Genomic DNA, 284,013 nt, shown 5'->3' on the forward strand with positions numbered 1-284,013 from the left:
TAAAGTGAATTCCGAGTCTGTTCTTTTGTGTCTGGACAGACATGACACTCTCACACGACACAAAGTTTTATGAAAATTCTTTGTCTGCCTGGCTCTCGTTGTTCCTCACCACCTGTTTTCTCCTTTCTCTCCTCGCGTCTCTCTCCTCCATGTTGCTGGCATTCCCCCGGGCCTGTGCTATAAGGCGTGGAAGAGAAGCAGAGACAGAGCATTTAGTAATGGCTTCTTAATGGGCTTGTCGACAGCCACATTAGAACGCACAGGCAGCGGGCGAGGCCGGGCAACGATATGCCAAGCCAGATGCCATGCCAGCTGTGGCACTCCGCTCTCTCACTCACACTCTCATTTGTAATCACATTTCTCATACGGATGGACGCCATGTGTGTAAAGGGGAGAAAGCAGACAGACAGACATGTCCCCGCTCAGTTCCCGTCAGCATCTTTTCTGTCGGCTCTTGTCTCCGTGTTCTCAGTTCCATTTGGTTCTATCTGTACCTTGGTCTTATGGAGTAACAGAGCTATATTTATTAGCTTTTCACAGGAATGTGGCAATATGAAAAGGCATAGCTCCACAGACATCAGTATGGAAAGCAGCAAGGAACTTCATCAGCTTTGCTTTTCCTAAGCCGGCTGAAAAACTCCTCCAGACTCCTCTAGTTTTTTTTTTTTTTAGCTCAAATGCCATTTGGTTGCTGACACTATGGCAGTTGTGGTCTTGATATACCTGCTACTCCAGAAGTCCCCCACATGACATAATCTGAGCACCCATTTGAGATCGAGTCAGATCTTTTTGTCTAGGGAAGTTGACATTTGTATACTACAACCATATGAAGCGAGTTGAAAATCAGTTTGCCTTTCATAGAATACTTGCACTACTCAAAACCTTTAATTGCTGAGTTCAGAACAAACAGCTGCAGCACCAAAAGGAACATTTCCAAAGCTGAAACATTGTAATGAAACGTGTCGGTGAAGCTTCTCAATCAAACCGGTTTGGTTATTAAAGATTGAAACAGGTCAACTGGACTCTACCTGTGAAGAAAGAAGTCCAGTTGGCAGGATTCAACCTTCGGATTATAATAAAACAGTTTATGAACTGACTTCCTGGTTCTCTTGTGACCTGCTGTACTCTAGCCCGGCTGATTGTTGAACTGTTTTAAAGCAGATATTGTTTCACATTAATGTTCGAGTAAAGAAAAGTACAAGGAGAAAGGAAGAGAGGGAGGGAGGAAGGAGTGATTCAATGAATGGATGGATTATTGAATCAGGTAATGAATGTTAATGTGCTGCAGTATAAGAGTGTAATGTCATTGTCAAAGGTCTTACGGGTCTCCAGTAGGGGGAGCCATGTGTCAGTGACTCTAATCTTTATCAAAGACCTTCATCAGTGTGTGTGTATGTGTGTGTGTGTGTGTGCTGCCAGAAGAAGGTGGTTCTTTGTTTCCCCATTTGATCTGATCTCATTGTTACCAAACCAAATCTTCCTGTGTCAGCGATGACCAAGTGTGATGAGGATGCAAAGAGAATAAGGTGTGTGTTGTTCCTCTGTGTGTGTCCATGTGTCTGGCTGTGTTTATGTATTGGCAGGTGATAGCATTTTAGAAGCTGAAGCCTATATACGGACTGTCGGTCCTCTACGCTGCATCGACAGCTGCCAATTGTCGCTGCGATGACTGACAGTTCTGTATTGACGGACAGGACCTGCTGATGGAGAGATGGAGGACAAAACAAAAGGAAACTATCTTTGGCGGAGAGGGGCAGAAGGAGATAGTGATGGGAAGTGCTGACTGGGATCTACAGCATAAAAGTTTCTGAAGTTCGTGGTAAGGACAGAAGGGAAGAGGAGTTGGAAGGAAACTTCTAACCTGGGTCTCGACCACTTCACCTTCAGCTCTATTACAAGGCTTTTACATACATACATACAATTTCTGTCCAGCATTAAAAGGCTTCTCTCATTTTGTGGATAATGATAATGATGCTTTTGTGCAGCATCAAACCACAACCAATGACACGTGCGTTAAGTGCTGCAATATATATCCTGTGGACTTTAGCTTGTCTTTTATTCTGGTAACATAGTCTACTTAAAAGGCTTAAGTCATAATGATGGCATAATAATATATTTTTCAAGAAATAGAAGAAATAATAATCAGACTTTGCTTACGATTTGTGGTTCAACAGTACATTTTAAGTAATACAAAAATATGAAAATTGCTTGGACCAACATGATCGTACCCTTAACGTAATTGTGGCTGCACTTAGTGCAAACAAGTGATTATTGTAGCTGGCAGTGAGACTTCTGCACCTGCCAACAGGTAGTTTGGACCACTGTTCTTTTTCTCCATCTATCTCAGGTTTGAGTTCAGTTTTTATCTTCTGCTTCCTCATCTAGCAAACTTCCTAACTTAGAGATGTCATGTTTCACATTGTTTGGACAGACACTGGACTGAGTTGACATCTTTTGAGTCTTCTGATTGACCTTCACAGCACATGCTGTACACAAACTAGTGTCTATAGATGTCTGTCTGTGTGTGTTGACACACACCTCACCTCAGGAAACCTGTGGCTAATTCCATTAGTGGGAGGAGAGAGTATGTAAATGAGGGGAGACAGCTGGTGGTGAAGAGAGGTTGATGGAGTGAGCCTGGGGGGGCACAGGCACACACCCTCATACAAATACACACATAATTACACTGTACATGTGCTGACATTATATTGTCCTCATTTGTTGATGTTTTTCTGATAGCATTTACGCTAAAACAGGAAATAAAAGCGGTAAAAGGAGTTGTACCACTGCCACATTCTGACCTACTTCAGATTGAGTGCTTTGCTGTGCTGACTCCACACTCGAAGAAGCAAGCAAGCAACTTCTGCAGCATGTTTTTTAGATTGAAGAACATTATTTAAATGTAGGAAAATCACTCAAGAATTTCATCTTTAGCTTGTTTTGACCCACAGTTGGTTAAAGTACAGCATTAACAGATTTTATTTGAAAGCGATTAAATCACAAATCTTGATTAGCATAACAATTATTTGATTAACGTGTTTGTAAACAGTAAAATTCTCATCCATCCATTGCAAAACAGGCTTTTAAAATAAGCTCGAGAAACATGACTATGACTAGATCTTAAGATTTAGCATTCAGCTTCATTTTTGTTGTCATCAATTATTTCAAAAAAGCTCTAAAATGGAGACATTTTTTCACCCCTGCCCACCTGTGGAAGCTAATGTTGTATCGGACACAGTATAGAATTCGTTTTAAAAGTACGAGTACGAGTACACAGAGGCAGGGTCGGATTAGTTTTCTCTATGTACAAGTACACAACGGCAGGATGGGGTTTGATGCCTAATATTGATATTGACATATTGACATCCCTAACCCGGGCCAACCTGGGCTTCAGTGACCTGCCTGAGGACGCTTTGACACATGCACCTGAGGAACTGGGGACTGATCCACTGACCCTACAGTTGGTGGACCTCTTAACCTCTTCAGAATTTGCACACATTACCTAAAGCACATGTTTGTTTCTCGTTGGGCACTCAGTCTTGGTAAAAGGTACTGAAAGAATACTCGTTTCCTAATCTTAACCTAAATAGGGTTTGTTTGTTCCACAACTACCTCCCTTCAACTTGCAGTAGAATGGAGCACTCAACATACACCTGCACTCAAAACTGTCTCCAAGCCATTAAGACCATAATGGGCAAAACAAATGGTTCGGAATAACACAATGTGTTTGTGTGCATATGTGTTTTACATGAGTGTTAGCTGAGGGGCGGATGGGTTCTGACCACAAGCTTGTAGACATAGATGCAGTGATAGATTGTGTTTCCGGGCTATGTGAAGGGTTTCAGAGGCAGACTCAAAACTGAGGTTTATAAAAAACATTAAAAACATTTATTCACCACACGATGACTTTAGTTTAATCTTTTATATGTTTAGCACATTTCCTGAGCAGGAATAGACAAAAACCACCATTATCACTTCACCTGGTGTCACTAAGTTGGTTAGTGAGGCAGCGTCTAACAATAACTAACGAAATGACTTTCAGTGCAACACAGTCCTGCACTTTCACACTTTCTATTTTGGCAACCACTGCTCCGTATGACTCAAAATGAGGGAGCACTTCAAACTGAGGAAACTATGAATTAGGCCCAAGTTTTAATCCTCACACTGCCCTTTAAAGAGAGGCAGACAAACCAAAATGTCCTCACAGCATTGGCTTAGAAGTAAAACCCACAGACACTCAAAGGAGGATGTTGGTCATAATCCTATTGTGTATCATCAGTGGCCACAGTGCAGGTCTCATTCAACACTTGTCACTTCACACACACACGCACACACTCATGTCACACACTTTAATCCTGTCGGTAACTGTGATGGAATTCAGAGGGGACTTATTATTTTTATTTATTTTTTTATAAATCTAGAATCATGGAAGGAAAAAAGTCAGGACCCAGACATGCGTGTATACAAACACACGCATACACACTTCTGCTTTCTATCTTTTCATTTTAATCTTGCCTCTGTTTTTCTGCTCTTGCGGTTTGTCTGTTTGCAGCCTCACTAACATGCAACAAATCACAGTATACATTCACTTCACCTATTAGTTTTTACAAGAAGTAGTTACGAATCCTTTTTCCCTCTGGCAGTTTTGCATAACGTTGAAACCAATCGTAAGCAAAGCCTCCCGTGTGCAAGTGAAAATGGCCGTGGAGGGACGGCTGCAGATGGAAGCTCTGAGGGTTAAAGGCGCCTAAATGGTGCTGAGTGTTCACAGATAAACATGAACCTGTCCTGAAGCACAGGAGTGGCGTGTTTAAGCAGTAATTGGGTGGTTCTGCTCCTGAAAGTGAGGTACAGTTAGCTGAATGTGTTAGCTGTGATGGGCTGTGCTTGATTGACAGGTAATGAGAGAGGAGGCTGGGCAGTCTGTCATACTGGTAATGTGATAGGTAATGCCCCCAGGACACACACACACACATAACAGAGTGACTCTTTTTCTACCCATCTGTATACACAGTACACAACTGCACACACCTCACTTTTCTCAATCTCCTTACCATCTACACTCGGACACTTTCTCAATGTTTGGCTGCGTGGTGCTTTACTGCAGGTTAATAATGAGAGGAGAGGTGTGTGACCCTGTCAGAAGTCTGAGAAACTGACCCAAAGAAATCAGACAGAGGCCGAGACCCCCCCAACCCCGAGGGCATAAAGTGTGTGTGTGTGTGTGTCTATCCCTATCCTCTCATGGATGACATATGTGGGGTAATTTACATACTATTACCTTTTCTACTGGATATGAAGCCCCCCCAACCCCCACACACCACCCCAATACACACACACACACTCACACACAGATTGGTGGATTGGCTTAGTGTGACGCTCCTGTCAGATGTCAGGATGCAGATGGGAAGGGATGGAGGGGGGTAGGTCACGTCTGTTTCCCTCTCTCCTGCACACACACATTCACACACACCTTTCTTGCCCCCCTAAGGTGCCCAGTTACTAAGAGAGTTGTCAGCACTGTCTGTGTGAGGCTTCAACTGTTTGACATCTGCCATCAACTCCCCAAAACATACCCACACACACACAAACATCTCCCCTAACACCTCATTTCAGAACAACAGAGCATCTCCCAGTGATCAACATTTAGACACAGTCATCACTTACTGGTCCCAGCTGCCATCATACACACACACACACACACACACACACATCAGGACAAAGACTGTGAGATCAAAAGGACGGAAGAGGTTGAACCACAGGCTGGAGACAAATTAGAAAAATGAAACGGATAAGAAGTGTGTGTGTGTGTTTGAGTGTGTGTTAGCTCTCCATACTTTCACTCTCAGTGAGAGACAGACGAGCCTCCATTTGTCCCACATTTATACAAGATAATGAAGCTGTCATTCTCGGACAACTGCACTGGATTGGTACAGGAACACGAACTGCTGCTTAGGGACACACACACACACACACGCGCGCGCAAACAAAGCTGCTAGCGATACCCCTGGCCCCTGTTGAGCATATGTCAACTATACCCATGTATAGAAATTGAGATTGTGTAACATGTGTACATCTGGCTGAATGGCAGTGACACAAAGCACAAAGTGCAACATACACACACACACACATGAACACACAGCTCATATCTTTAACATGCAAGCAGACAGACAGCCCCGATAGTGAATGAAGTGACATCAACCTTGAATAGCAAAACCCTCTGTGAATACTTGTCTCCTCTTTACAAGTCAATTTCATATCTTGCAGCTCACGAGAAATCTAAAGAGATTTTGGAACGACGTGGAAACAGAGGAAGGAAAGGAATGAAAACAGTTACAGAAAAAAAGGGGGGGGGGGGGGGGGGTTAAAGAACGTGAGGTATTCAAAGAGGGAGAGGAGACGTTAGTGAGAGCCAATTCATAACTACACTGTACCACAGGAATAGACTGGGTGGTTTTCTTTCAGACATCTCTGAGGGTTAAGTCACATGACATTACCTATTGATGGCGTGAGTTGGAGCATGTCAAAGTTCATAGTTTGTCTCTGAACAGCTTGTGTGTATTGTAGAGATGGACAACACCAGCTTCCTATTTTAGCCCTGACGAGACAACATTTAAAGAAATGTTGTTTAGATCAAATGTGACCCCTCATTTGTAGTTTTTTGTTTTGCTGTTGCTGTATGTTACTCAATCTGTAGGTCATTTTAGTAGTTCAGTAGTTTAGTAGTCTAGTAGTTAAATGCACTAAATTGTCTGGAATTTAAGCAATAAGAAGCCGATTTTACTTGAAAAAAAGAACCAATTTCTTTTAATGAGACATGTTTTATGTGTTTTTTGTATATTTACTGTTGCTCTTTAATTAAATAAGTCTATCCCAACTGTCATAGGGTGAGAGGCGGGGTCCCCGCTGGACAGGTCTTCAGTCTGTCTCAGGGCCAACACAGAGAGACAGACCCAGACAGACCCCCATTCACACTCACATTTACACCTACGGGCAGTTTAGAGTCACTGGTTAACCTAACAGGCCTAACATGTCTTTGGACTGTGGGAGGAACCCGAAGGACGCTCGCGCTCGCACGGGGAGGGCATGCAAATGTCGCACAGAAAGCACAAGCAGTGAAAACTTTCACTTCTTCTTATTATGGGATGCACCCAATCTTCCGTTCCCTCTTGCTTATTCGGAGCTTTTACGGATCTTAAAAATGGCAGTTGCTAATGAATGGCTAAATGGGACTGCGGGGAACATCATCAGGTGGGACATGAGGACGTTTACAGCTTCGTTGAGTTTAAAGTACAAATTAGAAGAGGATGTTTAGTGGTGGTGATGTCATGTGGCCGTTGTGTAGTTAATAGCTTTTTATATATTCATTTATTGTGCCACAGTGATGGAGCTGTAGATGAGCTCATAGGTGAATATTTTGGTGGACAGAGCTTTTTTTCCTATTTCCAATATTTGAGCCGTGCTCAATTATCCCTCTGCTGGCTCCACCTACTGTACATGCGTGTATTTAAATAAAAGTAAGATCGTAGGAGCAGAAGCGCACATATTCAGATTTTTAGTCCCTATTAAGCTCCGGGCTCCAAAAACACTAAATCCTACATCTTTAATTATGCAATTTAAATGCAACATCTGTACGCAAACATGGGGTTTGGTGGCTTAGCCCAAGTGAACATGTTCCTGATGATTACTTGGCTAAGTTTTACGAAATACAAACAGATTTTACATGCAAAGCAACTCTTTTATTGTGACGAGTAAACTGGTTTTCGCAGTAACATCGTTAGAGAGCCTGTTTAATTGGTTTAAACAAACCGGGAGAGCCTGCTGTGTCCTCCATAGTTTCATTTTAAAACAGGAAGAAGTGAACGGGCAGAGCAGCGATGCAGTGTGTGTGTGTGTGTGTGTGTGTGTGTGTGTGTGTGTGTGTGAACGTGAGCAAATGAGCGAAGACTAAGGGAGAACTCAGGAAGGCAGTTAACACTTTTTCATTCCATCATTGTCACACCCACTCATCTCTGTCTGCTCAAAGAAAGACATAATTACAGCTTTGAGTATTTAGCCCCATAATTTACTGGTTCTGTCACATTATTTACAACTCTCCCTCTCTCCGTCTTCCTCCCTCTCTCTCGGCAGGGGTTCACCCCTATAATCTAGTCTGTTAGGTCCAATCCATATTTCAAGTTATTATCACTCTCATTTGCTTATTAAGTGCTCCCTTGTTTTCTTCAAATAAAGTTATAATTAGAGATTTAGTGTCGGCGGCTTGAAATACTATCTCCTCTTTATGGAATCTTGGGTGGGATGAGAGGGAATCGTGTTTTATCATACTCGAGGAGTTAATGAGGATGTGCGCAGCTTGATATTGTGTTTGTGAGGATGTGTGCGTGTTTTCTAATTATGTTTCTGTGACAGCTTTCAGGCCTCAAAATACCCATATACTGTATAGCCTCTGTTGTTTTGTCTTCCCACTGATTTATGTTAATGCGCAAAGGGCTGAAGATATAGGCTTGTGCTTCTTATTGCATGAGATTTAAAACCTAACGGCCGTGTTGGCTTTATGCTGCGGCGTTGTTTTGAATGTGTTTTATAAAAATACGCCAAAATGGGGTAGTTTGTAGCACGTAATTAGCTCTTTAGTAGTTTGTTTTGCCTAAGCTACACTCACGCAAATGAGAAGATTTACAGTCTTTGCAGCTTGAAATAGCCCTGAACCCCTCTTACCTTGTTGTGACCCACCCTGTGGAGCCAGCCCAGTCTTTGTGAAACAGCAGAGTAGAGTACATTAAGACACGCCCCAGCAACACACTGATTACATATGCCAGGTACGATAATGAGCTGAGCTGGACAGTGGAAGCCCGCTGCTGTTTATGGCAACTCATTATCTGGCCCATTGACCAGAACTGTTCAACACATCATAGATCCCCGTGTCCTCTACATCTACCATCGCTCTCTCCGCTTGTCTGGATAGGTGAGGGTGGGGGGGGGGGGGGGGAGTGTCTAATGTGTGCGAGGCCCAGTCGGCTGCTGGTTGGTTCAGTGGACTAGTTGGTGTGTATCTGAGAGGTGGGACTGCTGCTGTTGAATGGATGAATAAATGAAGGGGTAAGTGTTTGGGTAAAAGTGGAGATCTGTGTGTGTGTGTGTGTGTGTGTGTGTGTGTGCGCAGATCTGCTTACATGCGTGTTTACATAATGAAAAGTCAGATGATTCCTGAGTTAATGATCTCACACCCACCCATGTGCAGCATTACACACTCATTTGAGTAATACCCTGTGCCATTAGTTTCATTTAAGAGTGTGTTTGTGCATTTCTTTATTTGCTGAAGTGTCTTAGTCAAGTGTGTGTGTGTGTGTGCATGTTACTATGATCGCCTGCCAAAGTAAAGTGTTTGCAGCCGAGAGAGACAGGGGCGCTTAGCTCAAGGGCACATTTGTTTCAAGCTAATGATAGAATGTAAATGGATCAAATTTCCTCTGCAAGAACAGAGGCTCTCTCACTCAAACGCACGCTCACACTTTCATATTTTCACACACACATATATATACACAAAACACACACTTCTGCACATGCACGTGCACACACACACACGCACACATATAGAGGCATTGTGTTGATGGAGTGCAGAATCTCATTACACATCTAATAGAATAAGTGTAGTGTGCGTATGGGGAGAGGAGAGGAGCAGCCAACCTGATTAGCCTTATCACTTTATTATGCCGCTCTGCACGCAGCACACAGGACAATTGCATTAGAGAGGAGCAGATGAGCTGAAGGCAAGGAGAACTCAGCAAACACAGCCTTAATTGATTCCTCACCAAATTAGCAGGGACAGGTGGGGGTGCAAGCTGGCTGGGTGGCTGCTAGACTGACTGGATGACTTGTTGACTTGTTGCAGCGAGAGTTGTGGAGCGACTGATTGGTTTAGTGGCCGGCGGGCCGCATTAGAGGCCTTCGAGTCGAGCTGAAGGTGAGAAGAACTCAGCAACCTCTCAAATGCTCTAATTGTGTCTTCATCGGATTAACAGGGACAGGTGAGGTGACAACCTGAGTGACCTGCTGACTGACTGGGTGGGGGGGGGGGGGGACTGAATCACATGTTAAAGTGAGTTTTGTAACATCAAAGCCTTTTAGCTCAAAATTTCAGGAAAAACTAATTTCAGCCACTTCCATTAAGTGTAGTAATGCGGTAGTGTAAAGTAAGATAGTTCATTTATTTAGATACCGTTTTAAAGTACTTTCGTAGTTACATGAGTATTTCCATTAAATGCTACACTTTTTAGATTTCTGACATTGCCACCACATTTAATATATGTGGTAAATATTTACTCATGAACAATTCAAGGACTTTTTTTTAACCCCATTATTAAATTAACAAATTACCAATCAGTTTGTTAGTTTATAATTTTTCCAATTCAAAAGATATGATCATCGAAACATTGTTTACTGTATAAGGTAATTAAAATAAACCTCATCATCATCAAGCGCAACACTAAAGTAATAAACACAGTAATAAATAGTAAACAGTAAGGCATCAGTAATAATAAAAAATATTATTAAATAATTATTTTGTTGATCATCCTATTGTGATAATTATAATCCTTAACTTCAACTAAAAACTTAATAAAGAGACTTAATATAGAAGATTTATATATAATATTTATGTAGAAAGGTTAATATCGACAAACACCAAATCTAAATGCATTCTAGATTAATAATGTGAACTATAAAAATGCCAACTCAGTATCTGCGCATTGACATACTAGATTATGATAATAACTCTTAAGCTCTTAGTAATGTAAATCAATAAACAGAAACTCTTTAAAAAGTCATCACAGCTTTTATGTGTTGACATAAGAAGTTGTAATGGGACACGATGTGAACTGTGTCTCTGTTAGTTATTGCTGTGTGGAAACCTGCTTGGTCTGTTGTGGGGGTGGGGGCGGGGGGAGGAAATGAGGGAAGCGAAAGATGCAGGACACAAGGGGGAGACAGTTTGTCTTTGTCTCTGTAGGTCCTCCCAGGGGGATTGTGGGATAGTGGAGGTTAATGAATCTGATTGGCTGGTGGGAGTTTTTCTGCTGGTTCTGCGGTTTGCACACTCACAGGGTTTTTTGTTTTTTTTATTTCGTTTTTTTTTTGTTGTTTTTGTTGTATTTTACCAAGTTTGGCTTTGACACGGTGCCACTTGAAGGACAAAAGGTGTGCGGAATATCATTAAAGTCGCGGAATATGTTGGAACTAATTCAGCACAGATGATTTGAAGATGCTATTACAGTTTATTCATATGTGGACACAAATGAATACAAACTTACTGCTATTTTTTTTTTTAATGGGGCAAATTAGCTGTTTGCAACATGTTTGCTAAATAATTGCTTGATAATTACACTTGGAGTTTCCTCCATCTCTATATTTGCAATGTGTGTTTTTTGCTGTCTGGCTAAAACTCTCCACGTATTCTAACTAATAGTTTTTTGATTTGACTGTAACCCTTTAACAGTTTTTTGAATAATTTTAGAAGTTAAGCATTGATCAACTATGAACTTTATTACAAAAATTATTTATTTATTTACAAAAATGTAATGGTACGTGTGTTTTCATTGTGCACAAGATAGGCTACAAATCTGAGCATTTGGATTCAGCGTGGCTAAATAATAAAAATTAACAACCCCAAATTGCTGAAAATCTGGCTTGTATGAAAATACTCAGCATTTAATCCTTCGTCTCTAATATCTGTCAGAGCAATAACTTGGTCCTGAGCTGAAGACAGATTCAAGTTTGTGTCCCAAGATCTAGTTAAGCTGTGTATGTGTCAGCACACACACAAGTTCATACATTCACCCATGCCTATATGCCTATGTGTGCGTCCCTCTTTGTGTGTGTGTGCTAATGAGAATGAGGGGGAGTGGGACGTCGCAGCAGTGCGTCCTCTGCTCTCCCGGCAGGTCACTAGCGACAGATGTTCCCAGCATATGTGGCGAATTAATTAGCTGCTAGTAAACAGAGGGGGCTGCCGCCACGAGCTGCCGGTGTGTGCCGCCGCAGAGCCGCAACTGGCCGCCTTTTGTCCAAATTCCTCTTTTCCCTCCTTTCTCCTCTGGTACATAGTTACGGGGAGCATCATTCTTTTTCATCAGTGGACCCATAATGAGTTGGGGGCCATGTGTGTGTTTGAGTTGTGTGAGTGTGTGCTTGTGTTTCCAAGTGGGCGGTGTGTATGTAACTGTGCATGCACGTGTCTCCTGAGTTTGGAGGCTGTCTAGGTGTATGTGTGTGTGTGTGTGTGTGTGTGTGTGTGTCAGCACCCCATCATTTGGACATGGCAGAGAGCCTGTTTTTGTGCTGAGAGATTCCCTTGATGACCTAATTGGTTGATTGAGGCACATCTCTGCATGTGTGTGTGTGTGTGTGTGTGTGTGTGTGTGTGTATTGTGTGTCAGGGCCTTTCACATTCCCAGAGCTGGGAGTGTTTTCACAGCCTCAGAAAAACTTGGCAGATAGGGGAAACACTTTGAGAGCTCTTTGGGTAAACACACACACACACACACACACACACACAGACAAAGGGACAACATGCCTGAAGATGTGTATCCCTCTAAAAGAATTATGTTAAAGGATTATTTTTAGTGCCATGATTATCTGATGGAACCCTCAGCAACAATAATGATGCCATGTTAACTGCAAATCAGTGTGAATTTGTGATGACTGTAGGGGGAGTAAACTCATCTGGGGTGGGGGGTGGGTGGAGGAGGGGAGTAAATCAAATGGTAAAGTGCAAAATATTTGTGAGGTGAATTCAAACTAAAATTTCAATCTACACTAAAAGTCACATCGAGTTTTCCGTTTGTCAAAAACCTATGATCAACCGCGTTGATCCGGTGTGTGAGCGTAAGCTTGTGTGTGTTTGTGTGCATGTGTGTGTGGCTGCAGTAATGAAGTTGTTAGTTAAAGTGGCCCCCACCCTTGGGACTGGCTTAAGCTGTGTGTGATTGCTTAGGGATCGCACAGATACACACACACGCACACACTTATCATTACACACACACACATACACTCAGAGTCATTACTCCATTACGCACATGGACTATTGATTTTCTGCCATCTTTCCATCAGGTGAGAGCCTGCCAGGGAATATGGGAATGAACGCCTGGCTAGGAAAATCAAACTGTCACTCCTCCTTTCCTCTCTTCCTCTCTTCTCTCCATTACAGACAGATGACAGGTCAAAGCTGCCGCCGTTCACTCCGTTGTTTTTCCTCCATCCGTCATCACTCAATCACTTCTTCCTCTCTTACATCTTCATCCCGCAAATCTCGGCATCTCTTGACGTCTTTCTTCATCTCTGTCTCACTGATCTCTCTCTTTAGGAGCTTCTCTACCTCTCTCTTCCCTGTTTCTTTGCCTCTCTCCTCCTCCCTTGCAGTGCTGAATTCACTCATCTGTTTTCTTTTCCCTTTCCCCCTCTCCTCATCCCTCCGTCCTTAAGTCTCCAACACTCTGTACAATCAATCAGCTCCCTCCCTCCATCCCTAAACCCCTTAGTCCCCTCTGTAGTCCCTCTTTCCGCCAGATTTCCCCCCCCCCCCCCCTTCTGTCCTAATCTGTAGCTTCCTTAACTTCTTCTGCATTGTTCAACTCTGAACACTTATTTTCCACCTTTTCTCTTTTTTCTCTAGATGTTTCCTATGTTTTTCCCATGATCCAACTCATTTCACACACCTCTTTTATTTCCCCCTCTTTCCTCTCTCTCTTCTTGCCCAGTTCACCTCCTGTCCTCCTCATCTCCCTCTCTCCACTTTATCTCCCCCTTCCTTCACCTCCCATGTCACCTCCCTCCTCACCTCTCCTCCCTGAGAGGAGGATATGGGATCAGAGGATGTAATTCACTGACAAGGGTATCTATATTTAATATTAATGGGCACATAGGACCCTTCACTCTCATACCCGCGCACACACACATGGTAGGTGCCAAATAAAGAGTGATCAGAGCCTGTGTAGGGTGCTGCGTAGTAGCCCCCAGGATAGACGCCTTGTGGACACACACACGCAACACACACCTTCCCGCGTAGCACTCGACGCTCCAGGATGGATGTGGCATCATTAGGCAGAGGAGTGTGGCCGTTCTCAGCAGAAACGGCCAAGCCGGCGGTACACATCAATCTAGCACCGCACGTTCCCTCAGATACTGTCTCGTTCACGCGCGCACACACATAAACAATGAGAGGGGGAGGTACAGCAAGGGTTTGTGCACAAGTACAAACAAATACACACACATAGAGACACACACACACACACACACCACAGGCCTTGTAATGTATCTGGCACTATCTTCCTTGCTCCGCTCACTCCCTCACACACACACACACACACACACACACTTTGTCTAATTTATTTACTGCTGGAAAGTGCCACCAAGGAGAAAGGGACAGAGAAGGAGAAAAATAATGTTCATCCTCTTCATCTTCTCTGTTTTCTTCCATTCCCTTTTGTCGTTATGCTACTGTACTACTACTGAAAACTTCTACTGAATACAACAGTGAATGCAAGTTCCTATATGTGTGCGGAATATATTCACAGATGTAAACCAGTTTGGTTTATGCATAGCATGTTTCCCAAGGAGACTTCAACTATTCAGTCCGATCTTTATTGTGTGTGAAGGAGAATTTCTTCTTAAATCCTATAAAAACACCAGAAAACTAAAAGATAAAACTGCAGACATGTCTAACTTACAGTATAATGACCCTAATGCAACACACGTGAATTACACGTGTGACGTCTAATTACGCCTGTGACCAAGGTTATAAAATAATGTATAACCTGGATATTAATGGCCTCCTGGGTCCCAGTGCTTGTGCCTAGTAGGTCCATTCAGCAACTCATCCATGCTATTTATGCATCTTTGGATTAAAAAAGGTGCAATCTATTGGAAAGAAGTGTTAAAAAAGCTGATCAGAAGCAAAACACACGGAATGAAGTAAACCTCATTGCCAACGAGAAAGTCTAACGAAACTGCGAGATAAATCCTTTCCAAAGTTCAGGAAACGAAGCCTGATGAACACTGGCAGCACATTGTTTGGTCAGACGAAACGAAATGACTTAGTTTGGATCGGATGGAGGTTTACAATGTTTGCCGCGGACCTGTCCAGGAATACAGCGGTTACTGCCCGACGGTGAAGCGTGGAGACGGGGAGTCCGTTGACGTGACGGCGTAGCACATGTTTATCATTTTGTTTTTATGCACGCTGCGCCTCCATTTTCTAATAAGGATTGATGATTGTACTGGAACATCTGCCACACATGACAGAAATGTCACTAAAACATAATAAAGCAATATAATCTTCAAGTTTGTGGATGGAGCAGTATTTTTACTGCTGAACACCAGTGTTATGTGTCCCAAGGGAAACATTACAGGGGGCATTCAATCTCAGCGATTTTGTCTTAATATTTATGGTAAAACTGTTTCTGGGCGTGTGTGTGTGTGTGTGTGTGTGTTCTTTGACCCAGTGTTTTTCGGACAGTCCTGACAACAGAGCATTGTATACCCTTCACTGATAAACAGCTTCCAGAGACGGTAACACACACACACACACACACACACACACACACACACACACGCACGCACGCATACACACACAGGTGCAGAAAAATGAAACTTTATGACACCATAAAAATATATTTTATTTAATAACAAATGACACTGATTTGTTTTTTCATTATGATTTACAAATGATTTACCAATAAATGTGATGCCCAATTAAATTATTTTCAATTACAGTGCTGATGGCTAATTTAAACAAAAATGCAGTTTTTCATTTGTTGGAAAAAGGAGGAAAAATTAAAGATTAAATTGGGGAAAAATGTGTCCCTCAACTAGAATTTATAAAAAATATTCCAAATATTTTCAAAAGCATTACCGTGGTTTAATTTAGTTTTTAATTATAATTCAAAAAAATCTAGATGATAATGGTCATGCAGGTTGCTCACCTGATCCACCAGGAGCAACCTGGGGTTCAGTGTCTTTGCCCAAGGACACATGAAGCCACTGCTCTACTGAGCTCAAACCTACTTTTTTTTTTTGATTCATCAGTTCTCGTCCAGTTCTTGGGACTTTCCGAGGAGAGTAGACACATGCAGGGAAGTTGCGTGAGCTTGTGTGTTTCTGTGCAAAACAAGTTTTTATGAAATTCAGAAAGTTTTTCATTCGAAACACACTTCACAAATAAACTACGAGCTGCATGTCTTAGGTTGGTAGTGCTCAAAATGTGTGTATGTGTGAGTGTGTGTGTGTGTGTGTGTGGTTGATTAAGGCACAGGTCCCAAGGGTTGTGCCCCCCCCCCCCTCCCCCTCCCATCCATCAGTTTGATAAGTCCCTGAACAGGCAACATATTGAGTGGGACGCAAAGACACAGCCAAGGATATCAATTTCAAACTATTTGTGTGCTGCAACACACTCACACAATTACATACTGTCCGGTGAACATAGGCAACTGCAGATGAGTGTAACACATATTAGAAGTGAGCGGTTTCAACAATAATCACAGAAAAGCTCAACCCCAAAACACCTGAGAGGAGAGAACAAATGTTTGTCTATAGGTGTGTGTGTGTGTGTGCACAAAGACAGCTGTAGGGAGAGCAGGGAGCGTGTCGTGAAGTGTGTTTTGTTTTTCCTTCTCATTTCCACATTGTAAAGTGCTTCAATGAGGCAGCAAATGCATTAATGCTGCTCAGTTTTAAGAAAAAGGGGCTGAAATAGTTTCTGTATTGTTTTTTTTTTTAAAGTTTTTTCTTTTTCTTTTGGCTCCTAACAAATAAAACCTTTAAAGCTGTGACCAAAGTCTAATAAATGCAATTTTGTGGCTCTCTGTGTTATTGTAAGTGTATTCATAGGTCTCCATGCTGCAAGCCATCCACGCCCAGACTGGCCCTGCCTGTCTTATTAGCTCTGCATGTGTGTGTGTGTGCGTGTGGATCGATAACTTACCTAGAGGTGTGGACAGTGAGGGGCAAGGTGGGGGTCAGAGTTACCTGCCCAGTGTTAGGGAAATAAGTGGATAAACAGAGTGTGAGAGAGTAAATGAATTGCTAAGGAGGAAAAAAAAAAAAAAAGCTATTGAATGTGATTGGCACAGCGAGTATCACTGAAGACGCTATTTTTTGATGTGTCAACTTTGATTTACTGTAGCTGTGTAATAGTATCTTTTTTTTTTCTCCCTTTTGTTCTTCACACAATCCTGAATAAAACTATAGAGATTTTCAATGAGCTCATCAAAGCACGGGACTCCCAGTGTTTCTCTCTGTCCCGCAGGCTGCAGAAGAGTATAAATAAAATACCTGTTCATTAAACTCATTCTGGAATATGCAAACATGAAAAGGATTTGTTTTTATTCTTAATAAAATCACTTTAGGAAAACCTTCTGCTACCTACGCACAGTGTTAAGGCGACATGGGAGGCACCATTCTTTGTAACTTTGTGCTTTTTTGTAGAAGCTTCTTCACAGCAACTTTTGTTTCCACTCAAACACACACACACACACACACACACTCTACCATGAATGACACTGTAGGTTTTGCTTTCTACTTAACGGAATCAAATTTCTCCCCCACCTTAAATAAACAGAGGCATCAGCATCTTCTGCTCTTTCTTGCTCGGCCACTGATTCTCCTTCCTGCTCCAGTCTGTAAATATAAAGGTGTATAAATGGACCGAGCGGCCTATCGGTAGTCACAGAAATAATGAAACATGTCCAGTCTTTTTGCCCTTCGCCCCCTTTGATTATCTCTTTCTAACATGTTACCTTAGATTGTCATCATGGCATAACCATATCAAACGTCCACAGTCAGCAACACACACGTGCACAGTGTACTATTGTCATGATAATGGATTCTGTGTTGTTGCCTTTAGGGTCAGGAGGTCAACATAAGCTTCTTAATGGACTGTGAAATAACCCTAACTGCATTATCCTCACAGATCTCACATCCCTGTCTCTCTCTGTCTCTCACACACACACACACACACATTCTCAGACATAGGAGACACATGCATTGCTCCCCCCCCACACACACATAAACACGCAGAAGCTCAGATGCGATTGGATTGGCGTTTAATTGGCAGGGCACTAACACCGCGAGGATGAATCCGATCAAATGATGGAGCAAAGGATGAAGACGAGGAAGGAGGAGAGAAGAAATGGATGGATGGAAAACAAATTAGGGAGTCTGAAAAGACGTTGCGTCACGTACGGGGCCACAAAGCTTGTCCTGTTCCCCTGACTCACACTCACACACACACACACAGCCTTACATTAAGATAATGTGCTGTGCAAATACTGCGTTGCCTTTTAGAGTGTATTAGAAAGTGGATGATGGTGAAGTGCACGCTCAGTTGGTATATAGGGAGTCGGCGAGAGGCTGCCGCTGGCTACGTTTGACCTCGGTCCGCTGTCGTTCTCCATATGCTCTTTTCTAATACAATTATCCCACTGTGTCTTTGTAGATATCAAGAGGGAAATGGACTATCTGTCTATCTGTCTATCTATCTATCTACCCATCTATCTAATTTCTGTTTTGTTATTTTTTCTCAACTTGTTCACTTTGAAATGGGTTTCACGGTTTTTAAGGTCAAGAGCATTTTACTCTTGCATAAAATCATTTTTAAAAATCCAAAGAATTTGAAAATAATATTGACAAGTAGCTTTCAAGACTGCATCAATTTGAAATGAGTCCTCTCCTTTTCCCTCCTCTCTCCTCGTGCCAAATGGGTGTCTCCGTGAGTGGGGATCATAGAGGATTTTGGGGGGATTTAGCTCAGTGTCTTAAATCAGTCTTAATTTTTGCTCTCTGCCATTAAAGAGCCGCCATTAAGCTCCTCTCTCCTCGCCTCATTTCCTTCTTCCTCTTGTTTCACTTTTTCAATTTGTGTGAGAGGGGGAGTTCACTCCTCATAAAATTTCACTTTGGGCAGCCTATCATTTGCATCTGAGCCAATAAATAGCAATTAGCATTAACAATTAAACCAGCCAGTGGAACCGCGGGCAGCTCCCTGAGATGGCCTGATGGATGGGAAGGTGGGGAGGAAGGAAGAAAGGGAAGAAAGGTTGTGTGTGTGTGTGTGTGTGTGTGTGTGGCGACTTACTACATGAACTCTCACAGGGCAATCCAGTATATCTTGCACTTTCATTTTCTTCCCAAAGCTAATTTATCTACTGCCTCTGTGGCCTAATCACACACACACACACACACACATGCAGAGTGGGCAGAAATGCCAAGCTGCTGGACCATTTGTCACTCAGATATCGCACCAGTTTTACTTGTTAATTACATTCATTAAATAACAACTGTTTTCAGCGCTCCGTCCTATTTTAAAGCCTGTTTTTCTGCACCGCAGAGTTTTTCAGATTCATTCGTAAAGAGCTGATGTAATGAGGCCACCCCTGGCCTGATAATGTCTGCTAATTTACCCCTGTGTTAAATTGCGTTGCTGTTAGCACATCTTTAGTTGAGACTGGTATTATTTTTAACACAAGTGGCCTAAGAGGTGTGATTTTTTTTTTTTTTTCTTTGCCCCCTGTGATTCCCAAAGGAGAGATTTGCCATGGTGGAATGTGCTGGAAATCCAGCTTTAAAAAGGATTACTCATCTACAAAGAAAAATATCAAACTACACTTGCAAGGACGTATAATAGGGCCAAACCACCCGCTGTAGCAGAGCAAAGTACAAAAGGGTGCAATTCCAACCTATGTGGAGAACTTGATGATTATTTTGGGGTCTGTTTGTTTGCATTTAGGGAAAAAACTAACAAATACCCCAAGACAGCATAGCCTGCACAGATCTTTGTCATTTTTCAACACACCTTAAAAACTGTGAATTTTTAGTTACATAAAATAGATAACAGCCTGTGTGAAGACGGAAACTTTGACTGTTTTTGCTTGACAAGTGATTCAAAAGCTCAATCGATTATTGACACAGTTTCAGTTAATCGGTGAATGAACACACACCTTTCTTTCTCAACAATTCGTAGATCTTTTTAATAATGACATCTCTTGTCTACAAGTATGTTTGCAACTTGGTCCATTATGGGTCCAGATGCAACAAGCACTGAAGCTTGAGCCACGTGCAGCCCCCCCCCCCCTTTCCTGTGCCGGCGGTGCGAATATTGTTGGTGGTTGGTGACGATCAGTCCATCTCCATACATTAATCACCACCAATAGAAAGCCCTGACACAGCAACTACAGCGGTGCCACTGCCCTGCCTAACAAAGCATAGAGCAAGGACACACAGCGCCAACAGCAGGAAGACAGAAGAGAGGGAAAGTGTGTGTGTGTGTGTGTGTGTGGACACGGAAAGTGAGAGGGGGAGCTAGATGGGGAAATATGGAAATGTAGAAAGAAAACAATCATGCTTTATGTTTCCCTCTCTGTCCTAACCTCTTTCCTTTTTCTCTTCTTCTCCTGTTCTCTTGGTTTTTATTGTTATTACCGCGGCGGCGCCATTAGAGAGCTCTGCGTTCTTCTCCACTGGAGCAATAAATGAACAGGGCCTCACTCCTTTTTCCTCCTCCTCTCCTTGCTCATCCTTTCTTCAGGTCCCCAATCGTCTCCCTTCTCACCTCCCACAGCCCATAGTCTTCTCGGGTCTGCTTCGGACACCTGTCCTCTGTCCTCATCTCTTATTATCTTCAATTTTTTGTCTTTTTCATTGCACGTTTATTGTATATTTCCTATTTCTCACTTCTTCAGTCCTCTGCGTTCTTCTAGTTTCCTAGAACAGCAGGTCGACTTTGGACCATTAATTAATGGTACAAAACGCACAAATGCAGCAGCGAAACACAAACTGAAGATTCATTTATTTCTCCTCCTTGATATCATCACATTGTCATTACTGAAACCAGTTCTCTGACGGGCTGAAAGAAAAATCCGCCTTTACATTTAGTCTTTTGGCAGATGCTTTTCTCCAGATCCACTTACTGTACAGGCAAACATGCACAAAACAGGAGCAACTTAGTTAAGTCAAACTCCAAACAAGTGGAGAATTTTTAGGATTTTTTTTTTTTTTTTAGCCGATTTAAAAGGAGAGTGAATCTTGGATTTTCAGTCATTAACACAGAGGAAAACTCATGCAGCTCAGGTCTTGCAAATACCACAGATACCAAATACCAAATACCGCTTGACCATTAAGGGATTTTTTGTATGTATCAAACATGTTTGGTGACCAGTTTGACTGACTGAAATCATAGATCAATCGTAATCTTTTCAAATGTTAAAACATCTTAAAACAACCTGTTTTAGTAAACTCACACAGTCTCTGTCTCATCACATCTTTGCATGCGGTGTTTGTTTGCAGGGTGATGGCTGTAGCTCAGTTGGTAAAGGCAGTCTTCCACAGGGTCCGTGATTCAATCCCCGGCCTCAGCTATATGTCAAAGTGTCTCTGGGCAAGACACTGAACCCCTAACAGCCCAGTCCCCTCCCCAGCTGTGCAGTGCTGGTCCAAGCCCGGTAGAAATTGGGGAGGGTTGCGTCAGGAAGGGCATCCAGCGTAAAAACTGTGCCAAATCAACATGCGGACAATGATCCGCTGTGGCGACCCTGAACTCACGGGATAAGCCGAATGGACAAAAAAAAGTTTTTTCGCTGGGTGATGGGCTGGTGTCTCCTAGCATGGGATATGAAAACACAGATTTAAGTTATTAGTTAGGTTAATTAAGTAATTTTTAAACAGTATTACAATTCCCAAGCACTGATGCTGTTCCTGGGATCTCTTGGAGCAACTCTTCCTGCCGAGGAGTAACAGCCTCGGGTTTTCCTAGAACCATGGAAATCGCTTTGGCCTACAGGTTCCACCTCCTCCCCAGTTTCTTCTTCTACTTCTGCATCTTCTTATATTGCCGTCACTAGTGCGTCATGTGTCTATCACCACTGCCACCTTCTGTCCCCTGTCGACTTCCACGGTGTCCTGTTGGCTGTCCAGTACCTTCCTGTCCGTCTGGACCTGGAAGTCCCAGAGGATCTTTTCCAGACTCAGGCAACAATACAAGAAGGTATATTGTTCAAAAGAAAATATTATAGTTTTATGTCAGATTTATTGTGAGCGTATTGTGAGCATCAAACCATGCAAATTTGCTTTGATCTATTAGACTTTATACTGGGAAATACAGGCAAGACTCACAAAGGCACCAGATTTACAGACAGAGAAGGATCCCACACTAAGAGAAGAAAGAACTATGAGACACGAGGGGTCCAAACCCAACCTAGTAACACACAGAGACAATCATATGAGGACTTTGCAGGGAGCTGCCCTTTCAAACACACCACATGGTATGAGACGACACACAGACACAGCATGCAAACAGAGATTCACAAAAGGAAAAAGGACGGAGACGTAAAGTGAGTAAAAGAATATATGGAGTTGTTATTGATGAGACGAGATAGGAGGACAGTGGGAGGTGGATCGGGGAATAGATGCCAAGACGGCGAGTGTCAAACAAGGAGAGAGTGAGGGTGGAGGGAGCAGTGGGTGACTGTCAGGAGAGGTGAGAGAGGAGACTGTGGGAAATGTGTATTAAAATAACATAGGACGCCTTTCCTGTGCTGAGAGACGCCTGAAATGAGACAATAACCCCAAGAATGAACGTTAATTTTGACCATTTGTCTTTAAGTGTATCCCTCTCCAGTGTCTTTGAATGGTGGAAGGAAGGAAAAAAATAAAAGTTTGTAAAGTCCCTCCAGTGAAAGTAACTGTGGACAAATCCTCTGGATGTGTTGGCAACTGCCTTATGAAAACATATTCGCCTCGTGGACAAAATCGAAATAGCAGAAAGCAGCGGCGGGTAGACGGGGGCAAGATTAACAAGTCTATACCTGCTCCCGAAGACGGCGACAACGTGCTAACGTTTTACTGACACATCAGGCAGACAGACAATTGGTGGAAGGAGGGAGGGAAAGAGTGAGGACGCAAGGTCAAGGTCAGTAAACCAAAGAGAAAAGTCGGGAGGATTTTGTAAAACTGAACAGACAAACATATAACAGACCTTTTCAACAGCGTGGATGAAACTCGTTCACTTATCTATCACTCTACAGGTAAATGGTATCTTCATCCCTCCGTCCACCCGTCCGCCCGTCCGCTCTCACTTCCAAACGCACTTGGTTATTTTGGGTTCTCTATAGGAAGTGCCGCTTCTCACCTGACGTCCCCGAGACATGGATTCATTACTGAGCCCGACGCCACCAGGATGCTGTGTGCATGTGTGTCATGTAACTCATCTCAGGGTAATCAGTTGTTTGGGAAATTGCTGACAGGGGTGAAATATACGCCGTTTGCTCGCTGGGCTGTAATTTTCCAGCCTTTCCCACTTTCATTTCTTCTCTCTCCCTCTTGTGTTGCGTGTTTGGTTTCATTCTTTTTGTCTCTCCGTCGTAGAAAACACAGAAACCATGAAGGATTATTACTCTGTAGTGAGTTTTGACTTCAGAGATCCGGAGGGTATTTATTGTGAAGCTCCTTCAGGGATTGTGGGTAGTGTTGCTTTATGAAATACTGAGAATGTTCAGCAAGTCAGAGTTCAGTTGGACACATCTCACATTGCTGAGAAGGAAAGGGAGCAAACACAGTGTTAGGATGTTGCAGTTTGAACGAATCCTAACACTTGTTGTGTTGCTCCCACAGAAGAGGTTGTTGATGCACTAGAGTTTCTTATGCTTTTTCTCTTAAACATACATGCCCCCCCCCCCATCCTAATCCCTTCTATCTAATCTTTGTATCTTTGTAATAGCTCCCCTCTCTGTCTCCATTTCCTCTCCCTCCCTCCCTCCCCGCTCAGTCTCCAGCGTCTCCCTCATTCCCCCCAGTGAGAGCAGCTAAAATTAAGTGGTGCCACTTCTCAATGACACTTTAATGATAGCACCGCTGCTCCACACAGAGAGACGGGAGAGGTATGAGCATCTGCTAAAGATAGGCCCCTCAGACACAAACACACACACACACACACACTCTCACACGTCCAAACGAGTGAGCCTTCCTTTGTCTCGCCTGCCACAGGGACCGTGGGGGACGGGTTGAGTCTAATTAAGATCATCCGTAGGGAGACGTTTGCGTATACTTGTGTGTGTGTCATTCCAGCTTGGCATCACCATCACCTGCCTGGCACTGCCATTATGGTTGGCATCTAAGATGGGGGGAGAGGGTGTCGGGGTCGGAGGGGCTGCTTTTAGTTGCATTAATATGTCAGAAAGTTTAAATATTAAAGTTTGCTTCCCCTTTCATCAGCTACCTCAGTTTACTCATTTAACAAAATAGCAAAAGCAAATACTTTATGATATAAACCTTAAAAAACACCTTATTTAATTTTATTTGATAAGAACACATTAAACACTGATGCATTGAGAAGTTTGCATTATTTTGTTCACCACAAGACTAAAGCTAGTGTGTGTGTGTGTGTTTGTGTGTGTCAGACCATTCAAAGCCCCTTGTAATACAGTTCAAACATGTTCTTAACATTGTCAGCATTAAGCAAGTGGTTGATCAATTAGACCACTACTACCCTTACAGCATCAATACTCTGCCTTTAAAACCTGTGTCAATAATGTGGCATTGACACTGATAATCACACAACACTGACTGTAAATACAACACCACAAGTTTCTTTTACCATCTGTCTGTTTGATGGCATTTGTTTCTGAAAAAGCAAGAAAGTGTTTGTGAGTGCGTGCTTAAGTTATCATCATGTCAAAGATGACTTTTTAAGGCTGACCGCACACACACACACACACACACACAAAAAAGCAAACTTCCATGTCTGCTATGTAATTTATCTTGTAACTTAATCTTTCCCAGAAATTGTTTTCCGTAAGCCTAAAGCAGTTTTTGTGTGCATATAAAGTTGTTTCCATTGCGTCAAATAGTGGTGCTCCTAGAGAATCCAGTAATAACACCAAAGGGTACCTGTGGCGTACGATATACGTCATACGTCGCAATGGGATCTTAGGACGCTTCGTTGTCAGGACAAGTTGCCATGTAACAGACAACATCTCCGCATGCAGATCTGCCCTCTACAACATCAGGAAGTTTAGACTCTGCCTGTGGTCGCTGCTCACTCCCAATATTCAGAAAACTGCTGAAAACAGAACTCTTCCGCATCTTCCTATGCACTTAAATCTATTTAACAAACCTTTCTGTTCTTTCTTGCACTTGCATCACATGAAACGTAAACATTTCTTCTGATAGGACTCACTTGTAATTCGCTTTGAATAAAAGTGCTAAATGACTAAATGCAATGTGATGTAACGGACCTCTGGTGACATTCACAAAGAAAAAGAACATCATGACCCCACAAAATGGTGAAGGTGTCAGCTGTCCAACTGTCCAACTCAATACCCAAAGCACTTAGAAATGTTGCTTCTCATTTACACACACACTCTTACACTGATGACCTGCTAAGCTGCCACGCTATTGGTGGACAGTCACTCTACCAGGTGAACCACAGCTTCCTAATACTGTAATGTCACATTCTGAGATATGTCTGTACATAATTACATGAAACTTAATCAGAACAAAAAGCCAAAAGCCAAGACATCTGTGTGAATGGTTTTTTTCACTCCTCACTTCATAAGAACTGAATGGATGTAGCAAAGTCGCTAAGTATGGCCACAAAGAACTGACCTGAAACAAAAACCACTGAGGAATCTTATTTGTAAGTAAGTAAGAAAATTACAAGAAACACAATAGCAGGAGTGTGGAGTTTAGCCCAGATTTATTTTATAATTTACTGGAGAGAGCCAGCAAAAATAAAATTAGTAAGACAGTAATGATTTGCCACAAAAAAACAATGTGAACCATGAAGGTTTACCACAGGTGGCACTACTGCAAAGTGTGGCCTAAGCCCAGCAGTGTTAGTGTCATGTCGTTCTTATTGTGCCACGCACACCGCCAAAGGAAAAAAGCATCTGCTGTCATGATTCACTATGAAGGTAGACGTGATGCAAGCCAGCAGCCACCTGCAGCCAGGTGTGTGTGTGTGTGTGTGTGTGTGTGTGCGTGTGTGTGGTGACCTTGGGACAAGTAGTGAGTGATCTATTCTCAGCTTTGCTCCAGTCAGGTACTGTAGGCATGTCTGTGTGTGTAGTGTGAGAAGGGAAGGCTTCAAGGTTGAAGCCCATCAATACCTAAATGAGACGAGACCTTCCTCACACACACACACGCACACACACACACAGACAGTATATTAAATAAATAATTACACAGCACACTGGAATACTGTATTGGCAGGCTGCTGCTGATAGTTGATTTTTGACAGGAAATATTTCCCTCAGGGATGCACACACACACACACACACACACACACACACACACACACACACATCATCATCATCACTTACCACACATGCTAGCAACTGGCTCGGGGGGGGGGGTTCATACACACTCATACAAACAGTAATTACCCCCAACAGCTTAAAAAGACATTTGCGGTGCATTTATAATTACTGAGAAAATCCATTTACGCAGACGCACACACACACACACACACACACAAATACAAATGTGAGTGTTTCTGTGTGCATTTGTCAGTGCTGAAACATGACAACCCAAAGCTGAAGCCAACAGAAGGTGTATACTAAGGTGCTGGATCATCGTGTGCCACAAGTACAGCTTCATTGTTCCTTCAATACTTCTAATTTTTCATTCCACATGGACACGATGTTGTAAAACTCCGACAATCAGACTGCTGTCTCTCACTGACCTCACACCACTGATTCAACGCCCTGAATCAGCTGAGAGACTGCGGACCGGTGGTGCGTGACACACCACAAAAAACTACAGACGCTCACCAGCAGCTGGCCGACGCGGCGGTTTAAAGTCTCGTTAACGTGTCAAGTTGTGTTGAGATGTGGTATGTGTAGAGGCCAGAGTAAGTCTGATTCAGAAAAGCATTCATAGGGATGCACCTGAAGTTCTGCTTTATCCTTTAATCTGTCGGCTGTCTGTTACACTTTAGAATTTTAGCTCTTATGTTCTTTGCTCTCCTCCCCTCCTGTGCCTCTGATTCTCCATAGATATTTTCATCCTTGTCCTCTTCGTCTGTCCCTCTTCCATCTCAGTCTGTCTATCTGTGCGTGATGAAGTGCGCAACACAGTGCAAACAAATTCAGTTATGCGTTGTGTCTTCGGCTCCAATCGCACTCGGGCTTGTAAAGACAATCAAATCATATTTGCCTGTCCTTTCATATTCTCATCAAATAGACTGTTGTGTGTGTGTGACTGTGTGTGTTTGGGTGTGTACAAGGATTTGCCTTTTACATTATGTGTTGTTGGCAAGCACGTGCCCGTGAAACAATTACATTGCCATGTAGTCAAGCAGCGTGCAGCAGTAAAACGAAACAGGGGCATATTACCCTGCAGAGTGGCTGAGAATTGGACGTATTAAAGAGGAGCCGTCGGGTAATGTAGTTAGAGATCACCAGGAGCTTACAGTCAACATTAACTAAGGTGAATTAAACTTAACTGTACCCGAGGGCCACGGCTGACCGAGCTGGTGGTCTTTCATGCCGCGGTTCCATCGGTAGGAGAGAGACCACTCTGATTGCCTGTTCAGCTTAGCAAGTAAGAGGGCTGACAACACCAGCAGCCTCTGTTATTTCTTATCAGATGATCTTATTGTAGATAAAGAGGACCTTCCTCTCACAGCGCCACAGAACTATTGCTCATAGTCTTCACCATGGGCTCAAACGCTCAAGACAAATAAAGCAGCAGAACAGTGACTGATGTTGAATCGGTGTTTCACCGCCAATGAACCAAATGTAAGTTTAATCTATAGCTCTGTTTTATAATTTAAGGTGGGCGTCACAGTTCTGGTAAAAAAGGGTGATTAGATGAATGTATTTGAACTGGGTTTAAAACCAGGATTACATGTTTTTGAGCATCACAAACTTTGGGACTTCTCTCTAATGTTCAGATTGTTTATTCGACTTTCCAGTTTGAGCGGAGAAGCTCACTATGAGTGTGTAAATGCTCTATGGCTGCCGTGCTTTGACGCGACATGGAGTATAATCATACTAGATAAGTTAAAATCGCTGTAGTCGCACCTCATTCAGACAGTAAGAAAAATTTCTTGATGACTTACACACTCCTCCAAAAGTATTGGAACAGTGAGGCCAACTTTTTAGCTTTTTTCTCCAGCTATTTATACCTGATATACAACTTAGCGGTATAGTTGGTCTCATGGCTCGTAATTATCTTTTAATGTCAAACCCAGATGTTTTCACTCTACTGCAAATAAAAAGGAGTTGGCCCCACTGTTCCAATACTTTTGGAGTGTATAGTAAACTGTAATGAAGGTTATGGTTACTTAAACTATACTTTACATATTTGTAATCTCAGCAGATTCAGTCCAAAACAAACCAAAAATCCACTTCCCCTTTAAAGTCACTCACGCTTCATTTGAGTGACTGTGAAAGGTTATTCATCAGATTGCCACAAAGTCTTTTTAGTAAACGCATTCTTTGTTCTTCCTAATTTTTTGTGACTTTGTTTACAGATCGCTGCTCTTATCAGGGTAAAAGACCTTGATTGTATCTCATTCTGTGCCGCAAACACTTGCAGTGTATTTTTTTTTCTACGTGTTCATGTTGCAGTTGCAAGAACCTCCAGCTCTGCACTGTGAACAACACACACTGTGAACAAAGCTTTGTTTTTGAACACTGACGTGTTTATAGATCCCTTTTAAATTTCAACAGTAAAATGAAACATGTGAGAGATGACATCTTTAACGGCAGGAGGAAAAGAACAAATGTCGAATAAGAAAAGTGTGCTAGTCATGCTTCCTTTCTTCCTTTCTTTCTTTCTTTCTTTCTTTCTTCCTTTCTTTCTTTCTTCCTTTCTTTCTTTTTTCTTTCTTTCTTTCTTTCTTTTTTTCTTTCTTTCTTTCCTGACATTCGTCTTTCTCCTTCTTTCTCTCAGCAGTTTCAGTGGAAGCCACATCTTCTCAAGGACAGGTCAAAGTCACGCACACACGCGCACACACATACACGCATACACGTGGGCACGTGCACAGACGCATGTATAGAAGAGGTGCTGTATGTATTGTGGCAGCTCTGTGGGAAAAGCCTTTGGGTCTGGCCAGAGAAAAAAGGCAAAAATAGAATAGAGCCATCAAGTTGCTGCGACTGCATTGGGCCAATTCAAATCTCTCTCCCTCTCTCTTGTGAGACCCCCCCCCCACACACACACACACCTACACACACACACACACAAACACACCATTTAAACTGACTCCACCTTTTGTTTCATTCTCTCCTGTTCACCCTCTTTATCATTATTTTGATTTTTTTTTAACTGTAATCTTTCACATGGGAGGAAATGTCACTGAACAACCTGTGGGGGAGCGAGCGAGAAATGACTAGGAGAAAAAGAAATTGCATTATCCAACACTCAGTGTCCAATTTACTGCTGTTCTCTTTGATTAAGTCTTCTCTCCTGTCGCACCCTGACACATTGTGTGTGTTTGTGAGTGCGTTTCATACGGAATGATGAAAATGAAACTTCTGCAGGCGTGTGTCCAAACTTCCGACTTGACAATCCTCAAACACAGTCAGGTGATCTTAGCCAGAGCTTTGCGTCTGCAAAGCTGTGACATTGGGAGGTCTGGAACATTTTACGCCTCCAGTGATTCCATTTTTCTTTCTTTCTTCAACAACATGTTGATGGTCTGGAACTTTAAGAAGCCAGATTTTGTTTTTGTCTCTTGTCAGTAAGCTGTCAGGAGGCATTTGAAATATCCTTTTAAGAAAGTAATAAAATCTCAGGCGCTACAGTGTGAGATCTGCTGTATAATTGCTGGGTAACATGTTGTCTGATGTGCCTGCTTAGAGTTTTGCATCATGTAGCCCTAAGTGTGATAAATCAGCCACAGTTGGTTCATTAAGTGATGGAAATCTCTGCATGAAATTTAGCAAACACTTGTATATGATGAATGATCTTTACAGGGGAACTCCACCTTGTTGTTGTTGCACATTCTTTACATCACTTTGCGTATGAGATCAAACTGATGGTCAATTTGTCAGTTTACTGTAACACAGGAAAAGAAACTGTCTGAATCAGGATTGTAAACTGTTCCGTTCTGTGGTTGTTTCTTTACCTGCACCACTGTCTGCTGTTGCTAATCAGTTTAACAGCTATTCTGTTTTTATTTGAATCACCATTGAATTTCTTACTATGCTGTCTGGTCAGTGAGTGGTTTTCTTGATTTTCAACGTTATTATGTCCTTAGCATTGTGTGCTAATTTACAGTAATTTAGCCTGAATGTTGCTTATAGTTCACTTCTTCCTGACTTTTGCACTTGATGACTCCACTGTCCCATGATGCATTTTCACCTGTCTCTCTCAGACATCATCAGCTTAATCTCTCCAACACCGAACGTGTGATCCCAGCCAGACTTTGCATACAAGAAAGCTATTGTCCACATGCGTTTGAAATCTTAGGAGGATCAGTGACATCCAACTTACCCTCACCGAGCATCATCTCCTCCATCACTGTGGCATCCTGATTTTTCATTTACAACATCACAAGACAACATAGACAGACAAAGATTTGGTCACTTTTACCACAGTTGCTCTGTATTTGTGCCGGAGTCTTGCATCTGTAAATAAATAGGTGGTGTTCAGTGTACACACACGGGTAAAGTCTCCTGTAGCTACACAATATAGGCCTGCACTGTTACTCTGCTGTGACTTGAACACACACACACACAGACACACACACACACACACACACACAGATATTACAGACACAGAAAAGTCAGAAAGGAGGGTTTTCTGTCCGCCAGGCTTCCAAAGAAGTCCAAGGTGGAGCCGCAATCAGGTTACTCAGGTTTCTTCTGCATGTGTACTCAGATTTCCAATAACTATATTACTTAAGTGCATGGAAACACTGTTCCCTGATTACCCAAGAAAGCTGATTTCTCCCAGTTACCCCAGTTACCTAAACGCAGTCAGTGTGATCTGATTTCCTGAACTGATTCACTAGGCTGAACAGCCAATAAAAGTGGTCTTTTCCACTGACAGGCCGACACCCATTGATCCCGATTCAACATGTTGAAATGAGGGTAAAGCCTCACTTGCTAGTCACTTTTTTTTTTTTTTTTTTTTGTCCTTTCGGCTTATCCCGTGAGTTCAGGGTCGCCACTTAAAGTCACTTAAATCACTGAATATGAATGATCACCAAGTATTTCTTATTTAAGTATTTTTTCCCTCCAGCATGTGATTTCACACTTCACGTGCTCCTACTAGTGACTGGGTGTCACTGAGAGAAAAATGTACAGTAGGTTGACCCAGGAAATCAGTGTGTGTTTGTGTGTAATTGATATAGAATTCCACACATGGAAACATTTGAAGAAGACAAGCAAACGAATAGGTGTACGAAGATGTGTGTGTGTGTGCTTTTGATAGAAGCAGGGGAGTTCATTTGGAGACATGCCGTCTGTTCTGAAAGCAGAGCGGGCGCGGGTGTTGGTGCGTGTGTGTGCGCTGTGGCCACGCGCTCTACTTTCCGAGAGCACGGGGCGGAGCGGGGCGTAATTAGGCCACGATTTGAACTCTCTTAGTTCCTCCCTGAGAGGGGCCACGGGGTCATGCCAACTATTATAAATCGCGCTGGGTTGTATATGTGTTCCAGTGTGTGTGCATGGGTGCAGTCATGTGTGAATGTGTGTGTATGCATGTGAAAGGTATAGGGGGAAGGAGGGAGGCAGCTTCTGATTGGTCCAAAGTATACTGTTAAATATAGCTTCATCAGGCCACTCTTGTGCCTCCCTGGTTTAAGGTGCGTGATTATTCTCTGAACTCATGTCTCATCACATTCTCTCTCCTCGGCTTCTTTTTATTGGTTATTGCAAATCAGTTTGGTTTATTAGTTCAGTGTTGAAAGGGTAAATTATTGAGGTTTTCACTGTCTCATAATTCTGCCAAGTTTGACAACATTCGGACAAACAGAGTTTAAAGCAAACCGCAGGTTGTCCTAAAGAGAAAAAACACAATAACTGAGCAAATGTTCTTAATGGTTTGTTCCTTAAACACCATACAGATGCTGAAGTACTCGTGTTTTGCTCCTTGTCGGACTGCAGCCTGAGTTACCTTGCACATCTGTGCCATGGTGATTGTGGACATTTACAAAAGCCCATTTCAGCAACCATCTCCTAAAAGTGACCTTCCTGTACAACTAAACTGCAAAAGAAATGACCTTTTAGTAGTGAACACAGTTAAGTTATTCATTATGTAGGGATGCATCTAATTTTTGTGAATGCTGAGCTGCAAGGAGGTGGTTGGGAGGGTGGTGGGTTTAGAAAGCACTGGACTGTCAAACCAAAGACCCTAGATTGATTCTAGAGTCCTTTGACTGGGTAGGTTAAGGCAAAATAACACTTATGGAAGAGTTAGAGAGGGAACCTGGATGTGTTTAGAAGCGATAAAATGACTTACATTTTCCTGTATTAATCTTCCTGTGACCCCAGCCTGTAACTGCCGAAACACCTTAAAGACCTTAAAAAGCTTTGAAAAGGCCGTAGTCACACAAATGGGACATTGTGCTGCTGGATCACATATTATGGCAGAAAACCTTTTGCCACGGGATTATATATTTTGGTGGACAAAAATACATTTCCGTTGCATGTCAACTTATGTTCTAATGGCCTTGAAATTACATTTCTGGGGAGAATGTTATGACATTTGCAGTATAGTTGTGTTGGAATGTGTTTTTTAGGAGGCAGGGTTTATTTCAGACATGAAGACATAAAGAGACACTGTATGTATGGAGGACCTATAAATCACAGTGTCACCGAATATCGGACAGTAATTGGATGATTGTTTAGGAGAATGCCCTGAACAGAAATAACATGAGGAAAAAACCTTAATGGTAAATCTCCTTAATGGTTGCAGGTGTGTCTGAATGAAGCCCTGAGGGTTTTAACATTACGGTGACACTGACGTGTTCAAACAGCAGAAAACCGCCGATTTATCAAATCAATGAAATCAACAATGGTTGACACATCAGCCTGCTCCACGCGCTTTCTTCATTTCAAAATGCTTCCAGAGAACTTTTTAAAACAGATTTTTGCCCAAATGCTTAAACTGCCATTCATTTGTGCAGCGGGATGAACTTCAGTAAGCAGGAGTCAACTGTGTGTGTGTGTGCACAGGACCTCCATGCACAGTCTCTGATCACTTTTTAATCATTTCTGCACAGTGACGTGGGTCTACGGCACACGCGAACGAGCTATTTCAGGCTGCAGATGCCGCGTGCGAGTGGAGGCAAATCATTTTTCGTTTTGGCCTCTTGTGTACGTAGTGTTGAAAATACCATTAATTTAGAAAATCGCCAAAGTTATCCTTCAATCAAAGAACACAAGAAAAGCAGAGATGGTGGGTGATGACCCTCATTTAGTTTTAGTTCAACCATTAGCATTAGTGATAAGTATCTGTATGATTGATGTGGTTTCTTGCAGCGGGGTAATGTTTTATTCATACTGGCTGGACGAGGCCTCGACAAACTAAAATCTGGACTCCTTAGCGTTCATAATTAGTCAGTGTGGAAATAAAACTGACACTGTTCTATAAATCATAATTTTTTTTTCTCTCTCCAACCTGCTGATTGCCTATTTAAGGGCCACTGATCAGTTAAAGTCCTTTTGTAACCTCCCCTGCACCAACACACACACAAACACACTCATCCCATTAATGAGCGGAAGGCTAATTAAGAATCAAAAAAGCGAGGGAGTCACTTCTTTTTGATTGATAGCGCCCACCGTCTTCTCTTCCTGCTATTTTGCATTTTAATGTTCATTAATAAACTTTTATTGTTTTGTTAATTATAATACCACCCTCCCCCGTTGAGATAATAACTGAACAGAGCGATTTGTTCGAAAAGATTTTCTGCTACATGAAGGAAGACGGCGGACGAACCGGCAGGACAAAGAGAGATGAGGAGAGGCAATGACGGGAAACAAAAGAGACAAAAAAATAAATGAACTGAGAGCAAATAGCAAGACGTGGAGGCGGATGTATGGCAGCGAGAATTTAAGATGGCTTTTTTTTTTTTTCTCCACACTAAACCAGCCAAACAATGTGACAGACTTTATGATTATTGTTTAATTAAGTTTTTAGTAGCAGTGCCTTTGAAGCAGCAAGTGTCCGGGATCACTGAATGAACTCTATACAGCTGCTTGAAGTGTTTGCCCTCTGCTGATGGGAATGCAACTGTGTGTGACCATCAAAAGCATAAAAGTAAAAATAAATTAAAATAAAAAAGTTTATTTCTTAACTTTGTTTCTAGTTTCATGTGCAAAAGTGAGCATCTGTACAGTAGAGTGCAATGTATCCTGTGTCTGTGTGTTTGCAGGGTAGAAAAGACGGCCACATCTTACTGGATTGTTTCATGCTTAAGTACATCTGCTGGTGTAGGCGTGTATTTTTGTGAATATATAAGTATACGTGTGTGTGTGTGTGTGTGCACTCATTTAAATGTGTGTGTGCTGTGGACCAAGAGGTGCTAGGCCAGGGACGTGCATGATGGATCGTGGAGGCCGGTTGATAGCGCCATTACTCACTGACACACACGCGCTCACACGCGCGCACACGAACCGTACACACCTGCCTGACACCTGTCCCCCACGGGGGGGTCCGCCTGCCCCTGAGGCCATCGCCCCCGAGACGAGCAAAGCCCAAAATTATTCTGCACACCAGCAAATACAGGAAAAGTTTGGAAATAGGAAAGAACGTCCAAACTTTGTAGGGCGATCCCAAACACGGCTCTCTCTCTTTCCTCTGCTGCCTTTTCCCCCCTTTTCTCTCTTCTCTCCTCTGCTCTTAAACTGTTTTGTCCCATTTGTCCGTCTACATATCTACTGTGCATTCGTTATATCTGTGGCTAGTTTGTACAGAGGCCATCAGGGTCTGAAATGTTCTGCTTAATCTGGCAAAACAGAGCAGTAAAGGTGACTTTTATCAGATAGAAAACCAACTTAAAAACTGCATAGAAACTGGGGTTTTTATAGTATCAGCACCAGTTATAAATCCAACAAAGTATAAGGACAACAGTAAAGCTCAATTCGAAGTCGTGAGATCTAGTCTCTAACAGTTTCTCAAGATTCTTTTAAAAGCATTTAAAATTTGTGACTGACGTCGGCAGCACCAGTGGTTTTATATAGTAACTAGAACTTTACCTGAAGTTATTTTACCTTCATATTCCTGTGTAAACTCTACAGTCCACGTTATCTCACCTTAAATCTTTGCTTTGCTCGTCTTTTTTCCTTTTCACATTTCACCAAAAGTTGTTCCATTTATTAATCATCGGCATATTTGTTTTGGCAGAAGACTGCGTGAAAACTTCCATTCTTGCGGGATTTGCTTCGCTGTCATGACATAATGAGCATTTTACTGTCCAGCAACTTATTATAGAAGCGAAAATGTGTAGTATTTGTATTGGTGCTCAGTGTCAACGGGTACTAAAATGTATGTACTTGTTTTCAGTCTGGGAAATCGTGGTATCAGGGCATCCACGGGTGGTATGAGATTTGAATTTAGTCCTCTGATGCTCTGCTCAACCCGCCCCACTTTGCACAGCTATTTTATTGATATCATTACGAAATACGATGGAGAATGAGCAATTCTCATAAACGTAGAAGTAAAGCAGAAATCACAGCAGTTCTCTGATTGGTCAAAAGGGCGAGGCTCACTCAGGAACCTAGAAGTGATTATCTCTGCACTGCTGCCAGTGATGTTCTGTGAGTCTGACGTATGCACAGGAGGCATCAACAGCATCTCTTCGCATTAGGTTTTGATGAAAAAGTTTGGAAAACAATTTAGTCTTGATCCTAATCCTGAAAGTGAAACATCTTCCACACTCTGTACTATATTTTAAAACATGATTCTGTTACAACGACGTAACGCATGTCCGTAGTTGAAAAGTAATTGCTGTTCAGCTCCTTTAGATTATTCCGCCATTTCCAATAAACAGCTAACATTTGCACTAGATCTGTTCTGTAAGTAGAGAGATAGAAGTTTGAAGCTTGAATTAAAATGCCAACTAATCCACTTTTCCACAGTTTTAATATACCTAATAAACAGAGCTTTGCAGGTTTATCACTACAGACAACTCGTTTCACATTACAAGAAATCATTTGATCACCTGTTCACTAGTTACTGCTGCCTCTCAGCTAGAAGGTCCCTGGCTCTCAGAATAGATAATATCAGTCGACACAGTTTCTGGTAAAGTTAAACACAAATAGCAGTGAAATACATCACAAACGGACCCCTTTCACTGCTATTTGTTTAACTTTACCAGAAACTGTGTCGACTGATATTAACGGAAGAAAGAAATAGTCAAAAGAATAAATAACATGACACAAATTGAGGTTCAGCAGCTAATTGGCATTAAATGGGGCTCTTAATTGGCATGGAGCGTGCTGAGAAAATACTCATATTTCACTTCATCTTCATTAGCGAGAAAAACTGATGTGATTTGCTTGTGTTGCGGGCAATGATGAAAACCTTAATATTGGATCAAACATAAATGACCAAGTGGATTCAGTTGCAGGTTTTTGTTGCACTTTTTCAGGTACTAAATGAAAGAAGTAAAATCAGCAAAGCTCCAAGATTCATCTTTTAAAAAAAGATATATTTTGGTTTAAGTTGACACGTCATTCAGTCTCACTGCTGAAAAAATGGTCAAAACCTCTGAAATGAAAGACACATAAAACATCTAAAACCTTTAAAACTGGTAAATAATTAAGACAGCTGACAATAATTCTAGCATTTCCAATGCTACAGTGATCATATAAGATAAGATAATTAAGTTGAAATAAAAAACTTAATTTCAGTTTTAATCTCAGTTTTGAATCTTTGTTTCAAAACTATCATGCTTTTCCTCATCTTCCTCTTCCTTTCCCTCCAAGAATGATGCCTCAGCTGGTTTCCATGGTTTAACGTTCGTCAGCCCTTGGGGGTCCCCCGACTGGCCTGGGGCCCCCAGTGTCTGCCTGCGCTGCCTGCTGGCAGGCAGGTCTTGTTCCGTTTGACCTTTTGTTGGTATCCCGTCACGTATCTGGGAAGTTGGGTTCTGCCCTCTGAACGCAACTAAAACAAGATGAGACCAGTTTAATGATGCACTTCAACATTTAAAGTGGTAATAATAAAAATGTATTATTGTTTTTCAGTGCAGGACCACAGACCAGCTCCTCATCACTGGCCATAAACTTTTTGGCTTTCACAAGTATTTTAACACAGGAGCCAGAATTCCTCCAGTGTGAAACAACTTTCTTCTGTGATGCTACGTACATCACATTCATTGCATAAAATTAAGGAAGCAGAAATTTTAGGCCAAATCACAACGTTTTTACTGAACCTAATCCCAGTTATTTAGTACAATAGAAGTACAATATAAAGTCTTATAGGTTGAAGGATTTTGCACAAATTGTTTTACGAGTTTCATACAAACTTTGAAATTCACTTGATTCAAAGGTTGAAAACCACTGAGAGTTTTGCTCAACAGACAAAAGATTTGCAGAACCATTAGTAAAAGACTCTCTACACGAGTGGGACAGAAATATCTGGACAGACAAACAGAAGGGGAGCTAGACTGGAAGACAGTCAGGTAGGTAATGTTATATATAAGGACTCTCAGGGACTTGCTCCAGCACACAGTGGAGCACCCGGGGACCTGGCAGCCATATGTTTAAGCTTTGTCTCGTCCTACAAAACTCAGTCTGCCCTTCATGTGATTTGTCAAAGGGCTGCGCTCAGTGACAGGAACAGGGTACAGGAGGACCCGAGATACCGAGACACACGGCAACTAAAGGAGAGAGGTGGACGGAGGGAGAACGGCAGAGACGGGGGGGGGGGTCGGGCTTTAAGATGCATGAAACAAAAATAGAAACTATAGAAATTCTAAGAGCTGAGGTGCATGAGGCTCCAAAAGTGGTTAAGAAGTGTGTCTGGTGGTGCATAAAATAATGTAGGAAGAAAGGAAGCACAGGAGGAAAGAACTAAGGAAAGGAAAGAAGGAATGACAAAAACAAGCAGGTAGAACACAGAAGGACCAGAGAGACTTTGAAGATGAGATGAGGAGGAAGATAGTATAGAAGGAGCATGCCTTCAGGCTTCTTTCCCTCTCTCCCTCCGCCCACTCTTGTCCCATCTTTCTGTCCCCCTTACCTCCCGCCCCTGAATCCCACCCCCACCCCCACCCCTCTCTCTCTGTCCTTCTGTGCAGGGGGTTGAGGCACTGAACAGATTATGGCGTAATTAAGGCGCTAAAGCAGCACATTATCCACCTGGTGGCTTATCCGGTGTGGCTAGCTCCGTGGCTAGGCTAATCAGCCTGTCTGTGTGTGTGTGTGTGTGTGTGTGTGTGTGTCATCTCGTATGTGTGCTATGTGTGCAGTCACTGGCATATTTACACATATTTGCATGTCTGTGAAGGTGTGTGTGTGGAGGCAGCAGTACTGGGGCCCATCTCACCTGATTAGGGCCTCTTATAGGGATGTGTTAAAAGCATTAGTTGAGGACAGGAATGTAATTCGTCATGTTTAAAGGCTGGAAATTGAATCAGGGATTAGGACGCAGCCAAATGAGCTCACATACACACACACAGCCAACTGTAGGTAAGTCATGTCTCCTCGTTTCCGTCTTCTTCTACCGTCCATTTCCTTGTCCTTTTTTCTTTGTCTCATGTTCCCTCTCTCATTGCGCCTCCATCTCTTTCTACTCCCCATCCGCTCTCTCTTCCTACCTGTCTCGCTCTCTCCGCTGTTTTCTAAGTGGTTAAATTGAAAATAATTGTGCACACAGACCCCAGAATGCAATCAAAGAGCATGACAATGTACTTGGAAGTTGGCATCATTAGGTTGGAGAGATTACTAAGTGTATAGTGAAATGCCGCAGAGAGTCATTTTATACCTTCAGACTTTATTAAAGCTAATAGGTTTATATATACCTCCCCAAGGCTGGTCAATTCATTAGTTGTAACCATTAGGAACTATTACATACACAACAAAGTCAGAGCGTTGAGCTAGAGAGGAGGAGAGGAAGGGGGTGGGGGGGTGGTTGGGGGGGTGGGAGTGTGCAAAGCAGAATAAATAAAATACAGTTTATACATTTAAATATCAGAATATTGTTTATTAGATAATTCCAAATGGCATACGCAAGGTGAAAATGTATTGAATTTAAAATCACAGTAACTCTGTTAATAAATAAATGTTTCAGAAAAATATCATAAAATCCATAATATCATAAAAAGCATGCCTAATAGTTACTTGTCTTTTTTATTTGCTGAAGCTTATTTTGAGATTTAAACTCTTACATTTAGGACTAATGAAGCTAATTGGGTTTTAACACAGATAATAATGCTGACTGTAACACTACCACTGCAACCTCTGCTGCTATTCTTGCTAACATTGCACGATGTTTACAGTAATTGAGATCATGTCTGAAATGTAATTTAAAATATTAAATCGTAGATCACATTTGGTTTTAATAAGAGAAGGACAAAGAGATGTGGAGTCCACATGTGTGTGTCGTCTATGAACAGCCTTGTATAGTTTCCCAAAAGCAACACTGAACAAAGAATCTAATCAGAAAACTTGAAAGAGAAGAAAGAAAAGAAAGCAGAGTCGCAACATTGAGGCGTCTTTGTCAAGGACGCTGTCTTTATTTTCACACACTGCTGAGTGGGACATGCAGAACATTAAAATGGTGAGTGCTAAAGAGACGTGTGTGTGTGTGTGTGTGTGTGTGCATGTGAGAGACACCTTGAGGGGATTTGAAGGTGATGATGGTCAAGTCAACGCCTGTGAGAACTATAAACAAGATGAAGAAAATTAAAATAAAATGAATAGATTTCTGTTATGATGTGCATGAAGTGAGATTTTTTTTTTTTTTTTAATGGCTGGTTTAAGCTTTAGCACATACACAGCATGTCAGTTTAGGATCAACACTAAGCTCCACATCAGCTGGTTTGGTTTTTTTGTCCTGCAAAATTTTAGAACTTTTAAAAATATGAGAAAGCATTTCTTTGTTTTTTTCCTGCTGTAGTTTCCTTGAGCAACACTCCGGACCCTCACAGACCTCCATTGGTGCCACCTTATAATCTGCTATTGCTACTTTAACGTTTCCCCCCTGCCCTTCCTGGAGGCAGGAAATGGATTAAGACAAGATTAAAAAGCAACAATTTCCTATTGTTTGTAAGAGAATAAAAGCAGCCGTGTGCTCTCATCAGTGTCATTTATGAGGTAACAAAAACGGAAAATAAAGTGAATTGTTTTCTGTAATTATTTAAACAAGTGTTCGGTTATTGCCCTTCATCGCAACTTCCAATCGCACAACTTATGAGACGACGGAAGGAAAAAAAAAACAAGTTTGTCATGTGGGAAACTTCCCCTGCTTCTCTCCGCTTCTGAACCGGTAGAGCACAAAGAAAAGGAAAATCTCAGAAAAGTTCAATTAAATAAAGACAGAAAGCATCAATAAAGAAAGGCTGAGTCATTGTCAAGGGCACCTTTTTTCATATTCAGCACAGTGGAGGACATATGTGATCGTGCATCTGCAGCTTCTATTAAATTACGACTGCACTGTCGGCAATAAGGCAGCATATGGTCCAAAAGTGTTCTGCAGTTTTAATCAGCGATTAAACGCTTAAAAGACCAAATATCTGACATCTATATTTTCTACGTATGTACATTTTGTTCAAACCGAATGTAGAGGAATTTTTGAAAAGTCTGTTTGATTGAGATTCAACCTGACAGACATTTAATCGTGTGATTTGAATGAGGTTCACATAAGACAAAAAAAGCTTTAAAAGTCAGCAAAAATACGTATATACCAGACATACATGTGTAGACCACATTTGAATAATATTTCTCGTCATTAACATATTGTTTTAATATGCATATTCAGGCTGGTAATAAATATATTGCTTTTAATCATTCTTTAGTTTGATTTGAAGTGCACGGCATTTGGTCACATCTGGAAATCTATTTTTACACTGGAACTTCAGCCCCATGAATGTCATTACCACTAACACAGTAATAACCAGATTTCACCCTGAGACAAGCTGGACAAAAGCAAAAGGACCTTTGCCGGTGTCAGCCGCGGAAATATTGAAATGTATCTTTAAGCGTATCTTTGAAATCAGGACGTGCCCTTTGTTGTGTAAGAGCTCTTGGAAATTGAACAGTGATTGTAATGAAATTGTAGACGACAACATGACAAGAATCAGATCACTGAGCTCATGATAAATTTAGTAAAAAGTAACAATTGTTTTGCTGCTTTCTTTTTCCTTCCGTTCCAGTAGAAGTAAAATGACACAGCTGCTTGTTACCAACAGGCCATTTATTCACCTGACCTTGAATAATTCTAGCAATAACACTGTTTAATGTGGTGACACCAAAAGATGGTGACCTGTCCTGTTTTCCCACATTAGGGATTTATGCAGAACATCTTTATGTTTTATTGCTGTCTGATTACTCCATAACTACGGAAAGGAGGATGGACATAATGTAAAAGACATGATGATATTTATTAAAGTTGTGCAGAAAAATGACAAACACTAATTCTTTTACTTACAGTCCACGTTTGGGCCTGTTTCTTTCTACTGCTACAACTCTACGGCTAATTTGAATTCGCTGCACCTACGTACTAGAAGTTTTTGGAACCAGACAATATTTTTAACTAATTGAACGCACAGGAGCCTTCAGTCTAAGTGTTTGGATGAACTTATGAATTATGTGAGAAGTTGCAGTCATCAGAGGGGAAATGTCATCCCGGCCCTGCCTGCCTCCGTGATCTAGTGTGCTCTTATTTGTTTATAACTTCACTTTATGTGCGGTTGTTCTGTAGCTATTCTGGTGCTGAATGTGCTGGATGACTCTGTCTACCAGCTCAAAGACAAAGAAGGACGGTCATTAGACTATTCTGTAGCATCAGGTGCTGCAGACCTCCCTCCCTCTCTCTCTCTTTCTCCAACACACACACACACACACTTTCCATTTTTCTTGCTCTATTTTTCTGTTTCTCCCTCTCACTCTCTCAAACAGAAACACACACACACACACACACACACATTCTGCGCTTCGGTCCGCATTCCATCAAAGTCCAGTGCGATTTCCTGGTATACAGCCCCATCTACAGGACTCACCGGAAACACTGCAACTCAAACCCCTCTTTTCCATTTGCTGCTTTCAGGGGAGACAATCATTGTTGGATTGTTGGATTAGTGTAAACACAAGGAACATGCACGCATTTTAATTTCATACATTAACTAAAGAGACATTTTTAGTAGGAATTATGCTGAAATAAATCATGACAGGAAAGTTGGTTTGCTGAAAAAAATAAAACTTATATCTGTAAGATTTTTTTGATGAAGACACTGTGATTACACTCACATGTGAGGAATATAATTTTCATGCCTGTTGGATTACTATTGTATTAGCTGGAAAAGAGGTAAAAAGGTTTCATATAAAAATAATGATGCTGTAGTGAAACTACTTTTAAGTTTCAATGCAACATATTTATACCAGTCGATTGTACTGAACATAAAGTTTACATGGATTTGCTGTGAGTGTGTGTTTGTGTTTTCCATGCAGAGGGCAGGTAGTAGCAAATGTGGCTGAGTGAGTGCAGGCATTGGCCTAAGTGCAACTGCTTTGGCTTTTGTCTTCTTTTTTGCAAGCTCCTACAATAGCCTGTTATATTTGTTAAAGTGATGAATGAGTTTGCCCATTCCATTCTTCATTTCGTGTGTGTGTGTGTGTGTGTGTGTGTGTGTGTGTGTGTGTGTGTTCCAGCATTCTCAAAGTCATTGTTTCCCCAGAGAGAGGTCAATGTGCTGGTCAAAGCTTTCTGCTGTCGTGCTCACCTCCCACCACTGACCAGAGTGGGGGGGACAAAGGCTCACTCTCCTCTACCTGTAAAGAAGGGAAATGTGTGTGGTGTTTCACTGTTGTAGCCCAAATGCATGTAACGGTGGATTGATTAGAGAGAATGTTTACATTTATTATTTTAAGTAATGTTACGGGCGGCACGGTGCGGAAATGGTTGGCGCTGCCGCCTCACAGCTAGAAGTTCCCCGGCTTGAATCCCCGGCTTAGCAGCCTCTCTGTGTTGAGTTTGCATGTTCTCCCCACGCTTGCATGGGTTTGCTCCCACAGTTCAAAGACATGCATGTGAGTTTAACTGGTGCCCAACGTGAGTGTGAATGGTTGTCTGACTGTGTCTGTCTTCTGTGTTGGACCTGAGATAGACTGGCCTGTCGAGGGTGGACCCTGCCTCTGGCATAGACTTCAGCCTCCCCAGCCCTGAACAGGATAAGCTGGTAAAGGTGAGTGATGGGTAATGTTAGGTGACAAACTATAACTTTCAGATGCAACCTTTTTTGTAAACATTTTTGTTAATTGCAATATTCCTAGTGTTGTACAGTACAAGTCTAGATTTTAAAAAAGTGGAAAAATTCACACCAGAGCCCAGCTGGGTCATAGGCTTACACACACACACACACACACAAACACACAGTCCGCCCATTATTAAGCATGCTGTCATGGGGGTTGAGTGTGCTTCGCTTCTCTCTCCTGTTCGCTTGCTGCCCTTAGAACAATTTCAATTTTAATAGCTTTTACTATGTATCTGAAGCACTGGAGACGCAGAAAGAAAGGGCACACACACACACACACACACACACACACACAGTGAAAGACTGAGAGGGGAAACTAGTCCCTCTTGTTGAAAATAGAGCCATCAAAAATGAAGGCCAGCCCAGCACAGCCTACAGACAGATACACAGATCCCGGGAGCATCTTGTAATTATCCCTGTGGACAAGTTGCCTCTAGCTGGGCTCAGCTACCCACCCCAACCCCCCTTTCAATCATCCCTCCATCCTGCCGCTAACCCCTCCATTGCTAATTTCATCCCAGGGATTAGCCCTTGCTTGCTTGTCTATCTTGTAATATTTCTGGGGGCTGAAATGGTGAAATATCGCCTTCTGCTACTTATAATAGGACTTAGTGGGCTGCGTTGGGGGATGCTTGTGCCGCCCTCTCTCCCTCCCTCCCAACTGCTATTCAGAGATGGAGAAAGGGGGTTAAAAAAATGAGATGAGGAGAGGGAGAGAGAACACCCCAGGAAGTGCCGCTGCTGCGGTGCAAGCTCTACCGGGAAGTGACCGCAGAGAAGGAGTGAAGGTGAAAGTGAAAGCGGTGCGTGGCGGCGCAGCTCTCTGGAAGTACCTGCAGGGCAATGCAAGCTGTTTTCTTTATGCATAAAAGAGAGGGAGGGAGGGAGGAGAGAGCGAGACAGAAGTGCCACATGCAGCATATCCAGCACCCAGGCTTTTGTCTAGGTGTCGGATCTTGTGTCTTTTGTCACAGCCTGTCTGCGGGACACTCCACTATACCACTACTGCCGTGTGACTGCCCTGGCTGTCTGCTGGGAAGTTGGGAGTTTTCTTCAACAGAGGGAGTAAATTCAACATGCGCTGAATAATTGAGAGAAAATAATATTCAGAAAAGACGCGTTTTAGACGCCGGACGCCACTTCCTGTCGCAACCTGTCCATGTTTATCCGGCACCAAGGTTGCCTCGGGTGGCTGGGCGGGGCCACACCTGGTGGGGTGGGATTTGAACCCATGGCCTTCTGCATCCCAACCCAATGCTCTATCACCGACCCACCAGGCTCCCTACTGTTAAAATTCCATACAAAGGTGTTTTTCCACGGTTTTGCCTGTTTTTAAACCCTTTCAGCTGTTTTTTTTTTTTTGTTGTTGTTCTTTGTTAGTTTTTTGCAATTCTGTCCAATTCTATTCCTGAAATATGTGTTTTCAAACTGTCCTCGCATGGATTTGGACTCAAATCATGTGAAGGCCAAAGCTATCAAAGCCACTATATGGGCTAAAAAAAAAAACAACCTCTCTTCTTCTTCGATTGGATGAACTCGCATAAGGAAAATTTCATCCAGCTGTGAAATTTAGTGTTCGATTTTGTTGAGTTTTTGAAAAACTGTATTGTCTTTTGTCTCATTGTGGACATCTTTCCACTTGTGTGTGTGTGTGTGTGTGTGTGTGTGTGTGTGTTCACAATACTTTTCCTTGTGTCCATGTTTGTCTGTTCATGCACTAAATGACCTGTAGCCCTCTGTCTCTCACAGGCTCCTCTCCATCACTCCAGCCGCTCATTACAGCTGCAGAACCCCAGCCTGTCACATAATTAAAAGCAAAGTTATAAATGACCAGCAGGCCAAAAGCCATATTTCACAGGTGGCCGCATATTTATTTATAATTTTTCACCTTTAAATGTGTTTCTTATGCAAATGAGAGCCAGGACACTTTTCAATTAACTTTGGGGGCCAGTCCGTCTAAGTACTACAGAAGCTTGTTATTGAAAATAGAGTATTTTTTTACAAGCTATAAATTATTCCTGAGTGTCAAATAAATAAATGGGCTGAAGCTACCAGAGGTGGCTTGTGTATTTCCCCTCCCACGAGGACTTGGTGATTGCTTTTGGATGTCTATTGATGGACGTTTTGCATCTGATTTTGGTAATTTTTTTATGTATTTGTGAATGTTTTACGTCTCTTTGGCCCTTTGGTTTAACTTTTTTGACATTTTGTGTCTCTTTTGGTTATTTCTTAGTTATTTGTGGATGTTTTACGTGTTTTTGGTCCTTTTGTTTAACTTTTTTTTAACATTTTGTTGTTTAACTGAGATCTTTCAAACTTGGAACAGTAACTTCTAAGGCTTATTGGCCCATTGAGCCTCTTTGCCTGTTGGGCCTCTGGGCTTGTGTCCAGTCGACCCGTTCAGTAAATCATTCATGTAGGTACAATTCAATTATTTTTATTTATTTTTTTATAGTGACAGACAGAGAGTGTCTGAGCAACCAAACAATACGGTACTATCACTACATGGGAGCGAGCGAGAAGAGGCCCAACTACAGCCACGAAGGGATAAAGGGAGAAAGTAAAAGAGTGAAGGTATAGAAGAGAAATAAATGGAAAGTAAAGCTGGAGAAAGAACATGTTTTTCATGCTGCTTTAGTTTACGCCCGTGTGTCTGCACAAGTGTGTTACATTTGCTACGATATATGTGCATCATGCATTAAGGTGTGTGTGTGTGTGTGTGTGTGTGTGTGCAGCTGTGCCCTCTCCCTGGTGCGTAAAAAACGTCCATTAATTGAATTCTCCCCTAATTTCCCGTCAGCCTCGCCTTGCAGAGCGAGATGCCTGCCTACCAGCCGCGCAACGTCACACTTCAGGTATGGTGGATAATGGAGGATGACATTTCTGTCCCACCATGCCTCAGGGCAGCATGTGATACATGGCTTCCTCTATGAAGGTTAAACCCAGCTAACCTGCCTTTGGCGTTTCATTACCCACTTGTTAAATACTCTTTTGGTAATAAAATGATTAAAAATTTTATTGCTTCTCTCAAATGAGGCCTCTTTTCAAAGGGATTTAATGACTTTGGAGATGGATATGTGTGTGTGTGTGTGTGTGTGTGTGTGTGTAGAGGCATGCACACGTGTGGGTGCCATCATCAAGTGCATCTCCAGTTAGGCACAACCAGTGTGTAAAAACCTAATGAGAGTGATATGCTTTACAGCAAAACCACCATTATTCTCAGCCAAATGACCTGGGCCGTCATTATGTGTAAAGTAGCAATACCTTCCCCCTCTGCTGGGGCACATTCAAATAGACATGTTTTACATACAGCTCAGTCTGTGTCTTGAAGCGAAGTGAAGTATTTATGCTAAAATGAATGGGCCTGACTATTTTTACATCACAAGTTAAGCACCGTGGCTATAGCAACGGGACATAAAATATTATATTCGACCCATTAACAGGAACTACAAGCCTTGCCTAGGCCAATATGGCTCCGCAGCGACTTAGCAAATCATCATACCCAGTGTCATTTTGGCTGTAAAATTAGCAGTAAAGGGACTTGAAAAACTGATCTCGAAAACCCAATAAAACCAGTTTGTTAAGGTCTGAGTCAGGAAGTAGAAATGGATCGTGGGGGCCGGTTTTCAGGCTGCCCCAAATTTGAAGAAAAAAATTATGTTTTGGCATAAAGTAAAGGAACAATTTTCATAATTTCTTTCTGTCTTTAGTTTGTTCAAAGATTCATATTTATTCCTGTTTCATCTAAAAGGCAAAAGCAAAAACTTATAATGTACCATATGACTTCTCACAACAGTGCAGTTGTGGGTTATAAAAATTGCTTTACGCATAAATTATGTACGTTTTGTTCAGGGATATCCGACAGTAGCCTGTGGGTCCCAGTCGGTCGGGTTGGGGCTCATTGTTGTATTGCTGCCGCCCTCAAAGAACCTCGGTCCACACACCCACACACACTTAATGAATGGCTGGGTCCCCCCTCCCTCGGGCCAGAGGAATCAGTGCTGGCCGGTTCATGAGATCTATCATGGCAGCTCGCTCCTCTCTGCTCCACTGGACCCTGTCCAACACCTGTTCTCCCATCAGGGGACATTGTGTTGGCGTGGCGCGGCTATGCCACTGTACAGATTGGCACTGCCCAGTACGAGACTCCCAGTGACAAAATTTAAGCTGTGATTAGGAGGAATGACCACCGTGGAAAAATGGTTAAACCTTTTAGAAGCCTCCTGTGCATTTTTATAATTTTAATATCACGAAAGAGTCGAGGTCTTTATAACCGATACATTGGCAAATCAATCAGAAATTAAACAACATGAATATGTTTGCAGATGGATGGGCCGCTTCCGCTTCTGTTGGATGGATTTAGATGTGGGCGTCTAATTTGGCTGCCAGCTCCGCTCATCTGTTATAATATCAAATTGTTAATACGTTTTTCTAATGTTTAATTGAAAAACATATCATCTGTTTGGAGAAAATCCTCACTAAAGAAAAAAAACAACAACTTTGTTTTAAATTACTGCAAATCTTCTCTAAGAGATTTGCTGCTGTCAAGCTGTTAACAACTAAAACCAACTTAAAGATGTAAAACTTCAGTCACTCAGTAGCGATACTTTACACATTTGCACATAATTTCTGGTAAGAAATGTGACTAATGTCTATCAGATCAAAAATGAACAATTATTGTTTTGTCTTTCTTTAAATTGCTAATCACTACTGAAGTTTATTAATTATTGTGACATGTTTTTCTCCCCAGAAAAAGCAAATATAATAAGCTGATACCTGTAGCAATTTAGACTTTTTGTCATGCTTATAATGTTCATCGAGTGTCTTTCATGGGGGATTTCTCTGAAAAATAGTTTTAATGAATGAATGTACACACAGTCAAATTCAACATAACTAGCTTTGTGGCCATCGCAGTCCTCAATCTGCCTTTTGTGGGTTAAACTCATGAGCTAAATCTGTCCATGATGTTACAAACAAAGTTATGGAAATAATGGCTTAATGGACATTTAGTTGGGGGTGGAAAGATGGAGGGTCACTCTTATATCTTATCAACGTGACGGATCGGGAGAGAGGGGAAATTAATATTTGTCCTGCTGTGTAGGAGGGTTCTCTGCACTGGGGGTGTGATGTAGTGCTGTCACATATTCATAATTTGAATCATAATATAAACAGCTTTGCCATTTCAGCAGAGATTAAAGGGGCGACTGGATGATCTCATTTGTCAAAGTGTGAGTGAACTTTAAAATAGTGTAAAATCAGAAGATTGTAGCAATGTTTCTATACAGTAAGTGTGATGTAATCCCATCTTTCATCACCATCCCTGACCAGGTTTACAGCAGAAACACTGGACATCATGTTCCAACTTAATGCCACACACACACAGACACACACACAGCCTCCTTTAAAAAGAATGGATATATTACAGAGGTGGCCAAGTGTCAAGTTCTCAAGTAGAAGTACAGGTCCTACTTTACAAACTGTTTGAAGTATTTTTAACAATATAGAACCTGGTGGTGTTGATTTGTCCAATGTGTGCTTCATAAGGTTCGTGCATAAATCTGAGGGTGGAAAAATACATTAATAAGAAACTGTACCCCCAACAGCCCATCCCCAGCTGTGCAGTGGTAGAAATTGGGGAGGGTTGGGTATGAAGGGCATCCAGCGTAAAAACTGTGCCAAATCAACATGCGGACATTGATCCGCTGTGGCGACCCTGAACTCACGGGATAAGCCGAAAGGACAAAAAACAAAACAAAAACTGTGATTTTCACAACTCCCTCTGTTCTCCTCCATGTTTATTCCAGCAGAGGGAGACAGACTTCTATAAATGTCCACTGTCCAGGGGGTTGAGCCGTGTGAGACGCTGCTCAGACTGAGGACAAAGTGTCAAGCTGATGACAGAGTTGGGTGGTTGTTTCTTTGCTTGCTCGGGTGGCCTTTGGTGGTCTTATTGCTCAAAACTAAAATTGTTTCCAATAATTAGTAACCAGATTCTTGTTCTTCTTTAGACCAAGGAAAATGGAGAATGTATAAAGCCCCAATGTTTTTTTAGCCTGTCACCTCATATTAGTAGTTATGGTAATAATCAATTTATTTTTGATATTTTCTAATTGAAGTCCTGTATCTGTCCTAATCTGTAATTGTGTTTTCATGTCCATATCTCCCTTGTTCTGCTCTTCTTTATTTTGACACCCCTTTTTGTACAGTTCTGTCAAATAACTATGTACAATTTACAATGTACAATTTGAGGGTACTTTTACTGTAGTATTTTCATCACATGTTATTCTGCCTTATAGGTGAATAAACTTACCATTCAGTTTCGAAACTTTATCTTGCAGATGTTATAATACAGTCTACTACTAGGCGGAATTAGTTTTAACATTGAAAGAATAAAAGCATATTAATCCCAGGTAGAAGGTGCATTTGATCAGAAATCAACCTTTAAAAAAGAACAAAATGCCGGTGAACCTCTTTAAAGCAAAATAAATAATAATAATTTGGCAAAGTTTTCTTTGATATTTAATTTTAAACTTATTTTTTATTTGGAGTTATGTACTGAATTGTGTACTGACAGCTGGTTCATCCATAACAATACATCCGTTAGTAGTTGATCAGACTCTGTTTACTATTAGGAATGTGCCAGACAAAATATTACAATTACCTCCAAATTGTATAGCGGGATTTGTACTTGTAGTATTCCACACTGTGGTTATGATACATTTACTAAAGTAGAACGTCTGAGTACTTCTTCCCCTGCTGCCTGTGGTTGAGAGAACCAATTAAAACTGCGCTCAGCGAAACAAACCATTATTTTCGGACCGTACCATTATTGTGAAGGACGGAGGGGGGGGAGGGGCCCTCTCCTCGCGGAGGATCGGAGGTGATGACACGAGCGTCAGTCAGTACCGCGGAAGGTTTGACGCCGTCGACATGGTGACAGTGGTGGGATTTTGCTGAAAGACCCGTTTTGCTGAGCTTCTCCCGCGGCAGCGCAGAGGTAAAACCCCTTCGGAAGTTCGCTTTGTGTGGAGGCAGAGACGGAGCACGGTCCGAAACCTGTCGCGCTCTTCTCGCTCCTTCACGTTCTTCTTCCCAGTTATGACGTTTTACACGACAGCTGCAGCCGCATGTTGTACACTTAACGCTTTGGTTTTCGTGGATGTAACCAAAAAAAAAAAAGAAATTCTTTTTAACTTGAAACGGAAAAATGGAAACGTTGATGATTACTTCAACTCGTATTGTACTTTTCACGGACTCTAAATAAAAATTTTCGTTGAAGTAAGAGTTTATTGCTAACAACAACCTTCATAGGTCACATCAACCTGTTTAGTCAGTTTAACTCTTTCATCTAAATTTAATGCACATTTAGCGAGAACAAATGTTCCTCCGTCAGAAGTACATTTTTAATAAATGTATCAACTTTTTGCACTGGTATAATTCTCCTTATTTTATTTTACCTTTCTTTGTAGACACTCCTTGGCCATCGTTGTTACTTCTAAGAGACATTTACTAGCTGAAGGTGCATTAAGTATTATGTTGATAAAAGAAAAAATTATGTTTATGTTTTACCTTTTTTTGCCAATTCAGTTTAACGGGATGCAAACATTTGCACCCAACTGTGCAGAAAGGAATAGTGCAGAGCAAAAAACGCCAGTGTGAAATTGACTCACAGAGTCACAGGAGAGAAGGAATCGAAGCGTCTCTGCTTTCATTTTGCTGTGTCAGTTTAGCAGTATCTACCTTTCCCTATATGTCTGCTGCTCTTCATAACGTTCTGTGCTAATTACTTTTGTAATCAATGAAACACTTCATGTCAGAACGTCTGTGGATGAAATGTTTCAAACCACACTGAGGTACAGTTCCAGACAGATTTGCACGAGTGTAGACAACACAACGTCCCCCGGAGTTGTGCTAGATAGAGAGTAGAAGGAAAAAAAAAATGCTCAAGGACGAGTGGAAAGATAGCGAAGCAACGTGCACACGACTTTGAATACCCGGGGAGTTGGAGTGTTGTAGTGCCTTCCAGTTATTCCTTTAACTCTAGCAGATAATGAACTGTTGAATGTTCTGCAGAAGACACACACTGTGTGTCACTGTAGTGGACAATGTGTTATAGCACACTAAACAAATTGTCTTTTAGCAGAGCTGTCTGCCGAGAAGCTTTCCAGTGCAGAGTGTGTTGATGTGGATGTGGAGGAAGTGGTTACCCGAGCAGTTGGTCACTTGGTCATCGATCCAGTGTCTGTTGGCTAAACTGTGAATGAGATCATTTACTATGGGTCACCGGTCAGCGGTGTGTGTGTGTGTGTGTGTGTGTGTGTGTGTGTGTGTGTGTGCAGCCGACATCCCTTTTGCATTTGTTTGGCTGTGGGTCAGTGCTCACAGAGCCTCTGCAAAGCTGCACGTTTTGTTTAGTTTTTTTCTTTTAATTCTACGGTTCAGGCCTAAAAGAGATGCTGCGCTGACCAGCTGACACTGCTTGAAATTCCTCTGCCTTATCTGTCTCTCAAATACAAACATAAACACTCAAACTTTACCACATAATCATGATGCATTGTATGTGTATTCATGCAAATTGTCGAGCAGACTGTATCTGTATGTGTGCATTCACTTAATTGTGCACGTCTGCATGTTTGTGTGTTAAAGGTGACAGGAAAGATGTTAGACAACACTGGAACCCTGCTTGTTGCGGCTTAAAAGAATGGAAGAATAGCAGCATTTGGTGTGTGCGTGTGTGTGTGTGTGTGGTATGTGGGGCTGGCGAGCAGAGAAAGAGCCCGTGGTTCTTATCTAACCTCTCCCAGGATGACCTTTCACCCCTCAAGACAAGCCCTTTGTGTCCACTAAGCCAGAGCCCACAGGAGACTGTGTGCGTGGGTCCAAATGGATGTGTGTGCATCTGCATATTTATATGTGTGTGTTTGTGCGTGTGCGTGTTAGAAGTATGGGCCACATCAAAGACTTATTTAAACATTTTTATCTAGCCTCACCTTTGACCTTGAGGTCATGAGACATCCTTCAAACTAATAAATTCTTAAAATTGAAAGGTGGGTTAGATAGATTGTTAATGATGGCAGATGTCTTACTTGGCCCGGTGTTGGTTACATCCACCTGACAGAATCACTAATATCCTGAAAAGTATTTGCTCACAAAGAGCCTAAAAGTTTAAAAACTCTGAATAGAAAATTGCTGTTGTGTGGGAGTTGAGTGCATAGATCACACGGAGTTTAGAGGGACCCTAACTACAGGTTTGAATGTGTGAGGTTGTGTGTTTGAGTGGTGGTGGTGGGAAGGGGGTCTGAGGGGTTATAAAACACCCCAGTAGTGTCTCTCTCTCCACAGGGTGAAAGAGAGAGAAGGAGGAGGAGGGGTGGGGATGAAAGGATCTCCCACTTCCACTTCAGGGGGAGAGAAGGGAGGGGGAGATGGGAGGAGAAAAGATCAACAAAGCTTCCTCTGAGAAAAGTAATGCTTTTTTCTGTCATCTCTGCTGCACGGACTTTGTTTTTAACATAACCCTTAAAGTCAGCGTGGGGATTAAAGAAGCAGGTGGACATTTAAAAAATACAGACACAGCTTCATTTGGCTGCTTCCTTACACAACTGGCTGATGGAAAAAAACTAACTCTAGATTCACACTTGTAATTATATAATTACAGTTGGTCATGATTAAATAAAATGCAGAATTCATCTCCTCCCTGTCTCCTCTCTGGCTGCTCTTTGGTTGAAGGTGTGATTACTTCCTCTCAGTGCTGGCTGTGTTATGACAGGGCTTTTTGTCTTCCACCCTCCGTCTGTCTACAAAGTGGTACAGAGCATTAAAAGCCTACACCGCTTCTTTACATATGAAAGTGTGGGGGCAGAAGGTGGGCTGCGAGGTGTGTGTGTGTGTCAGAAAGAAAGAGAGTTTCTGTGAGTGTGTAAATTCAACATGAATTTAAAGAGAAGAAATACAAGCTGAAAGCCCGCTGTCACGGTTTCTCAGGCTTTAAGCTTAGGATCGAAAAAGAACGTTAATTCCACCACCAATATGATCAAACCTTCATTTATGAGCCTCTCAACAAGTAAAAAATTTGGCTTAAATATTTTCCAACAAATAGTACTGTCTGTTCTGTTTTATTGAACTTTGTTATATGCGCTACTTGTCTTACCACTACATTCCTATACTTTTATCTAAGTTTTAGAAAAAGTTGCTATTGTTACAACATCCATTCATCCTTCCTGTTTCTGAAGCGCTTTCCCTGTTGTGGGTTGATGGATACCGGATTCTCCAGCCAACAAACATATTCATCACATAGGTCATAGTGGTATATGGAATATTATATAGTACACGACATGCAGTCCTCCATATTACCAGTGGGGCAGTATCAAACAATCTCAGCAGCAGCAGCTTCAAATATTGGTCAAACTGGGGAAAAAAACAACGGTTATGTTATGGTCGTCATTTTCTCTGCTGTGATCTCAATAAAAGGGTTTTGTTTACGTTGTTGAAAAGTACAAATTCCCGAGGAACAAAGGCAGAGATGATTAGACCAGACTCTGCCCCAATGTGGCCATCCCTCAACCCTAAACCGAAATTTGTTTACCTCCACCATCAATTTCTGACAACTTGCCAAACCATTTTGCGTAGGTTTAATAATACCACAACCCTTAAATGTTGTTGGCTGCAAGACATGAGGTTTTGAATATGACTTATTGATATGAAATGGTTTGTTTGTTTTTGTTTGTTTGAAGATCAACAGCCTTTCCCTTCAGAGCTCGGTCTTTATGTCTGTGCAGGGCCACTAAGCCACCAGTTATTGATATCAGTTCATATCAATAATTGTCACAGTTTATTTCGAGTCATTATTCTTTACTTAAAGATGCTGAAAAACCTTTCTGAATTAAAGGAGTTTGTTACTGTTGTTGTTGTTGGTCCAGCAATCTGCCATATTTCCCTCCTTGTTTGTGTTTGAGGTTGAAGAACAAATTTGGTGTGTTTGTCAGTACAGGTTTCTGACACAACTTCCAAATTGATAGTCATCTGATTTGTCGCCCAACTATTGCCGAACAACAGAGGAAGCGCTATTTTCAGATTGAACTCAAACTTGTCAGTGTGTGAACTCGACCTTCCACAGTTTTTTCTGTTTGTAGCCTCGTGTGAAATGTCCACGTTAATGGCGTGTTTGCAAACATGTGGTCACGCAATCTATGACACAATCTATGAAATAATACCACAGCCCTAGTTTACGAAAACACAGAATCCTCACAAACAGTCTTTATATTAACCTGACCTACAGGTCTTTGACTCAGCAGTGTGTTTACAGGTTGACAGGGCAGCCGTATGAAAGTTGGTGTGTGTGTGTGTGTGTGTGTGTGTGTGTGTTTGGCAGCCAGAATATGAACAGTCAAAAGTGCAGAAAGGAGTAAATCTTCCCCCACTCAGATGCCTCACTCAGTGTTAGTTACACATTTATTCAGTCTGTCATTCGGGCAAAGCAGTAATTAGAGTGTTTAAAATGCAGTTGCCAGCAGCGACTCACATTAATCCACAGACAGGATCGACATTTTATTGTGTGACATAATGACGCTCCCCTAATGACACATTTTCTAACATTTGCTAAAATGTTGTGCTAAGAAGTGCAGAGTGGGGAGGTGAACAGGGAGAAAACCAGAGCGAGAGTAATGCAGTGACGGAGAAAGTAGAAAAACAGAGAGAGGGAGGGGGAAGCAGCTAGGTCAGAGTGCCCTGACACAATCAGTGTAGCTGATTTTATGGCACGATGTCTGGACACCAAAAGTGGAAAAATACATAGATTCATGTTTGTTTTACCAGTGAAACTCTTATGCTTGGGTGCATATTTAAAACATATGAGACATGAGAGCAGGAGGGGGTGTATGTGTGTGTGTGGGTGAGTGAGCGAGCGTGCTTTTGTTTGTCCATTGCCATGTGCCTAACACACCACACACACACACACAGCATGATGTCCAGTGTATCTGGACACAGTGTGGTACGCTCTGTCACGTCCACTCTTTGTCTCGATATGTTATTTTCTTCTATCTGTCTTTCTTTACACTCTGTTTTTATATCAGTCTCCATCCTTATTTTTTTCAAGCACAATTTTCAAGTTTCATGTCTCCTTTTGCCTGTCTTCTGTAATACCTCTTTCTATTTTCTCTGTTATTGGGAGCAGATGAGGGAGGTGAACCCAGGAGAAAACCAGAGAGAGCCAGAGATAATAGAGACACAGAGAGAGGGAGGGAGTAGCGTCTAGGTCAGGGTGTCCTGACTCTGTAAGTGCTGCTGATTTTATGGCACGCTGTCTGGACAGATGCCATCCACTAGTAACCACTGTTTATGCTTATGCTTGTGTGTGTGTGTGTGTGTGTGTGTGTGTGTGTGTGTGTGTGTGTGTGGCATAAACTTGACTATATTTGGCAGTATATTTATTTTCACTGTCAGCGGGCCTAATCAAACATAAAGTTTCAGTGTGTTCTGTACACAAACCTTTTAGTTGTTGCAGTTTTCCTACTTCTTTCTTTAGAGTACAGTCATTTGTAAGGCTGAAACAAATGGCAAACTGGAATCACCATTCAACTGACAAATTCTAGGCTTTAGTGTTAGAAACAGGAAGTTCTGATCCTTTACTCATCATCAAATTAAAAAGTTACAGTTTGTCACATATAATTTTGTAAATACACACTTAACGCTCAAAGTGCTGTGGAAGCCTCCTGTGACACTGACAATGATGCTGGTGCAGAGACATTCACTTCACTCACTTTATCTTTTAGCGTTCACCCTATTGACTGATCATAGAAGTGATTTCTGTTTGATTTGGTAGGTTTGTTTCAGCATTGGTTTAAATTGCAGTGTAGGTTTAAGTCTAAAAATTCCTTTTTTCTTTTTGGCAATTTAAAGAAAACATTCATGTTGAAAACTTTCCCTTTTTATTACTTTTCAAATTAGATGACGGGTAACGATGTGAACCATGATAGAAGTCAGTGTTGAATTTAATAATAGTTTACAGAACTACCAGGAAGGGTCAACAAAATAAATGCAACATGACAAAGTTAACACAAAGAAACTGGACAAATGAGGCAGACCTAGAATATTACCTTTTAGAAAATTACTGTACCTCACTTGTTCAATGAACTTACAAATCCAAACCAGCCAAACCAAAGCAGTAATTTACACCATAAAAACTAATCATGATTACATTTAGTTGTGGTAGAAGAATGAATTACATTTTTTTTACTTGACATAAAAATTCAGACAGTCCTTTTTAAGTTAAAACTACAAGCTCAGGACCTAAAAGCTGCAAAGTGTAACATATGCCTTTAAATTTATAATGTCCAATGTGAAGTGGATGTGTTTTTGCAGGTTACCAATGGGGAACTCCTATGCGGGCCAGCTGCGGACCACGCGCTTTGAGGAAGTCCTCCATAACTCCATTGAGGCATCACTGAGGTCCAACACTGTAGTGCCTCGACCTGTCTTCTCGCAGTTATACCTTGAGACCGAGCAGCTTTTGGCACAGAATGGTGGGTTTTAAGTTGTGGTAATGAGTTAAGCAGTTTAAATCCTGGCATCTGAGCCTCTGATTGCTTTTGGAGGAACTTAATATCAGGATAACGTAACAAAGCCTGCAACTTAATAGGCTGCACACTTTTTTCTTTTCTATAGGCCGACCAGAGAATGATGATGAGGATGATGAAGATGGTTCAGAGTCAAACAGCCCTCCAATTCCATATCAGATGAAGCCCCCACCTGAGGGATGTTGCACCACAGATGGTTTGTACATTTCATACTGCAGTCACATTTTGTGTGGCTCACCTGTAAAAAATATCTCAGTGGCTACAGATGAGCAGGGATAACTGTACCATCCAATCTTTTTCTCCCTACAGGCTTCTGTCAGGCAGGTAGGGACTTGCGTCTGTCCTCGCTGGCATTGGATCCACTGGATGTGCCCCCTGGGTTCATGCTGATCGGGGTAAAATCCCCCTCCCTCTCTGAGACCCTGCTCGTATGCGCTGTGGACCGCCGCTTCCTCCCAGATGAACGGGGTCGAAACGCACTGCTGGGTGAGACAGGACACTGGGAGATCTCATTTCTGTTCCTTGAAGGTCTTGAAAGTCTTATTTGAAAAAACAACAACATGCAACATTACACAGCCATGAACATGTGTGTTATTGTAAGGTCTCATGCAGTAAATTCTGCTGCAATCATACCTTTTTCTTTATATATGCTCTGTCCAGGCTTCTCAGGGAACTGTGTGGGCTGTGGAGAGAAGGGCTTCAGCTACTTCACTGAGTTCTCCAACCACATTAACCTGAAGCTCACCACCCAGCCCAAGAAACAGAAGCACTTGAAGTACCATCTGTACCGAAACAACCAGGGTGTGCTGGTCAAAGGAGCTCCCATCTGCTGGAGGGGACATGGTAAGACTCAGACGTGCCTGGACACGCTATAATATATAATAAAATATGAAGAACAACAGGAAGAAGGTATTATTAGTGGAAATCTAGAATTATAGAGATAAAAGTATAGCAGTGTTTCCCCTACGATAGTACATGCATGGCAGGCAGCCATGTCACCAAGACCCCCACCACCACACCTACACCACAGGTAAATATGGTGATGTTATGATCATGACTGATCCATTATCACGGGTGGTAAGGGGGGATTCAGAAGCCATTCTTATTGATTTTGTGCCCAAATTCTAACATCCAATCTATTCCTTTTTTTACGTGAAGTATGAGAATGAGAACCAGCCATTCTCTTGAGATGGATGTTGTTGACTTATTGAAGGTGGTACGATTTGTCCATTGCTGTTCTTAAACGCAACATTTAATCTCGCTGGGTGAGTGCAAGAGCAGGAGTAGTGTGACATAGTGAGTGAGTGTAGAGAGGAGCAGTGAGAACAACTGTGTAAATCAGAGAAATCCAAAGTTCAAACAAAGATTGTTTCACAGTGGTAACGTTCTAAAACAAAAAGAAACATGGTCACACCTCCACACAATTTTTCGTCTGTCTGCTCCTCCTTAGCCTCTTTGCTCTGCAGGTTTGTGTGTATGTGTGCGTGCGTGTGTGTGTGTGTGTCAGACAGATGCACAGACCTGAAACTGGATGCATGTAATAATTACAATGCAGAGCAGTGACATTAGGTCCGACAATAGGATTTTGTGCTGTTAAACCAAGTCCATGCATAAGCAAAAGTAAATTATATTGATTTATTGTAACATTGTCTTTCATAAGTAATATAAGTAATATAATCTTGATTGGTTGGATTTTGCTGTTATATATGTCAACAGCATAAACAGCTGGTTAGAGCAGGAACATCCAAGAGGGTTTTAATATGGCCCCCAGTGAGACATACAGGAAAAATGATTTACGTGTAATTAATGCATCCTATCAATACTCACCTCATTCTACTAGACCTTTTCATGAAATGTACCAACTAAAAGTGCTGCACGATAAATAAATTAAAAAAATGTTTTTGTGTGTTAATGCAAAACCTCTATTATCCTCTTGCCACTGTGTCTGAAAATGTTCTCCAGTGGAAACACTGGTGTAGTATTACAGAAGTCGTTCCTCATTAGTCAGCAACACCAGATGATGGTTTATTTAATCAGGTAAGCCCTGTGTATTTGTCCAAAATCACCCCCTACTCGCTCATTCACTACTGTCTTTATATTATACACTTAGTTCATCACTTAAGAGCATTTGATTGATATTTTTGACAAAAGTAAATGTATTTTATTGGGATTTTATGTGATAGAGAAACACAAAGTGGCACATAATTGTGAAGTGAAAGGAAAATTATAAATGGTTTTCAAATTCAGCCCCCTTTACCACTAACTAAAATCCAGTGGAACCAATTGTCTTCAGCTAATTAGTAAATATAGTCCACCTGTGTGTAATTTCATCTCAGTATAAATACAGTGGTTCTGTGAAGCCCTCAGAGGTTTGTTAGAGAACATTAGTGAACCAACAGCATCAAGTCCAAGGAACACAGCAGGCAATATCCCTAGCTTTGAACTTTGAACACTGAACTTTTTGGCCTAAATGCAAAATGTTATGTGTGTCTGAAATCTAACACTACACATCACCCTGGACACACCATCTCCACTGTGAAGCATGGTGATGGCAGCATCATGCTGTGCGGATGCTTTTGTTCAGCAGGGACATGGAAGCTGGTCAGAGTTGATGGGAAGATGAATGGAGCCAAATACAGGACAATCTTAGAAAAAACCTGTTTGTCTCCAAAAGACTTGAGTCTGTGGAGGAGGTTCATGTCCAGCAGGACAACAACCCTAAACATACAGCCAGAGCTTCAGTGGAATGGTTTAGATCAAAGCATATTCATGTGTTAGAATGACCCAGTCAGAGTCCAGACTGAAATCCAAAAGACAATCTGTGGTAAGACTTGAAAACTGCATTTTACAGACACTCTCCATCCAATCTGACTGAGCTTAAGAACTTTTTCAAAGAGGAAGGAGCAAAAGTTTCATTCTCCAGATGTGCAAAGCTGGTAGAGACAAACCCCAAAAGACTTGCAGCTGTAATTGCAGCAAAAGGTGGTTTTGACAGTATTGTCAAAGGGGGCTGAATAAGAATCCACTGCACAGTTTTCATATATTCATTTGTAAAAACTTTGAAAACCATTTATCATTTTCCTTCCACTTCACAATTATGTGCCACTTTGTGTTGGTCTATCACATAAAACCCCAATAAAATACATTTACATTTGTGGTTGTAACGTGACAAAACATTTTAAGGGGTATGAATACTTTTGCAAGGCTTGTTTGAAATGGTTTGGGTGAGAAGAATAATGTTGTGCTTTCATAGTGCGCAGATTACAATAGAATCTCTAATATAAATTGTCCTCTGACAGTGTTACTTTTGTTGCCCATGAAGCAGAGACCTTTCCCTAAAGACAAGTAAAAAGTGTGATTATGGAGTATTAACTCTAATTTCTTGGTGTTTTTGCTTAAGTCTTGGATGTGTTGCTTAGCAGTCTAGTTTATTTTAATCTGAGCATTACTATGGTTACAATACCTGTTGCAAGCTCTGCACATGCATTGAGAAACTGTCACAGTCTGCAGAAAGATGCAGTTAATCTTGTATTTCTCTGTTGCTTCTGATTAACTGACCTAAAAATGTGTGGTTTACATACACCTGCACGTGCACAACAAAGACAGGATGTCAATGGACATCGGGACACATCTTCTTTGTGTGTTTCAGATGGCAGGATGAGACAGATTGGGTCCAGTCTTTCAGAAGGCCCCATGACATCTGATGAGCAGCACCCAAATCTGGCATCACACACACCTGGCAGCTACGCAGGTAAAACACATAAGCATGCACTCACACACTTTGTTGTGCCTGTAAGTAGATTACAGACTTCCTTCATTTCACCATCCCATTACAACTAGCAGAAACTAAATGATGAGGTTTTGACATTTCACACTGATAATTGCTATTCATTTTATTTTTGTCACTCACTGTACACAGCAGGGTCACATGTGGGCCCTACTGGTCTTCCACCAATAGCTGACGCCCCTCACTCGCTGATAAATGGCAGCCATACTGTTCCCTCTATCACTCGGCGTCATTTAAATAAGTCAGGGCCTGGGAGACCTTCAGCTACAGGTACTGTATACACACACTGATGTGTTAATTATTTAACATTCAAATAGATACGTTTATAATTCCACCCCCAGCTACAATTTATTTCACACCGCTGAAAGGGAGCATTCCTACCACCACCAGCCCAAAAGGGGTGTGTGTGTGTGTGTGTGTGTGTGTGTGTGTGTGTGTGTGTGTGTGTGTGTGTGCATTATAACACTTCTGCTAACTGTGTGTTGGGGGTCAACCTTTGTTTCCCCTGCTTTCATTCGTCAACACATGGGCATTAAAGTTCTGCCTCCTCCTTTTCTTCTGTCTGCCTTTTTCCCCTCCCTCCGCCTCAGTCTGTCACCTCTATAAACCAAGGTTGTAAAATTCCCTCTCTTGTCTACTCTTTTTTTCCTGAATGAAGAACTTCCTTCCTGTTAATGTTGCCTTTTTTATGTCCCTTTTAACAAGTGGAGCTTTTATGTGTCTCGTCATTACTGCATTTCCACAGTGAGCTGAGGAGGAAAAGACAACTCAATGTATGAATAAAATACAGCCGTATCAACTCGAGTCCATCTTAAAACCTCCTATGGTTTATATTCTGAAATGAGAAAAAATATATCTTAGCAGCAAGCTTAGTTTCTAGTTTTGAAGCTGATACTATACATAATCTTGTTTATAATCCTCCAGGGCCCCATGCAAATGCTGGACCTCCAAAAAAGAGGCACAAGGGCTGGTCACCTGAGTCATCTGCCAATAATCTGCCAGAGAGCAGCGTGAAGACACCACCATCTTCATCAGCCTTATCTTCATCCTCTGCTGTGACAAATGGAACCAGACTAGGTAAAAATCGCACTGTGCAAAACCCCCAAGAATCTGAAAATTTCTCTTTTTCATCCCAACGTGAATCTGCCCCATTTCTGGAGCATATCGGAGGATTTTTTGATATGGATTGTGCAAGGACAAATACTGAGTCAATATTTGCTTTATATTGTAAATACTATACATCTAGTGCTGCACACATATAAATATAAAACAAAATATCCCATTTTGCCCTCATGCCATATATTTAAATAACTGGACTCAGTATTTTGATAGAATATGACCAAATCTGTGGTATGTCAGTACTGGTGAACTGGTTGAATATGGAGTACCGATATCACTGTGGTATTTTGACTTTGATATTGATATTTGACTTTGTAAATGTAATTCCATGCTCCCTCTACTCCATCCAGAGACTGCAGCCCTGCTGAGTTCATCACAGGGGTCCTCCCCTCTGTCACCCGCAGGGCTGTCTGTAACTGTGCCCGATCAGCTGCTAAACACCTGCAGACTGCAACCTGTCATCTTCAAAGGTTAGATGAACACTTATGCTGGGTAATTATAGCGACAAGGGACACGTTTTCTTTTTTCTGCCACACATGGCAGCATCTACCGTACATGCAGCGGGCGACTACAGCCACTGTTAACTGTTTATTTGTACCTGTAACAGAACTCAGTCACGTGATTATTGACTAGATGGGATTAGTTGGTTTCGAGTAACCACCCACAGCCAACAGTTGGCTTCTCCTTGTAGGTCTGAGGTCGGCCAACACCTCCGGCTCTTTCTCAGCCTTTCTACCCTCACCTCCTCTCCACCCCATTTCAGGTCCTTTGTATCACCTTTTGTTTTCAGCATTACGTTCAGCACCCTTCACCACCCGTCTGTTCTGACTCTTGCCGCAATATTGTGCCCCTCTTACATATCCCCATTACATCTCTACCCCTACCCCCTCTCCTATGGGAATGGGTAAAACTGCACTTGCTCACCACTTGATCCTGTTTGGATGTATTAACTGAATGAACAGCGTCATGGTTATTGGCCAAATTTAGTTAATCTGTTTTATCTTTGTGCGACACAGGTCATGGCCATCTCCCTCAGCTGACCGGCAATGTCAGTGAAGTGCTTGTCAGTTCTCTGCTCCAGAGCTGTTACCTGAGCTCCCAGACACTTCCCAGAGTCTACCAACACTATGGACCTTCACCCATTCAGCCACTGTCCACTGAGATGCAGATTCTCCTCACGGTCTACTACCTTGTTCAGCTAGGTTAGTTTAAAATCCTATATCAAAATAAAAAGGCAGAGTTTAGTAGGGCCACAGAGTAGAGGCTGCGTCATGGCTTTATGGCTGTAACTGATAAATGCCTCCACAAGGCACACAAGCTAAACTAAGTGTTACTGTAAATCGTATTTCACTTGCCTTTGTTCCCAAGGCCCTGACCAGGTGCCCCTCATTGAGGACTTGGAGCAGATCTTCATGAGGTCATGGAGGGAGTCCCACCTCAGCGAGATCAGACAGTTCCAGCAGGCTCAAACACCTGCAAGCCAAGGGAGACACTATGGCATAGAGGTGAATCTAAGAATTGACCCACTGTCTTATTCGTGCCTTTTAAACACCTTCGCTTTTCCTTACTTCCTTAAAACAAACACGAGTGAGAAACACAGAATAAGATTTAATAAATTTACAAACTACTAATCCTCTTTTACTTACTTTGTCCCCAGATCGCCTCTACCCTCCCTGGGCTCCCCCAGCCTTTCTCTTTACCTCCCCACAGCCAACAACCCGTAACCCCCAACCAACTTCCCTGGCTCGCACAGCTGGCTGCGTCGTCCTGCGGAGAGAGTGTGGTGGTGTTAGGGGAGCACGTGGGATCTTTGGCTCAAGGCCTCCAGAAAACATTCTGCAGATTAATGGAAGGACAGCTTGAAAACACCAGCTATGTGGTTATTATTGTCACTGGGCTGGGACAGGAAACACAGTCCTGTGTGGTAGTCACAGGTGGGGCATATGAAAGTTTGACAATTAAAGTCCAGACAATGAAACGAAAATTAGCTTTTATTTAAGAAGTATGTCTTTGAGTGTAGTTGTGTTTGTGCATTGCAGGCAAACACCAGTGTCGGGCCTTGGCCGAGAGCATGTTCTCTCCCAGTGACGGTCTGAAAGAAATCGACCACCAGCTCTCCACCGGTGTTGCACAGGAACTCATCCACTTGTGCAATACTCTCGGGCAAGGTGTGTCAGCCCTTTGATTTACATGCACTATTTAGTGTGTGTTCTTTAAAGTTAAAATTATTTTAGTCACAGTTAACTTTTTTTTTTTTCTCAGAAGGTGATATGGATTTCCTCCTGGATAGTGCCATCGTGGACAGCAATGAGCCATCTCCCTTCTCCAGCAGTCAGGAGTCAGCTGAAGACACAATTCTCAAAGACAAACTCAGTGCAAAGGATTCACACGCACGATGTTCAAAAGACTCACCCAGTCCTAAACAGAGTTCCTCAAACCCCAAAGACGTCTGTGCAGGTACGATGAATGAATTGTGTCTTCAAATGCACATTTACATTGATGTTTCTTCACTCTTCTATTTCACTGCTTGCTGCCTGGGACAATTATGTGATCATACAATATGGAATCCTGTGTAGAATACTCTGTGGAGTGGCGTGAAATTCGTCCCATCCAGCTGGCAGTGGCTAGAAAGCTGCTGTCCCATGTTTGTGCCATAGCCGACTCCAGCACACAAAACCTGGACCTTGGCTCATTTGACAGGGTCAGCTTCCTCATCCTGGTCCCACCCTCCGAAGTCACGTTTCAGCAGACTGTTCTCCACCTCTGGAATTCTGGTTAGCTGGATAAATATTAATTCTTTTATTTTATTTATTTATTTATTAAATACAGCTGTATTTATGAGACACAAGAGGATGTGTTATAACATTGACCTGCACCTCTCCCTTTGTCTCAGGTGTCCTTCGGGAGCTTGGGAGTTTAGACTTGGAGTGTGTGTCTGAACGGGATGCTGAACGTTACGTGGTCAAGATGGACCAAAGTGCTCACGCACGAATTGACAGCCTTATCCAGGAAGCTCACACTAACACTTACACCCTCTACATCCTGGTTCATGATCATGCCCACTGGGACGTTGCCAGGTGGGTGTGAGAGAAACATTACTGACAGATGATACATCATTGTACCTGTACAACAAGGACATCAGCAAAGCAATCACTTAATTGCTGTCTGTGTGTTTGTCTGTCATCATACAGCTGCTCAGACAGTGGTTCAGGTCTGGTAGACCGGTTGTTAAACTCCAGACAGGTCAGAGATGCTCCAAACATCCTGATTCTCCACGTCACCTCCTTCCCCTTTGCCCTTCAGACACAATCAACCCGCATCAGCCCTTACAATGAGGTCCACTGGCCTTCTTCATTCAGCAACGTAAGATGAAGCTAGTGGAAAGTCACAAATCTGGAGACTGACACAAACACTTGATTTAGAGCTTGCACTTGAATGTGTGCCCACCATGTGTTTTTGTGTGCAGGATGTGGACCTGTATCATGAGAGGATGAGGTACTTTGGTGTGTCAGAGCTTTTAGAGTCGACTCGTTCAGGGAGCAGCCTGCCTTTGATGCGTTATGATTCTTCTTTTGAAAGCATGGCATCTGCCCTGGAAGAAAGGTAGCACAGCAAAACACACACACCCGTGGTCTCCACAAACAAGCCACAAAGCTTTGAATTATTTGCAGGCTTACAAAAAAGTACACCATGAAGACCTTGGCGTTTTTACCTCTCTCACAGGTTTCCTACACTGCACAGTGCTGTGATCCGGACTATGGTGCTGATCCAGCACTACTGCGTAGCTCTGATGGCTGCTTCCGGGAGAGTTGGCGGCTCCCACAATCTGCACAAACACACCTCAGTGGAGACCCTGGAGATTGTACAATCATTGCTCACTGCTGCCCAGCAGTGTCCCGCTTATCACGGTCACATGGTCCTACTGCGTATCCCCTCCTTGGCTCTGGCAACGTGGGCCCATCGACGGCTGTCCAGAGTGAGGGGGCAGCTGGGTCTAGAGGAGAGCTTCGAGATCATACTCGGGAATCCCAACCAAGCTCTGATTATTGGACAGACCTTCACTGATCAGATCAAGGTTTGTAACATCCCAATTCACAGGCTAAGCCACTCTATGGTTAGTGAGCTTGTAAGGAGAGAAATGAATAACAAAATGTATGCTTCTTGTGTGCCATGTAGAAATGGCTCAAGGTCCAGGATGATGACTGGCTTCCTCGTACCTACCTAGAGCTGGAGGCCCTTCCTTGCATTCTGATACTTTCAGGAGCTGAGCCACTGGGAGAATCATTGCCCAGGTACACAAAGTACTCCCGCTGACTTGAGTTAAGGTGGAAGAAACACATTTTTTAATCCAAGAAAAAAAAGTCTCCATAGTTTTTTGCCGGAAAGCCAAATAAATATTACTTGAAGCTTGAACAGAGACTTAATTCTGCATACAGGTCACTGAAGTACTGTGACCTTCGGGTGATAAGCTGCTCCTACCTTCAGCGAACCACTCTCGAACAAGAGCTGGGGCTGGCTGCTTATCTGGTGAGGGCAGAGTCCCGATCCCCAAACATGCCCGGGCCAGGAAGTGACCTGCTGGAGAGCGACGCAGAGAAACTCAGCAGCACCGACAACGAAGAGGAGGAGGGACCGGAAAACGGTGAGATGGAATGCACATGTCAAATGTACGCTCTCTGTTTGACAGGTGACAACCAATGAATGGTTTTTCTCATTGCTTAATTTCCAGGAGACTCTCCTCTGTCATCCAGTCAGCAGCTCCAATCATGCCCAGACAGTGGGGCCTTGAATCCTTCCCCTTCTCAAAGCACCACCTCTCTCAGTGTTCAGAAAGGAACCCTCGACCCCAAAGAATCGCCCTCGCAATCTCAGTCTCTTCCATATCCTACACCACAACACCAAAGCCAAACTCCAGTCCAACCTTATTCCCAGGCCCAACCCAGCTCCCAGTTGCATCCACAACCCCAGATTCAGAGTCAGAATCACCTGTCATCTCAAACAAATTCCCAGCCCCAAATGCAAACCTCCCACCCTCAACCTCTTCCCCCGGTTCCACCCGCTCACTCTCGTCGCCAGCACTCCAAATCCAACTCCTCCGGCTCCTTGTCCCCCCAAGCCTCCTCTCCTCATACGAGCTGCTCCTGGGCACGGGGAGCAAGTCGGCCGCCTTCTGTGCTACTCCCTCGTGCCCTATATGACATTATTACAACCAGTGACGGGAGCGGGCTTCCACGGTGTACGTCGTTCCTCCCTCACATGTCGGTCGCATGGGCAAGCAGCTTCAGGTAGAAAAAAAAAAAGTTTGTTGGAGTCATTAAAATCAAAGTGAACAATTTGCGATTTTGTGGATTTGTGGATCAGAGTCTCACAAGTTAAATGTAATTATGAACCACGTCTTTTGTGTTTAGGCCCTTGCTGAGTAAAATGATGACGTGTACGGAACAGTCACTGTATTATCGCCAGTGGACGGTTCCCCGTTCCAACCACATGGACAGCAGCAATCGAGCCGAAGGACGAAATGATAACTTTCACCCTCGGAGACTGCTGCTCAGTGGACCCCCACAGGTTTGCTTTTTTTTTTTTTCTCTCTTTTTTTTTTTTTAGTCAATCTCAACCTCCTTTCCTATTGTGTACTTAATATTCTTTTCCACCATGATGTTACTGTGGTCAGGTTGGTAAGACTGGGGCGTACCTGCACTTCCTGGGTATTCTGTCTCGGATGCTGATCAGGCTGATGGAGGTGGATATCTACGATGAAGAAGACATAAACTGCAGTCAGTAGCCCCCGTGTCACACCCACATCATTTCAGAGAGTAACACTAGCTCTTCCACCCCTATCTTTCCTTTGAATTTTTCAGTTTAATGAGGGAGTTCTTCATTTAACATTTAACACAACAAACTTATATCCACAGTTTTTGCAGACATTTTTCACTAAAATCAGTCTAAATGAAGAAAAAGAGAAAAAAATCCCCAGCAGACTGATCTCACAGCATTGTCTGGGGAAAGGCACCGAATTCAACACTAACCTTTATTGTGTTTAACATTCTAACTTGTTCTATTTAACAAGTCTATAGTGGAAAGAAACGATTAAACTTCCTACTACAAACACTTCATATCATACTACAGAAAATGAGAATATCTGAAGATATTTAAGACTCAAACATTGCATGCTGGGAACTCATCTAACCTGACAGTTTTGAGTGCACTTGCAGAATTACACTAATTCAACTCATCGTTTCAAATTTTAAGACTTAAAGTCAGAACAACTAGTGTTTTAAGCTGTTAAAGTCAAAATTTGAACTTGAAAAAAGAAACTTAGATATTTGTTATGTTATAAAACAAATAAACTTAACTATTGACAGTGCTGTAGTGTAATGAATATGCTAGTAAACGTACTGTGTATTTAGGTGCCCAGGTGGAGGGGGTTCAGTACCACCCATCCAATGCTCCCTGGCCCAAGCCAGACATTATGAGAACGATGCCCTTTGACTGCACCATCCATGACCCCAAGTATGACGACATCAGCAATGTGTATTGCCCTGGATTTAAACCCAGTGCTGAGGGTAAGCACAGTCACAAAAGCACATGTATATTCAAAAATTCCATAGTGCAAAATCAAGGCCTTTCCTTTGAAGTAACCTGCACTGTGCTATAGTGCTAATCTGTCCTTCTACCGCATTGGCTCAAGGAATCCTTGTGCGGCAAGAGGATGTGTACTTACGTAGGCGGACGTCACGGATCAAACTGTCTAAATATGCAGCCTACAACACCTATCATCACTGCGAGCAGTGCCATCAGTACTTGGGCTTCAACCCCAGATACCAGGTCAGCAGAACACACACACGTCCACACATATATGAGACAAACACTGGCTTGGAAATGTCATTGTGTGCTTCTGTAATCGTAACTCAGATGTATGAGTCGACACTGCATGCCTTTACATTCACCAATCTGCTGCTCGGGGAAGAGATCCAGCTCTACTTTATTATCCCAAAATCTAAAGAGCACTACTTTAGCTTCAGCCAGCCAGGAGGCCAGCTGGAGAGCATGAGGCTGCCCCTCACGTCTGACTGGGTAAGTCCACTTTAGCTACTTGCATTAAGTTGTGTGTAATGCCGTTTTTGTTGCTGATATGCAGAGTGACAGATAATCCACATGTAGGGTAAGAAACAACTTTTGGAAAAATCATGAGCTGGGTGAGTAAGAATTTCCAAAGACAGAAGAGAAGAAGAAGTCATCAATAATAAAAAAACCACAAAATTTCCATTCTTTCATGCTGTACTATTATAGTACGGCAGATTCCAACTTCTGTAGCGATTCTTTTCATCCAAGGGAAACTTTATTATTTCCTTTCCTTCTAAACAGGGACAAATGCCACAAAATTTACTTGCTTAACCACGGTGCAAAATCCAGATTTATCCACAAGGTGGTGCTAAAGTCCAGATGTATTACTGTAGCCCATTGGAAGGATATCTCCATAATAGCATGCACATGGGTGATTCCTGTTTCAGGTTGTTTCAAATAATTTAGATTAGCACTAGAAAACCTTATTGACCCTATTGACTTTTTTAATTGCAATCACTGTCTGTACCAGGGGTCTTATTTAAGAAATTGCTACTTCTCTTGTCATAATTATTTAGTACTGTAAGACGTCTTTGTTAATTTCTTCCAGAGCCCAGACTGCATTAAGAGTCCAATCTTCACCCCCACCACCGGTCGTCACGAGCACGGCCTGTTTAACCTGTACCATGCGATGGATGGGGCCTCACACCTACATATCCTGGTGGTCAAAGAGTACGAGATGGCCGTCTATAAAAAGTACTGGCCCAACCACATCATGCTGGTGCTTCCCACTGTCTTCAATGGGGCTGGAATAGGTATGTTACTGCTACTATTGATGGGTACGTAGGGAGAAATCTCACTAACAGATGCTGACATGTCATTGAACGCTGGTGATTTTATAGCCTGCCACCTCAGAAACACATTGTTGTTCCATTGCAGGTGCTGCTCACTTCCTGATTAAAGAACTGTCATATCACAACTTGGAGCTTGAGCGCAGTCGTCAGTTGGAGGGAGGGGGCCCAGCGTGTGACGTCTGGCCCTTCATCATCTTGGCCGATGACTCCTGTGTTATGTGGAACGCAGTGGACCTCGACGCGCACAAGTACTTACACATGTTGCTTGTATTAGTCGTAGAAATGCGTTTAATTACATTGTGAGTTGGTATTAATATAGCTGCTCTTTGCTTGTGGTTTTCAGTGGCCCGGTGGAGCATGCTGTGTCACTGAAGCAGGTCTTACAGCACATGGAGGCCTGTCCAGACCTGGCCCATTACAGCCTGTGTGGAATCAGGAAGTGGAGCAGCCATGGACCTGCAGGTCAGGGATCACAATGTCAAAATGTACACTGAACATTGAATTGTAATAAAAATGTAATTATATTTACTGTATGTGAAAGTGTGATATTTTCTGCAAAGCTACTTTGTTGGACAAATTATTGTGTGTAAAACTCTGTGTATGATGTCTGTGCGGGTGTGTGTGTACAGGTAGAACATCAGGCTGGAATCCATATATCTGCAGCATCAAATCCCAGCCCATATATATATATATATATATATATACACACACACACATACACACACACACAGAGAGACCTGATGCATGGGCTGGGATTTGATGCTTCAGATATTCAGATATATGGATCCCAGCCTGATGTTCTACCCTTTGAGCCACCAGCCACCATATTTGAAAGCAGTATTTTACTGAAAGTCTTTGCATTTTGATACAACAACAAGATGTTAAACTTAACACTGGTAATTTGTTGTTTTTTGACCAGGCACTAAGCAGATGGAGCCATTCTCCAGAGGTCACCTTCATGACTTCCTGCTCCTCAATGTCGACCGGAGTCAAAGCATCCAATACGACAAAGAACGCTTCACCTGTCATGACGTGGACTTCACCCTGAGGGTAAACAGTGCCGGACTGCTTGTCTGCAGGTTCAACAGGTTCAGTGTCATGAAGAAGCAGGTCGCTATAGGGGGATACAGGACATTTATTATCAAGACCAAGGTAAATGCAGAACAACTATGAACACCAGAGTGCAGCCGCTTACGACGTTTTAGTTCACAGCATCATGTAACACAACATTAGTTATGTTTAACATGTGCCTTTATCTTCATGTTTAACTCTCCAGGTGACAGATGTTCCCACATCAGTAGGACCCTCACAGTACGTCTGCGCCCCAGACAGCAAGCACCTTTTGTTGGCGACCCCAGCTCAGCTCCTCCTGGAAAAGTACCTCCAGCACACCAGCCAGAAACTGTTTCCCCTCAGCACCAGAAATTACAGTCAGCCTGTGCTGTCTGTGGATTGTTACCTCAACCTGGGACCTGAGGTGCCCAGAAAACACACGCACAAGCATGTGAATAGATACTGATCTGGACATAGTGTAGATTCAATAATTGCTTGTGGTAAACTATTCACCTCTGGACAGAAATATATAAAAGTTGGACTCTTCGTGTCTCCTGCAGGTGACGGTGTGTTTTGTGAGCTCCAGACCTCAGTCTGTCAACATCAGCACCACAGGGCTGCAGTTCAGCGGCCTTCTCCTCTGTTTTGCTGACTCCTTTGTGACTCCTAGGTTCCTTAAGCAGTTTACCTTCCTCAAAGGTACAAGGGCAGGTGACACTCAATGGAAAATATGTAATACATGACACACGTCATGCATTGAAATTTTATATATTGTGGAATAAACAAATATGAGTTTACTGAAGAATCAAGATTCATTATCTCTGTCATGATTGCATCCAAAAGTTATTTTGATTTTAAAGTCTCTGCCCCCCCCCCCCTTTTCTCTGTAGGTGCGACTCTGTGTGTCATCAGTGCAGATCGTAGCTCACTGAGGCAGACGGTGAGCAGGTTGGAGCTGGAGGAGGAGTGGAGGTTCAGGCTCAGCGATGAATTCCAGACTGCCAACCTCAAAGAGGATCGACCTCTTTTCTTCTTGACTGGAAAACATATATGACTGTGTCATGTGGTCTACAAACTGCCAAAGAGAGGCGTGTTTTATAGGACAGTGCAGCATATGCAAAAGCCAGTAGACTAAGGGAGTATTACTGCATACACACACTACTGGGATTTGGTTGCCACCATCAACACATTGTAAAACTGGTGATCTGTCACAGTGTGTTATGCAGAAGAGAAATTGTTGGCCAGTGTTATTCTGTGAATGAGAAAAAGTAAACCTAACAGGAAATTCCCATGAAAAAACTGCATTGTCTACATTTACAAATGTGTGGTTGTACTCTATAAAACAAGTTAATTGGGTTTAAAGATTTTAGTTTTCTGAAGAAGAAATGTTCATGATGTGGTTGTATAGTTGTGTGGGGATTAAAAGCCGAAAGGAATCATCTTATGTTCTTCCTGGAAGGTTTACACAGATGAACTGAAGGAAAACAGGTGTAAACAACGCATTGCTACACTTTGAAGAAAATAATTAGACTCCACGATTGTATGTATTGTTTAGTATTTCTTGATACATGTGTGCAGGTTTAGCAGTTCTGGAGTTGTTGCAGTGTCCCAGTGTTACCTCAACATCCCTGTAGCCGCACACAAAATGCCCAGCTGCATAATAGATAGACACAATCATTTGTGTGCAATGGTTGCCGATTTCTGGCAACAGACATGTGGAGGCTTCTTTTGTGTTTCTGATTTTACATGTGAAATATTTTAAATTTATTTACACAGATTTGTATTTTGGTAAAAAAAAAAAAAAGAAAAAAAAACTTATTTTTTAGTGAGTACAAGATTAATCATCGTGGAGCTGTTTCTCATTTTGGATGTAGAACATTTTTAATACTTAATGCTCTATAAACTGTATGATGATTGTATTTGTGCGTGTGTGTAGTACGACAAATCCACTGTGCGCTCGCACCATTTCACCTTCTTATGCTTCTAATTGTATAAATGTACAGATGTTTCAAATTTCATGTGTGTTTGCTTGCCTCACATCTCTCAAAGACAGAACTGAACTAGAGTTTAACTGATGTCTCAGTGAAGTTTAAAAATGGCTCAGTCTTTGTACATTGTAAATCATTTTAAGATGGTTAAACCTGCTGTCTGTTGGAAATGTCAGTTAATCGAGTCCAACGAAGTTATCAATGAAGAGAAAGTTGTTTTGTTCAGTTTTTAAATGGTAAAACTACCTCACTTAAGTATCGGGCTTGAATTTGACAAAAAGCAAGTTCGGTAAATACAGCTTTGAGTTGACTCCACTGTTGGGTTATAGAAACAGCTTTTTCAGACAGATCTGCCTTCATTTTACATGTTCAGTTTTCTTAGTAACACTTTATTTAAGGCTATCAACCTCCTTTCTGAAGAGACGACCTGGCCGTGAGGCAGTTCTTCATCATCATCATCTTCATAGTCACAAAGGGCTTAAATCTGCAGCTTTTGATGAGTTGGTGCAAAACCCACACAGGAGACTGCTGCTCCTGGAAACTTTGATAAACTCATTCATGAAAAAATACTTAATTTAACATAATTGAAAGACGAACATCCGTTCCAGCAGGTGGGGCAGGCAAATGCTTGGTGCCCCAGGCCCGTAGGGGGCTGACGAAAGGTAAACTATTCATAACACTAGCTGTGTGCAGAGTGTGGACACAACCAGTCACGGACCTCCCTGAGAGGACCCCGACTCTCACTCAGATAACAATGATTCCATATAATACCAAATAGCATTAGCTCAATGCTGCTAGTGTTGCTGCAATTGTGGTAAAAAGGCGGTTAAATAGCTGAACTTCCACTGGCGTCACATTGTTTCTTTTCTTTACTTCATGAGTTAGCTTAGCTAACTGTTAGCAGAGCAGCCTGATGTGTCAGTCAGCTTGTTAGCTTAGCTAGCGGGCTGCAAATAAACAGCTGCCTCGGACAATACTTTTTCTGTAGTAAACTGGTAAAAGCTGTGTCCAACTAAGCTGACTGCAAAGCAAGTCTACTATAAATCACTACGATGTATTACTGTAAGTTATTGTGCTTTGTGCTGTGTACTTTATTGTCTTTCCCATATGTTAAACATAGCGGTTTTATGACGCATAAATCTTTTCTTAGGGCTCCAACAGACGCTGCGATCGCCACCGTCTATCACGAGTTGTTCACTCCAGCATATTAAAATGAAGTGTCTATGGAGAGTTTTAACTCAATGCAAACAATGCATGCTGGGAAGTCTACAAGTTCTAAAGTGGCCTGCAAATAAGAACTGGACATTGTAAGTTGAATTATTACATGTTTATGCTAAGTTAACGAGAAAAGTTGAGTTAGATTTTACTAAATTTAAAATGTAATGTTTTAAAGTGTAGAGAGGGCATAAAGTGATGTGCACCAGAATGACAGCGTGTGCACTTGTTAGGATCTTGGCATTTTCACTACTCTGAAGTTATTTTACATTCTGGTTTAAAGACAAAACAGACGCTACCACAGTTCAGATCTTCTGAAGCATATATGTGGAAATAAGATGTTTTCAGCTGAAGACAGAGTTGGACTTTAAAGAAAATCAAGCAAAAAAGGAAAATAGTGTTGACATGTTCCACGGCTGTAGAGTATGTGGGTGGGGAGGGAGGTCACTATGGTGTAACAATGAGGCAAAAGTTCAAATCCCACACACACCCTTCTGCTGTCACTGAACCGGCGAGTAGCTTCTCACGCTGACCAAGTGGATGGTTTAACTTCAAGGTTGACACAAACACATGTGTCCGTGAGCTCAGTGTTACCTTTTGTGTGTCTCCTTTCTTACGGTACGTCACATTGGCAGCCAAGCTAAAAGCGATGGCGCCCTCCATGTTCGTCTTCCACCTCAGTTGAAAGTTGCCGTTGGATTCTCTCACCGAGATGATTGTTGGGGTTTTAGGTCTTACTGCAGAGGAACAGGAATTACAAAGTGAGCTCCGTGCACCCATCAACATTAACTGCATGTCTGGATCGGGCTGTTTGTGGCAGCTGCAGACTGATGGAAACTGGAACCTTTGGAATCTAATTAACAATAATTATACATTTTATTTTTATTTGAGAAACAAAGTAAATGCTTTAGCCACAATAAAAATGCTAGCAGGTGGGACATACATTGTCAGGTGACATGCAGAGCTGGTCTTCAAGTAGTTTTAAAGAGAAACAACATAGGTGTGTAATTTATAAGGTTTAGAATCTGTACTGCTGTGGAGTCTGTGGTGTCAGATGAGCACCTTAAGCAGCGGTACAGTCTGGTCCCTCTCACATTTCCTCCAAGTACTCGATTCCTAGAACACACTTGATAACTTTAGTCTAAAACATTCACACCAGGTCAAACAAGCACAAGCTACTAGTTCAAACGCAGATATAAGACTTGCAGCACTCATCCAGATCCATCCAGGACAAACTTTGGCACTTTCTGGAAGAGATTTAAGTAGAATTGCTGTCATAGGATCTTATGACTTCAAACAGCATCACAAACCATGTAGCAGAACTGTGGAAACAGAGGCATTATGGATTTTACATACAACCCACCAGGAGAAAATTCTACGACCAATAGATTTCGGACTGACCTGCTCCTTTCCCTCTGCTCAACGTGGCCAATGTTCTGATTTCCGCTTGGACAGATTTCCTGAGCTTGCACCAAATTTCCTGGAAGACTTTCTACAGCAGCGTAAGATTGAAGTGAAAGTGCAGCATGGAGGCATGACCCACATGGAGGAGCAAGGGCGAGACTTCAGGAGCCTCAGTGAGGACAACAGCCCCGATGACAGCTGGTCCTGGGTAACACTATGACAATGGCAACATGTGTATACATACATATAACATACAGAAAGGTCTGGGCTGCAACATTAGGCCCACTGGTTAATCTGTTGATGTGTTCTAACAGCATGTCAGTAAATTCTCTATAATATGAAGCCTAATTATATGCACGAGCCTGTTTCAAGACAGAAAGACGTGAGAAAGAGATTCGTGGAAGAAGGAACCATTTGGGTCAAAAACAGCGATACACTGTGATACCTGTGTGCTCGTGTTGTATAACTGTGTCCTTTCTCAGCTGTCGGTGTAAAGTGTGCTGGTTCTGTGCTTCCGTCGGTGTTTGTGTGCAGTCAACAGCTCACCTACACCTCAAGCCCACCTAGGTCCATAAAAAGATAGATTTCAGCAGCACCGCTAGCCAACCCCTACGTTCAGTGAAGGGTTCTGAACTGAGATCTGAACATTAGGCTTGAGGTTTCTTTATCGTTACATGTAAGATAGTGAGTAACGGTTGGTTTTACAGGTTCTGTGTCTTCACATGTACATTTCTATTTTCATACGCTTTCCTGAAAACATTTATCATAATTTCCCAGAAATTAGCTGATAGTCACTTGACAGTCCTGGGAAATTCAACACAAAAGGCACTTGTGATTGCACTACATCTTTTGTCGACGTTGTAATCTGAGAGAGATCAGTGACTGCAAAGTATTGGTAGGGGTCTTCCTCTAGACCTCCTGCCTGGCAGCTCCAACCTCAGCATCCTTCTACCCATATATTCACAGTTTCTCCTCTGAACATGTCCAAACCACCTCAATCTGGCCTCTCTGACTTTATCTTCAACACATCTAACATGAGCTGTCCCTCTGATGTCCTCGTTCCTGATCCTGTCCATCCTCGTCCCTCAACAGCTCTGCCTCCTGTCTCTTCCTCAGTGGAAAAAATATTTTTTTTAAGTAGAAATTTAAGTAGTAAATACCAAGACCAGTCTTGCTTGAACTACACAATAAACTGATGCAAAAAGTTACCTTCATTTTTACCTTAATTATTTCAGGTTATTTCATTTTTGTTGGGAGCTTTCATTTAAATATAGTGCTGGCACGTTTGTGATATTTGTTCCAGCACAGACTTTGTTCTGTATTTCCAAATAAGCAGGGAGGAAACCCACCTACACTGGGGCGGGTTCAGCCGTTCAGAGGTGATGTGTGACTCAGGTAGTCTTCTGATTGGCTTATGCAGCCCATCCTCCCAAACGACACCCCCTGCTTCTCTGCGGTATTGACATAAATGCATTCGGGACCTCAAACAGACCACCTCCTTCCCACCCCTCTCACGTGTTTGGCCGGAGGTGCTGTAGCTGGAGCGTTGGAGAACAAGTCAGACAGCACAGACACACACATACACAGAAATGTAGGATGAATCCAGTCCAGACGTATACACAAAGACATTTACTTTATGCCTGCACACAGCGGCTCAGTGAATGTTTTTAACGGCTTCATCTCATTCTGCTGCACAGCAAATGTCAACAAGTGCCACAAAAGTGAAATTCATGATTTAAACAAGTTTCTTTATAAAAGAAAAAAGACTTTTCACCAAATAGTGTAAGTATTGCTTCCTGCACAGCGAAGGACATAAACCTCTGTCACGTGTAGCTCCTTTACTCTCGGTCATGCGCCCTCTGTCCTATCTCCATATTGTCTTTCTGTCTTCCTCCTCCCCTCCCCTCCCCTCCCCTCCCCTCCAGCTCCCTCTACTTGACTACTTGTTGCTCCCTGCTGAATTGTCAGTCCTCATTGAACCCAACACGTGCTTCTGTGTTTTCCTTCCAGCTGCCTGGTGCTGATTGTGTGAGTGTGTGTGTCCATCAGGCACATGTTGAGCAATGCGTTGATATTTGAAGCAGTGTGTTTGTGTAGTGAGTGCAGCAGAAATGGAGCCACAGAGTCGTGAACTAAATCACATGGTGCGACAGGAGTTTCATAGAAAATTCATTCACCATAGGGCCTTGAAAAGTTTTCCATCTACTAAATTTCCAGAACTCATGTGCTGATCTGTGCACTAGGTTTTGTATTACCACATCTCTGAAGTAACAAACAGGAGCAGGAGGAGGAGTTGGATGTGTGTGTAAACTCAGGACGGGTTCTTAGAATCCTTGAGCAACAAAATCCAAGAGACCCATCAGGCGGAGAGACAAACATTTGTTTTTCTTCCTCTAAAGTGAGAACTCTGTGTTCGGGCTAAACTCTGATGGGAGTAGCATCCTAAATAACTTTAGTATTATCTGATTACACATGTCGGGAAAGTATAAAAACAGCTAAGGAAAACAACAGGAAGTGCTAAAACTTGATCACAGCCATAAATGCACAACAAATGTCAAACACATGGTTGGACAGCTGAGACCATCTGAATAGAAAATATTCTACATTATTTAAAAGCGATGAGAGGCTGACCTGCACACACTGTGCTTAGTAGCATAATTTTTTAGTTTGTGTGTCTTCTCTGATTACCATGACCTGGAGAACCTATTCCTCTGCTAGTTTGCCTTCTCTAAACAGCATTTCTTAAGAACAAATTTGAGGTATTTCTTCATTATAACTTGATATTTCTATTTTCTACTTCATACTTCAATTTTGCTACATTTCTGAAGCAAATGTACTTTTACTTCACAACATTTATTTAATTATTAAACTACTTTTCAGATTCTCCATATATATTTTTTTTTCATTAAATTAAACAAATTATTATAAAAACAATGTATAAAGTGCTTAAAATATATCTATCGTTACCAGCTAAAACATAAAGGTCCATCAAAAAAATAATGCATCAGAAATTATAATGCTGTAATATTAATTGGTGATTGAGCAGGAACTGTACTTTTTCTTCTGGTATCTCAAATATTTTATAAGGTCATACAAGCAGTATTTTCTACACTTTGGAATCGCTACTTTTACTTAAAGTTAATTTACTTGATCTGAGTACTTCTGGTAAAAACATTGCTGGTGTTTATGCTGCATGTGTATTTTCTCTCCTCATTTTGTCTTTTTCTCTTGTCAGACTATACTCAGTATCACAGTCTCCATGTTGTTGTAAAACACTTTAAAAAAAAACTTGTATATAACAGATATTCTCTGCCACATAAAAATGCCATTTTATGCAGTTTGCATAAAAGTTGCAGTGAAAGAAATTTACATTATAGCAGCTTTCACATGTGTGTTTAGCTCGATGCTAAAGTGAAGTCCACCCTCTGGAAAGCAAAACATAAACTAGTTAGGAAAAAAAGACACAGCAGTGATGTCTTTGTGTCAGGGCAGGTGGACATTTTGACTCTGAGATACACTGCATGAATACAGATGCCTCCTTGAATGTCACAGCTATTCCTGTCTGCTCTACTCCACATACTAGACTTGTTACTAGACCGATACTGTAGCTGTTCTCCTCTTTTAAGTCACAGAGAAGTAGAAATGTGTAATTTGTGTATAATTTCAAGATTTTTCAAGCTCAGTGGAGTCTAAGCGTTCATCTAATGTTCAATACAATACAAACCCAACATAAAAGAAAACCCTGATTTAAGTCAGGACAGGCTGCAGCTGAGACAGAGAAAACAATTAGAGTGGGAATATCCCTTCCACAATTACAAAATATTATATATCTTTTCTCAATATATAATAAATAGTTTTTCGTTTATTATATTCTGCAAAGTAACAAAGTGAACCTTTCAAATCTACAAACATATCCCCCCTGAAAAAGAAATGTAATAAATTACTTTGAGAAACTAATCGGGTGTCCTGCTGGAAGACGCTGTGCACCAAAAGGTAGTTCTTTATAAAGTCTTAGTTAATTTTAAAAAAAGATTCCATTTTAAAATTATTATTATTGTTGTTGTTGTTGTTGTTATCTGTTATTAAAGCGATCACCAAACTGATTCCAAGAGGGACGACTTCCGTCAACCTTGCGTGACGTCGAAGCTGTTTCAGCCAACCAGATCGCTCCGTGGTCCTCTCGGTGGGAGGAATAATTAAAGAGCCATTTAACTAGCGGAGCATCCTTCGGCAGAGAATCCGGGATCAGATGTTCGAACACGAGCGAGTCCCACAATGTTTGATTTGAGGTCCGACACGTGAAGGACTAAAAGATACACACACACACACACACACACAAACAGAAAAACGTGCAGAGGACGTTTGGTGGAGAATGTGAAAGGCGAAAAGATCCACGAGCGAGAGGCGACGTGAATAAACAACGTGAGTAAAGAAATAATCGTTATAACACCTCTTTCCTGTGCACACGATTTACGATTCACTGCTCAATTGTCTGTTTTATTGCGTCCCATTCTATTGTATTGTACATAGCGTAATAAAGCGGCTGAGCCCCGGTGCAGACCTGCAGAGCCTCGCCCTGTGTGCAGATGTGTACAGGTCGCCACACATAAATCCCCCATAAATCAATGTGTGTGGGGGGGGGGGAGCTTTTCATATTCTTCATGGTGAACCAAAATTGCCTTTTGTTTCTCAGTTTTGTATGGTCGCGTTGCTTGTTTACAGTGGAGAACAAGGTCATATAGACTATGATAAAACACAAAGCGACAACCTTACAGAATCCACATAAACGCAATGATAACTGCAGTTTGGAGCAACGGTGCTTAAATGTCAGGCATTATATTGATTTGATTGGAGCATCTGTCTGCTTCATGCAGGGTGACCTCACTGTCTGTACTGACTCCATATAAGTGGTATATTGACTAGTCTTTAATGGAGAAGCCTCTGTGGGATTTGATGGTCCACATTGCAACTCCGTGACCCTGAAATGAAAACGGTTAATTACACAGGCTTCACATCATAATGTTCTGTTGTTTCTGTAAGAAAAACTATACAGAAGATTCACTGAATGACACTATGTGGTGATTGGACATTTCATAATACTGTGACTGGATAATTAAAGATGTCCTGGATGACTGGACAAGACATTGTCTACATGTGTGTGTTTCATGTCCAGGCATGTCAACAAGTGAGTGACAAGTAATTGTGTAATCACTGACAAAGCATCCACATCAAATTCTTTAGCAATATGTCACATGCCAAGGGATTAAAGTGTCCGTAGGTCTGAATGATGGTAAATTGCATTTTGTTGTCAGTGCTTGTGCCATTAAACAGTTGTTGGTTTTTTTAAAGATTCAACTCCAGCATGCAGTGACTTTACCCAGACCTGACTGTGAACAGGATCACAATTTTCAAAATGTGTCTTATTACAATGGTCAGGTGCCCACGAAGACACTAAAATTCATTTTACATGCTGTTGCCGTTCCTCCTGTTAATATTTGCCATAACCTTTGGCCTCCATCGCTAGGAATGATCTCAGACTGACGTGAAAACTCGGAATGTATCCTTTAGCTACTTTCTTCAAAAATTAGTTTGTATGAAAATTTTTAATCTATCAGATTTTTACCCAAAGACAAAATAGAAAGTGTTGTAATGCATAGTTTTAATGGGCCAGTCAGAACAAACCTGTGTTGTGTCTTGTGCAGCCTGTGTGTACAACAGTACATGTCATGCTGTGTCATTAGCCCCAGTCTGGGATTCACAGTAATTTACAGGGTGTTAACAAATCAGCCTCATCATTACTGTGTTCTTACATGGTCTGTGTGTGTGTGTGTGTGTGTGTTTGAGAGAGAGGAGAAAAATCATGCCAGGATTGGAGTCAGCCGCACAAGCAGGTGGCAGGTGAAGATGTCAGGGGTCACTGTTTTCTTTCTGTCTTCCTTTTTTCTTGCACCCGACCTCGTCGCCTATTGAATTGTTTAAGATATACAGTAAGAAGCAAGGCACAAAAACTAGGTTGTAAACAATCTCTGTCTTTCTGTGTTTGTACAAAGCATGAGGGGGGAACAGTGGCTTAGTTGGTAGAGTGGCTGCCTACTGACCACATATTGAAGTGTCCATGGGTCCTGGAGACTGGACCCCCAGCAGCCCATCCCCATCCCCAGCTGTTCAGTCTCGGTCCCAAGCCTGGTAGAAATTGGGGAGGGTCTCCTCAGGAAGGGCATCCGGTCGTAAAAAACTGTGCCAAATCAACATGCGGTCAACACTGTGGCGACCCTGAACTCACGGGACAAGCTGAAAGGACAAAAAGAAAAAAATTGTATAAAACCATGAAATATGAACTTATCTGTCAACCAAAAATAATAATATTGAGTTTTCTCGGATGCTGGGTGCATTTTCTTGCAGCGTTCTCTTTTCTCTGCCAGGGCCATGTTTGGCATTCTCGACGGAGAGCATTAAAGGCTGTAGATCAGAGAGACTGGCACAGCTCTGCATGTTTAATCTCACCACCGATAGGCTCTATTTGCATTACAGAGAGGAAGCCACAATTTGGTGTTTTCATTATGACTCCTGTTTTAACCAGGCAGTAGAAAAACAAAATCCTTAAAACATCTTTTTGTCCTCGCATCCTCGGTCCCACGCATCAAAAACACCCACAAACACAGCCCAGGCTCCACAGCAGCAGATGCACAGAGAAAAGAATGTGGAAACAGTATTGTATTCTAATCTGCCATGATGACGAGGTGGACTTCTGCCTACACAGAACGTCTCATCTGTCTCTACAACCAATAGGTTCACTAAAAATCACGTCCCTGCAGCTGTGCAGCGTTCTGCATCCTAGATTGTTTTACTGTGATGCACAAACTTTACTCTGTGTCCAAACATGAATGGACAAGGAGCTGAATAAGTAGAATAAAATATTTCTCTCGCCGTTTGTCTCCAGTTACAGACCATGAACTATGTGGGTCAGCTGGCGGGTCAGGTGTTTGTGCAGGTCAAGGAGCTGTACAGAGGACTCAACCCTGCAACACTATCTGGATGTATAGATGTTATCGTGGTCCGTCAACCTGATGGCTCCCTGCAGTGCTCTCCTTTCCACGTTCGCTTCGGAAAGATGGGTGTGCTGCGTTCTCGGGAGAAAGTGGTGAGACTTACTTACTTACCACTAAAGCTGGCGTTAAAAAAACACAACAAGTAAAAAGCCCTGTATTCAAAATCACAGTTACTTTTAATGACAAATTCACACACTGCAGCAAATTCTGATGAGGTGTGTGTGTTTGTGTGTGTAACCTAGTAAAACAATTCAGCAAGCCAATAATCTCATCATCACCCAAACACTGTTCTACATGTGTGCATGTGTGTGAGTATGTGACAAGTCACACACTGGAAGAACTACTGTTGAACTACATGGATATTCACATATATAAAGCAATAGTTACTGAATACTTAGACCTGAAATTCCCAAAGTGGAAGCTGTCTGTCCCACGTTGATGAGCTGTAAACTTGTTAAAGCCCTTCTTATTCTGTCTTGCAGGTGGACATAGAGATCAATGGAGAGCCAGTGCGTTTGCAAATGAAGCTGGGAGAGAATGGAGAGGCCTTCTTTGTCAAAGAGACTGAGAACACACTTGTGAGTAATGATTGACAGAGTCCTTAGTGGGACACTAGACACACAACTATAGTGCAGAACATACTGACGTGAAGGTTGCACAACCCCAACCGAAATACAAGCTGGATTTAGGATCATGGGAAATGCGTTCACCTCTTGCCCGTTTGCACTGTGGAACTACCTCTGTCATTTTCCTGCCGAGACAACCCCCGAGGGGGGCGGGGGTGGGGGGTGGGGGGTGGGGGGTGGGGGGGGGCGCTCACCTCCCTGCCTGTGGCGTGAGATGCAACATGAGACTGAGGGGGGGGGTCAGACGGCTGCTGGAAGTGCAAGGGCTTGCTTTATTTATTTTTTTATTGGACAGTTATTTGAGATGATGATTAAAAAGACAAAATGCAGCACAAAAATTATAATTAAACAGAATTCAAGTTGGAGATTTGCAGAATCTAATGCAATCGCGTAAAGGAAAAAAAACTGCTTGTGTGTCGGTCAGCGGTGTGTGTGTGGTGTGTGTGTGTGTGTGTTCATTTATTTAATATGCCAGTGGAGTGTGTTGCCAGTGGCATTGCAGTGAACTGTGAAAGAAGCAGCTGTTTCCTCTGCACAGAAATGTTTTATTTTTCATTTTTTACACTGGTTTCTCAGTGTGAAACCACACGTATCAGAACCCAGAAGGACAAGTTTAAGTTTTTCATTAACTCCTTTCTAGTTCAACCAATGTAGTGCTGTACAACAAGCAGCCAGTAATGAGGGCAGAGTATTAAGACAAGTAACAGCAAAAGAATAAAGAAAATGCAGTGAAACAAGAAACAAAAGATTTCAAGCATGTGCATATGTCAAAGTAAATCAAATGACATCATTTGTTGGCGGAAAGTGGTTTGAGCAGCACAGTGAGTGACCTTTCCAAGCCAATGGAGCAGCTGTGGCTCAGTTGGTAAGCCAGTCGTCCACTGACCACAGGGTCGGTGGTTCGATTCACGCCCAGCCACTCTGTGTGAATGAGATGCAACATTGGATAAAAGTGCTATATAAGCAGCCATTTACCAAAATGACATTTGGGCCATTATATAATTATATTTACCATCAAAAAATCTGCTGATTCGAGAGTCTTATCGTACAAAAGCAGATAAAGAAGTTCAGATCAACAACTGACGCCTCTTTCCCCTTGTGGCTTCCTGTTGACCAGAGTAACTTTCCTGGAAATCAACCATCAGGACAGGCAGAACATGGAGGTACAGTATGTGCAGCGCAAATGCAAATGTAGCAGAAAACTATCTGACCTTGGAACATGTCCATTTGTTCTGAGCCAGAAACGGGAGAGTGGGGAGCCGGGCGGAGCTGTCGGATGAGTGATGGGTCACGAATTAATAGGAATATGTCAAAATCTGAGAGGATCGGATTCCTAATGTGAAGGATTACATGGCTTTAATTCACTTTTTACTTTTTGACTACTCGGTGGCAGATTAGGAGCCCTAGAGGAAAAAAAACCCCACTGTGCCACACACACTAAATTCAAATCCAGTAAACACTGACGCTGATTAAATTCTGTCCCACCATGTCTCTCACAGTGTACTGCTGGACATGGCTTCAAATCTTAGCCTCTCCGTCCATAGAGTGGAAAACCACCAGTGCGCTATTTATAACCCTTCTGAATTTACCTTCGCTACAGTCGTCTGCACACACACTGTGCTCAGAAACTGGCTGCCACGGATTTGTGTACAGTCCACACATATGAGACAGTCGAACAAGACCGTTAAAGAGGGGCAGGGCGAACAGGGCACAAAGCTACCATCCAGCAGCAGACACACAGATAATAGATAATATATATATGGAACATTTCATTTTCACGGCTTGGGCTGCGTGGATTCTTCTGGGACGGGCTCATGAATCTTCATTGATGGTGTAACATATGATGTCACCAGGGAAATGAACTCCGAAGTCTACAAAAACATTTTGTCTGCCAATTTAATGAAAGATGCATCGAACTGATTGGGACGTCCTTCATCAGGCAGCGAGCTAATGACCCAAAACACACACGCCAAAACAGCAAGGGGGTTCATCAGGGGCAAGAAGTGGAAGGTTTTAGACTTCAACCCCACAGAGCTGCATTTTACCTGCTACAGAGGAGCCTGAAGGAGTAACCCACCCCTGGAGTCCGGCTGCGTCAGAGTGTATGACTCGGTTCAGGCTTGAAAACATGTTGAAAAAGGTTTCAGCAGGAAACATCCAGGCCAAAACCCCAGGAATCTCTAAATCCTAGTATTGGGCCTTGTTGGGCAGCTGTAGCTCATTTGGAAAGGCACTCGTCCACAGACCACGGGGTCAATGGTTCGATCCCCGTTCCCCGCCACATGTCGAAGTGTCCTTGGGCAAGACACTGAACCCCAAGTTGCTCCCTGTGAGTTAGGTGAGCACCTCTCATGACAGCCACTGTCATCGGTGTGTGAGTGTGTGTGTGTGTGTGTGAATGTGTGGGAACCAACATTGCAAAGCGCTTTGGATAAAAGCGCTATACAAGTGTTATAAATTAAAAACATAAACATCTAAATTGAAAACATAAAGATGACAAGACAATTCATTTCAGTTTCCAATATACTGCATAATCAAGTTTATGCCGGTGTGAGAGCGGAAGCGATTTTAAAGTTACATGAAATCGATTTTCTTAATTCTATTTTATTTTGGTTTCTGTGTAACCAAATGCTGTATTGCTGGTCTGCTGCATGAGTCCGTCTAAACACAGATTTCACAAATGTACAGGAAAAGAAGGTCAGAAAAATGACACACTAGCTTTGATAAAATGAAACGTTCACATTATGTTCACAAATCATTCAAATTAGTTTATTAGAAGTGGCTTTGTGTGGTTGCTCTAAGGCTGCAGCTCAGAGCAGATCTGTGCTGCTCGCTCTGAGCACTGTCCTCTTTTCTGTCTCATCAACATGATTGGGGGTCTGTTGAACTGTGCTGTGACACGTGCAGTGCAAAGCCTGTGTCAGTCTGGACTGTTTCGATCATCTCTTTATATCACTGTGTGTGTGTGTGTGTCTAATTCTCTTTCTGGCATAATCTCTATGCACATTAAACATGTACTGTACTCGTCCCGTGTTGTATCAGGGCTCCCACTGAGTTTTCCCAGGACGTGAATTTAGACGTCTACACATGGTTCTAAATGTTTTTGTGATGTTGCTTTGACAAATTAGATTTACGTATTTAGCAGACGTTTAAATCCAACATGACTAATAACCAGCTTAACCACAGATACTTTAAAATGGGAAGCGGAGAAGCCGGGGATTGAGCCACTGTCATATCAACTTCTGTGTTTGAACCAATATCCTACGTCTCACCAACATGGAAATGGGGACTTGGAACCACTGGACATGTCTTTCCTACATTGGACTTTTGCTGGGTAGTGAGACGGTAAAATAAAATGTTTATTTCCCATCAGATGATTGATTTAAAGCATTTGTGTTTTATCAAGCACTGACAGATTCTACTCCACAATACTCTGCTTATGGGATAGTTTCTCAACTCATCTCAACTACTATTTGATGGATTGTTTCTCTGTGGATCAGCCAGTTTACAAGTTTTGTAATAATTAATATTTTAATGACAGAATGACCTTCAGTAAAGACTGGGACTGTCAATGGTTAATGCAGGTGTTTGCCTTCACCTGTGCAGAGCTCGAGAGTGGGAGTGATTATGAGCAGGAATGCTGACCGATTCTCAGCGTGTTGTTGGCATTTGAAAAGTGCAGCGAGTAAGATAAATAGCTGTGAAGTTGTAGTTGTGGTGTCTCTGATGCAGTGTTCTTTCTGTCTAACATGGGGTGGGGGGGTTCAGCTCCCCTCCCCACACACTCACACACTAATTTGTCTCATAACTTAATAATTGAAGTTCTGGTGGAGTCTCTCCATGAAATGTGATATTGCTGTTGCAGAAACTAATTACAAAAGTTGTCTTTTCTAGTTCACTAGCTTCACCAAATCAGTACCATTAATACCAAGTGTCCACTTCTATGTCAATAACAGGTTTACAACTTAAAAAATTGCCTGTGATTTTTCATCTAGCACCACCTCTGGTCAAAATGTCACTTATCCACTGAAATATCTTATTTTCTAGACTAATTTTTATTTTGGTTTATGCCCAATTACCAGCAGAACTGATCCAGAAGAGCAGTTGCATGCTGACATTATTATTAAGCTAAAAGTGCCACTCAGTCTCAGTCATGCTTGGCTTCCTGCATGACTGTTCGATGGAGTTTAGGGTCCCCAGGAAACAGTAGCAATCCTAGATTCTGGGAGGCCTCAGGCAAAGATGCTAGCTAATCCCCCCCCCGCCCCAAATCAACCAATGGTGTCCATCTGCCATAAGGGCCCTCACTTAAGAGTTGAGTGTATAGATCAGTTATTGGATGTGTACAGAGTAATCAAACTCTAAACCTTAACTAAAAGGTCTGAGGTTGACACCACGCACTGCATCATTTTAAAACATGCCAGCAAAGGGGCTCTTTTGAATTTTGAGATGGAAGAATTTTCCCCAAACATTACTAATTTCAGTTTGATCAGAAAGTTAATCATGATCATGTTCCGTGTCTGTTGACAGGAAGTTGTTCCGCCCTACCTTGCAACGTCACCCATCATGTCAACAGGGGCAGAGTTAATGGAGTCCCAGCGAGGCAGAAGCAGCTCTCGTCAGCATGGTGGGCTCCTAATTTAAAAAAGCAAAAAAAAAAATATCATTTTAAATTTGTGAGAATGTGTGTGTGTGTGTGTGCCCTTTAACTATTTTCATGCTATGTCATGTAGACACCATCACCTGCAGCTCACTTCCTGTCCAGAACCTGGGACCACAGCAGAGTGATGGAGGGACGACTAAGAAGAGAAGGAAGAGGAGGAAGAAGGCCCGGCCAGAGATAGGTGCTGGGGGAGGAGGAGGAAGGAGAGACGAGAACATGGATGAGTTCTCAGAGGATGAGGACATGTTTACTATCGACTTGAGCTCGGATGAGGAAAGAGAGGGTGACAGCAACAGGTGTGTGTGTGTGTGTGTGTGTGTCAGAAAAACAGCAGCCAGAACAGGATTAAACTGCTCTTATTTCCCTGTAACAATAGAAATGTATGACTGAAAAGATGAAACGGCTGAAACGAAGAACATTTGAATGCCTTTATTATTAGGTACTTGAAATTAAAAAAATTCAACTTCCTTAGAAGTGTGCGGTTATGGTTCACTCGGATTTGATTCACACCAACCAAACAACTGATCTAACGTCACAAGATTTAGTTTTTGATTGTAAGTTTTAATCTTATGCAAGAACAACACTTTTCTCCTACTGAGCTCTTGAAACCTTAAACCAGTGAGATGAACATAGTGACATACAGATATCTCAAACAAAATAACGACCAAAATCCTTCCTGCCATAAAAATCCCGTCCAGTCACTAGCTTACGAACCATTATTAAGAAGAAGAGATTTGATGTGTGCGTCTGCATGCGTGTGCATGTTCTGCGGTTGTCTATGTAAAGTCCTTTAAATACCAGCTCCGTTTGTTGGACATTCTCCAGGGATTTGTCCTGTTCCCACAGTGTGCTCAGTGCCGTCCTTCCTGCAGAGCTTTTTTTAGGATAAAGATTAAAGATATGCAAGAATGTGTGTCTGCTTCATGCCAGGTTTCATACTGTACTAGATGAGAATATTTTAGACTGGTTTTGGTACGTGGTTAAATAAAGTGTGTGTGTGTGTGTGTTCAGACCTGTTTATGGCAATCAGGAGTCCACAGCCGTCGCCCCCACGCTCCCCAGCGCTGACTGGAGCTGTTCACAGAGGTATTGTTTAAACACAGAAAACACACTGCACCGAGAGACATTTAATTACGCTGCAACGATCCATTAACTGTTTTCTCTTTTACTCATTAATTCCATTCTTTTTTCGTTAAGCTCAAATTGTTGTATTCTATAAATGTTTAATATATTTTCTTTCCTTACAAAAATGATAATTGTGACTCACTTCCCTCTCCTCACCTCCAATGTGTTTTCTTCTGTCTGTTAATCCTTCTGTAGTAATGTGATTCAGAAGACTCTCTCCATCCCTCCACCCTGTGGTCTTTCCATCTCTTGTCCTCAGCAGACCTCTCACTTCTCTTGCCCTCTTAGGTATTGCTGAGTTTCAAATCCAATAATTCCAGTATATCTAGCAACAATTTCTGCTTTGATTTCTGACACAAATCAAGTGTCTTACTATCGGCGTTCACAGCACCCGGTACGATTCGCGGTCATCAACGCCGAAGAGCGACTCGGAGCTAACAAATCAGAAGAAAGAAAACCCTGAGATGCTGTGGACGTGGGGGGAGCTGCCCCAAGCAGCCCAGGTACAGTATCTAAACGCACATATACACATTGCAGAAAATAGGGTGGTACTCGCCGATCGGTTCGAAATATTAATGCTTTCTTGCTTAGTTACATGACAACAATGATACGACAACACACATTTTATGCTCCATTTGTTTCATGTTCTCACGTATAATAATAATCTTAACACGACGTTTCCAAGTTGATAAAATGTTCCAGAGGCAGAAAGCAAAGTGTGAAGGAAGGAAAATAAAATCTGTATAAATGTCTCTCCCTCTCTCTTACAGCCGTCATTCCTGGCTTCCCACCTGAAGCAAGACCCTGCCCACGCAGTGTCCATCCCAGTGTCTGCCAGCACTCACTTCAGAGCCATCAATGACACAAGCCCCCCCTCACTCACTCTATACACCCCTCAGCTGGGGGACAACAGCGCCGCTCATGGTGAGGACAAGGAAGCTGAACCTCTGAAAAATGGAGCTAAAGGTGGACTGACTACGAAGGATGGGGACATGGTTGGAGGTTTGCTTCATGTGTCCAGGGTGTTCACAGCCTCACATATTCAGTTGTTATGTAAAACATATTGTCCAGTGTTTATTGTGCAGCTTCATCAGTGGCTGCACCATCAGCATCTTATAAAAATAACAAAAGTCCCTCTCAGTCGCAGCTGAAGTTATCGCGAGATGTAAACACCTCAGTGTCTCGGCTCTGCCAGACTTGCAAAACCTGCTTTTTAGTGACAACTGGTGGTCAGTTTTTCGGCGAATCCTGTTTTAAGAATTAAAACATTAAGGACGCTCTGATTTGAATTGAATTTAAATATCCTAACGTTAACCTCATGTGTCTGTAAATCCTTTTTATTCACTTTTTTTTCATGTCTCGGTTGATTTTTCTGTATGTGTTTGGGCCGTCATGTGCAGAGATCGAGTGTCCAACAGCTTGCCCAGGGTCTCCCGGGATTCTACACGCCCATCTGGATGGAAGTGTGAATAGAGGCAGTCCCATCCGAAAAACAGATTCACCTTCAAGAAGGAAAGGTGCTAAACCCTATAAAGAATGTAACAGATTTTCTTCACGTGGAAGTGCCTGTATCCCTCAATATCATCTTGTATTGTCATTTTAGAAAAGAGAAGCCAACACCTGGGTGCTGATGGCGTATACCTGGATGACATTACAGACCTGGAGCCTGAAGTAGCTGCTCTCTACTTCCCTAAAAGGTACAAGAGGATACATGTACTTATGTGTGCAGAGCACGTTTGTGCACACATCTATGCTTTCATGCGGTGTAATATGCCCTTTGTGGACCCATACGTAGGACCATAACATTGGTCTTTGTTAAAAATGATTTTTAGAGATTTAACACTGTGTGTGAGAGCGTGTGTTTTCTCTCTATGCTCAGCGATGGAGGCTGTAGCTCAGTGAAAGGGGACACAGACGTGATGATGATGATGGGAGTGCGGAGCGCTAATCAATCCCCACAGTCAGTGGGCAGCAGTGGGCTGGACAGCGGCATGGACAGTTTGCCCGACCAAATAGGGGACCTGCCCCATGTTTCCATTTCTCTATGTGGAGGACTCACTGACAACAGTGAGATCACGGCAGGTAGGTTAGAAAACCTGATACAGAAATTTTTTATACAATAGTGCAGTGGTGATGTTTTACACCAGACGACCAAAGGCAGAAGCCAAATGTTTGACATCTGGTGTTATCCATAAAGTACTTTTGCCTGTGTGTAATGTGTGTGTGTGTGTGTGTGTGTCTGTTTCATACCTCAGAGCAGTTCAAGGAAAGAGAAGTTTCCTACCAGCAGTTTTCTGAAAATCCATCCATCATCGATGACCCTAACTTGGTGGTCAAGATAGGAAACAAGTATGCAGTGATATATTCAATAACAAAGACTCTTTTTTTAACTATGGATATCATTTCTTTGGAGGGGCTCTATAAAGGACACATTTACAAATAAGCACGTTTTCAGAATTGTTGTATTATTCCTTTGATTATCATCAGTCGTGCAGTAATAATCCCTGTTTAAGAATTGCCATTAACAATTATCATTTGCATATAAAAGTCTTGAGAAGTAAAAAAACTACTCATGGTGCTCGTTCTCATCTGTCAGATACTACAACTGGACCACAGCAGCTCCTGTCATGTTGGCCATGCAGGTGTATCAAAAACCACTGCCGCAGGTAAGACCACCTTTGTTTTCAGTCAACTCTATGTTACTGTCAGTGGTGGAAGATGTATTCACTACTTGGGTACTTAGAATTATGAACAGGATTATCAATATTTTGTTATTAAGAATGCATCATTGTTTAAGCATCATGTTTTATTACTTTGCATACTTTAAACAATACATGAGTCAAATCTGTTAATATATGTTTGTTTATTATTTAAATCTAATGTAATTGGTATTATCTGTCAGGAAATGCCAGGGAATAATTTTTACTTAAATATTCATGCCTAAAATGTGAATTAGAAGTATAAAGTACTATAGCATAAGCTAAGAATACTCAAGTGTAGTGCCAAAACCTCAAAATTGTACTTAAGATTAAGTGGGATTAAAATGAATCCCAGGTGCTTAAACAAGCCTCTCTCTGACTAACATGTCTGATAGACAACATCAGCAGTACTGTATATCATTTATTAGCTTGATTTCTTTTTTAAGTGCTGTTTGGTGTCTTTCTGAATGCAGTCCCTGCATCACTATTCTCATGTGCACACTAACAGCATTTTGCACATAACTCTGATTCCTCATATTGCTCCCATTGCTCCCATGTTTTCATTTGCAAGCGTCCTCTCAACAGTTCATGAAATTGTGGTCGAATGCTACCAGAGAACACAAATCAGCTTTTATTAAAACTGGCTGTTGAAGTGCTGCTTTGAATGGTCTTTAATAATGTCATGTTTTTACCCCCTTTCCTTATTTCTTTCTTTCTCCCACCATCCACCTGATGTTTGTGTGATCTAAGTGTTGGTGTTTGAGTTATGTCTTTTCTGTCTTTGGGCTCTTCTCATACTGCCTCCCGGCTCTGTTTGGCTCCAGCCCGTCGCAGCCTGTATGATGCTTTCGGGCTTTGCTTTGACTGATGGTTTAGAGCATGTCTTTGTGTGTGTTGCATCTCTCAGGTTTTTTTTTTCCATTCAGGTTTGACTTAGCTTCATGCATGTCATTGTGTTTTCACCTGTAACTTCCTGTAACACTGAATGTGTTTCAACTACTCATGGTGCTGTTAATATGCTGTTACTGCATTTTGGATTCATTATTTTTTGTGCATGTTGTAATTTTGAGTTAACTTGCTTTGTGGTCGAGTGTGTTCCCGTTGGTTTTGAGTTTCATGTGCATGCTTGTCTCCAGGCCTCAGTGGAGAACATTATGAAGGAGAAGATGCCAAAGAAAGGAGGACGCTGGTGGTTCTCATGGAGGAGTAGGAACAGTGAATCCAAATCAGTAAGTTTCCAGACTCACACATAATTAGTGAGACTGTTTTACATTTTTTGTCTGTAGCCTTGAATAAGAGCAATGCTTGTACATCAGCATCAGCAACTTTTAGTCATGTTGAGTGAGATGTGACATTTAACCTTTCTGCACTTCAGGAATCTGTGACAGAAACAGGAGGAGACAGAGGAGAGAGCTCACTTGCTTTAAACAGGTGACTTCCGAGAGACAAGCATCTTTTTTTATGTCTGTTTTTTTATGTTGGCTTTTTCCTACTCTTTTTTTTTTTTTTTTTTTACTTTGATTTTACAGAATGAAGGATGAGTCCTCCTCCAGCGATGAGGATCACAGATGCTTCAATCAGGTGCAAGGATCCTGTCAGTCGGAGCCACTCGTGAGTTCTGGGAGCATCTGTTTTAAGAAGACTCTTCGGCTCACTTCAGAGCAACTGGTAACATATTTATTTCTACAGTAGGTTTAGGTGGCATCAGTGGGGAAATTCCTGCAGATAAATAGCATGAAGACAATTTAGTTATTGGCAGCTTCAAAGCTCTGTAGTGACTTTAGACATATTATACACAAGATTCGCTGTGGTTAAACAAGAATGTGGATAAAGTAATGATCACAAAAAACAAAATGTGTTTCTTTTTGGATTATGTTCCTTGTCACAGCATGAGGACAGGGATGAAAGATAGTAAAAACAGTGAGGAACATTTCCTGCATATTTAAATGAGGGATTTTATTCTTATATTTACACTTGTGGTATTGCATTTTTGAATGGCCTTATGTGGATTATGCAATAAGATTCATAGTGTATATGATCATATGCAAATGTAAAGAAAAATATGACTTGTCTCAGTCAGTTGATGTCTTTCTTCTCTATGCAGGCCACCCTGCAGCTGAAGGAAGGTCCAAATGATGTGGTGTTTAGCGTGACCACTCAGTATCAGGGCACATGTCGCTGCCATGGCACAATCTATCTTTGGAGATGGGATGACAAGATTGTCATCTCTGATATAGATGGAACCATCACCAGGTAAGTGACAGAAAGTTGGTTGGGTGCTTTTAGCAGCTGCTCACCAGTAGGTGTCAGCATTTACACATTTGGTGCTGAGGTGGTTATGTCCATTTTACTATCTGTACTGTGACCGTACCTCTCATGTTGTACTACAGGTCTGACACCCTGGGTCACATCCTCCCCACACTGGGTAAAGATTGGACCCACCAGGGTATCGCACGGCTCTACCACCGAGTCAGCCAGTGAGTGCTACCTTAATGACTGCACACAATGAAAAATGGTCCGCACTTAAATAGCGCTTTTCCACCTGTTGATATGCAAAGCACTTTACACTGCTTCTTATTCAGCCATTTACACTCCGATCACACGCCGATGGGGAGGGGAGCTGCTATTCAGCGGGCCAATGCTCAGCTAAGTTGGGGTTCAATGTCTTGCTCAAGGACATTTCGACATGTGACCATATCAAACTACTGCCAGATAGGTGGACAACCGCTCTACCTTCCTGCACCACAGTCGCCCCAGAAAACAAAAAGCTGTTTCAGCAGCTTCTATAACACGTTTTACATTACATTTTTGTTAGCTTATTTTTTATTCTTTCTCCCAATAAATGGTCTTTATTCAAATTATTTCTTATCACAGCGAACTTTCTCTTCTAAAATTTCTCTCTGCGTGACAGGAATGGATATAAATTCATGTACTGCTCAGCGAGGGCCATCGGCATGGCTGACATGACACGTGGCTACCTGAACTGGGTCAATGAGAGGGGAACCATGCTGCCCATGGGCCCAGTGCTGCTCAGTCCCAGCAGCCTTTTTTCTGCCTTGCACAGGTCAGCAACACATCTGCAAAAATGTCATGAGAGAATCTAAAGGCGTATAGAAAAAATTGGATCCCCTGTAAATATTTTAACTTTTTTTTTTTTTTTTTTACACTGAATTGATGTACAAAAAAATGAAACAAATGTTCAAAACAATCAGATCTCTACAGAGTTACCTAATTAATCAAAAATACAAATGTAAAAATAAATGATTGCATAAAGATTCGCCCCCTTTAAAGTTCACTGCTCACTGGTGCAGCCAACTGGTTTCTAAAGCCACACAGGTTAATGGAGATCGGCTGAGTGCAAAGAATGTGTTTAAATGATTGTAATTTGAATGCACTTGTATCTGAAGCACCAGAACAAAACACTGCAATGAATTATGTAAAAAAACTTACTGAACAGCTTATTGAAGCTTGGAACTTGCTGAAGCAAACAGATTTAAACGATTTAAATGTCTACATTATGTATTGTGGTGTGTGTTGATCAGGGAGGTGATTGAGAAGAAACCAGAGAAGTTTAAGATTGAGTGTCTCACAGACATCAAACAGCTTTTTTACCCGAGCGAAGAACCGTTTTACGCTGCATTTGGAAACAGAGCCACGGTGAGGCTACAGTGCATGCTCCACAAACACACACACAACAATAACTGTGACTGTTTTAACTCTGGATTTTAGCTCTGATGCTGATTGTTTAAATGTGCTTCCAGGATGTGTATTCCTATAAGGAGGTGGGTGTTCCACTGAAAAGGATTTTCACCGTCAATCCCAAAGGAGAGCTGATATCGGAGCACGCCAAAGCCAATATCTCCTCGTAAGACACACACTCTTTCGTCTTTTCACTTTCAATAACAACTTCTGACTCTGGACACGCGCCAAATGTTTAACGCTCTGGTTTCGCAAACATCTGCTTGTTTTCCTCTCAGCTTTGGACGTCTGTGCGAGATGGTCGACCATGTCTTCCCTGTCCTGACTCAAGTTGAGGGAGCAGACTTCATGTGCTCGGATGGCTGTGGCCAGTGCAACTACTGGACCAAACCTAATTCTGATGGTTCCACTCAAGAGGAAGAAGACGAACCACAGCCCCTTAATACAAACCTATGAATCCACACCAGACTCTGCATAGATGAGACTAGAGTGAAGACGTTTGTACAATACAGCCATTAATAATATACTTAAAATAAGGAAAACTTAACATTAGTAATTGGTCACTCACACAAACATATCACTGTGCCATCACCTGAAGTGAGAACACAAAATCTTGGAAACTCTTAAACACCGAGGTCTGAAGCCATATACATTTTATGGCAGCATTTAAAATGAAAACAGAAAAGAGGAAGGACACCTCAAAAATCAACACTGATGTCACATATGAGAAACGCCAAGACGTCTGTCAGGAATAAGTATGGATACCAGAGTAATATGCAGAGTCCTTTCAGCAGCTTCTTGAGAGCGAGACAGCCCTGATGGATCTGCCTGAGGAGGCCTCCACACAGAGTCAGTGAATCACCGGTCACACATTTGTCAGTGCAGCAGCTCACCAACACATGCACAAAACCTCATTCAGTCAACCAGAAATTGACCCGTATAGTCATTCCCTAGACAAAGCACAGTACAAGACACTGCATGGTTTTAGCTCCGTGTGAGATTCCTTCAAACTGGTTTCCATTCTATCCTGCAGCCTAAATGTCTTCATTTACATGCGAGTTGTAAAAATGTTTTTCGTGAGGAAAGCACCATAGGACAGCATTTCAATCAGGCTCTTCCTGCTTACATCATCTTATCCCCCGCTACACTTTTTACGTTTGCACTTCGCAACTCTTCGAATTCTGCTTGCAAATTCGCAAGCAGAATTGTAGTCCAAGTTTTGTTTGCTTTGTTTTTTGTATTTTTTTTTATCTCACCTCAGGTTAAGGAGATACCAATGCACCAGAAACACTGCACAACATCACATTACAGTAAAATCATACAGAACATGCAAAAATAGCACAGCTAGTGTATCGGTTTACCTTCTGTGCCAGACACAGGCTAAACGTGTGTGTGATCCTTCGACCGTGCCACTGTGAGTTTTCAGTGACTATACTCAATGGAAATGCAAGACAATGCAACTAACTTTGATCTATGTTATTTTAGTCTGTTTTTATAAGTGAAAATTGGTTAACTACAGTGATACACTAGAATGTATGAATCACTTACAGTGTGTGTTATTCTAATACTAATGCTCATCAATGCAATTACTGTATAAGATCATACAGAACTGTTATTTATTTTTGTTTGGTAATGTTGCTACTGCACAGATCCGTATATTTTTATTTATAGCAGTAATCTACCCTGTATTGCAGAACTGACTGATAATACATTTAGTTGCTCTAAAGATTTTACCTCAAATACATCTATTTTTGTGTACATGTTTCTTTAATTATCAGGTTTTCGTATTTGCATTCATTGATCATTTACTGTATTGCATGTATAAGATGAAAGCATGTCTTACTATTATTTTTGCTGCATGTATAACTTAAAATGAGAGGAACCACTGTAAATAGGAAGTGGGGTTAAAAACACTTTTACTGGTTACTGGTGCTCAGATAATGCTTTACATCCGTCTCTTCTCAAACCAATGGGATGCAAGGATGGGTGGACGGATGACCACGTGATGCACAGCCATGCTTCAGTTTCACCTTCAGTGAGCCCTAAAGCAATAGATCACCATGATGTACATTATTCGAGGAATACAAATATGCAGGTTAATGTCTCTTAACTGAAGTAACATCATCTTGTGTCAGTGTTTGCCTCAGGTTTATTGGAAACCTCAAGTAGACCTATTAGGACATTGTTCAGTTCTAATCAACCTATACAAAACCTCCTCTGTTTATTTTGAAGCAAAATTATTTAAATCGAAGCAGCCTTTCTGTTGATTCTAAAACATCTGTAATAATTAAAAAAGCTAATTCGAAAAGGGCTGTATTTTAGTTCAAATGTGACTATGAATTTTAGATCTATATAATTCTTCCCTACAGTATATTGAAAATGCCAGGACATTAACGAGCCCTCTGATTTATTATGACGGTGTCTGTTATACTGTTAAACACTGCCTATACTATATGTGGGGAAGATGCATCTGAAACTGTAACTGATTATGCTTCATATGTCTTATATAAAGAAAACTAATCAGGAACTAACATGTGACTGAATCTTAAATTGTGGATATTCTTATTTCTTAAATCTACTGAAAGATGTGTAATAGGAAAAGACAATGTGTTGTTCAAATGTTAAGATGCTTAATACATACATGGATGCAATAATCACTTCCTTATTTTATAGGCTTTTTCCTTTGGGCTGTTCCCTTTCGCGGGTCACCACAGTGAATCATGTGCCTCCATCTAACCCTGTCCTCTGCATCCTCTTCTCTCACACCAACTAACTTCATGTCCTCTCTCATTACATCCATAAATCTCCTCTTTGCTCTTCCTCTACACCTCCTGCCTGGCAGCTCCAACCTCAGCATCCTTCTACCGATATATTCACAGTCTCTCTCTCCTAAGCGAGAACCTCACTAGCTTAAGCTCTGCTACCTCCAGCTCTGCCTCCTGTCTTTTCATCAGTGCCACTGTCTCAGGCTTTGCATGGAGTATATTGCTCTAAAAAACATTGCATAATTTGACTTATGTATTTTATAATTACGACATACTTAAACTGTCATGATGAAATATGGATAACTGTCATGCACAGACTACTTCTAAGTTTTATTGTTATTATTCCGTATCAGCTTCCAATTATTATTTATGAAATATAGAAAAGGAAAAGATAAGAGAAAGAGATAGGGAAAAGATAGGCAAGAGCAGCTGATTTTTCTGTCTAACGAATGCAGTGTTTTCACGCATTTCCGCGTAAAATTGTCATTTTGATGATCATCACCTAATTCTTTCTGCGAAAGATCTACTAAAGCTCTTGACTAGTTGTCCAGTTGGTCTGTTTTGATGTGGATTTTAACTCTGTCACCTGTCCTATGTCAATTTTGTGTTTTGGGCACAAAGCAAACAGCCTGCCAAGCAGCCGAAACTGTTGTTAACAATGTAGATCCAATAAACCCGTATAACCGACACATTTTTCAATAAACTCTTAAGATGATTGCTGTGTTGTGTTTTGTGTCGTTGCAGTACTTGTTTCTTTCTCCCTTTACATCAGACAAACAGAAAGCTTTAGCTGAGCGGTGCCCTCATGTGTTCTTCGCTATAACTTTATATATGGCCTTATTTAACTCCTGAGGTCAACGCACTGCTGTCATTCCAGGGGGCTGAAAACAGGAAATCTTGTCTTTGGTTTCTCTCCTCTCTCAAACTATTTCATCACACTCCCTCTACTTCTCCATTTCAGCCCTGACCACATCTTGAATGAGACCCACCCCCACCCCTTTGACTCCAACACGGAGAAAGAGAGAATAAATTAAATTCCTCCTATTTCCTCCCTTGTGTTTATTTAAGAAACTAGAACCTGGAGGATGTCAGATGATGTGATCTGTCAGGACTAAGCCTGTTGTTTTACAAGCCATTTTTTGGCTTGATAAATAAAACCTGATTTACAGGCTGTCTATGTATATAAGCTATATGAATAATAAGAGTTTAGGTCTGTAATCTCACATTAATGAGTACAAAAACAGATGAAAATTAAGAGTCTAATATAAGACATAGCTTTGAAAAGTTACCTTAACCAAGTTTCAGGAATGTAACATTTTGAAAAGGTTTAACCTATTGTCCAAATGACATCATATCTATGAAATATGATAGAATATCTCAAACCAGCTCAAACCTTTGACATTGTCACTGACGTCATTTCAACAGCACCAGAGTCCCATCTCACGGTCCTTTAGGGCAGGATCTACTGTAGTTATCTCTGCTCAAACCCCGTAAAACCAGCTAATGCTAGCTAGCTAGCTAATCAGGGCTAACGTTCGCTAACTAGCCAGCTAACCGGGGCTAACGTTCGCTAACTAGCCAGCTAACCGGGGCTAACGTTCGCTAACTAGCGAGCTAACCGGGGCTAACGTTCGCTAACTAGCCAGCTAACCGGGGCTAACGTTCGCTAACTAGCGAGCTAACCGGGGCTAACGTTCGCTAACTAGCCAGCTAACCGGGGCTAACGTTCGCTAACTAGCCAGCTAACCGGGGCTAACGTTCGCTAACTAGCCAGCTAACCGGGGCTAACGTTCGCTAGCTATGCAGCAACGGTACATCACGTCATCCTTGTAAGCAAAATTACTGCAACAATACGTTTTTATTCGCAAACCTGAAACTTTCCGCTGTTTGCTGGCAAAAAGGCTGCTTTTGGATCTCTTTGGTTCGAGGCCTGTTGAGAAATGAAAGCCTTCTTGTATCCATAGCTACTTTTAGAGGTTCGCTAGCTAGCTACCTTGCTCATAGTCTAAATAAAGCGCATCAATCCTGTCGTGATTTTGAGAAAGATTCGAATCTTTTAACAAACCTTCTTCTTCCAGCAGGCCGCTCTGTTAATGCCTTTAGCTTAATATTGTGATTGATGGTAGTGATAGTACAAGACTTGAGTTATTTTTTTCGGTTACCAAGTACTACTACCCTGACCCTACTCGATATGACTCGGTCCGCTCACATTGAACCAATCGTTCACAAACGTGATGTGAAGTCGTCACGTGAACTAATGTTGAACCTACATATATCCTACATTGCACCAGTTGCTTACCTGTAACAATATTTAGCTGTATTAATCTATCAAAATCCCAAGCACAAGTGCTCACCAGGACGAGTCTTTGGTCTCTACGGCAACATTTGGATAGTATTCGATACGAAGCAGAATTTTGTTGGGCTGAATCAGACTCAGTAAAATCAAAATGGCGCCTACATTGAGTCATACAACCTAATGCCCCTTTTAATGTTTTCAGCCTGTGTCTGTCCTGTGTGCGTTTGTCCTTTAGATGTCTGTTGAGTTCCACCCAGCAAGTGGACCAGGTGGGAATAATGCAAGTCTTCAAGGCACCACAGTGGGGGGCACATTGGGGGAACTACACACACACTGTTCACACATTCCCCTTTAGGAAATGTATCAAGTTGTTTCACACATTTCAGAACAAGTAAGGATTTGATCACCAAACCGAGAAAACAATAGAAAAATCCATGATCGATGTTTTTGACTCCCTCTTAGATCAGTTTACTGGCCTTGGCCGTGTCGTTTCTCAGCGTTTTCATATCAGTCGTGGCTCACCACATTTGGACAGCCATGTCCCCTGCCTTTTTGACAGGGACACTGCTTGGTAGCATGATCAAAGTACTTCTTTTTTTTTACTATTATTTACCACTAAATATTCGAAAGGACTGAGAATTTAGCCAACAGTAGATTTAATCTAACGTCACTGGTTATACACAAACAAATTTAAGTCATGAATTAAGAAATAACTTGTTTTCTTCGTCTTGTAGTTCATCGTATGTGGGATCCTGTTCATTCTGACAGAGCACGTTCCGACCAAGAAAGCGGTAAGTGACATAGTAATATTTTGATAATATTGCCAAGTTTTGCCGTAACTGAATGGAGGACATGTCCGTCCACACACATCTTTTCCGTGTAACAAAAATGTGAATGTCTAAATACTTGTTTAAAGTTAAATTAGTTCATTTATGGTATTTTGTTGGGTTCTCAACATTGTCTATGTACTGTAGGAACAATGACTGTATCTACTCTACTATTAACTATCACCTTTCTGTTTTTCCTGCATCTCTCTCTGATGTGTAGGTCAGTCTATCGTTGGCTCTGAGTATAGTGGCCATACTTGGGGCATTATGGAGTCTTTTGCACATGATATCCGACTTAATATTTTCCCCCCCAAAGATACTATGACTGCTTTGAAGATAATGCAACAGGCATTGATCATATGGACTGGTCTTCATATTCTGATATTCTGGTTTTCATATTCTGTTTCTGTTGCAGTGTCCATGTCTAAAGCAAGTTTTACGGCAGCATTTAAATGTGTAGGGAGTAAAGAGTGAAGCTTTGCCGCATGACCATAACTCACGTGTGCACAGTCAAGTAAAACATTTTGCAGTAAAACGACTCTACATTTGTTTCATATTTACTCAAATTGATTATTGTAAATGGCTAATTGCTTTACATTTACTCAGATTTTGCATAGATTGAAAACTGCGGACTCCTGACAGTTGGGCAACTAGAAAACTGGTTTCTTCCTTAATGTGGGCCCCTGACTATTTCTACATAGAGCATATGCTATATGACTGTTTGGGGGAAACACAGCAATCTAGTGGACACCTGAGCTGAGGGATTAGTGCTGTGAAAATTATTATGGGCAAAAAATTGGCATCGTCCTCAGGTGTAAATACTGCTGACAGACTAAACTTGTTTTTATGTGTTTGCCACATGTTTGAGATATGTGTATTTGTCTTTGTTTAGAGCATGGGATTCTGTTTGGAAGTCCTGTTCCTGTTCTACACTTTAGTTAGTATTGTTATTTTCATTACAATGTCTTCTCTGGCTGGGGCAGCACTACGTTCCACAAGGAGCCAGGTGAGACGTACATGTTCCACTTAGAGAGAGAATAAGAGATTAATTTACAAAATATCTTAGTTTCACCAAAGTTGCAAAATAACTTGGGAGTCATGGAGTCAGGCACTGGATTACTCTTCTTTCTCTTCTCTTTAGGCCATTGTAGTGATGACTACCATGCCAACACAAACACCAGCTGAATAACGAGCACAGGAGGAAGAACTGAAACATGACAAAATAAACACACATCGTTTTTTTAGCATTTTCTTTTGTCAAATATAAAATCATGATTCAGTGTTGTAAAATGCTGACAGTTGCATTTTGTGTTTGAGCAAACGAAAAACTACAAACAGTGCAATTATTGCATATATTTTTGTTTCGCAATGTTGGCACTGGACTGCACATTATTTTTGCTGCATGTAAAACTTAAAATTAGAGGAACCACTGTGAATATGAAGTGAGGTTAAAAACATTTTATTGGTGCTCACATAATGCTTTACTTCAAGTCTCTTTTAAACCAATGGGATGGAAGGATAGGTGGACGGATGACCACGGGACACACTCTGATATGTCAATTTCACCTTCAGTCACCACTAAATCAATAGATTACCATGATGCACAGTATTCCAGGAATACAAATAAGCAGGACTATGTCTCTTTGCTGATGTTACATCATCCTGTGTCATTTAGTTTCTTTTGGTGCCTCACATTTATCAGCCTTAAAGTGTTTTATGGTTCTGTTCTAATCAACCTTCATTTTCTCTTGTCGTCTTCAAAATGTAACAGCTATTCTTAGAAATTAAGTCCAACCCATCTCCTCCTGTTTCTTATGTCCCTACTTGCAATTGTGTCTTGTTTCTTCCCACATTCCTTCTCATTTTTCACTACTCGTTCTCATTCATTTCTACTTCTTGGGCACCGCTCTCATTTTTGGTTGATAAAACCAGGAACTCCTCACATTCCCTCTACTTCTCCATTTCAGCCCTTCCTGTTTTTTAAACCCACGTGCTTGGGGCTACACCCCCACCCCCCTACGCTCTCTCTCCTACACATACACACACACACACACACACACACACAGAGCGAATGCTCCTCGTTCTTTCCTTCCTCTTCCCTCCCTTCTTGTTTTGTGAAGGGAATTTAGACTCAGTTTTTGGAGTTGATCATTCTAGACCCTTAAATCAAAAATCACTTGAGTCTCAGACAAGCACATATACACACACTCCTGCCAGGTCCAGTCGAGCAATAACCACAGTAGTTGTTGATTTGAACTGAACGGAAACAATTTGAATCAGAAAGTAACAGCCATTAAATGAATTAAATGCAGTAACTGACTTCATTGTATTTTAGCTTTATATTATTATTATTAGTAGTAGAAGTAGTAGTGGTGGTAGTAAAAGATTTGAGTTATTTTTTTATTCACTCAATAACTACCAATCCAATTGATCAGTTCAAAATGAAGTGATCGTTCACAAACCGCCCTCACTGTTCTGGATGTAAAGTCGTCACAGGAACTAACACTGAACTTCAGTGTCAATCACACGACTGCACGGCAAGGTCAGTTTTTCCATTTGTTTTGCTTTTTAGTAAATTTTTGTATTTCCTCAGATTATAATTGTCAGTTAAATGCTTGATGTCAGCATCGGGATCTAAGCTCATTTAACATACAGAAAGTTTTGTCTCTGGTCTGTAACTCTGGGTTTTTAGTGTTGTAGGATAACTGAACTGCTGTTCGTAACAGTTAATTTAAACAGGTTATGATAAATATGTTTTAAAATAAATCATAGATCATCTGTTTTTATTACACTTATTAGCATTACACAAACTAATATTTCATGAGTCTCAGCCATTGTTATGCTACAGAGCTTATTGGGAGCTGTAGTTGTTGAATACATATATTTTTAAATGGGTTATGCACTCACTGGCCAATTTATTAGGTACGTCTGCTCTCAACATGAATATACGATCACTAATCACATGGCAGCAAATTAAATGCACAATTTCACGGTTTCTTTATTAGTCATACAACGATCTCTGGAGCCGATAATTGTTGGACCATCGGATACAAGTAAGATCGTCTCTACAAACACAATGCTACTTAGCCCAGGTGAACGATGGTTGCAGGTTCATTAACTAGAGTTTCCTCTCAGCGTGTAGATCAGATGTTGCCTTTTGTTCAGACGGTAACACGGTTTTGATGCTGCAGACAAATTAAGTGACAATCAAATTTAGGATTCTGTAACAAGAAGAATTGTTTATCTGAATCAGACTCAGTAAAATCTAAATGGCAGCTATCTCGACTTATGTTAGTGACATTAATACAAGTTAATGCCCCTTTTAATGTTTTCAGCCTGTCTCTGTCCTGTGTGTGTTTGTCCATTAGATGTCTGTTGAGTTCCACCCAGCAAGTGGACCAGGTGGGAATAATGCAAGTCTTCAAGGCACCACAGTGGGGGGCAGCAAACCTTTGCACCGCTTCTTGAAGGGCCAACCCAAGATTGTTGGCGTGAGAACTACACACACACTGTTCACACATTACCCTTTAGCAAATGTATCAAGGTATTTCACACATTTCAGAACTGGTTAGAGCAACAAGTAATGATGAATAAATGCATAGAAAAATTAATGCTATATGATTTTGATTTTCTCTTAGACCATTATGGTGCCCTTGGGTTTGTCGTTCTTCATCGTTCCCATATCAGTCAATATCGACCTTGTAGGTCCCAACATTTGGACAACCACGATACCTGTCTTTTGGATGGGAGCAGTGGTAGGTAGCAAGACAAAACAATTATTTATCAATGGACAACAGAGGCTCATACAGGAATATTCATACTATATATACTATTCTTTACCACTAAAGAACATAAATGGCTAAGAATTAAGTTAACAGTTGATTTAAGATAACTTTATTGGTTTACACAAAAACATTTTAGTCATGAATAAAGAAATAACTTTTTTCCTCATGTTCCTCATATAGTTCATCATATGTGGGATCCTGTTCATTCTGACAGAAAACAATCTGACCAAGAAAACGGTAAGTCCACACACATCTTTCCCATGTGACAGGAAACATGTTAAGGTCTAACTACTTTTGTAGAGTTACATTAGTTCATTTATGGTATTTTGTTGGGTTCTCAACATTGTCTATGTACTGTAAGAACAATGACTGTATCTACTCCTCTATTAAATATCATCTTTCTGTTTTTCCTACATCTCTCTCTGATGTGTAGGTCACTCTATCGTTGGCTCTGAGTATAGTGGCCATACTTTCGGGATTTTACTGTGCTTCGATCATGATATCCTACCTAAGATTTTTCCACTACAGAAGCCCTTTTCACTATGACTACAATATAACGAATATTGACTGGAATTCATATAGTGAGGTGATAATTAAAAATTGTTATTTCTGTTATTGTTCCATTAGAATCTTGACCACATTCAAAGCAAGTTTTACGGCAGCATTTAAATGTGTAAGGAGTAAAAAATGACGCTTGGTGCATGAACATAACTCACTCTTGTGTCTACATTTCATTCATTAACAGAAAAGACTTTTTAGGAAAGCATATAAAACGATTTTGCAGTAAAAAGACTTCACCTGAGCCAGGTCAGACTATAAGTGTTATCAAAAAGGAAAGTCTTAAGTCCACTCTTAAGAGCAGACTGTCTCTTTTCCCAAAAGTAAACTGGAAGTAGTTAGTTACAGTAGTTCAGTCTAGAAGAAACGAATGCATGTTTTTTTTCTTTACGCTTCGTGACCCGATGTTCCAATATGCCACAGATGGAAGAAGGTTGTCAGAGAAAGGTTTTTATGTGTAATTAGAAGGAAATATCCCGGTCAAAGAACTATGGCCATCCTCAAACCAGGGCCACACCTACCAACCCCCATCTTACTGATTATTGTAAATGGCTACTTCCTGACATTTACCCAGATTTTGCATAGACTGAAAACTGTGGACTCATGACAATTGGACAGGAATCTTGTCAGAAACATTTAAATTAGGAGAAAATGGTTTCAGCCTTAATATGGGCCCCTGACTATTTCTTGTCTGTATCACTGTTTGAGTGGAAAACCTGATCACTCTATGCAGAGGGACTAGTGCTGTTTAAATGGTTATTATGGTGAAGAAACTAGCATCGTCCTAAGGTGTAATACTACTCACTGCTGACAAACTAAACTAGTGTGTTTTTATGTGTTTTTCACATGTTTGAGATATGTGTATTTGTCTTTGTTTAGAGCATGGGATTCTGTTTGGAAGTCCTGTTCCTGTTCTACACTTTAGTTAGTATTGTTATTTTCATTACAATGTCTTCTCTGGCTGGGGCAGCACTACGTTCCACAAGGAGCCAGGTGAGACATACATGTTCCACTTAGACAGAGAATAAGAGATTAATTTACAAAATATCTTAGTTTCACCAAAGTTGCAAAATAACTTGGGAGTCGTGGAGTCAGGCACTGGATTGCTGTTCTTTCTCTTCTCTTTAGGCCATTGTAGTGATGACTACCATGCCAACACAAACACCAGCTGAATAACGAGCACAGGAGGAAGACTTGTCTTTCATGGCCAGAGGACACCTGTCTCCTTAATATCAACTACTTCTCACTGGCATGTTGTTGTCACTGTTTACAGTACAATACATATAACATGTATGGTTTGGTTTGTCTTTAGTTAAAGCTGTGATTTATTATTATTTCCACCATTTGAAGACTATAATTCCCTCTGTTGACCTTTAATCAGTGGTATCAATACAATTATTGAATTTCCCCACAATGCAGGAAATGAACTTATTTGCACTCAGCAGTTTGATCTACATAAATTCTTTTCTCGTGGATAAAAAAGGTGGTTGGCTTTTTCAAATCATCCATTTGATTTGACCTATGACTGTGATATAACTATTGTTACTGCTTTGCTCAACCTGAGACCAGAATTTTAGTATTTTAACTAACATAACAAGACCCCTGTGATAGGTTATAGTAATTCTGCAGCATAGAAGGGGCCCCACCATTATTCTAACCCACCCCCAAAACATATTTTATTGTTTGTCTATAAGGCCAGTCCTTTAAAACAATCTAATTAGTAAAAGGTGGGCTTTAAATGATATAAAGGTGCTACTGCAGTTTTAGTAGTAATTTGAAAGATTTCATAAATTGTCATTTCGTTTTTACTAATTGTTTTACTGTTCATATTCTAATGTTTGATAGTTATCAGTTACTCACATGCTTTCTTTTACTTTTATGTTTAATCTCTCTGTAAGTCCTCTCCAATGGACTGTCAGTGAATTAAATACTAGGTAGAGGTACTGCAGTTACTACAGACTGGGAGATACTACAGTATATTTTTAAATCACTAGTTCTTGGCAGAATAATCCATGCAGCTACTAGAAAATCCCCAGTTTGAATCTCAGTCTGTCTTTCTATGTGGACTTTGCATGTTTTCTTTGGCTACTGTAGGTTTCTGTCCACAGTCAGAAACAGTATTGATGACTGGACACCTGTCCAGGGTGCACCAAGCATTCTGACAATGAGATTCCTTTCGATGCATGTGATTAAAACAGTTTGATGGGCAGCTTGTTAATAGTTTCCTATTTACACATTTAACACATATGAAACAAGTTAAATCTGCAATAATGGACAGTTCTGCTGTTTTTGGTATCATAAAGTTTTATACTCAACATCTACATACTGTATCATCATTATATGTGTTATTGTGTCATTAAATGCTGAGTTATGTGATAGAAATTTGTCACTCTTCTTTAGTCAAGTGTTACTAAATCTTGACAGAACTCAGCGTGATGAACCATCTCAGTTTAATACATGCCAGCATAGAGAAGAACACATGGATGTAGGTGTCTTCTGACTTGTATCTCTCAAACCCCTTCTATTTGTACTAAAAGAGAAAAGAGAAAATCATAACAATTTACAGGAAATGGACATAAAAATGAGTAGACTTTGCAATCATTGGTGTCTCCTCAGAAACTGATGCTTAGTTTGCACAGAAGTTGTATTTTGTGTCACACCTGGTAAAGATAGGTGCCAAAGACCTGTTGGACTTGATGTGGATTGAAACCAGCAGCTAGTAAAAGTGGAGCATACTCTAATCACTTTGTATATACACGACGGGTAATTTTAACTAATTGCGGGTAATTTCCCTAGTAGTACTGCTGTTTTTGGTATCATAGTTCATAGTTAAATGTGTCATAGTATTATGGTCGCCTACTTCCTACCACTGCTATTATCATTAGAAATGGAAGGATCAGAGCTCATGTATAAATCTGCCGGCTGTCCTCAAAAAGTCAGTGACTATGCAAGAAGTAGACTAGTTAGGGAGACCAACAAAAGGCCTAATGACTCCTCTGAAGGAGTTACAAGCTGTAGAATCTGAGATAGGAGAGACTGAACATGCAACGAGTGCAGCCCGGGTTCTTTACCTGTTGTAGCCTCTAGTCTGATGGTGATAAAACTCCATTTTGGTCTCATTAGAAACGTCTTCCGATTAGCTTTGGATTCTCACACATACCTTCTGACAAACTTTAGCTGAGATTAAATTTGACCTTTTTCTTTTTGCCACTTTCATTTAGGAAGATTTACACATGTGCCATATTTATTTCATTTGTTAATCACTGACTTACTTGTACTCTATGAGTAACTTTAACACACATCGTTTCTTTTGTCAAATATAAAATCATGATTCAGTGTTGTAAAATGCTGACAGTTGCATTTTGTGTTTGAGCAAACGAAAAACTACAAACAGTGCAATTATTGCATATATTTTTGTTTCGCAATGTTGGCACTGGACTGCACATTATTTTTGCTGCATGTAAAACTTAAAATTAGAGGAACCACTGTGAATATGAAGTGAGGTTAAAAACATTTTATTGGTGCTCACATAATGCTTTACTTCAAGTCTCTTTTAAACCAATGGGATGGAAGGATAGGTGGACGGATGACCACGGGACACACTCTGATATGTCAATTTCACCTTCAGTCACCACTATATCAATAGATCACCATGATGCACAGTATTCCAGGAATACAAATAAGCAGGACCATGTCTCTTTGCTGATGTTACATCATCCTGTGTCATTTAGTTTCTTTTGGTGCCTCACATTTATCAGCCTTAAAGTGTTTTATGGTTCTGTTCTAATCAACCTTCATTTTCTCTTGTCGTCTTCAAAATGTGACAGCTATTTCTTAGAAATTAAGTCCAACCCATCTCCTCCTGTTTCTTATGTCCCTACTTGCAATTGTGTCTTGTTTCTTCCCACATTCCTTCTCATTGGAATGCCGGAAGACTCTGAAACGCATAGTGAGAGAAGCTGAGAAGATCATTGGTGTCTCTCTTCCCTCCCTCCAGGACATTTATGGAACCCGTCTCACCCGCAAAGCCCTCTGCATTGCGGGTGATCCCACTCACCCGTCACACAGCTTCTTCAGCCTGCTGCCATCAGGGAGGAGACTGCGGAACCTACAGGCCAGGACCAGCAGGTTGAAGGACAGCTTCATCCATCAGGCTGTCAGGAAGCTGAACTCGCTCCCGAACTTGCCCCCCCTTCCCTCTTCGGCCTCAGTACTGTACTGTACAGGCACAGAACTATAACCCCCTACTACCTCACATGTAAACTTAATTCAAAGAACTGCTCTTGAGCCCTCTGCACTCTGCCACTTTTACCAGTCTGAATAAGCCATTTTTGCACTAATTCTGTTACCTGCACTGATGTACACTTTACTGGTTTGCACTCCATCTGCCATGTGCCTTGCGCTGCTTTTACGTTATTGTACTTTGTATTGTATTTTTATTAGTATACTCTCCAATGTCCTTATATTATAGTTGAATTGTATAGTGTATTTTATATTTTTATATTTATGTGACATAGATCTTAGGCTCCACTGTTGGAACTACCTGTAGCACCATGGATCCGAGAGAAATGCAATTTCAGTTCCCTGTATGTATGTACTGTACATGTGGAAGAACTGACAATAAAAACCTGACTTGATTTTTCACTACTCGTTCTCATTCATTTCTACTTCTTGGGCACCGCTCTCATTTTTGGTTGATAAAACCAGGAACTCTAGTCTCTCTTTTCTCTGCTCTCCCAAACTTTTTCCTCACATTCCCTCTACTTCTCCATTTCAGCCCTTCCTGTTTTTTAAACCCACGTGCTTGGGGCTACACCCCCACCCCCCTACGCTCTCTCTCCTACACATACACACACACACACAGAGCGAATGCTCCTCGTTCTTTCCTTCCTCTTCCCTCCCTTCTTGTTTTGTGAAGGGAATTTAGACTCAGTTTTTGGAGTTGATCATTCTAGACCCTTAAATCAAAAATCACTTGAGTCTCAGACAAGCACATATACACACACTCCTGCCAGGTCCAGTCGAGCAATAACCACAGTAGTTGTTGATTTGAACTGAACGGAAACAATTTGAATCAGAAAGTAACAGCCATTAAATGAATTAAATGCAGTAACTGACTTCATTGTATTTTAGCTTTATATTATTATTATTAGTAGTAGAAGTAGTAGTGGTGGTAGTAAAAGATTTGAGTTATTTTTTTATTCACTCAATAACTACCAATCCAATTGATCAGTTCAAAATGAAGTGATCGTTCACAAACCGCCCTCACTGTTCTGGATGTAAAGTCGTCACAGGAACTAACACTGAACTTCAGTGTCAATCACACGACTGCACGGCAAGGTCAGTTTTTCCATTTGTTTTGCTTTTTAGTAAATTTTTGTATTTCCTCAGATTATAATTGTCAGTTAAATGCTTGATGTCAGCATCGGGATCTAAGCTCATTTAACATACAGAAAGTTTTGTCTCTGGTCTGTAACTCTGGGTTTTTAGTGTTGTAGGATAACTGAACTGCTGTTCGTAACAGTTAATTTAAACAGGTTATGATAAATATGTTTTAAAATAAATCATAGATCATCTGTTTTTATTACACTTATTAGCATTACACAAACTAATATTTCATGAGTCTCAGCCATTGTTATGCTACAGAGCTTATTGGGAGCTGTAGTTGTTGAATACATATATTTTTAAATGGGTTATGCACTCACTGGCCAATTTATTAGGTACGTCTGCTCTCAACATGAATATACGATCACTAATCACATGGCAGCAAATTAAATGCACAATTTCACGGTTTCTTTATTAGTCATACAACGATCTCTGGAGCCGATAATTGTTGGACCATCGGATACAAGTAAGATCGTCTCTACAAACACAATGCTACTTAGCCCAGGTGAACGATGGTTGCAGGTTCATTAACTAGAGTTTCCTCTCAGCGTGTAGATCAGATGTTGCCTTTTGTTCAGACGGTAACACGGTTTTGATGCTGCAGACAAATTAAGTGACAATCAAATTTAGGATTCTGTAACAAGAAGAATTGTTTATCTGAATCAGACTCAGTAAAATCTAAATGGCAGCTATCTCGACTTATGTTAGTGACATTAATACAAGTTAATGCCCCTTTTAATGTTTTCAGCCTGTCTCTGTCCTGTGTGTGTTTGTCCATTAGATGTCTGTTGAGTTCCACCCAGCAAGTGGACCAGGTGGGAATAATGCAAGTCTTCAAGGCACCACAGTGGGGGGCAGCAAACCTTTGCACCGCTTCTTGAAGGGCCAACCCAAGATTGTTGGCGTGAGAACTACACACACACTGTTCACACATTACCCTTTAGCAATTGTATCAAGGTATTTCACACATTTCAGAACTGGTTAAAGCAACAAGTAAGGATTTTATCACCAAACCGAGAAAACAATAGAAAAATCCAAATATTTCACACATTTCTGAACTACTTGGAGCAACAAGTAATGATGAATAAATGGATAGAAAAATTAATGCTATATGATTTTGATTTTCTCTTAGACCATTATGGTGCCCTTGGGTTTGTCGTTCTTCATTGTTTCCATAACTGTAGGTAACGACCTTGCATCTCACTACGTTTCGACAACCACGATACCTGTCTTTTGGATGGGAGCAGTGGTAGGTAGCAAGACAAAACAATTATCTATCAATGGACAAAAGAAGCTCATACAGGACTATTCATACTATATATACTATTCTTTACCACTAAAGAACATAAATGGCTAAGAATTAAGTTAACAGTTGATTTAAGATAACTTTATTGGTTTACACAAAAACATATTAGTCATGAATAAAGAAATGACTTTTTTTCCTCGTGTTCCTCATATAGTTCGTCATATGTGGGATCCTGTTCATTCTGACAGAAAACAATCTGACCAAGAAAACGGTAAGTCCACACACATCTTAACTACTTTTGTAGAGTTGCATTAGTTCATTTATGGTATTTTGTTGGGTTCTCAACATTGTCTATGTACTGTAAGAACAATGACTGTATCTACTCCTCTATTAACTATCATCTTTCTGTTTTTCCTACATCTCTCTCTGATGTGTAGGTCACTCTATCGTTGGCTCTGAGTATAGTGGCCATACTTTCGGGATTTTACTGTGCTTCGATCATGATATCCTACCTAAGATTTTTCCACTATGGAAGCCCTTTTTATTATGACCACAATCCAATGAATATTGACTGGGATTCATATACTGAGGTGATAATTAAAAATTGTTATTTCTGTTATTGTTCCATTAGAATCTTGACCACATTCAAAGCAAGTTTTATGGCAGCATTTAAATGTGTAAGGAGTAAAAAATGACGCTTGGTGCATGAACATAACTCACTCTTGTGTCTACATTTCATTCATTAACAGAAAAGACTTTTTAGGAAAGCATATAAAACGATTTTGCAGTAAAAAGACTTCACCTGAGCCAGGTCAGACTATAAGTGTTATAAAAAAGGAAAGTCTTAAGTCCACTCTTAAGAGCAGACTGTCTCTTTTCCCAAAAGTAAACTGGAAGTAGTCAGTTACAGTAGTTCAGTCTAGAAGAAACGAATGCATGTTTTTTTTCTTTACGCTTCGTGACCCGATGTTCCAATATGCCACAGATGGAAGAAGGTTGTCAGAGAAAGGTTTTTATGTGTAATTAGAAGGAAATATCCCGGTCAAAGAACTATGGCCATCCTCAAACCAGGGCCACACCTACCAACCCCCATCTTACTGATTATTGTAAATGGCTACTTCCTGACATTTACCCAGATTTTGCATAGACTGAAAACTGTGGACTCATGACAATTGGACAGGAATCTTGTCAGAAACATTTAAATTAGGAGAAAATGGTTTCAGCCTTAATATGGGCCCCTGACTATTTCTTGTCTGTATCACTGTTTGAGTGGAAAACCTGATCACTCTATGCAGAGGGACTAGTGCTGTTTAAATGGTTATTATGGTCAAGAAACTAGCATCGTCCTAAGGTGTAATACTACTCACTGCTGACAAACTAAACTAGTGTGTTTTTATGTGTTTTTCACCTGTTTGAGATATGTGTATTTGTCTTTGTTTAGAGCATGGGATTCTGTTTGGAAGTCCTGTTCCTGTTCTACACTTTAGTTAGTATTGTTATTTTCATTACAATGTCTTCTCTGGCTGGGGCAGCACTACGTTCCACAAGGAGCCAGGTGAGACATACATGTTCCACTTAGAGAGAGAATAAGAGATTAATTTACAAAATATCTTAGTTTCACCAAAGTAGAAACATGACTTGGGAGTCGAGGAGTCAGGCACTGGATTACTCTTCTTTCTCTTCTCTTTAGGCCATTGTAGTGATGACTACCATGCCAACACAAACACCAGCTGAATAACGAGCACAGGAGGAAGACTTGTCTTTCATGGCCAGAGGACACCTGTCTCCTTAATATCAACTACTTTTCACTGCTATGTTGTTGTCACTGTTTACAGTACAATACATATAACATGTATGGTTTGGTTTGTCTTTAGTTAAAGCTGTGATTTATTATTATTTCCACCGTTTGAAGACTATAATTCCCTCTGTTGACCTTTAATCAGTGGTATCAATACAATGATTGCATTTCGCCACAATGCAGGAAATGAACTTATTTGCACTCAGCAGTTTGATCTACATAAATTCTTTTCTCGTGGATAAAAAAGGTGGTTGGCTTTTTCAAATCATCCATTTGATTTGACCTATGACTGTGATATAACTATTGTTACTGCTTTGCTCAACCTGAGACCAGAATTTTAGTATTTTAACTAACATAACAAGACCCCTGTGATAGGTTATAGTAATTCTGCAGCATAGAAGGGGCCCCACCATTATTCTAACCCACCCCCAAAACATATTTTATTGTTTGTCTATAAGGCCAGTCCTTTAAAACAATCTAATTAGTAAAAGGTGGGCTTTAAATGATATAAAGGTACTACTGCAGTTTTAGTAGTAATTTGAAAGATTTTATAAAATGTCATTTCGTTTTTACTAATTGTTTTACTGTTCATATTCTAATGTTTGATAGTTATCAGTTATAAGCCATTAAGAAACTCACATGCTTTCTTTTACTTTTATGTTTAATCTCTCTGTAAGTCCTCTCCAATGGACTGTCAGTGAATTAAATACTAGGTAGAGTTACTGCAGTTACTACAGACTGGGAGATACTACAGTATATTTTTAAATCACTAGTTCTTGGCAGAATAATCCATGCAGCTACTAGAAAATCCCCAGTTTGAATCTCAGTCTGTCTTTCTATGTGGACTTTGCATGTTTTCTTTGGCTACTGTAGGTTTCTGTCCACAGTCAGAAACAGTATTGATGACTGTAAATTTCCCATGTGTGTGAGAGGTTGTATTTCTCTGTGTCTGCCCTGCTTTAGACTGGACACCTGTCCAGGGTGCACCAAGCATTCTGACAATGAGATTCTTTGTGATGCATGTGATTAAAACTGTTTGATGGGCAGCTTGTTAATAGTTTCCTATTTACACATTTAACACATATGAAACAAGTTAAATCTGCAATAATGGACAGTTCTGCTGTTTTTGGTATCATAGTTCATAGTTAAATGTGTCATAGTATTATCGTCGCCTACTTCCTACCACTGCTATTATCATTAGAAATGGAAGGATCAGAGCTCATGTATAAATCTGCCGGCTGTCCTCAAAAAGTGAGTGACTATGCAAGAAGTAGACTAGTTAGGGAGACCAACAAAAGGCCTAATGACTCCTCTGAATGAGTTACAAGCTGTAGAATCTGAGATAGGAGAGACTGAACATGCAACGAGTGCAGCCCGGGTTCTTTACCTGTTGTAGCCTCTAGTCTGATGGTGATAAAACTCCATTTTGGTCTCATTAGAAACGTCTTCCGATTAGCTTTGGATTCTCACACATACCTTCTGACAAACTTTAGCTGAGATTAAATTTGACCTTTTTCTTTTTGCCACTCTCCCAAAAAGCTTCAACTACTTTAACTTCTAGGAAGATTCACATGTGCCATGTTTGTTTTTTTCTTAATACTGGATTTACCTGTCTAACGTTCACACAGTCTTTTTTAGTAAATGTTTTTAAAAAATGAACAATGTCTCTTTGTGATGTTACATCATCCTGTACTGCTTGGGCACTGCTGTCATTTTGGGGCTAAAAACAGGAAATGTTGTCTCTTCTTTCACTCAAACTATTTCATCACATGTCTTGTTTTCCATTTTAGCCCTGCCGCTTATAAAGCTACGTGCATGGTGCTGCCCACCCCCAATTCTCTCTCTCACACACTCACACACACACACACAGACAGGGAAAGAATGCACCTCTTTCTTTCCTTGTGTTTTTGTGAAGGAAAGTTCGATTGTGGTTTGGGAGTCTATGATTTTGAAAGTCAGTCACTGAAAGTCAGACAAGCACATGTACACACTCCCATCAGGTCCAGTAACACAATGGTTGGTGATTTGAACTGAACTGAAACAATTTGAATCAGCAAGTAACAGCCATTAAATGAATTACAATGCACTAACTGACTGACTAGATCAGTTCAAAAGGAACTGATCGTTCACAAACCCCCTTCACGGTTCCAAATGTGAAGTCGTCACATGAACTAACACTGAACTTCAGCGTGAATCACACGACTGCACGACAAGGTCAGTTTTTCCATTTGTTTTCTAATGTATTTCTTTGTTTGTAACAGCTGTGTTTGGGATATGACACTTAAAAAACACTTTTCATGATCAAGTAACAAATAGTTGGTTTGAAATCAAATGCAAAACTTATCTGCAACTTCAGCAGAGTGGACGATAAAGACAAGTTGCTTTTAGACACTGTTTGTATTTCCTCCGACGATAATTGTCAGTACATAGTTTGATGTCAGCATCAGGATTTTAACATACAGGTTTCACACTGCTCTGTAACATTATTCGTCAGCATCTGGATACGTGTCTTTTCACATTAAGAGTCTCCTCTGCACATATTAAATGGGAACTGTTGACTTTGAAGGTGCAGATCTACTTTGGCTGACACATCATTTTCAGCAAAAGGGCCACAATTATGGAATATGATACTTCAGAACTCAGTTTGTTCTATAATGCTGTTAAAAACAAAAACATGATGGGAACCCTTAACAGCTGTGGTTGGTTTACTGGATACACACTGGTCAGGTTTACACACTTTATGTCTGTGTAATGTTGCACATAGTCATGTTACCAGATCAGGGCTGATAGTGCACAGATACAGAAATATTTATTTACATGTGGATTCTTGTTTCTTGACGTCTGCTGTGACGTTTGGATGGTACTGTAGGGTCAGAATCTGGCATAACTGACATGAATACATGAATCAGTTTTGCTTTGTATCACTGGTTCAGGGTGCAGTTGATGGTGTGATGCTGTGGCAAATATTATCTCTTGATCTTATCTGATCTTTTGTTTTTGATGCACAATGTCTCAGACCACATTGAAAAAAGTTTTTGTTTGTTTGTTTTCTTATTTGGAAATAATCAGAAAGATTAGGATAATAAAAGTTTTAAAAAAATAAAAGTTATAACATGTGCAGCGAACAGGAAATAACTAGGATTCTGTAGTTGATGCAATTGATGCTGCAGACAAATTAAGTGACAATCAAATTTAGGATTCTGTAACAAGAAGAATTGTTTATCTGAATCAGACTCAGTAAAATCTAAATGGCAGCTATCTCGACTTATGTTAGTGACATTAATACAAGTTAATGCCCCTTTTAATGTTTTCAGCCTGTCTCTGTCCTGTGTGTGTTTGTCCATTAGATGTCTGTTGAGTTCCACCCAGCAAGTGGACCAGGTGGGAATAATGCAAGTCTTCAAGGCACCACAGTGGGGGGCAGCAAACCTTTGCACCGCTTCTTGAAGGGCCAACCCAAGATTGTTGGCGTGAGAACTACACACACACTGTTCACACATTACCCTTTAGCAAATGTATCAAGGTATTTCACACATTTCTGAACTGGTTAAAGCAACAAGTAATGATGAATAAATGCATAGAAAAATTAATGCTATATGATTTTGATTTTCTCTTAGACCATTATGGTGCCCTTGGGTTTGTCGTTCTTCATCGTTTCCATAACTGTAGGTAACAAATTTGTATATAACTACGATTCGACAACCAGGATACCTGTCTTTTGGATGGGAGCAATGGTAGGTAGCAAGACAAAACAATTATTTATCAATGGACAACAGAGGCTCATACAGGAATATTCATACTATATATACTATTCTTTACCACTAAAGAACATAAATGGCTAAGAATTAATTAACAGTTGATTTAAGATAACTTTATTGGTTTACACAAAAACATTTTAGTCATGAATAAAGAAATGACTTTTTTTCCTCGTGTTCCTCATATAGTTCATCATATGTGGGATCCTGTTCATTCTGACAGAAAACAATCTGACCAAGAAAACGGTAAGTCCACACACATCTTTACCATGTAACAGGAAACATGTTAAGGTCTAACTACTTTTGTAGAGTTACATTAGTTCATTTATGGTATTTTGTTGGGTTCTCAACATTGTCTATGTACTGTAAGAACAATGACTGTATCTACTCTACTATTAACTATCACCTTTCTGTTTTTCCTACATCTCTCTCTGATGTGTAGGTCACTCTATCGTTGGCTCTGAGTATAGTGGCCATACTTTCGGGATTTTGCTGTGCTTCGACCATGATATTCTACTTAACTTTTTTCACATACAGAAGACGTTTTTACTATGACTACAAGGTGTAATACTACTCACTGCTGACAAACTAAACTAGTGTGTTTTTATGTGTTTTTCACATGTTTGAGATATGTGTATTTGTCTTTGTTTAGAGCATGGAATTCTGTTTGGAAGTCCTGTTCCTGTTCTACACTTTAGTTAGTATTGTTATTTTCATTACAATGTCTTCTCTGGCTGGGGCAGCACTACGTTCCACAAGGAGCCAGGTGAGACATACATGTTCCACTTAGACAGAGAATAAGAGATTAATTTACAAAATATCTTAGTTTCACCAAAGTTGCAAAATAACTTGGGAGTCGTGGAGTCAGGCACTGGATTACTCTTCTTTCTCTTCTCTTTAGGCCATTGTAGTGATGACTACCATGCCAACACAAACACCAGCTGAATAACGAGCACAGGAGGAAGACTTGTCTTTCATGGCCAGAGGACACCTGTCTCCTTAATATCAACTACTTCTCACTGGCATGTTGTTGTCACTGTTTACAGTACAATACATATAACATGTATGGTTTGGTTCGTCTTTAGTTAAAGCTGTGATTTATTATTATTTCCACCGTTTGAAGACTATAATTCCCTCTGTTGACCTTTAATCAGTGGTATCAATACAATGATTGAATTTCCCCACAATGCAGGAAATGAACTTATTTGCACTCAGCAGTTTGATCTACATAAATTCTTTTCTCGTGGATAAAAAAGGTGGTTGGCTTTTTCAAATCATCCATTTGATTTGACCTATGACTGTGATATAACTATTGTTACTGCTTTGCTCAACCTGAGACCAGAATTTTAGTATTTTAACTAACATAACAAGACCCCTGTGATAGGTTATAGTAATTCTGCAGCATAGAAGGGGCCCCACCATTATTCTAACCCACCCCCAAAACATATTTTATTGTTTGTCTATAAGGCCAGTCCTTTAAAACGATCTATTTAGTAAAAGGTGGGCTTTAAATGATATAAAGGTACTACTGCAGTTTTAGTAGTAATTTGAAAGATTTTATAAAATATAATTTCGTTTTTACTAATTGTTTTACAGTTTATATTCTAATGTTTGATAGTTATCAGTTACTCACATGCTTTCTTTTACTTTTATGTTTAATCTCTCTGTAAGTCCTCTCCAATGGACTGTCAGTGAATTAAATACTAGGTAGAGTTACTGCAGTTACTACAGACTGGGAGATACTACAGTATATTTTTAAATCACTAGTTCTTGGCAGAATAATCCATGCAGCTACTAGAAAATCCCCAGTTTGAATCTCAGTCTGTCTTTCTATGTGGACTTTGCATGTTTTCTTTGGCTACTGTAGGTTTCTGTCCACAGTCAGAAACAGTATTGATGACTGGACACCTGTCCAGGGTGCACCAAGCATTCTGACAATGAGATTCCTTTCGATGCATGTGATTAAAACAGTTTGATGGGCAGCTTGTTAATAGTTTCCTATTTACACATTTAACACATATGAAACAAGTTAAATCTGCAATAATGGACAGTTCTGCTGTTTTTGGTATCATAAAGTTTTATACTCAACATCTACATACTGTATCATCATTATATGTGTTATTGTGTCATTAAATGCTGAGTTATGTGATAGAAATTTGTCACTCTTCTTTAGTCAAGTGTTACTAAATCTTGACAGAACTCAGCGTGATGAACCATCTCAGTTTAATACATGCCAGCATAGAGAAGAACACATGGATGTAGGTGTCTTCTGACTTGTATCTCTCAAACCCCTTCTATTTGTACTAAAAGAGAAAAGAGAAAATCATAACAATTTACAGGAAATGGACATAAAAATGAGTAGACTTTGCAATCATTGGTGTCTCCTTAGAAACTGATGCTTAGTTTGCACAGAAGTTGTATTTTGTGTCACACCTGGTAAAGATAGGTGCCAAAGACCTGTTGGACTTGATGTGGATTGAAACCAGCAGCTAGTAAAAGTGGAGCATACTCTAATCACTTTGTATATACACGACGGGTAATTTTAACTAATTGCGGGTAATTTCCCTAGTAGTACTGCTGTTTTTGGTATCATAGTTCATAGTTAAATGTGTCATAGTATTATGGTCGCCTACTTCCTACCACTGCTATTATCATTAGAAATGGAAGGATCAGAGCTCATGTATAAATCTGCCGGCTGTCCTCAAAAAGTCAGTGACTATGCAAGAAGTAGACTAGTTAGGGAGACCAACAAAAGGCCTAATGACTCCTCTGAAGGAGTTACAAGCTGTAGAATCTGAGATAGGAGAGACTGAACATGCAACGAGTGCAGCCCGGGTTCTTTACCTGTTGTAGCCTCTAGTCTGATGGTGATAAAACTCCATTTTGGTCTCATTAGAAACGTCTTCCGATTAGCTTTGGATTCTCACACATACCTTCTGACAAACTTTAGCTGAGATTAAATTTGACCTTTTTCTTTTTGCCACTTTCATTTAGGAAGATTTACACATGTGCCATATTTATTTCATTTGTTAATCACTGACTTACTTGTACTCTATGAGTAACTTTAACACACATCGTTTCTTTTGTCAAATATAAAATCATGATTCAGTGTTGTAAAATGCTGACAGTTGCATTTTGTGTTTGAGCAAACGAAAAACTACAAACAGTGCAATTATTGCATATATTTTTGTTTCGCAATGTTGGCACTGGACTGCACATTATTTTTGCTGCATGTAAAACTTAAAATTAGAGGAACCACTGTGAATATGAAGTGAGGTTAAAAACATTTTATTGGTGCTCACATAATGCTTTACTTCAAGTCTCTTTTAAACCAATGGGATGGAAGGATAGGTGGACGGATGACCACGGGACACACTCTGATATGTCAATTTCACCTTCAGTCACCACTATATCAATAGATCACCATGATGCACAGTATTCCAGGAATACAAATAAGCAGGACCATGTCTCTTTGCTGATGTTACATCATCCTGTGTCATTTAGTTTCTTTTGGTGCCTCACATTTATCAGCCTTAAAGTGTTTTATGGTTCTGTTCTAATCAACCTTCATTTTCTCTTGTCGTCTTCAAAATGTGACAGCTATTTCTTAGAAATTAAGTCCAACCCATCTCCTCCTGTTTCTTATGTCCCTACTTGCAATTGTGTCTTGTTTCTTCCCACATTCCTTCTCATTGGAATGCCGGAAGACTCTGAAACGCATAGTGAGAGAAGCTGAGAAGATCATTGGTGTCTCTCTTCCCTCCCTCCAGGACATTTATGGAACCCGTCTCACCCGCAAAGCCCTCTGCATTGCGGGTGATCCCACTCACCCGTCACACAGCTTCTTCAGCCTGCTGCCATCAGGGAGGAGACTGCGGAACCTACAGGCCAGGACCAGCAGGTTGAAGGACAGCTTCATCCATCAGGCTGTCAGGAAGCTGAACTCGCTCCCGAACTTGCCCCCCCTTCCCTCTTCGGCCTCAGTACTGTACTGTACAGGCACAGAACTATAACCCCCTACTACCTCACATGTAAACTTAATTCAAAGAACTGCTCTTGAGCCCTCTGCACTCTGCCACTTTTACCAGTCTGAATAAGCCATTTTTGCACTAATTCTGTTACCTGCACTGATGTACACTTTACTGGTTTGCACTCCATCTGCCATGTGCCTTGCGCTGCTTTTACGTTATTGTACTTTGTATTGTATTTTTATTAGTATACTCTCCAATGTCCTTATATTATAGTTGAATTGTATAGTGTATTTTATATTTTTATATTTATGTGACATAGATCTTAGGCTCCACTGTTGGAACTACCTGTAGCACCATGGATCCGAGAGAAATGCAATTTCAGTTCCCTGTATGTATGTACTGTACATGTGGAAGAACTGACAATAAAAACCTGACTTGATTTTTCACTACTCGTTCTCATTCATTTCTACTTCTTGGGCACCGCTCTCATTTTTGGTTGATAAAACCAGGAACTCTAGTCTCTCTTTTCTCTGCTCTCCCAAACTTTGTCCTCACATTCCCTCTACTTCTCCATTTCAGCCCTTCCTGTTTTTTAAACCCACGTGCTTGGGGCTACACCCCCACCCCCCTACGCTCTCTCTCCTACACATACACACACACACACAGAGCGAATGCTCCTCGTTCTTTCCTTCCTCTTCCCTCCCTTCTTGTTTTGTGAAGGGAATTTAGACTCAGTTTTTGGAGTTGATCATTAGAGACCCTTAAATCAAAAATCACTTGAGTGTCAGACAAGCACATATACACACACTCCTGCCAGGTCCAGTCGAGCAATAACCACAGTAGTTGTTGATTTGAACTGAACGGAAACAATTTGAATCAGAAAGTAACAGCCATTAAATGAATTAAATGCAGTAACTGACTTCATTGTATTTTAGCTTTATATTATTATTATTAGTAGTAGAAGTAGTAGTGGTGGTAGTAAAAGATTTGAGTTATTTTTTTATTCACTCAATAACTACCAATCCAATTGATCAGTTCAAAATGAACTGATCGTTCACAAACCGCCCTCACTGTTCCGGATGTAAAGTCGTCACACGAACTAACACTGAACTTCAGTGTCAATCACACGACTGCACGGCAAGGTCAGTTTTTCCATTTGTTTTCTAATGTATTTCTTAGTTTGTAACAGCTGTATTTGGGATATGGCACTTAAAGAACACTTTTCATGATCAAGTAACAAATAGTTGGTTTGAAATCAAATGCAAAACTTATCTGCAACTTCAGCAGAGTGGACGATAAAGACAAGTTGCTTTTTAGTAAATTTTTGTATTTCCTCAGATTATAATTGTCAGTTAAATGCTTGATGTCAGCATCGGGATCTAAGCTCATTTAACATACAGAAAGTTTTGTCTCTGGTCTGTAACTCTGGGTTTTTAGTGTTGTAGGATAACTGAACTGCTGTTCGTAACAGTTAATTTAAACCGGTTATGATAAATATGTTTTAAAATAAATCATAGATCATCTGTTTTTATTACACTTATTAGCATTACACAAACTAATATTTCATGAGTCTCAGCCATTGTTATGCTACAGAGCTTATTGGGAGCTGTAGTTGTTGAATACATATATTTTTAAATGGGTTATGCACTCACTGGCCAATTTATTAGGTACGTCTGCTCTCAACATGAATATACGATCACTAATCACATGGCAGCAAATTAAATGCACAATTTCACGGTTTCTTTATTAGTCATACAACGATCTCTGGAGCCGATAATTGTTGGACCATCGGATACAAGTAAGATCGTCTCTACAAACACAATGCTACTTAGTCCAGGTGAACGATGGTTGCAGGTTCATTAACTAGAGTTTCCTCTCAGCGTGTAGATCAGATGTTGCCTTTTGTTCAGACGGTAACACGGTTTTGATGCTGCAGACAAATTAAGTGACAATCAAATTTAGGATTCTGTAACAAGAAGAATTGTTTATCTGAATCAGACTCAGTAAAATCTAAATGGCAGCTATCTCGACTTATGTTAGTGACATTAATACAAGTTAATGCCCCTTTTAATGTTTTCAGCCTGTCTCTGTCCTGTGTGTGTTTGTCCATTAGATGTCTGTTGAGTTCCACCCAGCAAGTGGACCAGGTGGGAATAATGCAAGTCTTCAAGGCACCACAGTGGGGGGCAGCAAACCTTTGCACCGCTTCTTGAAGGGCCAACCCAAGATTGTTGGCGTGAGAACTACACACACACTGTTCACACATTACCCTTTAGCAATTGTATCAAGGTATTTCACACATTTCAGAACTGGTTAAAGCAACAAGTAAGGATTTTATCACCAAACCGAGAAAACAATAGAAAAATCCAAATATTTCACACATTTCTGAACTACTTGGAGCAACAAGTAATGATGAATAAATGGATAGAAAAATTAATGCTATATGATTTTGATTTTCTCTTAGACCATTATGGTGCCCTTGGGTTTGTCGTTCTTCATTGTTTCCATAACTGTAGGTAACGACCTTGCATCTCACTACGTTTCGACAACCACGATACCTGTCTTTTGGATGGGAGCAGTGGTAGGTAGCAAGACAAAACAATTATCTATCAATGGACAAAAGAAGCTCATACAGGAATATTCATACTATATATACTATTCTTTACCACTAAAGAACATAAATGGCTAAGAATTAAGTTAACAGTTGATTTAAGATAACTTTATTGGTTTACACAAAAACATATTAGTCATGAATAAAGAAATGACTTTTTTTCCTCGTGTTCCTCATATAGTTCGTCATATGTGGGATCCTGTTCATTCTGACAGAAAACAATCTGACCAAGAAAACGGTAAGTCCACACACATCTTAACTACTTTTGTAGAGTTACATTAGTTCATTTATGGTATTTTGTTGGGTTCTCAACATTGTCTATGTACTGTAAGAACAATGACTGTATCTACTCCTCTATTAACTATCATCTTTCTATTTTTCCTACATCTCTCTCTGATGTGTAGGTCACTCTATCGTTGGCTCTGAGTATAGTGGCCATACTTTCGGGATTTTACTGTGCTTCGATCATGATATCCTACCTAAGATTTTTCCACTATGGAAGCCCTTTTTATTATGACCACAATCCAATGAATATTGACTGGGATTCATATACTGAGGTGATAATTAAAAATTGTTATTTCTGTTATTGTTCCATTAGAATCTTGACCACATTCAAAGCAAGTTTTATGGCAGCATTTAAATGTGTAAGGAGTAAAAAATGACGCTTGGTGCATGAACATAACTCACTCTTGTGTCTACATTTCATTCATTAACAGAAAAGACTTTTTAGGAAAGCATATAAAACGATTTTGCAGTAAAAAGACTTCACCTGAGCCAGGTCAGACTATAAGTGTTATAAAAAAGGAAAGTCTTAAGTCCACTCTTAAGAGCAGACTGTCTCTTTTCCCAAAAGTAAACTGGAAGTAGTCAGTTACAGTAGTTCAGTCTAGAAGAAACGAATGCATGTTTTTTTTCTTTACGCTTCGTGACCCGATGTTCCAATATGCCACAGATGGAAGAAGGTTGTCAGAGAAAGGTTTTTATGTGTAATTAGAAGGAAATATCCCGGTCAAAGAACTATGGCCATCCTCAAACCAGGGCCACACCTACCAACCCCCATCTTACTGATTATTGTAAATGGCTACTTCCTGACATTTACCCAGATTTTGCATAGACTGAAAACTGTGGACTCATGACAATTGGACAGGAATCTTGTCAGAAACATTTAAATTAGGAGAAAATGGTTTCAGCCTTAATATGGGCCCCTGACTATTTCTTGTCTGTATCACTGTTTGAGTGGAAAACCTGATCACTCTATGCAGAGGGACTAGTGCTGTTTAAATGGTTATTATGGTCAAGAAACTAGCATCGTCCTAAGGTGTAATACTACTCACTGCTGACAAACTAAACTAGTGTGTTTTTATGTGTTTTTCACCTGTTTGAGATATGTGTATTTGTCTTTGTTTAGAGCATGGGATTCTGTTTGGAAGTCCTGTTCCTGTTCTACACTTTAGTTAGTATTGTTATTTTCATTACAATGTCTTCTCTGGCTGGGGCAGCACTACGTTCCACAAGGAGCCAGGTGAGACATACATGTTCCACTTAGACAGAGAATAAGAGATTAATTTACAAAATATCTTAGTTTCACCAAAGTAGAAACATGACTTGGGAGTCGAGGAGTCAGGCACTGGATTACTCTTCTTTCTCTTCTCTTTAGGCCATTGTAGTGATGACTACCATGCCAACACAAACACCAGCTGAATAACGAGCACAGGAGGAAGACTTGTCTTTCATGGCCAGAGGACACCTGTCTCCTTAATATCAACTACTTTTCACTGCTATGTTGTTGTCACTGTTTACAGTACAATACATATCACATGTATGGTTTGGTTTGTCTTTAGTTAAAGCTGTGATTTATTATTATTTCCACCGTTTGAAGACTATAATTCCCTCTGTTGACCTTTAATCAGTGGTATCAATACAATGATTGAATTTCCCCACAATGCAGGAAATGAACTGATTTGCACTCAGCAGTTTGATCTACACAAACTCTTTTGACATGGATGAAGAAAAAGACAATGGATTTATGCAAATCATCCATTTGATTTGACCTATGACTGTGATATAACTATTGTTACTGCTTTGCTCAACCTGAGACCAGAATTTTAGTATTTTAACTAACATAACAAGACCCCTGTGATAGGTTATAGTAATTCTGCAGCATAGAAGGGGCCCCACCATTATTCTAACCCACCCCCAAAACATATTTTATTGTTTGTCTATAAGGCCAGTCCTTTAAAACAATCTAATTAGTAAAAGGTGGGCTTTAAATGATATAAAGGTACTACTGCAGTTTTAGTAGTAATTTGAAAGATTTTATAAAATGTCATTTCGTTTTTACTAATTGTTTTACTGTTCATATTCTAATGTTTGATAGTTATCAGTTATAAGCCATTAAGAAACTCACATGCTTTCTTTTACTTTTATGTTTAATCTCTCTGTAAGTCCTCTCCAATGGACTGTCAGTGAATTAAATACTAGGTAGAGTTACTGCAGTTACTACAGACTGGGAGATACTACAGTATATTTTGAAATCACTAGTTCTTGGCAGAATAATCCATGCAGCTACTAGAAAATCCCCAGTTTGAATCTCAGTCTGTCTTTCTATGTGGACTTTGCATGTTTTCTTTGGCTACTGTAGGTTTCTGTCCACAGTCAGAAACAGTATTGATGACTGTAAATTTCCCATGTGTGTGAGAGGTTGTATTTCTCTGTGTCTGCCCTGCTTTAGACTGGACACCTGTCCAGGGTGCACCAAGCATTCTGACAATGAGATTCTTTGTGATGCATGTGATTAAAACTGTTTGATGGGCAGCTTGTTAATAGTTTCCTATTTACACATTTAACACATATGAAACAAGTTAAATCTGCAATAATGGACAGTTCTGCTGTTTTTGGTATCATAGTTCATAGTTAAATGTGTCATAGTATTATCGTCGCCTACTTCCTACCACTGCTATTATCATTAGAAATGGAAGGATCAGAGCTCATGTATAAATCTGCCGGCTGTCCTCAAAAAGTGAGTGACTATGCAAGAAGTAGACTAGTTAGGGAGACCAACAAAAGGCCTAATGACTCCTCTGAATGAGTTACAAGCTGTAGAATCTGAGATAGGAGAGACTGAACATGCAACGAGTGCAGCCCGGGTTCTTTACCTGTTGTAGCCTCTAGTCTGATGGTGATAAAACTCCATTTTGGTCTCATTAGAAACGTCTTCCGATTAGCTTTGGATTCTCACACATACCTTCTGACAAACTTTAGCTGAGATTAAATTTGACCTTTTTCTTTTTGCCACTCTCCCAAAAAGCTTCAACTACTTTAACTTCTAGGAAGATTCACATGTGCCATGTTTGTTTTTTTCTTAATACTGGATTTACCTGTCTAACGTTCACACAGTCTTTTTTAGTAAATGTTTTTAAAAAATGAACAATGTCTCTTTGTGATGTTACGTCATCCTGTACTGCTTGGGCACTGCTGTCATTTTGCGGCTAAAAACAGGAAATGTTGTCTCTTCTTTCACTCAAACTATTTCATCACATGTCTTCTTTTCCATTTTAGCCCTGCCGCTTATAAAGCTACGTGCATGGTGCTGCCCACCCCCAATTCTCTCTCTCACACACACACACACACACACACACACACACACTCACACACACACAGAGGGAAACAATGCACCTCTTTCTTTCCTTGTGTTTTTGTGAAGGAAAGTTCGATTGTGGTTTGGGAGTCTATGATTTTGAAAGTCAGTCACTGAAAGTCAGACAAGCACATGTACACACTCCCATCAGGTCCAGTAACACAATAGTTGGTGATTTGAACTGAACTGAAACAATTTGAATCAGCAAGTAACAGCCATTAAATGAATTACAATGCACTAACTGACTGACTAGATCAGTTCAAAATGAACTGATCGTTCACAAACCCCCTTCACTGTTCCAGATGTGAAGTCGTCACATGAACTAACACTGAACTTCAGCGTGAATCACACGACTGCACGACAAGGTCAGTTTTTCCATTTGTTTTCTAATGTATTTCTTTGTTTGTAACAGCTGTGTTTGGGATATGACACTTAAAAAACACTTTTCATGATCAAGTAACAAATAGTTGGTTTGAAATCAAATGCAAAACTTATCTGCAACTTCAGCAGAGTGGACGATAAAGACAAGTTGCTTTTAGACACTGTTTGTATTTCCTCCGACGATAATTGTCAGTACATAGTTTGATGTCAGCATCAGGATTTTAACATACAGGTTTCACACTGCTCTGTAACATTATTCGTCAGCATCTGGATACGTGTCTTTTCACATTAAGAGTCTCCTCTGCACATATTAAATGGGAACTGTTGACTTTGAAGGTGCAGATCTACTTTGGCTGACACATCATTTTCAGCAAAAGGGCCACAATTATGGAATATGATACTTCAGAACTCAGTTTGTTCTATAATGCTGTTAAAAACAAAAACATGATGGGAACCCTTAACAGCTGTGGTTGGTTTACTGGATACACACTGGTCAGGTTTACACACTTTATGTCTGTGTAATGTTGCACATAGTCATGTTACCAGATCAGGGCTGATAGTGCACAGATACAGAAATATTTATTTACATGTGGATTCTTGTTTCTTGACGTCTGCTGTGACGTTTGGATGGTACTGTAGGGTCAGAATCTGGCATAACTGACATGAATACATGAATCAGTTTTGCTTTGTATCACTGGTTCAGGGTGCAGTTGATGGTGTGATGCTGTGGCAAATATTATCTCTTGATCTTATCTGATCTTTTGTTTTTGATGCACAATGTCTCAGACCACATTGAAAAAAGTTTTTGTTTGTTTGTTTTCTTATTTGGAAATAATCAGAAAGATTAGGATAATAAAAGTTTAAAAAAAATAAAAGTTATAACATGTGCAGCGAACAGGAAATAACTAGGATTCTGTAGTTGATGCAATTGATGCTGCAGACAAATTAAGTGACAATCAAATTTAGGATTCTGTAACAAGAAGAATTGTTTATCTGAATCAGACTCAGTAAAATCTAAATGGCAGCTATCTCGACTTATGTTAGTGACATTAATACAAGTTAATGCCCCTTTTAATGTTTTCAGCCTGTCTCTGTCCTGTGTGTGTTTGTCCATTAGATGTCTGTTGAGTTCCACCCAGCAAGTGGACCAGGTGGGAATAATGCAAGTCTTCAAGGCACCACAGTGGGGGGCAGCAAACCTTTGCACCGCTTCTTGAAGGGCCAACCCAAGATTGTTGGCGTGAGAACTACACACACACTGTTCACACATTACCCTTTAGCAAATGTATCAAGGTATTTCACACATTTCTGAACTGGTTAAAGCAACAAGTAATGATGAATAAATGCATAGAAAAATTAATGCTATATGATTTTGATTTTCTCTTAGACCATTATGGTGCCCTTGGGTTTGTCGTTCTTCATCGTTTCCATAACTGTAGGTAACAAATTTGTATATAACTACGATTCGACAACCAGGATACCTGTCTTTTGGATGGGAGCAATGGTAGGTAGCAAGACAAAACAATTATTTATCAATGGACAACAGAGGCTCATACAGGAATATTCATACTATATATACTATTCTTTACCACTAAAGAACATAAATGGCTAAGAATTAATTAACAGTTGATTTAAGATAACTTTATTGGTTTACACAAAAACATTTTAGTCATGAATAAAGAAATGACTTTTTTTCCTCGTGTTCCTCATATAGTTCATCATATGTGGGATCCTGTTCATTCTGACAGAAAACAATCTGACCAAGAAAACGGTAAGTCCACACACATCTTAACTACTTTTGTAGAGTTACATTAGTTCATTTATGGTATTTTGTTGGGTTCTCAACATTGTCTATGTACTGTAGGAAAAATGACTGTATCTACTCTACTATTAACTATCACCTTTCTGTTTTTCCTACATCTCTCTCTGATGTGTAGGTCACTCTATCGTTGGCTCTGAGTATAGTGGCCATACTTTCGGGATTTTGCTGTGCTTCGACCATGATATTCTACTTAACTTTTTTCACATACAGAAGACGTTTTTACTATGACTACAAGGTGTAATACTACTCACTGCTGACAAACTAAACTAGTGTGTTTTTATGTGTTTTTCACCTGTTTGAGATATGTGTATTTGTCTTTGTTTAGAGCATGGAATTCTGTTTGGAAGTCCTGTTCCTGTTCTACACTTTAGTTAGTATTGTTATTTTCATTACAATGTCTTCTCTGGCTGGGGCAGCACTACGTTCCACAAGGAGCCAGGTGAGACATACATGTTCCACTTAGAGAGAGAATAAGAGATTAATTTGCTAAATATCTTAGTTCCACCAAAGTTGCAACATAACTTTGGACTCGTGGAGTCAGGCACTGGATTGCTGTTCTTTCTCTTCTCTTTAGGCCATTGTAGTGATGACTACCATGCCAACACAAACACCAGCTGAATAACGAGCACAGGAGGAAGACTTGTCTTTCATGGCCAGAGGACACCTGTCTCCTTAATATCAACTACTTCTCACTGGCATGTTGTTGTCACTGTTTACAGTACAATACATATAACATGTATGGTTTGGTTTGTCTTTAGTTAAAGCTGTGATTTATTATTATTTCCACCATTTGAAGACTATAATTCCCTCTGTTGACCTTTAATCAGTGGTATCAATACAATTATTGAATTTCCCCACAATGCAGGAAATGAACTTATTTGCACTCAGCAGTTTGATCTACATAAATTCTTTTCTCGTGGATAAAAAAGGTGGTTGGCTTTTTCAAATCATCCATTTGATTTGACCTATGACTGTGATATAACTATTGTTACTGCTTTGCTCAACCTGAGACCAGAATTTTAGTATTTTAACTAACATAACAAGACCCCTGTGATAGGTTATAGTAATTCTGCAGCATAGAAGGGGCCCCACCATTATTCTAACCCACCCCCAAAACATATTTTATTGTTTGTCTATAAGGCCAGTCCTTTAAAACGATCTATTTAGTAAAAGGTGGGCTTTAAATGATATAAAGGTACTACTGCAGTTTTAGTAGTAATTTGAAAGATTTTATAAAATGTCATTTCGTTTTTACTAATTGTTTTACTGTTCATATTCTAATGTTTGATAGTTATCAGTTATAAGCCATTAAGAAACTCACATGCTTTCTTTTACTTTTATGTTTAATCTCTCTGTAAGTCCTCTCCAATTGACTGTCAGTGAATTAAATACTAGGTAGAGTTACTGCAGTTACTACAGACTGGGAGATACTACAGTATATTTTTAAATTACTAGTTCTTGGCAGAATAATCCATGCAGCTACTAGAAAATCCCCAGTTTGAATCTCAGTCTGTCTTTCTATGTGGACTTTGCATGTTTTCTTTGGCTAGTGTAGGTTTCTGTCCACAGTCAGAAACAGTATTGATGACTGGACACCTGTCCAGGGTGCACCAAGCATTCTGACAATGAGATTCCTTTTGATGCATGTGATTAAAACAGTTTGATGGGCAGCTTGTTAATAGTTTCCTATTTACACATTTAACACATATGAAACAAGTTAAATCTGCAATAATGGAGAGTTCTGCTGTTTTTGGTATCATAAAGTTTTATACTCAACATCTACATACTGTATCATCATTATATGTGTTATTGTGTCATTAAATGCTGAGTTATGTGATAGAAATTTGTCACTCTTCTTTAGTCAAGTGTTACTAAATCTTGACAGAACTCAGCGTGATGAACCATCTCAGTTTAATACATGCCAGCATAGAGAAGAACACATGGATGTAGGTGTCTCCTGACTTGTATCTCTCAAACCCCTTCTATTTGTACTAAAACCCAAGAAGGGGACCACCCTCACAAAACATGACTGAAGAAACCAGGTGTACGCAGTTGACAGTCATCATTCTTGTCCCTTTCTATATCTGAAGATGTCAGTTGTGAAGCGATAAAACCGTTATTGCACCTTCTTGTAGATCCTGTGACCCCAGGACCCACTATCTACTACATTGCTTTGGGCTTTAACTCCGCTACATTTATTTTACAGCCTTACCACATTGAAAATACCTTGGGTTTTTGTGGGAGAAAATCATAACAATTGACAGGAAATGGACATAAAAATGAGTAGACTTTGCAATCATTGGTGTCTCCTCTGAAACTGATTGCACAGACGTTGTATTTTGTGTCACACCTGGTAAAGATAGGTGCCAAAGACCTGTTGGACTTGATGTGGATTGAAACCAGCAGCTAGTAAAAGTGGAGCATACTTTAATCACTTTGTATATACACAACGGGTAATTTTAACTAATTGAGGGTAATTTCCCTCAGTGTTTACATTTACAATTACATTTAGTCATTTAGCAGACGCTTTTATCCAAAGCGACTTACAAGTGAACTACAATGCAAATACTCCAGTAAAGTACTTTACAACTGTATTCAGGTACAAAAATTTTATAAATGTATTACGTTACTTCCCACCTTCCCATATGAATAAAATGTTTAAACACAGTATAAAAATCGTCTCACGGTGAAATGACACTAGTGTCCATTTTCTGTTGATAAACTTTAAGCACTTTAAGCAGAGAATGATTTGCATTTTAGTGCAGGGTTGACTAATGTGAGAAAACTAAGCTTTGGAACTTACATCACATTTGCAGTGAAGAGCAATGTGGCAACATTAGTGTGTTTTTGTGAAATGGGCCTTTCTGGGTCTGACAAAGTGTTTCTGGTAACACACTAACAAAGAACATACACACAGTTCTACAAATGCTATTAATTAAACATGGCGCCACTGCTGTGTCAAATATCACTGTGAATGTTCATGTCTTTACAAACATGTGTCGCCTCTAATGAAAACTCGTGCATTTTTTCCTGTTTTCTTTTTGGTTCTCTCAGACGTGTTTACACTTGGGTCGTTCCCGCCATTTCCCCTGAATTGGTGGCGCAACGTTTTCCAGTAACGTAGCTGCTCCAAAGCAGGAAGACCGCTGCATTGTACTGTGCGCACTGAAGAGCTGTGGCGCTCCCGGGGAAAGGGGCAGGAACTGAGCTGTACTGTAGCTTTCGAAGGAAAACAGCGGAATAAATCACCTCGGGATGGACTTTAACAGGTAATCTGGATTCTTGGGCAAAGTTTTTGTCCTTTGTATCATCAAAGCTGTCGAACTAAAGAGAAAAAAAATAACTTTTATGTTTAATTTTCAGACGAATTGGTGGCGCGGTGTCTTTTATCCTGCTGATTTTAGGAAACGCTGCCACTGTATTGGCTCTAACTGGTATGTGTGTGTGTACATGTACACGTAGACCGTTTAATAGTCCTGTTTTTATCTCTTTTAATAACTGATCTGTTTTTTTATAATATCTATTTCATGAAGGAATTAATATGAGAACAAGCTCAGATCTTGAATGTACCAATGACTATGAAAAAGTCATGTGTTGCCAATTTGACGCACAAAACTGCTCTGAATACAACTTAACTCTCATGAGAAACAACGGATATGGGTGAGTTCGGTTTTCCTTTAGTTTTGTATGTTTGGGTTTTGGAAGCAGATAACATGCAAATCATGTTGTGCACGTTTCCCACAGGGAAAAGCGCTGCACGTTCCACGAGTGTGACGCTGGCTGTTGTTGCTCTGTGTCAATGATGCTTGTTACTGGGGAGACTCATAAAGCCACAGTTTGGAAAGGGGACCGAGTGATCGAGTCCCAAACCGTTGACATCACTTCCAGAAGTAAGTTGACTTCCATCAGTGTGGTGATGCCACAAACAGCCCGATCCAGACGGGCGGTGAATGGGTGTTGATGGGTTTTTTGCACATTCCACTGCAATTGCACTGTTAACATGCTGCTCTTTTTGCACCTTTAGCACAAATGGCTGTACTGTATTGTAAAATAGTATACAATAGGTTTACTGGTCGGCACTGTCTCAGGTTCTGTGTCCTGTCCTGTGTTATTTTGTGTTGTCTGTCTACACTGTCTGTACTGTTTTTCATCTGCACTGTTTGCACTAGGTTGCACTTGATGGACTTTACACAGCTTGTGTTGTTTTGATGCACTTTGGTTCTTGGAGGAACGTTATCTCGTTTCTACTGTGTACTGTGTACCACTGTGTATAGTAGAAATGACAATAAAAGCCACTTGACTTGACTTGACTTGACTTGCACGGATCTCACTTTGTAATTCCTGTTCCTCTGCAGTAAAACCTAAAACCCCAACAATCATCTCGGTGATAGAATCCAACGGCAACTTTCAACTGAGGTGGAAGACGAATCACATCGGCGCCATCGCTAGTAGCTTGGCTGCCAATGTGACGTACTATAAGAAAGGAGACACACAAAAGGTAACACTGAGCTCACGGACACGTAGATGCAGACATGGACTTTTGTTTGTCCCAAACCTTTGAGTTAAACCATCCTCGCTGTGTGGTCCATCAACAGGTGTCTACGTATGTCGAACAGGCTACCATTGATGGATTGAACTACTATGAAATACTTGGTCAACACTTGGAGCCAAGTACAACCTACGTGGTCAGCGTGAGAAGCTACACAACGTGGAGCGGCAGGTTCAGTGACAGCAGCACAGAGAAGGAATTCATGACAGGGAAGTGGCAGCGTTAGAGGATTTAGAGAGAGAATAAGAGATTAATTTGCTAAATATCTTAGTTCCACCAAAGTTGCAACATAACTTTGGACTCGTGGAGTCAGGCACTGGATTGCTGTTCTTTCTCTTCTCTTTAGGCCATTGTAGTGATGACTACCATGCCAACACAAACACCAGCTGAATAACGAGCACAGGAGGAAGACTTGTCTTTTGTGGCCAGAGGACACCTGTCTCCTTAATATCAACTACTTTTCACTGGCATGTTGTTGTCACTGTTTACAGTACAATACATATAACATGTATGGTTTGGTTTGTCTTTAGTTAAAGCTGTGATTTATTATTATTTCCACCATTTGAAGACTATAATTCCCTCTGTTGACCTTTTATCAGCAGAATCGATACAATGATTGCATTTCGCCACAATGCAGGAAATGAACTTATTTGCACTCAGCAGTTTGATCTACATAAATTCTTTTCTCGTGGATAAAAAAGGTGGTTGGTTTTTCCAAATCATCCATTGGATTTGACCTATAACTGTGATAGAACTATTGTTATTGCTTTGCTCAACCTGAGACCAGAATTTTAGTATTTTAACTAACATAACAAGACCCCTGTGATAGGTTATAGTAATTCTGCAGCATAGAAGGGGCCCCACCATTATTAGAGTCAGAAACAGTATTGATGACTGTAAATTTCCCATGTGTGTGAGAGGTTGTATTTCTCTGTGTCTGCCCTGCTTTAGACTGGACACCTGTCCGGGGTGCACCAAGCATTCTGACAATGAGATTCTTTGTGATGCATGTGATTAAAACTGTTTGATGGGCAGCTTGTTAATAGTTTCCTATTTACACATTTAACACATATGAAACAAGTTAAATCTGCAATAATGGACAGTTCTGCTGTTTTTGGTATCATAGTTCATAGTTAAATGTGTCATAGTATTATCGTCGCCTACTTCCTACCACTGCTATTATCATTAGAAATGGAAGGATCAGAGCTCATGTATAAATCTGCCGGCTGTCCTCAAAAAGTGAGTGACTATGCAAGAAGTAGACTAGTTAGGGAGACCAACAAAAGGCCTAATGACTCCTCTGAATGAGTTACAAGCTGTAGAATCTGAGATAGGAGAGACTGAACATGCAACGAGTGCAGCCCGGGTTCTTTACCTGTTGTAGCCTCTAGTCTGATGGTGATAAAACTCCATTTTGGTCTCATTAGAAACGTCTTCCGATTAGCTTTGGATTCTCACACATACCTTCTGACAAACTTTAGCTGAGATTAAATTTGACCTTTTTCTTTTTGCCACTCTCCCAAAAAGCTTCAACTACTTTAACTTCTAGGAAGATTCACATGTGCCATGTTTGTTTTTTTCTTAATACTGGATTTACCTGTCTAACGTTCACACAGTCTTTTTTAGTAAATGTTTTTAAAAAATGAACAATGTCTCTTTGTGATGTTACGTCATCCTGTACTGCTTGGGCACTGCTGTCATTTTGGGGCTAAAAACAGGAAATGTTGTCTCTTCTTTCACTCAAACTATTTCATCACATGTCTTCTTTTCCATTTTAGCCCTGCCGCTTATAAAGCTACGTGCATGGTGCTGCCCACCCCCAATTCTCTCTCTCACACACACACACACACACACACACACACACTCACACACACACAGAGGGAAACAATGCACCTCTTTCTTTCCTTGTGTTTTTGTGAAGGAAAGTTCGATTGTGGTTTGGGAGTCTATGATTTTGAAAGTCAGTCACTGAAAGTCAGACAAGCACATGTACACACTCCCATCAGGTCCAGTAACACAATAGTTGGTGATTTGAACTGAACTGAAACAATTTGAATCAGCAAGTAACAGCCATTAAATGAATTACAATGCACTAACTGACTGACTAGATCAGTTCAAAAGGAACTGATCGTTCACAAACCCCCTTCACTGTTCCAGATGTGAAGTCGTCACATGACTTAACACTGAACTTCAGTGTCAATCACACGACTGCACGACAAGGTCAGTTTTTCCATTTGTTTTCTAATGTATTTCTTTGTTTGTAACAGCTGTGTTTGGGATATGACACTTAAAAAACACTTTTCATGATCAAGTAACAAATAGTTGGTTTGAAATCAAATGCAAAACTTATCTGCAACTTCAGCAGAGTGGACGATAAAGACAAGTTGCTTTTAGACACTGTTTGTATTTCCTCCGACGATAATTGTCAGTACATAGTTTGATGTCAGCATCAGGATTTTAACATACAGGTTTCACACTGCTCTGTAACATTATTCGTCAGCATCTGGATACGTGTCTTTTCACATTAAGAGTCTCCTCTGCACATATTAAATGGGAACTGTTGACTTTGAAGGTGCAGATCTACTTTGGCTGACACATCATTTTCAGCAAAAGGGCCACAATTATGGAATATGATACTTCAGAACTCAGTTTGTTCTATAATGCTGTTAAAAACAAAAACATGATGGGAACCCTTAACAGCTGTGGTTGGTTTACTGGATACACACTGGTCAGGTTTACACACTTTATGTCTGTGTAATGTTGCACATAGTCATGTTACCAGATCAGGGCTGATAGTGCACAGATACAGAAATATTTATTTACATGTGGATTCTTGTTTCTTGACGTCTGCTGTGACGTTTGGATGGTACTGTAGGGTCAGAATCTGGCATAACTGACATGAATACATGAATCAGTTTTGCTTTGTATCACTGGTTCAGGGTGCAGTTGATGGTGTGATGCTGTGGCAAATATTATCTCTTGATCTTATCTGATCTTTTGTTTTTGATGCACAATGTCTCAGACCACATTGAAAAAAGTTTTTGTTTGTTTGTTTTCTTATTTGGAAATAATCAGAAAGATTAGGATAATAAAAGTTTTAAAAAAATAAAAGTTATAACATGTGCAGCGAACAGGAAATAACTAGGATTCTGTAGTTGATGCAATTGATGCTGCAGACAAATTAAGTGACAATCAAATGTAGGATTCTGTAACAAGAAGAATTGTTTAGCTGAATCAGACTCAGAAAAATTAAAAATGCCACCTATCTCGAGTTATGTTAGTGACATTAATACAAGTTAATGTCCCTTTTAATGTTTTCAGCCTGTCTCTGTCCTGTGTGTGTTTGTCCATTAGATGTCTGTTGAGTTCCACCCAGCAAGTGGACCAGGTGGGAATAATGCAAGTCTTCAAGGCACCACAGTGGGGGGCAGCAAACCTTTGCACCGCTTCTTGAAGGTCCAACCCAAGATTGTTGGCGTGAGAACTACACACACACTGTTCACACATTACCCTTTAGCAAATGTATCAAGGTATTTCACACATTTCAGAACTGGTTAGAGCAACAGGTAACGATGAATAAATGCATAGAAAAATTAATGGTAGATGATTTGGATTTTCTCTTAGACCATTATGCTGCTCTTGGGTTTGTCGTTCTTCATTGTTTCCCTATCAGACAATATCAATACTGAATTTCACATCTTTTGGACAACCGTGGTACCTGTCTTACGGATAGGAACACTGGTAGGTAGCAAGACAAAACAATTATTTATCAATGGACAACAGAGTCAATAATTTACATTATTTGCTATTCTTTACCACTAAAGAACATAAATGGCTAATAATTAAATTAACAGTAGATTTAATCTTACTTTATTGGTTTACACAAAAAAAAAAATTCTAATGCAGTTTGACAAATTTTAGTCACGTATAAAGAAATACGTTTTTTTCTTCGTCTTGTAGTTCATCATATGTGGGATCCTGTTCATTCTGACGGAGCACAATCTGACCAAGAAAATGGTAAGTGACATGAGGATAATATTGCCAAGTATTGCAGTAACTGATAGGAGGACATGTCCATCCACAGACATCTTTACCATGTAACAGGAAACATGTTAAGGTTTAACTACTTTTGTAGAGTTACATTAGTTAATTTATGGTATTTTGTTGGGTTTTCAACATTGTCTATGTACTTTAAGAACAATGACTGTATCTACTCTACTACTAACATTCTGTTTTTCCTACATCTCTCTCTGTTGTATAGGTCACGATATCGATGGCTCTGAGTATAGTGACCATACTTTTTGCATTTTGGAGTGTTTCGAACATGTTATCTGACTTAAGAATGTTGAGACACGACTACATGGAATTCAATACAACAGACACTGATGATATGGAGTGGTCTTCATATTCTGAGGTGATATTTAATAGTATTAATATATTATTGTATTTGTTATGGCTCCATTATAATCTTGATCACGTCCAAAGCAAGTTTAATGTCCCAAAACTAAACTGGGAGCAGTGAGTGACAGTAGTTCAGTCTAGAAGAACCCAATGCATCCATGTGCAAATAAAGGCTTTTTTTTTTTTCGCTTTGAGACCAGATGTTCCTAATTTTGAGTTACTACAGATGGAAGAAGGTTGTCAGCTAAATGTATTCATGTGTAATTAGAAGGAAATATCAGAGTCAAAGAAGTCTGCCTGAGCACACCTTTGGCCAGAGCACAGTATGCTGAACTGATAGGGATTGCGTAGAGTGAAAAAGCCCTTACAGGACATTAAGCTTTTCATGTCTTTTAGATACGCTTGAAGTTTGACAAATTAATTTGCGTCATCTGGTTCCCCAGATAAATAGAATTGGGTGTCGTCGGCATAGCAACTGTTTCTTAAAAGTATTGCCTGAAAGATAGAAAGATGTATATAGTAAGAAGCCTTTGCCCTGAAACCCTGTGGATCTCCATAAGTCACTCTGATCCGAAGAGTGAATTACGTCAACTAGAATTCTTATTGTTTAGAAAAGTTTAGCCACTTTCTAGCCCAATCCTAACTCCCTAAACCCCTAAGATGGGGGTCATTAGGTGTGGCCCTCTTGTTGGATGTGTGAAGTGGTCTTAATCTTCCTGGGGATGGATGAAAGGGCGGCATGAAAAATGGGAGACAGGTTGTGCCTGAGGCCTCCTCCTTTGTTGAGAAAATGATTCTCCATGTGAACATAAATGGCTTCACATACTCCTCTCTCATACCATCTGTCTTCTCTGTCCAAAATGTGGACACCCATCCTTAAACCAGGGTCTTAAGACTCAAACCAGCCTTAATATGGGCCCCTGACTATTTCTTGTCTGTATCACTGTTTGAGTGGAAAACCTGATCACTCTATGCAGAGGGACTAGTGCTGTTTAAATGGTTATTATGGTCAAGAAACTAGCATCGTCCTAAGGTGTAATACTAATCACTGCTGACAAACTAAACTAGTGTGTTTTTATGTTGTTTCTGTGTTTGTTCAGAACATGGGATTGTGTTTGGATGCCCTGTTCCTGTTCTACACTTTAGCTGGTATTGTTATTTTCATTATAATGTGTTCTCTGGCTGGGGCAGCACTACGTTCCACAAAGAGCGAGGTAAGACGAGATTAAAATATCCACTTCCACACACATTACAGTCAAAGTCATGCATGTTCCACGGAATTAGAGATTATTTGACAGTATGGACCGACAGTGCTGAAATAGCTCTATGCAACATAACTCGGGAGTCGTGGAGTCAGGCACTGGATTACTCTTCTTTCTCTTCTCTTTAGGCCATTGTAGTGATGACTACCATGCCAACACAAACACCAGCTGAATAACGAGCACAGCAGGAAGAACTGAAACATGACAAAATAAGCACAGAGAAGAAATATGAAAGCAAAGTACTTGTCTTTTGTGGCCAGAGGACACCTGTCTCCTTAATATCAACTACTTCTCACTGGCATGTTGTTGTCACTGTTTACAGTACAATACATATAACATGTATGGTTTGGTTTGTCTTTAGTTAAAGCTGTGATTTATTAGTATTTCCACCATTTGAAGACTATAATTCCCTCTGTTGACCTTTAATCAGTGGTATCAATACAATGATTGAATTTCCCCACAATGCAGGAAATGAACTGATTTGCACTCAGCAGTTTGATCTACACAAACTCTTTTGACATGGATGAAGAAAAAGACGATGGATTTATCCAAATCATCCATTGGATTTGACCTATGACTGTGATATAACTATTGTTACTGCTTTGCTCAACCTGAGACCAGAATTTTAGTATTTTAACTAACATAACAAGACCCCTGTGATAGGTTATAGTAATTCTGCAGCATAGAAGGGGCCCCACCATTATTCTAACCCACCCCCAAAACATATTTTATTGTTTGTCTATAAGGCCAGTCCTTTAAAACGATCTAATTAGTAAAAGGTGGGCTTTAAATGATACAAAGGTACTACTGCAGTTTTAGTAGTAATTTGAAAGATTTCATAAATTGTCATTTAGTTTTTACTAATTGTTTTACTCTTCATATTCTAATGTTTGATAGTTATCAGTTATAAGCCATTAACAAACTCACATGCTTTGTTTTACTTTTATGTTTAATCTCTCTGTAAGTCCTCTCCAATGGACTGTCAGACCTGTCTCTGAATTAAATACTAGGTAGAGTTACTGCAGTTACTACAGACTGGGAGATACTACAGTATATGTTTAAGTCACTAGTTGTAGATTAAGGGGCAGCACGCTGGCAGAATAATCCGTGCTGCCACTAAAGGTTCCCCGGTCGCCTACTTCCTACCACTGCTATTATCATTAGAAATGGAAGGATCAGAGCTCATGTATAAAGCTGCCGGCTGTCCTCAAAAAGTGAGTGACCATGGACAAAGTCGACTAGTTAGGGAGACAAACAAAAGGCCTAATGACTCACATGTGATATACACATGTGCCTTTTTTTATTTCTCAAGATTGTATTTACCTGTAACTAACTTTTAGTCTTTTTTAGTAAATGGTTTGTCAAATAATGAATCAAATATCATTGTGTGTTGTAAAGCCAAGTGTTGACAGTTGCATTCTGTGTGTTAGCTGGGGTTAGTCAGTGGTTTGACTCCTGGTCCTGCTGACCACAAGCTGAAGTATCCCTGGGCTGAAGAGACTGAACCCCTAAGCTGTCCCTTGTGTCCCTGCTTACTTGTAAATGGCTTTGGACCAAAGCATCTGCTAAATGACTAATTGTAATTATGTTATCAAATGAAAAAATGTACACAATGCAATTACTGTATAAGCATTTCATTGTATTTGCATGTATAAGATCATGTATGAATAATCTAACATGCTGAGAATTTAGTATCTAACTTTGTGTATTAGAGATGGAAGCATGTCATTGTATTATCTTTGCTGCATGTAAAACTTTTGAATATGAAGTGAAGTTAAAAACATTTTGTTGGTGCTTAGTTACTGATTTACTTTAAAGCTATTCACTGATATTGAACTTGCTTCTTTTGGTTTTAGTTTGGGGAGTACATGTAAATGAACCCTAGTTCCAGAGCTCCCCCAAATTACATCATCTGAACTCCTAATGATGAAAAACTCCTTCAGGTGATGTCATCTGGAGGAGTCTTTCAGCTAGAAGCATAGAAATATTTTAATATAGGGAAGTTTAAATGCATTAATGGACATTTACACCCTAATTAAAAGCTATAGAAAGCTAGTTGAAAATCGGTGACGTTGCCCTTTAGGTCTCTTTTTAAACCAATGGGATGAAAGAATAGGTGGACGGATGACCTCATGATGCACTATGATGTGTCAATTTCGGCTTCAGTCACCACTATATCAATAGATCACCATGATGCACAGTATTCCAGGAATAAAAATATGCAGGACTATGTCTCTTTGCTGACGTTACGCCATCCTGTGTCATTCAGGTTTGGTTATCTGAAGACTGACTCATGTAAACTCGACGTCCTTCTCCTCGGTTAGAAATGATTTGCTACTCATCCAAGCAGCTTCCTCAGCCTGTGGCTTTGTGTCATTTTGTTTGTTTTAGTGCGTCAGGTTTGGCGGCTTCAGGGTCTTCAAATTGTGACCAGCTATTTCTTGGAAATTAAGTCCAACCCATGTCCTCCCGTTTCCTATGTCCCTACTTGCAATTTGATCTCTTTGGTTCTCCCACTCCCCTTTTTCCACTGCTTGTTTTTACTGAGTTCTACTGCTTGGGCACTGCTGTCATTTTGGGGGCTAAAAACAGGAAATGTTGTCTCTTCTTTCACTCAAACTATTTCATCACATTCCTTCTGCTTTTCCATTTTAGCCCTGCCCCTTGTAAAGCTACGTGCATGGTGCTGCCCACCCCCAATTCTCTCTCTCACACACTCACACACACACACACAGACAGGGAAAGAATGCACCTCTTTCTTTCCTTGTGTTTTTGTGAAGGAAAGTTCGATTGTGGTTTGGGAGTCTATGATTTTGAAAGTCAGTCACTGAAAGTCAGACAAGCACATGTACACACTCCCATCAGGTCCAGTAACACAATGGTTGGTGATTTGAACTGAACTGAAACAATTTGAATCAGCAAGTAACAGCCATTAAATGAATTACAATGCACTAACTGACTGACTAGATCAGTTCAAAAGGAACTGATCGTTCACAAACCCCCTTCACTGTTCCAGATGTGAAGTCGTCACATGACTTAACACTGAACTTCAGTGTCAATCACACGACTGCACGGCAAGGTCAGTTTTTCCATTTGTTTTCTAATGTATTTCTTTGTTTGTAACAGCTGTGTTTGGGATATGACACTTAAAAAACACTTTTCATGATCAAGTAACAAATAGTTGGTTTGAAATCAAATGCAAAACTTATCTGCAACTTCAGCAGAGTGGACGATAAAGACAAGTTGCTTTTAGACACTGTTTGTATTTCCTCCGACGATAATTGTCAGTACATAGTTTGATGTCAGCATCAGGATTTTAACATACAGGTTTCACACTCCTCTGTAACATTATTCCTCAGCATCTGGATACGTGTCTTTTCACATTAAGAGTCTCCTCTGCACATATTAAATGGGAACTGTTGACTTTGAAGGTGCAGATCTACTTTGGCTGACACATCATTTTCAGCAAAAGGGCCACAATTATGGAATATGATACTTCAGAACTCAGTTTGTACCACAATGCTGACAGTGATGGGAAACCACAGCCAAGACAAAAAGCAGAGGTGGTAACCACTTTTACTCATGTACAGTACTTACAGTACTTTTGTGGTACATGTGCTGTACTTAACCCAAATAGTTCCCTGTTAGGCTCCTTTTTACTTTAACTCCAGTAGATTTATTTTACAGCTTTACCACATTGAAATACGTTGGGTTTTTTTTTTTTTGAAGAAAATCAGAAAGATTAAGGATTATAAAATTTTAAAACAGCCCAGGTGAACGATGGTTTCAGGTTCATTAACTAGAGTTTCCTCTCAGCGTGTAGATCAGATGTTGCCTTTTGTTCAGATGTTAACACGGTTTTGATGCTGCAGACAAATTAAGTGACAATCAAATTTAGGATTCCGTAAGATTTGTTTGGCTGAATCAGAAAAATTAAAAATGGCACCAATCTCGAGTTATGTTAGTGACATTAATACAAGTTAATGTCCCTTTTAATGTTTTCAGCCTGTCTCTGTCCTGTGTGTGTTTGTCCATTAGATGTCTGTTGAGTTCCACCCAGCAAGTGGACCAGGTGGGAATAATGCAAGTCTTCAAGGCACCACAGTGGGGGGCAGCAAACCTTTGCACCGCTTTTTGAAGGTCCAACCCAAGATTGTTGGCGTGAGAACTACACACACACTGTTCACACATTACCCTTTAGCAAATGTATCAAGGTATTTCACACATTTCAGAAGTGGTTAGAGCAACAAGTAAGGATGAATAAATGCATAGAAAAATTAATGGTAGATGTCGTGTTTGATTTCTCTTAGGTCCTTGTGGTGGCCTTGGGTTTGTCCTTCTTTATCGTTGCCATTTCAGTCAGTTTCAACAGCACATTTCATGACATTTCAACAGATGTCTCACCTTCCTCTGTGACAGGAACACTGGTTGGTAGCAAAATCAAAGAGCTAATATTTACCAATGGACTATAGGGGCTCATGCAATCGAAAATTGAGTCAATAATTTACATTTTTTAATAGTTAACAATAGCTTTCATCTATCTTCACTGGTTATACACAAACAAATAAATTAGTCATGAATAAAGAAATAACTTGTTTTCTTCGTCTTGTAGTTCATCGTAAGTGGGATCCTGTTCATTCTGACAGAGCACAAGCTGACCAAGAAAATAGTGAGTGCTACAGTAATATTTTGATAATATTGCCAAGTTTTGCAGTAACTGAATGGAGGACATGTCCGTCCACACACATCTTTACCGTGTAACAAAAATGTGAATGTCTAAATACTTGTTTAAAGTTAAATTAGTTCATTTACGGTATTTTGTTGGGTTCTCAACATTATCTATGTACTGTAGGAACAATCACTGTATCTACTCTACTATTAACTATCACCTTTCTGTTTTTCCTGCATCTCTCTCTGATGTGTAGGTCAGTCTATCGTTGGCTCTGAGTATAGTGACCATACTTGGGGCATTATGGAGTATGTTTCACATGATAATCACCTTTTCAGGTCCTGACCACTACAGATACTATGGCTTCTTTGAAGTTAACACAGCAGAAACGGAGGATACCGAGTGGCTTTCCTACTCTGAGGTTATTATTTTTAATATTAACAATTGTTGCTTTAGTTGTGGCATCTTTTATAATCTTGACCAAAAGTCCAAAGCAATTTTTATGGCAGCATTTAAATGTGTAGGGATTAAAGAGTGAAGAATGGTGCATTAACACCCAGCAATTACGGCTATGACAGTATAATCAAGATGTGGCTAAGATTCATGGGAGCCAGCTGAATATAAGATGTATGACAAAGGAAAGTTTTAAGCCAAATTTTAAAAGTAAGAAAAAGTCTCTGCATCCCAAACCGAAACTTGGAGATGGATATCTTAAGGCTTTGCCAAGTAAAATTTGGAGAGCGAAGTGTTTATTGGGGTAATATGGTTCTGTGGCTGTGTGTGTAAGAAGGATGTTCAATTCCGTTCTGAGTTGCACTGAGAGCCAGTGGAGAAACGCTAAATAATAGGGTTAAATTAGTTCATTCTTATTTGCAAATTCCCATCAGTGACCTTTCTGCAGCATTTTGGATTCATTTGCTACATTATGACCTTGTGTTGCATTTGTCTGTATATTATGTTCACATTTTTTAATTTGGTTATTGTACATGGCTGAAGGCTAAAACATACTCAGGGGTCTTATGAGGGCCAATTAAAGTAGGAAAAACTGGTTTCAGCCTTAATGTGGGCCCCTGACTATTTCTTCATAGAGCATATGCTACTTGACTGTTTGGGGGAAACACAGCAATCTAGTGGACACCTGAGCTGAGGGGTTAGTGCTGTGAAAATTATTATGGTCAAAACATTAGCATCGTCCTCAGGTGTAAATACTGCTGACAGACTAAACTTGTGTGTTTTTATGTGTTTGCCACATGTTTGAGATATGTGTATTTGTCTTTGTTCAGAGCATGGGATTGTGTTTGGAAGTCCTATTCCTGTTCTACACTTCAGTTGGTATTGTCTTTTTCATAACGATGTCTGTTTTTGCTGGGGCAGCACTACGTTCCACAAGGAGCCAGGTGAGACATACATGTTCACACTTAGAGAGAGAATAAGAGATTAATTTACAAAATATCTTAGTTTCACCAAAGTAGCAACATGACTTGGGACTCGTGGAGTCAGGCACTGGATTGCTCTTCTTTCTCTTCTCTGTAGGTCATTGTAATGATGACTACCATGCCAACACAAACACCAGCTGAATAACGAGCACAGGAGGAAGACTTGTCTTTCATGGCCAGAGGACACCTTTCTCCTTAATATCAACTACTTCTTACTGGCATGTTGTTGTCACTGTTTACAGTGCAATGCATATAACATGTATGGTTGGGTTTGTCTTTACGTAACGTGGTGATTTAGAATCTTAACTAACATGAACAGACCACCAAGATAGAATTTTGTAATTCTGCAGCACAGGAGGGGCCCCACCATTAATCACATCCACCCCCCAAACTATACTTTATTGCTTTCTATAAGGCCTTTAAAAGAATCCAATTAGTAAAAGGTGGCTTTAAATGATTTAAAGGTACTACTGCAGGTGTTGGATTAAATAAGCACCTTTTGGAAATTGTTATAAGTTGTTACTAATTGCTACAGTTCACATATCAATGCTTTGTACTTACAATATATAAAACACAAGTCCTGTCCAATGGACTGTTTGACCTGTCTGCTTTGACACCTCTGACTCACTGCCCCACTTTTCATTTCACATAATGGATTTCAAAAATGGGAATTCAGTGTGATTAACAGACTAATGTTTGAATGCTTTCATTTAGCTCAGTCCAAAATTAACACCCACTAATGACTTGTTTACACATAAAGTTACAGTTACAGAAGAGTGTTTTTCTATTATTTTCTATTTTCTTGTTTTTATCAAATTTAAGCCACATTACTGCCAAATAAAAAACACACAGCCATGTTTCATTCTGAAGGATTTTATGACTGTGTCCTCTGAACTTCTTAACCGGAGCAACTTCAGTCATAAACATAGTAAACTGCTCTCTATGTTTTTCTACTACATGAAGTCTATGTAAAAAAACGTAAACCTCCTCCACCCTCCAGTTGTCAGGGATGGTACGAATACATTTCTCTGTAAACAGACAACAGCAGGGCGTCATGCGTTAAAGTGAAAGTTTAGATTTTCTACCAAAATAAAAAGGTACAGTGTGTAAAATGTAAGTAAAGATTTTGAGAAAGTATCTGATTATATGGAGTTACTAAAAATAATGAAATACTTTCTCAATATTTTGTATTAGTATCTCAAAAATAATGGGATACTATCTCAATATTTGGAGTTACTAAGTCATTATTGTGAGAAACAGGATCTAATGAATGGAACTCAATTCAGAGTCAGTCACTTTATCCGGGAACTGCTCATGAATCGTCTGTTGCGTGAGGAGAATCCTTATTTGTTCTTCGGTAACTACCGCTAACATTTTACATTTTCAGCTCATATTCAAATATGCTTTTAAAAACTTAAATTTTATTAAGGTGCAGTATGTTTGTTTGTCTTTTGGCAATGATAATCAGAAATGTAATATTTTGGTTATTTGACATTGAAACTTAAACTGGAAATAACAAAAGCTTATTTTTTCCATGTACAGTCGAGACAATCTTGAGATACACAAGTCATCTTTTCTATTTTATACACAATGTAACTTCTCCTGAATAAAAAGAAAACCACAGCATGCATAAATAAAGGAATGGAAATATTCATCAGTTAGTGTCGTTAGTTGTATCAATTCAATATTACATTTGCCAATGATCACACCAATTATGAAAATCCCTACAAAACTTCACTTTAGGGAAAGAGACGTTGTCTTTATTATTTCTGTCATAGTTCAGAAATGTAGTAAGCTATAGTTGTGGATTTCCACGTCAGCTGCCAGTGAAAACACAGTAAGAAAACACAGGCCTTTAAAATAAGAGACACTGGTTTGTGTCTGATTTGAAATTGCGAGTCAATGTTGTTAATTCAGATAATAATGTTATTGTATTTATACCCACCCCGTCTCGTTTCTGTTCCCACATTAAACCGAAAGCATTTACTGATGGAAATGAGCAAAACGAGATTACAATGCACAAGGTCACATGAACCTGCAGTCTTGTGAAGCAGATTGGACCATAGATACGGGGCTGATAACAAACGATAATGCCCATTAAACGCCATAATAACATCCATAGCAGAGATTGCAAACCGCTGCTTCTTTTCTTATCAAGCACACACAGGAATATTCTCACTCATTCTGAATCATGGCCTTGACTAACTGGCAAAGAAGTGAAGTGGGAACCAAACCAGTAAAAATGTGCAATGGAAAACCGTATTATTATCTTAAGATATTGACAAACCAAACATTTTAAACAACGTCCTTTAACGACAGGACTTTAAATCAATTTGTTTCAAATTGAAGAGGCGGGCGGCTTGGCTAAGTAATTTCCCAGGGCGCAGCGCTGGTGAACACGCATGTGCTCAGTGACACGATACTGACGTGAGAAGGTCATGGGGCAGCAGGGGCAAGGAAAAGGCCGAACGCCAAGGTGGCTCCGCACATGTCTATTCAGAGAGCCCCGTTGGCTGAAGGAGCGGTCGCACAGTGAGCACTGGAAAGCATGATGGACAGGAGTTGACAGATGACTTGATATATTTGTTGACGTGCTAGCTGGAAGGCTTGAAGGTATGCAGACAGACAAGGTAGATGACACGTAGGCTTGTGCAGACTCTGGCACAGTAGGAGCTGGACACCCTGTCAATGTACCGGTCTGGTACGCAACCTCTCCATGCCTGGAAACCTCCACAGCCTCAGCTTTATTTTTAACCTCAGGTCCTAATCTGCTCTGCTCCCTGTCAACAAATTGTCTTTCTTCAACGGGTTTATTCCTAGATCCGCTAAAAGTCGTCGCCCTAAATTTTGTCCTAGCTCTAATTTTTGTCCCTGCCACAGACTTTTTTTCATTTCTTTGCTCTCTGTCATTATTTTCAATCCCAGTCCCAAGTGGGTCCTTTTTGTCCAATGCCTTCTTTTCTTGGTCAGCTCTGTGCTTGTAGGACACAAGCAACTCGGCATGTTTGGTGCTAATGTCCAGTAGTAGAACCTGCTCCGGAGTCCCTGTGTCAAAGTGTTGCCTCATAGGACTCTGGCCTGGACTGGCAAAGGTACCAAAGGCCTCATCATCACTAGAATGGTCTGAACTATCAGTGTGGGAATCTATATGTGTTAAGTGCGTTTCCTCCTTGGACAGGCAGTGATAATGCACGTGTCCATGATATGACTGTCCCACAGCACTATACATGGAGTGAGACGTGTCGCTGGCCACAGGAACTGTAAAAGCAAAGTGTGGTTCTGAGGTGTTAGCGTCGGAGATCTTTCCAAGATCCAGCAATGGTTGATGTTCAAACACAGAGAGACCGCTGGTGACATTATCCAATTTTGATTCTGGTGTGTTGGAAACATGCGGACAAACATCAGCACTGTGTCTTTCGTCTTCCGTAGCTGTGTTCCTGTTATCTGAATCACAGTCGTGCTGGCTAAAGTGTTTTGTCATTGCAAATGGATATTTGCTAGAGCAACTGTGTTCCCCTTTCACTTCTCCTTCAGAACAGATGTCTCCACAGTGAGAACTACTTCCTGTCCTCAAGTCTTGCGGGGGCTCCTTTACTGCAGCTGACATTGAGACATCCCAATCAGACCAATCCAGCCGCTGATGTTTGTAGGGCAAATCATCAAAACTGAGATTGGTTTTATACTTTAACCCCCCGATGAACCTGCTGCAAACTTTACTCTGTGGCACTGAATCCTCTCCAAAAGGCTTAGTTTGATTCTCATTGTGATCATACATGCAGTTAGCATGGTACCCATTACAATCTGTTACGTGGGACAATCCACTGTCCCCACGTTTGTCACTGAGTTTTATTAAATGATTGGCACTGCTGCAGGTGTAATCTTGTTTGAGTGAATCAGATTGGTTTGTTCTGGATTTGTATCGTGAATCCCGTGTGTCACATTGATGTAAAGTGTCCTTGCTATCCCAGCTCTGTGTTCCAGAGTGGTCTTTATTGTCTCTGTGATCCAGATTCCCTTTCCCATAGTGGCTTTTGTGTTCACCGGCAATGTCTTCAACAGTGTTATTTTCTGTGCTTGCTGGTCGTGGGGTCGAGACCCTGCTGAAGTCGCCTGAGGTTCTGGATGCTGGGTTGTAAAAAGTCGCGGTGGCTACTTCTGCCAGCTGGAGCATAGCTGCTGTGCTGCTGTGACAGATGACAGGCACGGCCCCATAACATGTATGTTGTAATGAGGAAGCGGACGAGGAGGAAGTCCTCCTCACCAGTTCCCCCTCTGTGGTCGCCTGCCAAGTCTCTGGTTTTATGGTGCCAGCTGAATGAAATTGATCCTTTTGCGTGTCTTTGTCCACTGTAGACACACTGTACCCTTCAGAGCTGCTAGGGATATTTTGAATCACAGCCCGAGGTGTCAGATGAATGACTTCACTGCAGTCGCCTGCATTTCCACTGCTTTCAGATAAAGTGCTCGCATCTTTTCTATTACAGCACTTTGCACCACTCCGAGCGCCACATGTATTTGTTGTTGCTTCGTTAGGACATGTATCTATACTGTGTGAATGCACCTGTGTTCCATCATATTTTCCTCCATTAGTTCCCTCCAGAGAACTTGAAATATGTTGAACACTGCAAGTATGTTCATCTCCTCTGCAGGCATCAATGCTGCACGTTGAAAGTAGACCCCCATTAAATGTATCAGCGGCTTCGCTGTGGGTACTGATGATGTTTTTATATGCCTGACTCTCTGTTCCAGTGGAAGTATCGGTTTCATTTGGTTCATTAAACTCAGCCTGTTGCCGAGCACACAGAGCCTCCTGCAGTTTGTTCATCTGGAGGTAGCAGGCAGCACTGAGCAGGCTGTTGTACTGTCGTTGGCTACACGAACATGGCAAAGCCCCAGTGTAAATGTAGTCCAAAAGAACAGCCAGCACAGAGCCAGACAGGCATGGATCCTGCAGTTCCACCAGGGCACCAGTAGAGGACAAGATAGATGCCAAAACGGGACTGGAAGCAGCCAGGACACACCTAAGAGCAAAGAGCGACTGGGGATGTGATTCTGCATAAAATCATGAACATTGTGCAAACCACGCAACCACCGACAGACACAAGCAAACTTATATTTTGCCAATATGTACATGTTGGGCATAGTTATGGTAAAAGCCGTTTCTGACTCACCTGTGTGCAGGGTGGAGTTGACCTGGGTTCTGTGTCTGTCTGACCACACAATCACAGAACAGAGCTTTTTCTCTTTGGAGGTTCAGACTTGTCAGCAGTGATGTTGTGTGGCCACTAACTTCCTGGATACAAGGTGCAACCTGAAACGAACAGGGCTCAGTAAATAGCACTTATTGCTGCACAGGCAACAAGATCAAACGGATCATTAAATATTAACTTTTCCACTGGATGAGAATCAGTTCCACATTTTCTCCCTATTGCATTGCAGCCTCTACATGCACCAAGAGTCGGCACTTAAGCTTAGACAAGTTTTTAACACTTTGCAAGCCAAAAGCAAAACTTGCTTATCGTCTGCCCCTTGAACATAACTGGGCGACACCTTATTATCCAAGTGTACAAGCTCAAGAATCTACACTACACTACCAGCCTAAAGATGACAAGACATTAACTTCATATTTTCATTATGCATGTTACCTCAAAACTAAAAAGCTGCAACTCAAATGATTTTATCAAAGTAAACACAGTCATTTGAGCTTGAGCTCATCAAATAAAATTAAAATACATACCGTCTTACCTTCATTTTATATTGTGTAGGAGCATCAAACCCTTGTAGTGTGGAGTGTGACACTGCCTGTGGGCAGCGTTGCCTAAGGCTGAGCAGAAAAATCTAACTCCTTGGGGACTAAATACTATATTCCCAGTCTACTACACACTGTGTCACTCGGAAAACAATCACACGCTTTTCATATTGGGGGCATGGAGTGACGCGGAGGGACATGTGCTTACAAGGAACGCTGGCATCCGACGTCAGGATCTCCATGGCCTATTATGGAGGAGGACTAAGACCAGCCCACAGAGACGCAAAAGGAGACCACAGACCTGTTGCGAATAGATGCAACACGTCTATTCACATCACAATGGGATGATTTCAGAGATGTCATTCTTTTTAAATATTCACGCATGGATCATTTTAATAAAAGTATATTCCCACTTTACAGGGAGATCAGAGGTCATCCAATTAAAATGGTTTCGTCAAATATGCTGCTTCCTGCTAAGACCTGAACTGGAATTGTGCACCAGGGTGAGATAATACATGTCACACTGGACGGTTTTAAAGTCAAGTTGATGTGGCTTATTTGTCAACCCTGAGTTTTCACTGCACTGACACACACACATAATTGTCTAATAATTGTCTGGTTAAATATCAAGAGTTTCCAGATGCAGACTTAAAGCAATATGTAGCCTTTTTCAATTTTGTATTTATTTTTGTAATTTTCTTGATCCACTTATTGTGTCGCGTTGCTGTGGAGAGTCGAGTTTAAACCACGGCTGTCACACTGACAGTGAGATCTATGAGCAACCAAAGAGGTGGACACAGGGTCAGTGTTTGACGTTCGGGGTGGACTGATTTTGAGTCCCATACTTCCCAAAAGCTGCATTTAGCAAGAAGTAAAAGGTTTCCCTCTTGTGTAACTGTAGTAAAGTAGAAGCATTAAAGGAATATATTTAATTAAGCACAGCACTTAAGGAAATTTACTCTGGATGCTGAGTACCATGGATACACCGTATGTGAACAAGAAGAAGTAATCTGCGATGCACCGCATCTACAAACATTTCTATCTGCTGTGTTTCTACACAGATCGGCTCTCCGGTGTGGGAACTGTGAGCTGCCCTCCTCTGGCTGACGCTTTGTTGACAACTCCATTCAAAGCCATTTCTCCACCCATCCACACCATGTGCTTGTCACGCTTTTTAACGTCCATAGCATTCACATATTTCAGCCACCTGCCCATCTGCCCACGGGGCAGTGGTACATTCACCCTAGAAAGTGTGCAACGGAAACACACACCGCCACACAGTGAACCACTGTAATGAGTCTTGTGACATTAGCTGAAACACTTTAAGTTGATAAAACCTAAAAATGCTAATTTGTAAGATTTGCATTTAGTATTTTCCATTATATTTTATGAAAGTGCTTTTTATATTTGAGCAAGAATTTAAAATAGTTCAATAAAATGGCTCAGTAGAAAAATATTCACACACCCGAAGAAAGTTAAGATGCATTCTATGATATTGCACTTCCACTAATATAAATATATTAAACTTTTTTTAAATAAAAAAACTTGAATTCCAAATTACAGATGCACCGCCCTTCATCATTTTAGTAATAAACTATATCCACGATTATTATAATAGTACCCCACATAACCTAAACACCTGATGGTGCTTGGTGACATAGCTCACGTACTGTACTGTGAAATGGAGAGAGGGTTTCCCTTGGCATACGCACACACCAACACACAGCTGCGACGTTTGGAAACACAGCACGTTCTGGGACTGGCATGTACAGGCTAAGGGCCAGAAATGGTGAAGTCAACACTTATTTAAGACGAGGAACAGCGAAATCGCACAGCTCTTTTAGCACAAACGTGGTTCCAGACTTGGTAAAAAGTTACAAGAGAAGTTGGGACGGTTGAAAACCCGCCTTGTAATGAGGTCCAACATTACAGTACCCCGCAGAGAATGTGAGAGTCTCCCCTCAGACAGCAGACTTTACATTCAACTGGTTGCTGACTGCCCACTGGCATTTAAGACGGCACTTTGCTTATGTTCACTGACACTCTCCAGTTATATATACACGCTATTTTTATTACTGATGCAACTGAAGCCAAAATGCTCTGGCACATGAACACGAGCCCTCAAAATGAACATGCTGCACTAGGCAGCTGCATGCCATTGTGACAGAACACTACAACTGCCCCCACTGGGACACTTCACACACAGAGGCGGAGTTGTTGAGTAGCAGTGTAACTTACGTTCTGTACTGGCTGCCAGCAGAAGGTACAGGGTCTTCTTCTTAACACATAGTGTGGATTTAACATGACATAGCAGCACAATCAGCACAATCAGCACATGGGCATGTATCCTTGCATCTTGTTCTTTACTTCACAGCTTTCCCAGAATCAATTGAGCCGCTTAAGTGGTTCCAAGAAAAGTGGAAAATAGGGTTGATCAATCAGGCATTCAAGAGCGTTCACTTTTAACACATTATTTAATTTTAAAATAAATAAAAATCACATAAGTGGGGAAAAAAAATACAATAACACGAGCATGACAGTAAAGCTGGCAACAAGTGCTGCGACTGCAGCTTGATGGCTTATAGATACAAACTAAACAAGGTTGCATGATTTTCAGGCTGGAAAGCAAAGTATAAAAAAAATTCCTAAATTCAAAATATTGCACAAATTGTATTTCTAATCTCGTAATGATTCGCGCCAACTTTGCAAAAGTTTTCAAGACATTTCACGCAGAATTACAGTTAAGCTGGAGGAAAAGTTAGGAGCGTTATTAGTACAGGCAAGATATTTCACTGGGTTCTGACCTGCGGAGCGTGGACAGCCATTTTCAGGTCTCTCCAGAGATGTCAATAGGGTTCAAGTCAGGGCTCTGGCTGGGCCACCCTAGGACATTCACAATGTTGTCCCTAAGACACTCCTGTGTTGTCTTGGCTGTGTGCTTAGTATTGTCGTAAAGTATGAAGGTTAACCCTCGGCCCCGTCTGAGGTCCTGAGCGCTGTGGAGCAAGTTTTTATTGAGAATATCCTTGTACTTCCCTCAACCCTGAACAGTTTCGGGTCGGTGACTGGTTTCCTGTAGACGCTTAGAATTAAGGCAAAAAGAGTTCGAACTTGGTTCCGTTAGACTTGAGAATCGTGTTCCTCATAATCTGGAAGTCCTTCGGGTGACTACCGACTACTTTCTGAATGCACTGTAGCTTCATTTGTTTCACATGGTTTTAGTTTGTTTACCTATTTCTATTTCATTTTAATTCATTATACTTTCAGTTTTAGTAACTCTAGTGAAAGATTCAATTTGTTAAGGCGTCAACATCATGACTAAGCTTCATTACCAAATGACATAAAACATAAAACATTTGCTTTAGACGTCCAAAAGCCTCCTCATACATACAAAAGGCAAGGCTACAGTTCAATTATTGAACAATTTCTCTTTTCTTCAGGACATACCACATCCGTTAGTTTGAAAAGGTATTGGCACATTATTTCAGTCTAAACCCTACGGGCAAATTGTGGCAAACCAAAATACCAGTTTTTGTATTAGTTTTCCTTTTACTATACAACAGTAGCACTGGTCAGAATGTCACCAGTTATCAGGACACATGACCTGAGAATCCTGAACATGTATAATTCCTCCTGTGTCTTTGAGCGGGAGAACACCAGTTGGAGCCCACGTCACGTGCTCTCATCTGCCTTTCAGCTATTAAACGAAGGCTAAAATACCAAAAATAATAAAGCCTGAGATATTTCAATGAATGGACTTAGTTTCAGACACTGGCAAACCCTTTAACCTCTGTGCCAAGACGACCACTTACTGTACTCACTTAACGCCCTCGTGGAAAGATCGTTTTTATATATTGCTCAGAAATATTCCAGGGTTAAAGGCCTGTAAAGCTAAAGGAGGAACATGTGACATTTCAGATGCTGCAGCCTCCATACAGACCTGGATATCACACTATACCCAGCTTACTACAGAGCAACTCTGCAGCAGTTCCTAGTTCCATTTTTACACATGTAACATCATCTGCATGTTCTTTTACCCACAGCAACAGAACACTGTAGTCATGAAATGCTTTGGCTGCTATTCTTAGCGCTTTAGCTTGGCACTGCACATGGTCATACTTCTATTAACACCTCTGCAAAAACACACACACAGTAGCAGGGAAGAACTTTGGATTAGCTTAAGGACTGCAGCTCTGCTGCCAACAGAAGTACCAGGACAGAGTGATTCAAATTAGACTGGAGAGCTTTCCATACTGATATTGTTGTTGGCCTTGGGCTTGTGATGCACAGCATATACTGACATTAAAAGGCCTCTGGTTCAATTCCAACTGGGGACCTCCTTGAATAATATTTAAATTCGAGTGCTCCTTTGGTGCAGATATCATATCTTTTTTTGTGTGTGTAACAGTGATACCACAACAGCAAAAGAAAGCTGTTCAGTACATGGAGCTACTGATCTGTCATAATAGTGGAGAACAGGGGGAAAAAAGCAATTGATACATTTATTCTAAAGCAATACACATTAAGGGGTTGGTTCGCTCCTGCTGCTGTAAGAGCACTCAGTCTTTTGGAAAGGTATGTGCTGAGATTCTTAAAACCCGTGGACTGCATTATTTAATAATTGATTTTGAGCATCTATTTCATCTATGTTTGGAGATATACAGTACGTGCCTGTATACAACAGATGGTGGGGAGAGTAAGGACTTTACTGTGGTTCCATCCTTAGTGTTAGAGTATGTGCTTGTTACTTAGATCCTTCTGCACAAGGCACAACAAGAGCAGAAGCAGTAGTATTATTTTATCAACATAAAGCTGAAAAAAAAAAAAAAACACACACACAAAGACACCCCAGTAAAAACGGTATTAATTTGTACGGTAAACCTGCAGCAGAAAGTCTCAGCAGATAGAGTCGGTGAACAGATCTCTAGACCAATCACATGCCTGGATGTGATCATCAAGTACGTCACTGTCAGATCCAACCGAATCTCCCGTTTGTGTCACAGCGCTCCGTGATGATGTGAGAGCTGGATGCAACAGAGTTCTTTTACACATAACTCCACCTCCCTGCTGTCCTTCCCAAGTAGAATTCGAACTACCGCAGCTGCTATCAGTCCACCGTGTCCGTAGTGTTTTAGCAGCAGGGGTGGGAGGAACTTCACTGTCCCCATAATCACATGCAGTCACATCACAAACACTTGAGTCACGCTCGTGGGTGGTCTCTTCAGTAGACCCCAGGTTTAGAGCCCCTCTCTGGACCCTCAGGCACTGCTGGGCCAGCAGATAGTTTGGACGCTTTTTTGATTTCCAGAACTTTCTTTTTGGGGTGAATCTTTGGCTGCGTACCCCAGACAAAGTACTCAAAACAAAGTTTTCTTTTGCAAACTCCCTGGCACATTGGGACAGGTGATTCGAATTGAAAGTGTTGACTTTACAAACAGAAGAAGTAATTTTGGCTGGAGTTTTACGGCCTGATTTAGGCCGATTTCCGCAAAAAGCAGACAATTTCTCACTGTCCGAACTGAATGTCGAGTACGAAGAGGCGGGTGACCTCGAACGAACAGCCAGTTCTACATAGGGTGTGGACTGAGACGAAGGGACAAAATCAAGATCTTGTGTGCTTGGTGAAATTAAACTGTCCTCATTGAGGCATTTATTACTTTCCAGTGTCTGTTTGCGTGGTGTGAAATGTAGGGCATTAGGCGTTTCATTGGAAAGCGTTGCACAAGCTTCTGCAGCCGTCCTGACAGTTTCTGTTTGTGAGCTGGCTGATGTGTTCATGCTGATCATGAGTGAGCCACTGAATAAGTCTGCTGAACAATTGTAAGTATCTCCTTCAGGCTGTTTTTCACTTCGAAATAAAGAACCAACTTCCTCTTTGTTCTGATTACAGTCATGGGAACAAATGCTTCTGGCTTTACTCTTCTTCACGTACCCAACAGGGTTCGTACACACCCGGTCATATAAATCATGTCTTTCTCCTTTATTATTTGATGGAGGTATATTAGTGAAGTCTAGTAACAGCTGTGATTGTCTCGCTGTAATTTGTGCACTACTTTGACAAATAGAATTTGACTCAGTTGCTAAGTTCCTGTCTTTTGATAAAGTTTCTGGGTAGCTTCTTGCTCTTTCTGTCCGATTTTGCACATGTGGATGTGTCTCTGTCTCGGCACTGTCGTCAGAACCTTCGTCTTTCTCACACAAAAACTCTGTAAGGCTCTCAGAGAAAGGCAAGTCATCCCAAGCCAAAAACGTTTTGATGAGTTCTGTGCGAGACAATTCCTTCAAGTTCGAAGTGAGTGGTAAATTCTTTTTGTCGGCAGACTGGGATGGACTGAAGCGATTGTTCAGGATAGGGGTGTTTACAACAGGTTTCTCAATAGGTGAGTATGGGTATCTGGCGAAGGACGGACTATTGTAAGAAAGAAGAGGTGACAGTGCAGCCTCGTCTTCGAGTTGATGGTTCTCCAAGCAGCCTTTTAGTGTTTGACATTCCACTTTGTTGTCTGACCATCTGCTGTTCTCATTACCACTGTCCTTGGTACTGCAGCCTTCCTCCTGTTCTGCCGATGAAGTAATTAGTCCTAGCGATTGCTCCCAAGGAGGTGTTGGAATAAGGGTGCAGTTTTGATATTGTGACCTAGGATGAAAAAAAAAAAAAAAAAAAAAAAAACTATGAAGATAAGAAAATGTTTCAATGCACACAAAACAGTATGGAAAACTGTACGTAAGGAGGGTCAACAGATGATTTAAAGAGAGCCATAAAGAATATATGCCAGATATGAACTGGACTGTCCATGAGGCATCTTCATCTGGAGTTTTACAGCCTTTTGATTATACATCTGAAATATGAGACCTTTAAGTGTAAACAGCACCTTTGAGTAAAAAAAACACTTCAGATTTAGAGTTTTTCACTTTTAGTTGCTTGAAGTTTTAACATTTCACCGCTCACTTTACAAAGATACTGAGAATGTTCCCAGAGTGCTTCTGAAGTAATAAGCTTCTCCCCCCCCACCCAACAGTCAGAAAGCAGTAGTCACCAGCTTCTAAATTTCATTACCTTTGCAGGGATTGGGAAAGGAGACTTAAGGTAGAATGTGTGCTATTATTGAAACTGCTGGGTGGAGAAGGGTGAGGAATCAGCAGCAGTGTTGTTGCTGGAGGTCTGGAGGTTTTGTTGGTGTCGGTAGATCCCAGCTCATGTGCTTCAGCTTTCTGAAGAAGGATCCGATAATAACTGACCACTGTGCAGCCTGTCAGCTCTGTGGCTTTAGGAAGAATCATCTGACTGGCAGTGAACTGGACTGTGTCTTTACCACAGGAGCCATTCGCAACAGGCCCCCCTGACCAAAGTCCACCTTCGCCTCCGGTTACCTGAAGGACACAGGATGGTTAACATCACGCATGGAATAAAAAATTGTGGTGTTTTTTGTTTTGTTTGTTTGGTTTTTAGATACAATTTGTGAATATGTTACTGTTTAATGTTAAAAAGCTATGGCAGTATTGATACGTAGCTTGCATTAGCCATAAACCAAGACATCCAATACCCAATAGCAATTGTACCTTTATACCAAAGATGAAATGTCTGCCAATGAAACAATGCTCAACAGACTTCAGCAACAATGTGGATCGGGTTGATGCTCCATCTGGTCCATCTGAGCTGTCGACCAGCCTACCAAATTACAGAAACAAAAATAAAACACACACTGCTTTTACCTTTAGCTGCCAAAAGGGACAACACTGGTCACAATTTGAGTCTCTCAAATGTGTCTCTAGGAAAATAAAACTGTGGTAAAATAAAGGTAACTTTATACATGCATTCTTTGTGAACAACATAGTGTTTGACAACAGACAAAGGCCACCTTGGCTGAAAAAACGTTTTAGTAAGATCATACAAACACCAATACGCTTGTAAAGTAAAACATTAACCATCAGAATTAAGGGGAGAGAGGAACTATTTCACACGGCATCTACCTAATATTTAGTGTATTTATATTGAGTGTCACTTTTGCGCAGGGCACCATTTACTAACTAAACTCATCGTGGGACATCGTGGCCTGAACATTTACTGCAGATAATGATCAAATGCATTAAATCAAGAGCTGTGTGAACACTGCACATTTCCTCCAATAAATTACACATAAACAAGTTGGTTGGGTTTAGTTTTCACACTAGAAACAAAATTGGGAAAATGTATTTAAAAAAGAAAATATAAAAAAGATGTGGATGCATGAAATGGACATGGATGATGATGAAATTGTTTACTGTGTAAACAATGAATCGACAGAGTTAAGAGTAATCAATGATAGAAATGTGGAGTAGCAAAGATCATGTCCTGTGCTCACCTCTTTAATCCACTTGCAGGAATTCCAAAGAATGGATTTAAACATGTTCCAAACACTGTTACTCCAAATATGCATGTGTCCCGCGCCACCCTCAGTGACAGACGATACCTGTAATCAACCTGTTTCCTCAGACAGCTGTATCCACACTTGGAGCATCTGCATCTATGGCGGTTAGACAGATGTGTAAGGAGAAGCTTTATCTTATAGGTAACATACACTCATCAGGCAAAACATTATGACCACCTGGGAAATTGAATGCAATCCAATACAGTGACTCTGCCATGAAGTCTAGTTTTACTAAGTTTTTTATCAGTAATTTATCAGGTGCCAAAACATTGGAACCACCTCTTCTTAAAATGCAGTCCAATACGACTCCACCACCCACTTTGACCTCAATAATAACCGCATAGAATTATCACCTTTCTGACAGTTTCAACCTAAAAACTGAGAAACTATAACATTGCTAACGGATCTATGTTAGAGCCTGAATCCAAAAACGCTGTGCTTCTCACAGTGGGTCGCCCTCTTTGTTTTGATTGGGTAACTGAGCCCCTACATGGGCAAAGGAGTTTAAATATATTTTAATCACTGGACTTCATAAATTTACAAATCCGGATTGTTAGAAGAGTTTTTGGGACATCTAGACGCAGTTAGGCAAGTTTTTTGTGGGTATCTGAAGTTACCGTAAGTGGCACAAACTGTGGCTACCGTCTTATGACTATACTGCCACAATTTAATGTGTGTTTTAACGCTGCGTTTTTACCTCGTCGAGTCCTGCTGCTCAACATCGATCCTTGAGAAGCAGCACTTGCAGGACGGATAATACACGCGGGAATCTAGCAGAGACAACACGGCACAATCCACCAGAACCCGTTTCACAGACATTTAACGTTAACGTTGGTCAGAGGGAAGAACGTTAGCTGCAGCTAGCGGGGTAGCTAATGTTGGGCTAACTTAAACGTCACACACAATGACCGTGTCATTAACTGCAGCAACTTAAACACCAACAATTAGTGATAAAGCAAAATCAAATTTGGTTTAAACAATAAAATGAAAAAAGGCTCATTTTAGACGTCTTAACATGTCTTTGGTTTTCTGAAAACTTTTCCTACGCTAACGCAATTGCTCTTCTTCGCTTCACTTCCGAGAAGCTGGCGACTCAGCGTGTGGGTACATCACTGCCACCTACTGGACTGATTGTGGCCTGGCGGGATGGCTGTGAAAAAAAATCTAAATTCTTTCTTTCTTTCATTGATGTATTTATTTCATTTAGATTTATCCATATGAAGCAATAATCAAAAGAACACTGGGTAAAAACTACCATATTGTCCATTATGTAGACTACTACAATGTCCTGTTTTGTTCATCTGTACTGGAAGGAACAGGTTCCTCCTCTATTGCAGTTCATGGGATTTCTTACCTTTTGTTCCTGGTAAAGTTATTTTTTTCTGTTACACTGTATAGATTGTAAAGCCTCTTGAGGTGAAATTGTCACTATGTGATTTGTAAAAATGGGCTGTGTAAATACATTTTAATTTGCTTCAAACTTGTAAAATGTATTTTTATGTAGTTTTTTTGTTTGTTTGTTTGTTTGTTTCAAAAAAACAAAAAGAAACACTAAAACTGCACTAAATAGTGCCCTGAAAAGTGCCAAAATAAATGTCAACAGCAAGTAAACTACACTTTGCTGTGAATCCCACAGAGCCAAACTCTGCCTTTGACAGAGCTGTTGTTTAAATTACAGATAGACAATGATTGACAGTTTATTTAATGTAAATGTGCCGTCGGTTGCTATAGAAACATTATAATTAGACAAATGTTTAACATAAAACTTTTTAATGCAAAACAACGTTGGTGCTGATTTTATGGGTGGATTTGACAACGTCCTCATAAATCAGTGTAGTATTAGACAGGAAATTGTCCAGCATTCCTCACAGTCCTCAAGTGATTAAGCCAACATTGAAGAAGTATGGACAATACAATACTGATAGTTGTGTGGCCTGTTAATAAAATGAACAGTCAGCTTCTTTCTTTTGTATTTAAAATATGTTTTGCCACAAACATTATATGGTTAAGTCTGGTCATTTGTCTGATTGTTGTCGTCATTTCATTTCACAAGTTGTGACTGGTTGTGAATGAAAATAATATATAAAGTTGCTTAAGATTCTTACTAACCTATTTAAACCTTACTCACGTATCAAATATATGCACTTCTTACTCATTTTCATCAAATTAGAGGTAATTGCAGGTTGAAAAACCCCTTTACTCGTTGTTTTGTGAGGGAGGCTAACTTAAAACAATGAAGTACAGAAGCAACAAATGAGGCGATGACACTACTTAGCCGGCTTAGTCTGCTGGGAAAACGTTTCGGCAGCTATTAACAGTTTCATGAAGGTAAGAATTAATGGAGTTGAAGCATCCTGGTGCAATTCATAAGCCCAGTTCATTGATCCTTTTATGCACTTTGCTGACATTTGCTAAGGATGGAGGGAGGATTAGCGTTCTCGAAAGTGCATCGCTCCAAGTAAAATATATTTCCTGTTTATGTAGTACAGTGTGAAGAACATTTTCCAATATGGTGGGACCGATGTGAGCACTAGATAATTACAGCAAATTCACAAAAGAAGCATTCTTAGATGGAACAGCTGAGAGGGTGGGGTTCTATAGTGTAGTATGTAATAGCATCAGATTATGGTAAAGTGTGGTACTGTTATGTGGAGCACTAACATTACACAAGTAACAATTACTTGATCTTGCATGGCTATAGCAAGTAAATGAGACTGCTGTAAAAGTGGCTGCACCTCAGACGTTCAAAGTTGAAGGAAATGTCACGTTAGTCGGCCCAACTTAAATAAGTGCGTCGTTCAAAAGACCGCACACAGTGCACTTAACTTGAAGTGACTTTGTTTGAAATAATAATTCCGAGTACTCCATACTGAGTTATGAGTACAATATAAGTACATTGTTAAGTCCTGTACACTGTTCTTTTAGTTGTGTAAACTAAATTGCAAGTGCACCAAACGAAATAAGCATTTGTAGGTAGAAATAAAATTGTCCTATTCCAGTGTGTTTTTTTTTTTAAGGCAATCGGCACTTTTGTAGTGTAACTCTTATACATTTGATGAATGTGGCCCTTGATCCTCTTCAGGCCGCAACACAATGTCGTTGGACACACTTTATTACAATGTAAGCAAGTTTTTGGCCTAGAGGCACCTACACCCATAATCTACGCTGGCATAGTCCGATGATCCGTGTCTGGAAATGTGGCTGTTCACCACAGAGGGGCTCTGCGCAGCGACCCCTTCCAGGCGTGAGAATCAGCCTCCTGTAACAGAGCAGCACTGTGTGAGTAAACAAATCAACATGGCATATTACAATGGCAGGAAGTACTGAGCTGAGAAGTTGGTTCCATATTATGTTTGATCACGGTGACTGGCCTGCATTCTCTTCTGAAGAAACCTCAACTTCTGGTTGAGACACTCAATCTCCTGTCACAGAATAGGGAGTCAACAGTCGGACTGTCACAAAGCCACACACAGCAAGACACACATAATCAAAAAGATGTAAACAAGGTCTGAGTAACAGTTGATTAGCCAAGGTTACATTTTTAAAGATGACTTTTAGTATTTTGTTCACTGTTGTAATACCTGGTTTAGTTTTTCATTGTGCCGGAGTTTAATCTGAGGTAGAAGGTCCTCCAGTCTCTGAATCTGTAATAACAATAATGACAAAAAAGGAATCTAAAATCTGGCAGGTGATAAAAAAAAAAGAGTATTGTATTAATCCAGTGTAAACCATCGATTGTCTTGATCATTTTTCAGTCAAGAATCATGGAGCTGATTCCAGCTGTCAATGGGTGAGAGTCTGAAGCTCTAACATGAAAATGTCTGCATGCACTGGGAGGATTTTATTCTTGTTTTTTTGTTCGTTTGTTTGTATTGTTTTTACTCCAAAACTACTTTTCACATTTACTGGAATTGTCCTAAAGAAGTAAATATGGTTTTTGCATTATTCTCAGCTTTGATGATCTGAAAATTGTACTAAATTGACATTTTTGTAGTAGAATTAAAGTTAAACATTCTCTCATCGTGGACTACAACTGTTCAGTGATGCATCACTGCGTTCGAACTGTACTAGTTATTGTATTACTGCTGCCTGGTTACGGTGTCTTACCTGTCTGTCAATGGTCTGTAGTCTGGTATTCATGATCTTGTTGATCACAGTCATAGGAATGGTCCTGGGCTTGGGACGCACTGGGACCAGAAGAAATAACATCACAGACACTATTAACTTGCCTTGTCTTTCGGGTTCATTCTCTGTCTCACTCAGTGTGTACAAAATGTACTGTAAAAAGTACTGTAATTATTCGTCTTTCTCCAGTAAACAGTTTTAATAATACCCAGAATATGACAGTATAGAAGTATCAACAATAAACTACCATTTTATATCTTGCTTGTCCCGGTTGGAAAAACCAACATGTAAAACCCATTAGTGGATTGAACAGGAGTGGGACTTCTTCCTCTCAACCACCGTGCTGCCTGATTCTCCGTTATGAGAGTTGTGAAATGTAGCGGCCCCTCGACTGAGCCCATCTTGATACCACAGTTTATGAAAACAATGTCAGAGAGGTCAGAAATTGAACCTGCTCTTACCATGCTGAAAGATCCTGACTACTTCAAGCACGTAAGGCCTGTGGTGCAAAACACGTATCATCAGTTCACCTTAATAACGTGTTCATAAAGTACTAATAATAAATAAATAATGACAGACTGAACAGATGTGTGCGGTCAAGGCTCCTCACACGTGCTTGCTGTTAGCAGGGATTGAGCTGTTCAGAGGAATCATACGCCCACGTTGGTCCCTCATCTGCACACAGGGAAAAAAGCAGAAGTGACACAGCTGGCAGTGGAACTCAGCCGCATAAAAACAATAAAACAGCAACTTCTTTCTTTTTAATCAACATTTTTCGGACAAATGCGCTTCAAATATTCAGAGACCGGCCCGAATCTCGACTCTTTGTACCTTGAATATGACACCAGAAGAATTAATCCCGAAGGTAGAGGTGATGATCTGAAGAGAGGAACAATGTAAAGTACAAAATATCAAAATCAACAGTGTGAACCGACAATGTTGCTCCTACTGTGCAGTTACAGTAATAAAAGCAACAGTTTGCCAACCTGTCTGATCACGGGAACCTCAGCTGCTGGAGGAATGGACACTTCTCGCAGAGCCACCACTCTGTCGTCTGCAACAGATACTGCACACCATCAGAGTGTGCACCTTTTTAATAATGAGGTGTTTATTGATATTTTATTTCACTCTGATGTCCCCCGCTTTCTGTCGGAAATATGTGAAAGAAAAACACGAAGTACGACTCTCAAATGTATAATATAGGCTAATCACAACCTAATCAGCTGACAGATCGGAGCTTCCAGCAGCAAAAACAATGGTAAACAATGTTAAAATAGGGACACATCTTGTTTCAAGCAGCTACATTATAAAATGATATTTACCTTTTCAAAAATCCTGTGTCAAAGCGAAGCAATTTGTATTTTTTAAAAAGGGAACCTTATCAATTGCAACTTTTAGCGTAATTCATCTATAATACATTTTCTAATTCTATGAGGTCATTTGAAAGCCATTTTTAGAACAAGTGCTGCATCTTCACTACGAAACGATTGACTTCTTACGACTTAACTCGAAACGTTTCAGAAAGTTTCAGTTCGCAGAAAGACACCGGAAATTTATACCAGCTTTTAGCTGGATCTGCTAACAAAGGCTCAGCTGAAATCTCGGTCAAAAACCAGTCGACAACACAAAGGCCCAAACGTACATGTATGACAGGCCCACTGTCAATTTAAACCTGAGTGAGGTGAGAGACATTTTAGAACCATCATCTACTGGCTGTCAGTGAGAGACAAGAAGTAGATGTAAAGTTTGTATAGAAAACGTGTCTGGAGGGAATTTTTAACAGTTAAATGTTTTTTAAACTTTTACTTATTTATGAACTATTACAAGAAAACAACAAACTCTTGCCCCTTTATTAATGACAAGTGATTTCATTTTAACATTAAAATCTGTCTAAATCCTTCATTAAAGACTTGATTAGGACTTGATTATTAATAAAACTCAAGTCAGGGTTTGTTCACTATGTTACAAACACATGAGCCCGAGAAATGACTCAGACCTCACAGAAATTCCATATTCCCATTAAACGGGCTATTATTTTCTCTTTTAATCAATTTTCGGCATCTGAAAATGTTCGTTATTCAGGGATCCGCTAACAGGATACAGACCAACAAGTCGCCATTTCCTCTGTTACCTTTGGTGGATTGAATCACGTGACCATCAGAGAAAACGCAATAGCGTTCATTTTAGTCTTTAGTCTTCAATTTAAAGAAGCTTGTTACCATGGATACAGACGCACAAACCGACAAATCATCAACCGCTGGCCAAAAAAAAAGAAAGTCCGAGAGCTGACAGAAAAACTACGAACCGTTTTTGTCAAGCCTCCTCAGAGCGATCCAGGTCTTTGATTCACGCGGTGCTTTATCAAAACCGACGTTAGACATTTTAATCTCCGCACAACGGCCGCAGCAGGTCGACACCGGAGTACCTGCTGCTTCCGGCCAGGGACTTTCACATTAAGGCGTTGTAGCTATTCCCACACCGTTAAGGAAACGAATAATGAGTTGAAAAAACACACTTTAACTTACAGATTAATAATTCATTATAGGCTAAATGTTGAGGAACAGTTATTAAAAGAGATCGAACAATCGGAAGAATTTAGATGTAAAAGGAGTTGGTTCTCACAAGCTGTGACGTGTACTGACCTTCCATCCTTCCATGGAAATGTCCGGGTTTTTTTTACCCAAGTAAATAGTGAATACTGTATACTACTACTAACAATACTAACTTTGCACTACTACTAATACTGAGCTCCTTTTGTTTGATGTCTTTCTACAGTTTTTGTCATTACAGTCATAATCTACAGTTGATAGTGGAGGTTTAGGCTTTAAATTATTTATTTGTTTTTTTTTTTTTTTTGAAGCAGAGTGATGTACATATTTAATAAAAAAAAAACTATGAGAATTTATTGCAATGGGTTTAATTAATTTCTAGTTTTCTGACATCACAGGATCACAATTATCCATTCGGGGTCAAATCTACACCGTACCTAACATTTGTTCAAACCTCCTTTAGTCACTTTTTGCCTTTTGTGGCCATCATCAGGCTTCTGGCAGAACCTCTGGATACTTTTAAGCGTAGTTCTTGTATGTCTGATGTCTGGATGTCTCACCTCAAACATACTTCCCTCCAGAAGGCTTTTTCCGTTGTCCATATGTCCAGCTAAATACTTAAGCTTTAAGCAGGGGAATTATTCAGAGACGTCAGCCTTTCAGTCCATTTCAATAGCTTGCCATTTTACCTTACTCTTAATCAACCAGGCAAAATTTATGTACATCTTAGATACTTTGCAGGTGTAGATCTTTAACATATATTGTAATCTTACTAACAAAGAACCATGTGCTCTCATGGCAGTACATTAATGATTCGAACGTTTGTTGGCAGTTTACAGCACAAACACAAAAATTTGTTCAGTTTTCTCATTTTAAAAAGTTTATCTTCACTGGTAGAGTCAAATTGGTGGCCACCCCTAAAATCTGACTAGCCAACACAGGCAAGTGGTAGATACCCGCCCTAGGACTTCTGGAAACCTGAAGCTGAAGTACATCACTCATTACAAAGGGTTAGATTCAAGAAATTAAATGGATGTTGATGGTTTTTCAGAGTAAATACGTATCAGGTTTTGTAATCAGGTTTTAAAGAACTTCTCTCCATGAATCCGTACATGAAACATTTCTGTTTCTTACTACAGCTGGGCTTCCCCTGTAATGTGACGCCACACACTCACACACACACACACACACACACACACACAAACCACAAACACACACACTGTGGGGCTGTGGCAGGAAACTTCTTCAGAATTCTTGTTCCCATTAGCAGTATTGACATTTGTTTTTTTTATTATTCATTTGGGAAGGAGATGGATTTAAAAGGATAGTTTTTCAAATTCCCCATTTGTGGGCCAGACTCTAGCAATAAAACTGAAGATCAAGACAAAAGTGTTTGGCATCAGGCAACTCTGCCACAGGATGTGTTTGATCCTGATTTTTATTTTGCGAACCATATAAGCTGTTTTCTCAGGTAGGGGGTCTTGGGCACAGCTATAAAATAATTGGCGTATTAACTACAGTTTTGTATTAATGTCAGTTTCAAAATGCTATGAGGACCAGATGCTTTGTCAATTTGAAGCACAAAACTGCTCCCAATACAACTTGACTCTGCTGGAAAATGACTGAGTTACTATTCTTATGTGCTTCACATATGTGTATGAAAGCAAACCAAAAAAATTACGACTGTTTTAGTTTATTTTCTATTGTTTTTCAAAACAGAATCAGTCTGAGAAGCCACAAATAAATATTCAAATGCAGATTCAGAGCCTTTTGTTTTGTTTCTCTCCCATTCTCTCTCGTTACTGGGGTAACTTATACAGCAACAGTTTGGAAAGGTGGGGAACTCACAGAGTCCAAGCTCATCGACATCACCGCCAGCAGTAAGTTTATTTCTTCCAACTCCAAGTCCAGCAGCATTCGAACGTCACCATTTGTGGACGGCGTTCACAGGTAGTACACAAAGGTGGTGTTGTGTATAGTATTTTTCTTTATGGAGTCTGAGTTTAGTCTCTTCACTTCCGTGAGTGACTGTTTAGGTGGAGTTGTCACCTTTGGCATAAAGGGTGGATGCAGGCGAAAACAGTGCACATAAACTAAAAATCACTTCAGAATGGAGGCGAAATAAAACTCCACACCAGCAAAACCCATGGCTGAATGACTTAAAGAGACCAAACATGGGCAACACAAGGGTGAACAGAAAGAAGACTCATCGACAAAGACTGTACTGAGGGAACTAGAACACTCTACATGAGCACGTCCGTGGCAACTAGAAAGACCGGGGCATGAAAAACCAAAGTGAAACTAACAAGGACAGACATGTCTAAGATGTCGACAAGACGCATTAGATAAATCTGCGCATGAGGAAGCAAGAAGCAAGTCTGATCGTAAATAAACGAACTAGTCACTGGAATGTGAACAAAGTCCAAACTACCAGGGAGGAGCTTGGCTCAACCGGAGCTCTTGGTGGACTCCAGTGTTTACAGGGATCTCTGATAAACACTGGACAGATGGAATGATTTAACTGTTTGGCCTAATAAACATGAGAAGCAATGCAGTACTGTAAACACCACTGCAGGCTGAGTACACAGCCCCGTCCCCAGGATCAGCACTGGGCAGTGGGGAAATTTAGGCTCATGTGATGCCCACTGGGCCGAAGCACATTAATCGCGGTTTAAATGAGTGAATACATTGTCGGCGTCATTTGGGACGTCTAGAAGGGCTGTAGATGATGTGGTTTTAACCACATTCATGTGTGCAGTGGACAGTGCACTTGTGCTGTGGAAGGACGAGGATCACTCAGGTCATTTAAAGGCAGGAATCCAGTGGGAATGAGGATCTATTTCAGTTTATCACTGAGCAAGCTAAAGAACTTTCCACTACTTTCCACACCACACAGAAACCTTTCTTATCTTATCTCTGTTCGTCTGCAGCAAAGCCTAAAACCCCAACGAACATCTCAGTGGAGGAGACTAGCGGGAATTATCGAGTCAAGTGGAACACAAACACGAACCGCTTTTTGAAAACATTGACCTCCAATGTGACGTACTATAAAAAAGGGGACACAAGGAAGGTAACAAGAAGTTGATTCATTGCTTAAATGTAGAGATACTGTGGACATTTGACTGTGTCAGGTTGTCAAGTAAAAGAGCTGGTAATATGGACTTTTTCAAGTCATTGTCAAGTTCATTTTAAACATTATTGGTGACATTGTATTCACATGAAGTTGTTCAGATTTCTCTAAATCGCCCTTAACAAACTTTACAAACAGACCCTCTCTTCCAAGGGAGGCTTGTTCACAAGCTACTAAAATTACCATTTGCATTATTCATGAGCTCCTACTCTGACACACTCTAACGCACAATGCATATTGGATTCTGGCTGCTGCTCCTAAAAAAAAAAAAGTGTTGAGACAGTGTTGAGACTTCAACAGTTTCCTATCAAGTTGTAACAAGTAGTCACTTCTTTCACTAGCGTGAGCACAGGCTTGCAGAGGCCTATTAGTGTTTATGCAAAGTGTTTCTGCAGAACTGTCTTTTTTTTCTTCACAGGTGTTTAATCACGATGAAGTAGATTTTCATGAAGAAAAATGCTCCTATGAAATACCTGGTTAAAAAACTGAAGCCAAGCACAACGTATGTGGTCAGTGTGAAAAGCTACTTAGACTGGAGCGGAAAGTTCAGTGACAGCAGTGAAGAGCGGGAATTTATAACTGGTGAATGTCAACTTTACAGTCTTTCGGTCACATTTCAAGCAGTGTACACTGCACAGTCCTTCAGCCTTTGTCCGTGAACATTTTGGAAATAATGTAGAATATGCAGAATGTTCACATCTTTTAAAAAGTGGCGGAAATCCTGTACAGTGTGTCACAAATGTGGCACCTGTTGTCCTTCACATCCTCTTTACATGATCTGTTAAAAAGTACGAAACGACCAAAATCTACTTTGCAGCTGCTTCCCCTCACACGCTGACCTGGGGCATCATTGTCAGCCTCAGTGTTGCTGCAATCATCATCACATAAGTAATGATGTACAAATCATTGTTTCCTGTGATGCGGTTTCTGTCGTACATAGCTCCGTATTGTAATTTGTGTCCTACCTGTGTTTTTCATTTCTCCGCCTTTTAGGGTCAAAACCAAATGGTTGGATACATTTGCCAAGTGTCCGAAGCCGAAGATTTTCGATGTGCATGCAGGCACATAAAAAGTAAGACACCTATGTAAATGTATTGCTGGACAAAAACAGCGTTTGATGAAAGAGGCCATATTACGCTTTTTTTGTGTTGTTATTTTTTTTAACTCTTGTGATGATGTGCGTCCATGTTAAAGAGCATCAGCACGAGCTGAACATATTTAGAAGTATCTTGTCCGTGCTGTGGTTGGGAAACTTTCTCTGGACCCTCCCAAACATTCCAGACAGTCTTATCATCATATAATAGGAGTCCATTTATGGAAGTGTCACAAAGACTAAAAGACTAATATTTAATGCACGTTCACGCTAGTACAAATTCTTTTTGCAACAATATTCTTTGCAGTTTTGTACTATATATTTTGCGTACGCTCGACCAATTTTGTTACTTGTGAAGATTAAGGAGCTTTGTACCAGTACAATTTGCAACTAATAAATATTATGCTGATGAAAACAAAATATTGGTTTTATTCTATTTGGCATTTCAAAATAAGGAGGCACACACTTTGTACCCAACTGCTCACAGCTTTACGGCATCCAATCACCAACCAGCACAGAGTGGATTTGGGCCTTAAAGAGACATGAGTTGACTGTTTCACACAGAACTGATGTGAAAGTACAGCAAAAAGACCAATTATACAGAAAAAAATAGGCATTTTTTAAGAGGTTTATATGATCCAACACTATTTCAATATGAGAGCCCTAGAATAAAAATATAAAGCTGAAATTATGAATGCAGCTTACGAAACATACTTTTACGGTCTTTTTGGTCTTTTAACATTGACATTTAATCTCTGCAGGAACTTTAGAAAACATGTAGATGCCATTTGCCAAAATCATGTTTTCTTGGTTACAAAGGTTTTACTCAAACTTTATTATTGTATTTTTTCAGATCTGCCCATTTACTAACTGAAAGTGTTTCCGGCCTTTGTGGCCTCTCTCCTCCTGTGTTTCCTGTCTGTGCCTTAATTTAAGATTATCCAATAATGGCACAAATGCTCGAGCATTATGTTTAATCCAATAAAGAAATGTTTCAGAGCTGAGCCCTTCTTGTTTCAGATCTTACAGCTGTTACAAACCAGCTTCTCCTCTGTCTGCATTGATCCTGCTGCTCCATATAACAACCAGCTGCGGTCAGTATAACTGGACTGATGCAGCATTTGAACACCCGTGGTGGGGTTGAGCATGACGCTTCGTTATCTAACTCATCATTGTTAAAAACCTCTTTGTATTTGTCTACTTAGGTCCGACAGTGGGAGTCCTCAGCAGCGCAGTGGATTCGGTGCAGGATCTTCTCCTCTTGCGTGTGCTGGCGGTAAACCTGCTGACATCAAGGCCGGGGTTCAGGACGCCCTCAGTAAAGTCTTCACCAACATCCTGTCATCAACCCCAATGGCCACTAGTCTGCCTACAGAATCAAACCAAGATTGTGGTTTATTCTCTGCTCGTCCTGGATCCACTGATTTTGACAACAAGACGTATTCGAGCTGTTTTGGTGTATTCCAACACCATATGTCAGACGTCCCTGAGGCCCAGACACAGGCGGAAATGCTTTGTGAGTCTGCATACCATCATAGTGAGAGTGATAGTGTTACCTGTCTGGACCAACCAGTTCTTCATATGCCAACAAACATGTCATATCAACAGTGCGGTTAATTGTTTAGACACTGCACTTTGTCCTCCATCTCAGCTGCCACCAACAAATGTTGTTCCCTGCAGGACGTCAGCGCATGTGACGACAAGATGGCTACTTCAAATTTGTGGGAGAAAATCATAACAATTTACAGGAAATGGACATAAAAATGAGTAGACTTTGCAATCATTGGTGTCTCCTCTGAAACTGATGCTTAGTTTGCACAGAAGTTGTATTTTGTGTCACACCTGGTAAAGATAGGTGCCAAAGACCTGTTGGACTTGATGTGGATTGAAACCAGCAGCTAGTAAAAGTGGAGCATACTCTAATCACTTTGTATATACACAATAAGTAATCCTAACTAATTGAGGTTAATTTCCCTCAGTGTTGTAGTAGAGAACTACAATTCATATGCAAATACTCCATTAAAGTACTTTACAACTGTATTCAGGTACAAAAATTGAGTAAATGCACTCAGTTACTTCCCACCTTCCCATATGAATAAAATGTTTAAACACAGTATAGAAATCGTCTCACGGTGAAATTACACTGCATTTTAGTGCAGGGTTGACTAATGTGAGAAAACCAAGCTTTGGAACTTACATCACATTTGCGGTAAAGAGCAATGTGGCAATGTTTTTGTGAAATGGGCCTTTCTGGGTCTGACAAAGTGTTTCTGGTAACACACTAACAAACAACATACACACAGTTCTACAAATGCTATTAATTAAACATGGCGCCACTGCTGTGTCAAATATCACTGTGAATGTTCATGTCTTTACAAACATGTGTCGCCTCTAATGAAAACTCGTGCATTTTTTCCTGTTTTCTTTTTGGTTCCTTTATACCTATATATACACATATACATATACATATACACAGACACAGACACAGACACACACACACACACACATATATATATATATATATATACACATACATACACATGTGCGTATATGTGTATGTATATATACATACACCTATATATATATACATACATATACATATGTATATGTATGTATATACATATGTATATGTATTTATCGCTGTAACATTTTCGAATTTCTATAGGTAGATATTATCTGCTACGTCCGGTCAAGGACTTTCAAAATAAATGTATGTGGCGCTGCTGATAAAAGCTTCTGTAAACTGCTCTCAGCAACTTGCACCAACGCAAAACTAAAGCTAATGAGGGGCCGTGCGTGCGTCAGGCCTCCCGAACAAATTTGCCATGAAATATGACCTGAACGAGGCACAAACCGCCTGGGAAAACAGGCAGAAGAACAAGTGGGCAGCGCCAGAAAACAGCCGCTCTCCACTCAGACGCGTTTGCACTTGGCTCGTTCCGTCACTTCTCTTATTTGCGTCCGTCTAGACAGTAACAGATTTACGCTGCTTGTCGGCTCTTGATCCCTCGGCTCTGTGAGGAAATGGGAGTGGGACGCATTTCCCCTGAATTGGTGGCGCAACGTTTTCCAGTAACGTAGCTGCTCCAAAGCAGGAAGACCGCTGCATTGTACTGTGCGCACTGAAGAGCTGTGGCGCTCCCGGGGAAAGGGGCAGGAACTGAGCTGTACTGTAGCTTTCGAAGGAAAACAGCGGAATAAATCACCTCGGGATGGACTTTAACAGGTAATCTGGATTCTTGGGCAACGTTTTTGTCCTTTGTATCATCAAAGTTGTCGAACTACAGAGAAAAAAAATAACTTTTATGTTTAATTTTCAGACGAATTGGTGGCGCGGTGTCTTTTATCCTGCTGATTTTAGGAAACGCTGCCACTGTATTGGCTCTAACTGGTATGTGTGTGTGTACATGTACACGTAGACCGTTTAATAGTCCTGTTTTTATCTCTTTTAATAACTGATCTGTTTTTTATAATATCTATTTCATGAAGGAGTTAATATGAGAACAAGCTCAGATCTTGAATGTACCAATGACTATGAAAAAGTCATGTGTTGCCAATTTGACGCACAAAACTGCTCTGAATACAACTTAACTCTCGTGAGCAACAACGGATATGGGTGAGTTCGGTTTTCCTTTAGTTTTGTACGTTTGGGTTTTGGAAGCAGATAACATGCAAATCATGTTGTGCACGTTTCCCACAGGGAAAAGCGCTGCACGTTCCACGAGTGTGACGCTGGCTGTTGTTGCTCTGTGTCAATGATGCTTGTTACTGGGGAGACTCATAACGCCACAGTTTGGAAAGGGGACCGAGTGATCGAGTCCCAAACCGTTGACATCACTTCCAGCAGTAAGTTGACTTCCCGATCCAGACGGGCGGTGAATGGGTGTTGATGGGTGCACGGAGCTCACTTTGTAATAACTGTTCCTCTGCAGTAAAACCTAAAACCCCAACAATCGTCTCGGTGATAGAATCCAACGGCAACTTTAAAGTGAGGTGGAAGACGAATCACATCGGCGCCATCGCTAGTAGCTTGGCTGCCAATGTGACGTACTATAAGAAAGGAGACACACAAAAGGTAACACTGAGCTCACGGACACGTAGACGCAGACATGGACTTTTGTTTGTCCCAAACCTTTAAGTTAAACCATCCTCGCTGTGTGGTCCATCAACAGGTGTCTACGTATGTCGAACAGGCTACCGTTGATGGATTGAATGGATTGAACTTCTATGAAATACTTGGTCGACACTTGGAGCCAAGTACAACCTACGTGGTCAGCGTGAGAAGCTACACGACGTGGAGCGGCAGGTTCAGTGACAGCAGCACAGAGGAGGAATTCACGACCGGTAAGTGGCAGCTTTAGAGGATTTGTCTTCATTTTTCTCATCGGTTCTCTTGATCCCAAACCTGTTAATGTAAGTGCAATGTGATCTGATCTTCACCAAACTCTCTCTCTCACACACACACACACACAATACAAATATATACATATAATATATACACTCTCTCCCAATATTAAAAAAAACTGCTAAAAACAGAACTCTTCCGCATCTTCCTATGCACTTAAATCTCTTAAAAAAACTTCATTTCTGCCACTTCAAATATATATTTCACAGTTATGATCTTTGATGTCTTTGATGAACACACCCATTAAAAACACAGTAATGGTGGAAAATGTATTGGCAGCCGTGTATTGGCAGTTAATAACTGGTTGAACCACCTTATGCAGCAATAACTTGAGGCAAACACTTCCTGTAGCTGTGGATTAGACCTGCACCATGTTCCGCCGGAATTTTGGAGCATTCTTCTGTACAGAACTGATTCAGATCAGACATATTCTTAGGGAGTCTGGTGGGAACGGTTCTCTTGAGGTCATTCTACAGCAACTCTGACAGCCCCCCTGACATTGTCCTGTATCCTTGGTAAACTCGGGAATTAGGTCCAGAGGCGGCAAAGCAGCCACGAATCATGACGCTCCCTCCACCGTATTTCATTATTAGGATGATGTTTTCATCATGGTACACTGCTCTCTGTTACACCATACGTAGTGCTGTGTTCCCCCCCAAACAATTCTACGTTCATTTGGTTTGTCCACAAGACATTTTCTCCGTGTTGTAGAGTGGGGAGGTGGACTTTAAGTGTGCTGCAGCGTTGCCTGTTTGATGTTTTGTGTATGGCTATGGAGTTGTTAACCAGCTCCAGTGAATCCTCAAGCACCTCACTTAGCATTCTAAGTTGTGCCTTTGGAATGATCTTGGCTGGCGTTCACTTCTGTGGAGAGCAGATCATCTGAGTTTATAGACAATATGTCCAACCGTGGACGGATGAGTATCTAAATTCTTTAGGATTTCTCTGTAACCCAGCTACATGCAACACAACAACAACTCTCATCGTATCGTCATAGGTCTACCAGCCATCAAACATTACTTTCTCTTGGTTTGCCTTTTATTTTACAACTCACTCTCAACTCAATTTGTAAAGTGAAAGCATCTCATTACCATATTTGTGGTTGTAGAGGCCTGCGCTGTATAAACATGTGATTTGTCTTTAAACTCGGAGGTGTAGACGGCGCAGGTGCGTTGGTACATTTCTGCCAACTCAGATCCAAATAAATAGAAAACCACGTGGCTCTTTAGAGTAGAGAAAATGCCAAAAAGTCTTGACCAGTGTTGACCAGTAACACAAGCTGTCGTTCTAATGCAAGAATTAAAGTTTTGCCTGTACTTTTTCTGTTGAGTGATGTTGAGTAACTTTGAAATTGACTTCATACATGTTACTTTATAGCTGCCTCCTATCAAGCCGTGCTTTTGGTCATCATCATCAGCCTCAGTATCCTTTCTGTCGTCATCACCGGGGCCATGTATGGCTGTTATGTAAAGTAAGTCATGTAGATAAAAGATGGTCATTTACATGTTAGGACCCCCCCCCCTCTTCAAAGTCCTCACCTTTAATCTTTGTACCAATTTTGTTTTGTTTCTCAAAACTTTACTTAGTGGAAACATTTCTGTTTATTCTGGATTAGCCTATAGAGGCCTGTTTCCACAACTTCCACAATGTTGAAGGTGAAAGCTTCTAAGGGGGGGGGGGGATTCTTTTCCATGCCCACTGTAACTCCCATGTGTTGTGTTCATGTTTTGCGGCACCATTTATAATTGATGTTTTTGTGCATTTAACTTTAGGTATAAGACAAAGTGGTGGGACGCAGTCTTGACTCCGAATCTTTATATATATCCAACTCAACACGAGGTGAGACACCCAGTGATCGAAAGCTTGTCTTGCATTAATATTATTATGTCTGTTACCTAATTGCACTTTAAATTGGTCCTAACAATTTTCTCTTTACCGTCACTGACTCATCGCCTTTTTCCAGCAACAGATCAATTGCCTTTACGTATGAGGCACAGCAAACAATGCAACAAGTCATTTATTGTAGCCTCACACAGATTATACTGGGAAAGCTCGTTGTGCATGTGCAGCACAATATTAGATCACAGTTGCATTAGTCGTTTAAATGATCGTGACCACAGTTTCTCTAGATGCACAGTAAAAAGATAAAGGAGCTGCTCTTTAGGTTCACGTCGAGCCCTGTGACTGTGATATGTGACAGTTTGGCTGTGTGTTCCACCACAATGGAAACAATCAAGATGTGCTTAAACAAAACAGGTCCACTCTGCTCAGATGGACCTGACCTCATGCACAGATCACTAGCATAAAAAGGCCCAAAAGACCAGAATTGTTTTTGTTTAACGTCAGCCAGAACCAGATCTGCCTCCAGGAGCTTTGTGAATCTTTATCAAATTTGATTTTAAATGGACTTTTCAACCAAAACATATGCAGTTAAACCACTGCAGCAGGCTCAGGTTAAACAGACTGCAGACCTCCCAAAACGGTGCAAGTCTCTAAACCGATGGACCTGAATGAAACAGCGGTGTCGGCAAAACATTTGCCCTTTTTTTAAATGAAAAGTTTCAGTAGTGTTAATCCTTTTCATCCTTTTTGTTTCAGTTCTGTAAGCCCGACACACCAATCATGTCCTCCGTCTTTGTTAAGCCCCGTACCCCAGATGAAACCAAGTCCTGGTTAGTATGGCTGCACTAGTGCTTTGTGTGTGTGTGTGTGTGTGTGTGTGCGCATGTGTAACTTGTTCCTCTGTAACCAGTTCGACGGTGATCCAGATCGACACTGGCAGCGAGAGCCCTCAGCACAGCAGTGGAATCAGCACTGGCTCCTCTTCCCTCAGCTACGCTAACACCGAACCAGTTGACGTGGTGGGTGGTGTTCAGGACGCCCTGTCTAAAGTCCTCCCCAACATCAGCCCGATATTGCCCTGGAACACCGGGCTGCTTTTGGATTCAAACAAAGACATTAGTTCACTTTCTGTTTCCTTTAATTCGTGTGGCGTAGGGGCAGACAGCTCTGGGTCCTCTGGATTTGACAATAAAACCTATTCCATACTGCTTCCCAGCTGCCCCCAGGAGTTTGGGACAGACAGTTCTGAGGTTCAGACATTGGCTAAAATGGTGTGCGACACTGGATACCATCCTAGCGAGGGCGGCACTGTGATCTGTGTCGAGCAGCAGGTACCGCCTTGTCCCGTCTTCAGTTTGCCACTGGTGGCTTTGTCTGTCTTGCCGACAGACATGTCCTATCAGCAGTGCAAAGCCGACTCTGCCTATGCAGAAGACTCCAGTTTGTCCTCCGTCTCTAGTGGCAGCCACACTATTGATCCTGTGTCCAGAGTTGAGGCTGGCTGTGAGACCGCTGACGAGGTGGGGGAAAGTGAGGAGGCCATGGTATGCGACGAAAATCCCTGCTATGGCTGCGTCCCTGCTGTCTCTCACGGCCATCCTACAGTGGAAGACGACTACCAGGCTTTTCAGAATCTTGTGGGGAGACCTTGCGTTTTGTTTCCAGAGCAGGATACTGAACAAGAGGAATGTTTGCACGAATGTCCAGAGGGCTCAGTCGGCAAGGTCCCTCTAGTGATTCCAGGCTTCTTTCACAATGTTCCGGTTGGCCAGTGTCTTTCACAGCTCCAAAGACCTCTTGTCCCTTTGACTTCTGCTCACCAGCCTATTCCAGTAATCACAGAAAGTGGCTATCAAAGAGTGTAGTGCTGGATTTTTATGTAAGCTTTTGTGTGATTTGGGCTTTAAATTAAAAATGTTGCAAACGAGCCGGAGGCGACATAAGGGACGTGATGCACGGTCTTTATGTCTGCAGTCTCAGGTATTTTGCTTTCCTACAAGTGCAGATTGTGCACTGCCACATTCTGTCGCCTGATGTCTTGTACCGCTTGTTTGACCAGACAAAGGCGACGTGAGCCGACGCTGCAGTTTGCTGTTTCTTCAACGTTACTTGTTGTGCCCGAAGAGACTATGGAACTTAACTTGAGTTTCAAAATCAACTTGAACTTGCGTCCAACAGTCTCACTCTAAGGTCCATTTAGCAGAGGGACTTTGCCCCTTTTGTCATGGACATGTTTAAGTTATCTTAAGATTTTCTTCAACTACACAGCGCTACGGGACACAGGCCCACGGGCCCAAGAGGTCAGGGTGGGCATGGGCCAGAGCCTCTGAAATGTTGAACAACAACCTGAACTTAACTTAAAGAGGTGCAAAATGTTCAAAATCAGACGCATAATCTCCGAATTAGACCGAAGTGACCGAAAACAGACGAAAAAAACTCCGCAGCGGCAACAAAAGAAATCTGACACTTTCACAAACGGACTCAAAACAAGCCCAAAATAAAGTGAGGGGATATTTTCGCCCCGCCTGCCCCCAGGGACCCTTTTTCTCACAGTTTGTCCATGCTGATGAGACCAATGTGAAATGACTGAAATCTAAAAAAAACTCACACTTCCATGTTTTAAAGGCTGATTTAGATACTTTCTATTTGCTGCTTGTTTTTTCATTAGAAATACATTCGATTTTTGTACAGTTTTTTTTTTCCACGTGCTAATTGCTGGTTTTGATGAGAAGCCTCAAATGTGTCCATAAAATTATTCATTTCTGTAAGAACGTAATGCATTTGTTTGAAAATGTATGTATTAATATTATGATCACGCTACAAATGCTCGAAAGAAAACCTGCAGTCAGGCCATGTATCAGTATCTCACATGTGAAGTCCATTTGTTTTTCAAAGGTAAATCTATTAAACGCTGTACAGCTCATGTAAAATCATCATATTGTATAAATGCAAGAAGAACCGTGCTGTCTGTAAACTGCCTTAAATGGGTAACAATCATTATCACTGGGGGAAACACATTTAGCACATTTTAGCCTTTAATGCTGATACTGTATCAGAACTGAGTGAAATCTCCACCTGAACCAACAAACATTCAGCTCAGGCTTTTCAGCATTGTGACATTATTTCCTCATTGCTCTTCTCTGGAACTGCTGAGGCACTTCTGCAGAAACATGTCACGCTCCCCCCTGCATCACAGCTAACGTGTGCTATTCCAAAGAGATTTATTCGACTATGAATGCAAAGATGCATTGTCCTTATTTAATAAATATATACAATATTACAGGAATAATTGAGGATTTTTGGAGTTGTTTATTTCATCGCTGGTGTTTGAGAAACTTCATTACAAAAAAATCTGCTACCTCTTTTATACTGGAAAACAGAAATTAATTAATGGAAAATGGCTGCGGAAAGAAAGAAATTGAATTCAGTTTGACCCATCGGAAACAGTTTCCTTCTTTGATCATTTTTGTTTATTGTTTGTCGTACAATGGGTTTGATTACGTATATGAAATATAGATAAAGTCAGTGGATGTGTAAATCTGGAGGTTTGTGTATATATGTAGACTATAGACATACATTTACAGCATATGTAGAACAGGTTCTAAGTAGCTTTTTGTATTCTTTGTGTTGTTTTTATCCACCTTAAGCAAAAAGTACCAAGTCATATCACGTAAACACAACTTGCTGCACAGTTGGTAAGAACTTCTGAGCGATTGCACAATACAACCACAAAACTCAATGATTGGACATTTTTTTTCTCATTAAACAGTTTCAGGGCAGGATATGGAGCAAGATTTCAAAAATACTGTGCTCAACAAAAATACTAAAGCAAATTCTCAGCATCATATCATTTAAAATCCAAATGTAATTCAACACAATTTAAAACTATAATAAATGTGTCTAGGTATATAAATGGCATCTAGTAGTGAATTAGTACTTCTACAAGGTGTGATCAGGTGAGGTGGCAAGTAACTAAGTACACCTACTCAGGTAATGTACCTAAGTACAACGTTGAGTTACTTGTTTTTTACGAGTATTTCCACTTTAAGTTACTTTTGGTTTCCCCCCACTAGAGTTCAGAGGGAAATATTGTACTTCACATTTATTTTAACAGCTTTAGTTACTTTGCAGATGCAGATATAATTACAAAGGACCAACCAACCTCTGGATGATGAAGTTTTGTTTTGGACTAGCCAGCTGTCAGTACATAAAATACTTAAAATTACCTCCACATTCATCAGCTAGAAATTTCTCTTCGCCATATTTTTCACCTTTAAAAGTGTGTTTGCAGCTAACACAAGTGTGAAAGGAGTGAACATATTTTCTCCCCTTTTAAAACGTTACTGACTAAAGTGAATCTGGCTGGAACCAAACCTGAATCATTTGGATTTCCTGCTGAATCCTGGTTCATGAACTAGACCTGGACCTTCATGTTGTCATCGGCTTTACATTTAGTAGTGTTTCATACGTATCATCTACTCGGTGTAGTAGAATACTTTTAATGTGTCACTTGTACTTTCAGTACAACGGGTTTTAGCCAAATACTTGCTTTACTTGAGTGTTGAATTTGTGTACAGCTGCCATGTCTGTGTTTCTGTGCCATTAAAATAAAGACAGTGTAAAACAGTGGCTGCTGACAGTCATATAAAGTAAGTTATGTACAAATATGCAGTACATTTGCAACACTTATAGGATAATGAAATTCAACTGAATGATGTGTGCAAAGTTGGTAGAAGTACACCAAGTCTTGTACTCAAGCAAAAGCACTGACCGGATTATCTTCATTTTACTAAGTTAAAAGTCCACAACTAAGAAAATAATCTATTTTAAACAAGACGGATTATGTTAATAATGGTTAAAAAAAAAAGTAATTAATAAAAGGCTCAAAGGTGCTAAGAGGTGGTTAAATCCTAATGATACATCAGCATTTATTAGTTCAAAATAAAAACTATAACCAGGTGGCGTCAAGGTGATTGATCGGTGTAGCACAGCCTTACTGTGACTCTGCTGCCACCTGGTGGTCTCACAAATATACGGCGTGGTACTGCATGGTAAATTCACGGAGAACCACGTTAGGAAACGCTTTGACTAAAATACCAGACAGGTCACCCGTGCAGGCAACAGTGACATGCAACAAAGGGAAAACTACTGTTTGAGTTTGGAAGAACTTTGGTGAATCTCGTGGGGCAACGTCACGTCTTGTTACGAAAGTGCAAGTTGGGGTGAATCAAATCCAAATCAAATTTTCTTATATAGGTCAAAAGAGCAACTTTGCCTCAAGGGGCTTTACATCCTAATCTCTTTACAATCTAATGTCTTTAGATCCTCCATTTGAAAAAGTGAAAACTCCCAATCTTAACAGGAGGTAAAAAATAAATCCCCTTTCTAGGGCAGCGGGGAAGAGTGTGTAGCATCCAGCATAAAGAAGCTGTACGAGGAGTTTCATTACTTTCCACTCCACCGCACGTCACCTCAGTCTCACTTACAACATACATTTCCTGTAATTGGAGGAGCCACTTAAGCAGCGAGACAGGTTATTGGAGGAGGCCAGGGATTGTCATAACTGTGTGATTGGAAGAATGCGGTGGAGGAGGAAGGATGTCCCAGTGTAACCTCTGATTTAATCTGAGCTCCTAAGAAATTTTCTGGTACTGCTGAAACTCCTGTGTTGCCAGTGACACATCTGTACTGCACACCTGAGGCTCGGGCTGCAGCATGCAACAAGCAGGCCGGCTGAGGCTGAGGCCATGGCTGGAGGAGCAGATTCAGTCCGGGAGGTATCCAGGGGTCAGCTGGCTGGACCAGGTGAGATTCCCATCATCTCGCCATCTACTACACAATATATGCAGATGATAACACACCTGGATGCATCGTTGGGACGCGTTCAATGTTGTGTTATTGTATTTTATTCCATAGTCAGCACGAATCTTCCAAATCCCGTGGAAGCATGCTGCTCGCCATGGCTGGAGCATTGACCGAGATGCTACGCTCTTCAGGAGCTGGGCCATGCACACTGGTAGGAGCCACACACACATGCAAATGTGTTTTTATCTGTCTTTTGTAATTATTGCTCTGATACCGTATTGTATATTTTAATATGTACATTTGCACAGTGGCGTTTTGGTGCAGAGCAAGAGGAAAAAAACTATTTGTAATCACTGCCGACTAACAGAGTGACCTGCTGGGGTCAGAGTCACGGCACACAGCTTGGCAATAAGGTCGGAATCAGTTAATCAAACAATGAAATCAACCTCTGAAATCAATAATGTATGAGGCCAACGTGTATCACAATTTGCCAAAAGTCTGTGTTAAATGTACTTACCTGGATTCACACATGTGAAACAGAAACCGCAGTGACCTGTGTTTAGTGATACGGGTGGTACGGTGGTGCAGTGGTATAGCACTGTCTTTCCGTGTGGAGCTTGCACGTTTGACATATGGCAAAATGAGGTAGCCCCCTGTCCAAGTTAGTAGCCCAAGTTTTCCAAACGAAAGACACCACTAAGTGTAGAGCCGCTGCAAGACTTATCTGTTAATGACCGTTTGAAAAAAATCTAAAAAAAAGAAAAAGAAATCTGAGAAAAGACTGGTTTGACTTTAGAAGAAAGAATTATCCTAAGTCCAAACTCCAGAGCACATGTCGTTTAGTGTGTCGTTACATAATAGTCGCTACTGTAGGAAGATAAGTTATGTAAGGTTTAATGACAACTGACATGTATCCTGTATTTTAAAAATTATTTCAACCATCCTGATAAGTTATGTTTGAAAACCTGTTTCTTCTGTGGCAGAACGGTTTCCAACGAAGAGCCGCTCTGATCTTATTGTTCAGCTTGCGTCTTTCAAGGTTTACCACATTCCTCTCAACAGCTAGTTTCCAGCTAAGTGATGAACATCACTAATCTGCCTTAATGACCCGGGTGTATGCCGTGTATGTATGGTTAAAAAAACACTAGGAATATCGGGAAAAGTTGGGAACCTTTGATTACATTGTCTGATGTGTGCACACGCTGCATATTTAAAACCAACACAGCTGTTGCTTCTGTGAAAAATCTACTGTGAAGAATCCACAAAATGTAAAACGCTTACTCTAATTCACAACCATAAAATATTCAATAGATAATCATCAGGTGCGGCTTGAGTCACATCTTGTCCCATTTTGGTTTATCCGTCGTCCCATTTGTGTATGTTCTGAGTAATGGATTAACTAAAGTCGTAGCACACACACATATACATACACGTGAAGCCAACCACACGTTTCTGTCTTGGGAAAGTCATGGTTTGTGACTATAGCTGCATCACATCATGGGAAAGCTCCAGTTCAGTTGCTGTGAATGTGCAGGGAGATCATGTTGCTGTCAAAGTACAACAGGGCCTCTCTTTACAACAGCATAAGGTCTAAATATAAGTAATGGTATCGTCCGCATAAAGCAATTTATCATTTTAACAATGACAACTATTCCACAGACTGTATAAGAGCCATAAATGTAGTAAAGGTGGGTTGAGTCTCTTGTGGAGTCTCTGCAGATCATTAATGATTGGGAGAGGTTGCTACCTGTGCTCCCTTGCTTCTTGGCAGCCTTTATCTGCGCTAAATGATCCATTTTGGATTCTTTCAAGCTCCAGTAATTTTTCAGTGGGACTCGCAGTTGTACTCGAGAGTGGCTGAGATCCAAATCCCACTGTGGTGTTAAATTTGAGAATGGACGCAACACACTGGATGACGTCACTTCGTCTTTGGGTTTATGGTCGATGGCAGGTTTTAGTTAATCAGTTCATACTTATTCATATTGTATGAATACAGTAACGTAAAAGGAGATTATTATTTATGACTCACTAAACATTTCTTGCTAAATTAGGAAACAAACTGGCGACATCCAAGTTTCAAAACCACACATGGTGGGCAGGTGAAGAGAGATAAGAATGGACAGTGCATCACAGGAGGCGCAGTGCAGTATCTTGAGAGGGGGGAAAAAAAAAAACTCCATTAAGTGCTTTAATGAAAGAAACAAAAAAAAACCAAATGAATGTGTTGAGAACTACATTATACTGCGCTATCATCCATGTGCTTCTTGTTTATTTCTATGCTGCCTAAAGTACTACATAGCAGGGAAAACAACTTCTAGTAACCAGTATCTAGCTACTATTATTCTAACAGTAACTTTCTGTAAAGTACAAGTGTTTCCCTGTGCACTTCGATAACACAGCCATTCTACTGTATGTTCTTACTTTCAGTTCAGTTTGAAATGAGTCATATGAAAAACACGTTTGGTGGAAATCTATGGGAAGCTTGTGCATCTTGCTCTGCGACCTGCCACCTGCCAACTGCCACCACTGGCAGGGCAAGCAGTTCATAAATGACTATGTCTTGAAAGATTGTTCCAAACAACAGACAGACAAGAGGAAGCATGATACTCTACGCAACACACTCGAAATAAGTGGAACCCTTTGAGTAAAATGGGCCAAATTTATCAGAAATAAACAGAATTTTCTTTTAAAAGCCTCTGGAAATCTTGTTCTTTGTTTTTTTTTTTTTCCTGACCTCCATTGGTCTGTCTTCTCACCTGGCCGCAGTGGCGGACAGGTGTAACACAGAACACAGTTACATCGCTGTCACACGTGGTCACAGTTGCCGCAGATCGCCGGCCATGCATCAGACAAGCTGGATGTGGTTAGAGATGAAACAGATTTGGAACTTAACTTTGATTTCTGCCGTTCAGCCTGGTGCTAAAAACTCATCTTATGAGTTTCATCTTACTGTATTTCTGATGAATTTCAAATTATTTGTGATTTAACCTCTTTGGTTTTTCACGCTGGAATAGCAGGCAATTGAGCAGAGACCTCACAAGCTTAAGCTTTTGTGTGTGTGGAATTGACTCCACAATACACCGGGTAGGTTTCCCCTGGTATCTGGCACCAAGATGCTAGTAGCATGTCTTTTGGGCGCTTTCTTTTGGGCATAGATCAGACTTGTTTTTCCAGCACATCCTGCTGATGCTTGATCTGATTAAGTGCTGGGGAATGTGAAGGTTATTCTGCTGAAAGAGGGCCCTGCTATCAGGGGGGTGAGCAGTTTCCATGGAGGGGTAGACTCGGTCTGTAGTGAATGTGGAACCAGAGGAACGACAGTACCCGAGGTTTCCCAGATCCTCACACTGCCTCCACCAGCTTCCCGTAGTGCATCTTGGTGCCATCTCTAAAAACACTATCCATCAGACCAGGCACCTTCAGCAGACGGACAGGGGGCAGCGCGGGAGGTTTCGGTCTGTAATGACATCGTAGTGTCACGGAGTTGTCGCTGCAGATTTGTCGGCTGCACACTCATGATGCAAATCTCTCGTTGCTCCACATCAGATCAGGTGACTCTGGAATCCACTGGAGTACAGTGTTGTCATGTTCAAGACAGCAGTTTGAGATGATTTTAGCTTTTTGAGCCATCAGAACAGGGTGAATCGCTCCAAATGTTAGTCTCAGTTTCCTGTTGTGACCTGACCGAAGTGGCACCCTGTGTGGTCTTCTGCTGCTGCTGCCCATATGGTTCAAGGTTCAAAGCGTTATGCATTCTAGGCTGCCTTTCTGCAAACCTCTGTTGCAACTAGTGGTTATGGACGTTACTGTTGCCTTTCTACCAGCTCAAAGCCGCAGGGCCTCTGGCCTCAGCAAAGCATCTTCGCCCAGAGAACTGCCGCGCTCTCTATTACAGAAGATGCTCTGTGAAAACCCCAGTAGATCATCAGTTTCTGAAATAGTCAGACCGGCAGTCACGTAACAGGCTGATTAGCTTAAAGGCGAAACGACAATGTCAAAATATTTTTTCCATAACCACAGAATGTTTTCCAGGATCTTTTACTATTTCCGTCATTTACCTAATTTCTCTCGTGACTTGTCCAAAACTGATCCAAACAATCCAGGTTTTCCAGGGCCTGACCCTGAAAAAAGTGACCCCCCCCCGCTCTGTGCTTACAACATGTATGTTCAGTCAAATGAACATGGGAAACAAACACACACATACAGACCAGTGTTTGCTCTCTTTCCTCGTTTCCTTCAGGACGGTACCGTCCAGGCAAAGACAAACCAGACCCGAAGACGTGGAAGGCAAATTTCCGCTGCGCCTTAAATTCTCTGCCCGACATCTGTGAGCTGCGGGAGCACAGTCGGAAGAGGGGCAGCAACGCCTACAGGGTCTACAGGATGTTGCCCAGCACACAGACACACAGACGCCGGAGAGGTAAGATGTGCATCAAACATGTATTTCAAAGCAGGATACATTTTTACAGAAGACACCTTCTGTGACGATGCTGTCTGTCCTCTCCGCTCTCAGGACTGCGGCTGTTCAGCAGGCCCAGGGAAAGACAAGCGAGTTTAGGGGACGAAACCTACAGCGCACACACTTGGCATCCGGCGACACCAGCGACGACCATTCCGGACACTCCACAAAAGGTGGAGACTGTTGCGGGGGACACATTTATCAGCCCTCAAACGCACGGTGAGATGTTTGCTGCTGTTCTGGAGGCTGACGGTAGAAAACGTCGCCTGGTTGGAGTCATGAGGATGATTCTTTCCTGTTTCTGTGCAGAGATGTGGCAGGCCAAACCAGAGGAGCAGGAGCAGAACGAAGCGGTGTTCAAGGTACCGGAGCTTTAAATTACTGCCTGACTCCCTAAATTCAACACGTTTTTTTCTGAGCGAGCGTTGTGGTTTGTCCCGTTTCGTCTGCCACAGTTAATGGACCACCTAAGCAACACCGACCCATGGAGCCAGACCGGGGAGCAGAGAGGATGGAGGACGCACACGCTGTGGGACCACTGGCACTGTACGCGTCTTACTGTGTAGTTTGTGTGCAGTAGGACGGACGTGTCCACAACGTCTTTGTCTTTTTAGCTCCACAATTCATAGGTGGCTGACAGTGTTAGAAAAAAACCATGAGATGCACGAGCAGCAGGTTATGATTATACGAATGAAAACAAGTCATTTTAATAATGTAACATTACTATGTGACATGGTTTAAATTTTTACGTCTGATTGCTGTCTGATAATTAAGTGAAAATATACGTGTTACATAGCATTTTTGCCTTTTCATTTTTAATATCGTAATGACTTGTTTTTCACACTCATGCAAACATGGAGATTAACTAACCTTCATTTACTTATGGACAGCACAGAAACATAATGCACATTTTCTACTTTGTTGTCTGTGGTCATGTCATTTTTACATTTTGAAAATTTGTGAGAATGAAAAGAAAAAAAAACACGTTTAGAGTGTTTATCACTACTCGAACGAAAATATACAACGTAAACTGTATTTTCATTTTGCCTTTTTTCTTTTTTGTTTCAATTTGTTTCAATCCATTTTAAGGCTCGCGTTTATTGTGTCGCATAGACTTTCTCAGAACAGATTTCATGTGCAGGGAAATCATTTGTGTGTGTGAAGATTCAGATTTCAGTTGTGTAAAAATTGCTCGTGCATAAACAATAGAGTCTTTTTTTTTTCTGCCTTTTGCATGTGTGGTTAAATGCTGTTCTCTGCCCTGCAGGTGCTGGCGATGATAACCAGTACTCTCTGCACACAGACAACTACAGTGATCTGTTTGGGCCAAACTACATCAAGGAACTCTGTGACTGGTCCACACACCAGCAGACAGTGATGCAATAGCTGTGCGCTAATGGCTCGTCCTCCAGCTTTTGTGCGTTTGCCACATGTTTAAATACAAGCTACTTTCCCTCCAAGCTTCCTTGTTCACCTTCAGCTGGTTGCATCCAGCTGCTTTATCTGCTGAGCTATAACCACTGCGACGGAGAAACAAGAGAGGATGAGCAAACAGAGAATATTGCTCTGTCAGTCAAACGGCCGGTCTTCCTCTCTGCTGAGGATGCTGAGATGAAGATCCTGTTTCAAGCCAAGCTTTACCTCTGTCATCATCCCTTCACTGGGTTCGCTGTGGTTCAGTGCCTCAGACTCAGTGAAATGACACCAAGCTCACACCACAGCTTACAGAGTAAACAGATCTTGTTTCGCTTCAGTGCAGGATCGGTTTTGGCTCTAATGTTTCTTTGGGTTTCACTGGAGGTTTAGCAGCTATAAATGAAGATCCAGAGGCAGGACATGTGGCTTTCACAGATTTAGGTTTCTGAGTGAGGTTCAAAGCCCCATTCTGTGCAGGCAGCTCCCTTAAGCTAAAACATATACAGTACGTAGTGTTTTTTTTTTTATGCGTGACTTATGTGACTTTTTTAAGATCTTCTCATTTAGATTATCATGACAGTTTTATATTTTCTCATTTTTTGAGGCAACCGATGGTGCAAGTAGGCTCGTCCGATACTGACAGACCTGATTCATTTTTTGTTTTTTTTGTTTTTTTTATAATTCTGTATTTGCAACATGTAAAGTTTGGAACAAAGAGCATTTTCTTGTCAGGAGACTTTACATATGTACATATATTTTGTTGCTTGACATGTTCTTGCAAATGTCGCCACCTATTTTAACTACTGAGTTCTAGCTTGTCTACAAAAGCCTGGTTTTCACTCAGATTAAATTGCACAAATGTACATCCTCCAAAAGCATTTCGACTCAGAGTTTGTGTTGACCGAAGGAATATATTAATCATAGAGGCCTTTATTGTTTACTTCGTAAAAGGCCTGTATTTACTCGGCATTAACATTTTTACACAGAACATAACATTCAGTGTTGTGTTTGTGTGAGTCAGTGTTTGCAACAGCTGCTGTTTAACAAACCTTTCTGCTAAATAAGTGCGTTTTCTCTCACACACACACAGTGACCCAACAAAGAAATACATACACAAGGCAAAATAATTACAGGATAAACTCACACCTCCAGGTTTAGATGATGTGATCTCTTATGATATTGTAGTCTGATAAAAAAAAAAAACACATTTAAAGGCTGCTGACATATGGCACATGGTGAATGTGAGGCCAAAGACACTTTCAATTACACCGTTAAATCCCCCCGGTGCTAATGTGGTGGTGGATCGAGCACAGTAAACACTGAATGCTGACTCGGTGCATCGCAGCTTGCTGATTATTGAGCTCCGTCATTACTAATGTTGCGGCCGATAAGCACATGACACTGAGCGAAGCCCAAACTTATTCTAATCTATATCAAGAATTACAAGCATGATGCAGTTAGAATATATGAATTGTCACAATGAAAGTAACTTTTTTTCTTACAGCACCTATAAGTACAATGTTCAGCTACTTTGCGTCATTGTAATCTATTACTCCACTACATTGTAGAGGGAAATGTGACTTTTTACTCCAGTGTATTTGTTTGAGACACATTGGTTAACAGGTGGCCCATATTTGGGGTTATAATAATTCATACACACATTTGATATTCTGATAAAGTACAATGCATCGTTAAAGATGAAAACAGGGGTTTCCCACCTGACAGGCTCGGGAATTGTAGAAATAGAGAAGCGTCTAGTTGGGGCCTCATTTCAGATCGTGAATGAAAGGGACATCTGAAAGCAGAAGCTCAAATCCTCCAATTTGTTCACAAACAAAGTTAGATGCCAACGTTTACCACTGAAGATTCCTGACTTAGCTTTAAATGCATGACATTTGGTACTAGTAGAGTTTTTTTTATCACAAAGACTCTGGTTGCTAATGTACAGGATCCTTTACCGTTTACCTGACTGATCTGACCTACACTATCCTCCACCCCCCCCAAAGTGAAGACAAGGAAGACAGGTGGTCAAACATCAAGAGATAACATTTATTTTGCATTGTCTGTCGTGGAAAACACAGAGGGGAGGAAATAAGACAGATGAATTGTGAAAAAAGTGGAAACTACATATCAGCAGGTCCTGGAAATAAAAAACAAAACAAAACAAAACAATGCTCAAACCTCTACCTTCCCTGCAATGTTGCACAGAAAAGGAACCAGAAATATGCGTGACCCTGAATACACCACTATGAATTTATTACTCTGATGTTACGTATTTACAGTATCCATCATAAAACAAGTCCTGGGACTTAAAAGACACATTCAACCAGTCCACTAGCACAGCCTGCTGGTCTTATGATATACTGCCAAGCCAGCAGTGAGCCCAGAGCTGGAAAGAAACAAAACTCCACTACAAGTATGGAAATGTTCCCCCCCCCCAACCCCCCACCCACTAATCACAGAAACATTTAAACAGGAACATTACATCCGTGACACCATTTAAACCTGATAAATCACATTAATAAACCAGTGAGTGAATGTTGGGAACCAGCACTTTTAAGGCCGAAAACAAGTGCGACTACTTCTTTTTAGGTATTTTCCATCTGGTACTTTATGAGGCCTGGCACCAACATCAAAATTTCATTCTTGCATCATAAATAGTTCGACATTAGCACTCATTTTACACCAAATACAATAACATTCTGTTGTTGAATCATAGAATGCACAAGGACAATCACATGCATTAATAGATCCAGGCCTGCTGGTTTACTCAACACATCTGACTTTTCTGATGTTCTAATGGAGCCTGGTTAGGAAAAAGACTCATATATATATATATATATATATAATATATATATATATATATATATATATATATATATATAATATATATATATATATATATAATATATATATATATATATATATATATATATATATATATATATATATATATATATATATATATATATATATATATATATATATATATATATATATATATATATATATATATATATATATATATATATATATATATATATATATATATATATATATATATATATATATATATATATATATATATATAAATAATAGTACTGAAAAGATGAACGATGTAGTAGCCAGACAGTGAAAAGGGGAGAACATCAATTATAGTCTGATCTCAATTATTACTGACAATCAGCATCAAGCTGCTGTATTCATGAATCCCAAATAAAGAAACATGTCTGCTTGAAAATAGTGGCTGACCTTTTGCAGTGGGTCAAGAAGGGGCCTTAATACTTTTTGCAAATATAATGTGACATCACATGGAAACACTGAGGCAACATCATTACAAACTGTTGCTGCTGCAAAGGTGGGCTGTTGTCAGGATTTGGGTTTTCAGTAAAACACAAATATACTAAAGACCTCTGCCAAACAAAAAGCTTAACAAAGAATTTTGTGTCTAGGATGCTGTTACAAGACACGGTCCTGTGAGCAGTTACAATCACAAAGGATATAATGGTCATACAGTAACTACTGATCCTAACTCATGCTGTGGCTGTGTCTGCTGTGGTGATCTGGCTACTTTCAAGTTTAATTCTCAATCTACGACTGAAACGAGAAGAAAAAGGCATAGAAAAATCTGAATCTTCTTGAAGCTCAGCATGAACTGCACTACTAAAACAAATGATGAGCGTGACTTCAAAAGGCAGATTAGGAAGGTCATAGTTTATTAAAATTCTATAGTCTTCAATCTAAATGAGTATTTAAAAAAAAGAAAAGGGGAAAAAAAAAAAAACCTGTTTAAATCAATGCAAAATTCCTAAGCAAGTGTGAGTGTACATTGTGTGGTCCAGTGTACTCTACGCATTTCAAGTTTATTACAATACAGCAATCTTTAACCCTGAAAGCAACTCCAGAGAAAAAAAAAAATTACATTTTAGCCGTGTTATCTGCTACCTGTCCTCTGATAAACCTCTGAGATTAAAGAACTAATCTGAATGTCCCAAGTCTACAGTGTGGCCCAGCCACCGTGAGGTCCGCTTATGAAATCAGATAATAAATACAGGCATCCAAATGGAATACAACAGAATATATTTTTGAAACTATTTTCCTCATGCATACACACAAGCATACGTCTGAGATTTATGAACTTTCTAAACCCTCTTATCTAGTCTTTACAGTGCAACAGTATGGCAGCAAATGAATAGCAGTGCTTTCATTAAAAAAAAAAAAAAAAAGGAATGGAAAATAAAAATATGTACAATATCATGGAAAAGCAGTAGTTTACTCTTTTGGTCCGGTGTCTAATACAGACACAACTGCTTTTTGAAAATGCTCGCCCATGTCAACAACAGTAGTTTCCACAAGATTGGGTGGTGGGCTGTGAAGGAAAAACAGGGGGACAAATGTTAGGATCTCAAAAGGCACGTGTGTGTCTCTTAAGATAAAACACATCAGCTCTAAATATGACTGCTGAGAGTCTGTCCAGGATTTTACTTTCAAATGATCAAAGCAACATCCAAGGTAAAGAGCAACACTACAAGACTTTCTGCACATTTATCATACTGTCTCTAAACATCTCACCAGAGCTGCTAATGCTACTTTCTTTCAGTTCAACTTCTGCACAAGTCCACTTACAACAAGAGGAGAATTAATTTAAAAACAAACAAACCGAAACAAACAAACAAACCACCAAAAACATACATACACACAGTTTCGTGTATGTGTTTGCATATATACACTATACTGCCAAAAGTATTCGCTCACCCATCCAAATAAATGAATTCAGGTGCACAAAGGTCCATAAAGACATGGATGAGTGAGTTTGGTGTAGAAGAACTTGACTGGCCTGCACAGAGTCCTGACCTCAACCCGATAGAAAACCTTTGGGATGAATTAGAGCGAAGGCTGTGAGCACTGTGTATTATGGATTTCATAAACACACTCCTGAACCTCGTGGAAAACCTTCCCAGAAGAGTTGAAGCTGTTATAGCTGCAAAGGGCCGACATCATATTAAACCTTATGGATTAAGAATGGGATGTCACTAAAGTTCATATGGGTCTAAAGGCAGGTGAGCAGATACTTTTGGCAATATAGTGTATGTGTGTGTGCGTAACATTACAAGACTGATCTATATCTATCTAGCTACCTACCTATATAGATAGTATATATATCTATATATAGATATATATATAGATGTGTGGTTGATCTTGTCGCTAGGCATGATGCTGTGTCAGTGGCTGTGGGCAATGTTTACACTAAGTCTGTGTGATATGACAATAACACACACACACACACACAAACACAAACCCACACACAGGAAAATAATTTTAATGTTGTGATCAGGTTCATTTCTGGCGCTATAACTACATCTCTGATAAGATCAACCACTAAACCTTGCGACCTGGTGGCTCCATGGGTGGAGCTCAGACTGGGATACAAAAAAATCTCCCGGTTCAAATCTTCGCCCACACACCATGTTTGTCCTAGAGCGAGAGACTCTGGGCTTTGCCTGCTACAGCCCACTGCTCACTCTAGGTGGAGGGTACATTTAATTGTACCATGTATCGCAGGACAATAAAGCTTTTAATACTAATCTAATGTCTACCCTTTTATTAACTTTCATTTAGGGTTCTTCCTCTGCGTAACTGCATTTCTTTAAATTTACATTTTACGCATCATCCCAACTTTATTTGAATTGGGGTTGTATCTGATATCCGGTTCTCAGGGAGCTGTCATTAATATGCAGTAGACTCCACCTCTGACAGAAATTCTGGGAATGTCTGCAAAAATAAACTGCTGATGTTTGCCATGAAAGTGGGAGTAAACAGTTTGAATACACAAGCTAAACCAAGGGGAATCACAGTGACAGAAGCTGAGATCCATTGCAGATGCTAAAAGTTGCACAATTTTAGTGTAGGATGCAGCACAAAGTGATGTGCACGAGAAACTGTCTGTGTGAGCATCACTTAGAATGTTCACGACAGCTTTTACTGCAACACTCTGCCTTTGATTAATGGCCCTTTATTACTAGTGAATTTCACATTAAAAAAATTCCATTTTCATTTCCATTGCAATTTAGAAAAGTTGCCACAAACTCAGACTGCAAAGATCCCCCCCTCCCCTCCCCACAATAAAGTCTACAAAATCCTGGACAGACTAACAGTTAACCTGTTGCCTGAGACAAGTAGAAAAACCACAACATTGTCCAAACCAGACGGGTGCAAAGAAAAAAAAAGGAAAAAAAACAAACAAACAAACTTCCCAACTAAAAAAAAGTAAAAAACAAACATTTAAATAAAATGACAAATACCACATTTTACTAACAGTCGAGTCACTGTCACAAGGAAAAAGGACATTGTTATCAATCCACGAAAGAGGAAGGCAGATATTCAGTCTTTCTTGGAGCGATTAATTCCCCTAATAAAACATGACTATATACGGTATAGTACTGATGAGTTCTGTGTGACAGTTCACCAGTTTCCTTTCATACCCACACAGCATGAGCTTTGCTGTGGTGGTTAAGCTCGTTTTTCCATCATTTCTTGGGTTAAGTTAAGTGGTTAACTGTCTTCAAATACCAATATTTATGTGACTTCTCATTAACACTGTGCTGAAGCAAGAGCTCAAAGGTTAGAGTTTCACAAAAACGACCTCAAATGTCTGGTTATGAATTGAGAGTCTAGACGCTTGTGTGAGCTGCACAACAGCCTGGACAATAGAGGAACTACCTCCTTTTGGTGCAAATGAAGCTATGCCATACTACACGCTGCTTATCAACATTTACCAAGAATGCTGCACTGTTCTGGTAAATGTTGCAAAAGATATTCGTGCAGTTTTGCATGTGACCCAAACATTAACCGACAGTCACAAATACCCACTTGAGTTGGCCTCACATGACTGTGAGGTAGTGAAATCTCTGTGGCTGAATATCAGTTCCACAAAAGTGGTGTAACGGCATTTCTTACCTTGTTATAACTGCGAACCTTCGGACCCCCCATGCGCGTAGCCCCCTTTAGATTTCATCTGGGCCTGAACGAGGTCCACCTGTGATAATCAAAGTTTAAATGTTAATTAGAGTCCACTCGTCACATGGACGCTCATATTTGTATATTTGTTAAAAAAGGAGCGAAACCTACTGATGCCAATCCCAGACCCATGTCCCCCGAGCCTACATGTGTGGTGTGAACAAAGTTTGTTGGCTCCCCGATCATGGAGCGATCAATCCGCCGCCGCCGTTTCTGAAAATAAGCACCACAAACAATCTTTTTTTTTACATTACTGGTCTCATCAGGTTACGTATATATTAGGTGATAATACTAATCCGTCAGGATGGAGAGGAGGTAAACATATACTGAAACAGAGCTACTAACCGTGTCACATAACCTGTGCTGTGCAGCTCCGAGTGAAGCAGAGGTCAACATTTCTTCTATCTAATCTGTTAGTAGCTGATCTTACTTAATCTAATTAACCGCCATGTCACTCGGACAAGACAAAGATTAAGCTTTGTTTAACACCTATGCGGATCATAAATTTTGGGCCACTAATCATGAAAATAAAGTGTAATTTAACCTATGTCGTTCCATATTTTGGAGTCGTATTTTTGTACAGACTTCCCGCTGTATTTTTTTGTAGTACGATTGATCGAATCACAAATGTCCAGCTACTGTGGAAACGAGTATACACATAAGTCTGAAGACTGAACTTGTTACGAAAGCTTGTGAACTCCACTAAGATTGGAGACCTGGGTATCGAATGGGCTCCGTTCATTTGTTGTGCGACGTCAATGATGATTCACTCGCTCCATTCACACTTGTGCTTTTCTCCCCAAAAATATATGTGCAGTCACTGAAGAACGTAGGGATTAGTTTCAGTGGGATGGGGGTACAAATGCAAATCAGCAGCATAACACATTTAATCCTCGTGAATTTATGCTTTTTCACTTTCTTTCATATTTCTCAAGATTTCTGCGTGACACAGTCTTTCTAAAACTGTGTCTGCATCCAGCTTAAAGGGGTCCATCATAATCACAGTTTCATGGGAAGCAAAAGTTTTTAACAAATTTGTTGTCCAGTTTAATCAATACAGAAAAGGCAAGACACAATATTTAAGAAGGTATCTGATAATAAAACCTTTCACTTATTTTCAAAGCTTCATTAAAATAGAAGGTTTCTGGGGCAGCTCCGTGTATGACTCTACACAACGTCATATTAATTTCCACTTCAAACAAGGAAGTTACATTGAAAAGGGAGTAAACCTGTTTGTCCTCCAGGCTTATTTCATACTCACTGGTTGCGGCTGCTCTGCAATGCAGCAGCTAAAACAAACCCAGAACTCAGTCATTCTGAGGATGGCGAAGAAGCCACAGCAGTTTCCTCTGTCTGTTCAGACGTCTTTGTGCGTCCGTCTTCCTGTTCAGCGTTACCAGAGCCACATGCACCGGAAATCGATGACACACATACACCCCGCTGGTTTCTCTAAGGTACACAGGCGGCACCAGAACTGTATTCCCAACACAGGGCAGCACGGTCCTGTGGACAAGTTAAAGTTGGAGAGAAAAACGTAAAGTCACCCAATGACATACGTTAAAGCTGTTATGACAGACACCACTATCCATTGTATCTAGACTTTTCAGATTAGCCTGGAGTAGATAAGACTGTATTGTCCCCTGGGGGTGAATTCAGTTGCCACAGTGGAAAATTACATAAAAATTTGAAAAACTCCTAATTAGCATTCACAGGGTATATTGAAGACATGGATCTTGTGACCTGTGAACACAACATGTTCCATTTGTCATGGGGTTAAACCTATATCTGCAGAAGCAGAGTCAATGTCTTTCAAACAGCTCTTCAAATGAAAATTTAAGTACATTTCCATTTATATATTATTTCACTCTGTTGAAAACATTTTAAATAAAATAAAGACTTGACGTAAAATTTAAGCCATCTTCAAAATGTATTCCTGGAACCCAACCCCACCATAACCATAAACTGTGTGCTTCTGGTATTCTGACTTCCTCATAAAATTAAAATGCAAATATGCACATGTTCTGTGGTGTCTTGACGTGAAATAACATACTACAGAAACTGGGTCAGCATGTAACATGTTTCCTATAAAGTACTCAGTACCCCAAAATATGTCTCAGGTATAAGTATGTTTCACTTTTCATTTCCTGGGTCACAACTTCTGGTAAACAACAGTAATGTCTGTCTGGACTTTGGACTCTCGTGATCAGCATGTGTTTCACTTTACGGTGTGCTGTTATTAGCACTGCAGCCTTGATATGGTATCCAATTTAATTAACATCTCCCAGGAGTGGAAATAACCTAAAAGTTTATTAACAGCAAATGCGGAACATCACTGACATAAGGACCAAAAATATATGTTTTTATGATTATTAACACTGTATAATGACATGACATATACTACACTGCAGAGTACAAAAATATTTTTTAGAAGCATAGGGTCTCTAGTGGGTAAACGATGACATTTTTTTAGATTTAAAAAAGGACAAGGCAAGATACCTTCTATATTATTTGTACCCCCAACAAATCCCATAACAAGACTAGAGCCAACACTGAATTTCAGGGTTTCAAGATGGTTGTTAGCCTTAAGTTCAGATTTCACAGGTCTTTTTATGACATGTGTTAACAGTAACCCAAATAAATAAATATCTTTTAAAGATATCTATGCGTTAGGATGCTGAGTGCTACTAAAGACGCAATACAGACCAAAACCGGAGAAATGCTGCGATCAGACGGGGGATTTATCGAATTTCAAGGTTACCCACAAGTCTCAAAATTAGTCTAAAGGCACCAAAGGCATTGCAGTACCCAAGTACTCGGTACCCAGTACTCAGTAAGGGTATACATAAAATCAGTGTGATATCACATTTCAAAATGTGTCAGAACAACTCTGAGGTACTTGAATATTTCCATTTTATGTTACTTAAACCACCTGTCATAACTTAAAGTGACTGAAATCAGATCAAGCCTTTTACCAGCTGACGTTTCTGCTTCATAGGAAATTTATGTGGAAACAAATGTCTTTTTCTCCGTTAATTACAAGGAAAAGATCCATATTTCCACCTTTCAAAGTTTATCAAATCTGAACTAGATTGGAGTGTATACTGGAGAACTTGAACATTTATACCTTGGGTACATTTATGTGCCACAGTTTAGAGAATACATTTAAGTAGTTTTGCTACTTTTGGTCGAGTGTTTTTGAGGACAGTACTTCCCTTCAGTGAGGGGGCTGTGTGCTCTACCACTGCTGACTTTGTATATTATTACTCGGCAGCGTTAGAAAAACGATCTGGCGTTTCTCGGTCATTATTTGCTGTCAGACAGGATGATGAAATGTTCTGCTAAATGCAAGTATCTTGCTGACTTTGGTAGATTTCCTATTCCGTCTTACTGGCTCTGCAGCCGACGGTGCACATCGCTGGGACCGTGCACTGAATACAGGTAACACAGGTATCAGGCCGGTGAAGAACACTGATGTTAATCTGAATGACTGTTGAACACCTTAAAAAAAGATTAGTTACTCGGCCTCTGATCTCGGATTACGCGAACGTAATCGGTATTTACAAACAAATGTACGTTACGTAACTTCGCACCGCTGCGGCAAAGGCTCCACGCACGGCACTAAATTCACAACTGGGCGCAATTCTGTGCAGTTACTAATATTATCAGCCTTCCCTGGTTACATGCCTGATTTAATTCCAATGGCTTGAGAAGGTTGGGGTCGGTGCCGGTAGCGAACCAGTGTAAAGTAGCATTATCGGCTGCTAACAACGTTAGCTAGCTTGTAGGTTACGGTTTAATAGCGCCACTGACAGCTAGCGAACAAGGCTAACTGAGCCCCGTTTCGAAAGTGTGACCTAAACGTTAAACAAAACTGAAATGAAAACAAAACAGCCCGCGTGACTTACTTACCATCTACACAATAAACTTAATTACAGGAGTAATTACGATTCAAGAGAGCGAACTTACCAGATAGAGGCCGGTGTGCTGGAGTAAAAATGTACGATCGACTGAAAGCTAAAGAAAGCCAAAAAAAAAAAACCCCAACCAGGAACTGCACTCGTTAATGACGACACCACACTTCCGCCATCGAAGGTGACGAGTTCCGTGTTGACCCACGTTTTCACGTTTCTCGCAGGAGTTTTACTAAACCGCTGACAAAACTAGATTTGAGATACCTAAAATGAGGCCACTAACAGAAGAAGAAACAAAAACGATGTTTGAGAAGCTGTCGAAATAGTAAGTAGACTTGGAAGACGCCATGTTGACAGATTAACGTTTAAAATGCACCAGCAATTGTAGCACGCTTGTTAGCACGTTTGGCCCATGTGTTTTCTCTCATCACACAATAGCATCGGAGAAAACATCAAGCTGCTGGTGGATCGACCTGACGGTACCTACTGTTTCAGGCTTCACAATGACCGTGTGTACTACATGAGGTGAGACGGGATAGATTAGTGGAAATGTTTTGTTATAAATGCAAAAGGGCGACCTTGCCGATTTTCTGATTTCCTGCGGTTCTTTTTCGGGGAGGGCTTAATAAACCTACCCAATATTAAAATATCTCTCCGGATCTGGCTGAAAGTCTATGATGTCATCTGGAGGAGCAGTTGGACAACTTCCACCAGATGACATCATCTCTGCAGGAACGTTTCATTTACTCCCCAGACTAAACCATAGCAGGCAATTAATTAAATCGGTGAAGTCGCTCGTCATTGTTACCCACTGAAAAATGTGTGTTTTATCCTTTTCTACACTCAGTGAAAAAATTCTTAAGCTGGCCACAAACATTTCCCGGGACAAGCTGGTGTCAGTGGGAACATGTTTTGGAAAATTCACAAAGACCAAGAAGTTTCGCCTACACATCACAGCTCTGGATTTCCTTGCCCCATATGCAAAGGTGACTTTGTGTGCATCTCATTTCTCTTATTTGTATCTTGGCTTACATCATTTGCATCCCTTCCTCCCACCTTAGCTGGAGGCTGGAGTAAGACAAGGAGATGAAGAGAGATTTCAGTTAATCAGAATCAGTGGCATTGAAAAGTTCTTTGTGGTGCTCTGCTGTTGATATGCGACACTGGTAGACAGCATGTCACTCATATTCCATTGTCAGATCCCACCCCTAAATGTATATATTGATTTTTACTTGCCAGGTGATACTTGACTCCTTTTCACTAGGAGCCCCTGTGTTTAAATTGTAGGTCTTGCTATAACTATATACAATATAAACACCCATTACATTAAATGCCTTTTAACAGTGGCAGCACATCAACAATTTTTCACAAAGATATCTAAACTTTGCATTGTGAATGTCTACATGTCAAGAAAAGTACTCCAAGACCAAAAAAAGCGTAAGAAAACCAGGGAAATCCTTTAAATATCCAAACAACTGAAATGTGTCCAGCTTTTATAAATCAACCAGATGGTATGAGACTGCTGCATAATGCTTACACCTAGATACCTTCAAAGTATCCGATTGTACTGATGTACATACCAGTTGTTCCCATCAGTAACTAACCTCAAACTTTTCTGTCATGTCTTCAGTTTAAGGTATGGGTTAAACCTGGGGCAGAGCAGTCTTTTCTCTATGGAAACCATGTGCTAAAATCTGGGCTTGGGAGAATCACCGAGAACACTATGCAGTACCAGGGAGTTGTGGTTTACTCCATGGCTGATGTGCCCTTGGTAAGTCTACCGCCCAGGCTGGTGAATTGATTGCATGGTCACAGCCCTCGCGGTGCCATTAAACTGAGACGTTTAGAATTTCTATGTTGTGGCCTTCGGTGCTGCTTCTTTTAGCTAATAGAACGTAACATTGTGCTTGTCCTCCAGAAAGATTTCTGAATCCGTCATGTCTTCTTTCTCAGGGTTTTGGAGTTGCAGCCAAGTCTACACAAGAGTGCCGGCGAGTGGACCCCATGTCCATTGTAGTGTTTCATCAAGCTGACGTAGGAGAGTTCATCAGGAACGAAGACACACTAACATAAACTGGACTGTCAGATCTGCCTTCTTTTACCTATTGAATACCAGTTCACTGACAATCACACCCAGCACTGTTTTCCTTTAGAGGGGAAGTGGTTATTCAAAGTGCCTGGTTAACGGGCACCTCAATAGCAGATGTCCAATTCAGCCACTGGACTGAATAGAAATGCATTTCTATTTATTCAAATTGGAATCTGCTTATCTACCATTTACAGGATTTTCATGTCACAGAGTTTTGTGATACACCCTTCATTCTGAGTTAGAGTGAAATGTGCAAACAAGGCAATTTTGTTTTGTAAATGTGTTTTTTTTTTTTTAAATAAATCAACATCTTTGTATTTGGTTCACTCTTGAAGACCTTCACTACTGCATTGAAGCTGCAGTACAAATGCATGAGGTACCATTATCGGTCATATGTGTAAATAATAAAGGTGCTACTAATCTTAGGAGCCTGAAAAATTTATTATGAACATAAATTGTACAATGCCTTAAAACATGATTATTGCAAATTATGCCAAATGCCTAGAATGTATAAACAGGCCAAAAATAACATTCATTAAAGAATCTAACTTAGAAAGTGACATTTAATTGTCCAAATCAACTTGAACCTCTCAAACCATTTTTAGCTTCCTCATTGTTCTCCATCTGTCCTTGAGGTTGACGTTTGTTCGATCTGTGATCTTGTAATAGTCTCGTATCTTACTCCAGTTGCCTTCTCCAAATCTTTGGACCCCGTCTTTCAACATTTGAGTCTCATCATCAGTCCACTTCTGTAAAACAGGTAAATAAACCAGTATGCCTGGTTTTCCTTCCCAAAGCTAGTGCATGAAAAGTTAGGCCCCGACTGTATAATGCTGTGATCTCAGACTTGAAACGTGTTTGTTTTTTAGCTTCCTGTGAGTACAGAATTCCTTACAGTAAATTAGCAACATAAATTTTTCCTGGAGCCTTAGTATACTTACCCTCTTTCTGTGGGCTGAATTGGAAATGGTGCTCTCATTCAACTCTATGGGAAAAAAAACAAAGAATTATGATCCTTCAATACCTTCTCAATTCTACTTAGACAAGATTAATTAGAAACCGATGTTTGATGAAATATTACCTCTGTTGCTCTTGGGGTTGACGTAAGACTCTTCATCGCTCCATGTTTCCTTTGTCTCCTTGGCCTCTTTAAACAGTTGTCTCCTTTGAATAAGAGCAGTTTCTTTTCATTGTTGGACATCTTGATTTATAATAGTAAATGGAAAAGAGACTGATGCATCACCTTTTAAAATAAATCTCATCACGTCATTCAAATTCACTTTATTTAGATACTTATAAATACTTCTACATGTATGTTTACATTGTGAATTTCAATATTGGAATTTTATAAAAGTGCATTACTCAAAAATGACAAAGAAATTCAATATTATTGACAAGCCTGGTAAGCTTGTGGCATTGTTTAAACTATGCATGGTATGCTAGGATTCATTTACAACTTATGAGTCAATCCATTGTTAGTTAAAGGCGGTGAAGTAATTACTAACCATTTTAAATGCGAGGAATCTTTTTCCTTAGCAGAGGCCTTGTGAGGAGTGGAGCTTTTTTGAGGGACAGGTTCAAGGCGGGATTGATAGGGTGAGGCATCCAGTGATGAATCTGTGATACAGACCTCATCTGTGTTACCTGGATCCCTGCAAATAACAGAAAAGCGACAATTTGTCACACGTTTCTCAAACCCTGAAGTTATAAACTAAAACTGTCATCATAATGAATATAACTGTATTTAGACTTGCTTGTTGAGAGGATTGCTAGGCAGTTGTTTACAGGGTTCGCGCACTGGAGTTTTGAGGCCAGACTCTTGTGCTTCTTCTTCACTGACTGGTGCAGGCTTTTTTGAATTGGTGGATTTTCTGCATTAGGAGAGTTAAGACACACATTAACCACAAAAGCAGAGATTCGTTTTGTCTAAATGATGCTGTCTTTGTCAAATTCAACAGACATGATTTTAAACTGTCAGCTTGTAAAGATGACATCATCTTTCCTTCCCACAAAGTAGATTCAAGTGTGAACCTTAACCAGTTAAGCAACAACAGTGCTACTGTCAGCTGACCTCTTTCACCTATGAGCTCTGGATAATGTCTGGAGAAATCTGCTCTGGACATTACCCGGAGTTTTGTTTCACACATGTAACACAGCGAGACATCGTCTGTCACATATGTCTCACAGGAAAAAACACCTGATTGCAGTGAGGGGTCCCCACATTACGGAGGCACAACTGAGGTAAAGAAAACCTTTACAGCACATTGGAGCCGTGCATCTAAAAAATAACAGAAATAAACCGACAGACGCCGGATAGGAATGTAATCAACACACCCATCTGCTTGCTTTAAATCCTCCTGCCAATTTGGGACAGAGCAGCATTTATTCAAAAACGTTTTGTCATTTTTAATGTTACTTTTAGGGTTCTTAGTATGATGCACCAGTTACACTAGTGGAACACGCTTGGTCTGAAGCTCTGAGTGAAATCGTACACCAGGACCTACCTGCTGAGTGAAGTGTTGGACTGCTGGGGACGTTTTCCTGCAATAATTTCCCCATTGGCCACCAAGGCAGGGAGGTCCTCCTCACTGTCTCCTGACAACTCTGCCAAACGATTTGAGGCTCTGCACAGTGAACCAGCAGCTTTAGTGCCATTTAGCAATACAGAACCAGAAGCCTATTCACAGTGAAATTGGCTATAGAATAGATCAACGGCTTTCGGCCTGTCCCTTCAGGGGTCGCCACAGCGGAACATGTTCCCCAAGTCGATTTGGCATGTGTTTTTACGCCAGATGGCCTTCCTGCCGCAACCCTCCCCTTTTTTGTCTGGGCTCGGGACCGGCACCAAGGTTGCCCTTGGCTGCTGGGTGGGGCCACATTTGGAGGGGCAGGATTCAAAGCCGCTGCCTTCTGTACCCCAACCCAATGCTCTACCACTGAGCCACCAGGCCCCCTGAAATTGGCTACAGAAAAGGAGGTGCCAAAAAATGTTTTGCACTAATCTCTATAGTAAAAATCTGCATAAAAACTTTACTATCACTCTTGAACTGTGCTTATATACGAAATATACACTAATATACACAAAAGCAATACACTTGCAACAGTAATGTTTCAAACTAGATTTTTTTTTTTTTTGGTTCTATTCTTTACCTGGTGCAGGTTCTATTTGCTGGTCTGGGGAGCTTCCGTGTGGGTATGGTAACCTCATTCTCTGTTATTGGGCACTGTAGGTGTTTTTCTGTTGGCTTTACTTGCTCCACGGTTCTGACGTCAGTCTCCAGTTCCTGAGAAGAAGTTGTACACTGTGAGCTCGCCTGGCTGTCTGGCCCAACCACCAGGTCTGATATAGTGTAAAGCTGCCTCTTCATCACGACTGAGGGTGACTTTAGGAGTGTGTTTGAGGCCTTCGCCTTTGTTTGAGTAACAGCATCTGTTTGTGGTGGTTGGTCAGCTGGAGAACCCTCAATGGGGCTGCCTGAGTCTCTCTGAAATAGCCTTTCCTCCCTGACATAGTCCCGATTGGCGCCCTTCTTAGGAGTATGTGAGCCACACAGGTAATCATCTTTTTTTAGCTGCTCCTCACGTTCCACTTCTTCCAGCAGCTGAGAAAATGGTTTCTCAAGTGAAGTTGCAGCCAAACTGTTGTGAGCTGCCTGCAACCTGGCCATGGTAATATTACTGGAAGATAAGATGCACACATGATAGACCCTCCTGTCAATATTTAAGAAGATTATCATAAAACTGCATCTAGACAATTACCCTGAACATGCTAGTTTAACTAAGTAAAAGCATTTTAAAAAATAACGTGGTTACATGCTAAATGTGTAGTCTACCTGATAACAGTACATATAACTATTGTTAATAAATGTGGATATAAAGTCCATGGGAACTCACTGCTGTCATCATTAAAAGAAATTATGAGGTTGCTGACAGGGGGCGACCTACCATGGTACAGTCTGGACAGTGTTCATTTGGGGACTAGAGGATGGGCCAGATTCATCATTAGCTGACCTGTTGTCTAGCTTTTCAAGCCTTTTTTCAATGAGCTGTTTTGCAGCCTGAAACGAAAACACAAATCACAAGCACAAGTATAAAGACAACGGGAAGAGGGAAAAAAAATAAAAAATTCAATAAAATGTGGCCATTACATAAAATGTCATGTTTATTAATGTTTGTCTTTAAACCTCTATTTGCAACTCAAATCTAGTTAAAAATAAAAAGCTGAAAACACACACACACGCAAAAAGTGGATGCAAACAGCTTGTGTTGTACTACAATACATAGCAAATACTGTACGTACCGTGTGAAGAAAGGGGACATCGAATGTGCAGACCTTCTTGCAAAAGGCCAACATATCCATCTTAAACTGATGGAAATCAATTTGATTGATTAGTTTGTGCGTTTTTTTCTTCTGCCTGATGAGACCCAAGAATATAGGCTTCTACAGAGAACACAGAATGTGAAACTGGTGGCTTGCACAAAAACAAATGTAGGTCAAAATTGGGCACACACACGCAAACACAGTTTCGTATCTTGAGTTGAGTTGTGTTCCAATGTTTGGATCTGTATTAATGACACTGCAGTCACATGATAGTATCACACAGCTTTTGCAGATTTGTTAGCTGTAAATCCATGATGTGAGTCTCTTGTTCCACCACATCCCAAGACTGCTCTAGAGGCGTTAAAGTAGATCTGGTGACTCTGGAGGCTGTTTAAGTAATTTGAACTCATTGTCAATTTCAAGAAAGCAGTTTGAGAGGATTTTGGCTTTGTGACATGGTGCGTTATCCTGCTGGAAGTGGCCATCAGAAGATGGGTACACTGTGGTCTTACAGGGATGGACACGGTGAGCTACAAAAGTCAGGTAGGCTGTGACATTTAAATGATGCTCAGTAGGTATCAAGGGGCCCAAATTGTGCAAAGACAATATCCCCCACACCATTACACCACCAGTGGCCTAAGTTGTTTCTGCAAGATTGATCCATGCTTTTATGTTGTTCATGGCAAACTGTGACCCTACTATCTGACTGTAACAGCTGAAATCAAGACTCATCAGATCTGGCAATGTTGCCCCAGTCTTCTATTGTCACATTTTGGTGAAGCCTAGTGAACTGTAGCCTCAGTTTCCTGTTGTAATCTGACAGCAGGGGCCCCCAGCGTGGTCTTCTGCTGCTGTAGCCCATCTGCTTCATATGCCATATGCTTAAAATGTTATTTGTTCACAGATGCGTTTCTGTAAACTTTAGTTTTAACTAGCTGTTTGAGTTACTGTTGTCTTTCTATCATCTTCCATCAAGATGATGAAATAAAATGAAATAAAAACGATTAAGCGTTAATTTTAAACAAATTATTTGTTAATAATAATATTGAAAAATAAAAAAGCCTCACGTAAAAATAATCTATTTTGACCAAACTGTGCAGCGCTAGTATAGAACCATGCACTTTATTGATAGTACCATTTTATTCATATTCAATAAATGTCATTATTCAATATGAATGTAATTTCTAAGATACAGCATGTTCAATTATTATTTATAAAATGTAATTATGAAGATGTAGTTTGAGTTTGTGACCTCACCTTGCTAACCATTTGTCTAGGAAAGTGTTCGTTCAGCACCTCACTTGCTTTTTCAAATTCACCATTCTTTATTAAAATCCGCACAGTCTAAAAACACATAAAAACAAATGTTTCATAATCAGAAATCAGATGTAAATAAGCAAGTTCATGAATTCATCCCTGGGACACAGAGAGTAAGTGCAGCACTGGTGTAATTTTAAATTTAGTTTTTGACTTACCAAGGCAGCTATTTGTATCCCTTTGTGTAAGTGCATATAACAATTTAAGAAACAGCAACACAAATATACACCGGCAAGAAAAAGTTGTAAAACACCGAACAGTGTTGTAAAATGTAAGAAATCGAATACCAAAACACAGAAAGCGTGTTTATCATTCACCTGCAACATTTATTTCAGAAGGTAAACAGTTGTGAATTATTAACTTTTCTTTGGTACTCAGTGTTAAACTTGAAGGCTTCGCAACTATCTGGTTTTCCAGAAATTCATGTGCAGATGATCATGAATTAATCATGTAGGTCTCTCCCAAGTGTTAAAATATCAGCAAAACAATAACATCAAGAATTACTTTCCCAGCTGTCTGAGAACTATCTGGAAAAGAAAGTAGTTGCTCGATACTCTCAGTGTTCGCTCAGCCGTCTCAATCACCAGATCTGAACCTGAACCCAACACTGCACAGCAAATATTTTGGAAAAGCTGCAGACGGCATGGGAGAAAAATCACAACTGAATGTTTGTGTAAACTGATGATGATGCAAGAGATTTTTCAGGCACTTATTGCTGCAAGGGAAGTATTTTTTAATATGGAAATATGATGTGACCATTACTCTACACACAAATATGCTTGCAAATAAAGTTGTGGTCATTGTTTTGTTTTGTGATCCATTTACAACCATCAGTGTGAATAAAACTATTCATCCATTATCTGTAACCACTTATGCTTTGTAGGGTCCTACTCACAACTATGGGCAATTTAGAGTCGCCAGTTACCCTAACATGCATGTCTTTGGACTATAGGGGGAATCCCTCGCAAGCACGGGGAGAACATGCGAACTCCACACAGAAAGGCAACTGTCGGCCGGGGACGCGAATATGCAACCTTTTAGCAGTGAGGCAAGCAGCGCTAACCCCTCCACCGTCGACAAACTAACAAAAGGTGAGAAAAATAAATACAATAAAACAACCTTTTCCTTGCCAGTGTACATAGAAATAATATACAAGTAAAGAAAGGTTTGAAAATTGCTTACCATCTCTTTAATGGAGGTGAATACACTCTCTAACGTATGCTGTTGAATATTGCATTCTGGCCAGTTTTCCAGCACCTTTAAGGCGGATTCCAAAGGAGTTACTGACTTGTCATGTTCAAATGACATTTCTGCAGGGAAAGACAATGCAACATATGTACACTGTAGTTGTTACACACAATGTGCTACTAGAATAGCATGTACTCAACTACCGGTTTAAAAAAAAAATGCTTGAATTAACCTAGCATGACACTTGAACTATACCAAAACAACAATATATGTTAATATGACATGACTAATAATGCAGAGCTGTGGTGGTTCCAATGAGGGGACATCTCCACATTTGCTCCAATTTTATAGTTTTTACCAACATAGCTGCTGCTCCATCAATAAATAACTGACAAAGTTTATGAGATGTGCAAATAATGAAAGGACTAATGTGGATCTCACCAAGATCTTCACCCTCATTTATCCGAGAGAGAAACTTTAAAACTTGAATCTTTTTTTTCAGGGCCTTGCTGTTTTCCACGGGACAGTCCAAGACTTCTGCATCGTGACAAAGAGTAAACTTAAGATAAGCAATTAACGTAAACTCATATCTCACTCTAAACAGTGCAAATCTGCTGGAGAAATATTGTAACATTTTAAATTTGTTCAGGTATTGCAGTCAGGAAAGCTGTCAGACCTGATAAACGATGTGGAGATTTGTAAACTAATTACTATTTACATATTAGCACTATTATTAAGTGATACCATTAAATGGATAAAACCCAAAATGTATTTGGTACATATAGCTATGGCATTCTTAAATCGCAGGAAGACTATTTGCTGCATGGACAGAGAAGGGGAAACTACTTCTTTATTTGCATCTCTGGCCACCTGAAAAATGAAACCAGTGAACTTGGTGAGTTCTGGGTCATTTCCATCCCCATGATTAAAAACCTGTTGGTAACTTCCCTTGATTTAATGGAAACACTAACCGTTAAAACACTAACAAATAACAATGACATAGCCTTTTCTGTAGACTTGAGAAAACAATTGTAACTACACCTTTTTTTTTCGCCGTTGTGCTTATACGGTTATGTTTTGGAAAGGATTTGCATGAACGTTTTAACCAGCAGCTAAATTTGTCGCCTGCCAAATCCATAACGTAACGTTAGCGTTAGTAACGATAGTTAAATGTAGCAGTAAGCTAACTAGTTAGTTGTGAGTCAGAGACCGGCTCCTAAAGAGAATAATGCCGTCAGTGAGGAACATTAAGCATAAAACGGGCCACTTTCATGCTGAACGTTGGTCCAGTGGACGGTAAATGAAAGAAATATGACAGTTCGACAACTTAATGGCAAAGTTAATGTTAGCTGATATTAACGTTTATCTTAGTAGGTGACAAGCGAGGCGGTTTGTTACTTACTGTCAAGAACTTCTCTAACGCGACAGAAGTCCTCATATTGATCATTTTCAAACATCTCTATCGCCTGAAACGCATAATAATCCACAATCCAGCGGTTAATTATAGGCTCCACATCGGTCTGGTCGCTGTTTACAGTTTCATTTGCCGCCATATTCACACCAAGTCAACGGAAGCGGGAGGAACGTGACGCGTGGGTAAAGGCGGGGACACCCAAGGCGCGTACCCGCCGCCGTCGCCGCCGTGCACGCCAACCCCATTCGGGGTTTTTTTATTCTCAGAGGTCAGCGTTTTAGGACATGTGAAATCTCAGTTAAAAAAAAACAGTCTAAGTTGTAGAGTATAGAATAATGTTAGGCTCATAACTGAAATTACACATAGTCAGTAAACGGCATCGATTTTGACACTGTTGCCTGAGTATTTATGTATTCATATTATAGCAGAACCACCAAGGGGATCGATCTCAAACACTGAGCACAGCTGCAGACTCTGTTAGAGTTGATCAGGCGTAGCCAGGGATCAAATCACCGGAACTTGCTCTACCAACTAAACCTCCCAAAGTCTCACAAATAGGTTAATTTTAGGTACACAAAGATTAACCTTTTCACCTTAAGTGACCCTAAACCATACCCCTGCCAACAAGTGAAGGGGCCCCCATACAAACCTGAGCTGATAAAAGATGAGGATTTATGAGGATCCACTCAAATGCAACTACCTATTTCATTTCCATAAAGAAGTACTGCATGGCTGTAACTATGAACTCTTTTTCACAGTATATTCACCATATTATGAATATATAGTACAACAATAAATCTCAGTTTGATAGAAAACTGAGCAGCTCCTTAATAACAATTGTTTAAAAATTCTGCAACTGATGTTTCTGCTGTTCATACATTTGACAAATACCATAAAAGAGAAAATCAGTTCATTAGGAACTATTCAGGAGTTCGCTATTTAATTAGGAAATTGTTTTGATTTTTTCTTTATAGAAAATTCAATTTATATTGCTTTCATAAATAGGAGAAAAATTGTATTTCTTTTTAGAATTATACACAAACCATGTAACATAGATGCTTCAACTATTCTGAATATTCATGGGAAATTCATATACTTAATGGCAACTTCCTTAGGTTCACCTGTGCAATCTAATGCAAAATAGAATTAATGGCAGAGATTACACAGCAGCTCTGCCATTAATTCTATTTTTACAAGGTTATAATTTCTCAGGTTGTAAGTTAAAACAGTCAGGAAGGTGATTATTTTACATGTGTAATATGCTGTGTCTATATGCATTCTTAGGGTCATAGTGGGTGGTGGAGTCCTACAGGAGTGTTTGGGGAGGCCAAAACATGAACATAATACAACTGAGAATCTGTAATCTTCATAGCAGAGTTATTGTGTTGGATTGCATTTTAATATTTGTATTTTTATCGAAGCAATAAAAAAAATAAGATTAAATAAATATGCTATTTATTAGGTCTTGCTGCAAATGTTTACATCCAAACAGTATATGATGTGGCAACTACATTATATTATTATATTATTATTGTTGTTGTTGTTATTATTTTAATAATATGTGCTATTATTATTATTTCTGGGTTTTTTTATTTTCACAAAAAGAAGAGTTTAGCATTTTTATGTCTTTTCCATTAGGTTTTTGCAGAAGCAACAATAACAAAACATATATTTTAAACTTCTTGGGATGAACTGTTAGTCAGCAAAGAATAGTTTGATTATTTTTTTTTAATTGATCAAACAGGATTAAAAACTATATTTTAATTCCTATAACTTTAAAGTCTTCGTGATGACGTCGATACTGTGCGCAGCCAGCTGCCCGCTCGGTGAAATAAACATGACGGTGTTGTCGACTAACGTTACGCCGTTCTCAGCACAGAAGCTACACTTCTAAATACATCAGGACACGTAGGAATTTGTGTGTATTTGTGTTTTTTTAAACGAAATTCGTGAAGACTTAACACCAGTCTGCTTGTTTTGTTGAAAATAGCTAACTGCGTGGCTTATAGTGGCTAACGTTAGCCAGGTAAACAACGTCAGCTAATCCAGGGGTGTGAACTCTTTGCTCTAACAGAGCATTAATTAGCTAATTTGATCTTCACGTTTGATCTTTGGCTGAATTAACTTATTATGAAATGACATTCAGATATGGGCCTGGGAGGAAATTGCTTACTGTTTTGTGCTAACCTGCAAGTAGCCTTGCTTGAGAACTGAGTGTAAATTGTGTTAGCTAGCTAGCGTTAAGCTAACCTGCTAAGGCTAACAGATCCTGCCACAAACTTGGTGTTGGAAACTAAAAATGTATTTTCATATCCGGGGAGCAAACCCGTTACCAAAGCACACATTGATACGAACTTGCCGCGACGTTAGCACATTTGTGTTGATTTTAACTAATGTTAACCAAACGTACTCGCACTTTAACGATAACGTTAGTAAGCTTAGCCGACAGTAGCTAACCCACGTCTTCCCTCACAGGTTGTTTCAGGTGTTTATTGCGAACAAGCACTATTTGACTAAGAGGACGTGAACCGTCAACGCTACAATGCCTCTGCTGTTTTTGGAGAGGTTCCCTTGGCCCAGCCTGCAGACCTACACTGCACTGAGTGTTGCATTGCTTGCTGGAAGCATCTTCAGTGCTTACACCACTGTGACTGATCCAGGCTTTGGGGCCTTGGACTCAGAAGAAACGCCTTCTGAAGTGGATGCTGGACATTTAAACAATGATATTAGTAACACAGAACTGGCAACCACTGTCCTGTGGTATCTTGTCACTGACAGTCTCTTCGTGTGGGTGAGTGCTGTCCAGTCTGGGACTTTGCATTTGTTGATAAGATGATTTTGTTCTTCCAAAAACTAATTGTCACTTTATTCTCTCTGCTCTTCAAGGTTTTAGTAAACACATTTTGCTGCTCTTTAATGTTAATCGCTAAAATGATTCAGTATGTGGTGTTTGGCCCGCTGAGAGTCAGTGAGAAGCAGGTGAGTCTTTGCACTTTACACTATTGAAAACAAAACCAAAAAAAAGCTGTTTTAACACTGGGAACATTAACTTAATTTAAAAATATATTTTCATGTAACTTTTCTTCTTATCTGATAAAATCATCAAATTTCCCCTCTGTTTATTCCTCAGCACCTGAAAGATAAGTTCTGGAACTTCATCTTCTACAAGTTCATTTTCATCTTTGGCGTATTGAACGTGCAGACAGTAGATGAGGTGGTCATGTGGTGTTTGTGGTTCTCTGCCCTGGTCTTTCTTTACCTCATGGTGCAGCTCTGCAAAGACCGATTTGAATACGTAAGTATTCTAAACTGCATCTTTTTACTCTTAAGTCAAAAGAAACAATTTACTTATATTGTCACTTGGAATAAATGCAAAGTAGCAAAAAGCCTGGTATGTGATAACACATGTTTAATGCACTTAAAAAACAGTGATCTTTTTGGAAGGTGTGTGTCTACCTTACAACTCAGACTGCCTCTAGTCTTTTCAGCTCTAGATCTATTAATAGTTTCTCCTAATGGCACATTAGGCTACTGATAAAGTTTCAGTCTCTACACTGACATTTCCCTTTATGAAATTGCGCTCGCATGTTGGGGAAAACAAAATATCATATTTAATCACCTCCTTGCAAGCGCTGACATTTAAAACGGATATTACTCAGATATGCGGCCTATGATGTGAGGAACCAGTATAGTTTAGGGTAAACATGTGTTCGCTTTGTAATTATAATCTGTTGTTTCTTGATTAAAGGATTCGTTCAACCCAACTTTTGTAAAAAGAGGAAGAGTACTTTGTGAAGCAATAGTAGGCGCTGTAAATGTGTGTAAATGTCCGCTTGCCTGTTTTTTCTTATCTTTACCTGTGGATCTACATGAATGCATTTTTTTGTTGTTGCTGTTTTTGTCAGTTGATAGCGCAGCTGTTTTACTTCCCATTTTCCTGTTTCTGTAAGTTGTAGCTTTGTGGTGAAGCTCACACATGTAGATTTAGCTGACAAAGATGGTAGATGGGCTGTTAACGCATTGCGTTGCCAGTGTGCCGGGGAAATATTTTGAAATTAGTGTTGTGCAGTAATGATAAGAGAACCTTTTTAGACTTTTACGAGCGTAACTATTTCAGTGTTTCTAATCAGGTCCAAACATGTACTCTGTACCATTTCTGTACATGGTTGGTATTGGGCAATGTGGATGAGAAGTTTGTTGCATTCCAGGTGTGCAAGTAGATCTGCATTACTGTGTGAAAGTTTTTTTTTTATATTTAATTTGGCTGCATGTTTCATGAACATCTACATTCAGAATTTGTTATGTTGTATTTGTGGTAGTTTTTACATACACTTTGTGAGTTTTAAAGCTCACAAACGGATACAAATCAGTTGAAAATCTGTACTAAAACCAACTATAAATTCCTAAAAAGCTGATGTATGATATTTGTCAATCCAAGTTGTCTATATGGACCAACAGGAACAACCCTGCCTGAACCAGTGCAGGCTCTGAGGTCAAAGGGAAATCTCCCCAGAAACCTTGACATGTAAAAAAAAATTGTGTTTATCTGAAGCCATATCAGCACTTTTCTACTTGACTCTAATGTAGTTGCCCTTACTCTTATGTAATCTTTTGTTTATTTTATTGTGTTTTTTTGGGGGGGTCTTTGTATTCTGTTGTGTGTACTGTATGATATGTCTGTTTGTGGTATGAGGACTACAGATGAAAGTGAGCTTCTAGCTAAATCTGGCGTATAAACACATCACGTATTTGCACTAATTAATATGCACTGTCCTCAACAAAATTAAAAAAAAAATGAATGGGGGAAAAAAATTGGTGTAATCATATGATTTTCCTTCCCTACAGCTTTCATTCTCTCCCTCAACTCCCATGAACAGCCATGTGCGAGTGCTTTGTCTGCTGGTGTCCCTGCTGCTGGACTGCTGTGGCCTGGCTGTGGTCTGTGGGCTGCTTGGAGCTCCCCATGGCATGCACACCCTCTCCTTTATGGCAGCAGAGGTGAGAACCTGAAGCCACAGCTGCATTAAAAATAAAGGCATGCTTTGTAAATAATGGGATTTGGATTTTGTTTTTTGTGCATTTATTTCTTAAAGACTTATTTAAGTCTATTTTAACTGCTTCTGTGTGACACAGTTTTGGGTAAATCAGCCGTGTGTTTGAGGTTCTGCTTATCATATGTAGCTTTTATGGAAAACTAAAATGCAAAGCATATATTTTAAACCAAAAACCCTCGACATTTCTTCAAAGCAATTAAGTCCTTATTTTATACTGATTAATTCATATAAAATTAAAATAATGATGGGGGCAATAATGCGCTGCATTTTTACGCTACGAATACGCTGTGAAACAGAAATGCTACATAAAAAGCTTCTACACTGCATAAAATTGGTTTTACACAGGAATCACATGTTCCTCTGTCACTATTGTGTTTCATGGAGCCTGTTCTCTGATTGTTGTATGACATAAAATCAGACATCAAAGAAAGAAAAGCTTAGTTGTAAATAATTAGATGAATAGCTCATTCCTTTCATTCAGTGTGCCAGTTCCAGACAGATCAGAGTTACTCCTCAGGGTAAAAACTGTCTGAATTTACCAAATACGTGGTTGAAATGGACTTGCTTAGATTTCTACAGGCCTTCTAACACTTTTAGTTGGACTTTATGTGGACTTTTTTTGTCATAGCTGTAATGTTAAACTTTGCGAGCGTTGTGTATGTTGATCATAATGCAAAAACTGCATCATGGTCATTGTGCCTTTTTTTTCTTCAGTGTCTGCTGGTGACTGTACGCACTGGCCATGTCATCATGCGGTAAGTCCGTTTAAAGCCTCCTTTTGACACATGGATTCATGTGCACACTCTGCAGATGTAGAACAGTTTTCCGCAACTATGAACAGTCACCTAAAGCACTTCTGGATCTAGTGGCACTCATGAATTCTAACACTAAGCTATGTAAACTGTTGTTTGCAGCATTGTCCTATCATGGCACATAGCAGTGTAACATTTGTGGTGACTAACGACCTTTCACTAATTGTTTGATGTTGTGCACTTAAAATAGGAGACTACACATAGTAAATGAGGAGTTCAGCAGTATTGCATGTCTTTCACTTTCAATTTTGTTTTAACCAAGCATATCAGCTTACGTACACAGCTTATGCGCATTAGCAAAATTGTTTGAAAGTTATGTTCCTCGTTACACAGTACATCTCTGTGCTTCTGTTATGTAATGGTTGCTATCTCATTGTACTGTTGGTAATGTTGCCCGTCCCATTGTACCATATATACTTGTTACCACTTTGTTTCATGCATTAATTAAGTCTCAATGGCCTCCCCTCAGGTATTCCATTCATCTGTGGGATCTAAACCATCCGGGTACATGGGAGAGTAAGGGAACATATGTCTACTACACAGACTTCATCATGGAGCTTGCTATGTTGTTTCTGGACCTCATGCATCATATCCACATGCTGGTAAGATAGATGGTGGACAGGTGTAGGTGTTTGGTGTGCAATTTGTATTCCCTGTTTTTCTTTTAACTCCTCTACTCTTCCACTTTTCTCTCATTAGCTTTTTGGGAACATCTGGCTGTCCATGGCAAGCTTGGTCATCTTCATGCAGCTGCGGTATCTTTTCCACGAGGTCCAGCGCCGTGTCCGCCGACACAAGAACTACCTTCGTGTCATCAACAACATGGAGGCCAGGTGATGATTATTTTTGATATTATTGCCTAAATTAATACTTTCTAATAGAATGCTTGCATTTCACTTTGGTCATTATGTGGTTAATTATGTGCATGTACCACAAATGTCTTCGTGCAGGTTTGCTGTTGCTACTCCAGAGGAGCTGGCAGCTAATGATGATGATTGTGCCATTTGCTGGGATGCTATGTTGACAGCACGCAAGCTACCTTGTGGACACCTTTTCCATAAGTAAAGTTTTTTTTTTTTTTTTTTTTTTCAGCAGGAGATGTCTCTGTGTGTAATGCCACCATTGACCTGTGGCCCATTGCCCCACTCTTTGTTTGGCTAGTACCCAAAGTTTTGCTTAACATAAGTATAGTTTTGCAGTAAAGCAAAACATTTTCTTTCTTTGGATATTTCTCTGGCGTTATTCAGTTAGAGCCTCTGTAAGATGCCCAGTACATATCTTGGCGCTCAGCTACAGGAAACCTGTCCTGAGTCTTAAATTAGGGTCAAGTTTTCATTCAGAGAAATGCTGTAATAACATTTGTGAATTGTGTGTGTTCTCCCAGCTCTTGTTTGCGCTCATGGCTCGAGCAGGACACCTCGTGTCCAACATGTCGTACATCCCTGAACATTAATGGAGACGGAGGCCAAGTGAGAGGCCAGCAACAGGGTGGGGGTTTGGAGGACAATATTGGTCCTGTAGGCGCTGCTCCAGATGCCAGACCACATATCAACCAACACAACCACTTCTTTCACTTTGATGGTAAGTGGTCTGACAGACACAAATCTGAGGATGAGCTGTGTGTAACAGCACATTATAAAATTCATACATTTTCTTACAGGATCTCGCATTGCCAGCTGGCTGCCCAGTTTCTCAGTGGAAGTCATGCACACTACCAATATCCTGGGGATCGCCCAGGCCAACAACTCCCAGCTCATGGCCATGGTGAGTTTATGTTTGGAGCCTGGTTACATGTTTTTATTTATTTTCTAATAATACATTTTTTGTAACTTTATTTACATAAAGCCAGTGCTGCTATCATTTTTATCCTAGTCTTCATTTAACGGGCTTGCTGTCTACTAAAAGTCAGGCTTTTTTTTTCCTCAGTTGTGTGTTACAGTCGAAATAAATGCTTGTTGACATACTGATGTCTTTATTTAACCAATAGATATAACAGAAGCTGCTTCTTAAAACACATAATCAATATATTTGATCAAAAATGATTCCAAATATTTTGTTTGGGCTTATTTCTGTAAATCACTGTATGTTTAATATCTTCTTGTGTTAACGTTTGTAAAAACATCTTCTATTTTAACTACTACTAACTACTGGTTATGGCCTGCCTTTCTCTCTGCTCTCTTTTTAATCCTTTCTATTTTTCTATTTGCTTTTGATATACTTTCTTGTTATCAGGCTCATCAGATCCAGGAGATGTTTCCCCAGGTGCCCTCTTACCTAGTAATGCAGGACCTCCAGTTGACCCGCTCTGTGGAGGTCACCACTGACAACATTCTGGAGGGACGTATCCAGGTGCCTTTCCCGGTACAGGTCAGTCACTTGGTGGTAAAATGTCACAGTGCATTTTTGGCTCTTTGTTTCCAGCTGATCACATACCTCGGGTTTTCTTCTTGAGTGGATGAATTTGAATATCATGTCCGTCTCTCTTCCGTAGGCCATAGAGCGTGCCCCTATACAGGTGAACCCTACATCAGATGGGCAGGCAGGACCCAGTGGAGCAGGTGAGCAGGGCCTTGAGTCAGATAACGTGGAGGTCAGAGGAGGTCGCTTCTCTAAGTCAGCTGAGGAGAGGCAGAAGATGTTAAAGCAGAGGAAAGAGGAGATGCTCCAGCAAGCAATCAGGTTGGTGCTTTAAGTGTCGTCTCAATCCTCCCAAACTTGAATGTTGCCCAGTGAAACAGAAGTTCTTGACTATTATTAACTTCCGCTCAAAATATAAATAAATTAAACTGAAATCTTTGCATTTTTAATTACTTTGCCACATGGTTTAGCTTTACTACCACAGATTACAAATGCAGAAAGACTCTCCATATAACAAAGTCTCCCTTAAAACAACAGCACTGATTACAAATTTGGGATCATGTGATTGGCCCATTATTGTTTTTTTTTTTTTTCTCTTCTCAGAAACACAAAAAAAGTTTATAAGCTTAATTGTTAATATCTTTTATGAACAAAAGAATAACTGGTAGGAAGTGACTACTAAATGTGACAATGGGATTTTGAAGATGTGTCACTCCATTTTTTTATTATTTTTTTATTTTATTTTTTCCCAGTGTTGTGTCAAAGTGTCAATCACAAGTGTGTTATGATGAGATTTGGTTTATGTTAAAGCAGCTAAGGCGAAACACACCTGGACAGAAAAGACTTTGACACAGTACTAAAACTTGTCAGTATGCTCATTGTTGTGTAGCATCGCAGTAACAATGCTCGAGTATCCTGCTTTATAAACAGTTGTTGGCTATGTGCAGGCTACAAAGAGCCTCTTGACAGACAAATGATGACCTTGACTTTTAAAGTGCAACAGTGGGCATCGATTACAGTTAGAGGCTGCTACCTGAATGTAGTTTACCACCCCTGATGTTTGACTCACTCAGTCAGTGCTTCAACACGAAGAGGTCTAGACGAATACAACAAAGCCTTCAATTAACAAAGACTTTATTTGAGCTACTAGTGATCATTTAAAATAAGTCTGGATTGGCTCAGGACATCTCTAGTTTAAATGTTTTCTTTGCTTGGTTATCAGAATAGCCTAAAAGGCCGAGCTCTAGGAAGCTAACAAGTAGTAACATGATGCATGTTTTTTTAAACATTTGTTCATTAACGTATGGAATCATGCTGCCTTCTTTTCCTCATTACCTTGAATTATCGGCTGCCATGTTCATATCCTGTTCACTACTCCTCTGTAGGAGATACCTAAACAAAAGCCCTGAGGACCAGGATGAGGATTTGCCTGGACTGGAGGAGGACACTGTCCCAGAATTGGATTTAACTTTGCTGAGACGTAGAGCCATGGCGGCAGCCGCGGAGAGACGCATGCAAAACCAACAAGACCCTGCACTGTGATACACAGTTCATCATCATCATCATCATCCTAATCCCCATCCTCATCATCATCCCATGAGTCTCCAACCGACCCCGTTTGGTGTTCAGTCACCTATTTGAAACCCTAATTAAAAAGTATTGCAAACATGGCCTTTGGACTGCTTTGGGCTGCATAGATACGGTGGGACTACGGTGAATCACTTGGGTCCTGCCTGAGTATTTGGAGCATTGTATAAACGGATGGGTGCAAGGTAGCATTGCCCTTTATTCACGTGCCACACATTACCATCACCAGCTTCAAAAGAGCCTCAGTATCTGCCATAATTGAGAGCGGCTGTTAAGAATGAGCATGCTTTGCATTGAGAAGAGCCAAGTCTTTAACGAAGGCTAGATTATTATGTTTTCCTCTCAGACTTTTCTTTTTCCCACTTGTTTTGCTCTTTGCAGAAACCTCTGTTCTCGATGTAGACCCTGATGTATTTGTATGTTTTTATTTTCTGAGTTTCAAATGTGAATTAAGTGTAGGCAGAATACCATGTTTTTTATTTCTTACCTGGGGGTAAGAGAATGTCACTTTAGTATTTTTCAGCCTTTCTGTCAAATATGAATGTTTCAAAGTAATGCTGCACACAAAGTGTTTTTGACCCGCACGGGTTGTTCTGTATTTCGTGTGTAATATCACGCATTGCAAGCAGTTTGCATTCTGTTATACAACTGGAGGCGGGGAGAGGGCACGTAAATCTTTCTTTTCTTAGACTGTTCCTTTAAGATGCGTAGAAAACAAAGGAAGTGTATCCTTTCAGCCTTTCCTAAATTACCAACTGCTTTTGAGCTTTAAAAATATCCTTTTGGTTTTAGTAAGGGGGTCTTGATCATCTTTGTCCAGCATTTTTAGTAGGTAGGTGGAAATAGTTACTTGCCGCTTTGTACTTTGAAAATGTTTAGGTTCTAATGCAAGACTTCCAACAGTAATATCAGTTCAAACCTTGTTGATCCTCTTGTATGAACCACAAAACATTCTCTAACATTTATCACCAGGTCCAGTTGCCTTTGACTTATACTGTATGTTCCATGACCTGAATAACTTAATGATCATTATGAAGAAATCTTTACAGTGTTTAATTTAGTGCTAATTAAGAACTTGCACACACTAGCTGGGAACGTAATCATCCTTTGCTAAAAGGTCTTTTTTACAATAATGTTCAACGTGGATTGGCCCCTTATTGAGTCTTGGTCAAAGACTGAATCCATAGCAGGCCGAGAAACATGTTGATGGATGTAAAGATGGAGTCAGTATATAGTTTAAGTGATTTCTGTGATTACAGTGCAGGGGCAGTTTCGAGTGAAATATGCATGAATATAGACAATTGCTTTTGTTTCCTTCCACTTTGTCCCAAAGAAGAGTCCACAGACTTCCGCTAAAAGCTGAGGTGTTGTGATCTTTGTGTGTTTACTTTGAGTTTGGGGATGTTAAAGATAGAATATATGATTTGGATTTGAGATTTCAATTAGTCACAATATAAAAAGTAATTGCACTTTTGTTTGCATTTTTAGTGTCATTCAGTTATTTACCTTTTAACATCTATGATGTGTTTTCCTCTAAATGGTAATGCAGGTGGTTATGCTAACGATTACGTATTTAATCAGAACTGAAACACTTTATGGACTGAACTTTCCTGTATTTTTGTGCCTAAATCAAGAATGCATTAGTTATGGATAATTTCTGTAAATCTAGTTTTTGTAAAATATGTTAATACGAAGGACTCAATAAACAGCTTCTACAGCTTTTTAACAAGAGACAGTAACTGGATTTCTTTTTTCCGTGAGATATGTAGCAGGCGGCTATTTACTTCACCAATGAGTTTATGTGTCTAATAACTGTGTGTGTGTCTAATAACTGTGTGTATGTCTGTGTGCTGAGTTGTGTAAGAAGGAAATGATTGTTGTATTTAGCAGGTGACAGATGAAAACCCTGTTAGTTAATGCCTATCATAAATGGTTTTTCTTAAATTATTACAGAAAACAATTTCACAGATAGCAAAAAAACAGTATTCACTTATAAAGATGGTATAACTAAAAGTCCAATTTTGAAGTCTCAGTGAGATTGTGTACCCACATCAGAGACGATGTCTTTGACACCCGTCCAGAAGTCCTAGGAGTAGTCACAATACCAACGCAACAAGTGAGATCTGTCCCCAGTTCAAAGGTCACAAAAGGAACAGTTTGTGCTAATTTCCTGTTCAAGTCTTTTTATTTGCTTCTTCGTAGGGTAGCATCTGCTAACAAAGTGCCTCTGGGGTTGACATCCTACTTAATTCCAGTCACTCACATCCACGTATCTATTCCAGTGAGCTGTGGTTAAACTGCTTCTTTATTTCAACTAATTCTTTTTTAACACAGAGTTACAGTGTCTGGTCATCAAACAGTTTATTATCAATTCTTTGGGAATGGCTGACGTCATCTGGGTGCGCCTTTACCTCATCCGTGCCACGTCATACGGAGAGGCTCAACATGCTATAGGCGGAAGCGGCAAGAGAAAAACACCCACGGTGCTCTGCTTAACGGCGTAGCCCAGCCTTCTTCAAAACTAGTGGACGCTCTGGTTGTCACAGTACTTTACAGCAGTCTGGGATTTTTATCAGCACCGTGTCTTCTTGTTTAAATTATTATCGGTAAGTAAAGAAGCTAGCTAGGTTAACGTTAGCTGTGTACGGTAATATGCCAGGCGACCCCCCCCAAAGAGTAACGCTGTCCAGTCAACGTTTGGCGTGAAAAGTGAAGTTTATCGGAGCTCAGACTGGATAAGTTGGCTTCAGTGAAGGAGGCTTTATGCGGCTGACTAGCGACTTGACAAGACGTTACCATTAGTTACTTGGTTAGACATGACATTAAACATGAACTAAACTTTTGCCAGCTGTTCTTAATATTTAGGACGACTTGAGATTCTCTAACACGGCTGATCGTATCTTATTGAGTCATGTCGACACTCAGTAAAAGCCCATTCACGCAATCGTGATATTTGAGTGGTTTCGGGGGGTCGGTAAATGAGCAATGAATCATGTTCTCTGCCATGGAAACGAGATCGAAGACACTTGAAGCATTAACGAGGTTTACCTGTGCTAAAGCCACCAGCGAGACTAAGTAACTGCAGCAGAATACACCTGTTTGCTTTGGTCTGTAAACGGCCCTTCTCATATTACACATCCTGAACCATCTCCTGCAAAGGAAACTCTGAATGACTACTTATAGTATAGTAACTTATACTTATAGTATAAAGGATCAATGATGGCCATGTGTATAATATGTGTCTTCTGTACTGGTGAAAAATTAATTTAGTATAATTTTGAGGCACTTGTTAAATGACTGTTACCTTGACCTCATTACAACTCAGGAGGATCTCTCTTTGACAGCTCATGTTACCACGCAGATGCAGATTCCTAATACAGAATATAATAAATTATGATGTATTATTGTGATTTAACTGCCGGTCAGTACGTAAATTAGTTAAAAGTAGCCATAACTTTTATCAGCTGCTGATTTTTCTCCACAGCGAGTGTCTTGAGTTTTTTATTTTATTAGATCAGTGACTAGATTTTTTTTTTTTTTCACATTATTTGATGTTGCAAATTTGTAATTTACAGCACAATTGTGAAATCACAATAAAGATCTTATCGGGTTTTTTAAAAGTTTAGTTTCACTGGTGTGTAGGCCTGAGTATTTGGCCTTTGGACTGCTTTGGGCTGGGACTACTGTGAATATACATCACTTAAGTCCTGCCAGAGTATTTGGAGCATTGTATAAACTGATGAGTGCAAGGCATCATTGCCCTTTATTTCCTGGCCTGACCATACAAGACATTGTACTTGTGAATTTAGTTCGCATATTGGGGGGTGTGCACTTGCACATTCCAGCTGGTTTAACAACCACTGACGTAGGGAAGTAAAGTAACGACAACTATTTTCCAAGTCATCCTGTATTTGTCAAGTCTGCGTGACTAAGTGCAGGCTGGCAGTGTGATCACGGTAACTTAGTGTGATGCTTCATTATCTTAAATTGAAGTTTTTATTTTTTTAATTAACATTTTAATACATTTTTTGGCGATGTGTTTCTGTTCAGTGTGTCATACTTTCATTTATACATAGGAACACATTATTGGGTGTCTGTGGACTAACCAGTCTGTGTGTGTGTGTGTGTTTGGTAGAGATTGTGGAATGCTGCTGGACGAGACTCCACTTTTTGAACCCTCTCTGCTTCAGCAGCTAGACTGGAGTAGCAACACTGTCTGCTTTTCTCCTCCCATCTCACCGTCAAGCCCAGGGGAAGGCCTGGTGCTCAGGCCGCTTTGCACAGCAGACTTCAACCGAGGTGAGCCACAGACTGGATGGACAACAGTACTTAATGTAGACCACGAGTGTTTTGTCCCTTGGTGTCTAAAATGTGACCAGTAAGACTCAAAAACACAGACAGAGTTATCTTCATTAACTGTTCATTTGTTTTTGTTTTTCAGGATTCTTCAAGGTTTTATCTCAACTCACCCACACGGGTGATGTCACACCAGAGCAGTTCGCAAGTGAGTTGGGATTATTGTCATGCATAATGACAATGTTATTGTCATCCATTTCCAAACTGCCCACGGGTTTTTAGAAACCGTCCCTAAGTAGTTTTAGACTTCATTCCCAGCCTGGGAAGAGAATGAACTTTCATCTTAGAAAATACACAAACTTACACAATGCCATATCAGCAGAGCTTTAAAAATGCATGTACTTTGTCTGTGTACTTCCAGAAAAGTTTGACCATATGAAGACGACTGGAGACTACTATATCATTGTAGTGGAGGACACAAATCTGGGACAGATTGTTGCTACGGCCACACTGATCACAGAACACAAGTTCATCCATTCCTGTGCTAAGGTACATTACGTTGTCACAAATGCTATAATGGATACAACTGTGGAAAAAAGTTAATAATTAACGTCATGATTAATAGATGGCTAGTAATCATTAACACAGTACACAAGTTACATTTAAATGCTGTCTTCAGAAACCGTGCAAATCAAATCTGCTTTTTCATATCGTTTGATTTTGTAATATTCGCAATGACTGTGCTGAAATGAAGACCCTGTCTATTCCGTTCTGTTTGTAGAGAGGCCGGGTGGAGGAGGTAGTCGTCAGTGACGTGTGCAGAGGGAAGCAGCTGGGCAAACTGTGAGTGGTAGACTTGTGTGAGCCTGACACAAGGACATTTTGTTTTAATATTTCAGGCCTTGTATTGCTGCCCAGATCCTCACAGACGTGAAAATTATTCGAGGAACTTCAGGAAACATCTTGTGATTTGTGGTAATGTCTCTTTTTCTTTCTTCTTCCCTGTAGGTTAGTTTCAACTCTTACTCTTCTCAGCAAAAACCTGAACTGCTATAAAATCACGCTGGAATGTGCCCCCACAAATGTGGCTTTCTATCAGAAGTTCGGCTACACGGCTTCAGATGAGACCTACATGCAGTGTCGATTCTTCGACTGACGACAAACGCAACTTTAACCTCACTTTTTGACCTTGTCTTTATACGCACCCTGACAGTGTCTTCAGAGGTGGGAAAGCCAGAGGAGGAATTTAAGGTTGAATGATGCAGCGGAGTCATTTCTGATCATTTTATTTGGCTAAACAGGTGCATGTCAACTTTTCCTAACTATGGCTGCCTTACTGTCTTGGAGCTATGCTTTTATGTTAGGGAATGTCAGTTACTGTAAATATAATGTCTTTTATTCTTAAATCATTTTCTAAGTACAGAAAGAGAATATATAAGCGTACTTTGTTGAAGTTAATATAAAAACTACAGGCAACAGCTTCTCAATGCCCCTATAAAAGAGAATGCAAGATCATAGTTTCACAGATCTGTTGCATTGGTTATGGAGTCGCCAAAGAAAAGCAGCTGTATTTCTTTGAATGTGGTTGATTATTTTATTAAGAGGTTTTGGTTTGTAGTTGGGTTTAATTTTTCTAGTCTGTCCTCCTGGTGTAAAGTACTATCTCTGAAGACTGTTCTGAGACTGTGTGGGATAACTGTTATGAAGGTTGGAATATCACAAGAAATGAAGCCAAATGAAGTATAAACTGTCATGACGAACATTTTATAAGACATTATTAGGCTCAGACCTGTTTGGTTCACATTTGTGTTTAGGATTGCAAAATCTTTCAATGGAAAAAGAACCAATTCCTTTTATGAATTAAGTTATTTTAGCTTTTGTAGGGATTATCATGTTGTGGAGAACAAGGGGAACATTTTTAATGTAATTTATTTTCAAATATCCAATAGTCAAATAAAATATTCTATGTTCTACATCATGTGGATTCAAAATACACCCTTAAAAATTGTAGAATAGTTCGGTGACTACAGCTCACAAGTAGTTTTTCTTCGTTAGTGTACAACACAACTGAATTGAGCTGCTGTTTTTCAGTCAGACTGCAATTTGAGTAGTAATTATTGAGGAATAAAGGGTGTGAAGCACACGATGAAATGAGATAACACATTTGAACAAGACTTAAACTTCTTTATTAAGCAGCGAGTTATTTTTCCATTTCCTACTATCCCAGATTAAGCTGGGTATTAGTCAGTCATCCTATTTTTCTCAAAATAAAGGCATTAGCTATTCCTCTTCACGTCCTCCACTGGGCAACATCCTGACTTTTTTTTTTTGTTTGTTTGTTTTTGTTGTTGACTGCCCCCTTCTGGTCATCTACACATATTCAAGTATCAAGAGTGCATTATTGCAATACTGTCCCTCTGCAAATGCAAAATGCTTTAAATACTATAAAACTGCAAAAAAATCTCCGATCAGTGCATACAGTTTAGGAAAAAAAAAAAAAAAAAAAAGGAGTAATCAAATGTACTCGTTTCCTTTCGATTCCATTTCAGACATGAGTTGTCGCCGTCCCGCCCCTTCTCCTTACAAAAAAGGAGAAATATTTACATTTTTTTCCCCCATTAAAAAGGTAAAAAAATGAGTGCACTATGCCACATGGCTACGTATCAGCAAAGCTCATCAGCTCATCTGTGCTGCGGTGACCTGCATTGCTCCAAAGTCTTCGTCTTCCTCCAGGCTGCGCTTCCGGCTCCCTGTTAAAGTGAAAATTAAAAATTATTTAACTTACTGCACAAATCAATACAAGTTCCCCCTTTTATGCCCCCGTGTGTTGTCTGCAATCACTACAATGAAAAACTATTATAGCTTAGTAGTTTAAACCTTTTTGAATTAATAACTCATGGAAGGATTCGGGATCAAGAAATGCACCATATACTTAAGGAGCCTGCTCTTTAACTTCCTTAAAGGCGCCGAACATTTGAATGTGACTGTGTGTTTTTTTTAAATAGTTGTCATACAGCAAGTAGTGTAACTGAGTACATTTACTGAAGAACTGGCACTTGACAATTTCCAGCTACTTGTATTTCCATGTCAGCATTATTTACTTTGGAGATACAGATTTTCCATACGAAATACAATCAACTAATTGTTTTTGATTGTTATAAATTGTTAAAAGTACCGTTTCACAGGTGCTTAGCCCCTAACAATTGCTTTCTTACTGCTACTAACTAAAGGGTCAATTCATACATAAAAGCAAATACATAGATGGATGTGTTTCAAATTCAATTAAAAACTTAATTTGATCTGTACATGAATTAATTTTCTGTAGGCCTGTACACTTTAATAAACTGTACACTGTTAATATCAAGTTTATAGGTTTTTAAAAGACACTTATGAGTAGCTCAGTAGGACTGATACCCACAGAAATTGCTTTTTTGTAGAGCACCTGTAGTTTTGTACCTAAATTACATTTTACAGCACTTGTAGTGAACATTTTTTGTTCCTCTTGTTTTATGCACCATATTTATTCCAACTGGTCCTGTTCTTGTCAACCAGGCATCAACAACGTACTTTTTCTGTTCCAAATATAACAAAAATGGGCTATTTGCTGTCAAGACGAAAGCCCCCGATTGTGATATCAATAAAACTGTATCAATGTCTGTCTGAGGGCAAGCAGAATCCATAAATAGGCCTTTAGAGTTGTTATGTACAATTGTGTGAAGTATGAACATTATCACTAAGTGGTGGTGACAAATTTTGTCATATTTTGCATGTGTGACTCAACAATGTGCCAAATAAGCAACTAATGCTACTCAAGGTCAGCCAGCCAGTTTTGAATGCTCTTTTATAACAACTCTGGCTGAGGAGCAGTAGGACTAGGTTTTATTTTGCACTTTTATGCAGACTTATCCACAGCTTCAACCATACTTTTCTTTTGGTCTGCTGCAGTGACAGTTGGAAGGACTGGGGACATTCTTGTACAAACCTGGCATTCCAGCTTGCAAGGAGAAAGACCGGCCCAACTGCACTGGTGACATCATTTTAATAGTCAATTTGGCTAGGTAGATCGCTTCGTACTCCTAGGAAACAAACAACACAATATCCGTTATCTGAATGTCAGAATTCTTCTCAGACATCCACCACCTTTAAAATGAAATATTTACATGCCATAATAGGTAAATAATGCAGAACTAACTGCTAAAAGAAGACTGGAAAATGTTTACTAATACAAAATGAGAAATTATTTCTCCAGCATCACAGGCGAGACCCATTACTCCGAATGAGAGTATCCACCAAGAAAATAACAGGTCATTCGATTTAACCTGTTTCAAGATCCTGTACATTTTGAATTTGCAAATATTTGAAATTTTATGTAAAAGTAAATGAACTAGAGCTAGATGCTAACTTATTATGATGCAGTACTTACTAAAGCCACATCTTAACCTTTTATTTTCCAGGAGTACAACAGGAGAACAATAGCAAGTATTTTTACTATTCAATCTGTTCACTTTGTTGATTGGACAGTTATGTTGATTATTAGGAATTCGAAGGCGCGTATCTCAAGTAAAGCTTTACCTGTAGCTGATGCACAAAGCCCACATTAGGGTTGATGCAGAACCTCCTCTCCTGTACGTGACTGAATGCGTCCCTAGGGTAAACGCAGGAGATGGTTACACTACAGGCTCCCAAACACACTGTATTCACACCACTGTTAACAGAAAAATCAAATCAGCAACAACTGTAAAAAGAAAAGGAGAAATTAGTAACCTTTATGCTGAAGCTTGTACCTTCATACCCGCATGAACATCGCGTCTTTTGTTTAGGGACGTTCCGATACCCCTTTTTCCTAGACTGAGTACAATTACTTTTTTTACATTTGAGTACTTGTCAATACAGGGCACTAATGAAAGGACTGGCACAGATTTCTACTCTGTGACAGTCTGGGACGAGCAGACAGCTGACGACTGGAAGCTCTGAGGTTAGGAGCACAAGTCCCATGAGATTTCAGACCTTTTTTCAAGTTCTCCATCCAGGAAAAAAAAGAAAGAAAAACAGTAAAAGACAAAAAGGGCCACTGACTAGCTTGTCATAAACACAGCAACTTTTGGTGAAAAGAACAAAAAGAAAAGAAAAAAGATGAACAAATCACATTTTCACAAATTTGGGGTGAGTCATGTTTAAAATAATCTTTATGAGAATTACTGTTAGCAACTGGATCTTAGCAGAGCAGATCTTACAGTTGGCTTTACTTTTGTCATTGTGACTTATCTTAAAACACCTACAAACTTCACTGCCGCCTAACTGCTCAACCAAAATAACGTTAATGTGCTATCGGTCCTGGAGAAGGTTTACAAATACATTCCTATACTCATTAGGAATCACAATATAGTTAACTAAAAAAAAAAAACAAACCTCACCTGTATTTTATCCCAAATGTTTCCATAAGGTAGGCAATCACTAGGGCAGCACTGAAAGAATACATCAAGGAGGCAGCGTTATATCTACAGCGTCTGCTCATACAACAGCCAAAGAAATTATAAACTAAGGTTCCCCCCCAGATGACGTGCCATTGACAGTCAGTACATTCATGGAATTACTGCATGATGTGAAATTATGTACAATAAACAAAAAAATAAAAATCTCACCTTCTCGATATCCCCGCATTACCATGCACCAGTACTTTTCCTTAGAGTATAAAACAAGAGTTTGTTGATAATTTTTTTTTCCCCTTTTCGGATATTTTCTATATGAAAACCAAAAACTGCAGGCTTCCCTACCTCCCGTTGTTAAGCAGCCATCAATAAACTCTTTAGTCTGTTAGTGGAAAATGAAACGCAGCACTTTAGGCAGAACGAAAACGCCAAACATTGAATACTAGTCATTGTCCAGAAGGAAGCTAAAAAACTCACCATAGGGAAAAATCGTATTATATTTTCCACTGGATTGTCAGCAATATCTAATACAAGGTATCTGAGAAGATACATATTTGGAAACATAAAATGAATAAGACGTTCTGATTTTCAGAAGCGCACAACTTCACATCCCAATTTTAAGTGTGTTACTTACCTAAATGTAAGAGGGAAATTGGGTTTAATAAAATTGGCTTCAATGTCTTGGCGGACACACACTATATGCGTTATGCCCTGTCTTTCAAGAATTGGCAGCTAGACAAACAGAAAAGGAGCAATGTAAACTTCGACGGTATGAACAATGTGTTACGTTTCTGCGTGTCACTGTTTCGAGATTCGTAGGTTCAATTCTCCCAAAAAGTTACCTTGCTCTTCATTGCAGCGGAGTAGGGTCCTAAAAACAGTCCCGGTAATATCTCCTAAAAATGAAGACAGCAAGACATCATCAATGACAACACAGGCAATAATATCAACCAGTGCTCAAAATCCCCCCAACCCAGTTTATGACACGTTTGTACTAGTATGAGCAATTTTGGAGGAACATTTAAGAGTCGATGGCAGGATCTGTGCACAAGATTACGTAGGACTTTCAATTCACGTTAGCTGCGTTTCTGAATATTAGGTTTTTAAATCATCGTCAGCTCAGTAATGTTGCCGAAATCGACATAAATCTAAATGCATCAAAAAGTATATTTTAAAATCATCACATTGTAAAAATTGCGGGCAAGATTACGTAAAATAACGGCATTGTTTCTTGCAATCTCTGTCGTACATTATTATAAAGGCACTTCGTTTTTTTTTTTACAATCTGAGAAGCCAAAATGTTTTAACAAACAATTTCATACCATCACAGTGTTTTAGCAAACCCTCATCCTAACAGATAACTAATATTTGACTTTTCCCTGCAACTGAAATACAATAATATGTGTGATGCTGGTGACCCTGGGGGCACAATCCTTTCAGATTCTCCTTTCAAATGTGGGGGAAATAAATCCACGACTCGTCGGTGTTGTGAGCCTCTTAAAAATCCACTTTCCACTGCAGACAATGGGACACGATTTACATACCTGCATTTCTCGCCTCATCGGATAAGCCCAGTCCTGTAGAAGAGGACATTTAAAGTGAAGGTTAGAGGCTGACGGAGACCCTGTTACGTGGTTTTGTTGATGTGACAGCGGATGGACATATTCAACCCACGGGGATGGAGGAGAAATCCACAGCGTTAACGTTACCAGCTTACTTTGTGTTAAGTTACATACGTGGCTAACGTTAGGAGGTTAGGAGGAGGTTAGGCTAGTTCTCACTTGTAATATTGGTACGTACAACGACGGGGCACAAATATGTCTAATAGAAATATATTTCATCTGCCAGTTTTCCAACAAAGAGGCGTTTCCCTGCTGAGTGCAAATATTATCCGACAAACTGGAGGCTCGAGGGGAAGTTAGCTAGCGAGGTAGCCAAGCTAGCTCAGATTAGCCGGACGGACAGTGGACATGTCGGCTACCGGGGGGCTGCTGTGGACTCACCAGGAGGTCCTCCTTGGTCGCGGGCAAAGACGGGAACTGAAGTTTGTTCTCCTCGTCCATCCTGCTGTCTGTTCGTGCACCGCCAGCCCGGGTCAACGCGCGGTGTCGATGTTTCCTACGGCGGGGTTAGCTGGGCAATCGGAGCAGTTTGTTTAGAGGCTCCACATGCACGTCCGCCATGCTGTCCCCTGACAGATGTGTCACGTGACGCCACGGCAGTCGGCGAAGTACACAAGGCGCGTGAACAAGAAGGAAAGGCGAGCAACGGCGACGTCTCGTGGACGATGAGCGCGCGACGGCCAGAACACCAGGTGTACACAGTGAGTACTCAGAAGTATAGTACTTGCCTTAAAAATACACTGCTGCAGTTTGAATAACCGCAATAAATGACTTACTCAGTTTGAAGTACTATTTACTATGCTATAAAATTTTCCTACAATTGTAGATCAGATTATAGATTAGATATAAGTTTATATATATCTAGAGGTCGAGGCTCGAGGTTATTGCTGCCAAAGGTTGTCCAGCCATTACTTTGTGTGTTTAATGAATGTGTTCAGTAAAGACATGTTTGAGTTTTATCAGCTAACAATTATTGCGTTTATATCTGTTAATTAAATTGTAATTACAATTAAACACATGACTTTTTAATGCATTGTGAATATTCGCAAATTAATTGCACAAGCTTTATCTAATTATCATTTACTGTAAAGGAGCAATTTTCAGGTGTTAACACTCCTCATCAACATACGTTTAGTTCAGTTTATGCAGAAAAGCAGAAAACTGGAAACTGAGCCGTCACTGTAGTTTTATTGGACAATATTATATTTATATCTGAAGGGAGAACTTTAGAAATTGATGGAGGTCTCTGATACAGTTGAGATATAATAAGGGTCCATTACAAAATCCTGCTAAGTGGTTTTCAACCAGTGGTCTTCTTCTCCCTGGTGGCCAGTTTTGTTTGCCTGTAATTTGTCAAGTAATAAAAATGCCAGATTATGTCAGAACGTCGCTTTTGAAATCCACGTTGATGCTTATATAAGATACTGTTTTTATTAAAATAATTATGAACTCTGTATGAACTAACTTCTCAGTGTTTTTGAGAAACAATAAATAAAGATAAATAAAGAAGGATAGTTAGTAAAATAAGATCGCTAGATTCAAATAAAGCCATTAGTTTAGCTTTCTTAAGGTCTTCAGGAACAATTTGCCAGTTTCCTTGGATTTACCAAAGACATCAGAGGTTGCAAAATGTAATCAGACACCTCTTTAACTATTAAACTACAGTTTTCATCATGGACAGCTGAAATGGTTTTTAAATTACGCAATTTTAATAAGATCCCTTACTTTTAGTCCATCCTTCACTCATGTGAAGTTACATTTTTATGAGGACGATCAAGCACGTTGTCTTACTTTAATAAGTACAAGTGAAGGTCGAACAGTGTGCTGGTGGTCTAAAGGTGTGCAGTACCACTGGCCAAACTAAGGTATGAATTGTGACTTGTTGAGCGAGTTCTGTACGTAGCTGGGGATTGGCCAAGCACTTACGCCACTAGTTGGCTCACTGATGTGTTGTTTCAATAATAATGAGACACTTCTGGATAAAAGAAATGTTCTCGAGCTAGACAGATGTCTTAAAAATGAAAGAAATGGCTTCAAACAAAAGCAGGTTGAGATTCAAAAGGAAGCCAAGAACATGCATCCTTCAAAATGAGGCCTTGAAAAAGAAGGTGGAAGATCTTAATAAGAAGGTCCTCAATGGGACTACAACAAAAACTGACTGAAATCGATCTTTTTCAGCATGAATTGAAAACTATTCGGCACAGCGACAACATCTCAAAGCGATAAAAAATGTCCATGATCGAACAGATGGAGGCCATACAAAGAGAACAGCAAGGTTCACGGTCCTGGTTTGGGTGGGGGGGCTGTGTGGGGTTTACATGTTGGCACCATGTCAGCATGGGTTTTCTCCGGGTACTTCTCCGAGTACCGAGTGCTAGTTACTTAGAAAGGATTTAACCTGATAATGGTGGTGGAGACCCACCACGGCGTGCAGAGACCTGTGCACAAAGAAGAACTGATGGAAATGCAGAAATCTACCTGTGGAAACCCGGCTTCACTAATCCCCTACCCTGACAATTAAAACGATCAGCTTTCCTGAGAAAGTCAGCTGTAACCTGGTTGCTTAAGCTGTCAGTTGGTATCAGCCCTCCACCACCCTCTACCAGACAAGAGGTATAGCTCTGGAAAGATGGAGCCTCTGTTGTTGCATCTATCTATCTCATTGTGTTGAGAACCACTGGCACATGCAAACCTTCACTTACCATATAACGTGTTTGAAAGTAAGATTGAATGTTTGTAATCTTGAAAAGACATTTCTCTCTGGGTTTACCCGGCAGTTAGCTTAATCTAAGGGGGCATCTTGCATCTTACATTATTACTCGCAATAAACAATTTGTCTACTAGACCCCCAACTAGGTTTCTTGATGCATCACCCCACTGTACAAACTGAATTCACATCCAAACCCCTAGCAGTTTTTGTAAAGAGTTTTCTTAAGGGGCGGCATCTTGCTAGTTAATTTAAAAGCCGTGTATTTCTTCATTTCACTGGTTAGAGCATGAAATATTTTAAGAAGACGCTGCAGCTCCATCTGTGTGCAGGTTTGTCCCCCTCCAAACTCCAAAAGGGTTGTAGGTAATCAGAGCTAATACATTCACACACTAATGACCTCACACCATCATCCACCATCTCAATGCTGATTACATTCATTATCAACCCACATTCACTGAACTTTGCCATCTTGTTTCTTATCATCATCTCTCCCTACGTCCTATGTCATTTCAAGTCTTCCAGTCCTCTCTGTCTCTCAGTGTCTATCATCCATCCCTGGTTAATAGGCACTTCCAAAGGGACTGTCAAGAGGTTGTGAATAATAATTTGTACATACAGACTTTGTTTCTCAGATGTGTCATTGTCAAGCATTTGTGATTTTTTTTATTTACCGTCTGAACCGAGATCAGAAGCAGATGTTATCTCAGCAGCTGTGTGTGTGTGTGTGTGTGTGTGTGTGTGTGTGTGTGTGTGTCTAAATAACATCCCATACAAGAACTACCGGTCAACAATGTGACTTCTCGGTCACAGGGAATGTTACTGTTGCTCCTCCACGTCTGGAAAAAGAAGCCTTGAACAATGTCAGTTATGTCTCCTTCAAAATTCCCCACCAGTCTTTCCCTGTGAAGAGGGCTTCCCCGCGGTGCAGACATCCTGGACACCCCGGTGACAACAGCTCTTTGAGTTTCTGTTGTTCCAGCCTGAGTCAGAAATTAGCGGACATGCCAGATTCCATTGGCAGGAATGTAGTAACATATGAGGGGGAGTGGGGGTGGGGGGCAAGGAGGAAACGAGTGAGAAAAATGAAAAGTAAAACAAGGACAACTGTAGGACAAAGGTTTAGATGCCAGCAGGATGTTGTGGTGGATTTCACTGCCAGGTCCAATCAAGCTAACTATTTTTAGCCAATTTCCGCGTTCATTATCTGGATTGCAGGAGCCAGCTGACAGGAAGTGTGTCTGGACTCAAAGCAAGGATACTGCAATTACATAGTTAGCATCTAATTAAACTGTAGTTTTTAGTATGCAATGCAAGTACATAGTATTGTGGACTATTTTCAGTGTGTTTCTGGAAGTAGGTGACTATGAGAGATCCAGTGGAATGACCTGGGTCACTGTTTTGGACAGGAGTCTTATGGCATAAAGACCTGAACTGTATCATGTTTTCATCACTCACTGTTGTTTATGCTCTTTTAATGGGAACTTGTTCACCAGTATCACCAATATCACCAGTCTTAACTTCTAATTACTGACTTATTATTTCCATTAATTTCATTCAGTTTACAAGAGATTTCATTTGTGAATAATAGAACAATAATAAAAGGGAATACTTTAAAGCCAACAGTCAGGTTTTATTTTTAGAGGATTTAATGGATGAATGTACTGGGTCTTACACTATAAAAATATTCTAAAATATTCAAAAACAAAAATGTCTCCTGACCACTTCCACGAACTCATAAGATATACTGCGTATACTATTTTAGAACTCCTTATTTTACTACCTGAATATACTGCAGAAATATATTTCTTGCACAAATACATTAAAAGTTAATATATGTTCATTATACTAACTAACTCCCTTTTGGTTTATCCCGTGAGTTCAGTGTCGCCACAGCGGATCATTGTCCGCATGTTGATTTGGCACAGTTGCCCTTCCTGACGCAACCCTCCCCAATTTCTGCCGGGCTTGGACCGGCACTGCACAGCTGGGGAGGGGACTGGGCTGTTGGGGGCTCAGTGTCTTGCCCAGGGACACTTTGACATATAGCCGAGGCCGGGAAAGGCAAAAGAGAAGCAATCACTGCGAGGGAAGCTACTGTAGACCTGTAACCCCAACAGGTCCGGCTGCCCAGTGAGCAGCAACAGCTTGTTTCTCAGTAAAAACGAAATAAAAAGCACACAAACACACACACACACACACACACACACACCACCCATCATTCTAATTCCTTTTGACACACTCACTAATGTAACCACCTGTATGATTTTATAATAAGATAGCAGATCATGACAGTGGCTTTACTTCCATAATGGACTTTTAATTAGCTAGATTGAAAAACATTATTAGGCAGTGATGAACCTGATTTATTAATTCCTTCACATACTTCTCAGTGGTTTTCATCGTCTTGTTAACTGGAGCGCTCATCCTGGTACTTTAGTGATGTGCGTGTGTCCGATCATTCATCCTGAAAATCCATAAATGACAGACTCCCCTGAGTCGTGTCTGGCGAGGCTACTGAATTCTGTTCAGTAACAGAAACACACGATGCTCCATTAGCAGCCACCTGCTGCCCCCCAAACACTGCAGCGAAGTGAACACAAGTGGCCGCTATTAGATCTCACTCTCACTGCAAAGTTATGTCCATAAACAGATTATGAGAAAATGGCTCCCTGGGCACGGAAAGGTAAAAGGCTCCCCCACCCCATCCTATACAGCCCCCCCACTACTAAAAGAGAAACTGCTCCAAATGCGATGGCTGTAGTTTGTCGTCATTTTCTTTGTTTCTTTAGAGGTTTTTTTTATATTATTTTATATTTTTTAAAACCATAAAAAAAGCACTTTAATGTCTTTATGGTCATTTTTTGTCCCCACTCATTTCATTACTACTCATTTCCATGGAGAGATTGTGAGATAATGCACCTCTGGGTTCAGCCAGAGGAAGGTCCCCCTACTTGGATGTTTCTATTTGTGCTAATCATACATTTTTTGTTGTTTGATGGCTATTTTTGGATGTTTTCTATCATGTTGCACAATTTGTGCCTATTTCTTAGTCATTTTTTTGTTTATTTTTGGATGTTTTGTTCCTGTTTGTGGTAATTTCCATTTATTTTTTTTTTGTTTGTTTGCTATTTCGGGATGTTTTGTGTCTTGTTGGACAATTTGTGCCGGTGTCATTGTCACTTTGTGCCTATTTGTGGAAGTTTTGCACCTTTTTTTTTTAATTAGGTTTAGGCCATCGTTCATCATTTTTCAATCAGCTTGCATGTATATGTATATGAAGAAGCAGAATACAATCCCATTTTTGGAATTTAATAATTTTAAGTTTAAGTTTTCTGGTGGGAATCTGTTGGGGGGAAAAAAACTACAAGTACATTTACAAAGGACCATGTCTAGAAAGATACAGGTCCTAAACCAAACCATCAGTAAGTAAAGAAACTTGACTGACCTGGAAAACTGTATTGTCCCAGTATTAAAGCTGAGCACTGCAGGTATTTGAGGTGTATGAGACGTGTGAGAGTTGTTCAAGAGGTTGCAATGATATTTATTTCATTGGTATCAGGATTGAGATCTGGCACATTAGTGGTGGATGGGTTGTATAGGTTGTATGATTTTTCTCTGAATGATAACCATATCATACCTGCATGGTTTTGAGCATTATCTTTATAATACTGCCCTTCATGCTCCTGGGGATGAGGTTTTTAAAGTTCTGCTCATTAGACATAGTAACAAGTTATTTCATTATTATTTAAAGACATATGGTAAAATGTAAAGGACAGTTTCTAAAATCAGTAAATCACTACCACGGTGGTCTATTAGGTGTGTTTTATATAAAGGACAACTCAGGTGGCTCGAGCCTGTGAAAGTACAAATACAAGAGTTGATATATACTATACTATAAAGTCTTCTTGTTTGCTAATCTCTCACACTAGATGGCAGTAAAACACCAACATTCAGGAGCCACAGAGCACTAACAGGTGCTGGTGTTGAACGTGTCTCTGTCCATGGAAAGGACACTTTAGATGTTGGTGGCTGGCATGCTCATAATGAATATGCACATCTCTTTTGAACTAGACATGGTGCTAAAAACAGATCATAAATGCACACTCAGTTGCTCCAGCGCACCTTTCATTTTGACACTGCCTTCAGCGCAAAGGCTCTTGAGTTTGGTTTGATGAAAAAAACGCCTGCAGCTTGAAACATTATCAATATGAGAGTGAATGTCAGAGCAGATGAGTAGAGGCTCTGTTTACTCTGTTGGCCTCTACAGCAGAATATGAGGTGACTGTACCGTTCACTTTGGAAAGATTAGAGCAGAAATCCATCCAGTGTATTTTCTAAACTTATTATCATTCCATGAAATTTTTCAGCCCATGAAGTAGACAGACGCTCCACAATCACCACTACCCACTTTCAACCTCTCGCTGCTTATTGAATCTTTGGCTGAGGCTCATTACTAAATTACTGATTACAGGCGTAAAGCGATACAAATGAGGAGGTTGCCCCTGATGCTTAATTGGTAGGATGTAATAACGGAGCAGTGATATGTGGGCCCTTAATTGTGTGTTTACTGCGCTATTTATTGGAGAGCATCCCTCCCCTGGCTGGTTACTGATGAGGTGCACCGTGTTTCCGCTGGCATGTTATCAATCCCGCTTCAAGCCCCTCAAGGATCAGATAATGACTATGTGCAGCTCTGCATCTATTTTTACGCTTGTTTTAAGATATTCTAAAATCATTCGGAGCCAATGCCGTGTCCACGGTGTCGTTGCAAAGACATTACAGTGAAATTTCATTTTGTATGTTTTTCATCGTCAACAGCACGTGGCTCAACAGAAATCCACGAAACAGCCCCAAAAGCTCAACACCTCAAATCTGCCCAAATGTTTTGGAGACCACCATAAAGGTTACTAAGGCTACTATTCTACCAATTAGTTATGTCACTATTATCAACTGAAATGACTTTCATTTCACTGTGACATGTTCACTACACAGATTTAGAAAGGGAGTTTTATTGACTTCAATCCTTCGTCCCTATTGGACGAATCGGGCTGTCAATAAATCCCTTATGATTTATTGACAGCCCGATTCTCAGCTTGCTTTCTATGGGTTTAGTTTGGGGTCTAAATGTACATTAATGCTTTTAAACTTCCCCCTGACGTCCCTATATTAAAGTTAATGATGAGTTTTTCACCATTAGGAGTTCATATGATGCCATCTGGGGGAGCGGGTTCACCATGATTACACACTCAATAGTGTGAACAACAAGATAAAACAATCTGAGAGTAAAGGATCCTCCGAGTGACGTCATCTGGAGTAGTAGGGAAATATTTTGATAAGGGGAATTCAAATGTTGATCGGTATTAATGTACATGTACTAACAAGAAACAAACTAGGACCAAAAGAAGCAAGTTCAAATTCAGTCCACAAATTCACCTGCCTGGGTTAATTTGTGGACTTGTGTGGAAGAAGTACCCATATCGTTAACCTTAGGTATAAATAGAATATCACAGCGTAGAAATATTTCGATCTATTCAAAATGTTAGCTCAGAAAGTACTTGAAGCACCAAAAGTTACTCTTCGTGGAAAATAGATGTAATTAATAATTACTTGTTGATGTGAATTATAAAGATGTAGTTGCATTAATGTTTTCATCCCTTTAACGATGCAGCTGATAATGAAGGAGCTTATTGTAACACAGTTCTGACAATCATATGTTTTGAATTCAGGGGTCTCCACAGCGAATCATGTGCCTCCATCTAACTCTGTCCTCTGCATCCTCTTCTCTCACACCAACTAACTTCATGTCCTCTCTGACTACATCCATAAATCTCCTCTTTGGTCTTCCTCTAGACCTCCTGCCTGGCAGCTCCAACCTCAGCATCCTTCTATCTATATGGTTTGAATTCAGTAATGTAATTATAATGTAATTATAAATTTTCCACATGGTGCTGAGTGATTTGTAATATTCACCTTTGAGATTGACTGTTCCCTCAAAATGTTACAAGTTCATATACAAGTAAAGGAACTTTACTTTCCACCACTGGCCTTTAAACTATTCATGCTTTTTGACTCTCAAATGATTTTGGGTGCTGAGGCAACATGAGCCACAAATTACTTCAACGAACAAGATGCTCATTGCTTCCTGCTGCAATAGAAAACCATGTCATTTCTTTGTCATGCATAACACAAATATTATGATGTGTACATGTGGACTTGTGGGTGGGGGTGCAAATGTCAGTATGGAGGTGAAATGGAGACTCACCGACCCTCAAATTATAGATGCTAGCATGGGAGTTGCCCGTTCAGGGAAGGACGCTTGTCCCTCGTCAGGGTTCCAGAACCTCTTTATGTAAACTAGATATATGTGATGATCTTCCGAAGTTCATATGGAAATACCTTTGCCCATGTGCTGCATGACACTATAATGGTTTACAATTGTTGTGTGTTATTGTGACTTACGACTTACTTTTTTTGTGTAATTATGTTTCATTGTTGCAGGTGGTGCAAGTACGTATGTCTCTAACATGAGGTGACGAAAAGTTTGGGGCATTAGTATTTTTAGGCCTTAGGACCACACTATACATTCATGCTAAGTTTCTTCTCAAACATATTTTGGTCTCATTCCTGCTCTGGAAAATGCCCGTTTTCTACGTAAGTAGTGACACTGCAGTAATGTACTGCATATACTTTAAATGTTCAGTATTAATTGCTCATCTCTAACTGCAGTCTGGTGTTTTATAAGAGACGCTTGCAAGTAATCTTAAGCCATGGAAATGTATTGAAAATGAGAATTTTTACCGTCAGTTAATTGTACATAAATCAGTGCACAGTATATACAGATCAGACCTTCTGTGTCTTTTTATACGGACACAATGCAACAAAACCAGGTATGAAGCCAGACAAAGTCAGCAGGGTGGCGATGAGGCTGCAATTGAAGATCACACCCAAGTCGACACGCCTGCACAGTAGGTGATATAGCATGAGTCCACTAGAAGTCGCATTTTATTCATCTTCTGCTGGAGAATTTCTAAAGATCTTCAATTATGTTCCCACCAGGCTAATTGGCCTGTCTTTTAAAGCAAGCTCGAAACTCAATCAGCTGTTGAGCAAAACATTAATTGACACCCTGGATAGATGCCTTCATGTGGTTGCCATGGAGAGGATATAGACTTTTAATAATAATAACAATAATAATTCATTTCACTCCAACGTGTGTCTATGCATGTTGCTGAAAGACGTTAATGATAATGAACTTTGTGAGATGTCAGCAGCTTCAAACATGTCTGCTCTGATGATACGTTTGTCTTCGGCTTGTAGGCATTGCACATCTGAAATGTCCTTCTTTTAGTGAGAATGCATAGTTGCCCTTGGGAAATCTGCTCGTCGCTTGCATAAAGCAAAGCCGATCAAACTAAATTGGAAAGGCTCCTGTCACATCAACTGCAGCTGCTCCACACTCATGTTTTTTATGTCTGACCTCTCTGCGGAGAGATGGAAAAGGACTTTATCTCGGCTTTCCAGTTACTAAAGTGGCACAGCATCTTTATGTTGACTATAACACTCAGCATGTTTACAGCCGAGAGTCTAAATGTTAAAATTAAACATCCAGCATCCGTAAATATGCATTTTTCATTTGTATCGGTCAGTGTACAATGTTTAATGCATGCGTCCAGCTTTATTACGTTTCACGTGGGAAAACTACGTTTTCTTTTGTTCATTGAATATCTAATATAGCTCCCTGTTACTTTGCAAATCAAATTATTCGGGTAAAAAACAAAACAAAAAAACTTTAATGAGGTTATGCGTTATTACCGGACAGCACAGCAAACCGTAAAATGCTGCATATGCATCATGCGCCAATGAATGACTTATAATAACAAAAAATAATATTTAACCATTAAGACCAGGTATTGAAGCATATATATATATTTTTTGCAATGCAAATACAGAGCTGATTAAAGAGCTCTATGCTGCCACATCACAAAGGAGAAGCTGATAGAATAAAACAAATAAATGAAAGAACAAGTTGTCTGTCATGTTTGTGTTTTTATTTGGGTTTTTTTTTTTTTCTCGTGGTTTTCTCTTTGTGTCCAGCTTCAATTCATTTCACTGCCTTTTGTCCGCTCTTCCTGTCATTCCCTGCCATTTCTCTCCTCTCCTCGCGTCTCCTCTCCTCTCTGGCCTTTCTTTGATCCGAGGATCCCACGCTTTTTCACCCCCTCTTCTTTAATCCTCCCGGGGTCTTATTAACAGACACGCAGTTCTTATGTTTTATTGCCTATGATAAAACCTTGCCTCTGATCTCTCATTACAGACCAGCTCTTTGGAAATGGGGCTCTGCACCCTTCGGCTTAATATTGCCCGTAATGGGGCAAAAAGCTAAATGCACAATCTGAATCTGGTACATACCAGGTCCCTGTGCATTAATAAGCCATCAGCTCATTCGGGGTTTGGCCTGATTCTGGTTCTCTGCAGTTTTAACACGGGACTATGGTGCTTTCTGCTCGTGAAGTGCACTGTGTTTCAGATGTAAAGCGTGCACTTGTAGATTGACACATAAACATATAGAGGCTGTATTGTACAGGCTTGTGTGTCTGAATAATAATTCTAAAAGACTGAAGTGTTTGACTCTTTCATTCTCTGCCACATGCTCTTCCAGACCCTCTGGGCGACATAATGACATAAGACCACTGGCTGAAGAGACGACAGTCTTATTTCACTCTGCTCTTTTTTCCCCCCATTTCCACAGGTTTGGATTTCATACCTTTTTTAGGTCATACATGCATGAAACAATTATTGTTCACTTTATGGAGAGGTCCTCCATCAGGTGAGCTAACCCCATTAGATGTTCTTTGATGCACTGAAATGGCACTGCAGCATGATGATTGCATTTTACCTTAGCAGCAGTCTTAATATTTTATCATGTGTACACCACTTTCAACATGAAGAGAAATGTGAATGCAGTATTCTGTTTACATGTGGGAAGAGCTGAACAGCTCTGCTGTATCACAAGTACTCGATCTTAGTTTATTTTGTTTCCCATTGCTGAAATACTACATTTTCGTGAATGTGAGTGAGGACCTGTCCAGGGTGTGTCCCGCCACTTGACAATGACACGTAGGATAGGCTCCAGTGGGTGGGCAACATCGACAAGTTCTGTCCTTAGTCTCCCAAATCTAGGGACAGTCCTTTTGGACAGAGAATCTAAAACCTCCATGAGCTGCCCCCAAGTGCCTTCAAATGAAGTTGCCCCCTTCCTACCAAACACATACACTGCAACACAAATGATAACAATCGCTGGTTTTATTGGTAACACGTCCAACATTGTTCCCTGATTATTTGGCTATTGCTCTTAGCTCACTGTCCACTGTCTGCACATTCTTCTTCCACATTTGGTCGACAGCACAAATTCTCTCTTTTGGAGGTTTGGAGACAGTCGTGTAGGTTTGAACTATGGGTCATGAGCCTGTCATGAATGTGGCAGTGAGACCAACCACATTTCTTCCACCGACTTTGTTGAAATCATTGCATGGTTCCTCAGCCTCCCTCCCACATCCAGACCCCTCAGATCTTCTGCTTAGCTTCACTTCCAGATAGAAGAACAGTGTACACCTGTTCACAGTTTCATATGAGTGCCAATAATAAATAAAAATAGATTCTTCTCACTTTGTTTCTATCAATGGATAGTAATTAATTAAAAATGTCTTTTTTTTAATTTGTTCCCCATTATTTCAGTTTCTCTCTGTAAAAGTACTTTCGTTAATGCTGTTGTCTTCAATTCAAGTCAATCATTTCAAGTCAATTTGACTCGAGTTACACAACTTATGATATGAAGCTACAGAGAAACAGGGGAATGTTTTACACTTTTTTTTTAAAAGAGTAAACCTTTGCAGAGAAAAGTTAACTCCCCACATCAATAACAGGTTTCCCTCTGTTTAGTTCAACAGCCCCAAGAGAAATATTTTGTATATACCGTTTTCAGCATGTAATGCTGGGATAAGACTATCAAATGGTTCTTAGTGAGATACACATGGATTGTGTGTGTGTGTGTGTGTGTGTGTGTGTGCGCACTTGATGTTCTCAGTCCCATCACCTTTGTTGATCTGCTGTTGATGCCCTTGTTAGCAACCACTTGCCTGCACAGCTGCTCCTCATTTACTAATTAGCTTCAGTGTATAGAGGGCAGTTTCACACACACTTTTACCAGATTGCATTGATGTCGCACAGTTGTTGGAGAATCAAGAACCTGTTACTAATTTCCCAATTAATAGTCAATTATAACTGGGTAAGTCCTAATTTCCTGCTCATAACAGAATTCTAATTATGCGTCTGTTTGGCACATTAAATTACTTAACACTGTCCAAATAACAACAATCACCCATTGTTACGCATGTCAAAGTCTCTGGACTCTCTAAAGGACTCGCTTTCTAAATTAAGTCTGTTTTCAACTATCTGCACACAGAGGCTTAAACCACAAATGAACTGTGTCTGGTTTAGTGTCTGTCGGGCTGCAACCTCACTTGGCTTGTTTGTCTGTGCTGTAAACTTCCATTGTTGTGCAAAAATGTTGAAACGAACACATCACGCGGATTTGTATGACAAATATGAGTTTAGGAGAGGCTGTTAGGATATTTTATAGAAGGACGTTATTGATCGGAGACTAAGTGTATGTTTTAAAGGACAAACAGCTCCTTTACAGTTTTTTTTCCCCTTCTAACAACACAACTTGTGGTCAAAGTTTTACACTCTTTCAATCATTCACAACACAACAGACAAAAAAACGCAAAATAAATCTATGAGTATCTCGTGGTGATTTTACTAGTGAGAACAAACCCTCCTGCTCTCTGCACCTGCACTTTTTTTGAGATGATCCAACGATCAAAAAGATCAACGGCTTGTCGCCGCAGCCGAACGTGTTCCGCACGTTGATTTGGCATGAGTTTTTTTTTTTTTTAAACGCCGGATGCCCTTCCTGTCGCAACCTTCCCTCGGTGGAATTCCATCCTGCGACCTATTGCATCCCAACCAGGCCCCCTGATGAAATACTGTAAAAAAGAGATTTCCTAGGAAAGTTCTCTTTATTCCTTTCTGTGGAGGTCTTTATTGCACCCGTTTTTAACGTGCAGGACCTGCAGTAAGCATCTACACGGAGCCAATTCAGACAGTTAATATGAAAAAATAAATCAGAAATTATAATTTTTTTTTATTGTATGGAATCAAAATTCCTTCTTTTCCCACATTGTTCAAACCTAAAAAAGTTGAATGTAAATACTAAAGTGAAAAAAACTGAAAAATAAAAAAAAAATAATTAAACTTATGGGTGGAAATATCTCAAAAATTTAAATGAAGATATGAAATACTCTGAATTTGGTAAATTCTCACTTTTGTAGCCTTTACAATGTCAATTCAGATTCTCTCTCACACACACACACACACACACACACACACACACACTGCCATGTGTGGTGCTCACCTGACCCACCGGGAGCAACTTGGGACTCAGTGTCTAGCCCAAGGAGACTTGACACGGGACCGGGTATCGAACCACTGACCCTGTGGTCCCTGGACGACTGCCTGCTTCCCAACTGAGCTACAGCCGCCCCAGTTTGACATTTATTTGCTCCTCTCCAGGCAGGTTTTCATCAACATCATCAATGGTTTTTCTTCGTCTTTGATCCAGACTTGCAAGTAGCAGCAGAGAGAAGCATCTTTTAAATGGAAAACACATTCGCAACAGCTGAGCTAAGAAGGTGATGATGATGATGATGATGATGATAAAGATTCAAAAAATGCATCTTACCAGAGGAGAAAAACATAATAGTAGGTTTAGTTTGGATAATGTCAATAGTTACGCGTGGGTTTCACAAAAAGGATTCCAAAGCAAGTTCAGAATTCGGCATCAACAGATGGCTGATCCTTCATGTCCACAGAAATGATGTCACTACACTGGCCACTTTATTAGGCACATTAGGTACAATTTAATTGACAAGGTTATAATTTCTCAGTTTTTATGCTGAGAGGGTCAGAAAGGTGAATACTACTACTACTACTACTACTACTACTAGTACTACTACTACTACTACTCTTTTTCAAATATGGTGGCCATAAACACCTCTTCATATGATGCACTTTACTACCCACTTCCACCTCAATAATAAACCTAGAGTAGAATAATCACCTTACTGACAGTTTCAAGTTGAGAAATTATAACCATTAAGACATCACCAAACAAAGTGGTGAACTGAGCAGAGGTAAAACGTGCTGGGATGCTGATTCTTCTGGCATCGGCAGTAATTGTCCTATTAAAGTTACAGGTAATTGATTGAGTGGAAATAAATACTGGCGCAATAAATACATTATGACTTTATAATAACGCCAAATTGGCCGAAAGGGTGAATGTTTTAATTTTAGTATGACTTTAATGGTAATAGAAGCTCCTTATATTTGTTCTTCTAGTCTGGCCCACTGTCAGTCTGCCAGGCTGAAAGGAGACGCAGACATGTAGGAAATAATTAACAGGCTTTGACAGGATGCTTCCTCCAAGCGACTGCTCCCGATGGTTGAATGACGAGTGGAGGGCGAGGGTCACACTTGCCTCTGTCTTTTCGCTCTTTCTGGTCTCTCTCAGTTTGCCCTCCTCTTTTCCTTAAAATTGCATGGCATCATAAAAAAAAAAAAAAAAAAAAAAAAAAGACCATCCACAGAGGTCTGAGCCCTAAAAGAGTCTGCTACCTGCTCAGATGTGAACCGTGTGGTCTCGTTCGTTTCTCGAGCAGAGAGACAAAGAACAAATTCAAAGCCGCGAGGCTTCTTCAAACACAAACCCACAATCCCAGCAAGCCTCTCTGCTGCCTTTATGCACCCGGTTCAAACATAGTGTTAGGGCTTATCTGTTCTTCTGCAGATATTGCTGACTTGTTTGTTGATTTTGCTGTTTTCCACCTCTTAAAGGTAAGGAATAAAATTGATGGTGGAAGTCCACTGAGAACTCTCTCCGAGCACCCCCCACACCGCTCCAATCCAAACACCAGCAGCGTTAGCAAATTGTCTTCTCCGGTGCTCTCATAGTGATGTATAAGTTCCCCAGCTCAGAGTTAACACCTGCGAAATGCTTTGGCTCTTGGAAGTCTCTCATAATTCATCATTATCACTTCCAGTTATACGCTACCAAAAGCACAATGCAATATCACCGGAGCTATGATCTTAAAAACAAATAAGCTGCAGTGCAGACCCACTCTTCACTCTACTTCCGAGTGTTTTCAGCATATTTCCTCTGATTAATAAAAGGTGATTAAATCAGGGCAGGAAAACGCATCCATAGACGAGGGCCTGGCTTTAATTATTACTGCTGGCACTGCACAGTCCGAGCAACACAATAAAGTTTGGGGGACTTGAAGACTTAATTAGAAGGGGTGCCGTATTTACAGGCACCCACCCGTCCGCTGCCACCTGAGAGTCGCTTGATTGCAGTTAGATTGGGTTAGAAAATGAGAAACGATGCAGGAAGAGGGGGTGGGCGGGGGGGAGCGTTAGTCGCACAATTAGTTCCCGGCTTTCATTAGGCCACGGTCGTGATATGAGGGCACATGTGCGTCACCCCGGGACCGTCAAAATTTGTGGTCGCACACGACATGCAACAGTGCAGGAATTTTCCAAGGAGCCACACACAGACATTGACACATAATGAGAGGCAGTGCGCAGACATTTGCCGCAGCTCCAGGAGATGTAATTTTGAGTTTCTATGGTGATGACGGGTCTTAAATAATGAGGTTGGACTCATAAAAACACACACATTTATATGCAAGCAGGTATAGCCACAAGCGCTCACACAGGCAAACAAACACACACTCGGTCTCAGTTTATTATGTGCCAGTGTGTGTGTGTGTGTGTGTGTGTGTGTGTGTGTGTGTCCGTGTCCAGCTTGTAACAATGCTAATTACTGGCACCTTAGCTGCTGGCCACCACTAGTAGATGATTTCACCCTCCCTTCCAGGCAGCTGAGCTCTGCAGTGTGTTTTCATTTTATGCATATATGCATATGTTCATTCGTGCAAACTGGCAGCACACATAGCATCCTGCCCACAGGTTCTAGTGTGTGTCTGCATCAATGAATTAGTCGCAGTGTGTCAGAGATTACAGACGATTCACAATCAGTTGATCTGCAGTTCTCTTATCAGCATGACCTTGGTGATTGTAATCAGACGTATAATTGCACTACAGGATTTTTGTCTTTTGACTTGTTGCAGAGTTTGTGTTCGTTGTCGTTTTCACTTCCTCTGGGCAGGTGGACTTTCACAACATCATTTAATGGGCTCAGACATACTTGCTGCTTGAGCTTGATTTAAACTCTTGTGTCGAATCTTCCTCATAGGTGCTGCGTTCGTCCTGCATAGCTGCAGACCTAACATTGCTCTCTGACAGGCAGCTCCCCAAAAAACTGTAACTATGTATCAACAGATAATTTCTTGGACTTCATGTCTTGTTGTGGGCTCTGACTGTGGGACCTTATATGGACAGGTGTATGCTTTTCCAAATGATGTCCAATCAACCAAATATCCCACAGGTGGACTCCAATCAAGTTGTAGAAACATCTCAATGATGATCAGTGGAAGCAGGATGCACCAGAGCTCAGTTTTGAGTGTCATGGAAAAGACTGTGAATCCTTATGTACTCGTGATTTATTTTTATTTTTTTTCCATTTGTATTTCAAACGACTTTCACGTTGTCGTTATGGGGTATTGCTTGTAGAATTTTGAGGGAAATAAAGTATTTGATCCATTTTGGAATAAGGCCTGTAACATAACGAAATGTGGGAAAAGTAAAAAGCTGTGAGTAGCTTCTGGATGCACCGTATTGCAGGACTATGCATGTGTCTCCTATGTACGCGTGACGCTAGATTCTCACGACACGCAAAACCAACGCAGGCTAAGCAAAGGCACCATGTAGGTGTGTGCATAGGTTAACAGGCAGTATACGTGATGCCTGACTGTCTCCCCTCTGTAGCTCGGTGCATGTTAACATCTGAGGCTGTGAGGTACAGGAGTTTGAACATTTCCTGTTTCTGCAACATCTAATGCATGAGCTGTGGTGTGGACAAGGGTCAGCATGGGAAAAATGAAACACATTATTATTATTATTATAACATATCTTATTAAAACCACCAGGTGGTGTCCCAGTAGCTGTGGCTGTTCAGTGTGTGTGTGTGTGTGTTTTTAACTTACTGTATCTCTGCTTGAAACAGTGCCAATCAGTGAAATCAGTGGGTGTAGTGCTACTGTGACCTGTGCTTCATAGCTAAGAGATACAATCAGTCATGGCTTCCACTTTAATAGAAATTCTTCAATAGCTAAACCCACTATGAGTGTTGCTTTACAACTCATCATGTGCTGTCCTCACCGTGGTAACAGTAGGACACAGTGCAGGACACAGCTCAGTGTGTAAAAAAATAAATAAATAAGAGAAGATGTCAATTGTATGTCGCGTGGCACTAACTTCAGAGCTCGCGGTTTTCAGTAGAAATTTGACTGTGAAATCTCCACCCTTCCTGTCTTGCTTTGGGACTTTGCCGTCCCTTCTTGAACTATAATTCAAGGCGTCGTTAGCTTGATTGATTGCTCACATCAGACGGGCTGTTTGAGAGTCAAAACTTTGAGCGGAGAAGATTGATAGGCCTGGGGCACAAGGGGGGGAAAAAAAAAAAAAATGCTACAGAGGCGAAGACGCTTGGCAGGTCTGTTGCTGTGCCCCCATAGTGACACTCCTGTTGTTGGGTGAGGAGCTCTACACCAGCGCCCCTATGAGCCCACTGCAGTCAGTGAGATGTGAACGAAGGTTCACTTTTCACTGTGAATACACTCTGAACGTCGAGTGTTTTTCCTAAGCGCACTTCATCTCAGCGCTTGATAAAATCTCGGGCAAATGCTAATTTGCTTCACATCAGAATATGTGATTAAGGTTGTGAAAAACAGAGATGTTGAAGTGAGGAAACAAATGATCTTGGATGAAACATGGAGAGCTTGATGTAGGGTGAGGCCATATTAGAGACGAATAAAAGTCCATTTTGGAAATAAATGGCATCACAGTACTTAAATCAGTTTTGCCACAGCACAGGCTACAGTCAATTTACCTTAATCCCAATTTGATATATTTCCACGTCAAAATGAAAATGAAAACATTAAAACATTAAAGCATAGTATAACATCCCCCTTTGTGCTGTGGGTTAGATGAGAAGATAAACACGCTCCTTGCTCTTGCTTCTTGGGCTAAAAGGTTAAAAAGTACCAAAAAAAGGAAAAACCCTTCCACTAATCTGCAGTAATTGAACTTTAATACCACCACATTTAATAAACTGTATATGTGGCTCCTTTGGTCTATATTTGTCCAATTAATATTAATGAACAAGAGCAAGTTGGAGCCAAAGCCAGAGGCTAAAGAGCTGAGACTCATCAAGATGTAAAATTTAGAGCTCCCCTTAGTGAGAGATGCTTCAGAAGTTACTGTAGTTTCTACTGGAAGACTCAACATTTAAGGTAAGCTCTGTCCCCTCGGGGACAGACGTGTGGGCAAATTACTTTCTGAACTTTGAGAAAATTGCTTAAATGAGTAAGTTTCCAAACAACTTATAAACAGCAGAAAGGACTGCAAGTAAATCCTGCATAGCCTGCAAATGTGCCTTAATGTTAGGCAACTGACGCTGACGTGAATGGAACTGAATGAATGTACGTGGATGAACACATCTCAGCAAAAAGCATTTAGAGTGAATTATACATTTGAAATAACAAAAGGGCAACAGACCAACAAAAGGAAGATATTTCCAAATATTTATGGGGGTGGATGCTAAAAGGATCGAGCGGGAGAGCGGTGAGTGCTGCCGCCTCACAGTTAGAAGGTCAGTGGTTTGAATCCTCTGGCCTGCTGCAACTTTTCAACGTGGACTTTGTATGTTCTCCTCATGCTGTTGAGGTACTGGCCAACCTGGCAACCTGTCCAGTGACCTGCCTCTCGCCCAGTGACAGCTCGGATAGGCTCTAGCCCCCTGTGACCCTAAAGGATAAGCAGCTATAGATGATGGATGGATGAAGAAACATTTGTAACAGCTACCTGTACATGAACTATGGTAAAGGTGAAAAGAATGTAATCTTAAATAACGTCAAAATAAAAGCATCCTACAAAATAAAACTGGATAGCAACCATCTAAAAAAAACCCACAAAATACTTTTGAAACTATACAATTACAGACATTTAAAGGTCTGACTGCATGAAAACATATGTGGTTTAAATTGAACACATCCAGCTTGAGTCAAGCTTAAGTGTTAACTAAAAAAATAAAAACTCTCCAATATTAAAATCTTAATTGAATGACATCTTTTAAACGTATAAATCCAAAATGCCTCTCTCTGTTTCCTAAGAGAGGGATGTTACCACCTCTTAGTCCTATATTAACTTAATAGTAATCCAGGAAAGAAGAAAATGTCTGGCTTCCATGAAGTGTGGGCCACTGGTCGATTTGTGTCTCCTTTTCTTATACAGCTCCTCTGTTCATCTAGAGTTTAGGTTTTTACAAAGACATTTAATTGTGTAAATCACGTTTTTAGTTTTGCATGTGATGAAACTATTGATCTTCTTTATTTCACCTGTGCCTGGATGGTTGTGAGGAGTCACCCTTGGTGATTCTGTCTCGTGTTTGCAGATGAAAGATTACTGTAATTCACTTCTGACTCACACTGATCCTATAGTGCAGCGTCTTTTCGTCCCACCACAGCGCGTCTGCTGTCACCGCTGGTCCATTTTGACAGCTAAGACACTGGGAACAACTGGCAATAATCCTCTAGTGACCGTGAATGTTTGTACCAAATTTTATGGCAATTGCCCCCAAAAGCAGTCAGCCTGCAGTAAGAGGGCTGCGTACGGACATGGCTCGGAGAGATGCTGCATGATTTATGCACAAGACACGAGCGAGGTGAGGTGTGTGTTACCTGCTTGTGTCTGTCAGTCATTCAGTCCATCTCACCGGGAATGTTCTGGTAGCGAACCCTCCCCCTCGCAACAGTGGGCCCCCTCCGTGCTAAAACGCGGCATCCTCCACAATTAGCATGATGACAGGCTCCGCCATGATGAGACGACTTATTGGCAACAACACATGCTAATGATAATTGTAATAGCGGCAATCATTTCCGTGATACGCTCCCCTCTCATTTACATTCTCTGCTTGCCTCTTCTCTCCTCCACTGTTTTGCCTTTTTGCTTGTTTGTATTTTCTTTACTATTTTGTCTTTTTCATGCCCCATAGAAAAAAACAAAAAACCTTATTTATTTAGTCTCACCATCTCTCCCTCTAACCTTCTCATTCCTGTTGTTTTCATTCATGATTACTTCCCTTGACACAAACTGCCAGCCAGGCAACAAATCAACATCTCTTTAACTTTAGCACCACTTAACTCGCATTGTGCTTATTCTGCAGCTTGTTTTGTTGTTGAAGATGGATACGGGGCTGTGATAAAGTGATACAGCGCTGCAGCGTGTGCGTTGGCTGCTTCAGACAGGGACTTAAATCAGCGTTATTGTGCCTCGCGTGGTTGGGTCATTATGAAATACAGCTGTCAAGCTGCTGTAAGTTTGCTGAATTTCCACTGAGACCCAACATTACACTCAGTCATGGAGGAAATCATGATTTGTTAACTGCTCATTAGTCATAAATAAAAATCTAACACATGTAATGCATTGTTAATTGCTCAACTTATGAGAGGCTGAAGGAAGCCGAGGGATGTGGTGTGTTCGTCACTCTGCATTACAGCGATGCCTCACATCAAGCAAGGGGATATTTTGGTGCTGACAACAAAGAGCTTAAGTGGTCAGGGACAGGAACTGGGTCAGGGACTGAGTTACCAGTTTATTACGTGCACTTGTCGCTGTGAAATCTTAGAGATGTAATCTTGGCGGCGTTGGGATCTGATCTCTACATCCTGAAGCTCACTGGCTCATATTAATGTTCATTCGCAGTGTTGTGCGGCATGAAATTGGACGCAATCTGCACATTGGATTTCAGGCATGTGATTTATTTAAACCCTTCCTGCCAACCTGGACTTTGCAGTTTGCACTGAGTTAATCCAAGACGTAGGGTTGATGTGTCAAGGGGGCGAACTGAACTGAACTGAAGGTTCCTCCAAGTGATGTCATCCGGATGATAATGATTAAACTGTCCTGAAATACAGCTAGGAAAAAAAAAAACAATTTGTAGAGATTATAAAATTCTCAATCTCCTCAAATCACCTGCTGCAAAAAAAGGAGCATTTCCTCTTATTTTATCAGTACCTTCACTTTGTGACATGATTATTTGACAATTGCATGTAAACTGCACATCTAAAATGGTATTTCTCTTTTAGAATTCAAAGGACGGCCTGCAGGGCATCCGTGACACACAGTAGATGGATGTGATAACAAAAGTGACATTTGTCGACCAAAATAGCCTTTCTGCACTGTCTCTACATGTCGTCCACGCCTGTTGACACATCACATCGCACTCTTTTTCAAATCGAATTCATTTCTGGAAGGACTCAAATTTTCCAGGCGGTGAGCTTGTGACTCCACTTCTGCTGTGCTGTTCCTCGAGGACACAAAAGGCGACCGACTCCCTCACTCTAGTAATGGAATCCTTCTCCCTTCCTCTCCAGTCGCGACCCCCCCCCCCCCCCCCTCCCCCTCGCTCCCCTTTGTCTGATGATGTCTTTCTCTTCTCCTTTTTTCCTCAAGTCATCAACCACTGACTGCACTAAGTTGTCCTCCTCGCCACTCTTCTCTACCCCACCCATCCCCCCTCTCCCATCCTCCCTTGAACCTCTCCATCACTGTCACCCTCTGCTCTACTTCGCTGGACAACAGACATCAATACCACACACACACACACGCACACACACACATATATATACACATAACTTCATTCACATGCATGAGCATGCACGCCTCCCCTCTCTTATTCACGTGCACGCTCAAAATTTCTTTCCCTCTCCCTCCCACACAAACAAACACACACACACACACCCAATTTCTCTGTCTCTCTCTGTCAGTGTAGTGGAACGCCTCGATTCTCTTTGGGATGCCTGGACTCATCCATCACTGTGGGGTGAGACTTGGATGTGTTAAGTCACCTCCTCTCTAGCATACTGCTGCATTTGTGTATTTGTGTACCTGTGTGTGAGTGTTTCTGGTTTAACGTGTGCACGTGCACACATGAAAGTGTATAGCCGCCATGAGACACTCTGCACAAATGTCTCCTAAAATTGGGTTGGGATGGAGCAATGGTAAATGGTAAATGTTCGGCACTTATATAGCACTTTTCTGCCTATTGGCCCTCAAAGCCCTTTACGCTCCTTCTCATTCACCCATTCACACTCACAATCGCACACACACGTACACACTGACTAACGGGAGCTGCTCAGTTGGGGTTCAGCGTCTTGCTCGAAGACACTTCGACATGTGACCGGAGGAGCCGGGAATTGAACCAACAGCTTGGTGGGATTGGTGGACGACCGCTCTACCGCCTGTGCCACGGTCGCACAAAGGGCATCCGACGTAAGAACTCATGCCAAACCAATGTGCGGAACACAATCCACTGCGGCGACCCCTGAATGTCACGATCCTGTTCCCCGAGTTTCCCCAGCTTCACTTCCTGTTTCCAGCTTTCACTTTGCAGCCCATAGGGCCTTACGTCCTGTCTTTAGCCTCTTCAGTCACTTTCCCACTCATCATCAGCCCCTGATTGTCTCTGTTGTTGTGTTGCATGCTCCTGGACAGCAAACCTCTGGGTCATTTCCCTGTTCTGCCTGATCCCTGTATTTGGAGTCTGTTTCTGCAATTTTGTGATGAGGTTTGGTCATTGGTTTTCACCCCTCTAGTCCCTACAATAAACCCGCCTTACCATTAAAACCTGCCCTTGCCGTGTCCTTACTTGGGTCTTTACTTCCTAATACCCAACCTGTTACACTGAAGGGACAAGCAGAAAGATGAAATCTTTGATTAGTAGAGTTGACATCTTTTGTGTGTTTGTGTGCTTCACTTTTCTCTAACCTTAACCAAGTGATGTGTGGATTTTCTGGGTCATATGGGAACAGTGGAACACACTCGCATATTGTTGCTGTCATACGATGTCGCGGGATAAAATCTTTTTAAAATATTAAAGTGTGTATTTCTGGGTACCTGAAGAACCAAAAAAGAAGTCGAAGGAAACATCTGGGTGTTTAAGCTGCTAAACGTTCAACAGTATATTCAACGTTATATACTTGCACTGAAAACCGCTGATGGACGGACTGACCCTGTTTACTGTGGCAAAAACTCAAGACATTTTTTTCACGTCGTTTACATTTAAAAGAACAATACTTCAATAAGTATTTTAGGTAACTCAGGACAGAGCCTATGGTTACGAGACTGTACAATTAGATGGTTGCACCATCCCAACATTAACACACACGCACACACACACACATACATAAAATCACCTCATATTCACACATAAAACACCCCCCTTCCACCAGTATTGATTTCATCCACCACACCCTGGTTCCTTTATTACTCCCATACTTATTTATCATCCGTACTTCCCCCCGTTTTTCCAGTGACCGTGTGTCAGCAGTGTAACTAAAACTCCACTATAATTCCGGTTTTAGATGAGTTAAATAGTTATTAAAACAAAAAAAGGCTCCAAACTGTACAAAAACTGTATTTGAAAATCTCAACAGTTACATAACATTTCTCCATGGTGTGATGTACCAAGACGCTTCCCCCTCTTCACCTTCTCCACACGTTGCTCATGCACTTCGTGTTTCCTTCACCATCCGTCGTTTTCTATACCTCCTCTCCCGTAACATCTCACCTGCAGAACAACAGATTATGTGTGTCAGGCAAAGCGGCCGAGAACTACAGTTCACCTCGTGCCACTGGGGTCACACGGTTATAAATATGTATGTTTGTTCCTTTCTCAATCAGCCGGTGCGGCGTTCTTTATAAAACCGCAAAAACAGCATGACACGGGAACAGGAGAAACAGGCAGGCATAGAGAGAATGTTAATTAAAAAGAGTGGGAAGGTAAAAGAGTGAGAAAACACCGTGAGACAAAGAGCGTTCCTCTTTGTGCACTGCGCTCTCAGTGACGACGAGCGGCCTTACAGTAAGTGATGCAGACAGCAAGTCGTTTTAAAAAGCTATTAGAAATGGTTCAAACCTCCTTGGAGAAAATGCAATAGCAAACACAAAATGCATAATGGAATAAGATGCGTCTAATCACGGCAGCAGTCGACCGCCGAGCACTGGTGCGCGGATTGCTTCTCCTGCAAGGACCACAGCCACCCTAGCTCTCATCCTTTCCACTCTCTGCCTTTTCAATCTCTTTGAGTGATTTCCAAATGCTGATTTGGACGTCGGACAGCCGCTTGAGGTGAGGCCTTCACTTTTCCCTGACCTCGCCGTCCCTCCGTAGGTCTCCGGTCGGCGTAATACATCTTAATAGATCAGCTCAGGCCGGTACTGATATATAGCTAAGTACTGGCTGCCTGAATGTTTTTCGATAGGCGCAGTAGCCTCATGCACTAGCTGACTCTCCATGGGAAGTTATTAGTCTGTTGAACCACCCGGAAGCTCTGCAAGAAGATTCTGTCTATAAATAAACAATAAAAGCCCTCAGTGCTTCTTCTCTGCCACAACAGTATTTCTCCAAGATTATATCAAAAGCAACTCTGGGCAGTGGAAAACCAGGTCCCCAAATGAGTCTTTGAGGACTGCTATCCAGACTGAATTTCCTTTATCTGCGCCCTGTTATTCTGCAATAGAGCTTCAGAGATTTGTGAGACAGCTAAATAGAATATCAACAACTTTTTGATCTTTGTTTTGGAAGAAGCATAATATGTTGCGCTATTAATGTTAACAACATAAGGCGGTACCTATAGGTTGGGGCGACTGAATCGTACAGGTAACTACGCAGGTGTGTGTGTGTGTGTGTGTGTGTGTGTGGAGGGTCTAGAAATGATTTACATGGCCAGACTGGGGCACATAGTCGAACTGGGTGGCGCATCTGGAAAAGGTTTTCAACTCAGATTAAAAACCTTTTAAGGAATAAAAGGCTAAAAGTGTTTTTCAGTGTCAGAAATGTCATATGTAACTTATTTACCATTTATAACTCTGAAAATTCATAAATAATCATGTACAGTTGGAGGGGAGGTAAAAATAATTTTTTTCTAGGGATAATCTGCCTGGTTACAAAAGCAAGAAAAGTTCTTTCTATGCTGACAAAATATATGGAACCACCTTAAGTGTATGTAGTATTAATTTTATTTTTATTTATAATGAGTCATTGCAGCTTCAGTTCTCCTTGTGCTGAACGTTCTACAGCAGGTACCTACCACCGTGTTACTCTGGCCGGGGGAGGAACCCCTTTGGCCCCGCCCCTGCACAGGTGACAAGCTTTCCTCACAGACAGGACATGGTGAAAATTCCTAAACCTCAAACCAAAGGGTGAACATTTTCTGGCAGAATAAGGTGAGTCGATTAGATTAGAAGCAAATAAAGACATTTGTGAAGTGACTTAAGTTTTAAGTCTTTCTCAAACCTTGAACAGGTGCTTTAAGAGTCTAAACAAATTCATAAACAAAGTTTAATAGCTTAATGTTTGGATATTTTGGCAGACAACATTTTTTTTTATTTCTTCTGTTCAGTATCAATGTGCAACTAATGAGTTACGTTAGATCTCAATATGACCTTATTATGTTAGAAGAAAGCATCTAGTTGCAAATATATTTCCTTCAAAGACATATTTGCATCTCTGGTTTAAATGTATAGAAATGTTTAGACTTGACAGGGTCGACAAATATTCTAAAAGTACAATGGTAAAGTGTCCAGTGTCCTTAAACTCACATTAGTGTGGCCTGCAACATGTTTTGCTTTTACAGCGTCTGGTGAGAGGTACATTAACATTCAAGACCCCAGTCCTCACGTGGAAGTGTCCTTAAGCAAGACACTGGGATCCAGTGTCTTGCTTAAGCATCAACCAAATGACTGAAGTGTAAAATGCAAATGCACCTTTTTATTTCCAGACCAAATCTTTACCCATTATCTTGTTGTGCTTCTTATGCCAGACGCCGTCCACGACATCGGCCGGTGCCTGTGAACACACAAAGGCAGCGTCAAACGCAGTGTTTGTCCTGCATGGACACAGTGACATCCTACTCAGAATCATAATATTTGCTCCAGGATGTGGAACCGCCCTTCAACAGTGGGGGCTACGCTCCTTATTGTCGGCCTCAGCATGGATGCCGCTGTTTAAAATCAGTAGCAATAACAGTAATCTGGGTGGCCCCGACTGCTAGTCGAGTGTGAGCCCTGATAGCATCCCCCTTGTTCCCTCTTGGTGCTTTTTCTTCTCTCCTAATCTCCTTCTTGCCAATTGCCTGGTGGTTAAGCAGGGGTTTTTCTGTTCGTTTGAGGTCCCCACAGGGCTTAGCAACAGTGGGGCAATGGACCCGACTATGAAATGGTGTGGAAATTGCTTTCTTCTTTTTTCCAGCCTTGCAAGCTGGGCAATTTACGCCAAGGTGTCCCCTACTTTCCTCTTGACACAAGGTGAGACTACTGAATTCACGAAAATAAGAAAGGGAGCCAGAGAGAGGAAGTGGAAGGAGAAACGCAGAAGCAAGGCATCATATGAGTTAAGGAGGAAGTGACTGGAGAAGACGGAAGAGAAAACCCAAGATTAAAGACATGAGATGAGCAGAACCTGCGGTACGAGTCACTTAGCAACAGTGTTAAATTCTTTAGATGTGAAAGCATCTGTGCGTCCTTACATGCAGCCATTTCCTTCTTTACAACATTTCCTCCATTCTGACTCATTTCCCCCGACACAACAAGTGTTAAACGACCTCAGTAATGTTGCCCAAACAATCTGTCGCCAAGTCCCTGGACAGCAAGCGAAAACACCTGTCACTAATCATTAGTCTTGTTGTTTTATCTTCCTTTCTTTGTGTGCGTGTGCGTCGTCTTATTTCGCGGTGTGAATTCGCGAGTGGTTCACGGGTGCATTATCGCTGCCAAGGGACCAACGAAACACAGCCTCCCATTAACTGTTCACGGCACAGATCCAGGTCCATGCAACAGATGAAGCACCTGCAACTTTCTATCATTTTCTTTTTATGTGTCAAGTTATTCGTTTTAATTAGTGTTATGAGCTTACGGTGGATCCAGCTCCAGCTCACTTGCATACAAGACGCCACTTCATCAAACAGTTTCTACAATATTCTCTGCATCTAAACCCACACAAATGATCAGGTGCAGAGAGGACACGAAGTTAGTTGGTGCGAGAGAAGAGGATGCAGAGGACAGAGTTAGATGGAGGCCGATGATTCGCTGCGGTGACCTGTGAAAGGGTGCAGCCGTCATATTGACGCCTTTAGCTTTACTATTGGACGCTCCAGAAGCATTTGTCTCCATAGCAACGACTTTAGGTTGGAGTTAGGCACAAAACCTTCAGCATAAGACTAAGTTACAAGACAAATTACGTCAAAACAAAACTCTACAACATAATTCCTCACTGTAGTGACCAAGTCTGCAACTTTGTGTTGCGATCAACATTAAAGTGCACAACATCTTGCACTAGAGTTGAACCCTGGTCCTGTGTCTCGTTGCACCATCCACCAGCCCACCCAGCTCTCAACTGCTTGGTCTTCATATTTTATGTCGTTGCTCAAAGCGTCAAATATTGAAGCGATGTCTTTCCATTGTACTGCACCGAAAGCTCAGAGCGTCAATCACCAACGCAAACCTCGAGCCTTTTTCGATGCCTCGGGAATGAGAACGGGCTCGAACTATAGTCTCGCTGTTGGATCACAAGCACCCCAACTAATCTGTTCTTTAAAATTGCACCTCTTCCTCACGATTGGTTCAGTGTGCATGCGCAGTGGGTCGCGAAAACCACGAGGAACAGATCAGTGTGGGATGATTACGCCTGCCCCCCCGGTGGAAAACATGTGAAATCCTCCAGACGTGCACCAAGTAAGCGAGGACGTTTGTGAACAGTGCCCGAGATTATGTCCAAGGCTTTAGATCACAGTTAGTTGTGTTGCCAGATTGTGACGTCCACAGTTGAATGTGTTACTGTACCAAAACAGAAAGAGACACTTCTGCAGCAACGGAAGGTGTAAAGGCAAAGAAACACATGAACAAAAAGCCCAGATTTGGCTGAACTAGTGGAAGACGAGGCTTGAACTTTTGTCTCGCCGCAGAGACAGTGGGGAGGGAGTTTTATGAGAGTGAGCTGAAATTCAGCTGAGCTGTGGCTCGGCTCTAAAACCTGGATAAACTGGATTAGAAAATAGTGCTTTCATGACACAGTGGACTAGTTTTTCTTCCTGCCATCCTGACACAGAGTTAGCTTCACAGCAGGAAGGTTAAGGCTTCAAACCTGCTGCCTTCCGGGGCTTTTCTGTGTAGAGTTTGCCAGTTCTCCCAATGCCCGCGTAGGCTTCCTTCACACCAAACAGTGCGAATGGTTTTCTGTCTCAGTGCGCAGACCATTGATACACCAGCAGGTCCCAGCTGACCTGCGTCTGACCGGTGACCCTCTAACACAGGGGCTTTCAGCCAGTGGTCTACGGCCCCTGGCGGCCCTTGAGGCATTGCACTAAGTCCCCGACCATGCATTTAATCAGGTTTTCAACTCGACACACATCTTTGTCGAACTATTACGCAAGTAGCTCACATTTAGAAAAGGCAGATTTGCGTGTGGCGGGTGAATTTCAGAGTGTGTCTCTGTGAGTCACGTTAAAGTCTGATGTGGATGTGAATGGATGCGCTGTGATTGGCCGTGTTGTTTGTTGGTAATCAAAGTGATCTGAGCCTAATGTAAAACACAGCAGGCCATCCGACAGAAATCTGAGTGGAATAGTAATGACCAGGGTAAATCAGGAAGAGAATGAGAATGCACAACTGTGACGTTAGTGTGTGTGTGTGTGAGTGAGTGTGAGACAGAGAGTTGAAAATGTAAACTTGATTGATGAGTGAGTGTGAGGAGGAGAGAGTTCAACACATGCATATTCTGTGCCGGTGTTCAGTTGTACAAACACGCTCCATCAAGTGCATTAACACAAACTATTGCATGCAGGCATAGTGATGTGTGCGCATCTGAAAGGCTGCAGACGTGTGAGACAACAAAGAGACGCGGATGAAACAAAACCGCCGATTGTAGAAAAATTAAAAAAGCCCGTTACACTTTTTGCTGTTGCAGTTAGACTAACAGTGAAATATGTGTGCGTGTTGGGGATTGCTGCGGAAAGCCGCTCCGAAGGCCCCTTAAAGCCCGCCGCAATCTCCAGGCGCCGAGCGAGATGAGGCTGCCTCGCAGACAGAATCTGTGGGAAGCAAATTTGAAGGAGAATTCAAAAGACAGAAACCGAGATGAGGAGCTGAGAGAAAGACAAAGGGGGAAAGCAGGGCGAGCATTTTCACTGAGAAACAAAGTCAACATCATCGGTTGAGCGAGAGAGAGAAAGAAACCGAACATGGGTAAATAAAATCTCCTAAAGGCAGAGAGGGAAAAGCCTCACAGCAAAGACCTTCTGGAAGAAAGGCAAGACAGGGAGGAGCAGAACATCTTTGTGAGGATAAAAGAAGAAGTGTAATCGCCCAGTTGTTCCTCTCTCTCCCAGAGGCCCCTTCGAAAACAACTGGCGCTTTAAGCTTGGACAGATAGCAGACAGAGTGATGACGGTTAGAGAGGGGGAGAATGCCGCAGAGGGTTGGGATGCTCGCACACACACAGACGCACACACACATTCTTCCCTGTGCATAAGACGATGAGCAGGCAAACACACACACACACACACACACACACACACACAAAGAGACAAACATGCACTCTTTTCAGATGCATAACATGAACAGGGGCACGTTTCCTTTCTAGCTTTCTTTGGTACAAAGGCAGCACCACACACACACACACACACACACACACACACCTAACAGTGTGTATCTCTTTCCTCTCTCGCTTGCTCGCTCACTCTTTCGTCTTCCTTCCGAGTCCCCGCGGAGCTGCGATGATGGAGATGGAGAGCAGTGTGTATTGACTGTGACTGTGACACAAAGCTGCATCCAGCACAAGAACCTCAGAGGGGGAAAAAAAGGGCTCTGCTTCAAAAACAAGACCTCCAGTCTGCTGCTCCCACACTCTCTCATAGTATTTTGTGAAGTGGGCACCAACTCTGAGCTGCAGCTCCCCTGCCGTGGACAGATAAGATAAAGTCTCTCAATCAGATTAGATAACAGCAACAATAACCACATGATCACCGTTTTCTATCTCGATAATATTTTCCACGTTGATTAAATGTTGAGGAAGTAAAACAATGTTGACTGCACTGTTTAAATGTAACGAGATATAGATTTTATCTCCACATGAGACATAGTTACACAATGTCCTAGTGTTAAAACATGTTTATGCTACAGCCACCACATATTTGCATTTTAGGACATTGTGTGCATTTCACAGCTGCCCTGTACTTGTGTGCCTCTCAAATAACTCTCTGACAAGCCTTCACAGGAGGCTTTAATGTCCTTTTAAAATGTAATTTCCATTTACACGTGCTGAAATGAAGAGATGCATATGAATAGCTGCAGCTGCACGGTGCTGCTGTTCTGTTGAATCCCGCTTGTAATTAATATCGGACCTTTTTTTCTTCCCCAAAACTCAATTTCAAGCCACATATTAAGTTTTAGTTTTCCAGTTGTGGGAACCACCACCTCCCACTGCTTGTTCAGGGTCTCTGCACGGTGGGGGGCGGAAATATAACGGGGACCCTCAGTGTGTAATGACCTCCTGTTGAGCGTTTTCAGAGGATGCTGAAAAGATGTGGCTGGTGACTCCAGGTTCTCCCTACGGGCAAGCACACTGGACATTTGAATATTTAAGAAAAGGAATGTATTGCAACTTATACCCAGTGTTTTTTGTTTTTTTTTATGCCGCGATCTGAGAAAGTCGCAGCTGTTTTGAGCCTTTATATTTTCGGTGCCTGCTAAATAAAATATATCGACACTCATGCAATTCTCGCTGTCTGTCAAGCTTTAGTGACAGATGTACCGTCAAAAAGTCCTTTAATATTTTTTACTTTTCCTCTAGAAATTATAAGTAAACAAAAAGCTAAATTCTTGTTTCCAGCCTTCAACCACAGGTTGTGGCTGCAACAGTGAAGTGATAACTTGCTGAATTAAATGAGCTATTGGTTAAAAGACTTTCCAGAAGACCTTCTAACGTTGCCAATCAACTCACTCTGATAGATAAGGCCAGTGATTTTCTTTCTCAGAATATTTTTTTGATTAAAAAAAAAGAAAAATCATGCACACCACTTGTGATGCAAGCAGCTTTAACTCCTTTACTTATCCAGCACATGCAGCCGTGTTAGTTTGTGTGGCCTATGGCAGAGCCAGAGTCCGGCTCTACGCAGACCCTAATGATGCAGTTTGATGACAAAAGGCTGTAGCTTCAGGCTGCTCCAGGCCATGATGCTGCAGTTAGCCATGCATCTACAGCCAGCTTTGGAGAGGCGACATGGGGCTCTCCCGCTTGTGGTGAAACAAATAAAGGCTCTTCTCTTTATTTAGCTTTTAAATTTTTATTTATTTATTTATTTATTTTGCTAAAGCAGCAGCAAAAACAAGCCCGCTGTGTCTCAGAGTTTAACTGAGGTGGCAACAGTAAACAGTTATTTGGCTGCTTGTAGAATATAGTTTCCAAGGGGAGATGAGGAGCACATCCAAGTTTTCAGTGAGAGTTTCTGTGTATTTCATTTAAACACTTAAATGTACATTTACACGTGCAGACACACAGAGAAATTGTTACTTAGGGGGTGGGCAACAGCAGGCTTCGAAACTGGTATGAATGGTCCACATGTTGGTTGACTACATGCTGCAAGCTGTCCATGGGAGCAGACAAGCAGAGTCTGACATCCAAAGAATAACACGGGGGAAGCTAGAAACACAGGGCCGATGGAGCAAAGTCAGGTTAACCAGGAAGAGCTGAGCAGGACTGTGGGGGGGGGAAGGGCCAGCAATCAGGTGAACCAGAGAAAAAGGAAGGCGACAGGAGCCTCTAGGGGCAGAGCGAGGACATGACCAGAGACAGAGGGGAAAGGTTTCCACCTTCGATCAGACACTGTTTAGTCCATCACTAAAAGCTAAATGAAGTGAGCCAAGGCTCCAAACTTTTCGCTGATGGAGTTGCACCGACTACAGCAGTTTACACTCAAAGCCTGACAGGCCTGCTGTGCTCAGTTACATTTGCTGTGTTTGGAAAATCCCTGTGTTGTAAGTGGCTAATGGAGACATGCACTGTAACTGCTCATAAACTATACGTTAGTGTAACAATGATATCAACAGTGGGGGGGGGGGAATGCTGTAGCCTGGTTAAATCACCACGAGCAGGTGTTTGACAACGTCTTTATAGGCCTGGCAGCATCTCAAGCAAATACTGCTGTAGCACAACAGCTGTTCCCCATAATCACAGCATTTAATGCTCCTGTTTTGCAATGCAGCACTCGTAATAATGATGCAGGACAGGCTGATGGGTTGGTTACAGTCCTGGCATGATTATGTTCTCATGCAACATGTTTTTTTTTTTTTTTTAAAACAAAAGTAGCATTTAGCAACAGGAAGTGATTTGCACGGAGGGTGGTGCACGTATAAAGTGCGACGACAGATCTTGAGTTCAACTCCAGGGTCCCGTTGAGTTTAGGCAATAAAACCGCTACAGTTAAGGTTAGAGAAAGAGTGGCGTTTAATTATTATTAATAATTATGTTTCCAATGTTTTGCACTAAACCAGCCCTCGACCTTCCCCTTAACCTTAACCAACTCACACAAAGTAAACGAGGGTTTGGAACATGGGACATTTTGGTGGACAAAAATACACTGACCGTATGTACAAATGTGCAAAAAGGAAACCAGCTGGACGGTTGTTCCCCATAAAGATGGATCTGCATTTGGCATTTCGCCAATTAGAAACATCATTTGTAGGAGACAGGGCTGCATCTATAACAAATTAAATGGTGCTTTTTTTTTTATCCAAATGTATGACGTTGAAATACATACTGTACTTTAAAGATACCGTGTTTTAGCTCCTTGACCATAAAGCCTTAATGTACGGTCGCCTCTCAGCCACAGTGGAAACCGAGCCCACCCCCCCCTCCATCTTGATAATATTAACGACATCCTCTGTCCCCTAGAGTTACAGAGGACAACAGGACCACATTCAAAAGCCACAACAAAAACTGAAATGTCTTTAAGATGCGCTGGGAGGCACGACTGGGGATTTAAGCTAATGTGAAAGCGTCTCCTTTCCCTCCCCAGGGTGACGGATGAGCCATGAGTGTTGGTATAACAGAGGATCACAGGCGGGAGGAAGATTAATGCGGTTGCCCTGATCAGCTCAGCCTCATCCCTTCAAACGACTACACATCTGATAGTGCTGCTCATGTTGCTGCAACTTCCTTTACTACTACAGATAAAAGTCTTTTGCATAAAACCCTGAGGAAATGCTTGTTTTCCTCTCGACCTTTGCCAGGAGGCCACAGCCTGATCGGTAACAGAGCAGCACCTCGCTGTCAAGGCGTCTCTGTGAAAAGCAACCTCGCTCATTTAAAAAGCAAAGAACGCCGATTTTTACAATTGCACAGTTTTGAAATTTTTACACTCAAAATACAAATCTGAATAACCACAATTCACCTCACAGGGAGACAATTTGTTCCTCAAATTTTTCCACTTCGATTCACCAAATTCTCTAAACCTGGTCCATTTGTGCCTCCCAGCTAACAAAAACCTGATCGGTGTTTTAAAGTGAAGGATCTGCGCTAATAAAATGCTTTTTTACCTTAAGGACTTTACAATGCAGCCTCTGATTCACACAATAATGACTGCAAAGCTGCTACTTCTTAGTGCCCTGCCACACTTTGACATATGGACTGAAGCAGGCAGGGAATCGAACCGCAGACCTTGCACATGGTGGGCAACTGTTGTTCCTCTCGGCTACAGGATATGAGAAGTTTACAGTTTCCGAATCTGTGAGAAAGAGCAGAACCTTCACATTTCAAAGTGGTTTCCAATTTAAGATTTTGCTGTTTTGAATGCGAGTAAGTGAAGATGTAAATTCCCCACATTAATTCTGCTATAGCACCTACATATGTTAGTCAGCAAGTTCTTCTCACATTTATCCATCAATTCAGTGAATCTTTTATTCCCCTTCAAATTGTCCAAAGCAATAAAGAAGCTTGATCATTGCAGCATGAGTTCAAGAGATACCTTGACCTCCATGTTTCCTAACTTGCAGACTCCTTCTCTCCACACTGCAGCATCTCATGTTGGGCTTTACCATCAACTGGCATTCAGTTAAATAGTGTGATACCCCTGGCGGATTTGCCAAAGATGTATTTAAAAAATGTTGTAAATATTTTATGAGGAAGCCAAAGCCGACGTGTGTTAGTCAGACTGAAAGGACAAGGAGTTAGTGAGTAAGGAGAAGTATAACTTTTGTTTTCTGCGCCTGTGGTATCACTGAGGAGTGGGTTTGGGTCTGTGCAGAAGGCTGCACCTATCAATAAATCCCCCCTTTGTTCCCAGCTTTGATACATTGTTGTAGTATTTCTCTGCATTGACTTTTGTATTAATATAATTTTACAGATTCCTCATTTAGAGACATGCTGAATCCGTAAAATTACATTAATACAACAGGACATCAGTGCTGCCATCTTACAACTAGACATTTTTGTGCTATTTGTAAAAACGTTCTTTGAAGACATTTTCTTTTCTTGCTGAAATGTGTTGCTCGGTTGGTCCACAGCTTTTAATGCTTGCGATTAATAGCCAGATAACTAGTTACACTTACTAGTGTTTAATAGAGTGCAAATCACCTAACACAGATGTCACTGTCCACTGTCTTTTGTGCCGTTCAGATTCCACCGGAACAACGTCTCAGCTCCCAGCTGTGAATCTGTGCCACAACCTCGGCAAGACAAGATACTTCTCAGCCCTCAACGATCGCTGTTTTCACATTCAACACGTCAAGATGTCTCTCTCTGCCTCACTTTTACAAATCTCAAACAGAATAATTCAGACACTGCCCGTGGCTATGAAGACAAAGCAAGAGGCAGACGGGGAGACAGAGGGAAGGAGAGTGAGAGACGGTGAGAGGGTAGCAGAGGTGCGGAGGGGTCGACTGGTTATCTTCCATATCGACATCAGTATTTTAATCAGTGCAGCTGGTTTGTGTGGCTGTATGGACGCATGTGGAAAATGTGTTGGTCACATTAAGGCGTTTAAATATCAAGTAGGTTACACGTGTCTGTCTCTTTCCCTCCTTCTTCTCCGTCTCACTCACTTTTCCTAAAACAAAACTAGGAGCATGGAAGCAAACGTTAAGGAAAAACCTTTCAACATTTCATCTGGTGTGTCTGATTTTGGTTTTCAGACTTACCTGCTCCCAAACTCCACATTTAAATATCAACAGGAATCAGCAGGGGGCAGGAGAGGCCCTCAAGCGGCCGGACCGCAGCATCCATCCCTTTTGGTCGGTGTGGAGTTTAAAAACTGGCAACTGCACTGCACTTTTTTTTTTTTCTTCTTCTTTTTCCTCTTTACAATCAAAAGTGGGGCTCTGTGAGTAGATGGAGGCTGAGTGCTCCTGATTAAAAAAAGCCTGTTTGATTAGTGTTAAAACTACGTAGGTCTGCAGAAATTCTTGCTATAAAATGGTGTAAAGTGGAAGATTTTTTGGCCGTGCTCATTTGAGTTTCTAATTAGGCAAACGGTCAGATTTTGACCACCAGTGAAGCTGCAATATTGGATTGTTTTAGTTGTTTTTTTTTTATTTTCTCTACCTCAGTGTCACCGGTTGAGGTTAATAACATTTCCACTTACTTAAGACAAACTTGCTTTTTCTCTTTATTTGCTAAGAAAAGCACATTTTAAAATCAGTTTGATCTTTGAAGCTCCAATTGAGCGTTTCTACACCACACAGTCAGACCCCCCCCCACCCCCCACCTCTGTTTTCACAAGTATTTCCCAGCATGTCCTTGTCCACCTTCTTCTCTAACCTTTACCTCCGTCAGGGATTAACGGGCTAAAGATGAGGCGAAAGGATTAAGGATTGTTTGCTGAATTGGCTGCCATAAAGTGTCTCAACCATTTCAAGATGGACTTCGGCAATGGAGGCATGGGTGTGTGTGTACGTGTGTGTGTGTGTGTGTGTGTGTGTGTGTGTGGGGGGGGGGGGGGGGGGGGGGGGGGGGGGGGGGGGGGACACTTGCATGTCTCACTACAGCATTAAAACAAATGTAATGCACACGCATACAAAACTTTAACCTTTAACCTCTTCGGCAAACAAAACGCTGATGTTAATGCAACCACGACGAGGCTATGAAGTGTAAATATGCACAGGGTGACACACACTGTACTGACGAAAGACACGGGGCGTCATTTAGCTGGACTTGTAGTGGCTGCATGTCAAAGTCTGCCACCTCATTAGAAAGGATTTCACAAAGAAAATGCTAATTGGCCTTACATCCTAAATAAAGGCTTATTCCTCTCTCAGCATATCACTGTGGCCTATAGCTCGACTTGCTTAATGAGATGGGCTGCCTAATGAAGGATACCGCGGTCTTGGATCGGGCCTTCGCCTCACCTTGGTGTGAAGTGATGCTTCAAGAAACTCCCCCTCTGTCTCTCTCTCATTATCCGTCCTCCTCCTTCCGACTCTGCGATTACACCAACTCGTTCGTGAGTTTGGAAAAGAGACGTAAAGTCCGGTTGTGTCTAAGTTTTTACATTTTCACATAGTACGACAGGTCTTTGAGTAAGTTCAGTTTGCTTTTTTGATTTGGTGTTTTTGGTGTTGAGTTTGCCACCGAGTAAAAACGTTCAACTTCACAAATTAGACAGTGGCCACGATCAAAGGAACACACTGTCACTAATTTAGTTTTATGGTTGTTATCTAATTGGACACTCTGCAGTGGATCGTGACTCACACACAAGATGGGAGTTTAGACGTCGTGGACGACATCCCACAAGCAACTGTCAGTCGATTTCAAAGGCGCCGTAAGTAGATATCAAGTGCCACAGCTCACTAAGCCATCGGCTTCTCAAAACAGCTGCCAGTTGGAAGCCCCGTCCTACCCTGTGGTCACTGCTCAAATCCTCTGATCTCTAATTTTTGGTGGTTTCACGTGGAGCTTCCTGCAGAGACCAGAATTGCTGATTGCTGCTGTAGGTCATCAGTATCATTATTACCCAAATTAGACTTGGTTCTAAACATAATTGATATGTGTTTATATGGAAACATTTATGAAATCTGCAATGGTTATTGAGAGACTGCAACATCACATTCAGACTATGCTTGTAGTGGTCACAAATAGTTGACGTTAGCCTTTAAAATTGCAGGTTATTGACAGTTCGCTGTAATTATTCAGGCATAGGTGGTAGATCTAACTGTGCGTAGCCATTAGCAATAACAAGGTGGGTGATGAGACTGTGAGACATGGAATCAAAGGTCAACTGGCTTCAGCTTTTCTGCGGATTAATGGTGTAACGAAGCATCAGTCAAAAAGCTATTTTAATACTTTTCGCTCAGTGATTCTTCTAAGTGCTTTGAACAAGGGAAACAAATAACACTTGTCCACTGGTGTCAGTCTGCTCAGTATTGACCTCTGACTTATTCATTCAAATGATCCTTTGTTTTGATATCACGCAAAGAACTCAACATTTTATGCAACATGAGAAGTAATTACACTGCAAAACATAAGTTGTTGTTTTAACTTAAATATGAGTGAAAGGGCTTTAAAAAATGTATCTCAAGTCAAAACTTGAAAGCTGTAGATATTTATTTTGAGCTGGGCACACATTTGCAGACAAGCTTAGACTTTCAAAGACAGGACAGTTCACGAATAAAAACTGTTCCAACCGACTGTCACACATTTCTAGTCTCTGACAGTAGCAACACTTTAAACGGGTGGCAGCTTTTACCTTTTGTGAACAGGAATTACGATAGAAAAGTTAAAGAGATTCTAAATGGAAAGGACAACACGGACTTTAAAGCCTACAAAGACAAATGAGGGTAAAATAACTTAACTTAAAAAAACATTTTGTAACTTCAAGACCAAGACATTCTTGTCCCACATAATGACACTTCCTAAGGTGTCAATTTGCGCAGCTTTTTAAAAATACATCCTTTGCCGTATCATATTGATGCTACGGGTCCACTTTGGCGTCAGTATAGGACCTTCCAGGAGTCAAAACATAAGATTTAGGGAAAACAACATGGGTTAAGCACAAAATGTCAAGTTAAGTTACAGGATGAATCACAGCAAAACAAAACGCCACAAACAGTGACAACAGCACAAACGTCCTTCGTTACTTCCCTTTTTGGTTTTCTCTTAAAGTTCTGCCAAAATAAGACGTAAGGTACCAGCTGTTTATGTACGTTCACATGGTGGCCGAGCCGGCGTGGTCTTAAAATCCATTTACAGTCAGGTACACTTTGTGCAAGCTCCTGCACATTCATACATGTATAAACAGGCTGTAACTCAGCTGGTAAATCGGGGTTGGGGCTATAAATTCTTGGTGCCTCCTTGCCACATGTCGTTAGACAAGACACTGAAACCCCCAGAGTAGTGCAATCATGCATTTAAATTGGATCTAAAAGTGACTACATGTAATATCAGGCGTAAGTGTTTCCATCTGATGCACTGTGCCAGAATTTGAACAGGTCGCATCAAAGACAGCAGCTACTGTATCCAACAACAATCAATGAAGTTTCATTTATCACTATACACGCTGAGCCTAAACGGCCTGACGTATTCAGACCCAGTGAACTAGACACTCATCCGTGGGTCTGTCACACACAGACACACTCACACTTGGCTTTGCCCTCCTGTTCTGTCCTCAGGTGTCGGTGGTATTTGTAAAGATTCTAATTGCCCAAGTGTCTAGAAAGTGGCCGTTGAGAGTGTTGCTGGCTAATGAGCTCCCTGGCAGAGGGTCAGTAGTTAGCCCAAGCAACACTGGTCTCTGCTCCGAGATAAAGGTCACATTCCCCCTTGAAGAAATGTCACAGCGTGATGTGATGGCCGAGGAAAGAGGACCGTCCAGCATTTCTCTTGCCATTAAATGAGACGAGCGAACCATAGAGGGGATGAAATTCTTTTGGATGAGGTGCCATGGCTTTCTAGGGAATGCAGTCCACTACAAATGCTCAGAGCCACAAAGAGTAGACAAACGGCTGCCTGAGAGAGGACAGACGAAACACAAGGTAACAGAGACCTAGAGGAGAAGAGAAATAGGAACAAGTAACAGTGTGCTGCTGGTGTTCTGCTCAGGATTTTTAAATCTCCATTCTGACCTCCCACATTAAGCTGTCAGGTGGGAAGTGTTACCGCTCTAAAACCACAAGATCCTTCACGCAGTTCATTTCTGTCTGCATTCAAAAGCTGAAATGCAGCAGCTTTTTATTAAACAGATCCCGTAGTTTTTGTTTGCTTCCTTAAAGCTAAGTCTCTTTTGAGCAATGTAAACACTGCAGTCCAGACCAGACAATGCACATTAATGCAAATGTAATGTAGAAAATCATTAATCTGGCTGCAATAGTCGTTGCTTCTGTTTGAGACTTTTTATTTTTTAGGCTTTCATTTCACATCAAAAGCGCCTATATTGATTGTTGTGGCTTAAGGGATTTTTCATGTCTGCCTTTAAACAGTATTGATGTGCCCGCACAGATGTGGGAATAGGTCACTGTTACATTTCCTACTTTCCACAGCAGCCCTGAAGCTTCTCACTTGGAACACGGCTGCTCCAGCTTTTTCTCCAGCTACGGATTTTCTCGGGAGGCAGGCGGGAAACTAGAAATGTTTTATTGAGTGGTGGCACAAGATTATTTAAATGAAATGAACTGAAATGTTTTAAACTCATATAACTGTTGTATATTAAAAATAATGTGTTCATAAAGGTGTTATTATTGTGTTATATTTTATTTTCACTTATATGTAATGATAGTTGTTTATTTCAGCTCCTGATTTCCAGCAGGGAAATTCTAAATAGGGTGTTAAAGGGATGGCAAGTGATTTTTATGGGGGACACGTCATAATTAATAACACAATAATTAATTTATAGCATATTTCCGTGTACTTAGGTTGCTACCTGCAGAGTATGTACCAATACATATGCGAAGGTGCAAAAGGAAGGATCTATAAAGTTTGGGGAATAAGAGGGTCCAACCTGGGAATTTGAAATGATTTATAGTATTTTAGTACTTTCAAAGAAATGTGTATCTATTCTAATATTAGGCAGAACGTATATGATATGTGCTTGGCTACAATTTGTCCATTGGGGCAATTTTAGAAAAAACATAGTGAAAAGTATTTACTAATAAAGGGGCATCTATCCTAATATTAGAATTTACTTTATTTTATTATGTCCTTTCAGCTTATCCCATTAGTTCAGTGTCGCCACAGTGGATCATTGTGCGCATGTTGATTTGGCACAGTTTTTACGCCGGATGCTCTTCCTGACGCAACCCTCCCCAGTTTGTACCGGGCTGGGACCAGCACTGCACAGCTGGGGAGGGGAAGGGGCTGTTAGGGGTTCAGTGTCTTGCCCAGAGACACTTCGACATATAGCCAGGGCCGGGGATCGAACGACTGCCTTCACCAACTGAGCTACAGCCACCCCTTTATCCTAAAATCATAATACTTGATACAATAGCACGTAACCTATTTTTAACTACATGGACACAAGACAAACATTACTGAGCATAAACTGAAAATTAGAAAAGCTGGAGCATTGCTTCTCAAACAAAAAGACGTTTTATCAAGACATTGTTGCTAAAAAGTCAGTAGCTGTGGCATTTGACTGAGCTTTGTGGAAAACCCATCTGTAAACATGTCTCCCAGGATACATAGAAAGATACAATAAAATAAACATCTCATGTATCTATGCACAGCAAGTTTTGCACTGCCATTATGATTTATTCTGTTTGGAACATGAGTAACAAGCTGGTGGCTGCAGCAAAACCTACACCTAACTAATAAAAGTTTTCTATCTGTCATGGCTCGGCAAGAATTCCGGGCGAAGAAAACAAGAAAAAATAGAGAGTGAGAGTTGAATTTGCATCGGAGTCGATTAAGGCCTGTTTATAATTTATTTAAAGATGTGGTACGATGTCATACAAACAGAAATATTTAAAAAATGTCCTTAAATGGATGATGAATGGACGGTGTTGAAACTGCTCTCACTGTGACATCACATGGGGGGTGGGGGGGTGGGGTAAGTGACCCTTAGACATAATTTTACATGAAACATCCGGTTGTGCAACCTCCGATTCTGCACTTTAACATTTAGAATCATACTCCATTTTAGAGAATACTGTGTGAGTACTAAACAGTTTTAGCCAATCAGAGCAGGGGCTTATGAATAATGCAAATGTAATGTTACTGATTTCTATAACAGCCTGCTGGAGAACGGAGGGGTTTGGTGTAATCTTAGCAATTCTGGGTAAATATAACGTCATAAAAATGTTTAAATGTTATATGTTAAATATTTATGGAAACTTTGTGGAAAATGGACATAATACCAACCCACTCTTCAGGAACTAAGAAGCAGTATAGATGAGTTCTCCAAGTATAAATACTCATTTTGAGGGGAAAACATGAAGAAAAGGCCTAAAGGAGTCATTCATCGCACATGTTTTTCAGTCAAGCGAACTATAGCTGGAAACCAGGTGAAGGAGGGACATTATCCGTCACAGTCAATAAACCCATTAAGTCCATTAGCATAGAACATAGGTACTGCTTTGCTCGCTCATGGTTTCTTTTGTGTCTTTTGGATATTTTCATACCTTGCTCATGTTTTCTCATCATTAAGCTCTCACGCATGGTTAACCGGGGGAAGAAAAGTAGTCACAAGGGTTTGGTTTTTGCAGGTGGAAAGTAAAAAGGTTTCATATAGCAGCTTGATATGAATGGAAAGTGTAGAAAAAATACAAATGAATGTCCAACCTTCTTTTCCTGTCTCTTCATCTGGCCATATTCTCACTTTGAAACTGCCCTTTTGTTTCTATCTCACTTGCTTTATAATTTGCTCACCCATGTGGTCTGTTGTAGGTTTTTAATCCTCAGATACAGAAGCTGAATTAAAAGCTGGAGTCAGACAACTGCTGCCTTAAATAAACCAATATTACAACAAGGAATCAGGACATTTGTCTGCATGTGTGTGTTAGTGATGTTCTTCCCAAGTAAACTTACTCTAAATGTATGTATACTGTTAACTGACTATGATCTCTTCCTGACCTTAACCAGTGCTTTCAGTGACTAAACATGAGCAAAAAAATTTTAATGGAATAATCACTTCAAGACTGGACATTTTAGTGAAGGACAAGCGTCTGTGTCTGTGAGCATTTTACTGCAACTAAAAACGGACGTGATCATGTTTCTCTAAGAAGAACAGACTTGAACTTTGCAGATTAATCCATAACAACAAATCGATATGTCCTTTATTTATAGTCTTTTTTTACCGAGAGGAGTATTTTAAAGGACAATGAAAGAACTTCAGCACCTTTTTTTAATCACTTCGTGACACTTGGTAAAGGTTCAACAATGATTATGCTCATGCTTCCAAAAATGTTGATTCTAAATTGGAAATGAACGGCTGTCTCCTGCGTAGAATACTGACATTTTGCTGACCCGTTCATCCACCCTGACACCTTGTCACATGCATGTAAACATGTTGCTTTGGGCCATAAGCTGAAAGAACTGAAGCTGTCGATCTTCTTGGGAGAAAGGTTTCCGGTTCACAGAACAGTGCTTTTCCAGTTGTCTGTCCACAAAGTCAACAGTTTTATTTCCTGGTCTTTTTACTAGGGGTTTACTGGGGGTCTTGATGGGAAGGACCCCAAGAGTCTAAGATCGGCACGTCACAACTTTTACTGTCTGTGTTTTATTGCATGTTCTTACTTTTACATGGTAAACTTTAGATGAATCACAATATTTGGAAACGAAACTTTCACTTGCTTAAAAAGGGGAATTGACAGAGAGAGAAGAGAGGGGGGGAAAAAAGTGATGAAGACAATGAGAAAGATGGAAAAACAGTGGGAGAATAAGAGTCAGTGGTTAGAGGGAGAGAAAAAAAGTGTAGAGTGTTTGCTGCAGAGGGCTGTGTGGTGCAGATTGTGAAATTGATGTATGACAGAACAGATTGGTGTTGCCTCGCAGATACTTCTCAATTGAATGTTGTCAGAAGGAGGCAGATTACAGTCGAGACTGAGCTACATCCAGTCTCCTACAGTAAATGAATATGTGTTTACTTTCAGACAAAACAATGAGTGTGTGTGTGCTCTTAAATCTACCAGCACTGTATGCCAAATGATACAAGGGTGGTGGCATATTTATACAGTTAACAATCTGACAAAATTCTATATTGTATCTTCCTGAAGGCAAAGTCATACACTTGTCAAAATGGAACTTGTTGTATTTGGCAGCAACTTTATTGAAATAAACTCTAAACTAAAATGTCCCAAAGGGAAATGGGAATTTTGCAGCGGCAAGTATGGACAGAAAGATTTACAATAAGTAGTAAGTTCGAAAATGAAATGCAGAGCAAATGCAAAAATAAGTCTTATAGAGGTTTGTGCCCACATCAGTCCAACGATGCATAATGGTCCATATCTCTCTTGCCTTTATCTCAGTTAATGCTAACAATAAATAGCATCACAGCAAACGATGCATATGGCCCTTGAATGTCTCATTTACTTCATAGTTCCTCTTTGTTTTCTCTGGCTCTAATTATTCCCTGTTCCAACTGGGAAGTTTCCAACTGAGCTTTTAGGACCACATCTCCGCGTGCAGATCTGCCCTCTACAACATCAGGAAGATCAGACTCTGCCTCACAGAATATACAACCCAACTCATTGTACAGGCGCTGGTCATATCTCGTCTTGATTACTGCTACGCTCTGTTAATGGGTTTGTCCAAGATGCGGCAGCTCGCCTCATTTTTAATCAGCAAAAATGGACCAACGTCACACCACTCTTCAGGTCTGTACACTAGCTTCCTTCAGCTGCTCGCATCAGGTTCAAAGGTCTGTCTCTCGCCTACAGGGTGATCACCTCAACAGCTCCTTCTTACCTCAACTCCCTCATTCAGGTCTACAATCCTTCCCGTCCACTGCAGGAACATCTGGGACCTTCTTACAGAGACAGATCAATGGGTGATTAGCTGATTTGGTCTCTCACACAAAGATCATCCCAATGTACACGCTGATATTGTCCGTTTTGAGGATTTTCTTTTTAAGAAGCAGATGTTTTCATTTCACTTTGTTTTGATCAATTCCTTTCCAAATCTATTTTATCCAATATTGTCTCTGCAGGTTTTGGGTTTAGTTATTCTGGGTTTGTTTGGGGTTTATTCATAATTTATGTTACTCACAGCTCCTTTGGGTTTCTGACTCATGAAGACATTTGCTTTCATGTGCACAACTGTGCAAATATTATAGATTGAATATAGATTTAAAACAACAACATTGTAGTCGTGGTTGGGAGCATTGACACCGTCTTTTCACACCATTGTGAATGACGCCTGATGGCAGTGATGCACTGCACTGACAAAACTGACTTTTTAAACATCAGCTCACTCCCTCTTCAGATGTCTCTCTTTCATTTTCATTTTTGATGGACACACACACGCACACACACACACACACACACACACACACACACACACAAACACTCCGATTCACTACATAAACAGAGAAGGTTTGCTTCCTCTCAAGATGTGGTCCCCATCTAATTGGAGCTGAGCTGGTTTGATATATGAAAAGGGAGAGACAGGGGAAAGGAGACAGACAGGAGATGCCAGGATGAGAGATTTAGACAAAAGACATTTCATTCTTTTAGGAAAAGGCTGACTGGCAGAGTCGCAGTGATTCACCCACAACCACAGATGCACAGAATATAAACGGTGGTTATATATTGCCATCAAATGCAGCAATTCAATGATTAGTATTAATTTTACAGAGCATCAGCTGTAAACTTGGCATGATGTAATCCAGCTTGTGTTCAGTGAAGCCTAATGCACTCATAACTTGCGTTTAATCAATGTAGAAATTATGTTAATTGTTTCTGATTAGCGTCTTTTTTTTCCCTCTTTAACGGCATAAATTAGTAACCGAATCATTCTCTGACTCCGATATATTTTTGGTTGTAAATTTAAAGTGTTGTTTTACAAAAAGGAGGCATCATCAGGAGGGAAACAGAAAAGAAAACCTCCTCAGTGGACACAAAGACAAAGACGCAGTGTGCAGAATCTTAACTACATAACGCAGAACAAAAAACAAATTAAAGTGGGTTTTTATGTGCTGTGCATATTTCATGTCAGATGTCAGGGCTGCTATAGTGTGAAATAGACTCTGCAAACAAGCTCATTTTAGTGTGAGATGAAATCTTCTCTCTGGTGTTTTAGTGATCACAACAACAGGTTTGTAAGTTGGTACATTGCATTTTTTATTTATTCATCCATCATGACAACCACACCACCAGTTTCTGGTGGACAACAATTTCTTCACATTACTAGTTTGGTAACATTGTTAAACACACACACGTATGTGCACTTGGAGTCATGCTAATAGTGATGTGTCTCTCACAAACGAGTCCACTCGTCCAGAAACAACCAAAAACCATCTTGTTAAAGAATTAAATAAATAATTAACTGTTCCATAGCACAAACCAAATTACTGCCCGTTTGCCTTTTAGATGTGGACTTCACAGTAATATTAAATATGTAGTGAATATGTGTGGTGAACATTAACGTTAACATTTTGGAAGCTAAGTACTGTCAGCTATCGTTTTCCGCCAGTTGCATGTTACTGGGGACTTTTGGAAGTATTAAAAAACCGTCACTAAACTACTGTGATACTGAAAACATCTTAAATACCTTATTATTCTATGGAAGGTTGTCAAACGTTGTCATTTATGGGATCACAAAATCATATTTATGACATCCAGATTCATAATTACTGGAAACATGTATAAAGCCTCTGCAATGCACCACCATAGTTATACAAGTGTGATCATAAAACAATAAAGCAAATGACACACTTGTATGTCTAGAAGAAACCAAAACTAAATAACACATAGAGCCAAATGTACTAATAATCTTTTGAAAGAAGTGTTACAGTGATAATGGGCCAGATGTTTTACCTCAGGAGGGGGAACAGGTTGTTTGTCTGTTAGCCTTGAAGTTGCCTTGAATGAAAGTGCCTGCGAAAACCTAAATGTAATGTAAAAGTAAAGATGTGATTAATGCCATGCGCCGGTGGTGGACACAGGATTCACAGAGAATTCGTTACTTTTTTGGACGCATTAAATGAAGCCGAAACATTAAACCAGATAAAAAAAAACAGATCACGTTGGTCACCAACGCCACAGTCTGAGATCATTGAGCCACTTCCCAAAATGAAGTCCCACGTCATTAAGCAACGCACAAAAGCACTTGTAGTAAATTTCACAGTTGGCAGTTCCGCGCACAAATTAGAGGCTAAGAAAACCGCACTGCTCAGAATTGCTTCAAATCATAGACAGAAACCAACACCAATCGCCTCCTACGTCCCTTTAACAAGCAATTTCTTTAGTCGCTTGGCAAATGAATGAGAACTGTTGAGATCTTTTAATATGTGCAGAGCGCCATCAAGTACCGGTTGGCTCATTTGGTCAGAGAACACCATTATATGTGTTCTGATTGCACCTAAATGCGGGAGGATATGTCGGGTTTGACTTGGTGAATGTCAGATTGACCCGTTAAGCCAAGTAAATTAACAATTAAATTATCCGAAGTAATAAGCTCACAGAGCCATTTTAATTTATTTTCAGTTAGTCGATGGTCACTAACAACATGCAGTCTTGTTGATTCGTGGACGTCTTTCTCACTCCCCACTCGATTAGGGCACAGATGAGGTGAAGCAAATATTGTCACTAAAACTCCAAATGACGACAAATGAATCAAATTGCTGTGCGAAAAGTATTTTCAGTGCACTGATATAAATTGTCATCAAAACCTCTTCACTGAAAATATCTAGATACCAGCAGGTCCCCACTTAAACACTTGCAGCAAACGCTTTCTGGCAGAATATACCTTTTATTAGTCTTGTTCATTTTCTCTGTCTCACTCATTCACACACAGAGATGGCTGCTGTAGCGAGCTGCCTCCCAGGGGTCTGTGCGGCGGTCAGAGAAGTGGTCTTAGACTCCCAGCTCCAATTAAGAGAACAGACAGTTGGTGAGAGGCAGAGAAAGAGAAAGAGAGAGAGAGAGAGAGTAGATTTCTCCTTGCAGAAACACCCCAGTAGAATATTAATACCAACCAACATGTTGGCCACATCGTGCTGCCTTCAATCGCAGTGTTGTTTATGGTAATTCACTGCTGAGAAAAAAGAAAAAAGGTTTCATGACCCTGTGACCAGGCAATGTAATTTGAAAATAAATTCTCAAATGCCAAAGGTATGAAAAAGCCCAAAAAGAAAGGAAAATAGATGAGCATGTTGCCATTGGAAGCAAACATTATGCCAGCGTGCCCGGAATGTGAGTGATGAAATTTAAAAAAAGGGTGTTTTGAGCTTGCAAATGATGTGCGGCAAAAATCGATCCTCCAAGTAATGATCATCCGTGTGTATGTGTCAATGATACTCAAGGCTGGTCATGAAATAAAGAATGTCCTGGTAATTTAGTGTCATTATTCCGCTGATGATTTAGTTAATAATATTAATGACTACTGGATGATTGGTTTTAAAAAGAAGAACAAAAAATATTTATTGCAGATGACCTCTCATTTAATATGAATGCAACCTAGATTTCCAAGTTGCCTGGTAACGATCATGGTCATGCAATTTAATATTTATCCCTTTTTTTTTGTGATTTAGATCATTTTGATCATTTTCCAGGTGTATGAAATTTAGTTTTGTTGAATTTTAGAACAGAATATGTGAGAAAGGGTTCGTCAGCGTGAGGTCAGTGGCGTTATTTATAAGTCCAAAGCGGCATAAGTGTATAAGGGGAGCATGCTGATGCAGAATATTACACATTAACAGATCCTTCATGCTGGTGACAAAAACTACTGTAGGAACACTGGCTTTTCAAAACACACTGTACAAGTTCATCAGGTTAGAGGTGGGCGGTGGGTTGGCAGAGCAGAACTGAACAAAGAGGGCAGAGACAGAATCCAAGATCCAATAACCGACTCAGGTCAAATATCAGACAGTCCGGTTTCAAAGGGCAGCCAAAGCTGAGAGGGCAGAGACTAATTCAATCCAGTAATTCAGGAGTGTCGGACTCTCCACCACTCCAGGTTTCACCTTGGAAACATGAAAGTTGAGATGCACAGCCACTGAATTAACGGCCTTGGTAACAATAAAAGATCCAACGAAACCAAGGTGAAGCTTCCTAAATTCAGCCAACAAAGGTGGATCAGAGGTAGTCGGACACACATTTTGCTCTGTACATTGGGCTGGAGCTGGAAAGCATCTGCAAATTGCTCGTCTCGTATAGTGTTGAGGTCTTGTGAGGTGTGTCTTGTGCCTTTTTCAACAATGGTCAGTACAAGTGGCGTGGCAGCCCCGGCTTCCTAGAGGGTGCACATCTGTGGTAATCATAGACTGCCGGCAAAGGGATAGTCGTGTAGCAGGAGAAGGAAGAATGTTACGAGCATTCAAATACAACATTCCTGGCCCAGGTTGCCAGATCCTGAGAACATAAGCATCACATTTCAGTCTCAAGCTTCTGATTAAGCCCTGTTTGGGTGAGGAAAGGTTTACATTAATGTCTGGAAAGCAAATAAAGTCAATGGCACTGAATATCAAGGAGGAGACTGTATTTCTACAACCAGATATGTCCAAGGATTAAAGCTAAGAGTAGTGAATGGATAATGTGAAAACTGATGTACTACTTTACTCTGATTTATAGGTGACCCTGAGGAAGAGGTGATCATCAAGAACATGAACTAGCGGTTCTGGCAGGGGTAAGGAGCACAATGCAGAATTCTGTATCTGCTCCCGAATCCGAACAAAAACTGAGAAAACATGAGATTGCTTCTTAATATTGAGTTGGTCTTGGCGTAATGGTCAGAAGGAGGTAGAGGTTCAGGGTCCATCTTTACTGGAGAGCCTTGTAGTGTTGAGGTTCTGACAACATGGCCAGGGTTACTGGGTTACTGACGTAAAGGCACAAGTTGGCCATAAGATGGCATCCTTGTTCCTCTGGGGCGAGTCTTGTTCTGCCAATCTGCATGGGTTCTGAAGAGTGTACGGGAAAAACAGAACTGGCTCTGGCACAATGACAAACTGGGGCACTCTCAGAACCACTTGTTGATTCTCACTAATGAGGTTTTCCAAATCCTTGGCTTGGTTAAATCTTGGTAAAAATCCATCATAAAAACAGCTTTAATCCACTGACTGTCAGCTGCACATGTTCTAAATTCAGTGAAGTGGTGAGTTACGTTGGGTAGTGCTGGACAACCCTCTTAGGGCCTTCTTAATTGGCACCAGCGGGTCAAAAACTTTGAGGAGATCCTGAGAGAAACTTCTGAAAATAGAACTGGCTTGTGATGCATGTTCCCAGTCAGCTGTTTTCCACAGTCGAGCCTAAAGAAGACTGGTGATTGCGGGTAGGATTGGAAGTTCTCCAGGACAGACAGAGATGGAGTTAATACAATGTTTTGTAAAGAATGATTAAATCAAGTTGCTGTAGCTCCACAACAGCAGTGTGTCTCACCAGCAAAGGTAGACAAGAAGAGGTGATACTCACTATTGCACATTTGGTGGAAGGTGAGAAGAAGCACAACTGACAGGTCAAATCTCCAGCAGGTAATGATGAGGACTGAGTTCCAGAGCATGGGAGTAGACCCGTCTGAAACCAGTAAACATACAAGGAGAGTGGCGAGGAAGCAGAATCCAGTTCTAAAATATGGAAGTGAGGTTGTAGGCAGGCAGGAAAGTACTTAGCAAAGACGTCTTCGAAAGAATCCAATGTCCAATACATACAGAATGGACATAATATAAGAAGGTGTTAAGAAACGTGTTTGACTGTTTGTAAATGTATGTGAACAATTAGTCCGTTAAGTTAAGTAGTAAATACAATAAAATCTTCAGTGTTCTTCATACAACAATGTCCGGAGTTAAGTAATTGTTGGACCATAAGATCAATCGCCTCGACAGTTGTATTTACTTCCCGAACTTCCTTTGTATAATTATCTTTTTAATTATGTTTATTTTGCATCGCTACTTGACTGTATCAAAATCAGTCTGTATCTGGTTTATTAGTCAAGTACACAAGGGGTAAGCTTCCTAAAAACCACACAAGACAATAATAATCAAACTAAAATAAGAAGGCAACAAAAGGGCAACACTGACGTTGTCAACAGAATCATGCAAAATGTAATAAATTCTAAACTATCTACGTTCACTGTTATTGTACGGGGATGATATGAATTTGGATTGAAATGTATGAAATGGATTGAGTGTTGGTTGAGGTCTTTATTGCTGCCAGTCTCATTCCTGGGTGGAGTAGCTCAAAGACTGAGCGTCCAGGGTGGGAGAGGTCGGGTATGGTCTCGCTTGCGCGTTGCTTCGCTCGGAAAACTGCGGCCGATCATTGGAGAGGAAGTTTGCTGCAGCCTCCCAACTTACTGCTTGGTTGCAGCACTATACCAGACAGTGATGGATGATGTGAAAATGGTCTCCGACTGTGGCAGTGTAGAACTGGGTCAGCACTGCCCAAGGCAAGTTGAGCTTCTTCAGCTGCCTCAGGAAGAACATCTTCCATTGGGCCTCCTTGTTATGGAGTGTATGTTAATGCCCCATTTAAGATCCTTGGAGATGGTGGGTCCAAGGAACTTAAATGACTCTACGACTGTGACAGTGGTGCTTTTAGAGGTAAGTGGAGATAAGGGCTGGGGGGACTTTCTTGAAGTCTATTAGTAGTGAACTACTTTGAGAAGTGTGTATTACCTTTTCTAAACCTCTGTGATGTAAAATATCCGTGAATGGTATCATCACTTAGCTGAAATCAGACATCAACGGAAAGCTTGAAACTGCAGACGCAGACTGGGGAGACAAATGCTCTCATTATTTTCTTTAGGAGTCTACTTCGGAAGTCCAGCAGTACAAATACTGATGTTAAAATAACAAAATTTAGAAAAATTGTTTCCCTAGAGGAAGCTTTCTACCGAAAGCATTCAAAGTAAATTGAGTAAATTACGGAAATAAAGTTTGTTTAATCCTTTGAACGTGAAAAAAAAAACTTGAAATCGGGAAAATTGAAGTGAACGTGTGGACGTCGCCGGTGCAATTTTGAATAATCTTTGCCACCTGTATCTGGGTAGAGCCT

General features: G+C 40.7%; 17 protein-coding genes and 2 long non-coding RNA genes across 42 annotated transcripts; 12 read left to right on the top strand and 7 right to left on the bottom strand.

The window, feature by feature from the left end:
* The first annotated feature begins 50,255 nt into the window (after positions 1–50,255).
* greb1 (growth regulating estrogen receptor binding 1) lies at positions 50,256–72,854 on the top strand. 7 transcript variants are annotated; one of them, XM_067489079.1, is made up of 35 exons: positions 50,259–50,411; positions 55,587–55,686; positions 56,774–56,934; positions 57,077–57,184; positions 57,298–57,516; positions 57,649–57,831; positions 60,638–60,739; positions 60,908–61,045; positions 61,700–61,852; positions 62,245–62,364; positions 62,911–63,096; positions 63,263–63,399; positions 63,552–63,828; positions 63,934–64,062; positions 64,157–64,351; positions 64,471–64,668; positions 64,788–64,971; positions 65,086–65,257; positions 65,361–65,497; positions 65,618–65,969; positions 66,071–66,186; positions 66,331–66,536; positions 66,624–67,179; positions 67,303–67,459; positions 67,566–67,668; positions 68,302–68,457; positions 68,583–68,719; positions 68,807–68,968; positions 69,567–69,771; positions 69,896–70,058; positions 70,154–70,272; positions 70,730–70,962; positions 71,087–71,314; positions 71,424–71,562; positions 71,754–72,854. In XM_067489079.1, exons 3-35 carry the CDS (start codon positions 56,781–56,783, stop codon positions 71,915–71,917), a joined length of 5,988 nt encoding a protein of 1,995 aa, XP_067345180.1. In that variant the 5' UTR covers positions 50,259–50,411; positions 55,587–55,686; positions 56,774–56,780; the 3' UTR covers positions 71,918–72,854. The 7 variants fall into 7 exon arrangements, with proteins under 7 accessions (XP_067345188.1, XP_067345172.1, XP_067345207.1 ...); XM_067489087.1 differs by lacking the exon at positions 55,587–55,686 and having other exon boundaries at positions 50,256–50,411; positions 60,911–61,045; XM_067489071.1 differs by lacking the exon at positions 55,587–55,686 and having other exon boundaries at positions 50,256–50,411; positions 71,754–72,853.
* Positions 72,855–75,309: 2,455 nt separating this feature from the next.
* lpin1a (lipin 1a) lies at positions 75,310–107,944 on the top strand. 4 transcript variants are annotated; one of them, XM_067489117.1, is made up of 34 exons: positions 75,310–75,678; positions 82,411–82,611; positions 83,002–83,097; positions 87,676–87,772; positions 87,879–88,104; positions 88,820–88,894; positions 89,129–89,221; positions 89,322–89,436; positions 89,704–89,935; positions 90,334–90,450; positions 90,537–90,630; positions 90,813–91,015; positions 91,189–91,282; positions 91,530–91,599; positions 92,383–92,469; positions 92,769–92,861; positions 93,008–93,063; positions 93,162–93,300; positions 93,737–93,885; positions 94,023–94,109; positions 94,544–94,696; positions 95,175–95,289; positions 95,394–95,497; positions 95,610–100,661; positions 101,127–101,183; positions 101,440–102,225; positions 102,361–103,761; positions 104,225–104,272; positions 104,588–104,710; positions 104,858–104,974; positions 105,185–105,241; positions 105,438–105,590; positions 106,442–106,555; positions 106,691–107,944. In XM_067489117.1, exons 1-24 carry the CDS (start codon positions 75,601–75,603, stop codon positions 95,785–95,787), a joined length of 2,952 nt encoding a protein of 983 aa, XP_067345218.1. In that variant the 5' UTR covers positions 75,310–75,600; the 3' UTR covers positions 95,788–100,661; positions 101,127–101,183; positions 101,440–102,225; positions 102,361–103,761; positions 104,225–104,272; positions 104,588–104,710; positions 104,858–104,974; positions 105,185–105,241; positions 105,438–105,590; positions 106,442–106,555; positions 106,691–107,944. The 4 variants fall into 4 exon arrangements, with proteins under 4 accessions (XP_067345218.1, XP_067345225.1, XP_067345234.1 ...); XM_067489133.1 differs by lacking the exon at positions 75,310–75,678 and adding an exon at positions 79,588–79,892 and having other exon boundaries at positions 101,127–102,225; XM_067489124.1 differs by lacking the exon at positions 92,383–92,469 and having other exon boundaries at positions 101,127–102,225.
* LOC137106200 (uncharacterized) lies at positions 79,904–83,079 on the bottom strand. The gene is made up of 3 exons (XR_010911903.1): positions 82,920–83,079; positions 81,569–81,761; positions 79,904–81,433 (listed from the first exon to the last, which is right to left on the bottom strand). It is a non-coding gene; the product is annotated as an uncharacterized lncRNA (long non-coding RNA).
* Positions 107,945–110,684: 2,740 nt separating the features above from the next.
* Positions 110,685–115,037, top strand: LOC137106156 (membrane-spanning 4-domains subfamily A member 4A-like). 4 transcript variants are annotated; one of them, XM_067489228.1, is made up of 8 exons: positions 110,686–110,902; positions 111,366–111,413; positions 111,729–111,851; positions 112,080–112,196; positions 112,408–112,464; positions 112,631–112,783; positions 113,635–113,748; positions 113,884–115,037. In XM_067489228.1, exons 3-8 carry the CDS (start codon positions 111,729–111,731, stop codon positions 113,929–113,931), a joined length of 612 nt encoding a protein of 203 aa, XP_067345329.1. In that variant the 5' UTR covers positions 110,686–110,902; positions 111,366–111,413; the 3' UTR covers positions 113,932–115,037. The 4 variants fall into 4 exon arrangements, with proteins under 4 accessions (XP_067345340.1, XP_067345329.1, XP_067345318.1 ...); XM_067489239.1 differs by lacking the exon at positions 111,366–111,413 and having other exon boundaries at positions 110,685–110,902; XM_067489217.1 differs by lacking the exon at positions 110,686–110,902 and having other exon boundaries at positions 110,942–111,413.
* Positions 115,038–115,176: 139 nt separating this feature from the next.
* LOC137106169 (membrane-spanning 4-domains subfamily A member 15-like) lies at positions 115,177–122,106 on the top strand. 2 transcript variants are annotated; one of them, XR_010911899.1, is made up of 8 exons: positions 115,177–116,205; positions 117,339–117,461; positions 117,609–117,725; positions 117,936–117,992; positions 118,189–118,308; positions 118,399–118,512; positions 118,648–118,768; positions 121,517–122,106. XR_010911899.1 is itself a non-coding variant. In XM_067489260.1 (7 exons), the coding sequence occupies exons 2-7, from the start codon at positions 117,339–117,341 to the stop codon at positions 118,693–118,695; spliced, it is 579 nt and encodes a 192-aa protein (XP_067345361.1). In that variant the 5' UTR covers positions 115,177–116,205; the 3' UTR covers positions 118,696–119,901. The 2 variants fall into 2 exon arrangements, 1 of the variants encoding a protein (XP_067345361.1); XM_067489260.1 differs by lacking the exon at positions 121,517–122,106 and having other exon boundaries at positions 118,648–119,901.
* Positions 122,107–122,840: 734 nt separating this feature from the next.
* Positions 122,841–142,163, top strand: LOC137106154 (membrane-spanning 4-domains subfamily A member 4A-like). Its single transcript, XM_067489201.1, has 24 exons — positions 122,841–122,859; positions 123,831–123,953; positions 124,182–124,298; positions 124,510–124,566; positions 124,733–124,885; positions 125,737–125,850; positions 125,986–128,330; positions 129,464–129,586; positions 129,734–129,850; positions 130,061–130,117; positions 130,284–130,403; positions 130,494–130,607; positions 130,743–133,437; positions 133,532–133,602; positions 133,702–133,828; positions 133,913–134,058; positions 134,524–134,666; positions 134,764–136,937; positions 138,072–138,194; positions 138,342–138,458; positions 138,678–138,734; positions 138,979–139,131; positions 140,219–140,332; positions 140,509–142,163. Exons 2-7 carry the CDS (start codon positions 123,831–123,833, stop codon positions 126,031–126,033), a joined length of 612 nt encoding a protein of 203 aa, XP_067345302.1. The 5' UTR covers positions 122,841–122,859; the 3' UTR covers positions 126,034–128,330; positions 129,464–129,586; positions 129,734–129,850; positions 130,061–130,117; positions 130,284–130,403; positions 130,494–130,607; positions 130,743–133,437; positions 133,532–133,602; positions 133,702–133,828; positions 133,913–134,058; positions 134,524–134,666; positions 134,764–136,937; positions 138,072–138,194; positions 138,342–138,458; positions 138,678–138,734; positions 138,979–139,131; positions 140,219–140,332; positions 140,509–142,163.
* An 859-nt stretch (positions 142,164–143,022) lies between these two features.
* Positions 143,023–147,362, top strand: LOC137106141 (membrane-spanning 4-domains subfamily A member 6B-like). Of its 2 annotated transcripts, XM_067489179.1 has the most exons (7): positions 143,041–143,459; positions 144,419–144,541; positions 144,691–144,807; positions 144,993–145,049; positions 145,306–145,470; positions 146,333–146,446; positions 146,583–147,362. In XM_067489179.1, exons 2-7 carry the CDS (start codon positions 144,419–144,421, stop codon positions 146,628–146,630), a joined length of 624 nt encoding a protein of 207 aa, XP_067345280.1. In that variant the 5' UTR covers positions 143,041–143,459; the 3' UTR covers positions 146,631–147,362. The 2 variants fall into 2 exon arrangements, with proteins under 2 accessions (XP_067345289.1, XP_067345280.1); XM_067489188.1 differs by lacking the exon at positions 144,691–144,807 and having other exon boundaries at positions 143,023–143,459.
* Positions 147,363–147,886: 524 nt separating this feature from the next.
* On the bottom strand, positions 147,887–152,381 carry LOC137106125 (uncharacterized). The gene is made up of 3 exons (XM_067489156.1): positions 152,231–152,381; positions 151,657–151,796; positions 147,887–151,506 (listed from the first exon to the last, which is right to left on the bottom strand). Exons 1-3 carry the CDS (start codon positions 152,234–152,236, stop codon positions 148,824–148,826), a joined length of 2,829 nt encoding a protein of 942 aa, XP_067345257.1. The 5' UTR covers positions 152,237–152,381; the 3' UTR covers positions 147,887–148,823.
* A 1,963-nt stretch (positions 152,382–154,344) lies between these two features.
* ddias (DNA damage-induced apoptosis suppressor) lies at positions 154,345–162,254 on the bottom strand. The gene is made up of 5 exons (XM_067489168.1): positions 161,340–162,254; positions 160,577–160,738; positions 159,795–159,903; positions 159,292–159,605; positions 154,345–158,871 (listed from the first exon to the last, which is right to left on the bottom strand). Exons 1-5 carry the CDS (start codon positions 161,459–161,461, stop codon positions 157,131–157,133), a joined length of 2,448 nt encoding a protein of 815 aa, XP_067345269.1. The 5' UTR covers positions 161,462–162,254; the 3' UTR covers positions 154,345–157,130.
* Positions 162,255–162,395: 141 nt separating this feature from the next.
* Positions 162,396–167,555, bottom strand: si:zfos-1056e6.1 (uncharacterized protein LOC107988029 homolog). Of its 2 annotated transcripts, XM_067489276.1 has the most exons (9): positions 167,073–167,542; positions 165,754–165,821; positions 165,599–165,646; positions 165,378–165,442; positions 165,229–165,266; positions 164,750–164,829; positions 164,224–164,286; positions 164,014–164,064; positions 162,396–163,901 (listed from the first exon to the last, which is right to left on the bottom strand). In XM_067489276.1, the coding sequence occupies exons 1-9, from the start codon at positions 167,146–167,148 to the stop codon at positions 163,848–163,850; spliced, it is 543 nt and encodes a 180-aa protein (XP_067345377.1). In that variant the 5' UTR covers positions 167,149–167,542; the 3' UTR covers positions 162,396–163,847. The 2 variants fall into 2 exon arrangements, with proteins under 2 accessions (XP_067345377.1, XP_067345387.1); XM_067489286.1 differs by lacking the exon at positions 162,396–163,901 and having other exon boundaries at positions 164,014–164,094; positions 167,073–167,555.
* Positions 167,556–169,166: 1,611 nt separating this feature from the next.
* On the top strand, positions 169,167–173,942 carry LOC137106191 (uncharacterized). 3 transcript variants are annotated; one of them, XR_010911901.1, is made up of 6 exons: positions 169,167–169,266; positions 170,247–170,386; positions 170,865–171,028; positions 171,440–171,518; positions 172,560–172,633; positions 172,745–173,942. It is a non-coding gene; the product is annotated as an uncharacterized lncRNA (long non-coding RNA). The 3 variants fall into 3 exon arrangements; XR_010911900.1 differs by lacking the exon at positions 169,167–169,266 and having other exon boundaries at positions 169,279–170,386; XR_010911902.1 differs by lacking the exons at positions 169,167–169,266; positions 170,865–171,028 and having other exon boundaries at positions 169,279–170,386.
* Positions 173,943–174,410: 468 nt separating this feature from the next.
* On the top strand, positions 174,411–181,075 carry LOC137106204 (uncharacterized). The gene is made up of 10 exons (XM_067489324.1): positions 174,411–174,765; positions 174,860–174,930; positions 175,029–175,155; positions 175,240–175,385; positions 175,472–175,614; positions 175,712–175,883; positions 177,322–177,415; positions 177,717–177,783; positions 178,543–178,616; positions 178,697–181,075. The coding sequence occupies exons 1-10, from the start codon at positions 174,752–174,754 to the stop codon at positions 179,649–179,651; spliced, it is 1,863 nt and encodes a 620-aa protein (XP_067345425.1). The 5' UTR covers positions 174,411–174,751; the 3' UTR covers positions 179,652–181,075.
* A 2,355-nt stretch (positions 181,076–183,430) lies between these two features.
* irf1a (interferon regulatory factor 1a) lies at positions 183,431–191,925 on the top strand. The gene is made up of 7 exons (XM_067489336.1): positions 183,431–183,591; positions 183,703–183,802; positions 187,832–188,011; positions 188,105–188,269; positions 188,360–188,412; positions 188,506–188,596; positions 189,318–191,925. The coding sequence occupies exons 1-7, from the start codon at positions 183,502–183,504 to the stop codon at positions 189,434–189,436; spliced, it is 798 nt and encodes a 265-aa protein (XP_067345437.1). The 5' UTR covers positions 183,431–183,501; the 3' UTR covers positions 189,437–191,925.
* A 711-nt stretch (positions 191,926–192,636) lies between these two features.
* cdc42se2 (CDC42 small effector 2) lies at positions 192,637–200,586 on the bottom strand. Its single transcript, XM_067489413.1, has 5 exons — positions 200,450–200,586; positions 197,745–197,986; positions 196,595–196,696; positions 196,424–196,502; positions 192,637–193,835 (listed from the first exon to the last, which is right to left on the bottom strand). Exons 2-4 carry the CDS (start codon positions 197,796–197,798, stop codon positions 196,428–196,430), a joined length of 231 nt encoding a protein of 76 aa, XP_067345514.1. The 5' UTR covers positions 197,799–197,986; positions 200,450–200,586; the 3' UTR covers positions 192,637–193,835; positions 196,424–196,427.
* On the top strand, positions 200,577–202,800 carry nip7 (NIP7 nucleolar pre-rRNA processing protein). The gene is made up of 5 exons (XM_067489399.1): positions 200,577–200,719; positions 200,833–200,919; positions 201,242–201,380; positions 202,025–202,165; positions 202,348–202,800. Exons 1-5 carry the CDS (start codon positions 200,664–200,666, stop codon positions 202,465–202,467), a joined length of 543 nt encoding a protein of 180 aa, XP_067345500.1. The 5' UTR covers positions 200,577–200,663; the 3' UTR covers positions 202,468–202,800.
* Positions 202,801–202,905: 105 nt separating this feature from the next.
* terfa (telomeric repeat binding factor a) lies at positions 202,906–210,892 on the bottom strand. 5 transcript variants are annotated; one of them, XM_067489349.1, is made up of 13 exons: positions 210,712–210,890; positions 209,751–209,846; positions 209,304–209,431; positions 208,062–208,148; positions 206,784–206,924; positions 206,429–206,541; positions 205,634–206,161; positions 204,988–205,107; positions 204,238–204,354; positions 203,989–204,135; positions 203,565–203,647; positions 203,425–203,468; positions 202,906–203,232 (listed from the first exon to the last, which is right to left on the bottom strand). In XM_067489349.1, exons 1-13 carry the CDS (start codon positions 210,860–210,862, stop codon positions 203,074–203,076), a joined length of 1,914 nt encoding a protein of 637 aa, XP_067345450.1. In that variant the 5' UTR covers positions 210,863–210,890; the 3' UTR covers positions 202,906–203,073. The 5 variants fall into 5 exon arrangements, with proteins under 5 accessions (XP_067345450.1, XP_067345485.1, XP_067345476.1 ...); XM_067489384.1 differs by having other exon boundaries at positions 209,304–209,378; positions 210,712–210,853; XM_067489375.1 differs by lacking the exon at positions 204,988–205,107 and having other exon boundaries at positions 210,712–210,892.
* A 1,618-nt stretch (positions 210,893–212,510) lies between these two features.
* Positions 212,511–222,265, top strand: LOC137106245 (E3 ubiquitin-protein ligase AMFR-like). 3 transcript variants are annotated; one of them, XM_067489429.1, is made up of 14 exons: positions 212,511–212,631; positions 213,199–213,514; positions 213,610–213,702; positions 213,854–214,018; positions 215,569–215,721; positions 216,492–216,532; positions 217,059–217,191; positions 217,289–217,422; positions 217,540–217,650; positions 217,974–218,170; positions 218,250–218,353; positions 218,822–218,956; positions 219,081–219,268; positions 220,333–222,265. In XM_067489429.1, exons 2-14 carry the CDS (start codon positions 213,266–213,268, stop codon positions 220,487–220,489), a joined length of 1,860 nt encoding a protein of 619 aa, XP_067345530.1. In that variant the 5' UTR covers positions 212,511–212,631; positions 213,199–213,265; the 3' UTR covers positions 220,490–222,265. The 3 variants fall into 3 exon arrangements, with proteins under 3 accessions (XP_067345530.1, XP_067345528.1, XP_067345531.1); XM_067489427.1 differs by having other exon boundaries at positions 212,515–212,641; XM_067489430.1 differs by having other exon boundaries at positions 212,577–212,749.
* Positions 222,266–222,962: 697 nt separating this feature from the next.
* Positions 222,963–226,803, top strand: gnpnat1 (glucosamine-phosphate N-acetyltransferase 1). Its single transcript, XM_067489432.1, has 6 exons — positions 222,963–223,140; positions 224,670–224,833; positions 224,976–225,038; positions 225,252–225,379; positions 225,612–225,673; positions 225,839–226,803. The coding sequence occupies exons 2-6, from the start codon at positions 224,680–224,682 to the stop codon at positions 225,984–225,986; spliced, it is 555 nt and encodes a 184-aa protein (XP_067345533.1). The 5' UTR covers positions 222,963–223,140; positions 224,670–224,679; the 3' UTR covers positions 225,987–226,803.
* A 292-nt stretch (positions 226,804–227,095) lies between these two features.
* Positions 227,096–232,485, bottom strand: styx (serine/threonine/tyrosine interacting protein). Its single transcript, XM_067489431.1, has 11 exons — positions 232,263–232,485; positions 231,804–231,836; positions 231,102–231,155; positions 230,894–230,991; positions 230,737–230,797; positions 230,605–230,641; positions 230,473–230,512; positions 230,245–230,295; positions 229,403–229,475; positions 228,813–228,906; positions 227,096–227,580 (listed from the first exon to the last, which is right to left on the bottom strand). Exons 1-11 carry the CDS (start codon positions 232,320–232,322, stop codon positions 227,507–227,509), a joined length of 675 nt encoding a protein of 224 aa, XP_067345532.1. The 5' UTR covers positions 232,323–232,485; the 3' UTR covers positions 227,096–227,506.
* Between the last annotated feature and the right edge of the window lie 51,528 nt (positions 232,486–284,013).

The sequence above is a fragment of the Channa argus genome, chromosome 2 (assembly GCF_033026475.1).
Source record: "Channa argus isolate prfri chromosome 2, Channa argus male v1.0, whole genome shotgun sequence".
Lineage (NCBI taxonomy): Eukaryota > Metazoa > Chordata > Actinopteri > Anabantiformes > Channidae > Channa > Channa argus.

Excerpts from the sequence above, each read along its gene's own strand:
- greb1 (XM_067489071.1), top strand. The coding sequence starts at position 56,781 with ATGGGGAACTCCTATGCGGGCCAGCTGCGGACCACGCGCTTTGAGGAA. Across the intron at positions 61,046-61,699 it reads TGGGAGACCTTCAGCTACAG|GGCCCCATGCAAATGCTGGA; the intron begins GTACTGTATACA and ends ATAATCCTCCAG. Across the intron at positions 68,720-68,806 it reads GCTTCAACCCCAGATACCAG|ATGTATGAGTCGACACTGCA; the intron begins GTCAGCAGAACA and ends ATCGTAACTCAG.
- lpin1a (XM_067489117.1), top strand. The coding sequence starts at position 75,601 with ATGACCCACATGGAGGAGCAAGGGCGAGACTTCAGGAGCCTCAGTGAG. Across the intron at positions 89,437-89,703 it reads AGCTGCCCCAAGCAGCCCAG|CCGTCATTCCTGGCTTCCCA; the intron begins GTACAGTATCTA and ends TCTCTCTTACAG. Across the intron at positions 91,600-92,382 it reads ATCAAAAACCACTGCCGCAG|TGTTGGTGTTTGAGTTATGT; the intron begins GTAAGACCACCT and ends GTGTGATCTAAG.
- LOC137106156 (XM_067489239.1), top strand. The coding sequence starts at position 111,729 with ATGTCTGTTGAGTTCCACCCAGCAAGTGGACCAGGTGGGAATAATGCA. Across the intron at positions 112,465-112,630 it reads ACAATCTGACCAAGAAAACG|GTCACTCTATCGTTGGCTCT; the intron begins GTAAGTCCACAC and ends TCTGATGTGTAG. Across the intron at positions 113,749-113,883 it reads TACGTTCCACAAGGAGCCAG|GCCATTGTAGTGATGACTAC; the intron begins GTGAGACATACA and ends TCTTCTCTTTAG.
- LOC137106169 (XM_067489260.1), top strand. The coding sequence starts at position 117,339 with ATGTCTGTTGAGTTCCACCCAGCAAGTGGACCAGGTGGGAATAATGCA. Across the intron at positions 118,309-118,398 it reads GTTTTTACTATGACTACAAG|AGCATGGAATTCTGTTTGGA; the intron begins GTGTAATACTAC and ends GTCTTTGTTTAG. Across the intron at positions 118,513-118,647 it reads TACGTTCCACAAGGAGCCAG|GCCATTGTAGTGATGACTAC; the intron begins GTGAGACATACA and ends TCTTCTCTTTAG.
- LOC137106154 (XM_067489201.1), top strand. The coding sequence starts at position 123,831 with ATGTCTGTTGAGTTCCACCCAGCAAGTGGACCAGGTGGGAATAATGCA. Across the intron at positions 123,954-124,181 it reads GCCAACCCAAGATTGTTGGC|ACCATTATGGTGCCCTTGGG; the intron begins GTGAGAACTACA and ends ATTTTCTCTTAG. Across the intron at positions 124,567-124,732 it reads ACAATCTGACCAAGAAAACG|GTCACTCTATCGTTGGCTCT; the intron begins GTAAGTCCACAC and ends TCTGATGTGTAG.
- LOC137106141 (XM_067489179.1), top strand. The coding sequence starts at position 144,419 with ATGTCTGTTGAGTTCCACCCAGCAAGTGGACCAGGTGGGAATAATGCA. Across the intron at positions 144,808-144,992 it reads CCTCTGTGACAGGAACACTG|TTCATCGTAAGTGGGATCCT; the intron begins GTTGGTAGCAAA and ends TTCGTCTTGTAG. Across the intron at positions 145,050-145,305 it reads ACAAGCTGACCAAGAAAATA|GTCAGTCTATCGTTGGCTCT; the intron begins GTGAGTGCTACA and ends TCTGATGTGTAG.
- LOC137106125 (XM_067489156.1), bottom strand. Across the intron at positions 151,507-151,656 it reads CAACTCCACCCTGCACACAG|GTGTGTCCTGGCTGCTTCCA; the intron begins GTGAGTCAGAAA and ends CTTTGCTCTTAG.
- ddias (XM_067489168.1), bottom strand. The coding sequence starts at position 161,461 with ATGTCTGTGAAACGGGTTCTGGTGGATTGTGCCGTGTTGTCTCTGCTA. Across the intron at positions 160,739-161,339 it reads GAGCAGCAGGACTCGACGAG|ATGCAGATGCTCCAAGTGTG; the intron begins GTAAAAACGCAG and ends TAACCGCCATAG. Across the intron at positions 159,606-159,794 it reads ATTTCATCTTTGGTATAAAG|GTAACCGGAGGCGAAGGTGG; the intron begins GTACAATTGCTA and ends TGTGTCCTTCAG.
- si:zfos-1056e6.1 (XM_067489276.1), bottom strand. The coding sequence starts at position 167,148 with ATGTCTAACGTCGGTTTTGATAAAGCACCGCGTGAATCAAAGACCTGG. Across the intron at positions 165,647-165,753 it reads AGGTTCCCGTGATCAGACAG|ATCATCACCTCTACCTTCGG; the intron begins GTTGGCAAACTG and ends TCCTCTCTTCAG. Across the intron at positions 164,065-164,223 it reads ACAATGAAAAACTAAACCAG|GAGATTGAGTGTCTCAACCA; the intron begins GTATTACAACAG and ends ATTCTGTGACAG.
- LOC137106204 (XM_067489324.1), top strand. Across the intron at positions 175,615-175,711 it reads AGAAAGGAGACACACAAAAG|GTGTCTACGTATGTCGAACA; the intron begins GTAACACTGAGC and ends GTCCATCAACAG. Across the intron at positions 177,416-177,716 it reads ATGTATGGCTGTTATGTAAA|GTATAAGACAAAGTGGTGGG; the intron begins GTAAGTCATGTA and ends ATTTAACTTTAG.
- irf1a (XM_067489336.1), top strand. The coding sequence starts at position 183,502 with ATGCAACAAGCAGGCCGGCTGAGGCTGAGGCCATGGCTGGAGGAGCAG. Across the intron at positions 188,270-188,359 it reads TATCAGCCCTCAAACGCACG|AGATGTGGCAGGCCAAACCA; the intron begins GTGAGATGTTTG and ends GTTTCTGTGCAG. Across the intron at positions 188,597-189,317 it reads GCTGTGGGACCACTGGCACT|GTGCTGGCGATGATAACCAG; the intron begins GTACGCGTCTTA and ends TCTGCCCTGCAG.
- cdc42se2 (XM_067489413.1), bottom strand. The coding sequence starts at position 197,798 with ATGACTGAGTTCTGGGTTTGTTTTAGCTGCTGCATTGCAGAGCAGCCG. Across the intron at positions 196,697-197,744 it reads TTGCAGAGCAGCCGCAACCA|AAACGGCGGCGGCGGATTGA; the intron begins GTGAGTATGAAA and ends GCTTATTTTCAG. Across the intron at positions 196,503-196,594 it reads TGGGTCTGGGATTGGCATCA|GTGGACCTCGTTCAGGCCCA; the intron begins GTAGGTTTCGCT and ends TGATTATCACAG.
- nip7 (XM_067489399.1), top strand. The coding sequence starts at position 200,664 with ATGAGGCCACTAACAGAAGAAGAAACAAAAACGATGTTTGAGAAGCTG. Across the intron at positions 200,720-200,832 it reads TTTGAGAAGCTGTCGAAATA|CATCGGAGAAAACATCAAGC; the intron begins GTAAGTAGACTT and ends ATCACACAATAG. Across the intron at positions 200,920-201,241 it reads GACCGTGTGTACTACATGAG|TGAAAAAATTCTTAAGCTGG; the intron begins GTGAGACGGGAT and ends TTCTACACTCAG.
- terfa (XM_067489349.1), bottom strand. The coding sequence starts at position 210,862 with ATGGCGGCAAATGAAACTGTAAACAGCGACCAGACCGATGTGGAGCCT. Across the intron at positions 208,149-209,303 it reads TCACCTCCATTAAAGAGATG|ACTGTGCGGATTTTAATAAA; the intron begins GTAAGCAATTTT and ends ATGTGTTTTTAG. Across the intron at positions 204,136-204,237 it reads CCTAGCAATCCTCTCAACAA|GGATCCAGGTAACACAGATG; the intron begins GCAAGTCTAAAT and ends TGTTATTTGCAG.
- LOC137106245 (XM_067489429.1), top strand. The coding sequence starts at position 213,266 with ATGCCTCTGCTGTTTTTGGAGAGGTTCCCTTGGCCCAGCCTGCAGACC. Across the intron at positions 216,533-217,058 it reads ACTGGCCATGTCATCATGCG|GTATTCCATTCATCTGTGGG; the intron begins GTAAGTCCGTTT and ends GCCTCCCCTCAG. Across the intron at positions 219,269-220,332 it reads ATGCTCCAGCAAGCAATCAG|GAGATACCTAAACAAAAGCC; the intron begins GTTGGTGCTTTA and ends ACTCCTCTGTAG.
- gnpnat1 (XM_067489432.1), top strand. The coding sequence starts at position 224,680 with ATGCTGCTGGACGAGACTCCACTTTTTGAACCCTCTCTGCTTCAGCAG. Across the intron at positions 224,834-224,975 it reads CACAGCAGACTTCAACCGAG|GATTCTTCAAGGTTTTATCT; the intron begins GTGAGCCACAGA and ends TTTGTTTTTCAG. Across the intron at positions 225,674-225,838 it reads GGGAAGCAGCTGGGCAAACT|GTTAGTTTCAACTCTTACTC; the intron begins GTGAGTGGTAGA and ends TCTTCCCTGTAG.
- styx (XM_067489431.1), bottom strand. The coding sequence starts at position 232,322 with ATGGACGAGGAGAACAAACTTCAGTTCCCGTCTTTGCCCGCGACCAAG. Across the intron at positions 230,296-230,472 it reads AATGCGGGGATATCGAGAAG|TGCTGCCCTAGTGATTGCCT; the intron begins GTGAGATTTTTA and ends GTATTCTTTCAG. Across the intron at positions 229,476-230,244 it reads ACATTTGGGATAAAATACAG|GGACGCATTCAGTCACGTAC; the intron begins GTGAGGTTTGTT and ends CGTTTACCCTAG.